General features: G+C 37.7%; 10 protein-coding genes and 1 long non-coding RNA gene across 17 annotated transcripts; 4 read left to right on the top strand and 7 right to left on the bottom strand.

The window, feature by feature from the left end:
- Window positions 1–890: 890 nt before the first annotated feature.
- esrrd (estrogen-related receptor delta) lies at window positions 891–10,430 on the top strand. Its single transcript, XM_026914175.3, has 7 exons — window positions 891–1,080; window positions 2,403–2,746; window positions 4,385–4,501; window positions 5,311–5,421; window positions 7,330–7,491; window positions 7,618–7,887; window positions 9,246–10,430. The coding sequence occupies exons 1-7, from the start codon at window positions 1,022–1,024 to the stop codon at window positions 9,488–9,490; spliced, it is 1,308 nt and encodes a 435-aa protein (XP_026769976.3). The 5' UTR covers window positions 891–1,021; the 3' UTR covers window positions 9,491–10,430.
- A 2,932-nt stretch (window positions 10,431–13,362) lies between these two features.
- Window positions 13,363–29,166, bottom strand: shkbp1 (SH3KBP1 binding protein 1). The gene is made up of 18 exons (XM_026914174.3): window positions 28,937–29,166; window positions 27,442–27,495; window positions 27,292–27,337; window positions 27,141–27,214; window positions 26,902–26,960; window positions 25,271–25,351; window positions 23,893–24,063; window positions 23,354–23,444; window positions 21,988–22,178; window positions 21,128–21,243; window positions 20,364–20,451; window positions 19,335–19,451; window positions 18,618–18,788; window positions 17,831–17,986; window positions 17,057–17,153; window positions 16,565–16,749; window positions 16,113–16,239; window positions 13,363–15,045 (listed from the first exon to the last, which is right to left on the bottom strand). The coding sequence occupies exons 1-18, from the start codon at window positions 28,984–28,986 to the stop codon at window positions 14,523–14,525; spliced, it is 2,397 nt and encodes a 798-aa protein (XP_026769975.1). The 5' UTR covers window positions 28,987–29,166; the 3' UTR covers window positions 13,363–14,522.
- Window positions 29,167–35,845: 6,679 nt separating this feature from the next.
- Window positions 35,846–111,357, bottom strand: LOC113526807 (spectrin beta chain, non-erythrocytic 4). 6 transcript variants are annotated; one of them, XM_026914166.3, is made up of 37 exons: window positions 110,891–111,356; window positions 98,501–98,668; window positions 97,456–97,607; window positions 96,148–96,321; window positions 92,991–93,082; window positions 91,809–91,889; window positions 91,217–91,332; window positions 90,990–91,102; window positions 90,430–90,617; window positions 89,616–89,733; window positions 88,140–88,298; window positions 87,343–87,645; window positions 86,794–86,944; window positions 83,298–84,168; window positions 82,114–82,251; window positions 78,961–79,717; window positions 76,470–76,672; window positions 72,028–72,118; window positions 62,711–62,857; window positions 59,844–60,107; window positions 56,301–56,525; window positions 54,149–54,238; window positions 53,611–53,889; window positions 52,757–52,887; window positions 51,857–52,061; window positions 49,809–50,054; window positions 49,382–49,516; window positions 49,011–49,255; window positions 47,840–47,978; window positions 46,270–46,354; window positions 45,758–45,954; window positions 43,521–44,224; window positions 43,043–43,103; window positions 42,173–42,432; window positions 40,208–40,378; window positions 39,485–39,527; window positions 35,846–37,999 (listed from the first exon to the last, which is right to left on the bottom strand). In XM_026914166.3, the coding sequence occupies exons 2-37, from the start codon at window positions 98,643–98,645 to the stop codon at window positions 37,784–37,786; spliced, it is 7,695 nt and encodes a 2,564-aa protein (XP_026769967.3). In that variant the 5' UTR covers window positions 98,646–98,668; window positions 110,891–111,356; the 3' UTR covers window positions 35,846–37,783. The 6 variants fall into 6 exon arrangements, 5 of the variants coding, with proteins under 5 accessions (XP_026769967.3, XP_026769968.3, XP_034161100.2 ...); XM_026914167.3 differs by having other exon boundaries at window positions 40,208–40,375; window positions 110,891–111,355; XR_003402807.3 differs by lacking the exons at window positions 35,846–37,999; window positions 39,485–39,527 and having other exon boundaries at window positions 40,244–40,378; window positions 40,541–42,432; window positions 110,891–111,357.
- Window positions 111,358–116,758: 5,401 nt separating this feature from the next.
- On the top strand, window positions 116,759–124,034 carry blvrb (biliverdin reductase B). The gene is made up of 5 exons (XM_026913450.3): window positions 116,759–116,981; window positions 119,281–119,442; window positions 122,004–122,093; window positions 122,168–122,299; window positions 123,604–124,034. Exons 1-5 carry the CDS (start codon window positions 116,897–116,899, stop codon window positions 123,756–123,758), a joined length of 624 nt encoding a protein of 207 aa, XP_026769251.1. The 5' UTR covers window positions 116,759–116,896; the 3' UTR covers window positions 123,759–124,034.
- A 129-nt stretch (window positions 124,035–124,163) lies between these two features.
- On the top strand, window positions 124,164–132,829 carry sertad3 (SERTA domain containing 3). 2 transcript variants are annotated; one of them, XM_053234958.1, is made up of 3 exons: window positions 124,164–124,525; window positions 125,161–126,729; window positions 127,980–132,829. In XM_053234958.1, the coding sequence occupies exon 3, from the start codon at window positions 127,988–127,990 to the stop codon at window positions 128,630–128,632; it is 645 nt and encodes a 214-aa protein (XP_053090933.1). In that variant the 5' UTR covers window positions 124,164–124,525; window positions 125,161–126,729; window positions 127,980–127,987; the 3' UTR covers window positions 128,633–132,829. The 2 variants fall into 2 exon arrangements, with proteins under 2 accessions (XP_053090933.1, XP_026769293.1); XM_026913492.3 differs by lacking the exon at window positions 125,161–126,729 and having other exon boundaries at window positions 127,980–129,257.
- Window positions 132,830–133,551: 722 nt separating this feature from the next.
- Window positions 133,552–146,296, bottom strand: kcnk6 (potassium channel, subfamily K, member 6). The gene is made up of 3 exons (XM_026914458.3): window positions 145,832–146,296; window positions 141,353–141,748; window positions 133,552–134,830 (listed from the first exon to the last, which is right to left on the bottom strand). Exons 1-3 carry the CDS (start codon window positions 146,148–146,150, stop codon window positions 134,610–134,612), a joined length of 936 nt encoding a protein of 311 aa, XP_026770259.1. The 5' UTR covers window positions 146,151–146,296; the 3' UTR covers window positions 133,552–134,609.
- Window positions 146,297–152,226: 5,930 nt separating this feature from the next.
- si:ch211-14c7.2 (uncharacterized) lies at window positions 152,227–165,715 on the bottom strand. The gene is made up of 6 exons (XM_026913403.3): window positions 165,407–165,715; window positions 160,783–162,669; window positions 157,474–157,670; window positions 154,990–155,111; window positions 154,028–154,151; window positions 152,227–153,822 (listed from the first exon to the last, which is right to left on the bottom strand). The coding sequence occupies exons 2-6, from the start codon at window positions 162,632–162,634 to the stop codon at window positions 153,694–153,696; spliced, it is 2,424 nt and encodes an 807-aa protein (XP_026769204.3). The 5' UTR covers window positions 162,635–162,669; window positions 165,407–165,715; the 3' UTR covers window positions 152,227–153,693.
- Window positions 165,716–169,923: 4,208 nt separating this feature from the next.
- prx (periaxin) lies at window positions 169,924–198,512 on the bottom strand. The gene is made up of 7 exons (XM_053234780.1): window positions 198,362–198,512; window positions 191,667–191,707; window positions 191,161–191,268; window positions 190,275–190,397; window positions 184,860–185,025; window positions 184,458–184,651; window positions 169,924–184,335 (listed from the first exon to the last, which is right to left on the bottom strand). The coding sequence occupies exons 4-7, from the start codon at window positions 190,305–190,307 to the stop codon at window positions 170,782–170,784; spliced, it is 13,947 nt and encodes a 4,648-aa protein (XP_053090755.1). The 5' UTR covers window positions 190,308–190,397; window positions 191,161–191,268; window positions 191,667–191,707; window positions 198,362–198,512; the 3' UTR covers window positions 169,924–170,781.
- Window positions 198,513–203,943: 5,431 nt separating this feature from the next.
- Window positions 203,944–207,595, bottom strand: LOC128318551 (uncharacterized). Its single transcript, XR_008301946.1, has 2 exons — window positions 207,316–207,595; window positions 203,944–204,213 (listed from the first exon to the last, which is right to left on the bottom strand). It is a non-coding gene; the product is annotated as an uncharacterized LOC128318551 (long non-coding RNA).
- Window positions 207,596–207,660: 65 nt separating this feature from the next.
- Window positions 207,661–213,021, top strand: LOC113526481 (homeodomain-interacting protein kinase 4). Its single transcript, XM_026913548.3, has 3 exons — window positions 207,661–208,663; window positions 209,586–210,204; window positions 212,299–213,021. Exons 1-3 carry the CDS (start codon window positions 208,128–208,130, stop codon window positions 212,335–212,337), a joined length of 1,194 nt encoding a protein of 397 aa, XP_026769349.3. The 5' UTR covers window positions 207,661–208,127; the 3' UTR covers window positions 212,338–213,021.
- Window positions 213,022–213,709: 688 nt separating this feature from the next.
- pld3 (phospholipase D family, member 3) lies at window positions 213,710–232,082 on the bottom strand. Its single transcript, XM_026914467.3, has 12 exons — window positions 231,923–232,082; window positions 226,797–226,869; window positions 226,188–226,238; window positions 224,232–224,377; window positions 223,746–223,926; window positions 223,219–223,336; window positions 221,578–221,705; window positions 220,007–220,204; window positions 219,487–219,629; window positions 218,578–218,743; window positions 217,637–217,736; window positions 213,710–215,011 (listed from the first exon to the last, which is right to left on the bottom strand). Exons 2-12 carry the CDS (start codon window positions 226,833–226,835, stop codon window positions 214,818–214,820), a joined length of 1,464 nt encoding a protein of 487 aa, XP_026770268.3. The 5' UTR covers window positions 226,836–226,869; window positions 231,923–232,082; the 3' UTR covers window positions 213,710–214,817.
- Between the last annotated feature and the right edge of the window lie 24,726 nt (window positions 232,083–256,808).

Raw genomic sequence — 256,808 nt, 5'->3', positions numbered from 1 at the left:
CCTCACACCTCTGAGTTTGGGGGTTTAAATCCTGCCCTTGTACTGTGTGAGCTGAGCTTGCATGTTCTCCCCATGCTTCAGCTGTTTCCTCAGGGTACTCCAGTTTCCTCCTCCAGTCCAAAAACATGCATTGTAGGCTGATTGGCATTTCCAAATTGTCCATGGTAGGTGTGTGTGTGAGTGTGTGTGTGATTGTGCCCTGCAATGGGTTGGTACCCCATCCAGAGTGTCCCCTGCCTTGTGCCCTGAGCTCCATGGTATAGGCTCCAGACTCCCCTGCAATCCTGTGTAGGATAAGCAGTATGGAAAATGGATGGAGGGGTAATCTTCAAAGTTTGGAAATTGGAAAGCCACAAGAAAGTAAAATCATCTTCAAGATGGCATTCATCTCCCCCCTGACTATCCTCCTGTCAGTCTGTCTGTCTGCCATTTACAAAAATTGTCACTTTTCTCAATATGTAACGTGAATTAATTTTCTCACTGACAAATAAATGGGAAGAGAATTAATTTAGAATGTCTTTCCACAGCTGTCAAGATGGTTCCAACAAAAAGTCACAAAGCATTCTATGTATTTCCATACCAAGATAATCAAACTGTGGCTAAATGTAAGATTTCATGATGCACTGAATTATTTACTAAAGAATCCTAATCAAATGGATGAATGTTGAGTAAAATGTGACTTTATGAAGCTGAGAATCTATCTATCTATCTATCTATCTATCTATCTATCTATCTATCTATCTGTGTGTGTGTGTGTGTGTGTGTAAGACTGCTGTGTTGATATGTCAGGTAGAGGAACCCATCAGCAGGGTTTGACCCACCTGTATCTGGATTAGCGTGTTAAACTCCTCCCTCTCACCTCAGCAGTTAAATAGGCCTGAAGCTTCAGTGTCAGCACTGCTCTCTCTACATCTCTCTCTCTCTATCTGTTTCTTTCTTTATTCCTAATTTTGCCATTTTCGTTCACCTCTCATTGTGTGAGTTCTGTTCTTATTTTGGGAGTCCTGGTTGAATTTAAAGCATGGAGCTGCAGGACTTTTGTTCAAGTGACAACTTCCAATTCCTTAATCAACAAAACAGGTATGTTGTTGATATAATCACATGTAATAGGTGTACGCACTTGAGTCATTTGATTTCCTGGGCAAATATTTACCCTACGTTTCAGTCTATGAAATACTTTTGTATGTTATCTTATTCAACAGTAACTGTTACGTACTGTATACTAATAGTTACATGAAATTGTCTGATGGTGTGAAAAGTACTTGTGAACTGCTATAAACTTCATTTAAATATCATTACCACAATAAACCTGAGCTAAAACTTTTGCAGTAAATTTCTTAAATGTGCATCTTATTCAATTTTTAATTCACTAGACATGAAACTTTAATATTTGTAGTATAGTGCTGTGAAACTGAAAATGTATATTACCTGAAATATAGTCGATTTTGTCACCTTGTGTGAAGAAGAAGAGGTAATGGGAAAATGTCAAACTTTAACCTGTTCTATGTCATTGCTGTCATATTTTAGTTATATTTTAACTTTCTAGTACATTTTGTAATATTATTTATACAAATATGTTTAGATAAAAAAAAAAACATAATAACAATCTCTGATAATAACAATATCAAGCAATCAGGGATGAATGAACTGCCACCTGTCATAACCAGTTACTGTAGTACAGAATAAAAATAAATAAAATAAAACTTTGATGTCTAAAATAAATTAAATATCAGAAAGATAGCTGACTATGGAAATAGCACCTGTTAACTAAAAATATATAGTTACATTATTCCTGTGTATTTGTGTTCATTTCATTTGCCAACATATTAATAATAGTTTCATTAATCCAAGCCTTTTTTAAACCCTTAAAAAAGTAAAAGAAGCAGATGAATAGAGATTCTTTAATGGTGCTATAGGTAGACAGACAGGTAGCGTAAACAGATGGATAGAGTAATAAGCAACAAGACAGTTAGAGACATGCAGACGGACAGATGAGCAGACAGAGAGATGAGTAGATAGAAAGACAAACAGATAGACAACTGGACAATCAGACAGATAGATAGACAGATGGAAAGATAGATAGACATACAGAAAGAGAATATAAACAAGCAGACATACAATTAAAACAGAGAAAAAAAATTAGAGACAGAAAATCATAAGGAAATTGTCAGGATTATCAACATTATCTTCAAAAAAAAGTATGTACAACAGAAAATACACTGTGATTGCACTTAGCACTTAGCACTTGAATGCTCAGCTAACATCCATGGGCTCTGCCATACAGAGAAAAGTCCCAACACAGAACATTTCTTTTTCCTAAGTTGTGAAAACCACAACAGTGAGCCAATCATGCAGAATCTTTTTATAACACAACGATTTTCATTGGTGTGTTTCGTTCACAGCCTCTTGGAACCCTCGTCTTCTGATGACCCTCCTTCTCCACAAGAGCCAACCATTAAATCAGACTCACCAAATTTTACACCATTCAGCCTGAGCAGCACATCAGAGAGCAGCAGTTACAGTGTCTTTTCCCAATCTCTCAATCCTGCCCACTTCACTGCTCAAGACAATGAAGAGCTACAGCTACAGCCTCAGACAGACTCCATCCTAAACCGAGACTATGTCCCCTCGCTTAGCCATGGGCCCAAACGCCTATGCCTGGTGTGTGGAGACTTTGCATCCGGGTACCATTATGGTGTGGCATCCTGCGAAGCCTGCAAGGCCTTTTTTAAGAGAACCATTCAAGGTAATATTGAGCTTTTAATCCTGAGTTTTCCCTCCCAGTTTCACAATCTTAACATGAGGAAATTAAACAGATCCAATCTCTCCAATCAGAGAGACAGATACATAGTTCGACTAACAGAAATATAGAATAGACAAAAAGATGGAAGTTTACATACTGACAATGGCTGATGAATAGATAGACTGGGTATTTTTAAATAAATATTACAGTTAAAATCTAATGAGATGGCCTGGGGCAGAACAGGAGGGTTTGACACACATCTCAAAACAGTTCTTAATTAATTCAATGACAATATCTAACTTAATTGGTGCATTAGCCAGCATGATGACTAGCTAGGATTGATTTTCGTGTGAAAACCCAATATGCTGTTATGATCACACAAGTGTCCCATTTGCACACTTTTCCACCCTAATATCTGATCTCCATCTTTCTAACAATCAATAAAAACACTGCTGTTGGCAAACTAACATCTAAATCTCCACAAACATAGATGCGTGCCTGAGAAAATGCCATAATTGGCCACTGAAGACTTAATACTGCATAAGGGAATTATCAATATATTGATTTAAAATGTTGCAGCTGGAGAGCAGACGCCTTAATCCTGTTTTTGTCCTCTTTTAAGCAAAACCCACTGATTAAAGTAAAAAAAAAAAAACAACTAATCCTTTATGTGTGAGAACATTATTTGGTGATACACACTCATCAATAGTCTATTAAGTGCCATTTTGTCTTAAAAGCCCGAGAATCATGTATAAACACACACTGCCTGTCATCAAAAATGAATTTGAAGATAAAACACTGTTACAGAGAGCTGTGTAATACACACAATGCACTGTTAGAAAGAAAGAAAAAACTCTGTACACTGTAGAATGAACTCTACATGTACATGTTTGTTCCCCAAGGTAAAAAAAGTAAAGTACTTTTAGTATAAATGTAAAAGTACTTTTAGTATAAATGTAAAAATAAATAATTTTTTTACCTTGGGGAACAAACATGTAGAGTTTGTACTATTTTTTTAGTACAATCTTTGTTACAGATTTTTATTTTATGACTTCTACATTATTGATTCAGTACAAAAACTTTTTAGATTTCCAAACATTAGTTTTCCAGCACAAAATTAAATGTTACAGAAAATCGTTTGTATGTCAGTAAAGAAAGCAGCAGATTACATAAGAGACACTTTTCAGACAAAAAAAACACAATGAAGGCTGCTGGGTTTCGCTGCAAAAATAAGAAGCAAGTGCGACAGTCAAAGTCTCCAGAAGAACTGTGGCTGCTTCTGCAAGATGCTCAGTAACACTTACAGCTCATTTCCTTATAAACCTGCACACACTGTACCAGAGACTACTATTTTAAAATAAATATTAACTTTGTTTCATTTATTACTGTTGACTGCTCTTTATAGTATTTTTTAAATGTAGAAACATTTAATTTCATTATTTTTGAAGGAATATTTGCTCTACAGCATTTCTTTGCATGTGCCAAAGACTTTTGCACAGTATTGTACATATGGTGCTCAGTGATGCTAAGTCCAAATTTAATACCCTTTTCCCTTTCCCTTGAATAATTAATTGCAGATTTCCCCACAATTTGTAGCTACTCACCTAATACTTACCTTATGTTTGTGTGTCGATGTTGCAGGAAACATTGAGTACAGCTGTCCAGTGGTGAACGAGTGTGAGATAACGAAGAGACGCAGGAAATCATGTCAGGCCTGTCGCTTTCAGAAATGCCTGAGGGCAGGAATGATGCGTGAAGGTGAGCTGTTAAAAATACAAATCATTGTGGAGTCTTATTTCTGTTTGTAGTTTAAGATAAAAATGCTTTCATGCAAAACCAAGCAAAGTTAGTGCAAGGTGTTCAAACTAGGGCTGTGAGGATATATCGGTATGGCAGTACATCTAGATATACGTCATAGTCAGACATTATGAGCAGATCAGTTGAAATGTGCTCTATAATTCCACAGGTGTAAAGAACACCACCATGTTGCATTGTGTGATTAATATACCGGGAATTTATCCAGGCCTACTTTGAAACCTCATCACGTAATCTCTCATAGTGTTGTTTCCTTTTGATTACTGAGGTTAAGGTTTTTATGTCTTTATAAAATCTTGGTATAATGATAGGAATATGTAGCAGTTTTCACCTTGTGGCTAAAATGAGGGGAAAATGTGTGTGTGTGTGTGTGTGTGTGTGTTTGTGTAATTTTGCCCTTTGTGAGGACCAAAAAAGACCAAATGTCATTACAGTGACAGGATAATGTCAAAGGTCATCATAATCACCCCATCCTAACAAAAATATAGTATTTTGGCAGGTTTTTTTTTCAATTACCTGCAATACACAATGCGCATGGAAGTTCCTCAAAATATGTTAATGTGTATGTGGTTGTGAACTGTCAGGACTAAATGTCCTTAAATGTATGTAGCAAAACCAGAAAAAACTAAACCCTACATTGGTTTAGAAAACTCTTATTACATATAAGTAGTCACATGCATACAATATATACATTGCATACTATATGTATAATCATATGTTCTGAAAAGACATCATTGTTTGTGTGTGTGCAGGTGTACGTATGGATCGCGTGAGAGGAGGCAGGCAAAAGTACAAACGACGAGTAGATTCAAGCCTGTCTGTCTTCATCCAACCTCCGTACACACATCCGGTTAAAAGCATCCGTAAGCGAGCTCACCTTCACCATTTTCATTTACATGCATTTACACACCATTATTCATATACATTTACTGCACTATTTGTTGTCCTGTTTATTTTGAAGGAAGACCAGGAGGAAATGCATATGGTCAAAATCACATATGTATAAATACACACATATACCTCTTACCCCAAATGTAGTCAACCAGCCAACATGTCCATTCTTCTAATTTACTTGAGTTTTACACTGAAACCATAATTCTAATATGAGCAATGGATGCTTAGCTATTAATTTATCATCAAGCAAAATACATTCTACAGAATCTTGCAATTTCTTATCTGAATTATTGTGTCTCTGCTATAAGTCTGACATTTCCTACTAGTGGAACCCCTAAGACTTTTGGTAAAATTTAATCCAATATATTAGCAGACAGTGGTGGAAAACATACATAAACAAAGACTAAGCAAATCAGAACATCTTGCTTTATTACTGATAGTAAAATTGGGAGTCAAAAATATCTATTCCAAGGGAAATATAACAGCGTTAATGCAAAACAACATTAAGGACCAAAGCTAAAAGCAGGGGTGGAAAAAGTACTGAGAAATTACACTTAGGTGAAAGAACAGATCTTACTTTAAAAAAAAAAAAAAGTTTTTTTTAAAAAAAGTTTAAATGTACTCGTATATTAAAAAGTAAAAATGTTTTTAACTGATGAAATTAAATAATGTCATGTTTTCATGTGCAAAGTCATTTTTATTACTTATCTAAAACTTTCAGATGAGTTTCGTTTTAAAACATCTTTCAATCTCTGTATGTTTGCCGCTCATATGCATGACTAACACTACGTAGTTTGCTAATGAAATTCTAAGAACTAAAATATCATATAAATAACGAATATTTACTCTTTGCTTGAATTTCATATGCTGTCTAGATAAGTTATGTTAGCTGCTGAAATGAATGGTAGTCTAACCAGCCATTAACAAAGAAAACAGGCTTATGTTAAGTCTAAAGAAAACTTAGATACATATAGTCAGTCAATATTAGGAAATTAGACACTTGCCTCCACATAATTTATCAAATTAGATGGAGTTCGATCCTTCTAGTGGAGTAAAGGAGACTCCTCATTTTATACTTTGCTTAGTCTTGCTTACTCCATGGTATAGTGAGACACTTTATTAAGGTAGGGCCATTTGATTGATATATAGCATATATGTATTAATGTATTGATATATACAGTCATTATCTGGATGAGAGAGAAAGAAGGAATTTTACATGAATAAAGTTTTTTATTACCAACTGACAAACATACATAATTGATTAAAAACATGGTAAGAAAATCAAATGATATAGAATTTATCAACACTACTTGGGTTATAAATAGCGTTTTTTAGACTATTTTATTCAAATGGTGATTGATGTATGTATGTATGTATGTATGTATGTATGTATAGAGAAACTAATAGCTTTGCTACTGCATCAAACTACAACACACTGATCACTGACACTCAGGACTGATAATAGCAGACTGACATTAGTCAACCTGAAAGTTCAAGCCTTGGGCACTTTGGCTTTACCTAGCCAGGCATGGTTTAATCTTAGATGCAAGTATGTGAATAAACTGTAATTCTGAGAAGGAGCTCATTTCATATTAGCTTGTTTACTGTATAACTCTATATATTGTATGTAGCCTTAAATGTCAAATAAAATTGGATATGGTTGTACCTCCATCAGTGATCTTTTGAATATTCTATCATATATACTTACACAGCTGACACTATATTTGTTTTTTTGTAACCAGAACTAAAAATTAAAATTAGAAAAACACGCAAACGAGATAACAAAGATAATAGCTGTTAAGACTTTACTTTGTATTAACAAAAATGTCTTTACTGGTATATTCAGTTTGTGATGAAATGCTTTTGCCATTTTCCAGGTAATAAGGTGATTTCTCAGCTGATGGCTTCTGAGCCAGCTCCACTGAGAGCCTCTCCCGATCCTGTGACCCCTGACAGTGACCTCAACACCTTGATGACCTTATGTGACCTTTTAAACAGAGAACTGCTGGTCCTGATCAGCTGGGCAAAACACATACCAGGTGAAAGCATAGTGAAGAATGTAAATGAAAGTATTATGAAACCGTATTGAATCTTCAGACTTTTGAACCCGACTGTACTAGAACTGATTCTGAAACAGAAACTTCTCGAACTGAACTGGCCTACAGGGTTCTCGTCGCTCTCACTGGTGGATCAGATGGCGCTGTTGCAGAGTGGATGGATGGAAGCTCTGCTGCTATGTGTGGTGTGGCGTTCACTGGCATCAACTCAAGAACTGCAATTTGCTGAAAATCTTCATCTGAACGAGCCTCAGTGCAAAAATGCTGGCCTGCTGGAGCTTTATACACCACTGAGACTCCTCATAGACAAATATCAACAACTCAACATCAGCCATGAGGAGGCTGTAACACTCCGAGCCATGGCACTCGCCAACTCAGGTACACAGACACACAGCTACACCTTACTGCATGTGCAGAATAAATAAAGAAGGTGTATGGAGAAGAGATAGATAGATATATCGATACATACATACATACATACAGACATACATTGTGCAGCAGTGGAAATTGCAATATTTGTGGAAATGATGGACGCAGTTGGTCTATGTGTTTGTTGTGATGTTCTGGGCTAATTCCAAGAATAATAGTGTTGGACTGATCAAACATGCACACTTAATTCCATGTTATATAACCTTGGGCTACGGGAAGTACTGTACACATTTATCCCTGTGTAGCTCTGATGTGATGTTTGTATATGAAATCAGTTGTGGACATTGCACACATGTACAGTAAGTGGGAAAGCTTATTTCAGTGGTGTGATGCACTATATGGCCAAAAGTATGTAGACACCTAACCATCACAATGTTGGTGTCTATGTGCTTGTTGAACATCCCATTCCAGAGTATGTCCCCTCTTTGCTGCATTAATAGCCTCCATTCTTCTGGAAAAGCTTTACGGTAGATTTTGGAACGTGACTGTGGGGATTTGTGTTCATTCAGCCACAAGTGCATTAGTGAAGTCAGGTATTGATGTTGGGCAAGAAGGCCTGGGGTGCAGTCTGTGTTGCAGTTCATCCCGAAGGTGTTCAGTGGGGTTGAGGTCAGGGCTCTGTGCAGGTCACTCAAGTTCTTCCACTCCACCCTTAACACACCATGTCTTCATGGAGCTCTCTTTGTGCACAGGGGCATTGTCATGCTGGAACATGTTTGGGCCTCTTAATTCTAATGAAGGGAAATCTTAACTCTACAGCCTACAAAGACATTCTACACAATTATGTGCTTCCAACTTTGTGGCAACAGTTTGGGGAAGACACACATATGGGTGTGATGGTCAGATGTCCACATACTTTTGGCCATATAGTGTACCTTTGCTCAATGTTATGTCAAATGAAGCAACAAGTGCTTCTCTTTAAAAAGGGAAAAAGGCAAAAGGATAGAAACATCACATTCCACTGGTAGATTAAAGGGGAAATCAAGTATATGTTTTGTTTATTATGTCCCCTTTAATATGTTATTTGTGGTATTCTGTAGCGCAGTATCTGTATCTCAAAATTTTCACAGAATTCACAATTGTTACTGCGGTCACGTGTTAGTGTTGTGGCACTAAAACACCCATATAATCATTGTGATTAATCTTTTTCATCTCTTCTCGTTTAAATGATAAATAACTGCGGTACCTTAGTGGATAAATAAAATAGTATATAATAAATGCATAATAAATATAGCCTAATTATTATGTTAGCCAGAGGGTATATCTTACCTTTGCTTCACTTGCTTTGCACATTATTTTGTTGTTAGATGCAGAGCACGTGGAGAGTGGTGACAGTGTGCTGCGTTTTCAGGACGAGCTTCATGAGGCGCTGCAGGACTATGAGGTGAATGAGCGTGCAGCTGAGCCACACCGTGCAGGCAGACTGCTGATGACGCTGCCACTGCTCAGACAGAGCGCACACAGAGCCGTGCAGTGTTTCCGCCGTCTGCACATGCAACACCATGTGCCCATGCACAAACTGTTCCTGGAGATGCTGGACACCAAGATTTAGAAAGATACAAACTCACACATGGGTGAATAGTGGGGAGAAAACTCATCGATTGAGAGCGTTGTTGTATTTTAGTATTTTGGGATTTTGGTCCTGCTGAGTGCTGAAGGTAAGGAGACGGATGAGTTGTTTCAATTCTGGTACTTGATAAATATTTGTAACAGAAGAACATACTGCATGGAAAGATTTTCATATTTCAGGTATTTTAATATGAAAGAGTTTTATGCAGTTTTCAAGATTTCCTTTTAAAACCAGATAATGAATTCACTTCATATTAGACTTTCTCATCAAATACGCATCATTCAGCAGTGGTGTTTAGGTCATGAAGGACAGTAATATTTAAAAACGAATCTAAATACCACTGCATTTCTTTTCAGGTGCTTTGGAGTATATAAGTATCACTTTATTTTGTACACTATACACAGTTTTGTACACTTTGCTGTTCTGATCCACTGCAGAATGATTATATAAAATATAAAGTATGACCTAACTCATTTTGTAAATGAAATGAAAAAAAAACCCACTGGAAATCTTGAAAAGGTCATCTTAAACTTGAAAATAATAGAGAAGTAGTGAATAATGTGTCAATATGCACATCATGCATGTGAAGGGCTGAAACACATACCCTTTCCCACTGCATTTTGATAACATGAAGGAAGGTTTTTATAGAATTACTTCATCTAAAATTATGTGCTATTTTTAGAATTAGATAAAATGTAAAATATTTTGTAAATGAAACAGTTTATATATTATTTTTGGTTAGTAGCTTCTTGGAATTTCCATTAAATCTGTTAACACGAACTAACACTGTTAGGTTTATTATTTTGTTTCTAAATGAAATAACATAAATCCATGGCACTATCCTTCACTATAATGTACTATTTATTGTCTTATTTATTAAATATAATAATGACTATGGTTATTTATTTGTAAATAAACTATTTATGGAACATTGATTTTTTTTTTTTTTGTCTTGATGCAGTCCTATTTAGATCAAGTTTAAGTGTGTCATAACAGGTCATAGTTCATTAATATGTCTAATATAATAAGCAAATCTCAGGCAAAATGAATTAAAAACGATGCAGTGTTAAAATGAATAAATACACTATATGGCCAAAAGTATGTGGACATCTGACCATCACACCCATATGTGTGTCTTCCCCAAACTGATGCCACAAAGTTGGAAGCACACAATTGTGTAGAATGTCTTTGTAGGCTGTAGAGTTAAGATTTCCCTTCATTAGAACTAAAAAGGCCCGAACATGTTCCAGCATGACAATGCCCCTGTGCACAAAGAGAGCTCCATGAAGACATGGTGTGTTAAGGAGTGGAGTGGAAGAACTCGAGTGGTCTGCACAGAGCCCCTGACTTCGGGATGAAGTGGAACACTGACTGGAATGAACTGACTGGAATGAACACTGACTGCACCCCCTTCTGAACCCCCTTCTTTCCCAACATCAGTATCTGACTTCACTAATGCTCTTGTGGCTGAATGAACGCAAATCCCCACAGCCACGCTCCAAAATCTACCGTAAAGCCTTTCCAGAACATTGGAGGCTGTTATAGCAGCAAAGAGGGGACAAACTCTGGAATGGGATGTTCAACAAGCAAATAGGATTGTGATGGTTAGGTGTCTACATACTTCTGGCCATATAATGTATAAAAGCACAAAAATCAGTTAAATAAATATCAGGGTTAAATAATCTAGCTGGCGTGGTGGGGAGGCTCCAGGGTCCCCAGTTCCATCTTGAGCCTGGGTTACTGTCAGTGTGAAGATTCTGTAAATGTTTTGCCCGTGTCTGCGTGGGCATCCTCCAGGTTCTCATGATTCAAGTCCCACCTCCCTAAAAAACATGCCAGTAGGTTGGTTTGGTAAAATAAATTGCCCATAGTTGTTAATGCGTAAATGTCTGTGTGTGCTTAGTGCCCTGCAATGGACTAACTTCCCATTCAGGATGTAAATACTTCAGATATAAAGCACTTAAGGAAACATTAAGTGAGCTACATAACAATCACAAAATGAATCTTATCAAACTTCACATGCGCTACTGAGTTAAAGAGAAGCTATTAAATAGTATTAAAGTAGTAAACTCACCTTGCCAGCCTGCCTTAATTCCTGCATAATATTTCTCAGAAAATTAAAATACACATATTCTCCAAACTTTCTCCTCCTCTCTTTGCTTCTTGATTTCATGAAGCAAGAAGATTCCTCTGATCTTTTCTTCTGATCCTTTCCTTTTTCTGGATATTCTTTTTTATTTGTCTCTCCATGCCATGTATTTTACTCTCCTTTGTTTCATTTCTCTCTCTCTCTCTCTCTCGCTTTATAATATAAAAAGAATGTGATCTCTCTGTCACTAACTCTTAATAACATTAGCCATTGTGACTTTCCTAAATCCTGTATTCCATAAATGTAAATGCTGTGTTCACAAAGAAGCATATTTCACCACTAAGAGTTTTGTTTGGCACTAAAATTTTCTGTCTAACATGTTTGATGTGTTCTGATCATGCACTTGAGCTTCACACACCCCCCGTGCCCCTGTGCCTTCACACTGCCCCCAGCTGGTGAGCGAGGGATCCGTGATGATGGGAAACGTCTCCCAAATGAACACACTGCATTACCAATGAGCTAGAGCCTGCACATCTGTGGTATCTGGCGTCTAGCCGCTAACCCACTCCCAAAAGCTTCTTAGTTCCAGCAGACCCAAGGGAAGTAGTGATGCAGCTGCAGTCAGTGGTCCTTACATCCTCAACAGGAGCCAGTAACACACATAGTGACCTACATTAGTTTGACTGGTGAATGTAATAATATGTGCCACATGTTGATCTATTATCAATATTTTGGAATTATGGATTGATTTATACAATAATGCATGTGGAAAACACATTACTGTACTTAAGTACTATATTGGAACTTCAGTCTAAAATCTCTGAGAATGGATGGAATATTATCAGCATGATCAGGCTAATCTGCAGTGAACTGATCAGGCCTAGGTATATATAAACAGGCCTAATGTAATAGTTAGCCTGATGTTAGCTGACTTTTAGCAAACTGTGGTTACTGGTTTACAAAATACAATATTTAGCCTAATGTCAGCTAGCTTGATAGTGCTCCTGTTAGCCTACTTAGCCTAATTATGTTATGGGTATTGTTTTCTATTAGTAACTCATATTCATATTCAGGACCATATTGTATCTCACAGTTAGACCTACTTCAACACTTGTGTTTCACAGGTGAGCTTGCTTTAGAACACCGTTTTTTTTAAAAACCACACAACTGAGTTTTTGTAACCCGGACAACGATGACGTGCAATCTCACACAGCATGTACCCATCAGTCTCTGCCCCATAACACTGATTTTGAGCTTCTCAGCTATTCCTTGTGAAACTGCTTTGAGTTTATTTACTATGATGTTATTCTTGACATTCTGAAGACCTAGTGTATGTATGAACCGATGCATGCGTAAATACAAGATGAAATGCATTATATTTTTCACGTCTGAAGTACTGTGGCCTTTCTTTGATAGAATGCCATCAAGGGCAGATGACTCACCTTCGACTTCACGTTTGCTCTCAGGCCTCTACTTGCCATCTGTAGCTTGCTACTGCTGCTGTTAAAACGTGATTCCCTCAAGTGACTGCGCAAACTGTAACTACAAGTAGATTAAAAGTATCATGTGAGGTTCTTTAATGGAAAAAAATTGCAATCTGTGGCAAATCACTGTGGAGGAGGAATAAAAGAGGAATACAACACTTTGGGATGTTTCCTATAACAGAATGCCCCGTTGTGTTTTAATCCTTACTTAAACACTGATTACAATGCAAGCATATCTGTTCCATGAGACATGCAATGAGAAAACACTTCAGAAACATGTCTGGTATACAATATTTATTTGAATTTGTTGTGACTTGAACTGTATCGTATAAATAGTTATACATTGTATGGATACTTGTACATATATGGAATACTTAATACATATTAACCCCTTAAATTCCCAGGACATGCCAGACAAACTTACAATGTTCACTATCGTAACTACATAACTCTCCTCTTAGTTTTGCTGGAATTACTAAATAATTGATAGCAGTTGCTGTATAATGTACTCTAAGATGAATTACAGAATAATAAGCCAGGAATTTAAGGGGTTACACACTATTCAACATGATCCAGTGAAAAAAAGACTACAAAAAGGACAAAACTTTCAATATTCATGGCAGTGATGAAATATCTATAAGAACACCACAAGCCTACACCTGTGACTGAAAAAGAAATCATGTATACATATTAGGAAAAGTATTCATAACGTGTGTGCCAGGAGGCTGCTAGGTAGGCAGCATTTTTTTGGCTAACTGGAGGAGCCCTTATTTAGGACCAAGCTGGTCCTAGGACCTTAGTTACCCATTTCACACTTTTTAAACACCATATAGTGAGATCACAAACCATGATAAAAATGTTAGGCAATTATTAGGATATGAACATTTAATATCAGCAGGCGATCAGTTCAAGTCTCGAAAAATCTGACTGAAGGTTAACACGCATCAGTTAACATAATATCATTCCTTATTTTGTAACATTATACTATTATACATTTACAAAACAGTAATTTCCTGAAAATGTATGCATCAGGAGCACAGAGCTCTTGTGTAGGTTTCAAATACTGGGTAAAGTAGATTGATCAAAACCAAGTGATATCTCTCTCTCGCTCCATTCTCTCTCGCTCCATTCTCTCGCTCCATTCTCTCGCTCCATTCTCTCGCTCCATTCTCTCGCTCCATTCTCTCTCACACACAGCCCTGGAAGACAATCTTAAAGAAGAAATAAATAAATGATAAAGAAAGAAATGAAATAAGGACAAAAAACAATAAGAAAAAGAAAGAAAAACAGACCAAAGCTGAGAAAGAGAAAGAAAATGAGAAAGCAATACAAACTTAATGATACACCTCTTCATTCACACTAATTCACCTGAACAGCAGGTGCATGGTTGAGTGGGTGTGTCCACTTGCACATTAATTAAGCAGTATTTTAAGTCAGCCAGTTAGAAGCTGGTCTCATTCATATGTGGTTTAGGACTGGTGGGTGGTGGGGAAGAGGGGCTTTCTGGTTTAGGCCCTGCGTCAGGGGGTGTGGCTTCACCTACGGGCAACGCGGGTCCTCGTCGTGGAGATGTGGGTGTTTGTGATCTGATCGGGCTCAAACTTGATGAGGAGGCGTAGCTTGGGACAGAGGGGGCAGGTCGCCTGGATGCCGAAGATGATAAATGTGGTCTGAGGCCGAGACGAGCTTCTGTTCCTGCAATGTCTGAGATTTTGGCTCGTTCCTGACATCGTTCTACAAAACTGCCTCTCCGAGGGGCAAAGAGGCCATCTCTGTCTCTCTCTCTGTCCAGATGTCGCTCCCTCTCTCGTTCACTCGTGCTGCTGCTCAGAGAGCTCATGCTGAGGCCGAGATGAGGAGGAATATCACGTGCTCTTATAAACGCTTGCTGAGGTCGTGGAAGAGTGACGCCACGAACGCCGGACACACCAACACGAGCACTCTCACTCAACTGGGACTGCAGACTATAGGAGAGGAGAGGAGAGAGGGAAAGGGGTGAAACAGAATTACTGCAGTGTATAACATGTAACTGAATAAATCTCTCACTCATCATGTCCACCCACCCACCAAAAGATTTAAAAACCATGAAGAAATAAAGAACATGGAAGAAAGAAATAAAAGGAAGGAAATGTAAAGGAAATGAAGCAAGGAAAGGAAATAAAGCAGCAAGAAAGACAAAAGAAGAGAAAAACCAAAAAATTAAGGACAAGGAAGGAAGGAAGGAAGGAAAAGAAAGAAGGTTAGAAATAGAAGAATGGTTCAAAATAATGAAGGAAAGAACGAGGAAGGAATAAAGTTTAAAGAAAAGGAGGAAATTAAATGAACAAAAATTAATAAATGATACAGGAAAGAAAAAAATGAAAGAGAAATAGGAACATTTTATCTAGTCAAATTAGAATTGCAGGGCCCTCTGGTGGGATTTTCTGTCTGGTCAATCATTAATGAGCTTTTAATCATTTTTATTTATTTATTTTTATTTCAGGCAGCTCATTTATAAAGGAGTGCACAGAATTATTCTAAATATTTGTGTAACACACACTCCTAAAAAGTTCCTGCCAGTAGCAGTTCTGGGAGCTCTGTTTATCTGAGAAATAAATAATGTAAAAAATGATATGCACATGAACAAACATCACCTAGACAATGCATCTCCTCGCATGGTGAGACACAATAAATATTAACAGTTGGAAATTTGGCAAAGTGACTTTTTCCTGTTAAAGTAGTGTAAAGAGATGGATATTTGTAGCTGAAGAGCCTCATACGCTACTCATAAACATGGGAGAAAAAGAATAATCCATCTTAGAAGTCTAATCCATCTTGGAAAGCAGTTTCTCTTTAATAACATCTAATGACCATCACTATACCTAATATGGTGAGTAGAGTTAGCTAGTTAAGAGTTAGCTAGTTAGAGACTGGAATGCATAAAGTACGATAGGAATCTGCCTGATCTGATAATGAGCCTTTGGTAAGCACTCATCCCTCCTTGATCTCCCTCTTTATACATGTGTGTGTGTGCGTGTGTGTGTGTATATACCTGCAGGTAGAGTTACGAGAAGAGTGTGTGAGCGATGCAGCAGGACTCATGTCTGGTGTTCTAGTTAGTGCCAAGTCACACTGATCCAACAACTCCAACAGCTCCTCCTCAGTAGGGCCTCCCAGAGCTACACACACAGACAAACACAATTTCAAACATTTTACATTAAAATTTGGAACTTTTGCCTTGATATGCAATAATAGACTGTTGATACATTTTAATTTCCTTTGTCCATTCGGTCAATACTTATTTTACTCCTTCCTTGCTTTCCTTTCCTTCCTTTTTTCTGCTCCATAACTTACAAACTGTTAATCTAAAAGAAGTTAATTTTTTTTCCAGTGTAATTTTTTTTTTTTTATACCGTAATCTTTCTTTCCTTCCACAATCAGCCCCATGAAGGCACATGTTGTCTTCAGGAAGTACACATCGGAAGAATAATTCAATTCACATGCCTTTTATGTCCACCTTGGCGGCGATCTCCATGGCCGTTGTGAGGTCCCACATCTGAATGCTGCCGTTGCCATGGCCACTGAACAGGAAGCGGCGTGGCCGTGACCCGATGCGGCTTGACCCCTCACACTCATGAACCACGAAAGCTGTGATGGAGGTCCCATCCACAGAGCGCACCTCGCACACCCTGCGTTTACACAGACACACACACACACACACACACCATTTTTAATTTGATCATTTGCATTGTGCTATTCCGCAATAACTTTTAACTGTATTAATATCGTCATCTCCTCTTGTTTTCTGTGACTATCGCAGCCCACAGAGTTTATAGCACAAATTCTTTTTATGTTCTAGATAATTTTATTAAGGAGAACTGGAGTATTTTTAATAACTTCCTATTCTCCCTTTCTGTTCTTCTTTCTCTCTTCTCTTTCCTCTTTCCAATTCAAATAGAAAAAGATGGATGGAAACGTTAAAAGGGTCTTTCCTACCTTTTGCCATTAGACGACAGTCGTACATAGAGTTTATCAGTGTCAGGAACGACGCGCTGAATAAACACCTGCTGCTCATCTCTCTCTCCATATGGACCTGAGAAACATGAGTTCCACTTAGAGGCTTAGCAGAACGGACGCCAATGTTAAAGGAGCAGTTTGGCCAAAATTTAAACGTGAACAGTGTTTCCCTTACCCCACATATCAAGACATGTTTGATGTCTGAAGTCTTTTTATTTAGTCTGGCACTGTAACTAACACATAAGAAAACTACGAGCTAAACAGTTAGTGCTTTGTCAAGTTGTTCAGTATCTCATATAGACTTGCTTGTGGTTTCTGACACTGTATGACACTGTTATCCATAAAAATAGAAGATAAGGAAGATAAGGAAGGTGAGCTAAAAAAAATAGTAGTGTCCATCTTAAAGGCAAAATCGCTTTCTTTCTCAGCACGTAATTTGGTGTTACTCCACACAAATATCAGACCAGGTGTGGCTTTCAGATCTCTAAAGTTTTAAGACAAAACTGCACATCAGAAGTGGTTCATAATATAGTTATAATGTAGTTCCTATATTTGGATTTCTATAATATATAATTCTAATTTTTTTTTTCTGTTTATGAACAAATATTATAAATTATGTTATAATGTTTGCACAATGATAAATTGGTGGCTATGCAGTTCCTTTACTTATGAAATATATTAGACAGACATGTCTTGGCTACTTTTGGGGTAAGGGCAACACAGGGTACCTTTCGTTTCTGTAGAGCTGCTTACCAATCTCGGTGCCAGCACTGCAGCCTGCATGTCCATCAATATCATCCAGTGAGAGGATTTTAAATGAGCTGAGGGGGGTGGAGCCTGGCTGAGTGGAGATCATTCCTCTGAACCGTGTTACAGTCCAGGTACGCACGTGGTTATTATCTGCACACACTACAAATACACAAACGTGCACACACACACTCAATATACCCTTATACATATATACAGGTGTGTAGTTTATTAAACACATACATTTTAGACATCACCGTTAGAACAAATGCAGCAGATTTAAACATGCACTTTTAGGAACAAGAGTCTCCAGTGAGTGTCTGAGCTTTTTGAACATGTGAAGCTGTAGAAGATTCAAGTACATGAGTACTTGACAAATGAAGTTATTAGTACTTGTGTCACAAATAAATAGTCCACATGCTTTGGTGAGATTCAAATAGTGTGATTTAAAGCACCACTTTTTTTATGTCTGTGTTGAATCACTGCCTGGGCTGAATATTGGTGTGACAAGGAAAACATGTTTTTGTTTAAAGTGTTCTGCTCTATTCTGTCATCCAGAATAACAACTGCCGATGCCTCAACTGACCAATTGGAATCAAGCTGTACACAGTGTCACCTTTTTTTTTTTTTTTTTAAACCTAACCTCTATCTATTGCATCTATGGCTTATATGTGATTACCAGAGAGATATCAAATCATCTCCTATAACCTGATCTTATAATATTGTTACACACTTACAAATTAAATTGAACCGAAAGCAAAAGAAAAGCATGTGTGTGTGCGTGCTGCTGTACCTGAGATGAGGTGTTTCTCCGACAGCATTATTTTGGTAACAGGACTCCGATGAACACTGAACGTCTGGAAGAGTTGTGGCCCCGAGCCCACTGTCTCGGGATGCTGAACAATCACACGCACCGCTCCTGAGCTGGTGCCGTACGCAATCTCGATCCAGTTCCCACTGTCACCTGTAACACATACACACACACCAGCATCAGCAGCAGCTAAATTAACACAAAACTAGGGATGTAACTATTAACGATAATAATAAAAAAAAAAACATAAGACAATACATTTTCGATATAGACCTTTTACAAATCACTTGTCTAATGTCCCTGAAAGCGGTGGAAACCATGAAATGTTTCCACATGGCTAAAATAAAGTTATAAAGTTAACTGATGTTAACTTTATGCGGTCTACATTTCTCTGTTTTTAAATCACCTGTTTTGTTTGTGTTATTATAATAAAGTGAAGTAAGAGCCGATATTAAAGGGTAAACTATGCTACACCTCACACTTTCAAACTTACAAATGATTACTACATATTTTTATATTGTTAATCTAAAATTTTAAGTTTTTATTGGGATGCCTGTATCACTGTATCACAATCTTCATAGCCAAGGTCTTGTGTAGGACCTGACTGGAGTGATCTTACTTATGTCAGTGTATCTGAGAAGGTAGTGTATAATGCTGCTCTTGTGTGTGTGTGTGTGTGTGTGTGTGTGTGTGTCTTACTCGTTTTGGGTGTAAGATAGACGCTAAGTGCTGTGATGGCGTCTTCGCTGGGATCTCTGTACAACTCTGTCACCAGTAAATCATTATCCTTCATCCTTAATGGAAACTTCTGTACGTCTGAGACAAACACAACCCAAATCACACATAGTATAGAAATTTAGGCATATTGCGGAAACTTGTGAAAAATATGCACATGGCACAATAAATACATATAACAATAACTAAAACTTTCATGTGAAATACTGACACTACGCATAAGTAGTGAACATTTTTGGCAGTGTCTGAGGTCATAAATCTATTCCATACACAGGGAGCAGAAGGAGAGTACTTCTCCAAGATTACATTTTAATTGTTTTATCTGGCTTTTTTAATAACTTGAGACACTTGATCACAAATGAAGCAATGATGTAAAGCATTGTATGAAAGCAGAACAATGCAATCCACCCAGAATTACCAATGCAGAGGTCCACGGTGCAAAAATTTACTGATTTTCAAATTGCTTTTTTGAAATTTACTGATTTCTTTCCCATAGATCTAAATTTAGATGTCACTGCAATACAGCCAGCTGAGCAATCTTTGTGACCGAAGCTCCTGACATCCAGTTCCAACCTTTTCAGAGTTAATTAGATCTCCTCCTCATGCCATCTTGAACCAAAATCCAGGTCAAGTGAGCCTGCTTGGCATTTTTATATATGCCACAAAGCGAGACTGGACGTTAACTTCTTGTTAATTGCTCTATCATTCAGACATTGATAGATGGTTAGTATGCTGAGTATTATACAAATATTATTTGATTACTTTCATAGCTGGGTTTTTAATATTGCCACATGTTTATTTCCCCTCTCTTTATCTACTAGTCTAATTTTAAGTAACTTAATAGAGGTAATAATAGGTGTAGTCATCTAGAGACAACAGTAACAAACAGTGCTGGGAGTATAGTTTGTGTTGTGTTGTCGCTTAAATGAAATATATCGTCAACTGAACGGTAGGTGAACAGGATTTTAACATCAAATAAGTAAAAATACTCACCAATGTAGTAAATGGATCCGTTATTACAGCCAAGGATAAGGAAGGACCCTGCTGTGTCATAACTGTTTATGGGAACCACATCCTGATTCTATAGACATGTGCACACACAGTAACAGAAGAAGAATATTTCCATTTAGAGGGGGAAAAAAAATAGAAATAAATCTGAAAAAAAAAAAAATCAGAAATCCACAAAGTGCCAACATGCAATTAATAAACAACTGGATGCAAATAAAATATGCCTGGCAAAAAAAAAATAAATAAAAGCCTGAATACACATAAATACACATTTTTACACATTTTTCCTTTAGCGTTTACATTTAGGCTACTGTATTTCTGGCATACTGTATAAGATGGTGTTAAAATGATTTAAAGAACACGGGAGTAGAAACTGGGGGATATCAGAAAACCTACGCCATATGATTTGAACCTCAATTTTTGATTTGTCGATTATAAAAAATACGTAGTAATAGAGGTAGTGTAAGAAACAGCAGCATATTTGGTTTGCCTAAACTATACACACACATACACACATATTTTATATATATATAAAATGTATGTCTGTGTGTGTGTGCTTGTCACAGTAAGAGTACTAGCGAGAGATTTAGGCAAATGTTAGCAATTAGACAGCTGACACTGACAGTGTGTCAAGCCAGAAGGCGGCCAAACAGTTCTACAACCTCCTGATAAGGCTTTTAAGCTCTCTTTTTCCCCCCCAAACACTACTACACTACATCTACTTTGACCTAAATAGACAGCTAACCAACCTGCCAGTGTTTGGTTACAGCATTCCACACACCCACTTTCCCTGTGTGGCTCGTTGCGATGAGCTGATTCCCCACAAAGAACAGAGCCTCCACCGGCACACTTAAGCTAAAGACACCTGCAAAAAAAGAAAAAGACATTTTAACAATCAGCAATTAATATTCAATGTAATATTCTGAGTACTTACTATTTCAATATTTGTAACTTTGTATTTGTAATTATATGGGCATTCTCACTGGAGTAGGAAAGGAGGAACTTGGGCAAATTTAACTTCCTGATACAGAGAAGGAACTGTTCTGTAGATTAGACTTCATCGGGGTGAAGCGTCTAATATTGAACATCATTCTTTACCTAAATAATACTTACTAAAGTACTTCTTATACTTTCATTCACACAGTGTGAGGATACTGAGGAGCTCAGTGGAATGCAGTGCAGTATTATTATGTATGATGTTCTAAAACTGTCAAGAAATAAAGCATGGAATACCGGACACTTTTGACCCTCAGCAGTCACAGTCTACATCAAAACACAGACAGAGAACACCCCTACACAAATTATGAGCAAAAAGTGTGGGGCTATGAGCTACTGCATGGTGGTCTGTCATTTCTGTTTAGTGCTAAATGCTAGTGTTCAATTTGAGGCATTAGTGCATCTTTGTTTTACAGGAGAGGTGGGATGGCACTGTTTTAAAAAGCAACAATAATGTCAACTTTGCACAATAACTCCGTCTCAGCCTCCTCCACAACCAGTGTGTGGCACTTCTGTTATTTTACACAGTGGTCATGGTTCCTGTGGTGAGATGGGATTGCTAAACAGGAATTCATTATCACTTTAATTCTAAACCATAAAACGGAAATGTTACCAATCTCATTTCCATTTCCATCCGGACAGACTGCCCATAATATGATCTCTGTCCCAGACGCCACCGCAACCATCTTGTCGTTGTCTCCTAGTGACCCGCCCATGACTTTAGCATTGAGTGCGACTCGATCGATGATCCAGTCCAGTCTGGGGCTCGAAAACACTTGCTGCCACCCTGTCGACTCCTTAACCCTGAAAATGGAGGGGAAGAGGGACAAGAGGAATTTTTATTTAATTCTGACTGTTTTCTCCTATTTGTAATTATGTTTCACTAGCCACATTTCTCATCTCCTGCTCTTATTATTTATTCTGACACAACTAATTGTAAAAAACGATGTGGCTTTTTAACAGTGCAATTGGCAAAAAAATCTAATGTATACAATGTCCTCATTATAGTTGCTCAGCCAAGGCATGGTTTGGTGTCCAGAGTTTGCTCCTTAGTGTTGCGCTGGAGCTATGCAGCTGACAATGAAGTCTATCTCGCCCAATATCTATATTACCATGTTATCTTGTATTATTATATTATCTTATATGAATAACTATAAATATTTGCTTAAACCACACCAGATCCTCAGTAAGGGTGGGTAATATGACAAAAATCCCATATCATAATACCTGGAGACATTTCAACAACACACAATGTGCATCATAATACAGAATAGTTGCATTTAAATATATTATATAAATTAATTATTTAAACACTGAAAATGAGAATTCTGTACAAAATTGTAACATTTAATACATTTAAAGATTCAGTACAAAATTGGGAACATGTAAATCACCCGCTTCCAGTCAGTTTACAATTGGTACAAAAATCCTGATGATATCCATGACATAACAGAAAAATGTATTGTGACATAAGTTATGAAGATATTGATATTACAACGATATTGTCATATTACCCTAGTCCTAAGTAATGTCACACAGACTTATTCATGTGATTTAGGACACAAATATGACTTGACTACAATCTATAAATATAAAATTCACCATGCAGATGAAGACCGTAACAGTACGGGCACACTTATCTCGGAGAAAGAGATTTAAACAAGATTTGGAAAACTTTAGATATCAGACATGTCCTGACTGATCTACTACATCAGGGAAAAGGAGAACAATTTTCCCTGTTAAGTTATTTAAACTATTTCAGCTATTCCTTTAATTATGGGGTAATTATCTGTACACGTTTTTTGTCCAGACTTTTCTGTCAAAAACATTTTGGATCTGAAACAACAAACAAAACAGTTACAGCAAACCATGGAGAACATGCAGGGCAATAGCATTTTAAACCAGAATTTATATTTAAAAAAAAAAAAAAAAAAAAAAAAAAGATGGGCAGTAAATATTTACTAATTACACACGTTTACCTGTAACACACCACGAACTGTGCGTAAGCCACCGCAATCCAGTTGTGGTGGCCACATATGATCCGTACCATTCCTGGATCTGAGCCCTGACCTGATAAAACAAAGGAGGGAAAGTTTTGCACTGTAGTCATGTCCCAAACCACACACTAGTCACTCTACATTCAACTTAAACACTCACAAACTCAATAGCATCAGTCCTTTATACAAACATCTCATAATCAGCAGTTTACTGTGTACATATCTTAAATCACATATCCTATTCACTCCATAGCTCACACATAAACATTACCTCAAATGCCTGACTTATCAGTTATCACTGTACCAATCCGTATGGTGCATTATGGGTATTCATGCACTATATGGAGACATCACATTGACATTCTAGGATGTTATTATTATTATTATTATTATTATTAGTCTAGTGAGTATAATCTACTATGCTTTTGGATGAGACTATAAAATAAAGTAGTACAATAACTGCACCCCATGTGCGCAGTCATTTGTGGTTTTGGGCAAGCTTGTATAAAGAAAGGAAATACCTGACATTTTCTCTTCTGTAGCAGTAGTTTTTGCCAGTATGCCTGAGTTGCCCAGGTTGGGTGGCATTGTGTTGCTGCGTCGGACCATGGCTCTCTCCAGAGGGACAGCTCGGCCAGCCACGAACTGAGAGCCGGCAACGCTGTGTCTGTTCCTGCGCTTCACAGGATACACTGACACACACACACAAACACACGGCTGTGGGTTATACGTACATGAACACTAAAACGTAATGTGAATGCCTGTGACTTTTCAGCTACTGTTCTCTTAAATATAAGATACATGATATATGCATGGCGGTCTGGGAAAACCTGTCATATATCACTGAATTCTGGAATTTTTTTTTTCCTTGCCAGTTACATACTTTGCACTCTCTACTTTAAGAAAGCAGACATATATTTTACTATGTGGAAATGTTTTTTTATTTAGGCTACTTTCTAATCTTGCTTTGACTTCCTGTCTGCAGAGATCACAACGGGTAAGCAGCCAGTTCAACAAACTTCACTACATTTTTGGATAGCTGCATGGAATTTATTCTGTTTGTAATCTTATACAGGCTGTCAAAATGTCCCTGATGCTCCTGCTCCATCACATCATTATCAGAACACAGAAGAGTGCTTACACACATTGTACAGATGACAGTGAACAAAAGTTTAAAATGTTTAAATGGCCAAATTAAAGATGTTAATAACAAGATACTTAGTCAACAGAACAGAATTGACTGCATTAATCAGCTACTATTTTCACACTGACATTAGTGTGAACGGAGATCAGTCTAGTGAAGAATCGACGATGAAGTTTAAATGCTGCCAATGACTTTCACCTCAGGTAATGACACACAGACTGATGTGGATGATGCTGATAATTAAAGTGATAACCCAATTTCAATAATTCTTTAAAATTTGTTAGTAATTTTTTTCCATAAGGAGGTGAGGTTATAAATGTAGAGGTAAGCAGAGCATCTGTAATTGGAATGGACTCTGACCATATGAAGGGTTTTCCCAGGCTAGAACACTTTTTTTTTTTTTGCATCTTACTGAAATAAGACATATTTTGGACTACAACCCAAACCACAGACTAATAAACTAAACTTTGTGTCAAAATAGTCGTTAAAATAACACTGGAGATCAAGTTGCTCACACAAACAGACAGACTGGTATAATCTGAATATAATTTCTAATCAGGAAAAATTGTACTGTCTTTTGGCTTGCATCATCTTGCTATTAAATTAAAGGAAACTAGCACTACAATGAGAAGCTGTCATCAGAGTTCATTAGCTAAATTTAAATAGCTAGCTTACTAATAGTGACACGCAATACAGTTGTAGTTTTATTTCCGGGAAAAGCAACTTGTGTGTGCGTGTGTGCATGTGTGGCTCACCTGGAGGAGGCAGATAGCCGTTAAACAGCACTGTGCCACATGATGAGCGATCTAGTTCATCACACAGCTGCAGTTTACGCACTAAAGACAAAAAAAAATAATAAGAATGTTGATGAACATTAAAAATGACCAGAGAAATATATTATTAGGCAACAATAACGTCTCTTTAAACCTTTTATTGGACAGCAAAATTCATAAACATGATGCTATTTTGAGCAACCACCAAGAACACTGAAGATGCTAGCAGACACAAATTTTTCACATGAAAATATGTGAGTTAGAAAGTTGTGAATTATTAAAAAATATTTAAAGGTTTGTGAGTTTCTGTGCTTAGTTTTAATATTTGATTGTTACTACGAGTTAATGAACAGCTACTTGGTTAACCCACTAGGATAAGAATTTAAAAAAAAAAAAAAAGATGCACTTAATATCACAATCAAGTATCATTTTCCACTGCAATTAAACTTTCTTCCTGTTGGTGCTGCACGTGTGTTTGATACAAAAGTTTTACTAAAATCTTTAAATATTTTTTAAAAATATCAGCTCAGTATTTTAGACCTAGTAGACCTAGGAGTTTGAAGTTTAGGAGTGAAAATCTCATTGGATTAACAACCAATGATCACTATGGTAATGCATGTTTTTTTAAATCTCAATGAGACTTTTTTTTTTTTTCTTTCCCAGATTTTCTTCACTGACTACATATGGATGATGAGTACAACAATCACCACACAGTGCTTTCAGTTTTCAAATACTGGAGCCTCAAATGGTTAACCAGGTATTTAAATCCCTGTGCAAATCCATAGTACCAGCAACAATGTCCACACTGTTTGGGTCCTAATACTAAAGAATTAGTGAAAGAGAGAGTTCAGTTTAATTCAATTGAATTTTATTTGTATAGCCTTTTAGCAATGTACACTGTCACAAAGCAGCTTTACAGAAATAAATACAGGATATAAATTGTAAATGCACGAATTTATCCCTAATGAGCAAGCCAGAGGAGATGGTGGAAAGGAAAAACTCCCTGAGACGATATGAGGAAGAAACCTTGAGAGGAACCAGACTCAAAAGGGAACCCGTCCTCATCTGGGTGACACTGGATAGTGCAATTATAAATAAATCTCTTCTATAACCATGGACAACGTGGACAAATAGTGCAATTGTGTAACCAGGAAATTCATAACTTTTAACATGAAGTCTGTTTTGCTGAACCTATGCGCTATCCAATGATGTAGACCTGAGTGCAAAACTGCTCACAGCAACCGCAGCCCATTATAGTACAACTGCCCATTTGAACCACAGAAGTCAGTTCGATTGTTGGCTGTGTGAAAAAGATCATCATAGAGAACTAAAATTTCTAGATCTCCTGTTCAGACACTGCTCATTTTGTCTGGGAACATATGTACATACTTTGTTGGTATCTTTCCCTTTTTCAAACCCATTGTTATCCAAGATTAGTTTCCAACCTCTATCCGTTGTTTGTGATCTGAATCTTGATGACAGGGCAAATGCTTAGAGCCCCTAACATGATTTTGTTTTTCTTAAGGAAATAACACTAGCCTGGTCATGTTTCAAAAATATCGTATGACAAATGTGTTATGCAGTGCACCATAAAGTATTTATAACATTCTTACCTAATGGTGTGATTCCATAGAACTCAGCTTCATGCATCAGTAAATTCACATCTGTAGACCTGTAGAAGATGCAGACATTGATTTAAAAATGCAAGGATATATTTAATATGCATGTGTAAGACGAAGCCTTAAAAAGACTGACATTCTAGAAAGAGCATAAAGTAGACATAACTAGATATACAACAGTGGCAAATTCATTGTTGTTAAGCTGACAATCCAGACTGGGTGTGCAATATCACCTGGGATGCAGTTCTTTAGTGCGCAGGAAATTCAGAATAGGAGCAAAAAGCGAAGGATCACGATCGATGAAAATCTAGAACCAAGACATATTATGAGAAAATGAAACCTACTGCTTTCAATAGCTTTTTTGAAGAAAAGTAAACAACGTACCGCTCCTGTTTCATCTTTTAAGGTGGATATCCGGCCACTCAAGAGGCTAACAGAGAAAAACGATGCCTCGTTATATTTATTTCAATCAGCTCATAATCACTTTTAAACATGGTTTTAATATTCTTTAATAAATAGTGTAATTAGACCAACCTTGAGAAAAAGGAGTCAGGTACCCATGTCAAAGTCTGCCTGGAGGTACTGAACCTGAAATTATTTAGAATTTATTAATCAAGATCCAGATATAAAGAACGATGTTACTACTGTTTGAGCTAAGACGATTAAAATGGAGTTCATTTAGTAAATTTGACACTTTCTCAGTTACTTATGCATCCTGTTTAAAACACATATATACAGTTGAGGTCATAACTTTATATGTGCCTATAATTTAAAAAATATAAGAGGGATCATAAATTTGGCATTCTGTTTTTTTCTGTAGTTCTGCCCCGAATAAGCTATTTCACATAACAGATGTTTACATATAGTCCACAAGACACAATAATAACTGGATTTACACAAATGAACCAGTTCAAAGGTTTACACAAGCTTGATTCTTAATACTGTGTTTTGTTACCTGAATAATTAATGACTGTTTTTATGTTTTGTGATAGTTGTTCATGAGTCCTTTGTTTGTCCTGAGCAGTTAAACTGCCCACTGTTGTTCAGAAAAATCCTCCAGGTCCTGCACAGTATTTGCTTTTCCAGCATCTTCTGCATATTTGATCCCTTTCCAACAGCGGCTATATGATTTTGAGATCCATCTTTTCACACTGAGGACAACTGAGGGACTCATAGATAACTCTTACAAAAGGTGCAAACATTCACTGATGCTCAAGAAGGCAACACGATACATTAAGAGCCAGGCGTAAACTGTTATTATTTAGTTTACAGATCTTTTGTTTTTTCATTTAGTACTGCCCTTCAGAAGCTATATAAGATATTTACATGTTTCCCAGAAGACTCCGATCATCCTGTTCAAAAGTTTACATCCCCGGCTCATAATGTATCGTGTTGCCTTCTTGAGCATCAGTGAATGTTTGCACCTTTTGTAATAGTTGTTTTTCAGTCTCTCAACGGTCCTCAGTGTGAAAAGATGGATCTGAACATCATATAGCCACTGGTGGAAAGGGGTCAAACTTTTGAACTGGTCATTGCTGGTCTTGTGGACTATATGTAAACATCTGTTATGTGAAATAGCTTATTCAGGGCAGGACTAAAGAAAAAAACAAAATGCAATTTTTATGAGCCCCCTTATTTTTTTTTTTTTCCAGTTATTAACATTTTGCAGATTCAGCAAGGCATATGTAAACTTATGACTCCTACCTATCTACCTATCTATGTATCTATATATGTGATATATACACACACACACACACACACACACACACACACACACACACACACACACACACATATATATATATATATATATATATATAGATAGGTAGATAGGTAGGTCCTTGTAACTAGCTTAAGAGCTAAATACGTTTCTCTCATAGTCATCTTGTCATATTAGTAAGCAACAGAAAGCTTAGAGCACTTTATACTGTTTAAGTAAGTAATAAAGTAATAAAAGTCACAATATAAGGAATTTCAGTAATAAACATGTCATGTAAGAGAGGACAGTCAGAAAGTTTGGCTAACTTGCCTCTTTCCTCCGACGTTTAAATGAATAATATCTCCAGCCACTCGAGCCATGACAGCGTCCAGTTCAGAGGAAACACATATTTAACCCAATGTCTTACAGATTAACGCTTCTCCATAGCTTCCAATCAAATACAAAAAGATTAACAACCTAAATAATACATCCAACCATGCCTCAAACGCTTCAGTGAAAAAACTTCCGGTTTTATTTTACACTTCCGCCTCAATTGAGCCTTTTTTGTTCAACACTGACACCCAGTGGTCATTTAGTGAAACAACAGGCCAATAATCAGAGCCTGATACAATCCAGATCATTAACAAACCCTAATATCCAAGAATCTATCAGGGGTTCTTTGTTTAAAAAAACAAACAAACAAAAAAATTGGAACATCCCACAAAGCACCATAAAAACTATTATTTAAAAAAGGGTAAGAATATGGCACATGTTCTTGCCTCAGTGTGAGGACAGTACTGGGTTTCTGCCAAATGTAGCACTTGTTCCAAAGCCAAAATTAAAAAGACCAGAGAAGCTTTTTCTGCAGGTTTACTGAGACATGACTTTTGGCAAACTCCAAAAGGGATTTCATATGGCTCGCAACTCTTCAAGCTTTGTGTAGTGTCCGAACTATGGTTGTCCTGTGATCAGCTTCTCTCCTCTCAGTTCATGAAGCAGATCTCTTCAGATCCTCCAGAGTAACTTTGGCCTCTTGGTTGCTCTCCTTATCTGGTCACTGACTTCTGCTGGACAGCCGAAAACAAATATTGAATATACTGGAAATATAAATGAAAAAAAAAAAATCAATGTTTTAAAATTAGGGGGGAAAAACCAAATAAAAAATTTAAATACCTAAACAGATGCACTTTCAATTAAATGCCAAATTTAGAAGATATGTTTTCAAATGCTTTTTAACAGAGTTTTATGCAAAATCATACTCAGTTCCACAATTTTGAAGCATAGTAACACACACACAAAAAAAACTTTCAGTATTTAACAGAGGATATTTCTAGAGGGCAGACTCATGCCGTATGTAAGGGCATATATTTATAGATATTCAGTGAGGTACACAGGTACTAAAGCCATTGTGAGCTTTAGAAGCAAATAAAAGAATATGTAGAAGACTATGTATGTTCCTGTGTGGTGCAACAGAAACATTTGCCCTCTTGTGTGGAGATTGCAAGTTTGAATCCTGAATATGCTGCTCATGGCTGGGAGGCAAAGACAGCAAAACTGGCCATGCTCTTCTAGTGCGATGGCACATTCTCTCTCCCCTAACAGGCACATCTCTTGTATGTGGTGTTGTAGCAATTCAAAGTTCACTCTGATGAGCCTGGTTGTTGACACCACTAGACTTTATTCTTTCCAGAATTAAGCCGAGCAGCTGTCTGCAGACAAAAGCTGCCCAACTCTTCAGAAAGGTGCTCTTATATCCATTTTCATGAAAAAACTTCCACATCCTGCTTTTCACAAGACCCAACATTCCCATATATGCTTATGTTATGGGTTAAGGAAGCCTCACTCACTTATATCTACAGCTTGTTTCTGCTCTCCCCTCTTAGCAGGATACAACTGCCTATGTAAGGTCATATAGATCACTTTCAGGCCTCCGTGTCACATTGAGCACTACACCGGTACATCTATACCACTGAAGATAAAATATCATCAAATATGAGTACACATTTTGTGGTTAACATTTTACAGTTACAGTATTTCTACAGTGGAAGGGTAAGGGTATGAAAGATTGTGCTTTCCTCTGAGTGTGTTATACTGCCCAGTTGACTGTCTTCACGTGTTCGCTTCCTCTGGGAATTGGACAAGACCAAATTAGGGGAGAAAATGGGGGAAATATCCAGACTGGTGATCTCTTTTGTACAAGTCATAGGGGATGTATTGTCTTCTTGAGGAACCTACTAAGCACAGCATTACAATAATTACAAATGCATGGATTGGGTTTTCTGCGTTGCTTTGAAATAGAAAACTTTGGCAATGTTTTTTTTTAATTTGTGAAAGAAACCTTGCTAACATTTTTTTTTTTGCATTTTTACATGAATTTTTTAAAAAAAGATTGGAATATAAATTTACATCCAGGTTTTGTACTTCGGATTTTATATACAAGACAAGAAGATTTAATTTCTCATGAATTAGTTTCTTCTTAGATTCAGTACCAACTATCAGTATCTCAGTCTTGTCCTGATTCAGATATATAGTTGTATTCATTCAGATATATAGTTGTGCATCATCTACACAGTAAATTATGCAAGGTTTCCTGATTATATTTCCTACAGGCAGCATATATAGCAAGAAGAGCTGTGGTCCTAAAATGAAAACTTGTGGAACTCTATACTAGAAAAACATTTTTTTTTATATGAATGATTTTCCAAAGCAAAAGTCTTCCAAAGTCTATCCATCAAATACCACTTAATCCATTCTAAACCTGCCCCAATTTTCAGGACGATGGATAAGGATCTTGTGATCAGCTATGTTCAAATGCCACACTGACATTAAGTAAGACTAAAATAGATTTTTTTTTTAGTCTGCACTAAGCCTTAGGTCTTTCACAGCACGGATCAGTGGCATTTCTGTGCTATGGTTTGAATGAAAACCTGAGTAGAATTTCTCCTAGAAAGTTCTTAGATGCCATATTTTCATTTAATTGCTTAAAAATTGACTTTAAAATAAATGTTTATAATTTGTTTGTTTATTTATTCATAGTCCTTCCACTGCATCCACTGATTCCAAACCAACTGTAAGAGATAATCTCTCCAGTGGGTCCTGGGTCTGTTCCAGGGTCTCCATCCAGTGGGTCATACCTGATATACAGCAGCTGTAGTGGGACGTATGACCAGGGGGCCTTTTTGTAAAATATCCAAACCAACTAGCTTGTCTTAATTGTCTTAACTGGCTTGTATCTACTCTAAGGCTCTGCTGGACCGCCAAACTCCTAACCCTATCACAGAGAGTAAGGCCAGCAACCCTGTAGAGGAACCTCATTTCTGCCTCCTGTACTAATGATCTTATTTTTTAGTCACTACTCACAGCTTGTGACCATAGATAAGGATATTGACTGACAAGTACAGTGACTGCAACATTGCTGCCACTGACATGATATATTTGTCAGTCATATGCTTCCTTTATTTTAATTTCTCAAGAATCAAACTCCTAGATAGTTAAACTCTTCTGCCAGGGGCAAGGTTTTTCTGCTCACCTACAGTTATCATCCCAGTCGTTTACAGATAAGAACTATGACCTCAGACCTGGAGAAGCTGATTTTCATCCTAGCCGCTTCTAAAGCCACGCCACCCTGCCCAGGATAAAGATGAATGAATGAATGAATGAATGAATATTATAGTAGGGTAGTTGAATTTTTCTTCTTTTTGTTGCAACGGTATCAAGTCTTTCCCTATATTTCACATTCAGAGCATGAACCAGTACATTATTAAAACATCTTTGAACTTCTTCACTGTTACTGAGTTGATGAAGCACATTTTTAATATAAGATTCACAAAAGTATTATATCTTATGTCTCATCTTGATACAGGTTAAGAATGACTGTTAATTCTATTTACAAATTAAGAAAATCTGAGATGAACAATATAATATTCACAGATTAAGAAATGAGACATGAGATGAGGCATGGAGAGGCTCATTTGTGTCTAAACCTGGCATAGGGAATGGTCTACATAAACATATGTTTTTACAAAAATGTGTGAAATTGTGGTATGCTTTGGTAAATTTTCTGAGAGGAGACATTTATTTAGTGTATATGGAAGAAGGCTCCAGTGTTTGCACTTTGTAACAGTCAAAGTTATTGGAAAAAAAGAGGCTAGTAAGGAACCACCATATCCAAGGGATAAAAGGAACCAAAGTGCTGTGGTATTAGAGGAATAAAACATTTCAGGGTGTGCTGTTTTTGAAAAATAATAAATCTCGAGGTGGTAACAGCCCGACATGAAGTACACACCACCCTGTTATTAATTATTTTCCTATAACATGCCCCATTGTGTTTTTCTGCTTACTAAAATCAGCTGTGATAAGAATTTTATCATAGCTAGTAGATCTATGATAAAGCAGGTAATCTGCTTGGGAGGTCTATAAATAGTCTACAAAAAGTACTTTGACTCAAGTGTCAATCACAAGACTCGAAAGTTGAAATGTGAATGTTGAAAAGATTGATGTTTTTACTTTTAAACTCACTATACTATATGCATGTTACTCTGCCTCCTCTCATTTCCTGTCTCACTGGGTGCATACTTTTATAGTTCTCAGGAGCAGACGCTAAAGCCGAAGTGTCTCTCTGATTCGGTCAGGTTTAAACATATAAAATCAAGCTTGCGATCTTTAATAAGATCTTGAATAAGAAATGATGTTAGCATGTTCCAGCTTACTATTTAGCCCATTGAGATTGATGAGGGCTACTAGGTTTAATGAAACATGAAGCGTTTTTTCCCTGTGAATTTTGAATGGTTGGCACATATTTAATTTTAATAATGTTTAATAGTATCTACTATTTTTAACACATATAACTCCCTTAGATTTGGCCAAAGCAAATTTAATAAATTGAGTAAATTAAACTACTAATTAGAGACATAGCTTATGAGATTTTAAAGTCCAATTGACACCCTGCAGTTTGAGAACCGCTGGTTTCAAGAAACATTTTAGCCAAACACAACTTTTTACAGTATTTGCTTTAACTCTAAATGTAGTCAATCCTTTGAATTTATTTGCCACTTAGTGTTTAGACTGAAGCTACAAGGTAAATGTAGTTAATGTAGCTGCACACCGAAATCACATTCACCTTATACCCTTATGAGCTGTTCAGTATTTTAAAGACTTGTCTATGTGTTAACTATATGACACTGTTATCAATTATAATGGACAAAAGGATGACGCAGCTCTGAAAACAGTAGTCATGGCCATCTTAAATCCAGAATCACATCATTTAGTGTCACTCCACACAAGTAGCATGTAGGTGGTACAGTGTTCAGAAGTTTGAAGGCAAATTTGTAGGTTACATGTGATTATAAGATAATATTGTTCCATTTTGAATTCTATTTTTATTTTAATGGACTTCTTATCACACTATTTTATTCAACATTATATAAAAATAGTATTACCAAGCCGGACAATGTCTTGAGTGTGTGACGTGGGCATAAACTGGCAGCTATAGACACCACCTTAATTATTAGCTACATTAACCTTGTAGCTCTAATGTAAACATAGGAATACTAGGTCATTAATATACTGCCATACCCCTGGTTGTAATAAAGAAAATGACATATATTTGTACAGTAAATTTACATATTAAACCATATTGGAGAAAAAAGTGAAATGATGTACAGAGATGAAGATTTTTTTTATAATTCTGAAGGCAAAAACAACAAAAATACAAAATCATTTATATAAAAGACTTAAAAAAAAAAAACTTTAAAAAAATCCCAGATGTTTGTCATCATTCATTGTTTCTCATCTTTTGAATCACCTGTTGAAACATTTTACATAATAAATAAATGTAGACAGGTTTTTAAAAAATGTAATGTGACATGGTTATGAAAGAGATGTTGCATTCAGAGTTGCCTTTGGTATGTAACACCAAAAAAAGAAGCTGTTCAGTGCAAACAATAATTTAATAATTTTACACTGAAGTTTCCTCGCACTGAGTTATCAGATCTGTATCCAAAACCGTCAATACTGAAGTGGAATTAATGCAACCCATGCACTGCAGTTGTATATAATTCACATTAATATTAATAGAGATAAAGCCAAATCCAGAACATATTAATCATTTTAAATCCCTGCAATACAGCTGATTAAACACCATCTCAAACATCACGCTATAACATACTGACATGTTATCCTCATGAAAGTGTGTTAATGAACTGATATGTGTTGTATCGGAACATAAATACTGGGAAGCACTGATCTAATACACACCAAGTACACCAATGCACCCTAACACACACTGACACACTCAACAAAACCTGACTCACTTCATAAACACACTCCTACTAGGGATAAAGTGAGTATCTTAGTGTCTGGTAAAGTGAGTTAGAGTGTGTTATGGTGAGTTAGGGAGTGTCTAGCTCTCAGGTTCTGCACATTTTATTCTGTTTTTATTTGACTTCTGTTTCTCTCTCTAACAAACCTTTTTATATCCTGATGAAGTGAGTGAGCTGATGCATTGTAGAAAAACACACTAACAAGCAATACAAGAGAACTGCAGGAGCAGGACTAACAAACGTTAACATATCCTAACAAAGTCTAACCCTAACACACTGATCCAACTCATCAGCTCTTTATTAGACATGTGCTGATATTACATCATCATATCATAGAAATAATTACATATAATAGAAATATAATAATTGCCCAAAATCCTGTGATACTATGATGTTATTATACTGCAAAAACGATTTCACTCAATCTCATTGTGAACATTTTTGTTTGAGACTTTTTAAATAGAGAATATTTGTGCATGTTGTATTTTGAAGTATATTTCATTATCTATTACAATAGGAAGACACTAGATTGTGTAGTAAATGGAGACTAAAGCAGTGGGACTGGGATCGCTGACCTAACACCCTCCTACACTGACTTTAGCCCCCACTGTTAAAGATTTGCGTTTGTCATACTCTAACACACCTGGCCCAACTCATATGCTTATTAACACACCCTTCATAACACTTTAACTCCCAATATATCCTTACGAAGTGAATGTAAATCGAGCTGATCTGCTGAATCAGGTGTGTTAGAGAAGACGACACTACATGACATTGTAGCACATCTCACAACTTCCTACATCCTAGTTAAGTGATAAACAATCATGACACACCCATTTTGGATCACAGAGACTCCTCATATTAACATAATAAAAAAATCAACAAATCCACACGGAATGAGAAGCAAAGGAGATACATGTACTAAGAAACAATTTATTCTCATGCAGTGCCTGAATACTGCAACAGTTTAAGAAAAATACTGATGTGCACATTTAACACAAAAAAAAAACACACACACGTGGGCGTGACACAAGGAAGACTACGGGGTTTAAAATCAAATGCCTGAGTTCTCATTACCTGGATGATGTAAGCACACACACACACACACACACACACACACGGCTTATTGTTCCAGTCTGAACATACATTACGGTGGACTTTAGGGAGACACAGACATGACATTTTTGTCCCTGCAAACACTGAAACAGGAAGTAATGACCTTTGGAAGGAATTCAGTCACTTCCTTATTCCACTGAAACAGGAAAAGGGCATTTTATTAATGCTGTGGCTTATTCTCAAAAATAAGGAGGCAAAAATACAAACCTCTGTTCCAATCCTGTTTTTAATGCGCCCATAACATCTTTCCCTTCCCTGGCTGCTGAGTGATGTTGCTTAGATGACCTTTAAATGAGGGATTGAATCGAAAACATTGGAGACTTCAGGGCCACAGTTTACCCAGAGGGCATTACTGCACTCTTTGACGCACTTTCATTTGTTTTTTTTTTTTTTTAATTTTATTTTATTTTTTTCAAAATGGTGGATGAACTGTTGGTAAGTGTAAACTATAAAAACTGTAAACTCTAACATTTGATTGTCTGTGTTTAGATTGATTTTTATCCCTCCAATTCCTCCATCTGTACATGACAGCTAAAGGAATAGTGCTACTTTACTCTACTAGCCAAGTAGCTGTTAGCATGGTAGCTGGTTAGTTAATAACCAGTTACCAAACCTTTATAACTTAGTATGTTGGAGACCAAAGGAAATAAATAGAAATAAAAACCGGCAATAAAATGATTTCAATAAAAATATTTCTATAGTAACTGTTTAGCAAACCAGCTAGTTAGCACGCTAGCCTTATTGGGTAGTTAGCTAGCCAATAAAACTCTACACAAAATGTGACAGAGACAGAGTGTGTAAATTTCCAAGAAAACCACCCTATTGTTTTTAATTTTTACCATATCTCATTAGCACACTAATGACATTAATAATGCAATAATGCCGTTATGACTCGGCGTAGAGTGTAACACTCTGTGTGTAAATCTCCAAGAAAATCACTTCAGCTTCATTGTTCTCACTGCAGAGGGAAAAACGTGACCTACACACTTCCGCCACCCCCACAGTGCAAATGCACACTCATTAGGTGATGTTTACGAGGGCGTTAAAAGCAGTATTGGAAGGCAGATTTCAGGCTTTACAGTCCCCTGCATGGTTATTGTCTTTACTTTATTTCATACATACCTTTATTTTCTCAGTCTGTAAATTTAAGCCGATATATAATTCATGCTTTGATAATCACACAATCAGTGCTGTTATGGTGTACAAAGTGTCCAGAAGTTTAAAAAAAAACATTAAATAAATTATTTATATAAAAGAACAAATTAACTTTTGGCATATTTCCATTCTCATCAGTATGTTAGATGTGAATAGACACTGATAGGACTCATTTGAACATATTTAAAAATGTCTAGCAGTAGTATGTCAGAGTGATTATAAGATTATAACACATGTCCAGGTGCTTTTACTGACCACTACTAGACATTTCAGAATGGACCTGGAGAACTGAAAACATTCATAAACAGATGTATAAATTAGAAATAACTATAATGAGCTCAGGGTAACATCTCTTGGATTAATCTTTGATTGGCCTCTCAAAGAACCGCTCTTCAGGCATCGGTACTGAAAATCTCCAACGGACACCAGGAGATGCTTCAAACCTTCAGGGTAAATCCACTCGGATGGCAGAAGTCAGGACGGAGAGAAAGAGAAAGAGTGCAGCATTTTCTCTCTTTCTCTTCAATTTTAGTGTCACATCAGACTCCCAGTGGAACGCAATGCAAACTGGCAGAAAGTCGCCTCTTCATTTCTTTTTTCCGCTCTTTTTCTCCATTTTCTCACCCTTGTCCGAGCGTTCAGAGCCCCGATCTGCCCTGTCTGATTTCTCAGCTCTGCTGCCTTCCCTCCGTGTGCCTTCGTCTGTAGATGAGGTAGTTGGATGAGACTGCCCCCATTTAGCGATTTCCTCATGTTCGCTAATACTAGTGGTGATACTCGAGATCCAGCCATTCAGATCATCCTGCATGAAAATAATTTAAAAAAAAAAACATTAAAACAGAATCCTAATTCACTTAATCTCTGCACATCAGATTAGAGCATCATTCTTTTGAAAGGAAACCTAACAAGCCCACCTAAGTTAGTAGTAAGCTAGCCAGGTTATGTAAGTAATGGTTAGATATGGTTAGCTTGTTTAACGTTACATCTACCAAACTAACTAGCTATTTAGATATTTATATTCAGCTTTTGCAATGACAACCCTACCTAATGGTAGCCGTCTAGTTATATGTAGCATATAACCTTTTCTGAGGCTTCTGTGCATACAGAGAATATAAAAAGTCTACACTCCCAAGTTAAAATTGCAAGATCATGTCAATGTGATATAGCAACCAACAAATTTAAGTTAAAAACACAGAAACGTTTTAGGGAAGAAAAAAAGAACAATAACATGCCAAATGTGCACGCCCCTTAACTAATACTTTGTTAAAGCACCTTTTGCTTGTCTTTTTTTATTTCTAACCTTTTCTATAACAGTCTACCGACTTAGCGCATCTTGATTTGGCAATTTTATTCCACTCTTCCATGCAAAAATGGTCCAGATCTAACAAATTGCAAGAGGATCTCTTAAAGTTGTTCCGCAGATTTTCAAAAGGATTTAGATCCGGGCTCTGACTGGGCCATTCAATTCAATTCAATTTTATTTGTATAGCGCTTTTAACAGTGGACATTGTCACAAAGCAGCTTTTAGTTCTGGGACGGCCACAAAAATGCCAGGCCGCCCCTTAACTCCAACCCTACCATTAAGTCTTTTGCTCTGTCATTATGTCTACCGTAGTGGGCAAAATCCATACCTTAAGAAGAATTACAACTGGTACAGTGAATCTACCGTCATGCCACCCACTACTACCTCCCTTAGCATCCTTTTAGCAGATATGTTGCTGGTATGGCATTCCAAGCCAGAACACTGGTTTCTAACTAGCTTGATTCACATGCAATCTAATAATCAGACAATACTTTTAACTTTTTTTAACCAAGTTGATTGCTCTAAAAAAAAACACCATATATTTACACACCTGGATTGAAGTGTTCCAACTCTATTGCATTTGAACTCAGTATTGAAAGTTAAATGAGAATGACATTTTTATCTGATCTAAAGAGGTGGCTAATTAATTTAATTATCCATTAAATAAAATAATAATTGCCATGAGAATATCACAATCGTCATCTTCCCATACACCATTCCCATATAGCAGTCTGTTTCCCACTTTCTGTGTTTGGTCATAGTGTCTTGTTCCTGTTAACCCCCACTCTGTGAAAACTGTGAAAAAGGGACAATTCCTTATTTCTTACAAAGAGCAAAATGCATTCAGGGAATTCTCTGTAAGAAAATGTAATAATAACAAACTGTACTACATTGCAGGATTTCAACTGGTTGTTTTCATACCTAACCAAAATAGTGCACTATGTGGTGGATAGGGTGAGATTTTGGACATGCACATAATCTTACCTCATCTTTTGCATGGAATAGGAACTCGCTCCCGTCTTTAGTTCTGGGATTAAAAGGAAAAAAAAAAAAAGACAAATGTCTTTTATTAGTGCATATATTTTCTTTCTAATTTTTTACTTCAAATTTTTTAAATATTTTTTACATTTACATTTTAAGTTACTATTATAGATTTTTGTGCATTTTCTTCTTTTTTACTTCCTTATAAAATTATATTTTTCATTTTATTTTCTGCATACGTGTTATATTTTTTCCTTTTATATTACCTATTTTTATTATATTGTTTTACTTTTTATAAATGTTTAGAATTATATATGTTATATATAATTATATATATATATATATATATATATATATATATATATATATATATAAAATGTAATTAGTTTTACTTTTACTTTTTTATTTCCTATTATTTACTTCCACTTTGTACATAGACTACAGACTTTATATGTCTTCATATTTTTCATATGATTTTATTTAAAAAAAATTTTTCCTTTTTATATAGTACTATGGAAATCTTTTTTTTTTAGATTTTTATGTTTTTTTGTACTTTATTAGACTTGTATTGGAAAATTATATATTTTTCAGACTATATCTTTAAAATATCTTTATTTTATAGATTTACTTTTCCTTTTTATTTCTATTTTTTATTTTATGTTAATATTATAAAGATTTTATTTTTTTTAAATGTCCTATTATTTAGCTGCACTGTGAATTGTTTACTTAAGCGTGAAGACGTTTTTCTTCTTCTTGTAGCCAAGGTTGATGTCGCAGGAGCAGCTGCTCAGATTGAGACGTGGCTCATTATTGTATGTAGACGCTGTGTTCTTTGAGTCCTTGAAGAAACCCAGTTCACCTTTACTCAGTACGCAGTACAGATTCACCCAAGATCTGCTGCAAAACGTAAAAAAAGAGCAGACGAGCAGGTGTTAGCGTCAAAGCGTCTATCTAACCGTTACTCACCTGCTGAAAGAGCGAAGGATAAATCCTTAACAGAGCGATCAGACTGCTGTGAAGAAAATCACCCCTTCACAGTGCTGCACTTCTGTGACTTACCTTTGTGGAGAGGCAGGAGATCAGCCAGGAGCATAGAAAAAAACATGGAAGAGAAGAGAATTTTGATTAATGCCAGCAAGCAGTGGTGACTAGTTAATAACGCTAATGCTAGTGTGAAACTAGCTGCAGTGAGAAAGCACTTTTCTATGGACTTTTCCATCCATCTGTTTTGATGCTGATTACGCACACAAAATAAAGTGTTTCTATATGTAAAAGTTGTGGCGTGTACAGGGATTGGAATTATCACCCTCCAAACTACCAACCTGGTATATCCAATGATAGCAGTGGGTTTGACTGTTCACAACTTTTATGTTTTCTTAATGATCTTGGGTGATCATTTCAGATTGCAGGGTTTATTTAATAGACTTTTCATTGATGTTTGCAGGTTCCCAGTTTCTCCCTATATTTGTCATTGAGTGTGTGTGTGTGCAAACTTAGAACTTAGAACAGTATACCTACAAGATCTGTAGCATTTCTAAGCAACTTGATAAGATACCAACATTGGGTAGAAAAAGTAAAGAAAAAAAAAACAAGTTTCTTATGCATAAGAATGAATTCTTAAAAATGGGATTGATCAAATGCACATACTCATATGCACAAGTCCAAATAAGGAAGCATAATAAATACCAATTGTTTATAGCCACCATACATGTTCCTCCCACTGCTCATTTAAATACAGACATACTGAGAATATCCATGTATGCATTGTTTCAAAGGGTACCTGAGGATCTGTTTTGATAGAGACTATAAAGCACTTTTGTAAGTTGCTCTGGATAAGGGAGTCAAGGGAAAATGTGGACATTGAAACTCATAGCCTCTTTTAATTTGATGCAGGTATCCTCATTCCTGGTGTTGCGAAACATTCTGTGTGTTTGACTGGTACTGCTCAGCAACAGAAGAGCATTTAATGGCAGCCCAGTGGCTTTCTTTGAAAATTCGCAAAACATCTGGATGGAAAAAACCTCTAAGCAGCACTCACTATGCATGTATATCTTTTTATGTGTACAGGCGCAAAAGTAAAAGGCAGCCATCTTGAATTGTATATCAGGCTAGTTAATGAAATGAGCCCACATGCTGCTTGGCCTTGGAAGTGGGGAGCTGTTGAAAGGGTATGAACTGCCAATATTCACTCTGTACCATACCTTTTAAGCCGTGGATTCAAAAATACAGCAGCTGTGGGTCTTCTGCCAAAAGATGCTAGCAGCTAGCATCAAGATGTCATGCAAGAGGCAAGCTGTGCTAATGGTACACTATTTAATACCGTTAGTAGGGGAAAAATAGTTACAGAACCTCTAATTTGTGCAAGCAAAACAAAATAATTCTTTGCTTTTGTTAATCTAAGATATTGTTCTTTAAGAAAAGCTACAGTAAGCTATACTGAAATTTAACATGGCACAGACAAAATAAAAACGTAAGCATTTTTTTAAACTATTTTAGTTTGTGTTGATTGCAAACGTTTAAGAAAAAAATGACAAACTACCAAGCACTGGTGCACTAGTGGATGCTATTTTGGTGTTAGCATACAGTAGAATCATGCTAAGCCCTGACTGGCATAACTGGAGCAAGGTCAATAGCATGCTAAGTTATGTTCATGCCCACAGGCTTTAAGCTGAAGGAGTTGAAGCTCCCCACCTGTTGGAGCTTTTCTTCTGGCTCTCTATGTCTAATTTGCGGAAGAGGAAGCCCTCACGCTGAGCATGATGGGAAGGTGGCTGGGGGACAGACGAGCTGCTCTGGGCAGGAGCAGATCGTGAGCGTCGCGTTTCGCCCTGTGCCCCATCTTTGGGCCGCGGCCGTCTCCGTGGTTTTGGTCGGTCTCGAGCTCGGGGTCGGTCCGGCCGTGACGACTTCTCTGGAAATCCGTTTGGAAGGCGAGGAATTTCTCCTCGAGCCTAAGATTTTATTACACTTTAATTAATATTGATTACCTGTATTAATATTGATTATATGATTATAATACTGTAACATATTCTACCTATATTTGCAAATAAAAAAAAATCCAAGTGATTTGAGTCACTATATCCTTCCTGGCAGAACCAATCTGGCCATTTTCCTCTAACCTCTCTTATCAACAATGCATTTCTTAATGTTTTTTGTTTTTCACACCATTCTGTGTAAATTCTAGGGACTATCGTGTGTGGCAATTCCAGGAGATCAGCAGTTTCTGAAATACTCAAACCAGCCCATCTAGCACCAACAACCATGCCACGGTTAAAGTCACTGAAATCACATTTTTTTCCCCATTCTGATGTTTAACTGAAGCTCTTGACCTGCATCTGCATGATTTTATGCATTGTGCTGCTGCAACATAATTGGCTGACTGGATAACTGCATACATGAGCAGGTGTATAGGTGTTTTTATTAAAGAAGACAGTGAGTGTGTGTATGTATGTATGTATATATACAGTATATTGAGACATGTGTGTGTGTATAGCATGTAATTACAAACCTAACAAACCCATAAAGACATATGTTAAACATAACCAGAGATTGTGAATTCACCTGTGCAGCTTCTCTCTCTTGAAGCTGTTCCACAATGTCAGCTAAGGTAGACCGTTTCTCTCTGCAATGAAACAACAAATTAAGAAATTGATGAACTAATTAACTATGTTTAACAACACAGATCGTTTATGTCCCATTAAGATATATGCTTCAGAAAACAGCACAAAATTATAATTGGATACCTTGGATACCTTTAGGGGTTCATATACGCAGCTCAGAAACACCAAGCAAAGTGGTTACTTATGTTCATATACAAGAATAAAAGAGCTATCTCAGTTTAAAAAGTGCAATTGTGTTTGTAAGCAGAGAAGCTGCAAAGCTAGTGTGAGAGAACAAATTCTGTGTGCACAGTGAGCTGAAGTAATGTATGATGACGCCGCTGAAATCAGATGCTGCCAGGGTTCATTTAAAATTAAAATGCTGACCAGTAAGATGAGCAACTGTGGTGATATGGAAATGTAATACTCCGCTGTCTCACCCTCCTCCTGATCGTCTATCTGATGGTTCTTTGCCCGTCTCATGTTCGCTGCTTTCTTGTCTCTCAAGCCGATGTCGGTCTCTTCTCCGAGTTTCGTATACTTCCTGTTCGCTGGACGTCTGTCTCTCTAGCCTCCTCTCTCTCTCTGCCCTTTCCCTCCATACTTCCTGTGGAAGCTCATCTCTCCTCGCCTGAATCAGCTGCTCGTTAGAAAGCTGACGTTCTATACGCAATTCCTTCACATGAGGACGATGCTGCTCCACCTGCAATTCAGAGCGACTGCCTCCACTGCATCCTGGCTCCTGAAGCACTACCTCTGCCATTACATTCACATCTATTTGAGGGCGCACTGTGTCGCGCATTGGTTTGATCTGAGTGCTTTTATGTTCTGTGGGCATTCCAAGACCTGCAGCAACCCCCAGGACACCGGTGTTTCTTGCCTCCTGGATTCGGGACATGGCTGATCCACTCACAATTGGCGTGTAGTTTGAGACTGTGGAGCCAAGTCTCCGAGATCCAGATGGTGTAGATGGCTGAGCCATGTTTCGCTCACCCCAATAGTCCCCCTGTTCGTAAATGGTCTGTTTGTGAAGTGATGAAGGGCTGCTACGTGCTGGAGATGAATCCTGAGGGTCCAGAAAAACCTTACGACCCAGCAAAGGGGTTGGAGGCAGCTTACTTTGCTCTGCCTTCACCTTCTCCACCTGCGTGAGAGAGATGAGATCTTAATGCTGTTATTTGCTTAATTATTAGAAACTGCAAGCATCCATGCTCATGTAGTAAGCAAGGAAGGGCCCCACAAATGGACCGTTGAAGAGCCCATCCAAGTTACAATATTGAGGAAGCAACCTAGTTTATATAGGCGTTGATGATTTTCGTATTAATTAATTTTGTGGTTATGGCTTTGTATTAATTAATTGATTCATATGGGCAATTTAGAGTAGCCAATTCACCTACCTGCATGATTTTGGGAGGCAGGAGGAAATCGGACACTGGGAGAACATGTGTAACTCTGCACAGACAGTAACCCAACCTCAGGATCAAACCAGGGACCATGGAGCAGTGACATGGCAACACTACCCATGCCACCCCCATAGCTCCTATAATACCTAATATCATTTACTTTCTAAAATGTAATAGTAAGTAAGTAAGTAAAGTAAGCAAGCCAGTGATTAATTAAGTGAGTAGGTAGTAAGTAATTTAAAAAGCACATTTAAAACAACAACAGTTGACCAATGTACTGTACGGAGTTAAGATCATATAAAAATTATTAAGCAATGAATAAAAATGAATAAAAGCAATGGTAAAAGGAGAAATATATGACAACCAACACAGATGAAAATGCTGAAAAATGCTGAAAATTCTGAAAAAAATAAAGTGTTATAGATCTAAATACAGTTGTCACCCTAGATATTGTTCCTTACAAGGAGTTTATTGGTGCAAAAACCTTCTAGAAAAAAGGTAATCTACAAAGCTGTGGAAAAAGGTGATATGCTCAGATGAGTCAGTTTTCCATATTCCTGACAAGAACGTGAGTACATGATTGGCTACTCCAAAAGAATGGAAAAGGCTTGAATGCTTGACCCCTGGTATGGTTTTTCCCTTGGAGAAAAGAATTGCTGCAAATAAATATAAAGTTATTCTAACTGGTTTCCTTTATGCTGTGATGAAACATTCCTATCCTGATGGGAGTGGTCTCTTCCGGGATTACCCCACCACCATCCTCAGGGCATGATGGCTCACTGAATGGTTTGATGAGTATGAAAACGATGTAAATTGAGGGAATATCTTTTGGAAGAATGACATTCCTCCCTCTAAAACAGTTTCATAGACAGGTAGAACCTATGAAGCTGTTCTTGAGAATTGTGGTGGTCCATCACCTTACTAAGACACTTCAGGTCGGCTTTTTCTTTAATTTGTCACCCCTCTGTACGTTGACCTACTGTTAACTAGCTATGTATTTATGTCTATCTAACATACTCCAATGGCAGCCCCTCACAGCACCTCTAGCTAGCTTATTTAATAGCAAGATAATGCTATCTTTACTGATCAATATTAGTAAAAGTCATCTTTGTCTCTTTGTTGCTAATACAAACATAATAACATGTAGGTGGAATGGCTATATAGGGTACAGGACCTGCTAAAATCCAAAAAAAAATGTCTTAAATATATTTCAAATTATGTATCATACAAACAAATGTATACATCGTCACTTTGCTGGCTTTGTTTGAGCTCACCGTAGTGAGGCGGCGTAATGAGCTGAATCTCTCTTCCCAGGATGCCGCTGCTTTCCTGAAGGCCTCATGTCGGCGAATGAGCTGCTCTACTTCATCTACGCTGCCACCAAGTTCCTGACTGACCAGGAATGCCTCCTGAGATGAGAGCCAGGACTCAGCGACCATCGCCTCCTGAGCAAACTGATGAACCTCCAACACTGTGACCGGGGGAGAAACACACAGACAGGGAAGTGGTAGTAACAGAGACAGACAGAGGCAGGGAGAGTTGAGGGGAGAGAAACAAGTAAATAAAGGGAAAACATAATGAATGACACAGCAGTTAAGAAAAAGAAAGAGAAAGAAAAAAGGAGAGTCACAATAAAAGAGAAACAAAGGAAGAAACAGCAAAAAAATTATTCATTACAGTTTATGATAATGAAAATCAGATGTTCATTCATTCTTCTTATACATTTTATTTATACATATTACACTAGGATTTACTGTTATTATTACTCCATGGTATAATGACTCACTGTGCTGTAGTTCCTCCCAGTGTTTATCCCATTTCTCTGTCAGCTCTCTCTGTTTGGCCAGAACTTTCTCCAGTTTTTCTTTAATCTGAAACACAGACTGACATTTCATTAGGCTAATGAAAATACACAACATTAAGGATCCAGATTAAGGATCGGTAGAATCACGGCAATAAAAAATGGTGCAGTGCAGAAATAAAACTCCAACTGTAGGATCGTTTGGATTCAAACTTGCTGATAGAGTGAAATTTCACACCACTTCACTCTCCAGACAGTTTAAGTGTAAATCTGCTGCTGTCTGAGAGCTCATGCTATGAATATATTACTGACTTGATACTGCTCATCATTTCAGATACTGCTTTCATTAGCTAATATTGCCCATTATCATAATTTTTAGATCTTTAAAATTGGTACTGGTGACAAGATTTTCATCATGGTCAAGCCTGCTTTTTATGAGAAAGTTAAATGGGAGCAATACGTCAAACAAACACCTGTGTGTCTATGATGTGTGTGGTGTAGATAAGATAATTAACTGGGTGGAAACAGAGTGTTTGGAATAAATGGTATCATAGCGAGTCTCATTCGCGAGTGTGTCTCATTCTCTCCATGGACCAAGTGCCAAATTGCATTAATAGTATTCTAAATATGTGAAAATTGCACACCAACTACGGTAACCTGCAGTTCTGTACTATATCTTATTAGTTAAAAAAGTAGTATGTTGTTACTTCTTGGGGCAAAAGGCAGTTTTGTTTGGACTGCTATAGTGTATGCTTGCTAATATCACTGATTAGATATTATTTTGGCACCCTATTTAGTCCAGTGTTTGGGCCAGAACTCATTTGTTAGGGTCATCACTATTTCAGAATATTTAACAAAACAGCAGTATATAGAAACAAATGTCACATCTTATTTCGACCACCTTTTGACACAAATGCACCAATAGCAACACCAAAACAAGTCACAAATTTGGACCTTTAGCGCAGAGGTTCACTAAGGCCTTAACGTAGATATCAAGGTGTGTAATCAAACATATTAATTTGTTTGTGACACATCAACCGCTACCTAGTAGAGTCACTGCTAAGTTCTGTGAGTCTGCTCATGTGAAAGAAAGATCTTTTGCATTGTTTTAAACTGAAACTAGTATATAAGAGTTTTCTTGCTGTCTTCTTGCCAAGCACTTACAGTTGTATGCATAAGTTTGAGCGCCCCTGACCAAAACAAATCATATTGTAGCACTTTGAGATTTTCTTTAAAATGTAAAGTGCTTTATAAATAAAATGTATTATATATTTTGTTGATTTTTAAAGTGATTAGAAGTAAACACAACACAAACATTTTTTTGCAAATGTTAAGGCACAGCTACTATTTGATTAACTTAATAATAGAAAAATATAAAATAGTAATTGCATGTGCAAAGGTTTGGACACCCTTCCAGTTGTAAAGTCTCAGAATTTAATTAACTTCTTAGGCCTTAATTCACCTACTAAGTCTCGTTAATCAAATCCAGAATTGTCTTTAGGAACTGTCTCATTATAAAACGGCTTATTATAATGTTTTAAACGTTATCCTTTACCTCCTCTGCTGCTGGGTTTCTGGCAGCCAGCAGTGTCTTTCCCATCTCGATACACTGCACCATGCTCTTATTTCGTGCTTCCACTTCACTCTTCAGGCTCTGATGGTAGTTCATGAGCACCTCGACAGAGGAGACATCCCTGAAACCAGCAGCAGATAATTAGAGCTCTGAGAACAGAGAGAGGAAGAGGCAAACAGATAGGAGCCATTTTGGGACCTAAGCACACTGAAATCATAATATTCAGACTTGGACAAAAATACAGCTCTTTTTTAAGTCTCAGATTTTTGTAAAGGGAACCTTTTGTGTGCTTTTACATAAATGAAGGAAAGTGTTAGGTGCCCTAATGCATTTAAACACTACATGATGTCTTTTGTTCCCGGTCTTGTTTCCCAGACTTATATCCCCACATTGTTTTACCAGTGTACTTGTTGTGTTGTGATATTTTGTGATTTTTTTTACCTTTGGGTTTTGAGAAGATATAGCCTTTATTAATCATATTTGACTGACTGCATTGTTACCTCTGCTGGTTTTGGTTTTTGACATTTGGTTATTTAGTCTTTAGTTGAAGCAACAAGGCTAATTTAGCTAACAAGCAATGGAAGTCTATCTCATCAAATAATGTTTTCCATACATACACCTTAACAGGACCAAAAACGTATACATTTACAAATGATATTGTTAAGCATAATCTCATAAAAAATATTTTCTAACTGCACAATTGTGTATAGCAGGCATAGTCCATACTGACTACTTTGTTTCAAAATTTGTCAGTACAGTTCTGCCTGGAAACATGGTGTTTAGGGGATCTGGTTGTTCAAGTTGGCTGCTCCATAACATTACAGTGTTTTGTTGCACAATAAATATATGTTAATGTTTATAGATTACAGTAATTGTGTGTCCTAAACCAACAGCAAGTTTGATATAAGTGGGACATTGTGTACATTAAGTTTTCACCACACCATTCCTTTAAATTACATTTATCTTAAGATTGCATTACAGTAAGAAGGAAGAAACCAACAAAATCCAATTTATGTATAAAAGCTTATTTACCTTTAGGCAGAGAAAAGCGCATTCCTGCTAATTACACTTTTAATTACACTTTTTTTTAGCTTTTATTACTATCTTTTATTATTTTATTGTATAGAAGTGTGTATATTTTCGAGTGCTGCACCTGGGTTTCTCTCCCGTTCCTATCTGACAGATGATGCTGTCCATCCACATCAACTGATCACGCACTACACTGAAAAATCGCAGTTTATCTGATGCTGTGGTAATCTGTACACGGCAGTCCTCACAGGACATGATCAGCATCTTCCATGCTTGCATCACTTCATATTCCTGCATGGCGATGGCCTCTGCCTTCTCCCCTGCGTAAACAGTACGGAGCTGAGCGGCATTTTCCTGTAACTGTCTCACCTAAGGAAAACACACACACACACAGAGTTGTAAGAAGGTACAGATGCACATGCACATACAGTGGGATTAAATTTTATCTATTGTATTCTCTAAAATTGTTGAAATAAAAACAATTCTTTGATTCACCTGCCCAACCAATAGCTGGATGTCCTGTTCAAATGTGTTCATGAGTCTCTGAAGTGTGCTAGTGTTTGCTGTGCCATCCTGGTGCTCACGCACTTCCGGTAATCTCCGGTGTTTATCAGCTATCTGTGTTATCACCTGTAACACGCACAATGTATATACACAAATTCTGTTTCCATTGTTTATCCAGAACTAGCATTAACACTTTTCTTTTAACATACAGTAAGCTTACTAGAAATAGCTAGCTAACCTAATAACTAACACTAGGAGCCTATATATATGCTGAATACCAACTGTGTTATGTTAGCCATGTTTATGTTAAATACAACTATGAGAACAACTTCTAAGAATTTACAAACACATATATATCACTGCTAACACTGCTAACTAGCTACCCAACTAAATTAACATTGTGATATGGGCATGTCACCTCTCTGCAGTCGGAAAAGAATTTGTGAAGCTGGTGTGACGCAGCAAGCATTTGTGCTCTGGTTTCCATCAACTCCATCAGTTCAGCCCATGATTCATTCACTCCGTCCTTCCACTCAGCAATGATGGCAGCGTCCGCATGGCCATAATCAATCAACTCATCCACCATCTGATTAATAGCTATCACTCGCTCCTGACCCACACTTCCTGTCTCCGAGGCAAACTCAGTGAACTTTTCCTGCAGGATCTGAACAAAAGCATCAAAGGCGTGTCATTAGAAAGAATATTATGAATATTCTGGCCAGCATATGGACAGTTCTATCTAAAGGTTTTCTTGGTCTTCTAGATCTTGCCTCGACTTCCAAAGTTGCCCTTAACTGCCATTTCTTACTGACTTTTTGGACATTGTGGAAATTGCTGGAAGCACTTTGATATCTTTTACTAGCCAACCTCTGCTCTGTAGGCATCAATTTGCTTTATTTTCAGTTCCTCAGACAGCTGCTTAGAAGAGAGATGGCTTTGAATGTTATCAAAAGGTCAGAGTCAGAGAATGTTATGCTCTGGAACTGTTATTCCTAATGACAATTCTTGACCTACATAACCTACATAAGTCCTGATAAGTGAATTAAGACTTCACAAGTGGAAGGGGGTCCAAACCTTTACACATGCCATAATTACTATTTAATTTTTTTTCTATTATTTATGTTTATCAAATATATGTTCATTAAAATTTAGAAAAAAATTTGTTTTTTTGGAGTGGTTGTGTTTATTTCTTTTCACTTCAAAAATCAAAAAATATGTAATTTGGCTAGTGGTGCCCAAACTTTTGCATAGATTTTTTGCCTGTACATTCTGTAGAACTTATTCAGTAGTAGTCACATGGGATAAGATTTAGAGACATTCAGCTGTTAAGTTAGCAATGTTACCGGGGTACACTTGCAGTAATTATGATCAATTCACTCAGTAAAATTGATGTGTGTATTAATCACAGAGATGGGTGGCTGTTACACCAAAGGTTATGTGTACTATGTGTACATCTCATATCTTTACTGCAAAGTGATTTTGAAGTTGAGCTTGATCATTAGTTGGTCACATGCCCATAACAAATACTGTATGTGTTTTTATACTGAATATGAATACAGGTATATGAATGTATGCATGTATATATGTACATATGTATGCATGTATATCCAAAACCATGGGCATTAATATGGACTAAAATCCAGTAATTACATCACCCCTTCCCCTCTTGTAAAAATAATCCAGTCTTAATAGGGCTTAAGACATGACAGAAAGTATCCGAAAGAAGCATGAACGTGACAGCCAGAGAATAGGAAACATAAAAAATACATATAGGGATGCACTAGTTATCGATCATTTACTATACTGGCAGTATTATGAGCCTCTGGCCTGCACATCACAATAAATCAGAGGGTCATCAGGCTATGGATATAGTACATCCTAAGCAGGCAACGGAGTGTGCATACTACCCAGAAATAAGTGCCCCCCGCACAGAGAGGGAGCACCAGTAATGCAGCCAAGGCCAAATAATATAGTCTGGTCAGCAACTCATGACACCCATGACCTTATGGTGGAATAAACATTCCAAAAGCTTTTTTTAAGGCTTTTAAGCATGTTAAAGCTTGGAGATCATAATATGGAATGATATAATCACAGTATGATATTTGTTCATATCATGCAGCGTTAGGATATACCAATCATTAAGCCTGTAAGAAAACCTAAAGCTATTTTTTCTCATTTTTGTTGTTGTAAGTTGTTTTTGTTCCATATTATAATGTTTATTTCTGTAAATTGTGTTTAATTATGTGCAGTGTGAAACCAAACCAAATAGACTGACATGTGTGAACGCATCCTTTGATTTTATGGACATATGATAGTGAGTTAATTAATTGTTCCTCTAAGCTTTATGCCTTATCTTTTCTACTGCTTTCAGCCAATAAGTTGACACTTTTCTGGATTAGTGACCAATGCTGGAATCTTTTCGAGATTTGATTTGGATGAATATTATTTTTGTTGTTGCTGTCTCACCGTGACATGTTCATAGTCCTGCCCGAGTTCGGTGGAGCTGGCTGAGATCTCTCGCTCAGCAATCCACTGTTCCAGTTCTTCCACCTCTCTGTGGAGTTGAAAGAGCCAGTACTGCTGTTCCAACCGGCACTTCCGCTCTTCCACCAAGTCCTTCAAAGACACGTAGAGCCGGTCGATTTGAGATTGGCGTTTACTGATCTGTTCACTGCGGAACAAAAACACATACACATCTTTCCATCAACTCCTGGTCCATTAAATATCCATTAAATAATATGTGAGATCACCCTTCAGTCACTATTGTACTAAATGCACTGCTACTGCAGCATGAAAGACACCACCACCAACCCACCACCACAAGAAATGCATATGCACCCGAGACAGGGCCAGGCTGGATATAATGTTTATACTAATCCCTCAATACTGGCAGGAATAAAAATTAAGGTTGTGCATTTTTGTCATTCGGACACTGAATTGTCTCTGCTAGTATTGCATGCTGACATTGCATGGCCAGTAGTTTGAAAAGATGCAAGATGAGTGTCAAACCCATTTTAGGTATACGGCTACATTCTACAGTATCAACCAACGCACCTAGTACACCAGAGTCTACACAGTCTCTGCCACCTTTTCTGTTCCACTACACCATCACTAAACTGCCCTTAATGGGGTTTAACTAACCATCTCTGTCTGCGTGTTGTGTTCATGGTACACAACTGACCAGTATGGTCACACCTCTTCTGAAGAAGAGCAGTTACTTTGCTTATCTCACCCTATATAACATCATCTCTGTATGTGCATCTATTTAGGTTTCTGGTTCCATTTAGGTTTTATTCTGTTCACATTCAAGATTCACGTAAAAACACACAGATTAAAAAACAAGGAGTGACCCATACAAACACACACCTGTCAGGATGGCCGAGCTCCAGTAGTTGTCTGCACTGTTGTGATAAAAGCCCGATGGTTTCAGCGTAATCCTCAATCGTCTGCTCCAAAGCTAACTGTTTTTTCAGCAGCTGCAGAGTACTTGATTCATCCTGAAAGAAGAACAGATGTTACTCATACAGCATTCCCAGCATAGCAGTGGTACTGACATGGTAGAGCGCATAGCACTGGCGCAAGAGTAGCAGATCAGTGAGCAGCAGCACTGGGTTTTTAGACACCTCAGTGGCTACATTTGCTTAATAATGAGAAAGTTCCTCAAAAAGATGACTAAATATTACCACACTAAACTTGGTTAAACATTAGATCAGCACAAGGTAAATGTGCATGTTCAGGCATTTAAAAAAAAAAAAAAAAAGAAACTCTGAATGGTTCGGATTTACCTTACCATAGTGCACACTCATGTCTACACTCTATTAGTTTGTATTGTATTTTGAAAAGTTTATCATCCCATTTAGCTGCTTTTACTAGTAATTATACTTGAATTTTAAGTTCAGTTCACTCTTCTGTTAGTGTCCTTGAAATCCAAACATGTTGTAGCTGTCAGAGACATTTAGTACATGCAAAAATCTCATTTGCATATTGTTTCCTCCCCTAATATTGCTGTTGACAAAACTCACACAATTATTTTTTGTAAATGACCCAGAACATACCCAATTTGTATGAGCAATTGATCCCAATCCACATGCAAATTAGCACACAATAGTACTATTATTCTTAAGAAATAAATGTCACTATTTGTAATGCATACAAACATATTTGTGCACTGTGTGTGAAATGTATGTACAGTGTGTCTCCATCCATTGTTCCTGTGCTACCTTTCCTTTCTCCTCATTCATCATATGCAGCTCCTGTTCGCTGAGCCACGCCTCCACCTCTGTAATGTCGCTGTAGTACTGTTGAGCATGATACATGGAGTCTAAGTGCAGTTGTTTACGCTCTGTCTCAGCCCACAGTGTCCCCCATAGGCTGTGTAGATCCTCCATTAATGCGCTCACACACTCCGCCTCAGTCGTGCGCACCGATGAGAACATACTCGCTCGCTCCATCACCTCTTCCACATGCCCCCGGTGGCTCTCCAGCTCCCTTTGCAGGCTCTGAAGGGGACAGACATGCTGTGCTAGGAATGTGCTGATACAGTATATGCTAATGTGATACACCACTATACAATATTCAAGACTAGCACAGTCAGTGTTTGTGGTCCCGAAGGACAGTCTGTCCCATTCAAAAAGACACCTAGGTTTAAATTTGCCTATGTAATGACAATGGAAATGAAGCAAACTACCTTGCCTCTGCCTTTAACAGTGCATTCTTTATAAGTATAACCTAAAATGGACCAGAGATGTGAAGTGTTACCTGATTTTTCTTCATGAGCTGCTGCACGGCCTGTAAACTACTCCCAGTTTCCTGTAAGGTAGCTAGCGGAAGGCGCTCTTGCACCCACAGCTGAAAACGCACAAAAATGATCAGATATTCCACATACAAAAATAATTCCTATATGCATTACTGAACTTAAGGAGTAGATTATCAGAGATACTAACTTGATATTTAGACATTCATGATGTTAAATTGGAGGCTAAACATTTATTATGTAAGAGTTACATTAGCCTTGTGACATGCACACAAAACTAAAGATGCAAACTTCAGACACCAAAAATCAAAGATCAACTTCATTTCTACAACATTCAACATTCATCCTATAGCTGTTACTATTTCAAGTTGTTGTATTCGTTTACTGATATTCATACCACAGTGCTATTGAGTCATAAGGTGCTGATTAATTATCTATAACAGCACAGCTCTGACAGAAGTTCCAACAGTAATTCAAATGATTGTTTTTTTTTTATTTATTAATGCACTCCTTATTAATGCAAGCCTTAAAAATGTGTTGTTATATTCTTATAACAAAGAAAAACCTACTTGTTGATATGGCGAAGATTTCTATTAGGAGATGTTAATTTCCTACTTCCTACATTTCCTACTTCTATTTCCTACTTCCTATTTTATTTCAACTGAGCATCTCCCTGCAATTTTTTTGCAAGTTTTTTGCATATGTTTATGCTGCTACAATACTCATTATATTATACTGTACATAGGCTGCTACTCTTATGTTTACACTTATATTTACATTATTTCAGCTACTTGTATTGTACTCCTGTACTATTTGCACTATTGTCACTAGGTTCACTTTTAAACAGAACTGTGTATTGGTCGGCGCTGTAGTCATTGTACTGTCTTGTGCTGTCTGCACATGTTTGCACTTGTGCACTTTACGTATAAATTATGTAGTCCCTTGTAGTACTGTGTTGTTCTGTGTCGTCTTATGTAGCACCTTGGTCCTGTTTCATTTCACTATGTACTTGTATATGGCTGAAATGAGAATAAACTCCACTTGAACTTGAACTTGAACTTGATTTAGCATTTACGGAAGGAGTGTCCAGTGTTAACGATTTGTAACCTTCAGAAAGTTTTCTTCAGGATTGCAGTTTCTGTTTGTGGTTTCATGAGATTGCATTAATTGTTTTCTTTTATTAACTTTAATAGAGAGAAATAAGAGAGGCGAGTAAGGGAACGTCTGTTTATGGCTACTATAACACAAGCTATAACAGGAACTAACTTGTCTCACAGACATTTCACATCAAATGTAACCATAAACAGTTAAAGAGCATGACATGTCTTTTATTAATAAATTAAAATGTGTAATCTTTGGCATATCACTATAGTATAAGAGGAAATAAATATTTTCTGACTGTGCTGTTATAGGAAAATAGTCCACTTGGATGCCTTGTTGTGTTTTATTCCTTACTTATTGAATGGTCATCATCATCATCATCATCATCATTGCTTGTACTGGGCTGTAAATCTGATCCTGTGTAGCGAGTAACACATTAATCTAAACACACTCCACTGTGGCAAACTGGCTAAATAATGCAGCCTGGAGTTTACATAGAGCTTGTTTTAACTGCACAGGATTTCTCACTGGGATTTAGACCATTGTGACTTTGTCCTGTTTGGTGTCCTAGAGGTTTCCAACCACTGCACCTCAGGTCAGTATGGGGTCATTTGTTACCAGCCCTGACCATTTTTTCCCCCTTTTCCTTCATACTAAGCTAAATGTGGCAGTGAAGGAGTGAGCAGAATTTTCTTTATAATGCTCATGTTAACAAACTCACTAAAGTGAAAAATAAATTTGTGCATACAATATGCTAATGAGAGGACAACCGAAACATGTTAATAATATTAATAAAATCCTAAAACAAATATGCTAATAGGCAGGGAAAGGGAAAAGATTGCCATTTAACACAAATAAAATAAAAGTGCATCAAGAAACAGGCTTTCTGGAAAACATAGACACACACACAATAACCTACCTTGCTATCTGCAAATACACACTCTCCACATTATACACACACATTAGCTGTGTGTATACTAACTGTGCGTCAAAGCAGAACATAGAACAGAACATCTCATTTTGAGAAACTTGTTTAAAAGTCTCTTGCAAACTCACAATTTCGTCCTGCAGGTCACGGCGCACTTGGTGCACCTCTTTGGAGGCAAGCAGGATTCTTCGTCTCTCCTTCAGAGGCTCGATGAGACGTACGATCCTCGCCTCCACTTCAGCCTGACGCTCGGTCACTGCGTCTGTCATCACATACTCCTCGGGGAGAGAGGAGGACTGCATTTGCAGATCACACACTTCATTACACCACTCCTCCATTTGTCGCTCCATCATCTGAGAGAGAAAGAGAGGGAGATAGCATAAGTAATACAGTTTTTTTCTCCCTTGGCTAAGGCTAATATAATGCTAATAGTAACAACCCATTAAAGTGAAAAACAAGCTAGTGCAAACAAGATGCTAATGCTAAGATAGCAAAGAAAGAAAGAAAGAAAGAAAGAAAGAAAGAAAGAAAAAGATGCCAGGTAGGAACAAAATAAAGAAAGAGAAAATGACAAAGTATCTATGAAAGTTATATATGAAAGAGAAAACTGAAAAAATAAATAAATAAAAGGGAAAAGTAAGGGATTGCGAGTTGTGCAGCTGAAAGGCTTATGTCCTACTGATTCCAAGAGAGCAGAATTGTCCTGCTCTCTGGATTTCAAGGACTGCTTTATTCTTTCTCCTGTCAATCAGACCAAGACCAGCCAATCATGTTGGCTCATGTATACAGAATAGGCCTGTTAATGCTTTCCTCCAATTGCAATCAATGCAAAAAATGCTGTAGGCCCTCATCCACCAGGGTTTGGTAGCTTACAGTGAAGGGAAATGAGTATTTGGATACTTTTGTTTTTGTTATTTAATATATGTCTAGTGCATAAATCCACTTAAAATTTACACATATAATGTCTTTTGTACTTATAAAAATGCGATGTGGTTGTAAAAGGGTCTTGCTTTAAAGCCAGTGCCTTTTTGAATGACGAATGGATGTGGATGAAGGAATGAAACTCAAATTGAACTCAGATCAGCTGTAAAGCAGTGCCATGCTGCCAGGAAAAAAAAAACAACCAGCCACATTAAGGGTGAGGCTTTTAATCCAAAGAACACCATCCCCACTGTGAAGCATGGTGTAGTCAGCATCATGTTGCGGGGGTGCTTTGCTGGAGAATGGACTGATGCACCATGAGGTGGCATCATGAGGAAGGAAGATTACCTAGAAATACTGAAGAAAAACCTTAAGACATCACCCAGAATGTTAAAACTTAGTCTCAACTGAGTCTTCCAGCAGGATAATGATCCTAGGGCATGCCTTCAAACTTAAAAACAACATTGTGAAAGTATTGGAGTGGCCAATGCAAGCCTTTACTTGAAACCCATAGAAAATTTGTGTACTGAAGTGAAGAAGTGTGTTTGAGCAAGAGGTAATGCCACCAAATACTATCAAAATGTATGTAAACTTTTTCTGTTTCTTAGCTATTATTTTGAAATAAAGTAGATGGGAAGATGTCACGCAACAAGTAGCAGTCACAGTGAAGGTGAAGACGCTTCCTGAAGTTCTTAGAGACAATTATTAAACAACAGAAACATTAGAAACATTATTAAACAACAATCAAGTGAAAAAAAGCTACGGAGCCATAGCAAAAACCTTAGACATTCCTGTCATACCTTAGACATTCCTGTACAAGTGGTTCAATAATATGCAGGTGGAAAGTCCACTGAACCACAACTGATCATCCCTGGACAGGTGCGCTATGCAAGATATCACAACTCATTCACAAACTAATGATAAGGAAGGAAAGAGAAAAGCTAGCAGTCACTTGAAAAGAGTTGCAGAACGACCTGAAAGCAGCAGGAACAGCAGATACACAGAGAACAATAAGCAATAAACTGCACTGCAACCATCTACGTTCCTACACCCCATGCTAAACTCCTCTAAAAACAGAAGCACAAGGATGTGCGACTAAAAGCATTTAGACAAATCAGACCTCTTTTGGAACAATATACTCTGGTCAGATGAAACACAAATAAAACACTCTGGCAAAATTTCTTCATGTCATGTTTGGAGAAAGAAGGATTGCGCGTATGGTCCCAAGAACACCATACCCACAGTGAAGTACAGAGGTGGGAGCATTATGATATAGGGCTGCTTCTCTGCAAATGGTACTGGTAACTTCAATTAGATGTCATTGAAGGAAACATGAATGGAAAGATGTACAGGAATATATTAAAGGAGAATTTAATCTCATCAGCTAAGAAACTAAATCTGGAGAGAAGATGGATTTTTCATCAAGACAACAACCCCAGACATACAGCCAAATAACTCAGGAAGGACTTATGCTTATGAATACACACGTTTTTATACATTTACAAGTACAAGGTCAAGACATTATGTGTGTAAATTTTAAGCGGATATATGCACTGGAGGTATAAGGTAGACCTAACTAGAACTGTCAAAAAGAAAACTAAAAAAAACGGGAAAGAAAAGAACTAAAAGATATAAAAGAAACAAAGAAAAGAGTGGTGAAAGAAAGAGAGGTGAGAAAAAGAACAGAACAGAAAATCAGAGATGCTACAGTACCGCCAATGGATTGATTGATGGATGGATGTGGATGGAGGAATGAAACTCAAACTGAACTCAGATCAGCTGTAAAGCAGCGCCATGCTGTCAGAGAAAAACCAACAACCAGCCATATCAATTTAATTTACATCATAAACTCATAGGAAGCTATACATCAGATTAAAACTAGTGAGAAATTAAAATTCATTACAAAAAGAAATTAGAAATTAAAGAAAAAGAAGGATTGTTGTTGAAACTAGGCCTGCAACAAATGATTATTTTGATCAATTAATCTACCTTTTTTTTTTTGATTAACCGAATTGTTGGAATCATTTAAATACCAAAAATATGTATTTAAAAATATTTCTGTGCAGCATTTCAATCAACTAATACTACTATAAAACTCTTAACTAAATAACAGCTCAATAAGACAAGGTAATGGCATTCCAAACAATCTAATCATTCATTTTCCATTTATTTTTTTATAAAAACTATCAAATTGTTGGCCAAAGTAGCAGGAGATAATGCTTTCTGATTGGGCTGGAAAATCAATAAATATAATCATAAATGTATGATACGGCTAAGAAAACCAGATAAAGTTGAACACCTCAATGCACAGCGGTTAATAAGCATGGTTTAACCAGGGATATTGCACTTCCACAGTTTGTCCCATTCCAACAAATTGAAATATTACGAATGACTAAAATATGAATTGACTACAATTGACTACAATTTGAATACAAATGTGAACTTATGTGTTGTCATGATGCCAACTGCATATTTTAATGTAAAGAGTCAGAATTACGCTCTGCCTTTTCCATTAAATGTGATATTAGTCTATATGAATAACTACAGTATATTAGTATATAATAAGCTATATTTATTATCAATCGATCGTTGATTTTTATTGATTTTGTCTATTAGCTGTTGCAGCCCTAGTTAAAACAAAATCCTAATGTTAATAAAGTGCTAATAAAGTATGTTAAAGTGAAATCCATGCTGATGTTAATTAAAAGGGAATGATAACAGCATGTAAGCTGTCAGTGCTGAAATGAGACCTGGAGCTTTTTGAGCTGCTTGTTGACGGAGGTGAGGTCGTGGCCGTGGTCGCAGTGGCTTAGCTGCATCTCCAGCTGCTGCACACGCTCATTCAGTCGAGAGTAGTTTTGAGCGATCTGCTGTGCACGGTCGTTCTCAAACAGCTGCAGCGCTTTGACCTGCGTCAGGTTTTCCAGCTCCAGCCAACACTCACGAATCTCACCGAGCTTCTGCTGAATCATGGAACTCAGCTCTGGTTTCTCCGCCATCAGCCGCTCACCTTCCTGAGAAAAAAGAAAGAGAAAGAGAGGATAGAGAGGTGTGGGGGAAGGGGAGATTAGAGAATAAAACTAGAGCTGTGTCTAAAATTTTGTAGTCTACTTTCAGGGTGTTAGGATATTTACACTTGTTAGCTCAGCAAAATGTAGTGCATTATTAATACCTGGATGATGTGCTAGCACTGCTGAGAAGCAATATAATGCAATATAATAAAACAAACTACAAAACCCAGCTTCAGCAGATTCCCAGACCAAACACCAAGCCATGTGATGAAAGTAGCTTATTGAAGAGTTTGTGTCAGCTTTGGCACTAAATAGACTGAATGCTGATTTGGAAAATCAAGTGCATAAAAAAATACATGTTTGATTACATTCAGGACCATATCTAATGTAACAATATCTTTCACTACATAGTTATAATTCTAATAGATTTAATTGTATTTTTTTAAACCAGGGAGACGATATTGTCTCGCATCCCCCCACAACTTGAGCCCTCTTTACAATGCACATTAAACTGATTTCTGTTCTCTATGGACTCCATATGTATATACATATATATATATATATATATATATATGACTCTATATATGAAAATGAAAGAATAGGCTAGGTTATGAACAAGTTGCCAGGAATTGCATGATCAAGGCTAAATAGCACTAGTTCTCCAAAATTCTGCCAAATTGCCCTAAATTAGTTTGCTGATTAGCCTGGCTAGAAGCTAGGAAGTTCTTTTAGCCAGCTATTTATTAGCACAAAATGACTTCTTCCAATTTAAAACACAATTATGAATACAAATTTGACTGTTAGCAATTCTTATACTTGTATCAAACTTATAAACGTATCAAACTGTAATGTGGTGACAGTTTGGGCCATCATGGTTGCTGAAACTCTGGTCCAGTGAACAGATTTATGGGATTCCCTGCACTGAGAAGGTGCCCTAACATTTGATCCCACCTTTAAGTATGGGAAAAGTAAAGGACTTCTGAGTTCAGCTGCCATCCAAATGGGTAAGCCTTTAATTCAGGAGCATGCAAAGAATATTGCCTATTAGCTTCTTTCATATTGGAATGCAGTGTGTAATTCAGGGAACCTTTACATAACACTCCCTCTCTGTTTTTCCCTCTCTCTTTACACACACATAGACACACATAGACTGAGAGTGTGTAAAAGGAGTGGGTGGAGAGAGGGTGAAAGAGATAGACAAATAGAAAGGAAGGCAAAGTAAATGGACTTACACAGAGAACAAATAAGAGAGTTCAAGAAATAAGAAAGAGAGGTTGAGAAAGAGTGAGAGAGAGAGAAAGAGACATAGAGAGAAAGAAGAGAGAGAAAGAGAATGAATAAAGGAAAAGTGAGCGACATGGAAGAGAATGAAGTATTTTCTGTAGTGAACATGATGTGTTTTGGAACACACTGCTAGAAAAAAAATACAGCCACACATTCCTCTGCTTCTTTTTAAACAGATACAACACTTACATCACTTCCTGTTGACCTCCTAAACAGAGCAGAACCTAAAAAATGCCCTTCAGGGGGGAGAGAGTGTTGCCTGGCAACTGATGACCCCCCAACCCCAAACACCCCACCCAACCAACCACACACACATACACACACACATGTATACACACACACACACATATAGACAATACACACAGCTTGCATACACCCACTTGGGACGAAGCCAAAATATTCATATCAAACTGTGATCATCACTCATTATAGGTCATTAGGAGGGGTTTCACACTTCCTGTACAGAAATAGACTATGGAGAACGAATCTGCAGCGCCATCATATGAGTTTTAACTAGCAACAGTGTTAGATAAATTAACATTAGTAGGTTGGCTATGCGCCTGTAGTACAGTAAGTTAGCCTACTGTGACAGTATGTTACACTAATTTCATCTTGTATAGCTGTTTCTGTAATTAAAACTGAGAGAAGGTGAAACAGAGTGTAAAGTAGAGCAGGCTGAGAGACTCAGAGCTAACAATCCAGTACTGCTCTATTTCTGGTAACTGGTTTACAAAGCAGGAAGGGAGCAAAGAGAAAGAGATACTGGGTCAGAAAAGCAGGAACCCATATAGCTGACAATTTTGGGTCAAATATGCTTGAATGTATGCACATAACATAACTGTAAGGGTATTGTGGGCCATAAGCAGCTATAAGCAAAGCTTTGCATAGAATTTTAGATCTGGGCCAAAACAAGGTATTGAACTTGAACCAAGCATCTGATTCAGGTTAAGCAATTAAAAGGCAATGCCACCAAATATTAACAAAGTGTTTTAGTCACACTAGCTGAAAATTTTCAAAGCATCCTGAGCTTTGAATAGATCTAACAATTCTGTTCCTGCAGAGAGTTGGTTGTATATACTCTTCATATATACTCTTCATTGTATATAAGTGATTGTGGGTCTATCATTTGTTGGAGTCTATCAAAGTGTACAGCATTCATTCACAAAGATTTAAGAGATATATTTACCCTCTGTGTTATGTCAATTTGAACTGGAACCAATTTTATAACATTCTATCGCTTTTTTTTAGCAGAATCACCCACATTTGCACACACACACACACACACACACACACACACACACACACACACACACAGTCCTCACCTTCTGAATTTTGTCGAGCCACTCTTTGTTCTGTGTGAGTTCAGCCATGAACGTTTGGTGCTTCAGCCATTTCTTATGGAGTTGCTGAGTGTCATCACAGGTTGAGTCACGTGCCATTAGCATCTTCTCCATCACCCAGTCACCCAGCTGTAACACACATACATATGCTATTACAGAATTCACAAGAACACCCCTAGAGTATTTAGAGAGTAAAAAAGTCTGCAGTGATATTGAGTCATTGGCAGACACAGGTTTAAACAAGAATATTAACAGTCACTGCTGAATGAATTTATGTCTATTCTCCATATTGATGTGTCCCTGGGTGTTATCTCACACCAGGTAGGTAATGTTAGCCTGTTTAACACAACATTGATTAGTAAAAAAAAAGGTGCAGATTCAATTATATTAAAATGAATTAAGAAATAAAAACCTTAAAATATAAGACCATGTAAATTTGAATTAATGAGAATATAATTTAATCATTATTAAGGCTTTTAATTTGTAAAATATTATGTTAAACAATTGTATGACTTTAAGGAATCGCATACTCCCTGCACTCATTCAACCATATCAAACACACACACACACACACACACACACACACACACTCCATTAGCATCTTTCCTAGCATTCTGTTATCTAGCTGTAACCATGGTTATCATTAACAAAAATGAAAACTATAAATATAATGCCTCCAAACTGAAATTTGAAAAAGCAGACAAGTTATTTTTACATTCTTAAATGTGTGTGTATATAGGGTGAATTTCACTTCCTTTTCAGTATTAATCTGATGTCAAGTCACTCAAATATTATGTCTTTAGATGGAGAAGTTTTTGCCATACGATTTTTAACCAAAAAAATACATTGACAAATACATAATATTCTAACGCTGGGTCATTTATTTATTCATTTTTCTTCCACTTTTCTTGATGGGGGTCACAGTGGGGGCCACAGTGTCTCTTCAGACTTCTCTATACCCAAGAGCACAGATTCCAGCTCCACCTGGGGGCTCTCTAGATTTTCCCAAGCCAACTGTGAGATATAATCACTCCGGTGGGTTCCGGGTCTGCAGTTACAGCTATACCGACCGGGGGAATCCTTGTAAGGTGCCCAAACCACCATAATTGTCTCCTCTCAATTCAGAGTAGCAAGTCGGATTGCCGAATTCCTCACCAGTTGAATTTAATACATCAGTGTGAATTGTAGCAGACACAAAGCAATTATTAACAGAGCTAAAATCAAGAGAAAAAACACTGACAAAGGCCTAAGAAGGCTCACCTGCACAGCAGTAACAGTGGCTTTGTGCAGACCAGAAAAGGCTTAGCATTAGCAGTACTAGTGAGGCAACAACAGCAGACACCTCAAACAAACTGAAAACAAGCCTAAAACGCTCAGAAACTCAGTTAACCAAGCCAGATTAATTTAGAAAATGAGATGACATATTAGCGGATATGTTTACAGAGAAGAGCATGACTATTGCATTATACAACATTTCAGTTTTCCTTGTCTTGACTCCAGAATCAAGCCCCTGTGTACTTCTAGCATAACCAAGCTGAGTGCAGTTTAAGTGTTGAGTGGGGTTGAGGTCAGGGCTCTGTGCAGGCCACTCAAGTTCTTCAACTCCAACCTTAGCAAACCATGTCCTCATGGACCTCGCTTTGTGCACAGGGGCCTTGTAAAGCTGGAACACGTTTGGGCTCAACCCCCTACTTCTAGTGAAGGGAAATTCAAAGACATCCTGTACAATTGTGTGCTTCCAACTTTGTGGCAACAGCTTGGGGAAAACCCACATATGGGTGTGATGGTCACGTGTCCACATACTTTTGGTCATATAATGTATATTCATGGGTTCAGTGATGTTAACCAAAGTGCACTGTGTATTTATTAATATCATTTATTAAGTCTGTCCCTAAAACTAACATTACTATTACAAATACTACTACTGTTGCTAAAATAGAAACATACAAAATAAACAGACAGATTACTATAAAATACACACACCCATCCCACAAACACACACATCTCACAAACAGATTTAAAGGAAGTGATACACATACCATCCCAGAAGCATATATAGTATAAGCACACAGCTGTAACACACACACACACACACACACACTCACACACACACACATACACAATCCCAGTATCCCGGAAGCATGTACAAACATACCTCCACACACACAATCCCAGAAGCACATACAGTATAAGCACACGTACACATATACTATCACAGTAGCATGTATTAACACACACATACACACACCAGAAAGTCCACGGGTTAGATGCGAAATCAGAACCCTCAGCAAACCTAGCATGGAGTTAAAGTCAGTCGTCTGCAGGAGCAGTGGAAAACGGACAGATGAGGATCCATAGCACAGTAGGGAGAAAAGGAAAAGGAAGATCATGTAGAGGCTGAATTCAGTCGTTTCTCTGATGGATTCCGGAGATGAAAACAGTGAGGGAAAGGCGGGAGAGGCCTGTGATGTGCGTGATGGAGAGTGGAGGATGTGGGAGGATTATTTATCCTCCTCTTCTCTTTCAGACATGCTCCTGTGATCCATTTATGCTCCAAAATGATCGGTAATTTTTTTCTCTTCTTGCTCCTCCTCTTCTTCTCTCTCTTTTCCCCACTCAATCTCTTTGTTCAGTCTGTTTTCCATGATAGTGAGCTCAGCACAGAGACCCAGTTTCTCTCTGCTGCAGCATCCGAGAACAGTGTGAGGTAAAAACAGATGGAGAGAAACAGAGAGGCAAGGAGAAGGAGGGGGGGAGTGAGCCATATGGTGAGAAAGAGAGAGAGAGAGAGAGAGAGAGAGAGAGAGAGAGAGAGAGAGACTACGTACGCAGTGACGCTAAGCTCTCCTCTCAATGGGAGTGACAGATAAAGGGAGTGAACAGAGGAAATTGGAGAGAATTAAGCACTATTGGACCAAAAGTCTAAATCATAAACTGTGTTTATTTTTTTTTTTTTATTTTAAGTACATGTTCTTCAAACTTGTAATCATTGGTTGGAAGGATTTTCTAAAAGTGGTGGCCACGCTACAATCATTTGTGGCTAAACAGCAGTTTGGAAGGATGCAGTGGCTTCACATGCCATCAAGGAAGTGCACATGAAGTTCCCAAAAAAGTCCAGAATTTTTTTCATGTACATCAGAGGAGACAGCATCTTAACCAGAGACACTGCTTATCTTGATTTTTTATTAATTAAATTATGAACAACACTAACTTAAAGTGAACTGTGAGCAAATAAGTGCTCAATCAGCTTCTCCTTTAAACCATGGGCCAGTTTCCTTAATAGGAGGACACACTGAATTAACCCAAAATTTGCCATTATGTAATTAATTTGACAAATCAAAATAGTGAATTAAAAGCATGATAAAATAGCCTACATCCCACAGAGACATTATGATTCCATGACCTTGATTTGACAATTTGTGTTTAAATTAAATGCAAAATAATAGGATGTACTGCAAGTGCTATTTTATAAACTGTGGAATAATGATAACATATTGTTAAAGTAAACCAATTTTGCAGTGATTAATGTGATAATTACACTAGGACTATGCATGCATCAATACAATGGTAATATATTAGACTCATTAGATGTTTATTTGAATGCTTGCCATTCTCATTCATATATCATTGTATCAGTTTATTTATCATCAGTAACCACTTTATCCTTGTCAGCATTGGAGTTTATCCCGGAAACACTGGTGGAAAGGCCATTCACACACTCATTAACACCTCGGGGGAATTTAGCTTAGCAAATTCACCTACCTGCATGTTTTTGGACAGTGAGAGAAACTGGAGAATGCAAAGAAACCTATGTGAATATGGGGAGAAATACGAAACTCCACACAGACAGTAACTGCCCTCATCATATAAGTATTTATCTATCTTCTTGTACTTAAATTGTCCTTGTTTTTAACATTACATTGTATGCCATTTGAAAAGCAAGTGGAAACTACATTCAGGTAATTTTAATCATCCAAATGAAAATCAGCTGTACCAGCCAAGTAACCTGATTTTGAATACAAGTAACTTTCTTGGTGTAAATACTGATGTAACCTTTGTACTTATGTAGCCTGATCTGAATATGGCCCAATAATAATAATAATAATAATAATAATAATAATGTACTTCAGTGAACCACAGGGCTATGTCCTGGGAGCTAAAGGCTCCCAGTAGGGCTTGGTGAACAGATCTGAGTGAAGATACAAAATAATATTGCATTCATGGTGCCTTGTAAGTTGTAATTTGCAAGGTGTAATAATGTCATTTCCCACCTCAGGAAGTTTGATGTGCAAAGTGGAAAAAAAACATGGATGCCTCCATGAAAGCATGTCTTTTGTTCTCTCTGTCAGAGCATTCATGCAACATTTCGGGCTTAAACTGTAGTACAGTGGACAATAGTAGTGTTAGCAACAGGCTCGCCAGAGGACAATAGCAAAAAGTTGGCTAAAGTTGATGATAACTCTAACGCTGATGATTACCTTTTCAAAACAGGAATTAGTATGATCAATGTTATAGATAACCAAGTGCTGTGTCTGTCTATTAACTGATCCAAAGCCAATACTGATATAAGCTAATTTAAAAGTAGAGAAGGGGTTCTTGACACTGTTCACAGTGTGCACGGCCATGTTGATTCGATGTCACTCTGTAAATAGGGAAGGAACTGGTAGTTTAAAAGACCACCCTAGGTTGACGAGTTGAAATTTCAAGTTGAGGGGGCTTTTTCCAGTTGTAGATGAGGGGATTACAATTTGCAACTTCATCTTGAATGCAGCATAAGGCTAAGTGTACCCTGTCTGATTACAGTCACTGAGACCCACACCTGGAGCCTGGAGCCATGCCTGGGTATGGTGTCTGAGAGGCCTGGATACCAGGCCATCCACACAACCCAGCTGGGCTCAGGCCAAAATGTCAATGTGGAGTCATTCCGTGTGCATGCCAGCTACAAAATATGTCAGTTGCAATGCCAGATGGGTGGCAGGCATGTGATGGACAGTAGTAGATGAACCATTGCATTTGCTTTGAGATTGAGGAATGTCACTTTGCTACTGGGCAAAGAGCCTGACTGCATGAGATGGAAAAATATGGACTAGATATAGTCAGCCTTACATCCACATACAGCGTAGACTCCAGTACCATGCTCCTTGATAGGGAATGATCTCTCTTCTACTCCAGAGTTCCCACAGGGGATAGGCTGCAGGCAGCTCTAGGGATACGTACCAGTTTTTCCCAGTGAACAAGTGGTCACCCCAATGAGATTTTGAGTCTCAGGTAGAAAAACTGGCTGTTTGTCCATATGCACCAAATAGCAGGTCAGAGTATTCAGCCTTCTTGGTGAAGGTGGAGCAGGTGCTTTAAAGCATAAATGATATTAACTCCAGAGTAGTATTGGGGGGGATTCAATGCTGGGAGTCATGATGGGAATGATGGAGATACCTGGAGGGGTTATGTTTTGGAGGAACAGCCTTCCGCAGTGAAATGGTAGTAGACTTCTGCACAAGCCACAGATTGTCAATAAGAAATACTTTGTTCAAAGACAAGTTGCGCATAGGGGTCCTTGGTACCAGAGCACCTTGGGCCAAAGGCCAATGATGGATTATATGTTTGTATCATCACATGTGAGGCCATAAGTTTTTAACACTCAGGTAAAGCGCGGGGCAGGGTATTGGCCAATCTTACCTGATAAACCCTGGAGAACCTTCCAGATTGTTCAGTAACAGCTGACAGAAACTTTGTTCATAGACAAATTTTGCCATTGCCATTGCCATTCATGACAGTAATCCGAAGATAGGCTGAAGGATATCAGTAGTGACAGAAGCTGTAAAGGTTCTCCTATTCAACAGGAGACCCAGAAAGTATGCAGCCAAAGCAGCTGCAGAAGCGAAAGCTTGCACATGGGAGAAGTTTGGAGAGACTTTTAGGTAGCCTCAAAGAAGTGCTGGCAAACTGTTTGGTACCTCGGGAGACCATGCACAAGCTCTGCTGAGCTCCACTGGGAACACTGTTGAGTGGTGGGTGGAGCATTTTGAGGAACTCCTTATCCCAGTAGATCCTTTGCAGGAGGTAATGCATGAAATATCTGGATCTCTTCAAGTTCATCTCTGTGGTAGACGTTACTATGGTGGTGACAAACCTTAACTGGGGCAAGTGTGCAAGGATGTATACAATTTGGCCAGAGATGTTGAAGACACTGGGCAAGGTTGTGCGGTTAATATTCCTCTTCAATGTTGCATTGAGGTATGGGGCACTACCTTTGGACCGGCAAACTGGGATGATCCCTAGTTTTAAGAAAGAGAACCAGATCACATGTTCCAATTATCGGGGATGGCACACCATAGTCTCCCAGGAAAAGTCTATGCCATGGTTCTTGATAGGAGATTCCAGTAATTGGACCCAAGATTCAAGAGAATGCAGTGCTTTTCTTGAGAGATATAGTGCTTCTATATTTGTTGTGGGAGTTAGTCTGAGGTAGGTCACTACATCATGTATTCCAGTGTCTGTCTGAGTGCAGCAACATTTGCGTCCACATTTTTGGCATTAGGCTGAAAGCATTTACAATAGCTGTCAGATTCCATCAAGGGTGTGTTTTGTCTATAATCTGGTTTGTGGTTTTCATGAACGTGATACAAAGCCAATGTTGTAGCCAAAATTAGAGAGAAGTCCAGTATGAGAGCTGTTCTTCCACTTTACCCACTCTGTTTGTGAGGTCCCATCCTCACATGGGTTTTCACACCACTGGTATGCTGATGACATTCAACTTATCTTCTCCTTTCCTCCCTCAAACACTCATGTTTCTGCATGGATTTCAGAATGTCTGGCAGGCATCTCATAATGCATGGCAGCTCATCAGCTGAAATCCCAGCAAAGATGAGCTGCTGTTTATCACTGGAGATGCATCCCTATGTCAAGATCTTATGATCTCCCTGGACAACTCACAGATCTCTCCATCTGTCACTGCATGCAACCTTGGGGTAACCATGGACAATCAACTGTCCTTCTTGCCTCACACTACTAAACTGGCAAACTTCTCCTTTACAACATCAGAAGAGTTCATCCATTTCTATCCACAGAAGCCACTCAGGTGCTTGTTCAGTTCCTTGTTATTTTGAGACTGGACTATTACAACTTGCTACTGGCATGTCTGCCTCTGTGCACCACTTGACCTCTGCAAGGAACAATGTGAAAGAACAATGTGAAAGACCTTTTTTCAACTTTCTCAAGTTCTCCCACACAACCCCATTGCTAGACTCTCTCCACTGGCGTCCTGTAGCTGCCTGCATCAGAGTTAAAACACTGATGCTTGCTTACAAAGCCAAAAATGGACCAACACCTACTTACCTTAAGGCACTTATCACACCCTGCACTGCACCATACTCCCTCCAATCCTCTATCACTGCTCGGTTGTACCCACTTTGTCTCACCGTACAAGAAGGCATGCATCAAGGCTCTTTTCTGCTCTGATGCCTGGGTGGTGGAAAGAATTTCCCCTAGATCACTGAACAGCTGAGTCACTAGCTGTCTTCAAATGATAACTAAAGACCTACTTCTTCAAAAAGTACTTTAAAAAATCCTTGTCTTGTGGGGGGGTTTTCATACTATACTAACTTCCTAAACAGCATTTTTATACTGATAGTACTCTTAGTCCCTGACCTAGAGAACCAGTATGATGATGTATTTACAGAGACTTTAAAGCACTTCTGTAAGTCGCTCTGGATAAGGGCGTCTGCCAAATGCCATAAATGTAAATGTAAATGAATGAATGAATAAATGAATGATTTCCACCTATCTAAAAAAAGGCAGCACATTATTACTGATTTACATGAATACAATTTCCCCAGATGCTGCATTATATGCATACATTTCATCTTTTAAAGCCATTAATAATGAGTCATACTGCTGTAGGGGACATGGGTCTGGTTTATACAGGAAGCAGTAGAAATACAAAGCAGGCTATATATATATATATATATATATATATATATATATATATATATATATATATATATATATATATATTATAACTTTAAAATTACACACTTTCAAATAAGTTAAAATTATTAAAACCTTTATTTAGAAATAATAATCAATGACTTGGTTTATGAATATTTTGGCCTCTTGCAATATCAAAATAATAACCAAGACAATCCAATGTTCAATAAAGTGATTTAGTGAAACACAGAGAAACTAACAGAAAATATGCTGGTAAACACCAGTCAACATTTACACTCATTACACTCACAAAATAGTTTTTTGAGGAAAAAAAAATTGCTGCTCTCAATGATTTTCATCTGGCTCTGACACCTGAAGCAAGTTACACATCTGAATGGAGTAGTGCACTCTTTCTGTCAGCGGAGTATGTTTAAAAACAAGCAACTGGCTAACATTAAAAAGCTCCTTCAAATTATGGGAAAAATATTGGGGGAGATATCAAGGTCAACTGAACTGTCCCATTCACTAACATGGGAATGGGTGGGGTTAAAAACTGTACTGCAGACAGCCACTAGAGGGCCTCAGAGACAGTTTGGCGTCACTTTTGAATCGTCCACCCATGTGCACATTCACCCTGTGCTTATAAAAATGAATTACCACCTGCGATGCATAGCCTCCTGGTATGTGGAACAGGAAAACAATGGGGTGAAAAATATGGTGGGGACTTCAAAGACTCCACACGTAGTGAATGGCCAGCGACTGAAATGATAAAAATGTTTCTGATGACGAAAGATCGAAAGTGCAGTAACATTAATGGGAATAACGTTACAGGGTTTGGAGCTTATTTTTCCTTGACAAAAATGGAGATTAGTGACTGAGTGACCATGTTAGTAAGAGTGAGCTTGCATGCAAAGTTAAGAGACAGAGATGAAAGAGGGAGGGGAGATTTGCAGCAGTATGGTGATCCATTTGTCTAAAAGAATGTTGATTTTAAAGGCAATGTATAGATTCCAAATCAGAACAGTTGAAACTATGCACAAACAATAAACAATCCTAATCATTTTTGCCCAGATGTATGCATTACTTTAGATGTTTCAGTTTTTCATGAGCATGAATGGAATGCAGCTCAAGCCTCTGAAGCACTGAATGGCATGTCTCGATGCTTTGTCCTCATACAGTTTTCAGATTGCTCCAATGTGAAGCAACGGCATTGTCGCATTTAATGTAGCTTGTCTTTGTGCATGTGTGCAGTTTACTTCATCGTGTATGCACTTCTGGTGTTCAGTTGACTTTATAACTCGTTGTGAACAGGACTGATTGCTACTACTCACAGTGTTGCTCTACACACACACACACACACACACACACAGTACCTCATGGCAGTCCTGCATGAATCTCTGCAGCTCCCACTGATCGGTGAGTTTTCTGAGCCATTGCTGTGCCACTTCACGGTTCTGATTCCCCCTGTCAATCAAACGCAATTAAAACACAAAATAAAACACATTATGTTCACAACTATCAGTGTTCTGTCCTGCTACACCTAGCTGTTTAATTAGATTTTTTACAGCTGTAACAACTGTAACATTTTTCCCTATCAATTTATTTCCAATCATCACAAACAATTCTGATGCAAAACAGAGCCCCAAACTCCTTTCCTGTGTTCAGGGCTGCTACTGACAACAGGTGAATGCACATTTGTAAGTAGAAATAAAAGGTGGGGACAGTGAGACACCACAAAAATCACCTTTCAGCATCACATTTACAAATACGCAATTTTTAATGAACACTTTTTTTCACGTTGCTCCTATCAGCTATAAATGAGCTGAACATCATCTCTGTTACAGAAACAGACACAGAACACAGTGCGAGTCTCATCTGTTCTAGAATATTCCAGTAACTGCAAGAGCGCCAGAGTTCTAAATTCTAAACTCTACTAATGTCCGGATTTAACTATACATGACTTCAACACACATTCCCTGTCATTTTATGTCATAGTATTGACTGCAAAATATATAGTATAGTGTAGTTTAGCTTTCTATCAACAAACCAGTGAAAGATAAGGTGTGCATTTTCCATAGAAATTAATCTGTGGAGATGAACATCTTCGAATGGAATTCTCCAGCATAGGGGATACGGAGCAGACAAGCATTTGGGACACAGTCTGCTCAAAATGACCCTGAAAATTAACTCTGCCATAGTAAAATTATCTTTATAAATAATTTGAGAAACTAAACCAAGCACACAATATTAATGCTAGAAAGGGGTTATGGGAAGAAAGAGAAAAGCTGCAGTTTCTATTATTCTATAGAGTCGATTTCACACTCTTTATCATCACTTCTTCATTCAGTCAGACAGATTGGGGTGTGCATGTATATGCTTCTTTGTTGTGTGTCTAAAATATAGGCATTGTTTTCAATGTACAGCATCTGATGGAGCAACTGCTCTCTGTCAAGTACAGAATTAAACAGAACAATATGCTCACAAAAGGGCTGCCAGACTGTTCAAATACTATTCAGATTTACACAATATCTGATTATTTAGGCTACATAATTGGTAGCTATTTTTATGTGTATCCCGTGTCACCTAAGAAATGTAAAATCTAGCCAAGGCTGGGGTGGGACTTAGTACAGGAGTTATATGTGGAAGACCAGTGCATCCCAAATAAAGGAAGGGAGTGAAAAGTACTTTTTGTACAAGCAGTTTAACAATTAAACCTAGTACCTAGTAGTCTCCAAACCAACAAACAAGTTTCTGGGAGGAAAAAAACAAGCTCACGGAGAAACATTACCAAAGAAAAGCAACCACACAAGACACAAGACCCTTGATGGAGTCTGACACCCAATGGCTTCAACCTTAAATTCCAAGAATGCAGACACAATTCTTACTGAGCTCATACAGATACTAGACAACACGAAGTAACAACCCAGATACCCCAAACTTCTGCAGTACCTCCCACAACAAATGTCAAAACACACAATCATAGGCCTTCTCCAAATCCAAAAAACACACATGGACTAGATTAGCATACTTCCATTACCCCTGACAAAAGTGAAGAACTGGTTTGCTTTTCCATGGCCTGGCCAGAACCCTCATTGTTCCTTTGGAGGCCAAGCCAACACCTTGTCATGTTCCTCAACCCATTCCTGAACAATTTTTTCAGTGTGGCAGGGCTCATTATCCTGCTGAAAGAGGCTACTGCCATTACGGAATACCATTGCCACGAAGGAGTGTACTTAGTCTGCAACAATGTTTAAGTAGGTGGTACATGTCAAAGTAACATCCACATGAATGCCAGGACCCAAGGTTTCGCAGCAGAACATTTCCCAGAGCATCACACTGGCTCCGTCAGTTTGTCTTCTTCCCATAGTGCATCCTGGTGCCATCTCTTTCCCAGGTAACCGATGCATATGTAGCCAGCCATCCGCATGATGTAAAAGAAAACGTGATTCGGCAGACCAAGCCACCTTCTTCCATTGCTCCATGGTCCAGTTCTGACGCTCACGTGCCCATTGGAGGTGCTTTCGGCAATGGACAAGGGTCAGCATGGGCACTCCGACCGGTCTGCGGCTATGCAGCCCCAGTAAGCTGCAATGCGTTGTGTGTTCTGACACCTTTCTGTCATAGCCAGCATGAACTTTTTCAGCAATTTGTGCTACAGTAGCTCTTATGTGGGAAGGTGGCATAGCCTTCACTCCCCATACGCATCAGTGAGCCTTGGGCACCCATGACCCTGTCGCCGGTTCTCCGGTTGTCCTTCCTTGGACCACTTTTGGTAGGTACTAACCACTGCATACTCGGAACACCCCAAAAGACCTGCCGTTTTGGAGATGCCCTGACCCAGTCTTCTAGCCATCACAATTTGGCCCTTGTGAAAGTCGCTCAGATCCTTACACTTGGCCATTTTTCCTGTTTCCAACACATCAACTTCGAGCACTGACTGTTCACTTACTTGTTCTTTGTAGACTTACTTGTGCACATAGGGTCATTGTCTTGCTGCACAACTCACTTACAGTTATGTTTCAGTTCACAGACAGATACCCTGACGTTCTCCTGTAGAATTTGATGGTATAATCCAGAATTCATAGGTCCATCAATAATGGCAAGCCGTCCTGGACCTGAGGCAGCAAAGCAGCCCCAAACCATGACACTGCCACCCCCATGCTTCACAGTTGGGATGAGGTTCTTATGCTGGAAAGCAGTATTTCATCTTAGTCAAACATAACACTTTTCATTTAAACCAAAAAGTTCTATTTTGGATTCATCTATCGACAGAACATTCTTCCAATAGGCTTCTGGCTTATCCACGTGGTCTTGAGTAAACTTCAGATGGGCACCAGTGTTGTTTGGAGAGTAATGGCTTCCTGCTTGCTATCCTGCCATGCACACCATTCTTGTTCAGTGTTTGCCTGAGGGTAGACTCATGAACGTTGGCATTACTCAATGCAAGAGTGGCCTGTCCTTAGATGCTACGCTAGTTCTTTGTGACTTCCCATAATATTATTTGCTGCGCCCTTGGAGTGATTTTTGCTGGACAACCACTCCTTGGGAGAGTAGCACTGGTGCTGAATTTACTCCATTTTTGTATCATCTGCCTACCAGTGGATTGGTGGATGCCAAACTCTTTGGAAATGGTTTTTTAAACTTTTTCCAGCCTGGTGTGCATCGATAACTCTTTTTCTGAGTTCCTCAGGAATCTACTTTGATCAGGGCATGGCACACTTCCATAAACCTGTGTGGTGAAGACCACACTTTGATAGATAAGACCTAAGTTTATGTTCTTGAAATATAGGAGGGCCTGTTAAACTCATGCCTGATTGCCATGTGACTTCAATTACTCCTTTAAATTAACTCCTTCATTTACATGTGACTTCAATTACTCCTTTAAATTAACTCCTAGAGGTTTACATACTTTTTCCGACAAAGATATTTAATGTTGGATAATTTTGCTCAATAAATAAATGTAAAAAGTACAATGTTTTTGTGTCATTTGTTTAATTGGATTCTCTTTATCTAGTTTTATGACTTAGATGAAGATTTTAAAAACAGAAAACTGTAAAGGGTTCACACACTTTCTAATGGCACTCTATACTATATACCCAATGTGCTTGAGATAAAGAAAATTTTGTACCTGATCTTAAGTATATTGTGTGTGTGTGTGTCTCTCTCTCTCTCTCTCTATATATATATATATATATATATCTAGAGAGAGAGAGAGAGAGACACACACACACACACACACACAATATACTATATACTATATATATATATATATATATATATATATATATATATATATATATATATATATATATATATATATATATGTAGAGAGAGAGAGAGAGAGAGAGAGACACACACACAAACACACATGGTATACTTAAGTAGAACACACATGGTATACACATGGCATACTTAAGTACAAAATATTCTCTTTTTTTAAGTCATTGTTTCAGATTTTGGGAACAGAATAACCCTCTTCTCATATAAAGGTATGAATGAGCCCTGCCCATAGTAAAAAAAATAGTAATATTTAATACAGCCTGTAATGCACAGCTTTGATCAAAAGCTTCAAGTACCTTTCTTCAACTATTCTAAAGTTAAATTCAAGTATTTTTCAGAAGAATTTAACCCATGTTAAAACTGTTAGGTTATTCAGGTATTCCCAATTGAAGCACACTACCTGTACTAAATCTGGCAGTGCATTACGAAAGTCTGTTATTTGAATCTTAGTCTATAACCTGAGGGGTTAAAATACTTGATGAGGTCTTTGATCATTTTTAGGTGTTTGTGAGAGGTGTTTACAGTCATGTCTGACCTGGTAATGAGTAAATCCACCCGATCTCGGATGCGCTCAGAGTAGATGTTGTTCTGGCTGATGAGACTCTCTCCTGCCTCAATCACAGCTTTGATCCGATGCAGATTGAGCTCCATCGCCATGCTGAACTCTTTGTGTTTCTTAATGGCTGCTTCCACCGTCTCCACCGTGGTAGGGAGCTCCACATGGGCCAATGAGGACTCCTAATGAGAAAATAAAGAAAATAGTGCTTCTATTACATTTTCATCTAATTGATAAGCCATATAAACAATCCTGATATAAATGAAGCCCTAAAAGCCTTTCCTCTGCTCAGGGAATGCAATTAGACACATGCAAATAATCAATTATACACAGTAAGGCACATTTCAATATTGAACAAACATTATTTCTGCTACTAAAGACACTTCAAAATTCAAAAGAATACTGCATACCTACACATCCTGAATAACTTACTTGATAAAAAAAAATTCTATCTATAATTTGCAAACATATATTTGAATATGGGGCGAATGGTGGAAAATTAAAACAAGTAAAACACAATTACAGTATGGTTGTTAATAATTACAAGTAAATGCAATTATTAAAAGGTAGCTTCTATTTATGTGTATAAGGTTTATTATGCAAACTAAAATTGACATCATAGATGATTAATTTAACAACCCTGTCTCGCAAATGGCATTTAGCAAATTTATTTGCAGAGGAAATCTCTCTTTGCATGCAGAAAACTTCACGGCTACTAAATTGAATTTGATCTGTTAATTTTGTTTTTTACTATTTATTAATTTACTTATTTGTTTTGTTTATTTGTTTGTAAGACAATCGGCCTCATTCATCAATATTTTAGTAAAGGTGTGTGTGTGTGTAAATGTTTAGGCAAGCCGAACTAAAAATTTCCACCCGATTGACAAAAGTTTGTACTTGCATGCATAAATACACCCATTACCAGGTGTATGCACAGCACAGCTTATTTTCATTTGGTGTCACCCACAAACCTCCATAAAAGGCAAACTTCATGCAGCTGAAATGACAAGTAAACAGCAAAAAAAAAAAAAAAAAAACTTTCTCAGAGGTAGAAGCCTCTTGAAAAGCTCAAAAACCTGAGCTGAATTAGAGAAAAGGTGGATTAGAAGTGAGGTGAAAAGAAAATGGTATGACGTTAAAACTGAGAGGAAAAATCTACTCTACCCAAGTGATCTTGGACATCGAGCTCATCATGCAGTGTCCATCCTTGTATTTTTAACTGAAGGACTGGTCCTATTTGTCTTAATTTATGGATTTATGTTTTCTTGCTTTCTTTGTCATATTTAATATTTATTTAGTCAATTTCCTTAATATGGAAATGGCTGTATTTAAACTTGACTTGACTTGACTTGTAATCCGTATAGAAAAATGCAGTAACTCATCTAGATTTATATGATTTGAACCTGATCAGTTGAGGTTTAGATTAGTTATTCTTCTTATGTCTAAATTTACATACATTCAGAATCACGAGTAGAATACTTACAATCTTCCGAAATTATAAGGTTGTTGTTCCTAAAACAACAATGGAAAAAATATAAACTATATCTGAACAAAAAGAAGTGTTATGGAAATAAAAGCTTTATAGTTTTTTATGACTCAGTTAACCTGCCCAATATAACTGAGTGCAAAATGCATAAAACACAGAGAAACACTAAAAACATACCAATAGCCATTAACTGGATCTAAAACTGAGCGGCAAATGATAAAACACAGGTATACATAAAAATACACACACCAAGATTAGAAAAAGCCTTTATCACTTTAGCTAGCAAGAGAGTTACACGACACAGAACAAAAATTGTTTTTTAAGATATGACACTGGTGAATGACTGTATGAACAATATGACCAGGCATATGAGCTAACAAGTTAAAGTGAGTTTTGATGTTTACTTGAGGAGAAATTATTTGCATTTTCTATTACGAAATAGGTAAAAATGTGGTGAAATTGTTTTTTGTATCCACTTATAATTAAAGTGGCGGGTTTAGATAGAAGTCTTTTTTTCTATGAGGTAACTTGCCAGCCCTCTCATTAATGTTACTTGAGTATTGCAAGAGGGCAAAAGGTGTTGTGTTTTTTGTTACTTTTTTTACAAATTGCATCCATGTTTTCCCAAGCAGGAGCGCTGGAACATTGGGGGATTGCCGGGAGATTGCAAGTCAGAGGTACTGGCTCAGAAATAACTTCTATGTATTATATAACACAGTATAACACATCTCTTCAGACATGTACAGAATTGACAGAAAAAGTCTACACTCCATCATGTGGATAACCTCTTCGCAAGCAGCCCTTCATTAACACTAACACTCCAGCTTCATGCCAATACTCTTCTCCTTTCCCTTCCCTTCCCTTCCCTTCTAAGTAAATCAAAATGCATCCAGGGCTCTGTTCTGTGTCTTTGTGTTGATGGTAAGCGTCTTGTTCTTTACCACCTCACACTATATGTTGTCTATATGAGTGCACAGGTCTCACCTGGTTGTTGAGGAAGGCCTCAGCCTGCTTGACGTCTTTCATGAAAAGATGGTAGATGTGTGCCTGCACTAGCTCATCCCTCCTGCTCTCCCACATCTGTAGCAGTTTGTTCCAGCCTGCACTAAGTTTCTGGAGCCACTGGTGTAGTGCAGCATTCGCTAGTAGAGTGTCCTCTGAGTCCAACAGCTCCCTCACAGCCTGCAGTCGCTCGAAATCCTCCTCGTAGCTGCGAATTTCTTCATTAAGAGCTGCGTGGAGGTTGATGAGCCTCTCAGCTTCGTCCAAAGACTCAGGCAGCTCATTAGATGCTGCCTCTGTCTGCTTCTGCACCATCCATGTCAAGAAGGAATCCAGATCCTGAATGAACTGCTGCAGCCGGCCAGCTACAGTCAGTGAATCCTCACAACCCTGAAGAGTACGTTTCAATTCGTCCCACTCCACACTCACAGCCTCAAAGGGAATAAGGATCTCCTCTGCTTTGTGTGGCTGAGAGGTTGCAAGGTCTTCTGCTTCCTGCTGCAAATGGATGAGTTTGGGCTCTAGAACAGCGAGAGCTCCCTCCATGGTAGACAAACGTCGCTGCAGCGCTAAGACGCTGCCCAGGTCACTGCCCGAATATTGTGTAGCATCAATGGCTTTGCGTTTTTCCTGAATTTGTGATTTAATCTCACTGCACTCAAGTAAATAATTCTGGATGCGAAGGATTGAGTCCAAATGATCTTTCTTCTGCTCAACCAGCTCTACCATATGGTTCCACCTGTAACAGATAACAACAATAGCTTTTATTTGTATGACACCTTTCTCAAAAGCAAACTAGGTTATACTCTATAGAAACTGTAAACAGAAAATCTTTAGCACACTGTTTGTCTTCTGTTTATGTCTAGTTTTTAAAAAATTTTAGATTTCAGCTTATATTTACTGATATTCTCTTTACAGTAAATAAAGTAAATTAGTACAGTAAGTTTGCTCTCGTGATTAGATGGGCCTTCTGTTTCCCTAAGTCTTCCACAAAACCTTTTAGACTATATGGATGTTTCTCTGTGTTGTACTTTTCTCACTTAATATCATCTTTCAATGGTCAAAACATTTCTCCATTAGTTGAAGCGCACATGCACAGTAGCCAGAGCAAACTTAAAAATTGTTTATTTGATTTTTTATTTTATTTTACCCAAAATAAATGCCATTTTTGTTCCATTTTAACAGCCATCTATGTTTAAAAGGTCATCTTGTTGCATTTTTTTTTTATATATATATTTTTGTAGATAGAAGCCTGGTTTTCTATGACGGGAAACAGCTGAGTAGTAGTATTGCCAAGATGGCTGCTGAGTGGACAGACTTTACTAGATAGACTCGGAAATGAGAACGAAAAGGCTATGATTCATTGCGACAACACAGTGACAGCAGATGAGGCCACTCGTAACTATGTATTCATTTTTTTTATTTGAGCAAATTTCAGTAATTTTATACTAGGTACTAGGTGCACATATGGCAGGTTTACCTGATAATCCAGCAAACATTTTATTATTATTATTATTATTATTATTATTGTTATTATTATTACTATTATCAGTGGTTAGGGAGGAAGGTGTGTGTGTGGGAGTGTGTGGGTGTGGGTGTGTATTGAGTGGGTTCATCTTAGCTCAGTATGTATCAGCCGCAGCAGATGGTAGCACCCTTATAGAAGCTATTTCTGCCAAGGTCTCTCTCTCTCACACACACACAAGTGCGCATCACGTTTATAGGCTTGTCTGTAAACATGCTCATAGTTTTCCTTCTTGTGTAAGCAGCAAACCAGATAAAAGATCATAATAACAATTCAATTTTTTTTTTTATTTTCAATTTTAAAAAATCCATGCTGCTTTACATAAAAGAACCACATCAAGGCAAGCAGTCAATAGGTAGCTAAATTTTTCACACTTGCTTAGCTACCTAGTTTGTTTAAGTTGATCGGCTGCTACAGTTGCTAATTAACACATTAAGATTTCCTTCAGTAGAACAAAGGAGCCCAAACCTGTTCTAGCATGACAATGCCCCTGTGCACAAAGTGAGGTCCATAAAGATATGGTTTCCCAAGGTTGGTGTGGAAGAACTTACGTGGCCTGCACTGAACTCTAACCTCAAACTCACTGAACAACTTTGGAATGAATCTGAATGCCAACTTTGCACCAGGCCTTCTCGCCCGACATCAGAGCCCAACCTCTTGTGGCTGAATTGGTACCAAAGTGGAAAGCCTTCCCAGATTAGTGTAAGATGTTATAGCAGCAAAGGGGAAACAACTCAATATTAATTAATGCCCATGGTTTTGGAAAAGGATGTTCAATACTCAGGTGTCCAAGTACTTTGGCCATATAGTATATAGACCGTAGGTTACACTACAGTTTTTTTCCAGTATACCATATTGCTGTAAAACATAATATTAGCATTCTCATACATCATGAAGGATGGTGGCCCTCTGGGTTATTTCTCCCTATCATCAAGAGATCGTAAGTCCAAATCCTGATGGTGCCAATCCAACTGTCTGCAGGAGTCCAACAGAGCCAAAGTGGCTGTGCTCTCTGGGTGGGAGGGGTGGCATACTATCTCTCTCCTGTCAATCACTGTGATACTAGCCAATCGTGGGTGTCTGTAAGCTCATGCATCCAGAAGTCGGTGGACAGCGCTTTCCAGTGAGGGTGTTACCCCGGAGCAGCACGAGCAGCAGTTTGAAAAGATGTGGTTGGCTGGTTTCATGTGGTTCAGATGAAGCATATGATAGCTTTCACCCTCCCCAATTGATCACAGTCGTATGATACAAGAGACGTAACTGGTGGGTGGGAATTGACCACAACTAATTTAGGGAGAAATCACAATGGGAGGGCATTGACCAAGACTAAATAAGGAGGAAATCAAGGGAAAACAATTTTGGTAATTCAGTGCAAAATAGCGCAAAACCGATATGTACAGGTTATTCCAAGCAATCGTAAAATGCACACTTTTTTATATTTTATTTTATAAAAGGTGTTTCGTTTTGAATGACTGATGAAATGCTAGACCCACTCTAACATGCACAGGCACAGAGTGCATTACATTTTGTGTTCTATTTTTGTTTATTTTCATTCATTATTATAATCTAAATTAACCAAGTGTGAATAAAGTCCCACAAGTGTGTGTTACCTGCTGTTCAAGTGATCCTGACACCCTCTGACCTCAGTGGAACTGGGATGGTCACTGTCCAAGAGTTGCTGAACAATAAGATTCACATCCAGGATCCTTCCCATCAAGCTGTTCATCTCCTGGTCCAGGCTCTCAAACCTGACACACAGTAAGGCATCTATTTCACCATTTACCCAACATTAATACTGCTCTTATTCAGATAAACATCTATGAATTAAAGCAGGAAGACACCCCATCTCAACCCAGAACACTCCTCCTGTCCAGTATCGGCACATTGTGTTTTATATAGGCGCACCTGAAATTGCATGTTGTATCTGTGCAAGTGCTGTGCTACCCCATATAAGTAACTCCACTGCCTCCCACAAAGCCCTCTGCCCCCACTCCCCAACAATGCATGTTTTGGCAGTATAGTAAGAGTGCAAGTCTTCAAGGTTGTCCAACACAGGCACAACACTGCTCAGTTGTATAAATGAGAAAAATGTAAGTCGCTCTGGATAAGGGCATCTGCCAAATGCCATAAATGTAAAATGTAAATGTAGAAACAATCAAATGTCACCCAACCATCCTGTCACCAACTCATGTGAAAAGTGTAAATGGATTTAGTCAAAATCATTATTTGCAAACATTAGAGACCTGTATAGTCCATGGAGGACTTGTGGTTAGGCCTTGGTGCTCTCACCACCACAGTCCATGTTCGATTCCTGGTCAGGGAGCAAAAGACACTGGAAAAGCAATACATTTCCAGTGCCGGTCCCAATATCGGATAAAATTGGGGAGGGCATCCAGAGTAAAAAAACTGTGCCAAATCAAACATGCAGACCAATGATTCACTAACGAGAGCAGCCAAAAGAAGAACACCAAAAGAGACCCATATAAAGATTAGCTTATAAGCAAGTAGGCTAAGTGCAATATGTCTGCTGTCTGTATGCATGATGCATGAAACAAAAACCAAACTCAAGCAATGCCTGAGCATGTGCAATTCAAAATAATAGGATCAGCAAGTCACTTTGCCAGTCAATCAGTCACTCAGTGAGTGAAAATGCCTGATCTTGTAGCTAATAAGAGACACAAAGTTATTTTTTAAAACAACATTAAGTCAACGAATTAAATTACTGGCATATGTCTAATGAGTGCATTGAATATAACAGTATGACATGTAACTGATTGTACTGGCACATGCCTACCTGTGAGCGACCACCTCAACATCCTCAAGTCTCTCAGGAACCTCCATTTTGTTCAGCCATTTTTCCTTTTCGTCAATCCAAAGCTCACATGCATTCACTTCACTGAACATGCGGTAGACAGCAAGAGCATCATTCAGCCACTGCTGCCGCATCACCGCAACCTCTGCCACCTCACTATACACACGCTCCACTTCCTGTATCCGCTCCTTTACTTCCTCTAGCTCTCCATAATGAAGCGGCAGGACTACCGCATGTTTGCGAAGTGCTACGACATTCTGCCGGTGCTTGTCCACCTCCTCGCGAACACGGATATGCTTCTTGAGCAGCGACTGCGTAGAAAACTCATCATGACCAAAATCGTCACTGGAAACAAGTCTGTAGGCATCTTGAAGCCATGCTAGCTGATCATCCATTTCAGCACTAAACTGAAAGAAATCCAGAGCCTCCTGCAGGTGGCCAAGTCTCATTGCGGCTTGATCCTCCAGTCTTTTCCAATCTTCCTTCACCTCCATCAACTTGTCATTTATCCCAGCTGAGTGCAACCGTTTTTGCGTGAGAATTTGCTTTCCTTTTTTCATAGTCTGCTGGAGAAGCGCACGTCGAGCTAACAGCTCACCAGCTAGACTCTTGTGCTTCTGCAGGAGCTTCAGGACACTGCTCAGATCTTTGCCGCAGCTCTGTGTATTCAGGATTGAGATCTTTTCACGCATCCAGCACTCACACTCTTCTACTTCCTGGAAGAAAACCCAGAGCTCACGAGAATCCTCTAGCTCAGAGCGACGTTTAGCTGCTAGCTGTTTCAGTTCCTCCAGACAAGTGCTTACATGATTTACACGATTACAGATCACCTGAGGGTCGCATGGCTGGTATCCTACAAAAGACCAAAAGAGAGATGATGATATATTCAGTTTTATGCTAATTAGTTATGATATGATAAAACAATATATTCAAAGGATTGGCTAAAGCAAATTTGTCAGACTAATCCAGTTGTCCCCCAATTTTCTTTAACTCTTATGGCCATTTAGTTCCCATTCATCAGTCTTTCGCTTGAAAACTCATTTAAACATACTAAAACCGAGTTCTAAGTTCATCAACTGATATATTAATTATTGTTGTTATCTTAAATAACCTAACGCTATAGTGACAATAGAGATCTTATTGTGGACATATATGTTTTTTGGGTAATTATATTATTTTATTATAAGTTAAGTAAAGGTTATGTCTCCTGAGGTACTCTCAATGTACAGTAAGGTTCTTCAATTCTGGATTAGTTCCCAAATCCAGAGCATCACAGATTGAAAAACATGCACTTAAATCACAACAGTAAACACAGGAACAAAATCCAGTACAAATATACAAAGCTATACAGTCTGTGCTTATGGCATATTGACGTGTGCATGATACTGTGCGGTGTTACGCTACTGCCAAAGTGTTAATGATACTGTGCGAAGTGTTTTTGCTCTTTATGAAGTGTTTTTACGATAATGCACAGTGTTTACTATAGTATGTGAAGTGTTTACGATTCTGTGCAAAGTGTTTACAATACTTCGCAAAGTGAAATATTTAAAATATTGTGCATGTTGAGTATTACAGTACATCATAAAATCAGTTATGGGCACATGCATACTGTGTGTTACGTGTGAAAAAAGTGCACAACCTACACCTAAAATCACAAGTATAAATATAGGAACAAAAAACAATATAAATATACAACCCTACATCACCTCTGCTGACGGCATACTGTGCAATATTGTGTGAAGTGTTCACAATACTCCCTGAAGTGTTCACGATACTGTGGTTAGTGTTCATGACACTGTACGAAGTATTCTTGATATTGTGAAAAGTGTTCATGATATTGTGCAAAGAGTTCTTGATACTGTGCGAAGTGTTCACGATACTGTGCGAAGTGCTCTTGATACTGTGCGACGTGTTCTTGATACTGTGCAAAGCGTTCTTGGTACTGTGTGAAGTGTTCACGATACTGTGTGAAGCGTTCACGATACTGTGCAAAGTGTTCACGACACTGTACGAAGTGTTCTTGATACTGTGCGAAGTGTTCATGACACTGTACGAAGTGTTCTTGATACTGTGTGAAGTGTTCATGACACTGTACGAAGTGTTCTTGATACTGTGTGAAGTGTTCATGACACTGTACGAAGTGTTCTTGATACTGTGTGAAGTGTTCATGACACTGTAAGAAGTGTTCATGATACTGTGCGAAGTGCTCACGATACTGTGCGAAGTGTTCTTGATACTGTGCGAAGTGTTCATGACACTGTACGAAGTGTTCTTGATACTGTGCGAAGTGTTCATGACACTGTACGAAGTGTTCTTGATACTGTGCGAAGTGTTCTTGATACTGTGCAAAGCGTTCTTGGTACCGCGTCAAGTGTTCACGATACTGTGTGAAGCATTCACGATACTGTGCAAAGCGTTCTTGATACTGTGTGAAGTGTTCGCGATACTGTGCGAAGTGTTCTTGATACTGTGTGAAGTGTTCACGATACTGTACGAAGTGTTCACGATACTGTGTGAAGTGTTCACGATACTGTACGAAGTGTTCACGATACTGTGTGAAGTGTTCATGACACTGTACGAAGTGTTCTTGATACTGTGCGAAGTGTTCACGATACTGTACGAAGTGTTCATCCCAAAGGTGCTCAGTGGGTTTGAGGTCAGGGATCTGTGCAGACCACTATAATTCTTCCACTCCACCCTTGGCAAACCATGTCTTCATGTACCTCACTTTGTGCACAGGGGCATTGTCATGTTGTAACAGGTCTGAACCAAGCACATTTGTGTGCTTCAAACTTTGTGGCAACAGTTTGGGGAAGACCCACATATGAGTGTGATGGTCAGGTTTCCACATATTTAGATCGCACAAATGGCACATATTGCACAAAACTGCATATCTGCACTTTATATCGGTACTGTCAGACTGCTGCTGCCACCATCCATATATATATCCTTATTCTTATACACTTTTTTATGCATATATTTTTCTTATATTTAATATTTTTCTATATATTTTTTTCTTTATATATTTTAATGTATATATTTTTCTTTTATATTGTCATATTTTTTCTATATTTTCTTTTCTATGTTGGAACAGTTGTACAAAGCATTTCACTGCAAGTCGTACTGTGTATGGTTATGCATGCGACAAATAAAATTTGAATTTGAATTTGAAATTTGAATATTTTAGGCCACACTGTGTATTCACAATACTGCATTAAGTGTTCATTGTGCAAAGTGCTTACAGAACTGTGTGATGTGCTCAAGTGTGTTTGTTGTGCATGTTTAATATCACACTATATCATAAATTCAATTATGTGTGTATGCCTACAGTGTGTTATGTTTTATGTTTAATCACTAAGTGTCTTTAGATTGTGAAAAGTGCTACCGAAATTATTATTATTATTATTATTATTATTATTATTATTATTATTATGGTTTACTAAATGTTACTATATCGATTGTCTCAGGACAGATGTACCGTCAATGGTGGTAAATTTAAGCGCAGCAGCGTTGAGTGTTTGCACACGATCTGCCTGTACAGTGATGTCCGCCTCCTGTAGAGTGTGTTTCTGCAGCAGGTCCTCCACCTCCAGCAGGTGTTTCCCAAAGTCTTTAGAAAGCAGTTTCATCTGCAGGAGACACACGATCATTTTAAACCAAAATAACTGCAGCATTTTAGTACTGTTTAGACAAAAGAGACAGCACAACTGCAAAACCATCAGTTACATAAACAATATGCTAATTAATAAGCATGAGATGCTATTTCATGCTGGCAGTTAAATGTATTAATTAATATTAATTGCACTGTTATATATAGACAATGGTAAAAATTAAGTTAAATGATGGAATAATATTAAATTACTGTATTATATTATAGACTGCCTGACACAGGTATGTATATGGAAAGGCAATATATATATATATATATATATATATATATATATATATATATATATATAATCTATCCAAAATGTTTTTATAACTGATATGTGTATAATTTATAAAGAATATGATGTTTCTCTCGTACCTGCATTTCCTCCATCCAGTCAATCATGTAGACCATGTCCTGGAAGGTTTTTTGCAGTGCTAGGTTTTTCTCTAGCCGTGTTTTTCGAGCCGTCACGAGCTCTTTCAGCAGATCCCATTGTTTTAGTATGTTGTCTTTCCTAGCCATAATGCGTCTGATATCGTAATATCCTTCACTCTCCATCTCCATGGCCAGCTCCACCACCGCACCCATGCGCTCCTCATATGATGAGATGTCAGCTTCAATAGCCTCGTGCTTCTTCATTGCCGCCTCCACTGCTGGTAGATCATAGCCAAAATTATCCTGAAAGAAAAATACATGAAGAAATAAAGAAATATTATCAACATCTTGGGGCTTTCCGGGGAGATACATGTACATTGGAAGCTTAACCCTACTCTGTAGTTTACTCCTCAGCAGGTGCGCTGCTCAAAATGAACAGTTTATAACAATTAACAGCAAAGTCCTTTGAGAAAAAGACACAAGTATTAAAGGAATTGTTAAGCCAATCCCATAGCTCAAATTCTCTACAGTCATTATGAATGAATGATTGTTATATGACTGCTATATTTATTTTAAAATCCCTTTGATCAGTATAAACATTATCCTGATGGTAATGGATTCCCAAAAGCCACTGCCATGCTCAAGGCTTCTCCTGATAATGTGTACAGTATGTGCACAGATGGCAGTGTAAAAATGATGGAGCAACAACCGTTATAATTGCTAAACAGTATTAACCAGTAAAATACATAACCATACCATAAACCTGTCATATTGTTATAGACAGAGTGCTGATTTACCTGAGAAACAAGCCGCTGGTTCTCATTAAGCCAAGCCTGCCTCATGGTGGTTTTGTGATCAAACCGCTGAGCAAGTAGCTCCAGTTTCTCCTGACGAATCAGCTCTTTCCTTAAAGCCACACCCCTTTCATGCTCTGCCTTCTCTAGCCTTTCCCATGCCTTAAACAGAAAACAGATATCCACTGTAAAGGAATGTTTATAACAAGCATATTATATTTAAAAACCCCTTCCCTACATTCCAGTTCTTTTTTTTAAACCTCCCTTTTCAATTTCCTTTAAGGATAAATTAAATTAAGGGTCGTTTTTAAGTACTTTATGAACACCAGTGAGATTAGGGATCAAGTCAACGTCACCCTAGACTTCAGGACCACCAAACACAAAAAGAAGGAACCAACGTCTAAGGAGCACAGAGCTAACTGCATGAGTGGAATTACATTTTTAGATAAAGCTTTAGCTTTAACCATCCAGAAATATTTCACACACACACACAAACAAACAGTTACTAGCAAGGGCAGCTTGTATCAATGGGCTAACAGGGCAAAGCACCCCCTGTCTTTTAAAGAAAAAAAATTAATATAGGCTTTCATTTTTGGCATCCGTATTTATTATTTGCAATTAAAAATGTTCTAAGAGGATTATTTTGGAATTTTGCGAAACCGAGTGCAACGCGACCACCAGTCGTAAGAAAACACACAGAATGGTATGAAGCGACACTGTGGGTTAGATGTAGCGAGCTTAGTGCTGTAGACTCACGCAGTCTATCAGTGACAGTCATGTCATGTGATTACACAGTGAGATGCCACCTAGATGCCACCTAGATTCTCTATTTGGGCTAATATTTTCCAGCCCTGTTTGGTGATGCATCTGTTACACATCATCAGCAGTTGTGTTATAGACTCAGTCACGGGTGTAATGAACATGAGTAAGGTGGATTATTTACTCTATCATCCTTTTTTTCCCAAAATGCATTTGGAGGAGAAACTAAAAGTAGATAGGTAAAGCACCCATTGTCTAATCAAAGTACAAATTACATAAAAGGACAGATAACAGAACCATAAGTCCATAAGTTTAGCTGTTTTTTTTTTTGTTTGTTTGTTTGCTTGCTTGCACAAAGAATTAAAGCTTTTCTGTTTACCATATTCGGCAGAAATACGACATGAAGCCATTTGAGCATTAAGGAGTGGAACACTAAAAAATTATAAATCATTAATGCAGCTCCCTACCTGCCTTTAAGTGTGTGTGTGTGTGTGTGTATGTAATACTTTGCTCCAATATTATTTACATTTACAGCATTTAACAGATGTCCTTATACAGAGAAACTTACACATTATTATTATTATTATTATTATTATCAATGAGACATTGGAACATAAGCTATCAGGGTTGAGCGATACATTAATTATCAAGCTACTTACAGATATTAGATTGTAATATCTAATATCACCACCAGCCACCAGCACTGGTTACTAGTTCTACCTTGTTGATGTCAGAAATGAGCTTTCCATCATGAGGCACATATGGCTTCTGGTTGTTGGCTCTGAGTTTGCTTTGGATGGTAAAGAGCAGCACCTCAAGATTCCCTTTCTCCTGGAACCTGCCAGAAAAAAAAAACAGGTTTTCATGGTTAATGTTACAAAGCCATGACTCATTAATACAAATAAAATAAACATTTCGAAAACAAAATACTCATAATTTCATGCCACACCAGTATTAGATAGACACAGGAGGGTTTTTTTTTATTACAATAGGGCTCATGCATTTTCTTAGCAGGAAATTGACTCCAAACAAATTTGGAGTACAAGAAGTAATAATAATAAACAATATTATTATCTAGTATTAGAAATAGTACTAGATAGTATTATATAATATATAATTGTAATTATAACATTCATTTGGTATCCATGAGGATAATTCTAATGTGTGTTAATGGCTAATGCAGACCTATGCTGTGGAAAGACAATTCGAATAATGAATATTGTTACATAAAATTACAATTACTGGCTAAAGTTGTGTAAAGGCAGCTACTACTGATGCTTTTAATACTAATTTTTTAATACGCCTAACAGACACAATACAGTCACAATACAAACAGACATGTATTGACGTTACTCAGTAAGCCCAGTAAAATGTCGATAGTAGCTACCTTTAAGCAAATGCTAGGTAAAATGGTACTAATGAGAATATGCTAATGGTAAATGTTAACATAAGCTGTGAGATGAGTATGATAATTGCTAATGCTGTTCAGTGAAAAGAATGCTAACATTGGCTAATACTTTGGTGTTTTGCATACTTTATAGGCTTCTCAATAGTGCAGTAGGTTGTGAAGGCCTGCAGCTGTTGTTGTACTCCTGTTAGAGAGTTAGCAAACTTCTGGTTGCTAATGATGCTAATGGTTTTTTCAATCCACTCCAGCAGATCTGAGGCCAGAGCTTCATAACGCTGAATAATCTTCTCAGCTTCTATGGCGTTATCCAAAACCTGCAGGAAAAAGGCATCATGTCACTGTAGAATCATCATTTATAACTAAGAATTTTGTGATTAATGTCATACAGGTGTCATTATCCTAACAGCCACTATAGTGAAACATATTGTATCTAAATTAGATTAATAGGCTCTGTTCACATATCAAACTAGTCAAAATGACATAAATGTAGTGGGGCTTTTCTGTATGTTTGTTTATTGCAAAAAAAAAAAAAAAAAAAAAAAAAACCTAGCGACATTTTAATTTGAAATGTATGTTTTTGTGAGCTGTACTATGTATAACATAACAGTGAATTTGTGAAATACATATTTTTAAAGTTCTGTGTCATGTCAAATAAATCAAAATACCCTGGATATTAGTCCTCTCACCTTTCCGATTCTTTTGCCCTCTACTATAAGAGCTTTCATTTTGGAGAAGTAGTGGTAGTAGGACACAACGTATGTTATAATAGACTTCTCATCTGGATTCTCAGTGTTCACATCTGAGAGATAATATGTGTTAGTTGTTAAGAAATAAAATAGCAAAGCACAATGTCACTTAATAAGTGTAATAACAATATATAGTGGGATATAATATGTAGCTGATTAAACTGTACCCTCTGGATCAAGAAGTTTAGTGAGTCCGAGACTCTGCTCAGCGATATTGAAGGCTTGCTGCAGATTGTATGTGGCATTCGATCTGGTCAGCTTGTGAAATTCAATCAAATCAGGCCTGAAACATAATGATATTCATCTGAAACCAGTGATTTTCAGAGGAAGAGAAACAGAAAAGCATTTGCGTGCATGTACTAAACATAAAATATTATATATTTTACAAAATGAAATATACTAACAAATGTTGATATAAAATATTTATGTCATGATAATTCATCACAGTTCCAGTATTATGATTCCAATACAGCATCTAGGTTAGTTGCAATATTATTTTTTCATTAATTCTTTCTACTATTTCCTTTTATGGGGAACAGAATTATGATTTTCTTCTCTCAGAAGAGCGCATGCGATGCTCCTTCATATTGGCATTGATACAAAAATATATAAAGGACTGCTGTCCTTTATCTCACTGTCCGAAAATGCATCCTACGTAGGCAGACTCCTCCCGATTGGAACGTTGAGATAATTATTACTATATTTCGATTTGTCCATAAAAACAATGTCTTGCATGGTATGAGCATGTGTTTTCCTGACCTGTGTCGATGTATAAGGGCATTGAAAGCCAATCCATCTCTCCAGCATGTGGTGAAATTGTGAATGTTCACTTCAGGATACCTGAAGACACACATACAAAATACATTTGGTTACATACAATACTAGTTGATTATAATATAAATTATAAATTATTATACATTTTCACTCTGTTTTCTGGGAAACTGGCTGTAAGCCCAAAACAAAATCCTTATTATTAACAAATTCTTATAGCTGTGATTTCTAGTTTTGCTGATCACTACAACTGTCATGCCTTCCTCCAATAACACCAGTGTTGTTATCAAAATGGCACATGTGAATACTTTATGCTGCACACTGTATTGGTGTATATAGTACACTTATATACCATTCATTGTAGTATTATGCAGCATAGTATGCTGTATGCGACAATTAGAAAGACAGCCTATATTGTCCTTATACATACAGTATACACATGTACAGTACAATTAAATTCTTTTCTTTGCATATGCTCTTTGCATATGGTCAGTCATAGTACAGCTTATGCCCCAAGTATCTGTCCCAAAGTTGTTGTAGTCACTTAAAGTTTCATGCAACCTCTGTCTGATGGGGTTTTCTCCAGTATTCAAACCAGGAAGTGTTGGTCTAGAGGCTACTCTATCATCACTGTTACAGGTTTTAGTTTAAGGGTTACGTTTTTGATCTGGTTTCTTACAAAAGTGTCTTGTCATCACTGCTCACATCTAACATTTTAATAATGTCAGTTGTTTCTGCTGTTCTTAAAATCCACTGCTGTAGACCCGATTTTTAGAGCTCTATGCCCTCAAAATGCAAAATTATTTTGAAATGACTAATAGATGCCCTATTTTTATAATCTAATTTGTGTCTAGGTCAAATTTTGTTACCAGACTTCTCAGCATTATCATAAATACATAAAATTCTAATTATTCCCAGGCCAGCTCCAGTGTCAGTCTTACTGATGACATTCAATAATAGAATAAGGCTCTTGTACTATGCAATGGCATGTGGCTGAATGAAACACTCTGCTCTGTGTGCAGGTGACACTTAATGATCTTGTTCTTTAGTTCATTCATTTGAACATTCACTCGGAGCATCACTCGGAGCAGCAGCTCAACAGAGACCTACAACTTTATTATTCTATGATAAATTATACACAGACTTGCCCATGAAGAAAATGAGTCTCACCCTGCTGTTTTCATCTGGCACCACAGTAACAGCGCATCTTTAGCCGAGCGTGTCTCCCTGTTGTCCTCTGTCTCAATTTTAATCACTTGGATCTGTCAAGGAAAATCAGGATCACAGTGCACAGCACGTTTAGACTTTGTATAGGCTCATGAAAATAATTACATCTCACAAAACACCTAAGAAGTCCCTTTCAAGCACAATATGTTGTCTGGTCAAAAATGTCTATGAAGCCTATGAACCGGAAAACCTCTTAACACAACCATGACAGCCTAATCTCATACTGTAATCATTGCACGTGCAAGGTGAATATGGACGCTACTGATATTCCTCATGTATTTTTTTTAAATCCCTCCACTCTTTTTGTGATGACCTCATGCTGAGGTGCTTTTTAGGTACAGGAGGTTATAATAACAACATAATAACAATGCACTTTACAACATGTGCCAAACAATGAGATTCAGATAGGAGTCAAAACAACACAAACTGTATTACCAGATTATACTTTACAAATAGCATATTTACACAAAAACTTGTAACCTCTAGATACAACAGCATCTAAGACTGTGAAATATATTTAATCAATAAAGTTATGCCATTAAAACATGAGCATTCATGAGCATATTAACCATCACATAACAACAGTACATTTTTAATCAAATGATTAAAAGTGTAAATGTGAGTAAACCATCTATACACCAATCACCAAAAACTGAACATAAACAATAAAGAAACTTGAATCTTGACACCTACAATCTAATTTAAAATCCCAAATGTTGGTACCTCTGAAGTACTTCTTTTCTGCCTTTTTTCTCTTTCTCTTCCCTCTGTGTCCCTTCATCTCTTTCTCCATCCTTTCTTTTCTCTCTTTGCTCCTCTGTCTGTCTTTCTCAGTCTTTCCCTCTCTATGCTGCAGTGTTTAAGCTTGACCTGCTGACTGAGCAGAGAAACTGAACCAGCACTCAGAAGGGGAGGGGATGATGAAGGGAAGGGAGAGAGAGAAGCTACATTAAATGAAATAAAGGGACAGAATGAATAAGGGAACAAGAAAAAAATTGGGGGGGGTATGTGAGATACATAGAGACATGAAAGAAATGAATAGACAGAAGTGGGAAAAATACACTGATAGAAAAAGGGAAAAGGTAAAAAAAAATAGAAAAAAAAGAGACCAGGCAAGAAAAAAAAAGGAATGGACGTGAGAGATGGAAGAGAAACCAAAACCAAGGAAAGAAAAGAAGCAAAGGGAAGAGGAACATGAAAAAAGAAATGATGTAGGAAAATAGAAAAGGAGTTGAAAGAAGCAGCTATCATAGAGTCAGTGAAGAGAAGAGAAGAGAAGAGAAGAGAAGAGAAGAGAAGAGAAGAGAAGAGAAGAGAAGGATGTTTTAATTTAACAGATGAGGAGGAGAGGAACAAGGAAGAAGAAAATGACTCTGAGGACTCGGTCACAGTCACAGAGTTTCAGAATTAAAAGAAAAGACAGTAATACTTTTCACTTTTGGAAAACTGTTGCTCTCTTTTCTGCAGCTCCTGAAGTTGCAGACTACAACTATAATCCTCAGTCCATAATATCATCACACGTCCGTCATTCAAACTGTTTACCGTCCCCTGGTTACTAATGAAACTCATCTGTTTGCAATCACACTAATCCCTTTAAATTACCCAGACTCTCAGTGTTACTTTCCAAAGTCTCAGTCTAGCAGTGTCCCTGTGATGATTCTCAAACTTTATCATCTGCCTATCTTGAGTAGTGTTTTATCCATCTCTTTCTTGTTTACTGATTTAGATTTATCTAGAGTTTGCTGATCACCTGACCATTTATCTGCTTCACATTTCTGAGTATTGTCTAGCCCTTTTGTTTGACTGCTACAAAAAACCTGCATTTTTGATGTTATACCCCTATTGCTCTAACGGTTTAGAACAATTGTTCTGTTTGTTTTTGGTCAATTTTAAACCTATTTCTTATCACATTCAAGCCTGTTCAACTTAAAAGTACAAGGACAGATGCACACACACACACACACACATACACACACACATACACATGCACGCATGCACAGAGCAATGGATCACACAGACTCTGCAGGAAACAGAATGGCAGCCAGAGATCAAATGACTCCAGCAGTGTTAAAAAAAGGACACATCTACCATACACCCTTGAAACTAGATCAAACACAAACACCGACAAATATGACTACAACATACTGCACTGAGAATAAACTAAGCCACTTCTGAAAATGGACAAAAACACCACACACCTTCTGTTCAAAATCTGTTCAGTTCTTATTAGAAATTGCATTCATACACAGACACATCTGTGGGCTTAAAAACCATAATACGACCTCAAAAACAAATTTACTATGTATTAATCTTAGTTGATTAGTACATAGTATAGACTGGTACTATGTAGTTGGTTTGTACAATGCTTTTTAAAATCAAACACTAAAACACTGCTTTGAACTGAAGGGAAACTATCCTAAAAAGCACAGTACTGTGAACGTAAGCCATAAAGAAATTCTGTAAAGATGCCTTCAAAATAATGAAACATATAAAAACTGCATATGAAGAGCAGTAAACAGTAAAAGAAAACACTCAGGTACACATGCAGTTTTATAAGAAAATTGGTTATTAAGTTTTTTAAGCATCATGGAGAACTTGGAGAACTGAGACAGCCTCCATTATTTATTCCATTTTTTTTTTTTTTTTTGCCTGAAAAGGTCTATTACTTAACTGTACTTTCTTTAATGAAAAATGGTACTTTCTTTAAAGAGCAGTAAACAGTAATAAACTAAAAGTCAATATTTGGCGTGACAACTCTTTGCTTTAAAAAGTCGCACTTGCTTCTTTTTTGCACGTAAAACCCAGCAGCTTTCATTATGTTTTTTGTCCAGAAAGTAATCTGTTACATAATACGTTGCTTTGATGGGAACAAAATTGACTTGGCAAAGGAAATATATGGCAACATAAAAAGTGTGAGCTGTGTGAACTGAGACTGAATATCTTTAGCCTAAGTGTATATAAACTTCTGGCCTCAACTGTGTGTGATTTTAGACACAGCTACAGTACAAGAATCACTTCCATATCTGAACATCTGAATTTGGTCAGGTTAAGAACAAATCTTTCAGTTCATAATGTGAGACCTTTGCTGATGTTCTCCTACCTGGAAGCGAAGGATAATGGTCCAGATGAGGCCGAGCGTAAGACGATGGTTGCCATCAACAATATCGTGAGATCCAACGTTCTCCAGATGAACTCGCTGCTCTTTAAGGAACTGCAAGGCTTTGTCCACATTCTCCAGACAGTGTATTCGCATTCTGCCTCTCGTAGGTCGGGGCTTGGGATAGAAAAGTGGGTGGGTAGGTAGAAAGATGGTTAGATAGATAAAGACATACATGTAGATATGCAGTACTGGGCAGAATTCTTAGGCACTTGCAAAGAAATGCAAAGCAAAGATGCCTTCAAAAAATGATTAAATTTAACATTTCTACCTAAAAATACTATAAAGAGCAGTAAACAGTAATAAACTAAAAGTCAGCATTTGGTGTGACAATCTTTTGCTTTAAAAAAAATCAGTAGTTTCAGGTACAGTTTATGTAATTTTTATAAGCACTTGCTTCTTTTTTGCATGTAAAACCCAGCAGCTTTCATTATGTTTTTTGTCTAAAACGTGATCTGTTATGTAATATGTTGCTTTCCGACACACAAATGTGCTGTAACATTTATAATTTTTTAGGGAAAGTAATGGTTGGAAATATAAAATGTTTTTGTACTTATTCAATAATGTAGAAGTCATAAGATAAACATCTATACCAAAATTTGTACTAAAAAAATAGCATGCCTAAGACTTTTGCACAGTACTGTATGTGTATATAATTAGCCTAATTAAGCATCAGGTTTATAGTGACTCAATTTAGCAATAAGTCTAATTAGTAAGTCTAAGTGAACTGAATAAGCAAGTTTTGATTCATTTGATTCATTCATTAGAAGAGAAACTGGAAATGTACAGGCAGAACACACACACTAGTAAAGCCAACCATCATGAACATTAGCCACAAGGACATATTAATGAGAAAATAACTCAAACAAACAAAGAAACTGATGGTCATAATTGTAAATAATAATAATAATAATAATAATAATAATAATAATAATAATAATAATAATAATAATCATTATATTGCTGATCATAATTGTGCTTGCAGTTTGTGCATAATTGTGTTAATTCACTTAAATGACAAAAAAATTATTTGCATAATTTGCATCAATCATAATTAGTGGCTTGTCAGTTGAATCCAAAATACCATTTCAATTTTAAAAATGACGGAAACATGTTCTCTGCAATATTAATCTATTTTTTAAAGTGCACTGTTAAATGGGTCATGCAGACCCTGAATAGAAGATGAGGGCTGAAATGTAAAACAGTAGAAATGTACTGCATTTAGGAGAATGTGTGCCCTAATAAACTGACCAGTAGTTCTCCTGAAAGCACTTCCAGTAGCCTGGTGAGCATGTAACCATCTCTCAGATCATTATACAGGTCAGAGATGCGGCAGGAGACGCGAGCCAGGTGAGAGTTCACCCACTTAGTGAAGGTTTTCTTCTGCACCGCATCCCTTTCATCTAGAAAAGAAGCAGATATTGCAACATGACAGGATAACATAATTGTTATTACATCAGTAAAAACATTTTGATACCAAGTGCACATACTGTATGTAAAATCTGGATCTAAGACTTGTTGACATGTTATTCCAAGAATAATATTGTATGTAATATAATTCGAAGAATAAAATTCCAATCATGTGTTCATTATACAATTTAGACACACTGATTTAAATGTATATACTTTATGCTATCAAATAGAGTATTTGATCTTGTATTGGGGGGTAGATATCTGATTTATCTAGTTAATTAACACGAGCTAAAAGATCCACTACAGCCCTCACTAGGTTACTGAAGATGAATGAAGAGAAAGTTAGGCTATTTGTCTAGTCATGTTATGTTAGCTAAGTAAAGCTAGATAAGGCGAACCAAACCACTTCTAATAATCTACAATCACTTTAATAAAGAAATGAAAATGTAAGCATAAAGCATAATATCTATCTTCTAAGGGTCTTTATTTTGAACATATATTGAAAAGTGCAATCCCATAATTCTGTTCACCAGAGGGGGGCCTCATAAAAATATGTCAAAATAACATGTCTTTTTAACTGAAGAATACAAATACATGAGTTACGTGCAAATGCTAACATTTGCTTTGGTACTCTGATTAACAGTTAATAAAGAAATGTAAATCAATAGAAGTTGCTCCATTAGATAGCAATAGCTAATTAGTTAGCTACTTATGTTAGCTGCTACAAAAGCTAACAAAAACGGCTTAGTTGTGTAAGAGTGTATCCAAGCCGAGAAGCAAACGGTGTTAGTGAGTGAGTGTTAGAATCACAGTACTCTAGAAGTTAATGATGATAGAGTTGATAAAGCTGAATTTAGTTTAAACGTAACATTTTACTTCCCACCTGCTAGTGCTTTAATGCGTGAGCATTCGAACAGTTTAGCACTAGTGCTTTCGCTTTCCCAGAATCCTGTGCTGCTGGGCCGGTTGTTGTTGTTTAATTGTCTCTGGGCTTCAGCATTGTCCAGATCCGTCGCGGCATTGGCCATTGTGCCTGTTTCCCAAAAAAACCCTGTAAAGAATACACAAAATGACACACACAGAACAGACCAGAACAAAATATCATATAAGAAAATATTCTAACTGATGTTATTTACTTAGGTCCAGTGAAGGAAAACCTTAATGCTACAGCATACAAAGACATTGTAGATAATTGTGTGTTTCCAGCGTTTTGGCAACAGTTTGGGGAAGGGCCACACAATGCCGTGAGGGTCAGTGTCCACATACTTTTGGCCATATAGTGTTTACTTTTACTTTCATTCTGTTCAAAATGTCACATTAAGCAGCATGATTTGAGGCCTAAATTTGATGGCAGATAAAATGTGCTAGATTCATCAAATATAGAATGCTAGCTAACATTGATAAATTGCTAACTAGCATTAGAGGAAGCATATTTATGTTTCCTCAATATGGCAAATTGGAGAACTGATTATGGGGTCACCAAAGGTCATATCTCAGAACCCCCTTAGACAGCAATTTACATGTTTTCTGGTGTAATTTAAAAGGCACAATTTTAACTATCTGAAAACACAAGCAGAATGAATATTAGTATCATGTGGAAGGAAATTGGGGCAATATATATAGAGCTAAACATAGGAATATACCGTAGAACATTGAAAACACTATAGGGATTTGGGAACACATGAACCTTGAAACATACTGTAGAGCCCTGAAAGATAAAGATAGGGATAGGGACTTTTAGAGGAGGTTTAATATTACAGTGAAACAAGCTAGAAGAGACAAATATTCCACTTTAACTGCTCAAACAGATCTAAAATAACATTTTTATAGTTATGTTACAACCGGGTAACATTTACTCCTTTCTCCTCTGCAACATATGTGTGAGAAAGATGCATAAATTGATATATTTAGTAGTATTCACTAGTATTTACCTTGTTTTCTCTTAAAATTAGGTCAGAATGACCTTTTATCCAATTTGCTCTGTATCATGTGACCATCAATTTAAAATTGTATTATTTTTATTAGTATTTTTAGATTCTCATAGTAATCGAAATAAGCAAAGTGTGTGTGTGTGTGTGTGTGTGTGTGTGTTCATTGTTATGAGAGATTAGAGCACATTCCCTTCCCCCAAGTCTGAAATAACCCATCTCCCAACCCCCAGTAATCATGACACACACACAGACACACACACATTTTGCTTTGTGCCTCTTCAGACCCTTTCAAAATCTGACCTAGGGATAAGGTATGATAGGCTATATTTGGAAAATATTTCAATTTCAATATTTCAAAACAACAACAGCATCAATACTACTACTACTACTACTACTACTACTACTAATAATAATAATAATAATAATAGGCAGGTTTGGGTTTGCCAAACTCTTGGATTAACATTAAAAATTGATTCAAATAAGAATCTTCAGCTTAAAATTGCTAGTTATGTATATGATTGTGGTTCGGTGAGCCCCATATAACAGCCAGGAGGCAATGTGTTAACACCTGAATTCCACCTTGTGCACGTGAGAATGCATGCAGAGATTTTCCAACAAGTGATTTATAATGCAGTATTGAGGCTCATTAGAAGAAGATGCAATTCCGAAGAGCTGCACTTTACAGTAGCGGATGGGCATCCACCCTCTCTACAAACAAAGGTAATGAGGCCAGTGGGCTAGCCTCTACTTAGACATAGGAGCTCTTTGTATCTTACCGTCAATAGCAATAGTTCACACCTGGCATTAAAACATGTCTGCGGTCATCGCGTAGTCATTCACACCTAGCATTATGAATGCGTTTCCAGTGGCCACTTGTGATTGGATTTCATGCATTGCTTCCATTGGAGAAAGACTGTCATGCACATTTATTATGTCAGTCTTCTACTGCATTTATTTACAGACAGAAGTGTCCCACAAATCCTATCTCATGTACCTTTACTGGCTGTTTTAAAAGTTTTAATCATGCAGTCTTCATCTACATTTATTTTCCAATAAATCGTATCTCATGTACCTGTACGGACTGTTTCAAACATTTTAATTGTATGGTCTGCTAACAAAACTTATAAATAAATGAGAGATGAGATGACGATCTGAGTGGCTAATAGAGAGCTCTACAATTCAGTGTGATTTCCAAACAGTCCCGCAATGATTACATGTTTTTGGCTAGGGCAATGACGCAGTGCTGTCTAGGGCGCATCGAGAAGCATTCGCATTGACACTACAAATTTGATGTGACCATATACGTCCCAGACCATCTCCGAATGTGGTTTGAATTATAGGATCACAATACATCTTCAAGGTGCATTTGACTCTGTTCACACCTGTACTTACAGCTGCTCACTTATGATCCAACCAGCCAGGATGCATGTTAATGCTAGGTGTGAATGGGGCCTAAGAAACAAGTGGCACCCTGCTAGTCTAAATAAGAACACAGGACAAAATTCTTCTGACTTACCCTCCAAGGATGCAAGGTCAAAAGACAAGGATTCACAAGGCTAGGCAATATTATCTCGGGCAGACACCTTGATTCAGTCACAAGGTCACCCCAGGCATGATAAACATGCAAGGTTAGCTTATGCCCAGAGGATACCACTCCCCAATTCTCTTAGCTGAAGTGACTGTTAGCTGGAAGGCAATTTTCAAAGAAACCCCCTTTACTCATAAGCAGAACTTTAAGGGGTTCAATAACCAAGGGCACATGGCTGATGGAGTCACTTTGTCCCTCTTTAGAAAGGCAGAAATAAGCCTATGGGACCCTAGAGAAATGCCATCTGTGTTGCGGTTGTGCAAGGGCTGTTGCAAAACAGCTAGGAATCATTACCTGTGTTTTTTGTAATTCATTTCTGTAATTCATCTTCCATCTCTAATTATTGCCTCTTTCTCAAGTATTATGTAAATACATATGCATATCTCTTTATTTATACAGCTGTATATAGAGTAAATAATGCATAAATCTGTACATAAATCTTCTGTTCCAGATTCATACACATTATTATTTTTTATTTTTTATTGTTAAGTCTTACTATTTAAAGGTTTTCCGTTCTCATGTAAGATATGTATGTACGTATGCATGTATGTACCAAGAGCACCTTAAAAAAAACACAACAAATTCCTTGTGTGTCTGCGTGCACACTTGGCGAATAAAGCTAATTCTGATTCTGATACACCTTTAGTATACATGGGGAAATGTCAAAATCATATGAATCAGACAATGCACAGGGTTAGCCTATGCATTCTTGCATTCATAACTGTTTCCTAGATTGATAGATTGTAGTCCACAGTTGGTGATTCAGGATGTTTGGCTGTGCCAGAGAGAACCATATCCAGCGATGTGTTAACATGGCACTGCTGAAGGTTCCACCTATAAGTTCCACACATAGGTTCCACCTATGCTTCACTAAACCACTCCCATATCTGGGCTATCACCACAATAATCAACATACTGTATGTTGGTCTCTAGTGAGTATTTCGTATATTTAGTTTATTGCTGGTTGCCATGGTTTCCCTGGTGGTGCCAGGCTGGCATAATCTGGCCATGACTATAAAATACACAGCTACAGAACAGCTATTTGAAAGAAAGTCATGTTTTTCTACTTAAAATCAGATGCATTCTTGTTAAAAATAACACTTCTTTAGGGAAATTGCTTGTGTATAAATAGGATCCATGCAGTGCATCATGGTCTATAGTGCCAGAATTAGCTTAAAACAATGTTTTGCTCTGTGTAATCGCTGTCACCTATTTGCTGGGCTTAAAGTGTACTCAAAGAGAACAGCAAAAATGCGGTCACTGTTCTATTTTACGCAAATCAAATATAGCAAGCTTATAGCACCACTTATAGCTTATAGCATCAATTATCACCGACTGGCTCAGGACTGAATAAAATACAGATAATATTTCACCATGGAGGAAAAAAGAAGTGCCCCACCTTCCCCCACTCCCATTTGCTATAGCCACATCACTTTATGTTGCTAATGGTCACTCCGCCTCCTATCACTGTAGATTGCTAGCCTTTACTGAAAAGAAAGTGCTGCTCCTGACGTCAATGGGTTTCTGATATATTGAAGGTGTTTGAGCTCCAGAGGACGTTAGTGGCCATCGGGAAAGACAAGGCTGCTTGAAAAAGCATCCATGTCACTAGCAAAAAGCCAAAAGGCAGGACTTGGAAACGGAATGCTTATCCTTGGAATGCAAACTTTAAGAACATTCACCCATTGTTTTTCAGGGCAATGGAAACATGAAAATAAGCATTACACAGGCCCACAAATGTGAGCCGGTCCTGGGGCTGAATGGGCTCAATAAGTCCTTGAGAGATCAATAAGTCCTTGAGCCCCAAAAAAGCTGGGGGACAGTGGCATTACTGTAGTTTGTATCCCTGTGACATTGTCATCAGGACCCACTGATCTGATGTAGTTGCCTTTCAATGAGCGCTGTAAAACACCTCATTGCTTACCTCTCCACTTCAGGTACTCTTCAAGATTCTTTAGTGGTGGAGGGGTGCTGTTTTGGGCCATCTCATTACAGTAGTAGACACTCAAATGTTTACCTGGCCTCCCCTGCCCATAGGTAGTTTAAAGCAGGTGGGATGGGGGTGTGGCATCCTAAAGGCACCACGGTTTGTGCTGGCTTTGTGGCTCTGCAGCCTCTTATCTAGGGCTTCTTTGGCAGCAGACCTTTACTATGACCTCTGCACACGAGGCTTTGTCCACTGGGCTGATTTCCACATCAGGCAGGGTAGATTGTGCCAACCACACCTGATGATGTATATAAACCAAGCTGGCACCAGGCTGCCCCATATCTTGGTCCAGGTGCCTCACCTCCACAAGTGAGGTGTCTGTAATCAATATCTGCAGATTGGACGGAATGATGCAATGCAAGCAGCAGAATAGCTTACACAGTACCAGTGCATAGAACACACAATGCAATAATGTATGTTTTTAATGTGCATTTTGGTAGTGCACATCTGATCATATGGACAAAACCAACCTGGGCCCGGTCTATAAAATTCTTGCATTGTGGCAAAGAAAACCGCTCAGTGCATTTGATGCAATGGGTTATATTGCAGCATCCAAGCCTGCTACAGCCAAACTCATCTTCAGGGTGGCTATCACACCTTGATTTGTGCCTACCATAGATGCATCCACGCAGACAGGGGCAGAACCAGAGCCCTCTTCAGACACTGCGGAAACTGGCGAAGTTGAAAATGGAGGCTCACTGGGAGGTTCGTCATTAATTTAATTGGAGTCGTGCCTTCTGCAAAGTCATTCATTTGTCTAGAGCATGTGTCAAACTCAAGTCCCATGGCCAAATACAGCCTGCTACCTTGTTTCATTCAGTCCATGGGAACTTCGAAAAAATAATATTGAAATGGCCTGTAGTACATTACTGCTTAATATTTTTGTACTACCTATAATTCACAGAAGACCCATGGCGTAGCCACCTCTCACTTTCCGCATACACTACTGTATATCACACGTGGACTCACATCTCACAGAACTGAAACACTGGTGAAAACTGATGCCAATCTGCTGTATTTGAAGCAAATGACACACATGTTTAAAAAGGATTTTAAAAAATGCATCAGGTGTTTGTCTTTAGTTTAGTCTGATTCAATCATTAATTCCAGACTTCTGGTGACAGGTGACATCCCAACAGTAGTAACTAGTGAATGTTTTAGGCTGGTCTATACAGCAATATATTAAAAAACTTGATTTATTATAATAATTGTGACCACCTAATAGTGCATACAGATGAATATTTTGTTAGATATTATTTTTCCCTAATCAGAGCCTGGGATATTAGTATTAATCAATAGAATAGACTGTAATATGCTACAAAACTAATAGCCTTTGTTTATGTTCCTTCAAAGGCTCACAGAAGTGCTGATATGGCCCACGCAGATTTGAGTTTGAAAGCACTGACCTAGAGAGCAACTCAGACTACTTTCTGGGCTTCTTGCTTTTCTTGTCAGTCTTCAGTGGGCTTGAGCATTCATGTCCAGCAAGATGTTTACTCTGAATGGGCCAGATTCAGCTCAGAGCCAGGATCCAAGTCTGTCATCCGAGCACACTGTGTAGCGGATGTCCAAGTCAGACACAGCTTCCTTGAGATGGTCAATACCAAGGCAGAGCAAGGCTAGTACCCACCCTTGCCTTCCACCAGACAACGACACGATGAACGCAAGTCCTGCAGCATGTTTATCAGTAACTACAAGTAATAAGTTTTTTATTTTTTCAGCAAAAAAATGTTTCAGATTGTTTTTCATTTTGTTTGTATACTTTGCACTTTCACATCGAAAGTGGGGAAAGATATGACATGATTTATCCTAGAGTCATTCTTTTACTTCACAAAACCTTCCATTTTAACAGGGGCATGTAGACTTTTTTATATCCACTGTATGGTTTGTTGGAAAACCAGGCATGGCAGGCATGCACACATGCACAAGCTGGTATTCAGGTATTACAAATACAAAATTACAAATTAAGTAGAGAAAGGCCCCTTTTTGAAACTGCTTTGTTTTAACTGCGTCAGTTTAGTTAGTTATTTTCTGCTTAAAGCTATCTATTTTCTAAAACATTTGCTTCAGATTTCCACCATTTTAACAATATTTATTGGTCACAGACCACAACATATTTGATGGACCAGTGTGCAGCTGGTGCAGGAAAAATTGTGGGCTGTGCTCACCATGCTAATATGGTTGATTATGAATTGATGGTGGCGATAGTTATTGGCATGTAGAACCGTGCAAACAATGCATTATGACGTGTAGAATTACCATCAGTGTGTGTATAAAAGAGAGGCAGAGCAAACAATCCCTCATATGAATATTTGAAATATTAACCTCACTTAAATCACAGAAGGTGAAACCCTTAGGCCATATTGTAATAAAAGTTAAAAAAGATGATAATTTACAGATATTATATCTCCTCTAGGCTTATCTACTTAACAGTACAGCTTCTATATACATGAAATTATGTGTGAAAACAAACCAGTGATGATGACACCCTCCCCAAAATGAAGTATTCAGACCAAGGACAAACACCATTAGAGTGTTGAAATTAGTATTTATGAGTGTCTTTAATACTCATACAATTATGTTTCATTGTTAAAATATCATATAATGCAGCAAACTCAATACAGAAGCAAACCACTATGCTGTATGTTTGTACCCAATTTGTTTATTCAACTCCTGGAAAGACAAATCCCTACAGACACTCATGTTTTCCCTCTTCTGACACATGAAATTTAGCCAGGAATGCCTGGCTAGGAATGAGTCAATGCCAGGAATGAATCAGGATTTTTAAATGAGGCAAAATGTGAAGTAATCCTCCAGGACTGGAACTACACACCACTGGTTTAACAACTGCACTACATAGACGGATTCATTAAATTTGTCACTTATCTTTTTAGACAGGGAAATTCTATAAATAATTTAATAAATAACAAGGCCACCTTAAAATAGTACTGATAAATCACAACTCAGTGCTTGAACTGCAAGTGGATTTTAAATAGATTATAAGGTAATATCATAAACATATTATTGGTTTAAAATCATTAACGAATTATTAGCAAAGACAGTTTGTGATGGTATAATATAATATGTCACATTCATCTTTATATATAGAAAATAAATTTAAAACACACATACACATACACATATAGTCAGGTCCATCAGTATTTGGACAGTGACACAATTTCCGTAATTTTGCCGCAATCAAGATGTGATTGAAGTGTAGACTTTCAGCTTTAATCCAAGGGGTTTAACAAAAATATTGCATTAACCATTTAGGAATTACACCCATTTTTTACATAGACCCTCCATTTTCACAGGCTCAAAGTAACTGGACAATTGACTGATAAGCAGTTTAATGCCCAAATGTGGCCTGTTTCCTTGTTATTTAATGACAAATTAAGAAAATAAAAGGTCTGGAGTTGATTCCAAGTGTTGAATTTGCATTTGGTAGCTGTTCATGGGAACTCTCACTATGCGGTCCAAATAGGTGTCGATGCAATTGAAGGAGGCCATCATTAGGCTGAAAAAAAAACAGACCTATCAGAGAGATAGCAGAAACTTTAGGAGTGGCCAAATCAACAATTTGGTACCTTCTTAAAAAGACAGAATGCGCTGGTGAGCTCAGCAACACCAGAAGGTCTGGAAGACCACAGAAGACAATTAAAGGAGGTAGGTGTATCAATCTCAATGTCTAAGTCTACAATCAAGAGACGCCTTCCTGAATGTAAATACGGATGGTTTACCTCTAGATGCAAACCACTAGTAGCACTCAAGAACAGAAAAGCAAGATTAGACTTTGCTAAAAAAAAAAAAAAAAGTCTGACCAGTTCTGATACAAGATTGAATTGTACCAGAATGATGGGAAGAGAATAGTATGAAGAAGGAAAGGAAGGGCTCATGATCCAAAGCAAACCACGTCATCTGTCAAACATGGTGGAGAAACTGTTATGGCATGGGCATTCATGGCTGGGTCACTGATGTTTAATGAGTCACTGGTGTAACTGCTGATTGAAGTAGCAGGATGAATTCTGACATGTACAGAGCTACACTTTCTGCTGAGATTCAGTCAAATGCTGCAAAACTGATAGGACAGCGCTTCAAAGTATAGATAATGACCCAAAACATACCGTGAAAGCAACCCAAGAACATCTTAAGAAAAAGAAAATAAATTTTCTTAAATGGCCAAGTCAGTCACCTGACCCCAACCCAACTGAGCATGCTTTTCACTTACTGAAGACAAAACTGAAGGCAGAAAGACCCACAAACAAGCAGCAACAGAAGGCGGCAGCAGTAAAGGCCTGGCAAAGCATCTCAAGGGAGGAAACTCAGCATTTGGTGATGTCCATGCGTTCCAGGCTTCAGGCAAACATTAACAGCAAAGGATTTGCATCCAAGTATTAAAAATAATCCTAATATTTATGACTCTTAGTTTGTTCAATTACTTTTGAGCCTGTGAAAATGTAGGGACTGTAAAAATGGCTATAATTCCTAAACAGTTAATGCAATATTTTTGGTAAACTCCTTGAATTAAAGCTGAAAGTCTATACTTCAATCACATCTTGATTGCTTCATTTCAAATCCGTTGTGGTGGAATACAGAGGCAAAATTACAAAAACTGTGTCACTGTCTAAATACTTATGGACCTGACTGTACACACACACACACACATACACATAAAATAGCTAAGAGGAACCAGACCAATCAAAACTCTGTATTAAAATGAATGATGACAACATCTTTCTCACCCCACTACACTACTGACAGTTTTCACACATACACACTTTAAAGAATCACAGTGAATGTGTATAAACCACAAATGTTATGTGAAGTGCATGGGCAATCTTTAAACAATTTTCCTGTGTGTATGATACCAATAAATTCAATAATCATGTAACAATTTCTCAGCCTTTTATTCCATCACTAAGAGCTTTCTCCAAATATCACTTGCTGAAATCAATACTTTGGATTATTCATTATTTACTGTATCTTAGCATATGCCAATAATCATTTATACAATATACAACAATATTACACTCACACAAGCGTGTTATATTGATCATTTTATATTATATTGTTATTATTATTTTGTTGTGCACATTGTATTGTTTTAGCCCAGCTAATCACTATTTCCATAGGAAAGCGTGTCATATTAAATCAATGAATATATGAAATATGGACTAAATACGAAGGCTGTCATTTCCTCAGGTCAGACAGCTGAGGACGCATCTTTGTCTCTGTGTTTCTCTCTCTCTACCATTTTCAAAGGAATCCTCAAGCCAAAAAAGAAACATAGCCTACACAAGGCAGTCGATTTGGCAAGGCATGTTTTGTGACGTTTTTGTAGTTTGCTTTTAACCTTGTATCCAGTGTAGCTAAGACATAAGAGAAGCTTCCAGCCACTTCCATGCATACTGCATGCCTAAATCAATAAATCTTTAATAAATCTGCAATAGAACGAAAGGCATGAAAAACAACACAACAGTGAAAACCTACTGACCTTCATGCTTTCCCTATCATGATTTCGTAATTGCTGTTTTGTATTTTTTAACCTTTTCTTTCTTAAGGTATTTAGCTACCGTCTTCTCAGTTAGTTCAAGTTAGTTCCAGTTAGTTTATCAGTTTGCCATCATGAAATACTCTGTCCTGACTGATACAGCCATGAAATGCCAGAAATGTCTCAAAATCTAATTACTGTCCTCTTCTAAGTTTTTGATTTCTATATTCTGTCTTCATAATGCCTAGTAAACATGATTGTGTCCAGTGTTTAATGCATCATTTTTTCATGTCATTGCGTTGTCATTATTTTACCCCTCCTGTGGCCTGCCCTGTCCTTTATTATACAGTGTGCTTTTGATAAATATGAACTTATTTTAGTTTTGTTCTTGAGTTACATTTTTTAACTAACTAAGACATGTGTCTGAAGTCTTACGTGTCGGAAGTTTGCTGTCTTTAGTTTTGCACTGAAGCTACATTACAGCAAGCAATGAAATCTTAAGATCACCATCAATTTAGGATTGTAAAAACTGCATATCTCTCATCACACACTCGCTTCAAACTGCTGTGTCGAGCTGTTCAGTCAAATCACACAAGCTTGCTTATGTGGTTTCTCACACTCTATGACACACTGCTGTCTATAAAAATGGACAAAAGAGCATCAGCTAAAAAAACAGTAATAGTGGCCATCTTGAGGCTTGAATCACTTCCTTCCTGAACATATGCAGCTTGTTACCACTGCATACAAGTTATGATGCTAGAATTGTATGTTGTGATTAGTATATTCTTTAAAATATGTGCTTGTTTTTCTATTTTATGACTCATTGTGTACAAATAGGGTTATTGAACCAAACAATATGAGGCAAGAGTGTGATGATTGAGGCATGCACATGCAGTTTACATAACTCTAAACTGACTCCTTAAAGGTTAATTACATTAGCCTGGTAGTTAAGTGCAAAACTAAACCTACTAAGCAAATTCTGGACACTGAATATGTCTTGGCTCATTGATTAAATTTGGGAACTACGATTTTATGTTTAGCCATGCTATCACTTTAATGTGATATGATGTGCTGTGTTGATTAAAAAACCCCGGGTTTGAGAAATCGCAATCTATTATTAATATACAGAATTCTTTGTGTAATATCAGCCTGCAGTAACTTAAAGCATTATAAAGCATTATCCATATCTGATCTAAACTGATGCTTTAGACTAAGTAGATTGCTACTTTAGCATGCCTTATTTGCAGGTGTGCCCTTCTGCACTTGAAATGTGCTATAATCGATATTGAAACACTGCAGTTTTTGTGCACAGTGTGTGTGTGGGTCGAGTGTGTCTTGCCCAGCATACATGTCGACCCACTTTTTCCATTCTGCATTAAAATGACACAAGTGTTTTTCCCTTCATGTCTCTCTTCCTTGACCTTTCTCATGATTTATTATTATTATTATCATTATTAATATTATTATTATTATTAAACATCCTCTGATGTTGCCAAATTCAGTAATGCTATACTTCACATTGATAAGTTTTACTGCAATAGACACACCCAATGCTGTCCAGGTTTGAACAGTAATCACATAACTATAAAGTGTGTTAGCATTTAGCACACAGCTCTGTTTATGTATATTTTGGGCTTACACAGCATATGAATGAATATGAATGACTACTAGGTCACTATCTCCAGACTGGTAAATTCTGATATGTGTATCAAACATAGGCCAAAATGGAGCATCCTCATATGTGATGTTCTAGTGCATTTGAGATTTATAACACAATATAGAACTAGAATATGTGTAATCTGGACAGTAGACCTGTACTGCAATTAGAGAACCATTCAAAAAGGTGCAGCTTGACAATCATTTTGTCCTTTTGCATACAGCCTTCATCCATCAAGAATTAAAGGATGTGAATTTGTTATAGCTATTTAAAAAAAAACAACCTTCAAATCTATTTTCAATGAAACATACTATATTTAGCCTATGACATATCCGATTTTTTTTAGTATTTCAATCAGCTTCACTCAAAAGGGTATGACATATTGAAGGATGCGGTGTATTCCTACAACATCTCCTTGATCCCTGGTACAGATCAACATTAGCATCCTGTGATAAGACATGGACAGAAGAAGAGGGCCCAGACATGACTGCAGCAGCCTCAATGTAACAACGACCTATAGATGGATGAGCAGGCATATACACACACACACACATACACACACACACACACACACATAAGCACCCAAGCACACAGATCTTGCAGCTTGTAAGGGTCCTACCTGCAGCCCCAGCCCTGAGGATGCCTGTCTTGCGCTTTTAGAAAACCTGATGCGGTCAGTGATGCTGGGAAGGAGCCGCTGCGCTCTGCATCGTTGCAGTGCAAGAAGGAAAAAAAGCCCACCGGCAAGAGGAGGATGCAGTGACCGTGCGCGAGGAGAGCAGGGTGAAGAGGTAACAGAAAACGTGTATGAGTATGTGTGTGTGCGCGCGCGCTTGTGTGTATGCGTGTGCGTGTGTGTGTGTGTGTGTGCGGTCAAACTGCACAGTCGGATAGCAGCCGGTGTAGTCGGATATCCACTTATCCCGCACTGTAGTGTTGTATCGAATAGTAGCTATACCGACTCCCCGCTTCACAAGCCCGCCTCCCTACCGCGCTGTGCCGGCGCGCGCGTGCACGCACACGTGCAGCATCACTGCCGGGCTCCAGTGCTGCACGAGCTCGAGTCGCGTCCTGTGCTTATAAACAGTATACTGATAATGCTCTGAGTCCTGAAGGCTTCTTAAGCTTGTCTGCTAACTGATCCATAAAGAACACTACAGCAGAGGGGTTCTCCAACGGCTGAGGAAACCTGGAGAAGAACCTGGAAATGAGGAGAGAGAGAGAGAGAGAGAGAGAGAGAGAGAGAGAAAGAGAGAGATTTTTTAATTCTATTTATTTGTGTGTGTATAATTTTTTTCTATTATTAGCATTATATATATATACATACACACATTATATATGTATACACACACATAAGTATATACAGAATATTTACATACATATTTTAATAATATTACTACTTCTACTACTAATAATAATAATAGAAAAAAATTATACACACACACACAGACATATATATATATATATATATATGCACATACATACATATATACAGAATACATACATATTTTAATAATAATTAATGATAATAATAGAAAAAATTATACACACACAAATAAATAGAATTAAAAAATCTTTCTCTCTCTCTCTCTCTCTCTCTCTATCTATCTATCTATATATATATATATATATATATATATATATATATATATATATATATATACAGTATGTGTGTGTATGTGTCATTGTTTTCTATTATTATTATTAGTAGTAGTAGAAGTAATATTAAAATATGTATGTATGTATTCTGTATATACATATGTATGTGTGTATCATTTAAAAAAAATATTATTATTAAATTAGTTAAATTATTGGTATTATTATTATTATTAAAATATATGTATTTATTTATTTATTTATTTATTTATTTAAATTCTCATTCTTTTTTTTTTTTTTTTACTGTATTGGTGAATGCATGTGAATGCATTTGTTTCTATTTATTTATTTCTGTAGTTATTTTCTGACTTGTACCCAAAAGTCTGTATTTGGCAGTACAAATCATGGCAATCAAACAACCTTTTGACTTTGAGAGAGAGAGAGAGAGATGCAGTCTGATGGAACTTATCTGTCTAATCAGTATTTAAGGCTGATGTGATTTAATCTAGAGTTTATTTCAAGTTTAGTATTTTATCTTGTGTAAACAAAGAATCTGGAATCTACCTTGGTGGCACAAATGAAAATCAATTTTATACATTTCTGTGTTCATTTAATGGTAAATCAACATTTTTTTTTATCTGCATGTGCCTCATTTAATGTTTCTAATGAAACAGTCCACATATGTTTAGCTATTCTGTTAAGTCTTGTCTATATAGTTAAATATGTAGCCTATGTTATACAAATTCTTTAATTATAATCAATATAGTCCTTTAACTGGAGAAGTATAAAAAATGTGTTTAGGGAGAAGAAACATAGACATGAAAGCACTGAAAGATTTCTTGTTAAGAATATAATGACAAAAAATATGTATTTTTGAGCATACATCCTAAATATATTCGCTGTGACGTATGCACTGTGGAACAGATATTATCTATTCCCATATTAAAGGAGCCAAATTTATACTGTCGCTTATGAATTGTTTTCTGCATCGCCTTTGGACCTTTTCCCTCATCGTAGGTTACGTCACACGGATCCCGGAAGTGAATTCTGTATTCATTTCATTCGTGTGCAAATTTTTTTTTTAACTATTTACGATATTTGTAGTAACCAGATTTTATTTTCCTTCTATGAATTGTGTTATGGTGCATTATTTTTCTCAACCGTTTCAACTGCTTTTACTTTAACTACATCCTAAAAACTACATGTCCCAGCAGCACCCGCTCTTTCCTCCAGCGTCGCGTGCGTGAGAGTGACGTATGTGCGGCTCCGCCCTCTTTTCTGTAAAGAGGGCAGGTCTACACACTGTACAGCATTTGGGTATAAGAATAATGGACACTTCAGAAAAAGAGAACAATTAATTACTTTAAACAGGATGAAGTTGATAAAATACGTGTGTTTTACTTTGATATGGGACTAAAGTTTAATTTTATACGGGTTAGAACCTCACTGTTCCTACTGAAAACACTGCAGTTACGACATTGAACCAGTAGAGGGCTCTGTTTAGTCTTTTTCCTTTTTTAAACACTTTTGTAGAACTGTAAAGAGACATTGAATTGGTTCACTACACCACTTGTAAATGTACTTTTTAACATAGATTTTTAATTAGATTTGGGGAAGATATTGTTTAACCCTTTATACTTTTAAAATTATCATAATATGTTGTAATATAAAAATGCCTGTATGACCCAATTTCAGGCCACCGTTTAAGGGCATAAGACAACTCTGGCCACTGTAATCTCACCGTAGCCTGAAAGAAAGGGATTTACTAAAGTAGGATAAATTGCCTCCAGTCTGGGCCAAAGTTTTCTTTACTCTTGAAACTGACAAAATATGTTGTATTAAAGCCTATGAAAGCCTAATTCTCCTATTTTCATCACACTCTGTCAAAACAGGACTTCCTAAAATTGGGAAACGTCATTCCAGCTTGGTCTAAAGTCTCCTTCTAAATGTCCCATATATGTGTGTGTGTGTGTGTGTGTGTATATATATATATATATATATATATATATATATATATATATATATATATATATATATATATGTACTGATCAGTCATAACATTCAAACCACTAACAGATGAAGTGAATAACACTGATTATAAGTCAATTATGAGTCAGTTGTCCAATTACTTTTGAGCCTGTGAAAATGGAGGGACTCTGTAAAAAATGGCTGTAAATCCTAAATGGTATATATGGTATATTTTTTGTTAAACCCCTTGAATTAAAGCTGAAAGTCTACACTTCAATCACATCTTGATTGCTTCATTTCAAATCCATTGCGGTGGTTTACAGAGGCAAAATTACAAAAATTGTGTCACTGTCCAAATACTTATGGACCTGACTGTATCTGCACTTTATTCCTTAAGTAGTCCACACTTTTTTTTGCCATCTATCTTTTTTTAACCTTTATATTATATTTTTATATTTTTCTTTTGCTACTTGTATGCAAGTAAATTCTGTTTTATGTAAATTTTGTTTTTTATGTCATGAGACAGTCGTAAAAAGCATTTCACTGCACGTAGTTCTGCGTATGGTTGTGTGTTTGACCAGTAAAATTTTAATTTGAATTTGGCTCGCAGCCTAATATTGGGCCACCCAAAACCTATCTCAATATAAAAGAACAGGACATCCTAAAATCAGATAATAAAGTCTCCAGCCTGACCCAAAGTGTTCTTCAACCCCTTAAAAGTATCATAATATGTTGCATAATGTGTTTTATTTTCATGTATGTGTCAATGTTTAGACCACTGTTTGAAGGGTTAAAACATCCTGGGCCAGAAAATGCTCTTCACCCTTAAAAGTACTTAAAACTAAAATGCCTAACTGTCCTGAATGAATCATTGTTCAGCGATCAAAACCCACCATCATCTGAAAGAAAAACTGAAAGACTCACCTCCTAACCCGAAGTCTTATTCGCCCTTAAAAATATCATAATATGCTGCATAAAAATAGCTTATTATATAATATAAACCCATGTTTAGGCCTCTTTCTAAGGAGTTGGGTTATGCAACGTGATGGTGCTGAAACTTGAGTGAACTGCAGCAAGACACTGGACATTATTTTCTTCTGAATACATTTAAAAAATTAAAGTGACATTACCATCTGCTTGGATAGACATTAGGGCCCTTGTGCTCATCCTGTGCTGAAAGACACGGCAGACCAGGTAAGGAGAAAGCTGTTGGGATTCCATTAGGGCAAGGTTACCTGGAGTTTATTAACCCCTGTACCACCTCTGTGGAATACTACAGCACTTGTTCAACCTGAGCCTGAGGAAAGGCGAAGTAACTACACTGTCGAAAACATAATGCCTGGTTCCAGTGCCAAAGAAAGGCTGCCTCACAGCACTCAGCTTGGAAAGATCAATAGTACTCACATCTCATGTGATAAAAATTTATTGCGGTGAAACTTTAGTGGCCCAAAATGTTTTAACTCCCTAAATAGTGGCCTGAACAGTGAGTCACATAGTGAAATTGCTATTTTTATGTGGTTAATATTTGAAAATTAGGCATTTTATTCAACATATGATATTTTTAAGACTGAAGGCAATTTTGTGGCAGGTTAGAGACAAAAACTATCCTATTTAAGGAAAGCATGTTCCAGTCAAAGGTGTCAAGCACCATCTTTCTGATAGCTATACTGTATGTTGACCATCACGGAGCGGTACAGAACATCCTTAATACCTGCCATCATCAGACTCTATAACCAAACCACCAGGTTTTTAGGACAATGTCCTATCACATTATGTCCTTACTTATATAGCTATTTCATTCAACTTTGCTTTATTGTTGGTATGGGCTGATACTTTATTTGACAGACATTTTCCTTGTGTGTCCATTATCTTATCCTTATGTGTGTGTATGATCTCTTGCCACCACTACATCATTTTATTTATTACTTACTTACTTACGTATTGTCTGTAAAGGTTTGTGTTTTGCAGCATCCTTGCAATTTGTTTGCTGCAGTGCAGTTTAGTGCAGATTTTCTGCACAGAATTATTAAATTATAATTATTAAATTATTATAAATAATTTATTAAACTAAGTACACCAGAACATAGAGCTAGGTAGATGGCCTGCACATAGGCAGGGCAGAATGGCCAGTTGTAAGCTAATTGAAGTAGAGCTCATGGTCAGTTGTTCTCTCTTTTCTTTTCTTTCTTTCTTTTTTTTTTTTTTTTGGTGGTGAAATTTTAGTGGCACAAAATGTTTTAACTCCATAAATAGTGGCCGGAACAGTGACTCTCATAATGAAATTGCTATTTTTATGTGGTTCATATTTGAAAATTAGGCATTTTATTTAACATATTACAATATCTTTAAAGACGAAAATGATTTTGGGGCAGGTTAGAGACAAAAACTATCCTATTTAAGGAAATCTTATAAATATTTATTTAAGATTGTGGTGAAATTTAGTGGCCCAAGATGTTTAACCCTCTAAGGAGTGGTCTAGCACTGAGTCATGTAGGGAAATTAAGCATTTTTCTACAAAATGTTAGAATATTTCAAAGGCTGAAGAAGACTTTGGGCCAGGCTGGGGAAAAATGATCATATTTTATGACATTCTTTACTTTTTTTCCCTTTCCTCTCTAAACAGTGGTCTGAATACTTGTTTATTTGGGGAAATGAGCCATTTTATGCAACAAAACATGAGGTGATAATGGTTGAAACAAGTATTTTTGCCGAATTGCTACTAAAAACAAAAACCAAAGCAGCTAAAATACACTGATAAGTGGTATAACAATAACCCGCACTGAGAAATTAAAAAAAACAATAATAATAAAAAAAAAAAAAAAAAAACAAGGCCAAAAGAGTGCCTTCTGCTGTCGCAATGTTGTTAACAGTTAACAGTAGAAATGTACTTCCGCTTCCGGCGTGACGTCACTCACCCCCCCCCCCCCCCGTGCCCAGCTGTTGTCACGTGACCAGAGTTCTCCTGAGAACTGAATTAGCTATAACAGAGGCGCTCCTGTTAAGACCATAACAACTCTGTGCTGGTGGTTTTAAGTGGAATACAGCTTACAGACGCAGTAAAATGTCTGATTCGATCAAAAACGTGGCGATCTTTGGCTCGACAGGAATGACAGGCTTGGCGACGTTACCTCTTGCAGTGGCAGCAGGTGAGAGCCATTTTCTATAATTATTAATAACAATCATTTATAACAGCAGGAGCTGTTATTATAGGAGGTGTCACATAACAGCTATTCATGCAAAGATTCATTTAAACACAAATCTAATTAGTAAGTTAATGCTCAGGGAAAGAAATATTGAAGCTAAATTAAATCTATTAGCCTAAATTTAAGAGTGCTCACTTAACCCTTTAAAAGTCTTATTTAAATGACATAGTAACATGTTTACAAGAGACTTTATTTAAAGGCTTGGCTACTATTCTCTGTTCAACATGAACTAGGACAAATATAGCTGCTTATTGTTGCATCTGCTCTATATATACCCCCATCATGGTTTTCTATTACACAGGTTATGTTTGAGAATAAAATAGATTGCAGAAAGTGTTAAAAGATCAACTGACACCAGCATTTTTCCCCAGAAATTATCTAACAAATAAATGACATTATATTACCTCCATGTCTTATACACAGTCATATCTGATTACACACAACTGCTGCTAGGAGCAACTCCAGGCATAACAACTGATTTAGTGTGTCTTTACTGTTCCACACAAAACATAGATGTATTTAAGTTTGGTCATTTTAAATATTATTATATTTCTGTCTCAACTTCCCAAAGTCACTATAACCTGTGAATGGTACATCCAACAAAACACAAGGATTCGAATTTATTGTCTGTTTTCCACTGTATGCTGCAAAATCTTCAAGCACACATCAACACATACAGTGTTTCTTAACCTTTATAACCACTGCATGTTTTCTAGCACTGTAAGGGTTAATTCAGCACTTGGGATTTTGTACTAAGATGCTGAGCAATCAGAATCGATTCCGCATTTCTTCCTTATTGTCATGGTTTACCCGGATCGTGACACAGCTTTCATGCAGGAGTTTCTGAAACGCATTTTTGTTGAGTCATGGTGCACAGAAGGTCACAGTGATAAGACACAACAGTCAGATTACTTTTTAATCTGTTCACTCCAGAGAGGGTGGTCCACATTTAATTCACAATATCTGCCAGTGAGCATCGATATTATTCTTTTTAGATGTTTTTGTAATCAGAAATTTAAAATATAATGCAATGAGTGTAATTCATTCATTCACCTTGAGTAGACACTTTATCCTGGTCAGGGTTGCGGTGGATCCGGATCCCAGGAACACTGGGCACAAGGAAGGGATGCACCCTGAAGGGAAGCCAGTCCATCGCAGGACACCTTGATCAAAGACATTCACTCGCTTCCACGTGGGCATGGGGAGAACATGCACAGAAACTTCGCTCTATAACTTACAACCACTTACAACCAAGCCATACTCGCACTATTTAATTGAACATGCAGTAATTAAATGCTAAAACCTTGTTTTATTGCTCTTCATTTGCATTTGTGATGTGGACTTTTTGCTCAGTCAGACATTTTGAAAAAAACTTTGCTTTGTAGAGGAAGCCTTGACCACTGATTTGCAGAAAAATGTCTGGTGTTCCACACTCTATTTTTCAGTAATCCAACACATCATCTGAGTTTTTCTAGTCTACTACATCTCACTGAGCGTCTCAGTGTTAACTAATTACTAAATTAAATTACTTCTCAGTGTTAACTAATTACACACTAAAAGTACACAGTTTTACATACCACTTCTGTTTGTGATGAGCCTCAATGCAGCTGCAATGAAACTATATACAAGATAATTTTTTTTTCAGAAATAACATTAATAAAACAAAAAGAAATGCCATTATCATACTTGCAATTGTTGCCCAGCTCTAATAACCACATTCAATTAAATTTTCAATTCAATTTTATTTGTATAGTGCTTTTAACAATGGACATTGTCACGAAGCAGCTTTACAGAAATATATAAATTCAGGATATAAATTTTAAATTTATAAATTTATCCCTAATAAGTGAGCCAGAGGAGACGGTGGAAAGGAAGAACTCCCTGAGATGATATGCGGAAGAAACCTTGAGAGGAACCAGACTCAAAAGGGAACCCGTCCTCATCTGAGTGACACTGGATAGTGTGATTATAAATAAATCCCTTCTATAATTGTGTACTAGATGGTCAAAAAGTGCAATTGTGTAACCAGGAAATTCATTATAGTTTTAACATCAAGTCTATCTTGTTGAAGGTATCAGCTGTTCACTGATAAACACATAATAAACTTTATTTAAGAGCCAACAGCTGCTGCATGTCCGTTACCTTTCATGGTGTTGAAAATGCCCCATTTCCTGATGCTGAGGTGACACATTGGGGTTTGTTTAGCAGCTGTTTAATATCTTTCTGAATATTTTTGTCCCAGGATATAACGTGACTGTGCTGGTGAGGGATCCGTCCAGGCTGGCCGCTGACCATAAAGCCTCCCGGATTGTGGTGGGAGACGTCCTTAACAAAGAGGATGTGAAGAAGACTCTGGAGGGTCAGGATGCTGTCATCATCATCCTGGGCACAAGGAACGATCTTAGTGAGTTAGAGTAGCAAAACATATTTTTAGTGAATTAAATATACTTTTTTTTTTTATTCCCAAGTGGACAGTGGGTACTCGTGCATGTCTACCGTTTGCGATAAAGCATCAGAACAGACAGAACAGAACAGAACAGAACATATGGGGAGTGAAAATCATTTATCATCACTCGCCATGTGCTATTTTGGCCCAGTTTGAAGGAACAGGGTCTTTCTGTCTAAGTTCATACGTTATCAAAGACACACCCATTTGTCTCTGCAAATATTTCTTAGTAGGTTCCCAGCTCGCAAGATTTCTAAGTGCTCTCAGAGACATAAAGCTCTCAGATGTCCTGCTGTATTATTTAGCTATGTGGCTAGCATTGAAAATTATAAACGTTTATGAATAGGACTTCTCTTAGATATCCTGTCAGGTTAGTTCTTCTTAGCCAATGTGAAAATTCATGCACATACATGCATGGACAAATCAGTAGCCCAGGTACTCAGGACAATCAGATCTCGTGTCCAGGCTATTAGTTTTTTTTTTTTTTTTTTAATTTGTAGTTGCCTTGCAGACAAACAGGATTACAACCAGAGAAGGAAAAAAGCCACTTTAAAGTCAAAGACGCTTTTTTAAAAGACTCTAATTTTGTCTTAGATGTTTATTTTATAACTTCTGCATTATTGGGTCAGTAAAAAAACTTTTTATATTTCAATGTTACAGAAAAATGTTTGTATGTCAGTAAAGAAGGACATATTACATAACACACCACAATTCAGACAAATAATGTCAGGGATTAGCTGTGAAAACAGAAGCAACAGTGCTTCTGCAACTGTCAGAGTCTCCAGATGAGTTGTTGCAGAGGTATCAGCCAATTTCCTTATAAACCTGCACAAACTGTACCTGACACTACCCATGCATTTTTAAAGATAAAGCGTCGCACCAAATATTGACGTTGTTTTTCGTTTCAAGGCGTCTTTGCTTTACAGCATTTATTTACATGTGCCCAAGACATTGAAATTATTGTTTAAGAATCAGGAGGTATATTGAAATGTTGATCAAGTAAAATAAAATGCAGCACATCATATAACTCTCCTGCTAGCTAAATATGCAGTAACCTCACAGTGAAACATATCAAAGGAAAATAAAGACGCTAGCCAGACTCGATAATATTTTTATTATTTGCAGTGTGAGGAGAGAAAGCACCACAGCTCATAACTGAAATCTTCACCGAAAACTTATCATTAGAGTATAAGATAGATAGATAGATAGATAGACTTTATTGATCCTGGGGAAATTGTAGCATTACAGTAGTGGTAAAAAGACATTCACAGATAGCCATAAATACAGTAAGACAGCACTGTGCAAAGGCTAACATAATATATAAATATATATATAAATATATATGGGGGGCTTGTCTCTATATAAAAATAAGGATTATTGTCCTACAAAAAATAGTCTCCTCCCTGGGAATTAATGTACTCATTCATTTCCCTTAGTCTGTATTAAGGTGCTTAACTAGCCAAGTAATTATTATGAGATTGGGCATCATGCTGGAGCTTTTACTTGCCCAGTGGACTAGCTAATGAATTGTCCACCCCTGACATACACTCACCGGCCACTTTAATAAGAACACCTGTACACCTGCTCCTTCATGCAATTATCCAAACAGACAATCATGTAGCAGCAATGCAGTAGATAAAATCATGCAGATACAGGTCAAGAGCTTCAGTTTATGTTCACATCAAACATCAGAAACATTTTTTCCAATTTCCAACTGTCCAGTTTTGGACAGAGCCTGTGACCACTGTGGCCTCAGATTCCTGTTCTTGGCTGACAGGAGAGGAACCCAATGTAGTCTTCTGCTGTTGTAGCTCATCCACCTCAAGGCTTGATGTGCTGTGCATTCTGGGATGCTTTACAAATCAACAAGGCGTTTCTGTCTGCAGAACCGCTGCTTATTGAATGTTTTTTGTTTTTCGCACCATTCCGTGCGAAATTCTATTCCAAGCTCTAGTGACTGTTGTGTGTGAAAATCCCAGGAGATCAGCAAATGCGTAAAAATGCGTTTTCTGAAATGCGTAAAAAGTAGCACATCTGGCAACAAGCATGGTGAAAGCCACTGAGATCACTTTTTTCTTCCATTCTGATGTTTGTTGTAAACATTAACTGAAGATATTGACTTGTATCTGCATGATTTTAGGTATGTGCTGCTGCCACACAACTGGCTGATTGAATTATTGCATGTATGCACGGGGTGTACAGGTGTTCCTATTAAAGTGGCCAGTGACTGTATATGCCTTCTTCCTCGTTCCTAGTTGAAAATTTCCATATTTAAACTCAGACATTCCCACATTCCAGTTCTCATTTCCAAATATATGGACCCAAAGACACACCTTCTATGACCTGCAGTCTGCCCATAATTCTGTTCCCCAGATATGATTTTCAGGAAAATTTTGGAAATATGACAGATACAACCATTGCTTTGCCTGAGGAATAATTGTACTATACTATAACTGTAGTAAAATGTGATATTTTAAACAATAGGCAGTTATTTTTATATGAAAATGCTTGATCTGTAGGTCCTACCACCATGATGTCTGAGGGCACACGGAACATACTGGAGGGTATGAAAGCCCGCGGCATCTGCAAAGTGATTGCCTGCATGTCCGGTATGACTCGTTTATGTGTTTTAAGTATGTTATTTAACATGAATTGCAAATCATTAGGTTGTCTTTGTCCACAGCGTTTTTGCTGTGGGACCGGGCAAAAGTTCCTCCTCGCCTGGTTCCTGTCACTGAAGACCATGAGCGCATGTACATGTTGCTGAAGGAGTCTGGACTGGATTATGTAGCTGTGATGCCTCCACACATCGCAGGTAATGGATACTGACTCAGTCCACAGTGTGACGTAACACCTACAGTGTTGAGTGAAACCTCACGGTGTTGGTAGTTGATGAGTTAATAGATCATTATACGTTTGGGTCACTGTCGTGCTGAAAGGTGAAATTCCTTTTCATCTTCATCTTCAGCTTATTAGCAGACACCTGAAGGTTGTCTAAAATGGACTGGTATTTGTAGCTATTCATGATTCCATCCACCTTGATAAAAGCCCCAGTTCTGGCTGAAGAAAAGCAGCCCAAAAGCGTGATGCTACCACCACCATGCTTCACCGTGGGTATGGTGTTCTTTTGGTGATGTGCTTTTTTTTTCATACCTTTAGGAATTATGGAATTATTATACCTTTTGAGATTTGTCTCATCAGACCATAACATGTTTTGCCACATGGTTTGGGGGTGATTTAGTTGGACTTGGATGTTTTTTGTAAGGAAGGGCTTTTGTCTAGCCACCCTACAGCCCAGATATGTGAAGAATACGAGAGAATGTTGTCACATGCAGAGAGTAATCAGTACTTGTCAGATATCCCTGCGGCTCCTTAAATGTTGCTGTAGGTCTCTTGGCAGCCTCCCTGGCAAGTTTTTGTCTTGTCCGTTTGTAAATTTTGGAGGGGCGTCCTGTTCTTGGTGATGTTACTGTGGTGCCCCATTTTCTCCAGTTGTTGATGATGGCCTTCGCAGTGTACCTCAGTACATCTAATGTTTTGGAAATTCTTTCCTGACCAATATCTTTCGACAATGAGACCCTGTACAGGCTTTGTAAGCTCTTTGCAGAACGTGGCTTCATAAGTCAGATGAAACTAAGAAGATGTGAAGAAAAAGCTTTATTTGGGGTTAATCAGAATAATTTCACTGATGACAGCTGTATGATAATTACCTTTGAACATGAGATTGAATGTGTTTGGAATGTGATCACTTTAAACGTGTTTTACAGGGCCGTAACCACCATAGACATTGAGGGGAGATAGATAGATAGATAGATAGAAAATATATAAATACAAACTATATAAATACAAACTATATATATATATATATATATATATATATATATATATATATATATATATATATATATATATATATAAAAATTTGGGCCTTTAACACATAGAGAACCAAGTTTTTGAACCCCTCCCCCCACCACACACACACACAAACACACACACACACACATCCAACCCCACTAAATGGTTTGTTCTCCCCCAGTGTTGAAGACATGGTTACGGCCTTGGTGTCTTCTGCACACAAAGTGTAGTACCTGCTGCTAATAATCATCTCGTCCTCCGCAGATAACCATCCTCTGACTGAAAAGTACACGGTCACTGAGAACATGCTGCGAGGAAGAGTCATCTCCAAACACGACCTGGGTCACTTCTTCGTCAAGTGTCTTTCCACATCTGAGTGGGACAGGAAGACAGTGGGGGTGTGTGGGGAGTACAGTTAAACTCCCCACTGTTCTACACAACTTCAGTTCTGAGTTTCTTTTAATATGATGCTAACATTTATACGCATAAGGTTTTGCAACGTGCCTTTTTAACACGACAGATCTTCATTACATAAAAGAAATCATTGTAATTACACAGGTAATAATGCAGGATAATAACCTCATTGTGATTAAAAACTATTTTGCAGTGTGTCAGTTCGGTCGATTAAATGCTTCTTAGGTGTACGATATTCTTTTATTTTTAAAAATTAAAAATCTATTTTGAAACCAAGCAAACTCTTCATTCATTTTGTGGAATGTAAATATTATAATAGATTTTTTTTCCAGTGTCTATTTGTTTTTGAAACTTCGCCTTTAAACGGCAAAACAAGTGATATAAAAACTACATTACCCAGAGTCACCTTCGAGAGACTTGGCTTAAAAGCGGGAAAGACAAAAATTCCAGCGAAGACTGCAGTTTTTTTTCCCCCGTTACTTTTTTTTCTTTTATTCCACCTGTTTTCTGGCAAACCCCGCCTCCTGCTATTGGATTGGCTGTACCATGGAGGAACTCCCTGTGATCATACCGTCACAACCAGTAGGCGCAAAGAGAGGCGGAACGTCACTAGCCAATCATAGCGAAGGGCGGCGGGATTTGTCGGAATGCGAGTGCACAAAAATAATAACTCGTTTGTTTCTTACGCTCGTACACTTCAACAAAAGTGGCAGCTGAGATTTTTCTGCTTAACGGATTTGGTGAATTTCTGTAGCACACGCGCGACACTGAGGTAAGTGACTGTAATAAACGTTTGTTTTCAAACTAAGCTAACTTCCCGAAGCTAACTTCAGCAGTGTAGCGGTAATAGCTGGCTAACTGTAAGTTAACGCTAGCTAATGTCAGCTTTTACAGAGCGTCTGTGTTATGTTAACGTGTTTCATGTGCTAATAGAGCTAATAAGAAGAGATTATTTATTAAACTGGTCTGCTTTTACAGGATTTATAAACGGATAATTAGCTTGGTTAGTGAGTGGCCGCATCCCAATTCCCTCCTCCCTACATAGGGTACACTACATAGGGTACACTACATAGGGTACACTCTGTGCGCCACACACACACACACACACACACACACACACACTGTGTGTCCTGTAGGGAGCCTCTACACTCATGTAACTGCTCTTATAATGAATAATCTACATCCTATACAATGCACTATATGTCCAAAGGAGCAATTTGAGATTAAGCCACTAAACCACTATTGCTAAGTAAAGAAACACAAGACCTTAAACCAGGCTCTGCTGGGGAAAAAACCCTCATAGAATTTGTAATGGTTTTAATGGTTGTAATGGGAATTGTACTGGTTTTAATGGAAACTCTAATGGTCTCTGTGGGTCTCTAGTTTCTATTGTTTTTTTTTTTCCAGCAGGGGGAGGTTTACAACATTTGCATTCCATATGATTTCTGGGCAAAAAAAGGAAAGTATCTTAGAGTTCATCAAAAAAAAAAAAATGTGTGTGTGTGTGAGAGAGAGTGAGTGAGTGAGTGAGATGCTAAAAATGAAAATGTGAGTGTTTACTGCAATGAAACAATTTAAAACCATAAACAGAGGAGTAATAAGAAATAAGAGTGTCCCGATTCGATACTGAGTGTGGATACTGGAGCTGACACTGGCCTGAAACACTGAAACAGTATCTTATAGGATGTGAAATCTTTTCAGTCTGATTTATATATTTTACATTCTGAATGTGTGTTTTGTTGACTGACACAAATGATCTGAAGATGCAACTTGTCTTAAAGCATCATGCCTCCTTGAGGACGTGTATAAATGAGTCAGCTTGGTTACTTAGAGGATGTCAGTCTCAGGTATCCCGCCTTCTGAAAATGCAAAAAGTCAGTATGTGACAGGGCAGGGTTGTAACAGATAGACACACACATATACATATATACTTTACTGCAAATTTGTTAACACGCCATGTCTTCATAGACCTTGCTTTGTGACAGGGGCATTGTCTTAGTTCTAATGAAAGGCCATTGTAATGCTACGGCTATAGCCTATACAATTGTGTGCTTCCAGCTTTGTGGCCCACATATGAGTGTGATGGTCAGGTGTCTACAAACTTTTGACCATATAGTGTATATCTAGCCATATAGCACTGATGCCAGAAAAAAAAAAAAACTAAATTCATTATTTGGCAAACGTGCGTTTGAATGATGGCAAACGAATTCCACACCACTAACATACTTTGATGCCTCAACTTTAAAAAAACATGAATATATTTCCCCAAAAATGATGAGGAAGTGTTTTGTTAACTTTCAAAACTTGCCCAGGGTTTCTGCAAAATCGTGTTATGTAAACGTGGAAGCAGTTTAACAAACTTGGCTGCAGAAACCGCTGTAGGCTATGAATAATAGTAGGTATAAAAATACACACAGTTTTTATAGACATATTTTTATATTCTACTTAACCTATTGCATCTTTAAATCTATAAATTTTCTCATTTTTGGGGGGTAACCAGATTTTAAAATGCTAGAATTTTTGTAGTTGAGATACATGTGAAAGAGAGAGATTTCAGTTCAGGAAAGCCTGTAGTGTTCATAACCTCATATGTCAACATGTAACCATGTGAAGGGATTTCACGCAATAAGTTAACAAATTAAGTGAGCACATAATTAACTAAATATATTCTACTGTCACTATGATATGCAGTATGCAATCAGTGTTTTGTAAGCTATAATTATTAAATATTAAAGAGTAATTGCTGTTCCATTGTTCTGTGTGTACATTTTATGTACTATAAAATGAGAGCTGATGACTCGCAGCAAATTCGGGGGGAAAAGTGACTCAGAAAGGACTGGTGTTAGTCCACCACTGCTGTATTCCAGCAGAAAGCTGGGTCTAATTGTGAGTGATAGTCTATCGTCACCAGGGTCCAGCGTGGTCTGAAGTCTGATTCTGTCTCTAGCAGATCCATCCGTGCTTCTCTGATACAAGGTACTGTATGTGTATGTGCTTTACAGCAGTGATGCAGATGCATGTGGCTGAGTGAGGGGAAAGTCTGATATTGTTCATTTTTATGATGATATGTACATAACATGGGGATATTAAAGGTATTCCATGAGCATGTGTAACCATAAGTCCCTGAGTTCTGTCATTGTTCAGTCAGTAATTAAATTCATGTGATTAAGTGTTATAGATAAAAACGTACTCAATATGTATTTGAATTAATGGGAAAGTGAATGATTCTGTAGTTGCTACTGCAAGTAATATGGTTAAATAATCAATTTTAATCATCTTTAGCACCAGTTATTAGAGCAAACTGGGGATTATATCCATCAAATAACAGATACACATGCATTTATTTACAAGTTATTATAAAGAGTGTGGTTTGAAAAGATACTCATGTTTAGTCTGAAACAGGAAGAATACCCAGCACTGGAGCTGCCTGCTGTGTTGTGATTGGCTCATGTGTTGGTTTTCTACTGATTAAAGAACAGAACAGATTTCATTCGTTTGCATTATATGTGGAGAACATGTTAGCACATATAACATACAATGCAGTCGAATTGTATTGAGAAATAAATCAAGATTGCAGTATTATTTTTATACAGACCTAAGTTCAGTTTGGTTCGGTTGTTTGTTCAAGAGAGAACCAAAGACATTACCAAAAACATCAGTCAATGAATATGGTCCTCATAAATTACAGGGATGTCATGCTGTTATATAGGCTGATCCCATGATCACTTTAAACTGTACTGTGATATACATTTTTAGTCATCCCATCCACTACTAGTGTTCGGTAACATCATGCCAGTTTAATCTCAGTCTCTTGACTTTCTGTAAAAGCTAACCTTTTCTTTTTTTTTTCCTTTTTTTTTTTCTTTTTTTTTTTTTCTTTTAAGCCAGCATGAAAAAACAATTAGATGGCCTGCCCTAAGTTGACCTTTTCAGGCAAAACACTGTGAATACTTTTTTTTTTTTTTTTGTAATTTGCAGTGTTTGTCATCATTGGAAAATTCCGGCACCCAAAATAGCCCCACAAATATTGTTCTGATATGCCCCCACCCCCAGCGGAACCTGCACCTTTGATAACACATGTTTTTGTGATGATTCCTCAGGAGAGGAACTTCCTGTGTAACTTGTACATTGGTAGATTAAAAGGTTCAGATGCATTTTTATTTATTTATTTATTTATTTTTACATGAGTGGTGAAATCAGTTCTTCTCTGTGTTTTGTCCTCACAGGGTGTATAATGGTGGCACGAGGGCTGAAGCGGAAACTCCGTGATGATGATGTCAGAGACCCGGGGTGGGAGAATCAGTTGCAGTCCGTGCTGAACATTTCCATAGACAAGTACCAGCGCGATCAGGCCCTCATGGAGCCGAGCTTACTGCGCTCTGTCCTCATTACTAACACACTCCGTCAGGCCAAAACACACATGGAGACCGTTTCTGGAATTGAGAACCCTATGAAAAAAATTCAAACACATCATCCAGTAACATGCTTCCGGCAGGAACTTGGCACGCCTTCCGGGTTCGAAGACATGGATGATGATTTCATGGAGGATCTGTCTTTATCCACCGCCATTACCGCCATCTTGAAGAATCTAGACACAGCCCTTGATGGCAGCTCTGGATCATCTGCACCTCAGCGGTCACCGTTAGCCTCCGTGGAAAACCTCACAGGGGACAGGACCTGCAAAAGGAGTCCAAACAAAAGTTTATCTAATCACCTGCAGGACAGTGTTCTAGATGATTTGTTATTGGACTTTGATACTTCTATATGTGAAAGGGAGCTGGCTGATCATACTTTTGACCTTTCAGCCGACGAATTTGTGAAATATTTACCCTGCGTGCCCTGCTTAGGGAATGAAATAGGGTTTTTACACTCCATGTAGTGCACTGCATGTCTAGTATGGATTTGGCATTCAACTGTCTGTGTATTTATACCACACAGGTTTGAAATAGTGGCTCTGTGAGTGCACTGTTTGTAAAATCATAATTTATTAAAAAAAAAAAAACCTTCCACATCATATGTAGGTAAGGAGTGATTTGGCATTCAGCTCCCTACTCCATAAATTTGTACTACATAGAGTATGAATGCCTATTACTTCCTGTTTAGTGGACTGTGTCTTCCAATAGGAAGACATTGCTCCTATATGATTCCAATACGCAATATTTTACACGTGGTGAGAATAATGGCCTCATTGTTTGTTACATGTGGACTGAAATGAGACTCATTCGCTGTATTTAGTGTGCCATATGTCAAATAGGGAACTATTTGCAATTCATATGTGCAGTTTATATATATGTACACTACATAGTGTATGAATAATAGCTACTAGACTCTGTAATACTCTCCCTATTTATGTAGTTCACTCTGTCTCAAGTAGAGAGCCAAGTCTGTGTGCAGTACATAGGGAATGAAGTAAGACAACTACACTCTATTCATTGTGCTATGACCAGATCCTCCCCATATAAGTGGACTGTTTAAAGTATATTTACATTTACATTTACATTTATGGCATTTGGCAGACGCCCTTATCCAGAGCGACTTACAATATTTAATGTTTGAAATGTAATTAATGTAAATAATTACATTAAGAGACCCCCGGAGGAACAGGCGAGAACGCTTAAGGTTTCTAGATTTTACTTCTCTTTCAATTTTTATTTCCCCAGGAATGTATAGGGAGCCACTGTTTCCAGTTATATGTAGTTCCCATCCAGCTCTTCGTCTTTGTCTTTGAGATGAATGATTAAATACTAGCCTCTATCTGTTTTTTAAGATTGTAGTAATGCTGAGTATATAAAAGGTAATACTGATCCTCGTAAGAAATTGTAGTTTAAAGGTTAAAATTGAGGCAGCGTGGTGGCGCAGAGGGAAGCATTGCCGCCTCACAGCTCCGAGGTCTCGGTATCGAGCCCATGGGGAGTTTCTGTACATTGTTCTCCCCGTATCTGCATGGGTTTGCTCCAGGCCCACCTCCCAAAAACATGCCAGTAGGTGGGTTAGCCATGTTAAATTGCTCCTAGGTGTGAATGAGTGTGTGCAATGGACTGGCATCTAATCCAGGGTTTAATACCACCTCACGTCCAGTGTTCCGAGGAGTGTGAACCTGACCGGGATAACACGGTACACTGAAAAGTGAGTGAGGCTGTTGCACTCTCATTGTGTGCACTACCTAAGAATCTCAGTTCAACATGACTATCTGGACAGGTCCTTACTTTATGTGTATGTAAACTCCATAAACTATACTGACGAGTAGTGCCTTCTACACCTGATCTAGTGCACTGTATCTAGTGCCAACAAGGTTGAGTGCCATGTAATGCCACAGGGTGGCAGGGTGGAGCAGCTCCAGGGTCTCCGGTTCAATCCTCAGCTCATGTTACTGTCTGCAGTTTTCTGTGTGGGTGTTCTCATTTCCTCCTACCTCTCAAAAACTTTGGTCAGGATCAGAGTAAAGATTGATGAATGAAGTAATGCTGCAATCACGTTAAAGGTGCCTCTTGCTGAGAACATGCCTTACTAATATCAGGCAAAGTTCATAGTACAGAAAATTAAAATCTTTTAAAGCCATATAATTGTTACACCTTTTATAGGTTTTGAAGACTATCGTGTTTGTAAATACCTCATGTGACTGATTCACTTCACTGGCTGTTTTGTTTTAAAGTGATATGTCAGCCAAAAGTGTACCCAGAGTTTCCATCCCAGACATGTTTGGTGCTTGAAGTTTGCTTCATTAGTTTTGCACTGAAGCTGTGAGGTTAATGTAGCCAACGGTTAGTAGAACACTATAGTCTCCTGTTTAGCATGCCTGAAATGTGTTTATTTGTTTAATTTTTTCCCCTATTTATAAAAACTTGGTTTCATCATTTGCATTATAACACTGAACTTGTGAATTATTGCTTAGTGTTTATACAAATCCAGGTAGACAAAAATCAAAAGTGTTACAAGTGTTAGGTTAATACATCACTGTTAATTCATTACTGTAAGAATTAAGGAAAAATTCAACTTGAATGACTTATGACAAATTACATATTTATAGTCATTATGTGGTCAGTGATACAAAAGATGTATTTTATGATTAAATTCTGAATTGACTTTTTTGGTTTTGTGTTTTTTGTTTGTTTCAACAACTTACCATTCAACTACTTATCTAATTACTATCTACTTATAGTGGCAGCAGTGGGAGTTCATGTCTACCTAAAGAGAGTGATCAGCGAGAAAGAGCAGCAGCACTTTAGTCCAGCTCTCTCACCTCCTCCTACGTACACTGCTTAAACAGATAAGTTTCCAAAGCTTCAACATTAATGCTATACTACTGCCATCATGACTGTCCTGTTTTAGAGTGCATATACAGTGTATCTGTGGTTGAGGACTTGCTCTGAATAATCTGATTCAGGAACAAGTGAGGCAAATTTGAATCTTTCAAGCGCCCTTGCCGTTATACCATGGTTGTTTGCATATGACAGTGGTTCCCAACCTTTTTCAGTCAAGTCTCCTTTTGCTAATTGAAAAAAAAATATTCAGGCCTCCTCAAAGCACATCACCCTCAAACCACCACAATGGAAATAAGCCGATGGCTTTTTTGTGTATTTTATCCTGGACAGTTTTGGAATGGGTATGAATTAGTCTTTTTGGACTTTTTTGTATTATGTTTTAAAGTTTGTCAAATAAAACAAACAAAAACCACTATCACATTCCCATTCCCACCTTTCTTATATAAAATTAATTATATAAGTGGTTAGAACTGTTGCCTTGCACCCCCTGGGTTATGGGGGTTTGAATCCAGCCTCCGCCCTGTGTGTGCAGAGTTTGCATGTTCTCCCTGTGCTTCGGGGGTTTCCTTCAGGTCCTCCGGTTTCCTCCCCCCGTATGAAGACATGCTCTGTAGGCTGATTGGCATTTCCAAATTGTCCGTAGTGTGTGAATGTGCCTAAATAACATTTCATTACCTCTACATTTCGTTCCATCCTTCATTCCCTTTTTTATAATTTGAGATCTAGCTTTCCTCCACTACAGCAGCCTCATACTTTGGGAACCACTGGAATATGATAAGATCAACTATGCTAGATATCCATCTGTATACTGGGTGGAAATATCTCCTTCGAGAAAACCCATCCAAACACAGTGCATACGTGTAGCTGCAGTCCGACAGCAGGAATATGACTTTGCTTACGCATATCACCAAGTCATAGAACAAACTCTAAACCATGACTCAAAGACAAAAGATATACTTTTATAATCATCACTGATTACACTGAGTTTTACTCTGGGTGTGTAATCAGTGATGATTATTTTATCTTTTTATCACCCACTGCAAATCTAAAATTCCATTTTCAACAATAGGACTCTAATAGAGTATGAGGATTTTGGGATTTGAAGCCATCTCTGGTAAGGAAGTGCTAATGCAAGAACATGTAATGCAGGTTGCAGTATACATTCAAGACGTATGCAAGGCTTTGTCCCAGTCTATATACTACACACTAGTATGTATAAAAATTCAGTATGTCTTAATGGTGATTAAATGAAGTAGAAGACCCCACTCCCCTAAAAGTGTTCCTTGAATTTGTATTAGATTACTCTCATTAGACATGAGAAATCATTTTAACAGAGGAAACTTTGTATTTTGTTGAATTTCTTTCAGTCTTTTTGTGTTTACTGCAGGACCACAAATAACATTCAAGCCAGTAAAGAAACACATGACCACATAAATGCCAGCTATTGTTCATTTACTTACTTTTTTTTTTACAGTTCATCATTAATTTGCTGTTATAATTTAAACATAATGAACATTTTAAGTCATTTACAATCTACTGTGATGTCAAACCACAGGACATTTCATGTGAGACGTGTGTGTATGACTGAGGCTCACAGAGCTCTGCCTATATGAACATTTTCTTTGGTATCTCTAACTTCACAAAGAAAAGTCTCAAAAAGTCCCTTCCTGGTTGGACCCTAAAGACATGACATGATTGAATGTTTCAGACACAATGATCTTTTTTACACAACAAAGTAAACCGTTTTATGTGTTTATTTTTATCCTTTCTTCCCCTCTTTTTCTTCAGCCCTTTTTGTTTTTCTCAATCACATAGTTACATTAATTTAGGACTATTCTGACTATAAATGTTGATTGTTTTTAGTCATATAGGTCAATATCATTAATGTGTAACTTTCATATTTCACATGTAAGAGTCACTGATACTGCGTATCAAACAGCCAACATCATGTGATCAGGTGCATAATAACAATAATAACAACAATACTGTTAACAGACACTTTAAATGTCATCAGTGTGTTCATTTGAGCAGGAGGCTGCATTATTGGGTACTGACAAGGGACTAAATGACATCATTTGGAGAGAAACATAGGGACAGAGGTCTTTAAGGGTCATTTTTGGACAGATTTAAAGGAGCATCATGGGTCCTTCTTGGACAAGGCAATCCAGTTATTCTGTTTACCAGACACAACTTTCTCTCTTATACTATATTGTAAACCATTATTAACCATTGATCATGATATGGTATAGTTTTATTATCACAACTTATCAAAACAAATGGTATTTTAAAAATATTTAGACCCATACTGCACTAATTATGTCCATATCAAAATAATGTTTTAATTATGGTTTATGTTATTACAATATTACAAGAATATAGGTTTTAAGGGTTAGATGACAGCCTTCTCAGAAGAGGAAATTTCCTAAAATGTAAAATTTAGCTTTTAATGGGTCAAGTTCTAAGTACCCAAAAAGGCACCCTCCTCTAAACTGAATGTTGGGTACAGCGACAAAATCTGAATAGTAAAACCATAAAATACTGAAAAAATGAACAAATTTTATTAGCTGATAAGAAGCAAAAAATGGTCAGCCATATATAAATAACATAAATATCAAGTTTCACAGATTGTCACTGCAAATGTAAAACCTCAGAACACCCAGAATAAGGCACAAGTGGTCCAAACAAGTAGTGATACAAAATAAAATTATTTCTAATCTTTATTATATTTAACTGTTGCATAGTTTACACAGAGGCCCTACAGAAACAGTAGGCCTCAGATCGAAGATGTCTCCGGAAAAGTGATGTGATTAAAAAAAAATTAAAAAATACAAACGTGTGTAAGCACAGCTCCATACAGACTGACTGATATTGCACTGTGTTAAATGTCCAACGTCACCTTTATCTAATACCTTTAAATAATATGTTCACCCATAATGCACCCAAGAGCCAAAGACTGAACTGGAAAGAAAGTGACAAATTTCTGTAAATAATACTAAAAGAAGCCAAATTTATAATCTTAGAGTAAGGCACAAGTGGTCCAAACAGCCAACAAGTAGGAAAACTAAAATGATTTCATTTTAGATTTTCATAGTTCATAAGGTCATTCAGAAAAATTCTAGAAACCACACACTCCTGAAAAATTATAAAGAGAAGAAAGGAGGGAAAGTAAAAAATTCTCCACATTTCGGATATAAATATAACGCATGGAAGCAGAAATCCACTCTGACTGCCTGATATTTCAATTTGTTCTGGTTTCAAAAAACATTGGTATGTACCCAAAATGTACCTGTCCAATGTGGTCCAAGATAGCAGAAAAACAAACTTCAACAATTTATTGCTGGTTTTGGTTACTAGAAGAAAAAAAAAAACTAAAATTGGTCCAGTTAACATGAAAATCTAGTAAAGAAAAACCTTACCAGATGAAACAGTCCTTTGTTGTTCCCCTATAACTTTATCAATAATGCAAAATTACCATTGTAACATGCGTTACCATTGCACTGGTCTGCAAAATTACAAGTGAAGACCCCCACACACAGAATCTACACTTCCCTCATCCTCCGCTGCTCAGCGAACAGAGTGTCAGTCTGGAGGTGTCTATTTGCTAATGGAGTTGTAGGAGACACGAGCGCTTGGGTCCAGTGGCTTTGTGTCCGTCTCACACTCGTTAGGTTCCTCAGCAGAGTTTTCTTTCTCTTCTTCACATTCGTCGTCGCAGCTGGGCAAATGGAAAAATGCTGTCCATCCCTGAACATCAGCCAGTTTATGGAAAGAACGGAGGACAAAGTACATTGCCATTAAACCTAAAAACAGGTAGACTGAAAGAAAACAAAAGAATAAAATGAAACGTGAACAAGAATTCATACAATTGCACATTCTAAATGGTCAGTTTATATTTTCACCCTAAATTCGGTACTTTGTGAGCTCTGTCTAAGAGTTTTAAACAGAGTTCATAGCCTCCTTTTCACTGCTTCGGACAAAACACAAGTGGGGGGGAACTGATTCTCTCTAGATTTGACATTTTGTATATAATTTTATTTATGATATAATGTGGCATTAGATGTTTTAGTTTTGGCCAAATGTATGTGCAGGAAAAAATGTTTGCAGACTCCACATTTCTAGAATTGTGTGTACACTGTTAAGGTGATAGACAGACTAATGAGTATACAGTAATGCCACCCCGATACACACACACCCCTGTAAAAGATTAACTGTCTTGCAACATCAAATTTAAGCAAATCAGCATATTTTTCTTCTCCTCATTTTGAAATGACTCTCAGAAATAAAGTTAAATATAGTATTTTGATGTCCTCTGAATTATTTCAAAAACAAAAGTCTAAAAACTGCATAACTGATAAACATTCACTCCCCTTTCTTTTAGTGATCTAAATTAGGACTAGTATTTAATTTTTGGGAGCTCACACTAAATATCACACTAAATACTTAATATTTTTCCACATGTGTCTAATTGTATGCTTGCACAATAAAATCTCTGACTTTGGGAAGTGTCCCAGTTAAAATAGCAGATTAGATCAGTCCTGCTGTCATAAAGACCAAGGAACTGCCTGTACAGCATGCTCACTGCCCAGTTTAGCTTCATACTTATTGTACCTAGTGATCAAAAAATACTGCGTGGCCCCCAAGATTTTGTTTTATAGGAAGTAATCGAGAGTATATCTAATATATTTCTGCAAATAAAGGGAAACTGTAAGTGCACAAAGTGTATCTCTGATGTACAGAACAATTTCCATTTTAAGATTATATATATATATATATATATATATATATATATATATATATATATATAAGTTTGGGAGAGTGAATAGAGTGAATAATGTACATCAGAAATGTGTGTGACGTTTCCCAACCAAAAGCTGAGAAAATGAAGAAAAATGGGTCTCTCTTTTCCAGTGGCCAGATTTTTTGGGTGTTTTTTGAGATGTAGTCAGACTGGACATTTTGTTAAAACCTGGCAACCCTGGTTAATGATCTTAGCTCTTCTGTGAGCGCCTCACTGGTGACAGGAAACATATATGCTGTATCAAACATACTTGAGCAACGGTATGTTTTAAACCTCTCAAAACAAACTACAAGACTGGATGCTGGATGACTTTGTTGTCGACACTTTACTGCCCTGCCCTTTATGCTGTCTGAGTTTGAGAAACAGACACTCGTATCACAGAAAGCCTGTAACTAAAACTACAGATTTTATTAATTATTGATCATTTAAAATTGTGACCGATATTGTCGATTATCTGATTTTATGTAAACTCCTTAAGTGGTGTCAAAATATCAGTCAGGCCCTGACGTGAATAGGTGTTATATAATAATATAAATATTCTTATTTATAAATTAAGACACTGTTATAAGCATTAGTATTACAGATCACTTTGATAATATATAATATATAAGCAGCAGTTATGTTACTATAGCACAATCAGCTGAAACCATTACATGTGTATGCAGCTACACAAAAACACACACGCAAACACAAATACACAAACAAATACCATACATGACCCACATGTTTTCCCAACAATACTTTAACCCTCTTTAGAGGTAGGATTTAATACGCCACTCACACCAGTCCAATGGATAAAATTAGGAAGCAGCTATTGAGAATAAAAAGCCAAGCAAGAGGAACTGCACACCATCAAAATTATCTCACACACACCCACAAATAGACATCGCACACACCCGAGAGGGTGTACTGTTAAATTTACACCGCAGTTCAAATATGTTTAAAGGTCACATGAGGTTGTGGCCTCAGTGATGACACATGATCATTTTGCCTAAAATCCCCAGAAGTTCACACATCAATGAGAAAAGCCTCAGCTTGTGACAGCAATCAAGTATAAGAAACCCAAAAGAAGAAAGAAAACTTCATTTTCTTCCTCTTTTTCTTTCATTGCACTCTAATACAATGTACTGTTTATCCATCACTGAACATCTGACCAGCTGGGTTCCAAATCACATTTTACTGTGCCTACTGAACTTTAACACAGTTCCATGCTCAACAAAAAAGATCTTTAATTTAGTTAACTTTAATATTCATCTTTCTGTGTGTGTGTGTGAGAGAGAGAGAGAAAGAGAGAGAGAGAAAACACAGTCCTTCATCAAAAGGACTCAGTGTTCCATCCCCCAAAACAACAACTGACAAAAAGTCTCTCAGATTTTATCTGCACAACATGAACGTGTGTTTCCATGTTTATTATGTGTTTATTAAACCCTCGATCAACCCTTTCAACTTATGGAATGGATCAAAAGTGACAGGTCATACAAAGTAACACGAATAAATCAAGTACATGTCACTTAACTATACACTATATGGCCAAAGGTTTGTGGACACCTGACCATCACAACCATATGTGGTTCTTCCCCAAACTGTTGCCACAAAGTTGGAAGCACACAATTGTCTAGAATGTCTGTGTGCTGTAGCATTATAATTTCCCTTCAGTGGAACTAAGGGGCCCAAACCTTTTCCAGCATGACAATGCCCCTGTGCACAAAGCGAGCTCCATGAAAAGACATGATTTACCAAGGTTGGTATAGAAGAACTCGGGTGGTCTGCACAGAGCCCTGACCTCAACCCCACTGAACACCTTTGGGATGAACTGGAACACTGACTGCACCCCAGACCTCTACGCCCAACATCAGTGCCTGACTTCACTAATGTTCTTGTGGCTGAATGAACACAAATTCCCACAACCACGCTCCAAAATCTAGTGGAAAGCCTTCTCAGAAGAGTGGAGGTTATTATAAAAACCTATTATTATAAGTCTGCAATGGGATGTACAAAAAGCACATATGGGTGTGATGGTCAGGTATCCACATACTTTTGGCTATATAGTGTATATCCTGTGTATATTTTTATCATCAGTATTTGCAACATATTCCATTAAGATATACATATGTTAATCCCTTTAACTAAGCCCAGAGTATTCCCCCATAATATTAGACAATTTATAATGTTACAGCTGTATTAGGGCTGAGGAATATGACAAAATAACCTTGATATTCTGTCACTGCGCACTTTTCTACTATCACCGGATATTGATTTGATGATAAAATCTATATTTGTACTGATTGTTTACAAAATGTAATAATATTAGGTCATAAAAAATGTTTATAAAATGTAAACAAATGGTCCTGAGGCAATATGTCTCCAGGAAGCTCAAGCGGACATGCAGATCTCTAACCTTAACATGACGCTGCGTTAAACAAACAAAAAAAAAATTAGCTGTAGTAATATTGTATAAATGTTTGCTAACATTTGTTTTCATGAAGTCTTTGAGAAATGCAGTTATGGCATGGCTATTTAGAGACAGAGCGTCATTTCTCACATAGATAGTGTGAATGTTGATTCAGTCCTCAAAGAGAGACAGAACAACAGTTCTCTCTCTCTCTCTCTCTCTCTCTCTCACACACTCACACACACACACACACACACACACTAATTATCAGCAGTGAAATGTGAAGCAAAGTAGTGCAGTGTAAGGCCTGAACCCTTTACAGTCCCTGGTCCAAAGCAGGTTCACTTTTATAAACTGAAAATATAAAAGAAATTCAATAGAAAGTAACCTTTTTTTGGGCCAAAGGAAAATACAATAAGAAAATGAGTTAGATTTGCAAACTTACTGAAATCTAAGAACAGCTGCAGTAAAGGTCATTCAATAAACCAGTATAAGCCTAAATGGGTCAAGATCCTTAAGCCTGGCCTCCTCTTTTTGCTGTGCTGGGCTGTGTGCCAGTTTTACACACTGTACAACAAATGTGCTTTATTCTCAAAATAAACAATTAGATCTTTAACACTAAGCATAGGTATAAACACTATCACTATCAGGAAGTCTTCTTAAATCCTAGCTTTTGGGTTGGAGCAGGGGATTTTGACTGGGTCATAGCAAAGCAAGTCATAATGCCAGTTAATCTAAATTATAAAATCATAATGAGCTAATCTGAATGGGCAGAATGCTATAGTTTGATGCACTGCAATACATTGCATTGTATTTTGGTTTGTGTTTAAATAATAGTACATGACATTAATCTACTATTTCTGTTTGAATTTTCAAATATTTTTCAGGACTGACCACACCACACCTTCTATCTATTCTACTGTTTATTAATCACTGGAAATTTAGAAATATTTATAACATCAATAAAGTTCACTTTAAAAACCTCTCTGAAATACTCCTAGTGCTAAAGCTGGTAATTTAATACTATTAGCCAACACCTGAAAGACAAATATTAAAAAAAGCCTTCATGAATGTGCGCCCAGACAATGTACAAACACACATACGGGTCAATGATGTGACGTCTTCTTATTTTGTCCATGTATATATTTTATTAAAAAAAAATTAAATTGTTTTTAAAAGTACCATGTATATTTAGTACCTCTAAAATATATAGAACAACTTTTAACTTTTTTTTGCTTTTCAGTCTTAGGTCATTTTTTTTACTTTTAAAGTTAAAAATATCATGCGGTGTGACCGTCCACCCATCACTTCTCCTTTGAAAACTTAATTAAAATTACTCAGAATGTGTTTGAACATAAAAGTTACCATGTTTGGCATAATTCATTTATATTAAAATTTATGGGTACAGGGCTGTTCAAATATTTGAATTATTGTAATTCATACATACATACATACATTATATATATATATATATATATGCAAGAGTTTTAGGATTTTGAAAAAGCCCTTTCAGAATCCTAATCAGTCATTGTGCTCTTTTGTGTTGTATTTGAAGTTTCAAGACAAACACGTGATATTGTATGTTGTTTCATTTGCTGCCTGAATGAAAATGAATAATGTAGCCTCTTCTGCATAATATAACATAAGGATCTGTCAGAGGTAGTATATGTGCACAGCTGCTGTGGCCATCTCACCCCTCACAACATGAGCTATCACTTGCAGGCTACCAATCCCTTCAGAAATCAAACATTACCACAGACTACAATACCTAGCTTCCACAGGTCCTAGACTCATCACAAACCATGTGATGAGAGTGGCTTATAGCAGAGTTTGCCTCAGCGTTGGCATTTTTGTCATTAATTTTTGATTAGTAAAAAGCAAAGTGCATAAAGTACAAAGCAGCTCACATCCAGAACAGCCTACAGGAAAAACCTATATAAACTAGTTAGCTAATGTAACAACATACAATAGACATTACCTAATTCAAAATTTAACGCCCCTAGCAAAATGGTTTCAAATGTTAGAAAATTCTTTATGGTATTAAAGATCTGTCATTTAACAATTGGCATAACTGCCAATCACCTCATCAACTACACCCTTTTATTTATCAAAACTCATATAATCTGCATTAATTATACAGAAAAATATTAGACCTTGATGAGATATCAAGGTCAGCTGAGCTTGTAAAATGACAGAACACTATTCATATGAAAATAATCTGTGGAGATGTAACTTATGTAATGTAAATATTTAGCTCCTTCTCCATTCACTTGTCTGGGAATGGGCAGGGTTAAAAATTTTACTGCAGCCAGCCACTAGATGGCCTCAGAAACATTTTGGCTTCACATTTTTACCCCTATTATGACATCACCCATATATACAATCACTGCAAAGAATAAAGAAGAGTAGTTTCTCTTATTGTTTGAGTGGAGAAACAGTCGTTTTTATGAAGGGTGCCAATAATTCTGGAGATCACAGTATATTCCTGTGTACTAATAGCTATGGAAACTCCCCTTTTCTACCTGATCAGAACTGTGTGGGTGTATCAGATTGCATACTGATTAACAGTGGTGTCTCACTGGCAAAGCAAACAACTTGCAAATGATGCCATCACTAATGAAGATGCGTTTATGGCTTGGTGTACAGTCCACTGCTACTTCCCCATTCTAGTTTAAAAGGAACACTGATTAACAAAGCATGACCGTGCAGCCTGCAGCAGCAGCACAAATGCTGCATCTGTTTGAATAAAATGGTTCAAAAGTGCTTAGTAATCAGTAGTGATTGTCTTATTAATCAGTTAGAGTTAGGAGTTTTGGAGTTTTCGATGAGTTTTTCGAAGCTCACCAAAATCATTAACTTTGACATAATTTTTTGGAGGATAATACAAACACAAAAAACATCAAAAATTGTCTTGTGCACAAGTGTAAACAAATGTATAAAGTGGGTGAATTAAACAAAAATGCGCTGGGTGGCCAATGATATTTCAGGGTGACCACGGCCAGCCCAAGCCACCCCTTACCTCTGCCCCTGAGATGGAGTAGTAAGAACTTCTTATGATTTATAACGCAGAGAAGCTACTCTAGAGGAGACCAGAGCACACACTCACTATGGCAGTATGCCATACTATCATTGCAATAATTCACTTACCCATAACAGAGATCTTGTAGAGTGGTCGGAGTTTCTGATTGGGCTGCTCTCCTGGGACAAAGTCGCCTAACCCGATGGTGCAAAGGGAGATGAAGCAGAAATAAAAAGCCTCCAGAAATGACCACGAGTCCTCAATGATGCTGAAAACAGTAGCTGGCACCAAAAAGAACAACACAATGACCACCAGGAGCAGGAGGACAAAGTGGATGGTGCTGGCAGTGTGAGGATGCCAGCCGAACCGCCGACGCCATGACGCCACCGGCCGTAGGTTCAGCGGCACCATGAGGCGCTGCACACATGCCGTCAGCACCAGCATGGTGAAGGGGACGCCGAATAAGGCATACACAATGGCGAACGCTTTCCCCACATCAGACAGCGGAGTGGTGTGGCCATAACCTAGAGAAAACACACCAGAATAAAACTTCCTTAGAATAAACTGATTTCAATGAACGGTTCAATTTCTCTCATAGGTTCAGTGCAAGATTAAGCAAATTAACTACAAAAAACATTTTTTTCCCATAATCTTTTTTTAAAACCTATTTTTTACCAAGAATGCCAATAATTTTGGAGCTAACTATATAAAAAATTTCATGTTCGGTAAAGACAATTCTCATTGAAACTGAGACCCAAATGCCCTAATCAATAGGAGTTTTTAATGTTTATAAAATTAGCTAATAAAATCCTAAATATCTAGAATATTATGAGTTTTAATTCATTTTTTAAATCCCTATATGTTCAGGCTTTGCCGTTGCTATGGTTTGCTAGGGAAAGTTCTCTCTTGTTGACTATACATGACTTTTGGACCCCAGGCACGCAGGCAGATTTGAAGGTACATTTTACTGGGAGTTGGAAAATGGGAACCTGAAAGGATAACATCTCTATGCACGAGGCTTCAATAAAACAAGTTTTGCTTCTCTTTTCCAAAGATCTAAATGAGATAATTCTCCACTGTTTTGTAGAGTCGAGCAGAAAGCTGTACAGAATATTAGCAGAGTAAAATTTTTAGCATCACTATACTTTTAGACATAAAATCGGCCATTTTAACATAATCAGAAAGAACAAAGAGAATCCAAAAACAAAAACATCCTGTGAGATATAACAAGCTTGTTAACATTTCTTTATCAAATGTTAGTGTTTTAAAGATATTTTTCTTTTATGATCTAATAAAAGTTTTTTTAAATAAAAGGTTTGATGTAGGAGTTTAACAGAAAACGTCACCAGACAGCGGGAAAGGCACAAAAGCAGCTACTCGTTTACCCTCAACAAGATATTCAGATTTGTGCAGCAGCCTGTGAAACCAAATTTTGACATTTCATCCTCGTTCTGAAAACTACAGGCTTCCTGAACTGAAATATGTCTCTCTTTTGCATGTATCTCAACCACTAGTAACGTTTTAGCATTTTCAACCCTGCTTACCACCTTAAGTGAAAGAGGAAAATTTTAAAAACTACATTCCTCTTTCACAGGAAGGTGGCTGCCTATTTTTATAACCGACCTACATATGGGAAAACACCAAAGCCAAATTTTAAAGAACTCAAGTTTATAAAGGGAAATGATTATCAGCATCATCCACATCAGTCTCTGTCTCTCACAGTAAAAGTCACTCACAGCATTTAAACTCGAGCCTCTTCACGCCAACATCGGTAGAAAAAGTAATCACCAATGTATTCAGTTAACTCTGTTCTGTTGATTACATTTCTTATTATTAATGTCTTTTTTGTTAGGTTGTTTGTGTTGGCTGGTGAATTGCAGATATTTTGATAGCTGGTATCTGATTACAAACTGAATTTATTAGGCTTCTGTCCATTTTGCTATGGCATATATCTATTCAAAACCTGGAACAAGGTTTTACACATCTTTTGGGAGACTTTTCGCATTTACTGATACGTTGGCTACTTAGCAAACATGATTTGCAGGCAAAGGCAAGTCAAGGCAAAGATAGAAAGCAGCCTACATAAAATCATTTCCACAGTTTTGGTGAAAGTATACTACTGGCAAAACCTGATTTTTCATCATCTGTGGCTCTTTTTCAGAATTTTCCTGAATGCTGTAGTGACATCTGATGGCTTTTTCTGGGTCATCTTACAATTTCCTGTGAAATGTTTGGCTTCCTGCCTCTTAGATGAATGCAGCAAAAGAGCTGCACTGACAATTTTCACACTTGAGCTAAGATTTTTCACTTGAGTTAAATCCCCTGAAAGTATTTAATCATGTAGGATACACTTTATAAGTTTCAAGATTCTTCTGCTAAGAGAAGAAGCCTTCATTTAATTGTTTATAGAGTTAACTGTTTAACTTCTAAAGGTCTGTGTACATTTCAGAAAGTGTGACTTAATGCAGAGTAAACAAAAGAGAAGCATCTGAAGTCAGAATGAAAATATAATTACACTGAACTCCACCTAAAGCTTACAAAGTCTGACAAGGGCACTTAAACACACACAAGAGTACACACACACACACAGTGAAAACTGCTAACTAAACAGTCCAGAAGGAAGTTGCTGGTGGAGTCTCAAACACATGAGCTCTACAAGCACTGTAAACATTCAACTGTGGCTTGCCTTTCTAATGCTACATGCCTTGTATATTCAATAACACACATACAAACTTGTTCAATATCTGTGAGTATTTGTGATTTCTTGATTCATTGAATCATAAATAATAAGTCAGGTCTCTTACCGGTATGCTTTGTGTATCCTGTAAATAATGTGTGTGTGTGTGTGTGTTGGGCTTTAGGGTTCACCCAAGCATAAATCTGACTTGACATGATCTGCACGGACACATTTTGCAACAAACTAGTGATTTTTAAGCAAGGAAACAATAAAATACATTAGCATCAATCTCCATACTGCAGGAACTGTTCAGGGGAAGTGAAGGCCTACACAAATCTTCCACTCAGTAGTAATCGATCAGACAAGACGTGTGGTGTCTCGATTCTGCCTTCAGCTGTTTTGCTTGAGAGCTGAAAGAAGCAAACAACCACCAATTTAGCAACCTGCATGACTACACCACACACTTACCTGAAACCACTTTGTTTAATATCTCAGACCTAATTTTGTGGTTTTTGACACATTCCAGTATTACAGAGCAAGCGTGCAATGTAAACGCAGTGGCAGTTCCAGGAAGAGTCTAGGGGTGCCAGTGCTCCTGCAACAAACAGTTCAGATCCCTTCTGTGTCCCCTTTGTTGTAGAAAGTCCCTCATGTATACCCTAAAGATCTGCACATCCCAAAAACTCTTTATAGATCATTTATGCCCAAACCTCACCCTTGCTTTAGTAGATAATCTCACCTGAATACTGTAGGCTTGTATCAAAGAATTGGCACTGTAATCATAAAGTATGATGCTCATTCTGAACATCCTTTCAACACAGTATTTGAATTTATAGTGTACAGTGATGCTTTTAGAAGAGTAATGATTTATAATCCCACTATTCGATGCCACCCAGAAGAGCATGGGTTCTCATTTGGGTCCTGTCAAGGGTTCTTTGTCATGTTGTCTCAGGGAGTTTTTTCTTGCCACTGCTGCCCCTGGCTTGTGTACATATACATATATACATATATATGTATGTAAATGGGCCAAGCCCAAAATGTCAAATATTAAGCTTTTAATGGTCTTAACAAATCATTGGTCAGAAAATTAGCCAGAAGGAAACACATGCACTCCTGAGAGCTCCTGTGCCACCATTTACTCGTTTACTTTTGCTGCAAAACTCACTTATACTCACTTTCTTGTACGCAAAGGTAAAATCATGATAATGATTCAAATGTTTGATGTAAAATTCAAACTAACATGTCTGAGGGTACAAAAATTTTCCAAAAATATCTTCTGGGATGTTTTTTTTTCTTAAAAACATTATCATTATTTGGTTATCTGCCACACCTGATGCAGCCCATCAAGGACCACAAGGCTTACACATTTAAAGGGAAAAGTTATGCCATACTAACTTCCTTTATCTATCTGTTTAATTCTGGATAAGTTTCTGACCAGTGATTTGTTGTTAAGACCATAAAAGTTTAATATTTTGCCATTTTGGACTTGCCCCCCTCCTCCCTTTTTTTTCTTTGCCTAGGAGTGTGTGTGTATATACATTATATATATATATATATATATATATATATATATATATATATATATATATATATATATATATATATATATATATATATATACACATATATACACACACATACATACATTCTGTCCTAATTCTAGCCCAAAAATAAATCTTCAGACTCCAAACATGTCTTTGTGGCCAAATCTGTGTACTTTTCTTCCTGGCCCGGGCCGGAAGACTCCTTTAAAGCCCTGTTCAAGTGGTGTGTAAAAATACAAGAGGTCTCCTTTAACCTGGCTTTATCGCCTAAGCTCTTTATAAGAACACAACCCCATTAAATTGTCATCAGAGGCGCGGTTTTTTTTTCCTGTTATTTGTTATTTGTAAGACTGTAGATGAGGAAGTTGAACCTGAACCAGACTCACCGATGGTGGTGACCAGAGTGTTGGAGAAAAACAACGCGGACGCCAGGTCCCAGTTGGAGTTGTCGGAGGAGTTTTGCTCTAGTGACACTCCGTATTTGTTCGCGTTGAGGAGTATCTGTAAGAGCTGCTCCAGTGTGGAGATGTTAACGCAGCTCATGTTACTGATAAGCTGCTGTTTGAGAAGATTCAGCTCGGCCTGAACTTTCTCCTCCAGCGGCTTCTCCAGTGCCGAAAACACAAAACCTCCGAGCACCAGATACGCCACATACACACACACCAGAGCCAGCACCACAAAACACGACCTGGATGAAGTGGACATAATGGCAAAATGACGCTCAGAGGATACACACAAAGCTTATCCAGCCTCCTACTTCTGCTTCTTCTGCTTCTTCTTCTTCTTTATACATGCACACGCACACTTTTGATCTCTCGCCTTGATGTGAAACTAAGCAACAGGGTTGCCAGATTGGAGTGTGTCATGTTTTTTTTAAGCGACTCGGAACGAATCGGCTCCCAATAAGATATTTTTTTTAATCCGAGGTCATGTGTAGTGTATCTCCACATTTGAAAATTTTAATAATTCTTGTGTGATTAAAAAAAAAAAAAACAAAAAAAACTGTTTGCTTTCTCGTCACAAGTGGTTAATAACATCAACGAATCAAATCCTCCAATCTGATTCACTTAACTCGAATCAGTCAAGTGACTCTTAATGCCACATCAAGGTTTAAAAGTTCACCACAGCAAAAGGATCTTCACTTCCATCTTTAATAACACAGTGTCAAACTATTATAGTGTTTAATATAAAAAAAAATACAGGAACTATACTACATTTTGACACAGTTAAAATGTGTTTTCACATGAGTTCCTCCATCCATCCATTTTCCATACTGTTTTATCCTACACAGGGTCATGGGGGAGCCTGGAGCCTATCCCAGGGGACTTGGGACACAAGTTAGGGGACACCCTTTATAGGGTGCCAACCCATCATAGCACACAATCACACACTTATTCACACACTACAGACAATTTGGAAATGCCAATCAGCCTACAATCATGTTTTTGGACTGGGGAGGAAACCAGAGTACCCAGAGGAAACTCTGAAGCACAGGGAGAACATGCAAACTCTGCACACACTGAGCAGAGGCTGGATTCAAGCCACCAACCGCAGAGGTATGAGGCAACACTGCTGACCACTAAACCACTGTGGCCAACCACCCATCCCCAAGAGTCCCCCCTTTTCTCAAAATTTTATGTGAATAAGTTGTCAGTGTTGAATTAACATCCACTGGATTGAATAGACTCAGTGCATCATGGAGTTGTTATTTTTCAATCTTTATTTCTCTCAGTCAATTTAATCCATGACACAAAGGTGTAATCAGATCTAAAGCACAGCTGTGCTCTGTCTAGCTTAAATGTTAAACCTCTGAAGGTGTGCTGTGGTATCTGACACCAAGACGTTAGCAGCAGATCCTCTAAGTCCTGGAAGTTGCGAGGTCGGGCCTCCATGGATTGGATTTGTTTGTCCAGCACATCCCACAGATGCTCGATCAGATTGAGATTTGGGGGAGGCCAAATCAATACCTTGAACTCTTTGTCATGCTCCTCAAACTATTCCTGAACAATTTTTGCAGTGTGGCAGGGCACATTATCCTGCTGAAAGAGCAACTTTGAGAACTGACTGTTCACTTGCTGCCTAATATATCCCACCCCTTGACAGGTGCCATTGTAATGAGATAATCAGTGTTATTCACTTCACCTGTCAGTGGTTTACTCAATGTATGTATGTATGTATGCCGCAGGCGATTGCTTTAAAATTACATGGGAAGCCCAGCTTCCCCTAAAATCTTATTAAAATGTGACAGTGAAAGGTTTCTATATTAAATGTAGAAATGTGTCTCTATTATTCATCACTTCTGGTGAAATTCAGTATTTTGACGAATTAAACTATCAAATATCTTACTGCAGTATCACACAGTTTGCTCATTTAAAGGTGCATTAGGCAACTTTTTTGATTCAAAATTTGGCAAAATTGGGTTTCTAACAGTTAAGTAGGTGGAGTTGAGTCAGATTTGAATGATTCGTTTTACTACTTGATTCCACCCATGTACACAAAGCTCTGCCCCCAGAACACAGAGTTAGCATGCTAGCTAGAGTTAGCATTAGCAAGGACAGTCATGACATAATTTTTCCATTCTTGACATAACTTGGACATTCAACTGCTTGAAAGCTGAGTTATAACACTATAAACATGCAAGGTTTGATTTAATGATTTATGAGGCTTTTCGCACACTCAATCGAAGTTCGTTTTCTTTGTATTGAAAAAATATTTCTTCCTGATTTGGCCATGCAGATATTGCTGATTACATGTCCAGCTTCATCCAATTCACCAAAAGTGATGCCAGTTTTATTGTGTTTCTTGGTGTTAAGTTTTTTCAAAGCAGACTCATTTTCAGCTCATAGGAGAATTATCTGGCTGTGCTGGTTGCTTACCAATTTCACACTGAGATTTGGGCAGAGTGAAAGGTTGTTGAGGAGTGTCTAGAGGCCAGTGTAAACACAAGAGGCCAGTGTAAACACAAACAAGCACTCTGGACTCCTGCTTTCTGAACAGATTTTCTCAGCCACATAATAGACTTGTCCTGAACAATATATTTTTTTAAATCATGTTCTACATATTTTTCCAGGTTATTTGTAAAAGGAAGTAAAAATGGCTATTGTATCTTTAATGCAAATTGTTGAAAAATCTCATTTGAAGCCCGTGACACACCACCTGTAGAACTCCAGTTAAGCATTTGGACTTCTATGGCAGATTTAAGTAACCTAAAATCTGTTTTAAGGCAAGCAAATATTAATGCTCATTGGACAACAGGGCTTTTAATACATCATTTTGGGTCCCACCTGGATGAACAGCATCTCGACGGGTAAATAAGTGTGTGGGTGGTTCGGTTTTGCATAGAAAAAATATAACATTGATTGGGAGATCTCTCACAAGGGCTGAACCTCATAACTAACCTCCATTCATTGAAAAAGTAATCAACATGACTAACACCTCAACCTTAAACATGTCAGCGCCAGTCAGAATTGCAGAGTGCTGGGGTCTGCAGTACTGGTCAGTAACTGAGTCCATAACAGTTTTACACAACTAGTATAGCTTGTTATTTCATAATTGTATTACTCAATATTGTAAATAAATTGTAAGTATAAAGTTATCGTATGTCTGATTATTTGCATTCGTTTTCTGAAAAAGTCTTTTATTGCTCTTACTTAACATAAATTTTAAAAATTAACATTAATTTGACACTGTAAGAAGTGAATTCTACAAAGTATCTGTAATAATGAAAACTTTCTTGTTCCCTTAATATTCTCGTTCATTTGTTTATTTCCCTGACAGATGTTTTTGAAATCTGAAATGAAGAGGGTTTTTCCACTGACTACCAGCTTAAACCTTAAACTCCCCTCTATCTATCTATCTATCTATCTATCTATCTATCTATCTATCTATCTATCTATCTATCTATCTATCTATCTATCTATCTATCTATCTATCTATCTATCTATCTATCTATCTATCTATCTATCTGCTGCTTTTGGTACAGAAACAGCTGAGCTCTCTGTCTTTCCAGTGATGTCACTGTGATCTAGAGGTTTGTTATTGGCTCATCCTGCCACAACTTTACATGTTCTTTGTCTGTACGAACTGTTTTTTTTTTTCTTTCAGACCTTCGCAGGAGGAAGTAAGTACAGAATCACATGTTGCTGTGAGGTTTAATGCACTGTCACGGTGAGGAAGCTTTAGAGTTTTAATCAGGACTAGTCAATTTTATCATGGAGCCTGGAGATCAGAATTTCGTAAATTGAATGCAAGGTAATATAATACAAACAAAAACAAGAAAAATAGTGTCATTAGAATGATGCAAAAATAAGAGAGGAAGCTTAAGTCACAAAGACTGTTGAGTGTTTTATTAGGAACAGTGACTAAAGTTACATAAATTTACAGTTGGAGTCATACGTTTACATACGAATCTGCAAAATGTTAATAATTAAAAAAAAATTAGAGGAATTATAAAAATTGCATTTGGGTTTTTTGTATAGTCCTGCCCTGAATAAGCGAATTCACATAACAGATGTTTACACATAGTCCACAAGACAAAATAATAACTGAATTTACTCACATGAACCAGTTCAAAAGTTTACATATGCTTGAGTCTTAATACAGTGTGTTGTTACCTGGATGACCAATGACTGTTTTTATGTTTTGTAATAGTCGTTAATGAGTCCTATTTTTGTCCACTTTTCTTCAGAAAAATCCTCCAGGTCCTGCATAATCTTTGCTTTTCCTCTCCTTTCCAACAGTGGCTATATGTTGAGATCCATCTTTTCACACTTAGGACAACTGATGGACTCATACACAACTATTACAAAAGGTACAAAACATTCACTGATGCTCAAGATGTAAACTTTTGAACAGGATGATCGGTGTAAGCTGTTATTATTTTGTCTTCTGGGAAACATGTAAATATATTATGCAGCTTCTGATGGGCAGTACTAAATGAAAAAATAAGATCTTTTAAGAAAATAATAATAATTATTATTAAAATTAGTATTTTGTTTAAAGATCTTATTTTTTCATTTAGTAGGAAATCAGCAAATAGAGTTAGAAACTGGTCGAAAGCACACATTCGATAACTATGATGCTCATGCATTAGTATTACGTGATGTATTCTCAACACGTGGGTGAGTATATGCGTGGCTACATGAAAAGAACAGTACAGGCCAGAATGCTTGACCCCTTCAGTGAGGGTCCACTTGTCCCCTTAGGCCTGGTTTATACTTCTGCATCTGTGTATCTGTCGAACACATGAGGGTGTTGTGTGTGGGCAGTCGCATTGGTGTTTGCCTTCATACTTGCATATAACATTGAAGCTGTTATGTCAGCTTGTGGTGGCCCAACACCTTCATTCCCAGTTAGTCAAAAACTTTATGGAACATTATAAAAGCATTGGTATTAACATTAACTAAAACGTTGAAGTAACACTGAAGGAACATTTACAGTATAAACATTACCTAAAATCTTTTCAGTATATCCAGAAAACATCACAGAATTAATATTTAAAAAACCAAAAGTATTTAGAATCTCTTAGCTGGGATGATGCATCAGAAGCATTTTCCAGAGTTGAGAGGGGAAAATGTATGAGATGGAGTGTGAGATGATTGAAAGAAACATGGAGTTGTGGGAAGGTAATGCCAGTGATGCTGTTTTGTAGAAGCTTGAGATCTTGAGCAGTACAGCTGCCAACCCACACTGATGCACTGTTACGCTACACTTTCTATGGTACAGCAGGATCAGAGTTATTAAATTCATTCCATAATATTATAGTCTCCTCAGAAAGAACATACATTGTTGAATCATTTTAGGTACTGTTGGTGTTCAGGGACCAAGAGAGAGAGAGAGAGAGAGACAGACACTGAGAGCTGAACAATTTCCACAGGTAAGCAATCACCGTCAATAGGATTGTGTCCCTCAATAAGTCCACAATGAGCTTGTTAGTCCTAGGGACATTCAAAGCAAAGATCTGCCACACTACTGCAAAGAGGATGGTTGAAGCAGAGGCAGGCTGTTATAAAGCAAAAGCTACCACTGCTTTTACAAAAACAAATACATAATTGTGCGAACAACAACCAAAAGAATTGAACATATGTACATAACCTGACAAGTTGAACCACATAAAAAGAAAGCAAATGATTCATGAAAAGGACAATAGTGTGAGTCCAATGCACTAGATTCAGAATAGCAAGTGCAACTTTAAATTTTATGTTAGAAGTTATTTGAAAAATAATTATTTGATTTGATTTGCATATTTAATATGGACCTCTGAGTGGCATGGTGATGCAGCAGGTAGCGTTTCTGGCTCACAGCTCCAGGGTCCCCAGTTTGATCCTGAGTTCAGGTTATTGTCTATTTGGAGTTTTACACATTCTCCCCATGTCCACGTGGGTTTCTTCTCACAGGGTTGGATTGGCTATGCTAAATTGCCCCCAAGGTGTGAATGAACGTGTGCATGGTGCCCTGTAATGGACCCGCATCCCATCCAGAGTGTATTCCTGCCAGATTCACCTCAAACCTTACAATGATAAAGTGGCTACTGAAGAAGAATGAATAAATGAAAATATAGACTTTTTCTGCTATTGTATGAACCTGTTCATATACGAATTACTGATGTCATTTAATGTGAGTGTGTAAAATTAAAGAAGCAAGCTTGAAACACCAAGCATACATTTCAGGACAAACTGTTCCTTTAACTCCTTCACACTTCACTGGGAAAAATGAGTATGCGATAAATAACCATAATCGTATGTTTCTTTGCAACCAAAATCAGCCATTTGCAGAAACAAAGTCAAATCCACTGATTCCATTTTTATTATTATTATCAATCGACATGTTGACAGGAGTACATGATCTTCAAACTGAGAAAATACAGTCTTTATTCTTCAGAATTTCACATTTGGTAAAAATGGCACACTGCAGTTTTCTGATTCAAATGAAAAATAAAATAAAAGCAGTTTGATTTTAATGGTCTGAAAAAACCCAAATATTCATCATTCATTTCACTTAACAGTGAGATAGGATGATAGATTGGACAACAAATATTTATTCTGAAACAAGTGTAATTAGATAGACAAGAACCAGAACAATAAGTGCATTATTGGAACTTCCATTACAAAGAAGAAAATGTAAAGTGTAACAGCATGGATCGAGTTTTGGCACAGGACTAGTAAATATAATTTTAATGTCCAAATGTTCTTATTGTCCACACAGGGGACAATAAGTTACCTTATTGGTGACTTGAAATCTAAGTTCAGCGTGCTGCTATTAAGCCCTTAAAAAGACCTTTAATTATTTTTCTTGTTGTTGTTATTGTTCCTCTTGTTCTTCTTCTATACCTATGCTTGTAAATTACTTCAGATAAAAGTATCTGTAAAATGAGCAACTGATCCCTGGGTCAATAAGGGAGAAATTTGAATGTCACTAGGTTATTGCATCATGTGAAATCATTAAATCATGTGAAATTATCCCTAGCCTGTGCTTTTAATTGTCCAGGCATAATGTAAGTACATAATACAGCATTTGTTACTGTTTGTGTAACAATAGTGTGTTTGTGTGAGGAGTTTCTGTTCTTCCTGTGTTCTCCCTCTGTCCGCATGATTTTCCTTTTCTTCTCCGGTTTCCTCCGACCTCCCAAAAACATGCTGGTAGGTGGATTGGATACGGTAAATTACCCATAGGTGTGAGTGAATGTTTGAATGTGTGTGCTATGTGTCCTGTGATGGACTCCTACCTAGCGCCCAGTGTTCTCAGGATAGGCTCCAAATCCACCACAACACAGGATATAGATGATGAATGAATGAAAGAAATAATATAATAGTCTGGTAACATTCGATAAGTTAACCAGCTAACTAGATGGCTTAACTAATATCAATGTTCCCTCTCCAGCATTAGATATCTGATGTTAAGTACTAGCAAGCTAACATTAGGTAAATGCTTTTATTGTGTAATCAAAACCAGTAGCAAAGTTCATTATATAGTTAGTTAGTGTTAGGTAAATGTGGTGATGTCATATGATCAAGCTGATCCTTGTTGACCCAGGAATGTCTGTCTTTTAGCAACATCAGGATGCATGTGATAACTTTTCATTTTTAAATAGGTTGTTGGGGAAATGGACATACTAAAATACTAACAGACATAAATATACAACAACTAATCTCCCATGTGACTGCAGAGGGAAGGGAACAATTCTGCTTGTTTTCATCTGAAGTTATTCTTTCTCCAGCTGTTGAAGAATAGAGTGATTTAAAATTGGAAACTATGACATGATGTTTCTGTTGATGTCATAAGAGAGTCTTCTTTTAGCGTTAGCCGCTAACTGCTGGTTGGACATTGGAAGGTTTGGTGAAAACTTTGCCATGTTGTGTTTATGGCCACCTGCACGCTCCTGAAGGAGGAAATCACGATTATAGCATAAATCTGCATATGATAGCTTTATGCTTTCAAATCAAAACACAAATATCTTTAAAGCTGGATAATGGATAATTTTAGTACAAGTTTTAGTCAAGTATTTTGTTACAAATATGTAAATGGTAAGACTGTGTGTGGATTTTTTTTCACTGTTATAAAAATTAAACAACAACTGAACTTACAGGTTTCAGGGTCCTCAACTCCAATGACTGCAGGAGAAGCTTTCGGGACAGAGACTCTGCCACCTTGTATTTCACACCAATCATGCGGTCCAGATCCTGAAGGCCATCTAGTAGACTCTGCCTCCTTAAACATCAAATAAATCTAGTTTATACTTCACATCATTCAGTAACAGAGAGGCATTGTGTAACTATCAGACAAAGAATCAATTCATCACTGAGTCACACTTTATTCAAAGAGTGAAGCAGTGCATTTTAAGATTTTTTTTGATCAACAGTCTCAGATTCCTGTTTGTTGCTGACTGTTAAGTGAAATGCTGACTCTTTAATCAGTTTTTATTTTATTTTATTTTATTTAATTTTATTTCATTTTATTTTATTTTACCAGTATTCATTTTCCAAGAGAAATTATTGTATATATTCTTCTTATACTAGTAACATGATGCAATACTGCAATATTGTGACTTGCCACAAGAGGGCATTAACAAAGTCACAGAATAACCTGCAAAAGGTGAATAACTCACAAAAACCACCACAGCACAAAATAAAAGCAGGGTGTGTTCACAGAACACGCCCAGTGCTCCCAGGATAGGTTCCAGATCCACCATGATCCTGACCAGGATAAAACAGTTACTGAAGATGAACGAATGAGTGAATAATATTATATATGCTCGGGTCAGTTTCTCTAATGCAATCATATTTTAGTTACAGTTTAGTTATATTTTGATTTTGATTTTAAAGTTGTTGGTTATGTCAGCTGGCAAGACAGCTGCTTGGAGCTGGGTTTCTAAAAGCACTGTTTACATTGATCATTACTGAGACAAAGAGAAGATGGATATTACAGTTGTACTGTTGTAAAATCTAAAGAGCTTGAGGCAACAGGACACAATATTGCTAAGTAGCTCACACTACAGACACAACCAAAGCTAAAGAAACCTAAAATAATCAAATTTACTCAGACGTACCCATTTTTTTCAGGTCTGTTTTCTGCTGCAGAACCTCGCAGCAGCTCTGCCAATGTGGGAATGCAGTCAGAATCTCCACAGGAGGATTTTAGATAGGGAAAGGCTTCTAAAAACACATTTGGCTGCATGCATACACACACACACACACAGATGGACACCAACCACAGCCAACCAGAAAAACAGTGGATAAACATTAGTTTCATAATTATTGATAAACGTGTGCATCATCTACCAATAAAACAGTAGAAAGACTAAAATACTAAAAAATACTAAACAGTCATGTACATAATGTGCCTAGTGAATGATGTGCGGTTTGAGACCAAGGCGGCGTGTACGGTATGTGTGTACATGTGTTATCATTTGAAATAAATATAGTCATGGGAAAAAAGAAAGTACACCCTCCTTCAATTCTGTGTTTTTATTTATCAGGGCCTACAGTTGTATGGTCCTCACCACCTTCTATAAACAAGTAACCTCAGGAGACAATGAAAAACACAACAGAATTCAATATGTAGTATTTTTTTCCCAAAAATAAACCAACATTCAGAAACCATGTGGGAAAAATAAGTACACCCTATAATTCAGTAACCTAGAACCACCTTTAGAAACAATAGCTTGAAGTAAACGTTTTCCGTATCTGTATCTGTATCCAGTCTCTCACATGGTTTTGGGAAATTTTGGGCCACTCTTCTTTATAACATCCCTTCAGTTCATTGATGTTTGTGGGCATTTGTTTATCCACAGCTCTCTTAAGATACTGCCACAATATCTTAAGTGGGGTTGAGATCTGGACTTAAACTTGTCCATTCCAGCACCCTGATTTTTTTCTTCTTTAGCCATTCAGATGTCAAATTGCTGGTGTGCTTCGGATCACTGTCCTGTTGCATTACCCAATTTCAGCCCTGCTGAACAGGTGGCCTCATGTTTGTCTCAAGAATATTCTGGTATAAAGTGGAGTTCATCGTTGTCTCAATGACTGCAAGTTTGCCCAGGTCCCGTGACTGCAAAACAAGTCCAAATCATCACCCCTCCACCACCATACTTGACAGTTGGTATGGGGTGTTTGTGGTGATATGCTGTGTTTGGTTTTTCCCAACATGGGTCATGACTAATGTCATTTCTGCTTGGCATAACGTATACACACACCTGAGTGGTCCAGACCACCAAAGTGCCAAAAGTTCTGCTTTTATAGAGACAATCACATTTCTTGATGATTAACTAATCTTGTGCATGTCATTAGTAACACCTGGCTGCTAAATATTCTCTTAATGTTTGAGGAAATAGGAAGGATGTAGTTATTTTTGTCCCACCAGGTTTCTGAATGTTGGTTTAGTTTTTGGGATAAATGACTACATATTGAAATATGCTGTGTTTTTTGTGTCACCTGTGGTCATTTATTTGTTTATAGAAGTTGGTGAGGGCAACACAACTGTTATTTAGGCCCTGATAAATAAAAACATACACTGATAAGCCATAATATTAAAACCACTGACAGGTGAAGTGAAGGGTCATGGGCGCCCAAGGCTCATTGATGCGCATGGGGAGCAAAGTCTAGCCTGTCTGGTCTGATCCCTCAGAAAACCTACTGTAGCACAAACTGCTCAAAAAGTTAATGCTGGCTATGATAGAAAGGTGTCAGAACAGTGCAGTGCATTGCAGCTTGCTGTGTATGGGGCTGCATAGCCGCAGACCGGTCAGAGTACCCATGCTGACCCCTGTCCACCACCGAAAGCGCCTACAATAGGCAAGTGAGCATCAGAACTGGACCTTAGAACAATGGAAGAAGGTGGCCTGGTCTTATGAATCACCTTTTCTTTTATATCATGTGGACGGCCAGGTGCATGTGTGTAACATACCTAGGAAAGAGATGGCACCAGGATGCACTATGGGAAGAAGGCAAGCCGGCAGATGCAGTGTGATGCTCTGGGCAATATTATGTTGGGAAACCTTGGGGCCTAGCATTCATGTGGATGTTACTTTGACATGTACCACCTACCTAAACATTGCTGCAGACCAAGTACACCCCTTTCATGGCAACGGTATTCCCTAATGGCAATGGCCTCTTTAAGCAGCATAATGCGCCCTGCCATACTGTAAAAATTGTTCAGGAATGGTTTGAGGAACATGACAAAGAGTTCAAGGTGTTGACTTGGCCTCCAAATTCCCCAGACCTCAATCTGATCGAGCATCTGTGGGATGTGCTGTACAAAGAAGACCATTCTATGGAGGCCCCACCTCACAACTTAGAGGACTTATAGGATCTGCTGCTAACGTCTTGGTGTCAGATACCACAGCACACCATCAGAGGTCTTGTGGAGTCCATGCCTTGACTGGTCAGAGCTGTTTTGGCAGCACAAGGGGGACCTACACAACATTAGGCAGGTGGTTTTAATGTTACGGCTGATCAGTGTAGAATTAAAGGAGGGTGTGCTTTCTTTTTCCCATGACTGTATATGGTAAGTAGTTCAATGGATTCACACGTACCACAGTAATGAGAGATGAGTGTGTGAGGTGCATGTTTTCCACAGCAGTCGAAAACCAGGACTCCTTCTCTGTTCCTCTGCTGACCACTTCCTGCTTGAAGGCAGTCCATGTGTCCTCTGATTGCTTGATTGACAGGTCTCTGGTCCAATCAGACATCCAGGATGGGGGTTCATTTGAAACAGAGGAGTTTCCAGTGTCTGTTGAAATAAAATATCAAAGTAAACCTCTTTTGTGTTATACTCCTGTATACTATATTCCTGTGTAAGCAAACAACTGAATGTTTGTTATTATGCTATTTTAATGTGCTAAAATTATTAAGTAATAATTTTCATCTGTTGCCCATTTTCATAACTGATCTACTTTAATGACCTTATTTCAAAACTGAACAAAGCAGCCTATTTTTGTTTACTGCCTGTACGTACTGCCTGCCCTATTTGGATCAGCCTAACGCAGTAGTCTGCCAAAAAACTAACAAAACAAACAAACAAACAAAACATTCCCCTTACCCCAAATGTCAATTAGCAAGGACATGTGTTGTCTGAAGTTTGCTACTTTAATTTTGCACAAGACCCATGGAGCTGAAGTATCTAAGAATTAATGGAAACTTATAGCTGCCACTTTAGCATTGTGCAAACTGTATGCCTAAATCTTTATACTCTTTACTATGTAGTTTCTTGAGGTATCTTCAACACTTGCTTATGACTTGATTATGTGGTTTTTGACACTGTATGACATACTGGGCTCTATTTTTTGCCAATGCAAGCATAATTTGCTGGTTACAACACTGGCGTGTTGCTATTTTGGTTGGGTGCAAGCCAATTTTTTTGCATTTGCCCTCTGTTGCTATTTTAATGGTCATAAAACAAAGGATTGCGTGGACGGAGGACACAGCAAAAGTGGGATAATCAAAATGATTTGGGATAATAAATGTGCTTGTTACTGAGTCTTGAAATCCCTCTTAGCACAGACTTACAAGTCTTGTCCCATTTCTAACAAACTGGCTTTGTGTATGCATACTATTTATATCACCCCACTTCAAAATAAATAGGCCACTTCACCCAAAAAGTAACAACAAACGTATTTACTTCATCTGTAAAAATGAGAGCAAACAAGAAGTTCTTCTATGAAGCATCTTTTAGTCAAGCATGGACTACTATGTGACATCTACACCAGCTGTGACACACACTGTAAAAATCGTGCACCCATTCTTTTTAACACGCACGTAAGTGAAGAGTAGAATCCATCCAAATCCATTATAATTCCAAAATAACATTATTGAAATAACAAATTTATTTATGCAATAGTCAGCAATATCAGTGATGTTAGAATACCAACAGTATTATTTTTCAGCTCTCCTGATTTTTTTTTCTTTTGCATGACCTTCTTTTGATGCTTGATCTCAAAATCACTTAGTGATTCAAAGACTCCTCATATTCCTCCAAGTGTGCAATTGGTTTTCAGTGTTGAATCTGGTGTGAAGCAGGGCTTTAATTATCTTGCAATATGCAAGCGATGTACTGAAAAGTGCATTTTTTAAATATATTGAACATGTAACTAGCAATCTATGTAGAGGCCCATGAGCACTTATTGAATATAGCATGTATATATTTTTCAATTATGAGTCTAGATTGCATAATATACACTATATAGCCAGAAGTTTGCGGACACCTGACCATCACACCCATATGTGGTTCTTCCCCAAACTGGTGCCACAAATTTGGAAGCACACAATTGTATAGAATGTCTTTGTAGGCTAATATTACAATTTCCCTTCACTGGAACTAAGGGGTACAAACCTGTTCCAGCATGACAATGCCCCTGTGCACACTGTCATTATCACAGGAAGACATGTTTTGCCAAGGTTGGAGTGGTAGAACTCGAGTGTACAGAGCCCTGACCTCAATCCCACTGAACACCTTTGGGATGAACTGGAATGGTGACTGCACCTCAGGCCTCCTCACTCAGCATCAGTACCTGACCTCACTAATGCTCTTGTGGCTCTATGGGAAAATCCCCACAGCCACGCTCCAAAATATAGTGTAAAGCCTTCTCAGAGGAGTGGAGGATAACAGCAAATTGGGACTAAATCTGGAATGGGATGTTCAACAAGCACACACTGTATGAATATTATGCTCAGGTGTCTACAAACTTTTGGTCATATAGTGTACTATGCATCTCTTATTATATAGTGTATTATATAATGTAAGTAGCATGCATAACCACATCTCTTGATAATATAATCATTTGAAACCCATGCCTTTTTACATTTGCGCTGCTCTGTGCCATATTACCACCTGTACCAATGGTCCCGAAGTTACCAAAACAATACAACGCTGTGATTTTTAAGTCTTGTTTTTGTGCAGGCGTTATGATCATTATGCTCTATCAAAAATAGAGCCCACAAGCAGTTTGACCAGTCCTAAACCGGAGGCTATAAGTTTCCCATATACATTGGCTGCACTAGCCTCATACCTTCAGATTTAAATAAGTAACTTTTGATTGCTATTGTGGCAGCATGCTGTAAGACAATGTGTGCACTGTGTTCACAATCCAGTGCTTCAGGCAAATATCAGCTTTCTACTGATACTCAGTATCTGACTGGCACTTCCCGATATATCTACAGTATCTATATACAGTATACAGTATCTACTTTGTAAACTTATTTATGGGCACAATAAGGCAAGATTTCCCACAGTGTCCTTTGCGTTAGCCTGACTCTTTTGAGCTGTACCTAGTACAAGGCTAACATGCTCACTGGAGTGTGTGTGTGTGTGTGTGTGTGTGAGAGAGAGAGAGAGAGAGATGCATTCCCAGAGAATTTATGAGAAGTGAGGGAGTCTGCAGGCGTCAAAGTCAGTCCAGATTAATGTAAGTCTTACTGGTATAGCCAAAAAAAAAACCTCTCACTCTGATTTATATTTAGCATTTAGAGTATTTAGTCTTATTGTGGTTCTAAACTTCACCTGGGTTCTAAACAATCCAGGTGAAGATGATTAAAAAAGTTATTAAACTATGCTCCTATCTTCCCTTAAATGTATTAAATAATTACAATAATCACATTATTGTGTTTTTAATAGTGTACAGCCTTATTTAGGGTTACTTTGACCTGAGAGTCAATATAAATAATATGAAACAGAAACATAATGTATTGTTTATACTGACCATCACTGGGATGACCATCTTAAAAATGCATTGCTATAAAATCTTAAGAGACAACCTGGGGCAGTGGGACAGAGCAATCCTATCAGACAGAACAGGTAGTGAACACTACAGGAGCTAGTGTACAATAAAGTTGTAATACTCACTCACCAATGCCAGCAAACTTCTCACAAGGCACTTTTTTGAGCTCGTGGAATCCTTCATTCCAGACCTGCTCATCTCCTGCCTTCATAAAGACTCCAAACTCATCTCCATCTTCCTCATCCACCACTTCAGGCCCTTCGTCCGCCACTTTGTCCGCTTCCTGGCCTCTCTCCTGCTTTTCTAGCAGCTCCAATGCTGGTTTTAGTACTAATCTCCTACCCTTGGTCTCCTCCTGTTGCTGCCTACTTATGGATCTGAGGGCAGTTCTGTTTGTGGTGGGGGCCGGATTAGGCAGGGATGTAATAGCATTAGCAACATTGAAAGAGCCAGAACCTTGTGATAAAGAATTAGCAAGCTCTTCAAAAGCCTCATTTGTGGTGTTTAATTTTTTTCCATCCTCAAATGTCACATTTACTTCCATGATTATTTGCTGCTTATGATGAGAAGAACATGCAGGTGACCCCCAATGCTCCTCTGCTGGTTCACTCACATGATTGATGTCCTGATTAGAGGCACTAGCCGTGTCTTTCTTCATTTCACCAAAATGGACAATCTCCTCCATGTCATGGTTAAAGGAACTGTCATCTATTTTCTTCTTTATCTCCTGTTCCACTTGTATAATTGTTAATAAAGTATCATCTGAATGGTTGCTGGATGCAGGGGGTATGATAGTCTCCTCACAGTGGCTATGACTAATGGTTAACAAAGTTCCATTTGTCTTACTGGTGTCCTCTGAAAGTACTTCAGACTCTAGACCATGCTGTTTAGATTTCTCCACACCAAATTCATTGGATTTACTCAGATGTCTATCTGCTAAAATGTCAATCTCATATTTAATGGTGTCTGTGGTGTTATAGTGGCTATGGCTATTGGTGGATAAGATTCCATTTTTGTTATGTATATCCACTCCAAATTCTGGACTATGCTCTTCAGAGTTTGGCATACCAATTTCCTTGGATTTTAAAACATGATTCAGATTCACATCAGCTGTAAGATCATTCTCGTGTTTACTGATTTGTGTGGTCTTATCTGTGTAGTCACTTGTAGAAATAGGTGTGTCTTGTCTAACAAAAACCTCACAATCATTTAGTTCGGGGCAAGAGGCTAGTGTTGTGTCTTCCTTCACTTCTGTACTAGAATCATATTTGGTAGAAGGGCTGCATGTGGCTGGTTCACACATCTCATGTAGAGCGGAAAATTGTGACCTATTTAGATGATCTTCTTCATTGTTAATCGCTGTCAGGGCACTTTTTGCCTTTAGGCACTGTGTTATGGAACATTTGTCCAAAAGTTCCAGTTTTGTAGAGGCAACTCCCTTTTTATTCTCAGCTACTGAGATGTTCTCCATGGATTTAGGTCTCTTGCTAGACTTTCTCCACTTTCTGACAGGTTTTCCATCACAAATTCCCACACCATCCTGACTCCCTTTTCCAGATTTTCTTCCATCCACTCTGGTCCCCACAGCACAGAGGTAATTACATCCTTCAGCTTTGAGAAAGAGGCATCGAGTCTGGGTTTGCCTGCCTCCATCTGAGTCCTTCAATGTGGCCACAGTCACTAGAGCACCAAGTCCTCCTTGCCTGACCCCAGGTGTATGACATGAATGTGTCTTCCTATGGCTGGTTCCAATTCTGCTCTCATGAGCTGTGTCAGATGCTTGACAAGCAGCTGCAGCTTTTCTCTTACTTCTCGAATATCCTCCACTTACTGCCCAAGCCCTAAGACCTTTAATTAGCGGGATTGCGCCGAATCCAAGGGCACTACTGAACGTAGTACCATTTCGCCTGCAACCATGGAGCAGCTCTCTATGGGCCACGTCCAGGCAAGGGTAGTTATTATTGTTGTTGTGCTGTAGCATTCTGGTTTTTATTGTTCTGAGAGGTTGGTTAAGTGCTGTGGAAGAAAAGAGGAGAACTTCTGACATGCCCAATCAAATGTTCATTCATAATTATAATAATTTATTGTCAGTATTTAAATGATATTTTTTTTGACAAAAGCTGTGGTCCACTCTGAAAGGATCATCATCATGCAAAAGGCTTCACAGTGAGAACTCAGAAAGGTCCCCCACCTTTGCAGTCAAATGTTACTTTATAAAGTTGAAGCCAGTGTTTTGTTGCAGAACAATTTCTCAACAAACAGCATCACATTTTAATAATGAACAAATGTACTAAGCAACAAAAATTTCCCCACACTGTCTCCAACTATATTTATGTGCTGCTATTCACTTAATCTGATTTTGTAGCTTTGCAGAGAAAAACATGGAAATACAAGAGGTATGGCGATACCATGAAGGCAACGTCAAAACATAAAACTGTTTTGGAAAAAAAAATCAAATCAAAGATCCTACTTGCTGCAACACTATACTTTTAGCTGTTTTTCAGTTCAATTTAATATTACTAAATATAATGTTTTAGACATGGGGCTGAAGATATATAGGTAAGCCTGCATGTTTTCATAGCCATTTGTTCATTCAGTATTAAAACAGAGTAAAGACGAAGTGTTTGTCACTTGATGTATTGAAATCAGTTGAAAATGACCGTTTGAAAGGGCCCTTTGAGGTAAATGATTTTTATCACTTCTGTTAGGAACAACCCTACAAAACACTGCTGCGTCCCCTCTTCAAAAAGCCCTGCATTGGGTTCTGCAATTCAAAATGGGATGGACCTCTCTGAAAATTAACTTTTTAAATTTCAGTGAATTTGCCATTTTACTGTTTATTCAGTTTTGCCTTTGTTTAACACCTAGTTATTAATTAACACACACACATACACACTGTTAAATGAACTCTTACTGTGTTAAATTCATTATTATACCATTGAAGCAAGAATATTACTATAAAATTACATGCATCTTTCTTCATCACCTGCAACTTTAACACAGAAGTATTATCTGCTGAGATTAATGTTGTGTGTTGTACACATCGTACACCATCAAAATCAAAATGAATAAAAAACTGGGCGTTTGAGATGTTTATATACATAAAGACTCTCCTAAAATCTATTTTGGTCTGAAATTTTATAAAACCAATTGAAACATCAAGTCACAGCTTCTTCTTTAAATGCTTCAAGAGGCACAGAAAGCAAAAATCCAAAGATCCAGGCTTAGAAAGCAAGAATTTACACATACAGCATTGCACCTGCAATGTGTAAAGTGCAACTTGCACTTAGACCACCTACAATGTTTATGTAAGTGCAGATGGGCACTAAGGGCTCTATTTTTGTGAAGATGGGGCACATGCAAAAACAAGGCATATAATCAGGATACTGTATATTTTTGGAATCTCTGTGACCATTGGCGCAGGTGGTAACATGACACAGAGTAGTGCAAATAAATTATGGGTTTTGAATGAATACATTCTTAAGAGGTGTTGTAAGGTATATAATCAAATCAGCTCCTCTCATGAGTGCACAGTGCAAATGAGTGCGCAGTGCAGCACAGTGATGTTTCTGTAATGAGATACAATTATATTGTTTTGTTCAAAGCCAAAAAATTGATGTGAACCAAACCAAAAAAGTACCCAGTAAACATGCCCACATCAGGCCAGTGAGGGCAGAATGTAGGCACCCTCATCGGGGAAAATCCGCACTGGGGATTTTCACATCGGCACGACATTGGCCCCACAACAATGGCTCGATGTGGGCAACCCACTGTGGTCCTACACAGGATTCATGTGGGCATGCCAAAGTGTAGGCTGTTAACAAAAAACCCAAGTTGGGCCATTTTGGGATTTGCATGGGTTAGCCCTTCCCCACGGTGCCCACAACTTGCCTGTAACAGGCCGGGTAACACTGAATTTGACCACCAAATTAAGCTTTCTTTCATGAAAATAGAGCCCTAGGGGTTAATTCAACACTGTAGGTGTTAATTTAAAAGTCTTGGAGATTAAGGAAACAAAATGTAAAAAAAAATCCCCAAACTTTTAAATACTGAAGGATTTAATTTAATTTAGGTGACAGCAATCTAACACTGTATGATCTGATTTACCAGCATATTATTTAATTTAACATTGGCTAATAAGAGTTAATTCAACAGTGTGTGTGTGTGTTATTTCAAGTTAATTAAAATGGCAGGTGTGTTAATTCAGCATTATAATAGTTCATTTAAAGATATATTGAACACTTATCTTGTTTTACCATATATATTCATGTTTACTTTATGCTGAATATTATGAGAACACCATTATCAGGGTCAAATCTCATTCATCCACTGAAACAGCTTTAAATATGAGTTAAATGAAACTGTAGCCGTTAATTCACTGGGGATTTTGCTGTCTAGCCTAGATCTAATTTTCTAGTAATAATAATAATAATAATAATAATAATAGGATAAAATCTATTATGCGACATAGTTTTTATTTTTGGGGGTTTTGTCATGGCAGCTCCTATAAATAACACTGTGAACAGTAATAGAAATGACACTGGCTTCAGTGTGTAATTCAGACAATGGATTACTATTTCGTGTCTCACACACTATTCCACATGATGATGAGAGAGGATGCTGCATCAGGATACAATAGGTGATGAAAGATTTCCCAGATATGCGCATCAGCATCAATCAAACCTCAGAACCCTGCGCGCAATATGAAAATGAACACAAATAATCGATTTCTTTGCGAATTTCGAGGTCTTACCTTGATGCTCTGGCCATTTTTTTTATTCGTCCAGCAGAATCCGTGTCACGAATCCCTGTGATGATTCAGATGGCCGCGCGGGAAGGAGGCACGTCGACTCTGTCTAATCTAATCTACATCTGATTATTCGACACGTCCCAGTATTTAATCGATCACATTTTAAAAGGCACATATCCAAGAGTATAAGCGTGTATAATCGCGTCCTGATCAGGCGACACTGTCACACCACCATCAGGTCTCTGTAGTAAGAGCCACTCAGTCTCTATAGCGTCTGTCTATAGCGCAGTATCGCCCCCTCTCTGACAAGGAGACACAAAGCTAGCCTACTGCAAAACACACACACACACACACACACACACACACACTGTAGATTCAAATATCTAGCATGTGAAGGCCCTCTGGTGGTGAATCCAAATTATATATAGGCCTCATGTGATCACATAGGAACCAATAATATACACTGATCATGATGGTCAGTAGCCCTGTCATCATGTACCTGAGGATGGTAGTTTCAGCTGTTCAACATCCTGAAAACACAATATCCTGATAAGATGACATATACTGTATGTACACTAACCATATTAGGAGCACAGTTAGCTAATCAGCCAATCATGTGGCAGCAGTGCAATGCATAAAATCATGCAGAAGTCAAGAGCTTCAGGTAATGTTCACAGCAAACATCAAAATGAAGAAAAAGTGTGATATCTGTGACTTTAAACGTGGCATGGATGTTGGTACCAGAAGGGCTGGGTTAGGGTAATTTCATAACCTGCTGATCTCCTGAGAATTTCACACACAACAGTCTATAGAGTTTACACAGAATAGTGCGAAAAACACAAAACAACAGTTCTGTGGGTGAAATGCCTCGTTGATGAGAGGTCAAAGAAAAATGGCCAGATTGGTTCGAGCTGCCAGGAAAGATATAATAACTCATATGATCACTCTTTACAACCGTGGTGAGCAGAAAAACATCTTTCTGAATGCACAAACCATCAAACCTTGCAGTGGATGGGCTATAACAGCAGAAGATCACACTGGGTTCCACTTCTGTCAGCCAAGAACAGGAATCTGAGGAATCTGAGGCACAGGCTTACCCAAACTGGACTGTTGAAGATTAGAAAACAGTCTTCAATTCTCCAGTTTCTGTGAGTCTGTGCCCATGACAGCCTCAGCTTCTTGTTCTTGGCTGACAGGAGCAGAACCTGATGTGGACTTCTGCTGTTGTAGCCCATCCACCTCAAGGTTTTATGTGTTGTGTGTTCTGAGGTGCTTTTCTGCTCACCATGGTCATAAAGAGTGCTTATTTGAGTTACTATAGACTTCCTGTCAGCTCAGACCAGTCTGGTCATTCTCCTCTGATCTCTGTCATTAACAAGGTGGTTCAGCCTGCAGACCCTCTGCTCACAGGATGTTTTTTGTTTCTCGCATCATTTTGTCCATTAAAAAAATTACATGAATTTCAGAGATTCTAAGTATTTGGTATGTCCCCTTTTTGCTTTAATGACAGTGTGCACTCGAACTTACATGGACTCCACAAGTTTATGCAAAACCTTATGATACTGCATACTGCACCATTAGCATTAATTACAGCTTCTTGGGTAAGTCTCTACAATCTTTGCACACCTGGATTTGGCCAACTTCTCCCATTCTTCCTGGCAGATTCTCTCTAGCTCAATCAGATTGGATGGGGAGCATCTGTGAACTGCCATCATCAGGTCTCTACAGATTTTCTTTGGGGTTCAGGTCTGGGCTTTGGCTGGGCTTGAAGCCACTCCAGCTCTGTCCTGGCTGTATACTTCAGGTCATTGTCATGCTGAGAGGTGAACCTTCACCTCAGTCTGAGGTCGTGTGCACTCTCGAGGTTTTCTTCAAGGAACTATCTGTATTTTGCCCTTATTTTTGCCCTGAGAAGCAACCCGAAAGCATGATGCTGCCATCATGCTTCACCGTAGGGATGGCAGTATTGCCAGATGTTGTGCTTGGAGTTCAGCCCAAAAAATTACATTTTTGGTCTCTTCAGACCATGCTTTCACAGTCCTTTAAGTGCCTGCCAATATGCATTTTACTGAGGAGTGGCTTCTGTCTAGCCACTTTACCATAAAGCCCAGCAGAGGACTTCTTAATTTCTGTTAGAGTGACTACTGTGTTCTTGGTCACCTCTATGACCAAAGCCCTCCTAGCATGGTTACTGGGTTTGGCTGGATGGCCAGCTTTAGGAAGGGTCCTGGTGGTTCCAAACTTCTTCTAGTTCACTGTGATAGAGCCCACTGTGCTCCTGGGAACATTCAAAGCTTTAGAAATGATTTTATACCCTTGCCCAGATCTATGTCTCAACACAGTTTTATCCAGTCAATTGAATTTGCAACAGACACGTAAATGTGTGTAAATAGATCAATAATTTCCCATGCTTCATTGCTATGGCTCCCATAGCTTGTCCCTGCCTATAAGGCCTCTGTCCCTTTTGAATCGCCTGTGGGGATTATCTTCTTGAAGGCCATGTTATTAATGGGGATTATCTTCTTGATTGTACCATGGTATTAAATGTATACTGGCAAGCATATCATATGCTTTGCAAACCAGTGTGTCGACTCTTTTATTTTTGAAGTGTGTTCAGTGTGAATTTGAGCACAGACTTTAGTTTGCTTGTACCACTAGAGAGGTCACCTGTCTCTTTACTGGTAGCAATGATTTTAAGTTTATGGTTTCTGCATCAGCTCTTATACCTGGTTGCAAATTCCATGTGCTCTCTACCACACATAAGAGCTCAGGGTGGGCTTCAAGCTTAGAAAATGAGATGCAGCCACTGAAAGTATATCAGGGACCTTCCTTTTTCTAATGCGTCCTGAGGTCACATCGGTTTCCCAATTCACTCCCCGCTACACTCCTGTAACATTGGAGAGAAGTTGCTGAATAGGCCACAGTTCTTCATGGTGCAAGATATACTTCCTGTGTCACAACTGGCATTATGCTGCATTTAGGGCAAGGCTGTGTAAGTGCTTGTTGAAGATGCTCTAGTCCCAAGGAATTTGTGCGATGATGTGCTAAGTTGGTAGACTCTAACCCAAAAAGACTGAGCACTGTATTACAAGCAAAAGAAAAAAATATTAATTGGTTTTCCCACTTATTCAACCAGGTAATTGTAAGTTTTTTCTTTTTTTTCCCTAAAAAGTTTCAATTTGTTTTTAATTGAATTTTGTTGGTTGTAGAAAAAGGTCTGACATGATGCATCTTGCTTTCATTTTTTACATCACAAGATTTTACATCTTGGCATGTGTGCGTACATGCACATGGAGGTATTGTGTTTCACACTTCCCTTGCATTATTTTGGATACCTATATATTTTATTTTTATCTGCTGCAGAAATTCAGAAACTCAGAGATTCTTGCAAGTATTTATATGGAATTTTTTAATTAAAATTAAAATATATCACTTAATATCTGTAAGTTAATTGAAATGATGATGTTTGATGTTTAATTTTTTTAAATGTAAACAGCAGACTCATAGAATGCTGTGATCTTATTTCAGCTAGGTGTAGGGTTGGTATAATCCTGTTCATATGTACTTTGTCTGTGTTTATTATTATTATTATTATTATTATTATTATTATTATTATTATTATTATATGGACATATTTTGGACTGTCAGTAGAACTAGCTGAAAAATATTCAGTACAATTTCCCTTTAAATAGCTATATTATTGTTACCTATAATTGTATACTAATTTCCCTTCAGTTATGTCCAAATAATTAGAAGAATGGCCAAAAGAATAACCATTCTATTGTTACATTAAGCTAGTAACTTTTTATTTCTGAATGTCAGAGCCGAAAATATAATGAATGTACAGAAAATATACATGAAAAAGGGCACTGGAATGATAAACAAACACAAACCATCATTTTTAACTTGGACCTCATTTGGTCTTTATTTATTTATTTATTTATTTATTTATTTATTTATTTATTTTACAGTCAGCTGAGCAGGAGAGTGGGGTGCATATGTGAACTTTGGGTTTTGCACTTGGTGGTGCAATGAATTTTTTTTTTAATGTGCATATGCACATACGCACTGAGACTATTAATTTTACATTAAATACATATCGCAGTCAATCACTTTATTCCACTGACAATTCAGAAATGTTGATTTTCAATTCCACACAGACCCAGTTAAATGTTAATTTTTAATGTTTTCATGTTTAATGTTTAACATTATTTGCATAATGATATATAAAGTACTGCAAAAGGCTGTTTATTAAAAAATACTTATTTTTAAATAATAATTACTAAAAAAAAAGATACACTATTTTGCATATCACACCATTGTAACAGCTTGAAAAATGATGCAAGCAACTCTGGAGGTGCATATGATAGGGAAGTCCCAAGTAGGATATTAGCTAGGGTTCCTAAATGTTCCAAAGTTCTCTTTGAGTAAGATTAGTCAAACCTAATCACAGTTTGGATTTAAGCAATAAATGCATGTGTTTTATCTAACAGTATAGACTGCAGAAATTCAGAGAGTAATGAAAGAACAGGTAGAATATTTTATTTAATACTTCATCCAGCGGAGAAATTGTGCTTTAAAAATGAAATGTATAGGACATGCTAAAAACTATACAGTAATAATGCTACCTTCATTTTATACTAATTTCATCTTCAGGTCATGATTAAATGAAAAATGATGAGCCAAAGAATTTCACAATGCACACTCAGACACTTCAAATCAAGAACACAAACCAGTCCCACACAGAAACATCATCATTGTACACTGTGTCACATTTTAATGCATTTAAATATTACAAAAAGTCATTATATTATATTATATTATATTATATTATATTATATTATATTTTTCTTTAAAATTTCAATGTTAAATCGATACATGGCACTAAAAATGATTTTTATTTTAAAAAATATATAAATATATACAGTTTCTTCTTCTACAGTTTAGGAGTTATGTATGGAAAAAATATTTTTTTTTCCTCTTATGTAAGAGAAAACATATGTTCAGCTTCAACAACAACAACAAAAAAAGTTAATAGCAACATATGAAGCTTCAAAAACTATGATGAGTCCAATAAAAATAATACTTCTCAAAATTCTACCTCAAATTCCACTCACCTTGTATATGTGTTTATGTGATCTAATGCATGACTTGCAGGTCATAGAAGTAGTACTAATAATCTATTTAAAGAAACAGTAATTATCTACATAAAGAATAATATTGAATGGTCAGTGCAAGTATACATAATTAAATGTGCGCTACATTAAATAGTGATTGTATTTATGTAAATGCATTCATTCTGCATAGCACTGAAAAGGCAACAACAATATAAAAATATTCCACTATACCCAGATTTACTCTCTAGATTTACCTCTATTTTACTGATTCCAATGTGTAGTTGAGCTGCTACTTGCTGATTCTGTTACTTTATATTTTGAAGTCTTGGTTACCACAGTGAAAGTCCCTTCTTTTGTTGTGGTGACTGTGTGTTTTGAAGAAACCTCCTGAGTGGAAAATTCAGTATTTGGCATTCTCCTATAGAAACCTCCAGAAATCTCTTCACTAGAGTACTGTAAAGATGACTTGCTTTCCTTTGGAGATCCCTCTGGTGTGATCTGCAGGGTGCCAGTGGAATGGGGGGTAAGAGTGACCTTGGGGATCTTAAACCAAGTTGTCTTCTCTTTTTCTTCTGCTTCCTGCCTGCTTCCAACATCTTCTTTGGATCCACCCTCTTTTTGTCCACTGGTCTTTCCTGAGACAGAGTCAGTTGAAATATTTGGTACTGGAGACTCAGATCCTTGCTTTTCTGTTAACATTTCCAGTCTGGCTTTTGAGGACTCTATACAGTCATTTTCACTCTCGTCATCACCTTTTACAGATTTCTTCTTGAAACCCGGAAATGATATTTTTCCTGATTTGGCTTTTGTGCCTTTGCTAACTTCTGTGCTACCTTTATTCTCAGGTTCCATGCCCATCTCCAATTTCTCCTCTTCTCCCACATTTTTTGGGTATAGTGAAGAAAACTCAAGTTTGGGCAACCTAACTGCTCCTGTTTTTAACGCTTCATCATTTTCCTCCCCCTCCTCAGAATTGGTTCCTTTACCTTTTGAATGTGACTTTTCAAAACTTGGCTTCTTTATGATTTTTGGCACTTTAATTTTCTTATCTACAGTCTCTGCACTTGCTTTGCTAGTTACATTAACATAGCTTTCTGTTTGGGAATTAGCCAAAACAAAAACTGCTTTTGTTACTTTAGGGATATGAGGGCCCTCATACTGTACTTCAGGATTTGGGGTCATAGAAGATCCTTTTGGTGATTTAATGTTGACTTTGGCTTCAGGTGAAGTTAGAGAAGGCAGAGACACATCAAACGTTGGTATTTTGGCCATGGTACCTGTCTTTGTATTCATTTTATCATTACTAGTGTTATCTTGAACAGTCCCAAAGTCTAACTCTGGGGCTTTTATTTCAGTATTAGGCAGTGAGAGCCAATTACTTGAACCAGCATCTGCAGGGGTACATTCTGTAGATATCAATTTTCCTTGGCATTTGCTCTTTACATTAGATTCAAAGATCTCTACTTCAGGAAATTTAATATTAGAGAGGTTTGAGGATAAAGGTTGACCTGCATTCACAATACTAGACTTAACTATATCTGTCTCCAATGTAGAAGTTTTAACTTTAGGCATTCCAATATTGAACTTCGTACCTTTTACTTTTGGCCCCTTGACTTTCTCCGTTGATGCCAAGGGGCTGAGGTCAATATTGGGAAGCTCAAACTTTTTTTCATTTTTACCATCTTTTGATGATCTGATATCCAGTTCAAGATGTTTCTGTGGGCCCTGTGTATCTATTGTTGAAATATTTAATTTTTGCCATCCTTCTATGTCCATTTCTTGAACTTGAATTTCTCCTTCTTTCCCTTTTGGCAGGGATATATCCACAGTTGTCTTAGTAATATTTGGCAACTTGAACTTTGCATTTTGTCCTTCTGTTTTGAAATCTGGAGGTTTAATGTCAACTCTACTGTGGGGTACTGAAATTTCCATGTTGGGGACTTTAACATCAGATATCTTAAGTTTCTCACTGTTTATGTTGATGTCCAAATCTGAAGAATCCACATCTGTTTTTCCATGTGGTAATGAAATTTCCACTGCTGGCATTGTAATTTTTGCCATCTTGAATTTGCCATATTTGCCTTCCACTTCTACTTCTGGTGTGTCAATCCCTCCTGTTCTGCCTTGAGGTAGTAAAATATCAACATTTGGCATTTTGATATGTGGTAACGTTAGGTTATCTCTTTCAATGTTGAGATTTGAAGAGGTGGATTCAACTAATACATCTTGTTTTACTTTTGGTATGACAACATCCAAATCTACTTTTGGTACTGATATATCAATAGTTGGCATCTTTGGGATTTTTAAACTACCCTCATAAACCTGGATATCAGCCTCAGATACATCAATCTCAGATTTTGGCAGCAATGCCTCTCTCTCTGGTATGTATGGAGCTGGCAGGGATATCTCAACTGAGGGCATTTTGACCTTTGCCTTTGTATCTAATGTTGGAGCCTTAAAATGCTCCTTGCCCTCTGCCCCCATATCAAGTGAGATGCTCACATCTCCTTCAGGTTTTAGCTTCTTTATTTTGCCTTTTATTTTTCCATCAGCATTTATCCCTACAGAAGGCATATTTTTTTCCATATCCAAACTAGAAGATAAGTTACGTCCTTCCACTTGGTTGTCTTCACTTTTAAATTTTCCACCAAATTTAGGCAGTGAAATTTTTGGCATTTTTAGAGTCTTCTCTGGGATGTCAAAACTTGCTCCAGATGATGGTCTGCTGCCTTCAGCTTTGAGAAGTTCAATATCTTCTCTATCAGTGCCTTTATTTTTGGGAAGACCAAAGTCAAGATCAACCTTAGGTGCTGATATGTCAACACTTGGTAGCTTTACAGTTGTAAATTTTAAATTTCCACTTGTGCTTCCAGAAACACTGGCATCAGGCATATTTATGTCATTTATGTCTGGTCCGTGAATTTTTAACTCAGTAGTTGGTGATTTCATTTTCGGTAATGAAAGTTCAAGGGCAGGCATATGTAGCTTTCCCAACATTGAAATGTCACCTTCACCTTCATCACCAATGTCCTCAGCTTTTCCCTTTGGAAGTGATTGATCAATAGCTGGCATAGTGATTTTTCCAACACTTTTTTCCTCAGCATTTGGAGTAAACTTTGGAGATTTCAATTTTGGTATAGAAAATTCAACCTTGGGCATATGGAACTTTCCACGTTTATCAATCTCACCTTCCAGATCAACACCCCCTTTTACTTTTCCTTTTGGCAGAGAGATATCAATATCTGGTTCATGAAAATGTCCATCCTTGATCTCAGGGCCTTCACCACTGATATCAACCTTGGGTGGTGCTAGTTTTGGTAAGGAAATGTCAATTTTTGGCAAATCAATCTTTCCTCCTTTTGCAGAAGGACCTTTAACGTCAATTTCTCCTTTAGCCATCTGTTCTGGTAATGACATATCAATGGCTGGCATGTCAACTGTCGCTAATTTCATATTAGGGCCTTCAACATTAATCTTCCCCTCTGGTAACTTCATTCTTGGTAGTGAGAGATCAACCATGGGCATGTGAAACACCCCCTCTTTACCAGGAGTAACATCAAAATCAAACCCCTCTTGTACTTTTCCTTTTGGCAGAGAGATGTCAATATCTGGAATGTGAAACTTTCTGCCCTTGATCTCAGGATTGTCAACATTGATATCAATCTCAGGTGGTTTTACTTTAGGTAAGGAAATGTCAAGCTTTGATAAGTCAATCTTTCCTCCTTTTCCAGACTGTCCTTCAATTTCAATGTCTCCTTTAGCCTTTCCTTTTGGCAATGAAATGTCAAAGGATGGCATGTCAACTTTCCCGACTTTGATATCAGGGCCTTCCACCTTAATCTTCCCCTCTGGTAACTTCATTCTTGGTAGTGAGAGATCAACCTTGGGCATTTGAAACCGCCCTCCTTTATCGGCCTCACCTTCCAGATCAACACCCCCTTTTACTTTTCCTTTTGGCAGAGAGATGTCAATATCTGGCATGTGAAACTTGCCACCCTTGATCTCTGGACCCTCAACACTGAAATCCACCTCGGGCGGTTTTACTTTTGGCAAGGAAATATCAAGCTTTGGTAAGTCAATCTTTCCTCCTTTTCCAGACTGTCCGTCAATTTCAATGTCTCCTTTAGCCTTTCCTTTTGGTAATGAAATATCAATGGATGGCATGTCTACTTTGCCTTTTGGTAATGAAATGTCAATGGATGGCATGTCAACTTTCCTGACTTTGATATCAGGGCCTTCCACCTTAATCTTCCCCTCTGGTAACTTCATTCTTGGTAGTGAGAGATCAACCTTGGGCATTTGAAACCTCCCTCCTTTATCAGCCTCACCTTCCAGATCAACACCCCCTTTTACTTTTCCTTTTGGCAGAGAGATGTCAATATCTGGCATGTGAAACTTGCCACCCTTGATCTCTGGACCTTCAACACTGAAATCCACCTCGGGTGGTTTTACTTTTGGCAAGGAAATGTCAAGCTTTGGTAAGTCAATCTTTCCCCCTTTTCCAGACTGTCCTTCAATTTCAATGTCTCCTTTAGCCTTTCCTTTTGGTAATGAAATGTCAATGGATGGCATGTCAACTTTCCCAACTTTGATATCAGGGCCTTCCACCTTAATCTTCCCCTCTGGTAACTTCATTCTTGGTAGTGAGAGATCAACCTTGGGCATTTGAAACCTCCCTCCTTTATCGGCCTCACCTTCCAGATCAACACCCCCTTTTACTTTTCCTTTTGGCAGAGAGATGTCAATATCTGGCATGTGAAACTTGCCACCCTTGATCTCTCGACCCTCAACACTGAAATCCACCTCGGGCGGTTTTACTTTTGGCAAGGAAATGTCAAGCTTTGGTAAGTCAATCTTTCCCCCTTTTCCAGACTGTCCTTCAATTTCAATGTCTCCTTTAGCCTTTCCTTTTGGTAATGAAATGTCAAAGGATGGCATGTCAACTTTCCCGACTTTGATATCAGGGCCTTCCACCTTAATCTTCCCCTCTGGTAACTTCATTCTTGGTAGTGAGAGATCAACCTTGGGCATTTGAAACCTCCCTCCTTTATCGGCCTCACCTTCCAGATCAACACCCCCTTTTACTTTTCCTTTTGGCAGAGAGATGTCAATATCTGGCATGTGAAACTTGCCACCCTTGATCTCTGGACCCTCAACACTGAAATCCACCTCGGGCGGTTTTACTTTTGGCAAGGAAATGTCAAGCTTTGGTAAGTCAATCTTTCCTCCTTTTCCAGACTGTCCTTCAATTTCAATGTCTCCTTTAGCCTTTCCTTTTGGTAATGAAATGTCAAAGGATGGCATGTCAACTTTCCCGACTTTGATATCAGGGCCTTCCACCTTAATCTTCCCCTCTGGTAACTTCATTCTTGGTAGTGAGAGATCAACCTTGGGCATTTGAAACCTCCCTCCTCTATCGGCCTCACCTTCCAGATCAACACCCCCTTTTACTTTTCCTTTTGGAAGAGAGATGTCAATATCTGGCATGTGAAACTTGCCACCCTTGATCTCTGGACCCTCAACACTGAAATCCACCTCGGGCGGTTTTACTTTTGGCAAGGAAATGTCAAGCTTTGGTAAGTCAATCTTTCCTCCTTTTCCAGACTGTCCTTCAATTTCAATGTCTCCTTTAGCCTTTCCTTTTGGTAATGAAATGTCAAAGGATGGCATGTCAACTTTCCCGACTTTGATATCAGGGCCTTCCACCTTAATCTTCCCCTCTGGTAACTTCATTCTTGGTAGTGAGAGATCAACCTTGGGCATTTGAAACCTCCCTCCTTTATCGGCCTCACCTTCCAGATCAACACCCCCTTTTACTTTTCCTTTTGGCAGAGAGATGTCAATATCTGGCATGTGAAACTTGCCACCCTTGATCTCTGGACCCTCAACACTGAAATCCACCTCGGGCGGTTTTACTTTTGGCAAGGAAATGTCAAGCTTTGGTAAGTCAATCTTTCCTCCTTTTCCAGACTGTCCTTCAATTTCAATGTCTCCTTTAGCCTTTCCTTTTGGTAATGAAATGTCAAAGGATGGCATGTCAACTTTCCCGACTTTGATATCAGGGCCTTCCACCTTAATCTTCCCCTCTGGTAACTTCATTCTTGGTAGTGAGAGATCAACCTTGGGCATTTGAAACCTCCCTCCTCTATCGGCCTCACCTTCCAGATCAACACCCCCTTTTACTTTTCCTTTTGGAAGAGAGATGTCAATATCTGGCATGTGAAACTTGCCACCCTTGATCTCTGGACCCTCAACACTGAAATCCACCTCGGGCGGTTTTACTTTTGGCAAGGAAATGTCAAGCTTTGGTAAGTCAATCTTTCCCCCTTTTCCAGACTGTCCTTCAATTTCAATGTCTCCTTTAGCCTTTCCTTTTGGTAATGAAATGTCAAAGGATGGCATGTCAACTTTCCCGACTTTGATATCAGGGCCTTCCACCTTAATCTTCCCCTCTGGTAACTTCATTCTTGGTAGTGAGAGATCAACCTTGGGCATTTGAAACCTCCCTCCTTTATCGGCCTCACCTTCCAGATCAACACCCCCTTTTACTTTTCCTTTTGGCAGAGAGATGTCAATATCTGGCATGTGAAACTTGCCACCCTTGATCTCTGGACCCTCAACACTGAAATCCACCTCGGGCGGTTTTACTTTTGGCAAGGAAATGTCAAGCTTTGGTAAGTCAATCTTTCCTCCTTTTCCAGACTGTCCTTCAATTTCAATGTCTCCTTTAGCCTTTCCTTTTGGTAATGAAATGTCAAAGGATGGCATGTCAACTTTCCCGACTTTGATATCAGGGCCTTCCACCTTAATCTTCCCCTCTGGTAACTTCATTCTTGGTAGTGAGAGATCAACCTTGGGCATTTGAAACCTCCCTCCTTTATCGGCCTCACCTTCCAGATCAACACCCCCTTTTACTTTTCCTTTTGGCAGAGAGATGTCAATATCTGGCATGTGAAACTTGCCACCCTTGATCTCTGGACCCTCAACACTGAAATCCACCTCGGGCGGTTTTACTTTTGGCAAGGAAATGTCAAGCTTTGGTAAGTCAATCTTTCCCCCTTTTCCAGACTGTCCTTCAATTTCAATGTCTCCTTTAGCCTTTCCTTTTGGTAATGAAATGTCAAAGGATGGCATGTCAACTTTCCCGACTTTGATATCAGGGCCTTCCACCTTAATCTTCCCCTCTGGTAACTTCATTCTTGGTAGTGAGAGATCAACCTTGGGCATTTGAAACCTCCCTCCTTTATCGGCCTCACCTTCCAGATCAACACCCCCTTTTACTTTTCCTTTTGGCAGAGAGATGTCAATATCTGGCATGTGAAACTTGCTACCCTTGATCTCTGGACCCTCAACACTGATATCCACCTCGGGCGGTTTTACTTTTGGCAAGGAAATGTCAAGCTTTGGTAAGTCAATCTTTCCTCCTTTTCCAGACTGTCCTTCAATTTCAATGCCTCCTTTAGCCTTTCCTTTTGGTAATGAAATGTCAAAGGATGGCATGTCAACTTTCCCGACTTTGATATCAGGGCCTTCCACCTTAATCTTCCCCTCAGGTAACTTCATTCTTGGTAGTGAGAGATCAACCTTGGGCATTTGAAACCTCCCTCCTTTATCGGCCTCACCTTCCAGATCAACACCCCCTTTTACTTTTCCTTTTGGCAGAGAGATGTCAATATCTGGCATGTGAAACTTGCCACCCTTGATCTCTCGACCCTCAACACTGAAATCCACCTCGGGCAGTTTTACTTTTGGCAAGGAAATGTCAAGCTTTGGTACGTCAATCTTTCCTCCTTTTCCAGACTGTCCTTCAATTTCAATGTCTCCTTTAGCCTTTCCTTTTGGTAATGAAATGTCAAAGGATGGCATGTCAACTTTCCCGACTTTGATATCAGGGCCTTCCACCTTAATCTTCCCCTCAGGTAACTTCATTCTTGGTAGTGAGAGATCAACCTTGGGCATTTGAAACCTCCCTCCTTTATCGGCCTCACCTTCCAGATCAACACCCCCTTTCACTTTTCCTTTTGGCAGAGAGATGTCAATATCTGGCATGTGAAACTTGCCACCCTTGATCTCTGGACCCTCAACACTGATATCCACCTCGGGCGGTTTTACTTTTGGCAAGGAAATGTCAAGCTTTGGTAAGTCAATCTTTCCTCCTTTTCCAGACTGTCCTTCAATTTCAATGTCTCCTTTAACCTTTCCTTTTGGTAATGAAATGTCAAAGGATGGCATGTCAACTTTCCTGACTTTGATATCAGGGCCTTCCACCTTAATCTTCCCCTCTGGTAACTTCATTCTTGGTAGTGAGAGATCAACCTTGGGCATTTGAAACCGCCCTCCTTTATCGGCCTCACCTTCCAGATCAACACCCCCTTTCAATTTTCCTTTTGGCAGAGAGATGTCAATATCTGGCATGTGAAACTTGCCACCCTTGATCTCTGGACCCTCAACACTGAAATCCACCTCGGGCGGTTTTACTTTTGGCAAGGAAATGTCAAGCTTTGGTAAGTCAATCTTTCCTCCTTTTCCAGACTGTCCTTCAATTTCAATGTCTCCTTTAGCCTTTCCTTTTGGTAATGAAATGTCAAAGGATGGCATGTCTACTTTGCCTTTTGGTAATGAAATGTCAATGGATGGCATGTCAACTTTCCCGACTTTGATATCAGGGCCTTCCACCTTAATCTTCCCCTCAGGTAACTTCATTCTTGGTAGTGAGAGATCAACCTTGGGCATTTGAAACCTCCCTCCTTTATCGGCCTCACCTTCCAGATCAACACCCCCTTTCACTTTTCCTTTTGGCAGAGAGATGTCAATATCTGGCATGTGAAACTTGCCACCCTTGATCTCTGGACCCTCAACACTGAAATCCACCTCGGGCGGTTTTACTTTTGGCAAGGAAATGTCAAGCTTTGGTAAGTCAATCTTTCCTCCTTTTCCAGACTGTCCTTCAATTTCAATGTCTCCTTTAGCCTTTCCTTTTGGTAATGAAATGTCAAAGGATGGCATGTCTACTTTGCCTTTTGGTAATGAAATGTCAATGGATGGCATGTCAACTTTCCCGACTTTGATATCAGGGCCTTCCACCTTAATCTTCCCCTCTGGTAACTTCATTCTTGGTAATGAGAGATCAACCTTGGGCATTTGAAACCGCCCTCCGTTATGGGCCTCACCTTCCAGATCAACACCCCCTTTTACTTTTCCTTTTGGCAGAGAGATGTCAATATCTGGCATGTGAAACTTGCCACCCTTGATCTCTGGACCCTCAACACTGAAATCCACCTCGGGCGGTTTTACTTTTGGCAAGGAAATGTCAAGCTTTGATAAGTCAATCTTTCCTCCTTTTCCAGACTGTCCTTCAATTTCAATGTCTCCTTTAGCCTTTCCTTTTGGTAATGAAATGTCAAAGGATGGCATGTCTACTTTGCCTTTTGGTAATGAAATGTCAATGGATGGCATGTCAACTTTCCCGACTTTGATATCAGGGCCTTCCACCTTAATCTTCCCCTCTGGTAACTTCATTCTTGGTAGTGAGAGATCAACCTTGGGCATTTGAAACCTCCCTCCTTTATCGGCCTCACCTTCCAGATCAACACCCCCTTTCACTTTTCCTTTTGGCAGAGAGATGTCAATATCTGGCATGTGAAACTTGCCACCCTTGATCTCTGGACCCTCAACACTGATATCCACCTCGGGCGTTTTTACTTTTGGCAAGGAAATGTCAAGCTTTGGTAAGTCAATCTTTCCTCCTTTTCCAGACTGTCCTTCAATTTCAATGTTTCCTTTAACCTTTCCTTTTGGTAATGAAATGTCAAAGGATGGCATGTCAACTTTCCTGACTTTGATATCAGGGCCTTCCACCTTAATCTTCCCCTCTGGTAACTTCATTCTTGGTAGTGAGAGATCAACCTTGGGCATTTGAAACCGCCCTCCTTTATCGGCCTCACCTTCCAGATCAACACCCCCTTTCAATTTTCCTTTTGGCAGAGAGATGTCAATATCTGGCATGTGAAACTTGCCACCCTTGATCTCTGGACCCTCAACACTGAAATCCACCTCGGGCGGTTTTACTTTTGGCAAGGAAATGTCAAGCTTTGGTAAGTCAATCTTTCCTCCTTTTCCAGACTGTCCTTCAATTTCAATGTCTCCTTTAGCCTTTCCTTTTGGTAATGAAATGTCAAAGGATGGCATGTCTACTTTGCCTTTTGGTAATGAAATGTCAATGGATGGCATGTCAACTTTTCCGACTTTGATATCAGGGCCTTCCACCTTAATCTTCCCCTCAGGTAACTTCATTCTTGGTAGTGAGAGATCAACCTTGGGCATTTGAAACCTCCCTCCTTTATTGGCCTCACCTTCCAGATCAACACCCCCTTTCACTTTTCCTTTTGGCAGAGAGATATCAATATCTGGCATGTGAAACTTGCCACCCTTGATCTCTGGACCCTCAACACTGATATCCACCTCGGGCGGTTTTACTTTTGGCAAGGAAATGTCAAGCTTTGGTAAGTCAATATTTCCTCCTTTTCCAGACTGTCCTTCAATTTCAATGTCTCCTTTAGCCTTTCCTTTTGGCAATGAAATGTCAAAGGATGGCATGTCAACTTTCCCGACTTTGATATCAGGGCCTTCCACCTTAATCTTCCCCTCTGGTAACTTCATTCTTGGTAGTGAGAGATCAACCTTGGGCATTTGAAACCGCCCTCCTTTATCGGCCTCACCTTCCAGGTCAACACCCCCTTTTACTTTTCCTTTTGGCAGAGAGATGTCAATATCTGGCATGTGAAACTTGCCACCCTTGATCTCTGGACCCTCAACACTGAAATCCACCTCTGGTGGTTTTACTTTTGGCAAGGAAATGTCAAGCTTTGGTAAGTCAATCTTTCCTCCTTTTCCAGACTGTCCTTCAATTTCAATGTCTCCTTTAGCCTTTCCTTTTGGTAATGAAATGTCAAAGGATGGCATGTCTACTTTGCCTTTTGGTAATGAAATGTCAATGGATGGCATGTCAACTTTCCCGACTTTGATATCAGGGCCTTCCACCTTAATCTTCCCCTCTGGTAACTTCATTCTTGGTAGTGAGAGATCAACCTTGGGCATTTGAAACCGCCCTCCTTTATCGGCCTCACCTTCCAGATCAACACCCCCTTTCACTTTTCCTTTTGGCAGCGAGATGTCAATATCTGGCATGTGAAACTTGCCACCCTTGATCTCTGGACCCTCAACACTGAAATCCACCTCGGGCGGTTTTACTTTTGGCAAGGAAATGTCAAGCTTTGGTAAGTCAATCTTTCCTCCTTTTCCAGACTGTCCTTCAATTTCAATGTCTCCTTTAGCCTTTCCTTTTGGTAATGAAATGTCAATGGATGGCATGTCAACTTTCCCGACTTTGATATCAGGGCCTTCCACCTTAATCTTCCCCTCTGGTAACTTCATTCTTGGTAGTGAGAGATCAACCTTGGGCATTTGAAACCGCCCTCCTTTATCGGCCTCACCTTCCAGGTCAACACCCCCTTTTACTTTTCCTTTTGGCAGAGAGATGTCAATATCTGGCATGTGAAACTTGCCACCCTTGATCTCTGGACCCTCAACACTGAAATCCACCTCTGGTGGTTTTACTTTTGGCAAGGAAATGTCAAGCTTTGGTAAGTCAATCTTTCCTCCTTTTCCAGACTGTCCTTCAATTTCAATGTCTCCTTTAGCCTTTCCTTTTGGTAATGAAATGTCAAAGGATGGCATGTCTTCTTTGCCTTTTGGTAATGAAATGTCAATGGATGGCATGTCAACTTTCCCGACTTTGATATCAGGGCCTTCCACCTTAATCTTCCCCTCTGGTAACTTCATTCTTGGTAGTGAGAGATCAACCTTGGGCATTTGAAACCGCCCTCCTTTATCGGCCTCACCTTCCAGATCAACACCCCCTTTCACTTTTCCTTTTGGCAGAGAGATGTCAATATCTGGCATGTGAAACTTGCCACCCTTGATCTCTGGACCCTCAACACTGAAATCCACCTCGGGCGGTTTTACTTTTGGCAAGGAAATGTCAAGCTTTGGTAAGTCAATCTTTCCTCCTTTTCCAGACTGTCCTTCAATTTCAATGTCTCCTTTAGCCTTTCCTTTTGGTAATGAAATGTCAAAGGATGGCATGTCAACTTTCCCGACTTTGATATCAGGGCCTTCCACCTTAATCTTCCCCTCTGGTAACTTCATTCTTGGTAGTGAGAGATCAACCTTGGGCATTTGAAACCGCCCTCCTTTATCGGCCTCACCTTCCAGATCAACACCCCCTTTTACTTTTCCTTTTGGCAGAGAGATGTCAATATCTGGCATGTGAAACTTGCCACCCTTGATCTCTGGACCCTCAACACTGAAATCCACCTCGGGCGGTTTTACTTTTGGCAAGGAAATGTCAAGCTTTGGTAAGTCAATCTTTCCTCCTTTTCCAGACTGTCCTTCAATTTCAATGTCTCCTTTAGCCTTTCCTTTTGGTAATGAAATGTCAAAGGATGGCATGTCTACTTTGCCTTTTGGTAATGAAATGTCAATGGATGGCATGTCAACTTTCCCAACTTTGATATCAGGGCCTTCCACCTTAATCTTCCCCTCTGGTAACTTCATTCTTGGTAATGAGAGATCAACCTTGGGCATTTGAAACTTTCCCCCTTTTCCATCCTCATCTTCAAGATCTGTACCTTCTTTTTCTTTTCCTTTTGGCAGAGAGATATCAATATCTGGCATGTTATACTTTTTCCCTTTGATCTCAGGAACCTTAACACTCATGTCAACCTTGGGTGGTGCTCCTTTTGGCAAAGAAATGTCAAGCTTTGGTAAGTCAATCTTTCCTGCTTCCCCAGAAAGTCCTTCAAGGTCAATTTCTCCTTCAACTATCCCTTTTGGTAATGACATGTCAATGGATCGCATCCTAGCATTCCCAGTTTTCACATCAGGGCCTTCCATACTAATATTTGCCTCTGGTAACTTCCTCTTGGGAATTTGATACTTCCCCCCTTTACTGTTTTCATCTTTAAGATCAATATCCCCTTTTACTTTTCCTTTTGGCAGTGAGATGTCAATATCTGGCACATTGTCACCCTTCTGACCCTCTGGGCCAATTATGTTAATATCAACTTCGGATGATTTTATCTTTGGCATGTAAATGTCAAGCTTAGGCATTTCAATCTTTCCTCCTTTTCCAGAATGTCTTTCTAGGCCAAATTCTCTTTCACCCTTACTTTTTTGTAATGAAATCTCAGTAGATGGCAACGTAACTGTCCCACATTTGACACCAGAGCTTTCAACGTTAATAAATGGCACATTTGCTCCTTTAGCCATGGATCTATCAGCTTCCTCTCTAGGTCTATGTTTTGTGTCTAGATTTAGATTTGGTACTGATATGTCAGCTTGCATGCTTATTTTCTTTCTTTGCACACATTCATCAATATCTTTCATTTGTGAATTTGGGCTTTTTCCTTTGTCTTTATGCATCTCTATTTCTGCTTTTGTTGTTGAGATTTCTGTACCTTCTAGAGCAGATTTTATTTTAACCTTTGGAAATTTAATCTTTCTTGTCTTCTCATCATTGGGCTTCATTCTTTCTAAATGTCCAGATCTCTCTTCAGTGACTTTTCCATGTTTCTTCAATTTAAACTTTGGGAGTGCAAACTCCACATCAACTGGAGTAAAGTCCAATCTCCCTGATGATCCATCATTGTCCATTTCTGCTTCAACTCTTGTTCTCTTTTTCTCTTTTAGTCTTTTCAACCCAAATCTTCCTCCTCTTTTCTTCTTGGCTTTGAATTGTTTGACACTTCTCACACTCTGAAAGGAAACAAAATGTATTAACAGGTGCCCTGACAGAGGTATATTATATGTAGAAGTGCTATAGGCAAAATATATAAGTAACATTGAAAAAACCTGTTTTGTTAGAAACTATATTTTACCATTTTTTGCATCTTAGCCTGAGGTCCTCTTTGCTCAACATTTGGTGCATCTAGATGACCACTGACTTCAGTTTGAGCCACAGTCCTCTTCAAGAAGAATGCCACTTTATAAGGTTCTGCACACTGGAGGATCTTCAGAGCATCTTCATATTTCACATTATCAAAATACACCCTGGCACTCAGCAGCTGATCTCCTACAGAAGCACACAATTAGTCAAATACTCAGAGATCAATCAAAATGCAGCCAAACTCAAAATCAAGTTGTTTACAAGTAAACAAACAAACTGCACAAAACATAATATAGAAGTCATTTTATTAGATAATTTACAAAGAACACTGTATAAAAATGAGATGAGTAAGTGCTACTACAAATTGTGGAACTGAATATTAAGGTATTCTTACCTTTCTGGAGGCTGAGATGTTTTGCTGCAGGTGAGTCTTTCAAGACATCTTTGATAAAGATCCCCTTTGTCCCTCCACCCACCACACTGTATCCACTGGCTCCTACCTCAGCTTCTGTCTCTACCACCACCTCCACTAATTCTGACAGATGGCTCTTCTCCTGCTTCTGTAAAGGTTTTTTTTTTTAAACTCATTTAAAATAAAAACACCCTCAGTGTGAAATTACACTATAAAGATTAAGTGAAAAACAATCAGAAAAGTTTTAAGGAAAAATAGGGGAAAAAAAAGTTACAATAACCTGGCTGCAAAAAACTAACCCTAACCCTAACCCCAAGGCCTTATGTCCCCCTTTTATAATTGGGGATGTAGCTGTGCTCAGAATGAACCAATCACATTCAATTTTATGTTCAAAAGTAATTATCAAACACCTGTCATCAATGAAATTATTCTGATTAACCTCAAATAAAGATCAGCTGTGTCTGTAGGATTTTCTTCACATCTTCTTGGTTTCATCCGACTGCTTAAGCCATGGTCCTCAAAGAGCTTACCAAGTATGTACTTGATCTCATTGTTGAAATGTATCAATCATGAGTGGGGTACAAAAGAATTTCCAATACATTAGATGTACCATGGAACACCATAAAGGCCATCATCAACAAATAGAGAAAATGGAGCACCACAATGACATAACCAAGAACAGGTCATCCCTCCAAAATTTATAAAAGGACTAGACAAAAACTTGCCAGGGAGGCTGACAAGAGACCTACTGCAACATTAAAGGAGCTGCAGGAATATCTGACAAGTACAGATTACTCATGTGACAACAGTCTCTCATATTCTTCACATATCTGGGCTATAGGGTAGGGTGGCTAGATGGAAGCCCTTTCTAAGAAAAAACATCCAAGCTCAACTAAATCATCCCACCATGTGGCAAAATGTGTTATGGTCTGATGAGAACAATTCCAAAAGGTATAACAATTCCATAATTCCAAAAGGTATGTTTGGTGCAAAAAAGCACATCACCAAAAGAACACCATACCCACAGTGGTGGTACCATCATGCTTTAGGGCTGCTTTTCTTCAGCCAGAACAAGGTGGAGGGAATCATGAATAGCTACAAACACCAGTCGATTTTAAAACCTTTAGGTTTCTGCTAATAATGTGAAGTTGAAAAGGAATTTAACTTTTCAGCATGACAGTGACCCAAAGCACACACCCAAATCAACAAAGGAATGGCTTAACCATAAGATGATCAGTGTTTCTGAATGACCTAGCCAGAGCCCAGACCTGAATCCAACTAAAAATCTGTGGGGTGACCCGAAGTGGGCTGTGACAGGAGATGCCCTTACAATTTGATGGCAAAATGTTTTTGCAAGAAAAATTTGGAAAACATTGCCAAGTCAAGATGTGCCATGCTGATAGTCTCTTACCCAAAAAGACTGAGTGGTGTAATAAAATCAGAAGGTGCTTCAACAAAATATTAGTTTAGGGTTGTGCACACTTATGCAACTAGGTTATTGTAAATTTTTATTTTTCCTTTTTTCCTTAAGGTGGAGGGAATCATGAATAGCTACAAACATGTTTCTCATTGTTTTTCACTTAATTTTTATATGCTGTAATTTCACACTGAGGGTGGAACAATTTCTGACATGATTTATCTTGGTTTAATTTTTTTTTTTTACATCACAAAAACCTGCCATTTTAACAGGGGCATGTAGAATTTTTGTATCCATTGCACACACAAACACACACACACACACATTATATATATATATATATATATACACACACACACACACACACACACACACACACTACTACTTGCGTGGGCAGTTCTACTTCCTTACATTCTGGACTGCCAGTTTCCTAAACTCCTGTCAATCACATGTTTCAACATTTTATTTTTGATCTCTTGAGAAATGGGATGTACCATGTTCTAAGTTGTTTAAAACATGTAAATATCAGGAGATGAAAGCTGCAATTCTGACCCATCATCTCAATCATCTTTTGATCTCAAACCAGTTTTCAGTGTATAGCAAAAACAAAAGAATTGGCCTCACTGTCCCAATACTTTCAGAGGGGACTGTATATTTTTAAAAGTGCTTTACAAATAAAATTGATCTGATTTTAAAAATTGAATTGGAAGTGGTTTCAAAATATTCAGAAGTGCTGAAAAATCCTTCTAAAAGATTTTAATATTGATTTATTGATATTCGCCATTGACTCAAATAGCACACATATGGCCTATTGGCCTGGTGTTGTACTGTAGCATGGTGCAGTGAACACAGAGTGATTAATATAATAAATTAATAAGTTCATAACCTCTAACTGGGGAATTGTTGAACTTTTTCAGCTTTTTAAATTTCTTAACCTCCTGTATTTTAGGCCAAGCTGTTTGTGCTGCCAAGACCCAATGGAGTGACAATGAAAATGACCAATGCCCAACTGCTTGGGACTGGAGTATCTATGACAAACACCTACACAGTTTTGCCCTAATTGCAGCATAATGTGAATTGTAACATAGGAAGAACAGCTGCGTAATCAGGAACCTCCACATGCGCTGCAGGAGTGCAGCAAGGGAAGCATGTAACAAGCATAACTGCCATGCCAGCAAAGAAAAGAAACACATACATCCCTCTGGTGCTCTACAACAGAAGACAGTAGCCCGTGGAGCTTTTGTGTGCCTAGTGCCATGGAAAGGAGAAATCAGGCACCCTTACTGCATTGGAATGCATAGTAGAAGAGCTGGGAGTGGGCATGGGCCAAATGCAAGAGCTGTTAGCAGCAATGCAACATCACAGTGAAGTGGAGAGCTTAATGCATCTTAGTACAGCTACCTTGCATGTAGAGGAAGACCCTGATGTACTTGTAATGGGTGCATCTCAGTATCTAAACTTGAGGCCCACCTTGAAGGAAAGTGCTGATAGCCTGCCAACATGGTCCAGCAGTCATTAATGCATTAACAGCTAACATCAAGGCTGTCTTTATAAAACTAAAGCTTGATCCTCCACCTAATGTAATGGATTGAGTTCCTGACCCATTTTGTTGCAAGTTATATACTGTATGTAATTGAGTATGTGACAAAAATCTCTTGAATTGAACTGAAATCGAGTTTCACAAAGAAGCTCTTAATACAGGAAATGTGCCACACAGAGGTGCAAGATCCAAGCCAACTGGCCATATTGCCTGTGGAAGTTCAGTCGCTGCTAGAGAAACAGGAAACAGAGATTATAGAAAAAGGAAGTGGAATCCACCCCATTCTGGATCTAAGAGACCTAAATGTATTCTTTAAATTGCTGCAATTCCATATGCTTACAAGATATCATGCAAGCAGTGAACAGATTTGACTGGTTTGTGACCATAGATCTGAAAGATGCATATTTCCATATTCCAACTGCTGTGAAATACAGATGATGTCTCCACTTACACATAAGTCTAGTAATGTATAAGTATAACTTATTAATTACTATAAGTATAGTAACTTATAAGTATAGTAAGTATAGTAACTCAGTTCAGAGTCCTTCCCATTGGACACATCACAAGAAGCATGTGCTCGCACCCTGAGGCACTGGTCCATGTACATTTTCTCCTCAGAGTATGCTCTAAGGAGTTATCTAGGTGAAAAGGGAAGGGCTAACAAGGATGAGTTATGCAAGCAAGCTCTGTTAATCGGCATGGGGATACACATCTTCTGTCTCTGAGAGCAGCCACTGCAATCAGACAGCAGGTGCATTGTTTCACAGTAAGCCTGTGTCCAGAGATTGGCAGGTTCAGCTAATTTTGAACACTCATGGTTTGGTGGAATTCAGTATGTTTGTGAACAGGCAGATGAATCACTATTGAATGTGGTTCACAGAAAGGACAGAGACAAGGGCTCTGGGCAAGGATGTATTCGCACATGATTGGCCAAATCTAAGACTGTATGTGTTGCTGCTGCCACTGTTATGGATGGCACTGCAGCACATCTGACAGACTGTACACCTGTTTTTTTTTATAGCCCTATTGTTGCCTAACAGACCATGGCTCCACCTACAATCCTACCTGCTATCCCAGAGACAGAGTAATTCTGTCACAGCAGAACCAACACACTGAAATTATGGGTCTGACCCTTAGGAGCAAACCCAGTATACTGGTGTGTTTGCAAGGGGTCAGACACAATCTTATGAGTCTGCACACTGTCTATGTGCTGGTTGTATGCAACCAACTGGAATGTTTTTGGTGTTAAAGGCTAGATAAACTAGTAAAGTGACCCTGAGTAATTCTCATCCTCATTAGAAAACAGAATCAGTACTTTAAGTGATTTTCATCCTCAATAGAGTAATGTAATGGGACTTTAAGCAAGTCTCATCCTCAACTAAGATCAGAGCTTGAATGATTCTCACCTTCAGCAGAAGGCAGTCGCAGTACCTTGAGTGATTCTTATCCTCAGTCAAGTGGACTATTAATAGATAAAGTGATTCTCATTCTCAATAAAGTACAGTATTAATAGGTTAATAATTATCATCATTAGCATACAGTAATAATATATTGTGTGATACTCATCATCTATAGACAGTAGTAATAGTGCTTCAGTGACTATTATCCTTAATAGAAACAGTATCAACCTTTGAGTGATTCTTATTTTTATATAAGTAGATCTACTTGAGTAGATCTCACTCTCAGTATGGATCAGCATCACATTTCTATCATCCTCAAGAGGGAGCAGTGCTTCAAGTGGTAGTCATTCCTCACAGAAAAAGTTATCAGTTTTTATTGTAAGCTTTGTCCAGGGAATGTCTGTCTGTGGTCTGGAGAATTCCTCAGAAATTGTTATGAACCCTTATGAGAACTTTGATGAACGGTTTCCATTAGTTCCAGAAGTAAACTGTCCTGGTTATTCAGAATGTATGTATGTAACTGTCGTTCTGTGTGGTGCTAAGGAACACAAGGCCATCTGGGACTCTCTTGTTGATGAAAATGGCAATAGGATATGTGACGTAGTTGGGGCATTTTATAGGCTACACTCAGCTAAGAAAACCAGCACACTCCCCTAGTTCTGGAAAGAAATTGTGGTGATGGTCCTCTGCTCCAATAACCTATAACCCTATTCATGTATCAAATGTTTGTAATGTAATCAAATGTTTTTTTATATCTCATTTTGTCCTAAATATGAATAATTGAGTACACTGAACTTAGATGTTTAGTATATCTAGTTTTGTCATTATTGGTATCACAATGATACCACTTGCAACTCACTGCTCTAGTGAGCTCACTCTTGATTTATCCCTACGTGTACTACACCAGGCTGAACTACCTACTACGATATTGACTTCAGTCTCTCTTATGGGATAGTTCTAACCCTTTTGCGCTTGGTTTTCCAACAAGGGGCACTGTTGTGAGAAATTTACCATGCATGATTATTATGGTTCTAGCTTACCACAGACTCACTCTTCTCCGTTGAAGGATCCATGCTTGCAAGATCTGAGTGACTCTGTTTCAGGTGGCTTCTTTTTTTACTTAGAACTTGTTTTAGTTCTGCATGGAGTTTCTCCTTCTGAACCTGAAAAAAGTTGTGCAGTATTCTAAGTGCACTTGCGTGACAACTGGAAATCTTGGGCCTGGTCCACACTGACACAGGAAATTTTGAAAGTGTTGTTTTTATGTTTAGGCCAAACTAGCATTTTCAGTAAGTTTCCCAAAACATTCTTGTCTACAGTGAATTACAAAAAAAGGTGCTGGGCATTTGCACTGGGTGCCCATGACCTTTACATCATTTTTGCCATTTTGATTTGTTTTCACAGCTTTCAAAATGCTTTCTTGCATGCTCCAGTGTCACTCATATTCTATACAAAGCAGTCAAATTAAAATGTAATACAGAAAACAGCCTCCAAATAAATTTAGCAGTATTTAAATTGTGGATATCCCATGACAATCATACATCAGCGTTTTCAAAAAGCTACATTTTCCCTTATCCACTTTACAGTGTTAAAATGGCATTTTACAATTTATCCAATTTGGAGAGTGGTTTCGAAGAGATGCATAGTTGGTGGTTAAAACACTGTTTTAGTGTGAATGGAAAGGCAAAATGTATAAGAACAGTTTCATTTTCAAATTTATCCAAGTTAGTGTGGATTAGGCCTTTCTACTAACTAAAAAATATGCAAGAGATATTATTACTGACTTTGCTGACATAACCATTATACATTTAAGTGACTTAAAAATTTGTTACTAATTTTCACTTCTTTGCTCAGTTGTTATCTATTAAAATGCTGCAGAAATATTTAGTTATAGTAGAATTTGATTCTCTTATAACTGGCACTCACAACTCTTTCTGGGCTGTCCTGATCTTCTGTGGAGATGCAGAAGCGCTGGCTGATTTGAGGAACAGAGGGAGGCCTATCCAATGGAGGTGACTGTCTTTTGTCTCTTACCTGCTCATAGGAAGATGTAGCAAAGAATAGATGTTCTAGTAATACTTGTAGATCACAAACCAGACAGTATTTTGTTCTATTCCAGTTTCTCAACAAGACAGAATACTCAATGTAGCTCAGCTGTGTTAGGGACAAGAGTGGAGCCAAAATATTCCTAATAGCTGAATTCCTAATTCCTAATAGAATTCCTAATAACTGACTTGAGTAGTAAGTACTTGAGTATTGATCACTGTATATGGATTATGAAGAGTATATAATACCTTTATGACTTATGGCATGACAGGTATAGCAAATAATATTTATTATGTATTTATTATGATGACACTTAACAATTATTAGCAATATGGTGCAACATACCTGACATAATGGCTAATAAAATAATAGGTGTGTGAACTCACAGGTGGATTAGAATGGCTGTCCTCCAATTCTCTGTCTGAGCCTGAAAACAAAGCAAGTCATATAAAGATATACAGTATAATCAGTAGTAAATTATCGAATGGTTGTTTAGATATTGTTCACATTTCTGATACCTCTCTCCACTTTGGAAGTAGTATCAAATCTGTCATGGGTGATCTCATGTGTTATGTTTGCATATATGCTTATGAAATATGGTTTCTTATGGTTTCACATGGTTGAGTACTATGTTTCTAAATGGGCTCTACTTTGAACCTTTTTTGAAAAGGAAACCCTCTGTTCAACAGTTATACATAGAAACTTGAAGGGCTCTCCCAGAGGCGTAAACAGAAGAACCATTTAAAGTGCTAAAGGGACCCATTTTCAGGCAAATAATCAGCAATTTGGTAATTTGGTTCCTTCTCAGTTGCTTCTTTTTAGAGAGATGCATCAAGGTCCTTTGTAGTTGAACGTGTGTTTGCCATGCTAAAGCGCTCCTGTTACATAGTGTTATTTGTAATGAAACAGAGCACGATGTGTGGGTTTTATTGTAAGTAAGTGTTACTAAGATGTTTTATACAAGGTATCCACCATCCCAAGTGTTTTTTAAAACCATATTTAGTTTTCAATCTTCAATCTTCCTTCTCTTCATCCGATCAATATAAACATCCCTGATGGGCATGGTACTTTCCTGTGCTTGAAGTGTGTGGAATCAAGAGACAGAAGAAATAGGACCACAATGGCCTAAATATAATATCTCTAATAGTAATATCATCTTTTAAAAACTAAATTTTTAAGTCATTAATGACAATAAGGCAAAGATATATGTGTGATTCTACGCACAAACCTACATGTATATAATGACATATTTTTAATTTTTTATGTCCACTGACCAATAAAAGCTGTGCAGAAGGCTTGATGACTTGACTATTTAATTTATCATGACAGACATTGCTATAGTTACTGGACACTTTTCAGATTCTTTCCATGGTGCTTTTTACTCTCAGCACAGAAGGTTTGCAAAGTATGCAGTGCCACACCCTTCTCTGGTTGCTAGCGAGCATTCTAACGGTGTTCCCTGTCAATCTGCGTATTTTTCATTCCTCATCAAGAGGCAGAGCCAAGTGGCTGTCCCACTTATATAAAGCCACTATTCTGTTAACCACAATGTGGGTCAGACACTAGTAAGTATTTTAATTACAGGTACACACCAGACAACATGATACTGAAGTTAGCCAAACATTGTGTAAACATAAATACCAGTATAATACAAAGGATAATGGATAGCAACATATAAGTGAAAATATACATTAAAAACAATGCTATAACTAGCTATGAGGGCACTGAAGTCCAGAACTTGTAATTTTGGATGGTTTTGTTCTTTGACCATATGTACAGTGTTTAACAGAAACCTTTTTTTTCCTAGAATAGAATGCATTGAATTTTGTATAAGTTTGTCATCTTTATGTAATAGGCTATAATATGATGAAAATTACTGAACATCAGATCTATAATTTGTAATAACTAGATAAATCAGACAATTTATTAATGGTAAGAGCTCAATTGTATTGTTCTTTAATAGTAAATCAGTTCACTGTGACAATTTTACAAAATATGTAAGGAAAATGCAGAAAATACTTAAATTTTATGGCTGACAAAAAGTTAAGTTTGGATAAGCAGACAAAATAAATGTTATATTCATGCAAACATACCATTCACCGTATCATTTTTAATGAAATATTAATTTTAAGGATTGTGAATTTTCCTATATTTGGAGGCTGAAATCAATAGGTAGCTTAGCATGTAAACAATCAAACAATCAGAATTGACTTTGAGTAGTCGGGTGTCTAACTGCACTATTTTAATTTAGAGTGATATTTAACATTTGAAATGCATGCAAAGGAGAACAGGAGTCATAGTCACAGGGTCATTCAACACTAGTTTGTTTGCGTAAGTTTGTCCAGTGGTGTGACTGCCTGCACTCTGCTGTACATGCATGCGTGTGTGTGTGTGTGTGTGTTATATAACTAATTGACTGAAATAAGCAGCTGCACTCATGCGATGCTATACCCTCAGGAGTGGTCTGCAGGAATGTTGGCGCTCAAACTTGATCTTTATTTAGATGCACAATGCTGTGACATATCTGCCTCCAAAATCAACAGTTTAGCACCTGGGTGTGTAAACGGGCTGAGTGTGTTTGTGCCTATTGCGCACACTCAGGTAGACTGACAGACAGCTAAACCTGCACTAGCTCAGCTCATTTAGTATGTAATATCCTGTAACAAATATGTGACAAATTACATTTGTCAAATGAACAACATCGCTGTCATTATTTAATGAGTTGCAGTAAATAAGTTTTTGTTGTTTATAAGGCTATTAATCACTAAATCTTTTTGTTTATGGCAGTACTGGCCGGCGTAACATCCTGTTACACTGCTGGATTCTTTTCTGGGTATCTCAGTTATTTTGGCAAGATCCTTTCCCCTCATTGTATTCTCATAAACAGAGAATTGACAACAGCCAACACTGACCTTTAGACTAAGACTGACGTGGGATTTTTCCACTCAAAGCTCCCCAATGCACCTCCTGTGATTTTGCATCTGCAAGTGTGGGACAGCAGCTTTTGTTTATAGTCTGCTGTGTGTGGTGATTTACACTGTATTCTCTTATGTGTTTTAGGCAAAGACAAAAAGCATTATGATGCATGTTCACTATAAGCAGTATTAAAAAGGTGCTATTTCTTCACTGGTCTTGTGACTACTGAGATGGTGAGAAAATTTCTATCTCTCTATCTATCTATCCATCCATCCATGTCAACTCTCCCTGCTGGAAGTGACATCTCACCCGGTCTCCTGGGTGGAAAAAGGAAATGGTGCATTGTAAACAGAAAAGTGAAATATGTCTGGAGATACGTGTACACACTTGAAAAGGCAAACCTTTCTGTCTCTTGGAAGATTTAGTTTCAAAGTGAATAAAAATTGATCCAAAGATATATTTCTCCAACACATCTCTATTACTCTTCACTATCTGTCCAGTACATGGTATTCTTATTGACTGAGATCGTATGTCTTATGATGTACAACACACTGATGGGTCTAACTGTGTCAGTAACAGTTGTTAAGGTGTGTTCCAATAAAGTTGTGTTCATCACATTTACAAAAATATTCCAAGTATTCCAATATTCGAGTAGTATTCATTCATGACTTTGGAAGTCCTGCGGCTAAAATTACTATTGCTCGAAAGACACAGTCTCTGGTCAAATGGCCTTCTCTACATACTTGTCCTAATATCCATTAGTTCACTTTAATTTAAGAATCCCCTTAGTCAATTTTCTCTATACTTATATCACTTGCTACAGCCAGTGTCTGATAAAGTATAACAGCAGGTATCTCTCCAAATTCAGTTGAATACCTCTTTTGTTTCCTCATCATTTCAGACTGTAGCTGCAAAGGATTAGTTATGTTGAAGAATGTGTTACAAAAAAACATCAAAACTGGATCCCCATTTCTGTAAAAATTATATTAGCGACCATTTTACTGAAACAGATACCTGTTGACTCTCTAAGTAAGCACTTTTATAAATTTAAAAAATTCTGTGTCGTGCTGTTATTCAACTTTTGCTGTAATATTTTACCCCTCCCCTTCCTTTTTGTGTTTCTATCCCCTTCAAGTGGCTTCCCTGCTTGCCAGGCCATCATTGTAAATAAGTTTTTAAAGTAAAAAAAAAAAAAAAATCAGACAACTTAGAGTTTCCAAGATGCTGATTACAAAGTGCTGATGTTTTTAAATATGGCAGAACCCATAAATGTTCAGTAAGTGGTATACCACGTGCAATTACTTATATATAGTGTCTTCCCTTAATAACACGTCTGAGGAAAAAATATATATATATTCACAACAATTTTTGTACAAATGATTTACAGCTATATGCTAGCCAAATTGTTAGCCTCATTTCACTACAATAACAGCAAGGAGTCTTTCGGCATTCAAATTGCCCAGTGGCCTAGCAACAATGTTATCACAAACACTTGATTGCTGAAAAGGACAGGTATTCACCCATATTATAACCACAAACTTGCAAGTTCAATTTTAATACTTCACCAGTTGTTTAGAATAAAAAAAAAATTATCATGTTAGGAGTGTGCGTCTATTAGCATTTGAATGACATGGATGTGTATGAACCAAATGCTAAACAGTTTAACACTGAAAGAGATCCCTTATGTACTCTTAAATAATAAAGAGCCGGGAGAATGCGAGTTTAGTTCATTACAGCTTATGAAATTAAAACATGCTTGAAGTGAAATAAATAGTTGTATTTTTTCACTCTTCCAAAAGCATGCACAGAATAAATGGAGGATGACTGAGTTGCAGGTTGCTTTGTGCAGAAATGAAAGATTTACTCACTATTTTAAAAGGCAGGGGTCACTATGAGGCATTCCTACGCTGCACTGAGATCTATCTTTAGACTGTCAACAAGTGTTTCACAAACATTTCTTACTCTCACTGCTGGAGACACTCTGCAGTATTGCGCCACTAAAAGGAATACATAATGTTACCTAAGTTAGCGAGCTGGCTAAATGTTAAAGGAAAATGTATGATATTTCATGGAAGGTATGCTGTTATTACATAATTATATTTCAATATTTCAAAATGACAAAGTGCGCTAATTTAAAATCTATCTCCTGCTATGTGTAGTGAGACTTCGTTTACGGATGTACTTTTATTTTGAAAGAGCATTTATTTCTATTTCTGCCCAATCTGCCCAATTTATCATCTATTTCTTCCCAGTAATGGTCTTCCAGCCTGGGGCTTCACATCTTTGATCTGTAGGGTGGAAGGTAAATATTAATACTCTCTTGTGGTTATTTGCAGACATAACTAATAAGCAACAACACATTTCTATTGATTAAATAGTCTAGTCCCCTTTGCACAGCTATCTCCTAATTAGGTACACTGATCTGCATAAAGTTGAGCTTTGCCACATGGCGAGCCGTATTTCACCAAGTCGCAAGCGGTAACTGCATTCTGGTTGTCTGAGATAGCTGCCCCCATAAGTCATACAGTGCTCTAAAGCTCGCTGCCAAGACTGCATGACACTACCGAAGAACTGGATGCCATTTGAGGCAGATATTTATGGAAAAAAAATGTGGGTGTGATAGGTTATCCTTACTCATTACCTACGTAAGCTTCATAGCAAAACTAACAAAACAAACTTTGGACATGTTTCACCATTCTACTACATTTACCTGCAGTGTGTGTCCGCGTGTGTGTATGTTTTACAGTCTATAAAATACATCCCAATCAGCTACACACAAACAACGCTACTGTTCTAGAGTTTGTTTTTTTTTAATCAATATTCTGTTTATTCACTTTGTTCTCCAATAGGAATCAGATTTTAGTCTGCATTTCCATGCTGCACTGACATTTTGAATAAACAGCAATGTATGTAGACCGATTTGAAAACAGAGAGAACCTATTATATGTGTTCAAAAATAATAAACATCTCCATGATTTCACTACACGGTGCTATCTTAGCTATGGCATGTAGAGACTTGGGTCTTATGACTGGAGACTGCAGCTGTTGCTTCTCTGTTAAACCAATATAGAGACAGCTCCAACACACACACACACACACACACACACACACACATGCACGCCTGCATACTTCATAGCTCAGGTCAAGTGTGTATGGCAGTACCAGTCTACAAAGAAATCTCCCATGCTCATGAGGACCACTGGTTGCCAATTATAGCAACAATGCACTGCATATAGAAAGTAACACACATATACAAAGTTGTTCACTTATAATTAATAACAAACTTAACACAGATAAGCGGTTATTTAGCATCAGTTCGCAAACACAGGTCATACAGTGCAGCTAAAATAACTTCGGCCATTGTGCATTTGGTCCCAGAGTTCTGTTTCTGTGCCTATAGGACGTGATACAGGACCTAGACAGATCATTGGTATATGTTTTTATAGGATATAGGTATAGGATTTTAGCAAAAAAAAAAAAAAGTTTTCTGAGTTAAGCAACAAAGCAGCAGCCTATTTAAAGTTAGATGGCATTGCTGAATTGCATCATGCTACGACAGTATTTTTAAACGAAACTCTAACAACTCCTAACAATGTCTGCTATTTCTGCTTCATGCGATTCAAACGTTTATTTATACAGTCCCTTTTAAATGCCTTAGAAAAATCGAGAACTGTCAACACTAAATCACGTACACTTTAACCGCTCATTACTACAAATAGAATGTCTAACTAGCAGATAAAAAGCAGTTACATGGTAATAAATCTGAAAATAATAATAATTCCAAATTCCAAAGGTGAAACTACAAGTCTGAACATAAAATTAAACTACAACATGAAACTTTTTTCTCTTTTTACTTTTGCTATAGGGTTCATACTTCCATAATACAGTTGTTACACATTTGCTTTTTTTATATAATGCAATCTCAAAGACAGGTTATATATTTATTTTTTAAAAATACAACCATCACACTAGCACAAGTTTTGAGTTACATACACATTTCTATATTGCAATATAAAATTGTTTTCTGCATGTTTTCATTAATTATTGAGTGTACTCTGTAAACATTCACAAATAGGTATCAATATATCTGCCGTTGCATCTATTCAGGACCTTAAAGAGTGCACTTTGGTGGATAGTTTAAGGAGAGAAAGAGCCTTGTACCTACCGTAATCAATGTGTCCTTCAGAAACTGTGCCTGACTAAAAATCTCAAATGATTATTAATACCAACACACAGACACACATACATGCTCACTCTCTGCCCTCTGACAGCCAGCCTTCTGCCCTGACTGAGCTTGGCTAATTTAGAAAATGGAACTACATTTGCAGAAAGGCAATTGGGTGAAGCCCATAGGATGGCCCATGTAGGGAGGGAGTAAGGGCAAGAGAACGAAGCCCAAGGGATGGCCCATGTAGGGAGGGAGTAAGGGCAAGAGAACGAAGCCCAAGGGATGGCCCATGTAGGGAGGGAGGGAAGAAGGTAGGGAGGGCAACTGGATGAAGCCCAAAGGATGGCCAATGTAGAGTGGGAGGAAGAGAGCAAGGAACAGAATGATAGTTAGGTGGGCTGATTTGTGCTAGTAGCTTCTCTAGCATGAAGCAAATGCTCATCTTTGCTCGCAATGCTAATGTGCTATAAAGTCAGCAATGCATTCTTTAAATTGGCTGAATATTTTCTTCTGTATGCATTTAAACCACACACATTGGGTTACATCCAATACTAGGGCATGATTATTTAGGCCTCGTGTATTAAGCTCATCCTAAAACCAGGACCAAATGAATAACAGGCAAACATTATTTTAGTTGCTTTGCATGATATGTGTTGGTGATCCAGTACTAAGTTTAAGTACTAGTTTAAGTACTAAACTAGTTTTGAATGGCAACATTTAGTCTGTGTGAGTTGCTCAAAGTCTGTCATTTTAATGAGTTATAACAGTTGAATTTAGTTACGCATGGAGCTCAGCGTCAGCAGAATGAATTTCCAATAACATTCAAGTTTAGGGAGTAGAGAGGGACAGAGTCACATGATGGCAAGTCACATGACTGGGGGAATTGGTTGGAGCACATACCTAAAAAGCTCTCTCAGACTGTAATACGATTTATTTTTCTGAGATTACTGCTAAGTTTCACACACACACACACACACACACACACACACACACACGATAGGCAACTTAGATAGCATTAGATATAACATTAAAAATAGCAATTTTATCATAAACTAGTGATCGTATCTGATGTGAATCTGTTCCATGGGCACTTTCAGGAAGTCTGTGCTACACCCAAGCAGATAAACACACTCGCACATATAATTCCTTCTCAGATAGATAAACCAAGTGTGGCAGCAGAACAATGCAGACCCATTCCCTGTTCACCTCAACCACCACATTTAACATTATTTACAGAAAGGAAAGACGGCTCAGGAAACAGGTCAGAGAGAGCCGAAATAGACACTTAACCTTCCTGTAGTGTTTAATCCTGAGCATTGTTAGGTCCCATTCCCAATGTAAATTTTACACTAATACATTGTATTATAAAATCCCTAATATATCTGATCACATATGTGGAATGCCAGAGTTCTAGTTTCTACCTTTTCTACAACTCTGGAGGACAGAATTAAAACTCTTTGCTCTCATGACGCATTCAAATGACACTTGTGGATTCATACTTCTGACATGGTGGAGGAAACACACAATACTCTTACAATTCAAGTGGTTAGAAGCATGAGAACTTTGTTGCTAGGCAACTGGGAAAAATATGTGATGAGCATAAGCTAGATACTAACTGAGGCTAACAATTAAGCTAACTTTTATAAGTATCTTATGTAGACAATATAAAAGGCAAAGTGACATTGGAATGCAGACATAATTAGGGATATCTCAACAGTTTTTTTTTTGTTAGATGTGTTGGCAAATTACTAAGACTATGTAAGTCTAATAAAACTTCGGTAAGTTCCAGCATACTAATAAACAAACAAACAAACAAATAAACAAACAAATAAATAAAAAGGCAATTCTGCGCTGCGACTAGTGAACTCATGCTGTCAAAAAATTAAGACTTCTGAAACTTGGGCCAATTTGAATCTTCTCATACAGATACAGTAAGCAGAGCTTACAATCACAAAATACAAAATCACAAACATTGTCTCAGACTGACTCAGCACCACCTGAACAAAATGTAAGAAACATAACAATGTCTATTTTTAATAATATTATGCCATGATAACAAAATTTGAAATATTTATAGTTACCGTTATGCCATACAGTAACATTATAATAACTTATAGCCCTGGTTACAGAGCTGAAAGTGAAAAAAAATTGCAGTTTTTACATTGTTATGAAAACCTACTAAGGAGTGAAGTCTGCTTAAAGCTATATTATAACTTCAGATGAACATATGTACTCACCTGTGTTGGAAGATGGTGCCCAGTTGACACGAAAAATCCCTCTCAGACACTCACACATGATTGATAGAGATACAAAACACACTTTGAAGCACTGCACACACAAACTAAACAGACACAGGGGTGCACTTAGCCCTGTTCTTATCAGCTAGCTGGATTAGGCTGCTGGAGTAGATGAGAGGGAAGATCTTTTCTAAACCCCACTGTCTTCAAACAGTATAGTCCACTCTGAGTAACCAGTATCCATCAGGGTGCATCAACTGGATGCGATCCTATTGTGGTGCGTTGTGGAAATTCACGAGTGTTGGATATTATAACACTATGCAACGTTAAAAAAAGGCTGCAGTCATGAAATAATGTACTATATAATGAACAGGGCGTGGTTACCAAAATCCAGAGCAAAAGAGAAAGAGAGAGAGGTGACTCATGGACGGATGGATGGATGGATGGAGAGAACCAGGACTGGAGTGATAGAAGATGAGGGTGAACAACACAGAATGGAGTGTTAGCGGTTTGAGTCAGCAGATTGTGGTGTGCTAAAGCCACCAGTCTTTTGTTCCCTATTTTAACTTGGATTAGTGAAATAAACAGCTCTTGGACCTCAATGTCAGACAGAGATCAACATTAGTGATAAAAACAGAGCAAAGATAAACATTCACTCACTCACACAGGCAAAAACAAACCCACATTTTTACCTCAGTGTATTCCTTTTAGTTCAAAATGACCGAACATGGCTAGAAAATATTGTAAATGAAATCTGACTTTACAAAAAGATTTAAATAAATAAATAAACAAACAAATAAATAAATACAAATCCTTAGCAAAACAAAGGCAGCAAAAAATCATAATATTATTTCAATTCTAGTAAAAATTTCAAATGGAGCCAAAACATAATGGTTGGGGAAAAAATAAAATAAATAAATAAATAAATAAATATAAAAACCACCAGAATGCAATGAAAATATTGCATGTTTTCAGCATAGCTTACTAATATTTTACACATAAAATAAACTAATATTTCAGCTTTGCTTAAAAGTGTTTGTGTGCTATCCAAAGCGATTCAGACCAGCTTCATTCCTGACCTATAAGGAAGACTTCTTTCATTCATTTCAGCACATCAAATCATGATGTAACCGCCTCCCAATAAACATATTTTCCATACGTATCTAAATTGAAAGCTGTAAGCAGATATTTTGTGATATACTGAAATACTGCACTGGATATCAGAAATGTATGTATTATATATGTATCATAATGTATCATTAAATCAGAACTGTATTTATCACAGCTCTAACAGCAATAAGGTTCACTTATAAATTTCTATAACACATTAAGTGTATTACACAAACTAAAGAGTGACACTGAAATTGCAAAGACTAAAGAATAATGTAATTACTACAGATGCAATTATATACAGATGTGTGAAAAACTGAACACCTACGGGAAATTTTATACCAGCATGTTAGACAGCGCTCTCTACCTCAATCAACAAAACACCAATTGAGGGAATATCTTTTGGAAGAATTGTGTACAAGATCGAGAATATTATATAAATCAATGGCAAGGCACAGTCTGTGTCATCTGTCTGTATGTATACATCTCTATAAAAATCAAAAGTTATGTACATATAGATAGATATAAATAGACAGATATATACAGTGGATATAAAAAAGTCTACACACCCCTGTTAAAATTGCAGGTTTTTGTGATGTAAAAAAATGAAACCAAGATAAATCATGTCAGATTTCTTTTTCCCCACCTTAAAATTCAAGTAAAAGAACAAACAGAAATGTTTTAGGGAAAAAAATTACGTGGTTTAAAAATTATTAATGCATAAATGCGCACGCCCTTTTATAATGGGGCAAGTGACTGTGCTCAGATTTAACCATTTTTTTAACCAACAAATTTTAACCAACATTTTTAACCAACATTTTTAACCAACAATTAACAATCACATTTCAACTCGTGTTCAAAAGTAATTATCATACACCTGTCATCAATTACATGATTCTGATTAACGCTAAATAAAGATCAGCTGTTTCTGTAGCTTTTTCTTGACATCTTGGTTTCATCTGAAGCAATAAGAGCGTATAAAGCATGTACTTGATTTCATTGTTGAAAGGTTTCAAATCAGGAGAGGGGTACAAAAGAATTTCCAAAACATTAGATGTAACACCATGAAGACCATCAACAAGTGGAGAAGATGAGGAACCACAGTGACATCACCAAGAACAGGACGTCGCTTCAAAATTGATGTAACGAAAAAAGGAATACCTATCAGGGAGGCTGCCAAGAGACCTACAGCAACAGGAATATATGGCTAGTGCTGGTCTGTATGTGACAACAGTCTCTTGTATTCATCACGAGTCTGGGCTATGGGGTGGGGTGGCTAGACAGAAGCCCTTTCTGATGAAAAAGCCCACCGAAAACCATCCTACATTTTGCCAAACCATGTGGGAAAAATGTATTATGGTCTGAAGAGACATAGGTAGAACTTTTTTGGGCATAATTCTAAAAGATATGTTCAAGACAGCTTATCACCCAAAGAACACCGTACCCATGGTGAAGCATTGCGGTTGCAACATCATACTATGGAGCTGCTTCTCTTCAGCTGGGACTGGGGCATTAGTCAAGAAAAAGCAAATCATGAATAGCTCCAAATACCAATAAATATTGTCACAAAACCTGCAAGCCTCTGTTAGACAGCTGAAAGAAAATTTGACCTTCCAGCATGATAATGACCCAAAGCACAAATCCAAGTCAACAAAAGAATGGCGTGAGAAGAAGATGATTGATGTTTTGGAATGGCCCAGTCATACCCCAGATCTAAATCCTATCAAAAGCCTGTGGAATGACTAGAAGAGGGCTGTGCACAGGAGATCCCCTGACAATTTGATAGATCTGGAGCATTTTTGCAAGAAGGGGTGGAATAAAATTGCCAAAGCAAGATGTGCTAAGTTAGTAGACTCTTACACAAAAATCCTGAGGTGTCTTACACACTCAGGGGTGTGCACACTTATGCAACCAGGTTGTTGTAAGTTTTTTCTTTTTCCTTTTTTCTTTGGCTGCTATAAGGTGGAAAAAGATCTGATATGATTTATCTTAGTTTCATTATTTACATCACAAAAACCTGCAATTTTGGCTGGAGTGTGCAATATTATGGCAAATGAGAGCTCATCATCTTAATATTCTTAAACATTCATATACCCAACTTTAATATAAATACAATCCAGGAAGAAAAAAAAACATAAGTGGTGGAAAAATTATTTTATTACTTGAGGTACATTTGTAAAGAATTTAGGATTACAACTTTCTCAGTTTGTAATAAATTAACCTATCATCAACTATTTTTATAACTACTTTTTATTTGTTTCAGTAGACAATTTAACAAATTACAAACAAGTCTGGCACATTTAAATAATAGCATAAGAAGCATCAATGTTTCAGCACTGCTACGAAGCTCAGAGTGACAAAATCAAATGCAATGACTAACGTGTACATCACACGTGTTTTCACAAACCAATCAAATCCCAATGGATAAAACCAATGCTCCAGAGGGTCTCCCCTTAGCCAGAAAAGCACTCTCTGCAGACATCCAACAGCAGCTGGTCTGAACTAAATACAAAAAAAGAGAGAGAGAGATTGAGATAGAGAGACAGAGAAAGAAACATTACTCATATTATGACTCTTTGCATTAACATTACATTTTACAATACTTGAAAAACAATACACAAATTCTATTTTGGTTCTGAGCAGAAGTTTTATTTAAGTGAAATTATACTCAGAATTATCTCCAGAGTGAAATCAAGGGTGGGTTACAACACACCATCAAAATATGCTGAGATATAATCTTATTGAATGTAATTTGCACTGAGCTAAACAAAACTACACATCCAGTCTCAACTCCTGTGGGTCGTCTGCGGGCTTACACACACAGCTCAAAGCTCAAAGAGACATTTCTGGAGTCTCAAGCTGTACTCAAGAGTAATTCCACTCACTTTACGATCAAGGGCAGAAATTCTGGTGAAGTACATCTAGACAGTGAAAAGTCACCGATTACTTATACTTTGTTCAGCTTATAGCAGAGCATTAACTAAATAACTAAAGTGATCACAGATGTAGGTATCCTGAGATTTCAAATTCCAACACCACCAAACCTCTTTCAACTTAATTAGCCAACCCCAAGTGTAGTGGCGGAATTTAGCAAACACACAATTGTACTGGATGGCAATTCGACAAACATGTCATCATAGTATCTTTGCTGACAAATAAGCAGCAAGCAACAGCCCCCCCAGCTAAACCTTTATGATGTGGTGTGTTATTTCTTTTGTTTTATGCAATATTTAAATTCAATAAAGCTCTTTAAAAACTTAAACATGGTCATGATGCATACACATGCACACACACATACACACAGTGTGTGTGTGTGTGTGTGTGAGTAGAGGAGTTGTAGGAGCATGTAGGTGAGACTGGCCTGCTGCTGTTTGCTGTTTGCCACTGACACACAACAGGCCAGTAATTAATTCTCTCTCTCTCTCTCTCTCTCTCTCTCTCACACACACACGCGCGCGCGCGCGCACACTCTCTCTCTCTCTCTCTCTCTCTCTCTCTCTCTCTCTCTCACATGCGCTCTATGTCAGCTATCACACCTTATAGTCAGAGAATGGACCTGAGAAACTATGGCAGAAGCCACAGGAGAAGCTAAGTGTCGTCTGCAGTAACATTATTTTGCCAGTTATCACCAAATAACCCAGCAATGTTATACAGTAGCTACCTGGCTGATTTGGTTATAAACTAGTGTGTCAGTATAGTTGCTTGCCAACAGTGAGCCTTTCACTAAGGAGTTAGCTATCACACCTTATACTATGTCAGCTCTATGTCAGCTATCACACATTATACTATGTCATCTCTATGTCAGCTATCACACCTTATACTATGTCATCTCTATGTCAGCTATCACACATTATACTATGTCAGCTCTATGTCAGCTATCACACCTAATGTTATGTCAGCTCTATGTCAGCTATCACACCTTATACTATGTCATCTCTATGTCAGCTATCACACCTTATACTATGTCAGCTCTATGTCAGCTATCACACCGACAAGGTAAAACATATGTTATCCATATGCTTATACACGCGTACATTATCCAGGCGCAAAATAAAAAATATCAATTTCTCAGCTCCATCACTGCCACGCCACCACACCACCACTGAGCTCACCTCTGACACATAGCTGTGATGGCTGATGTCTAATGTCCCCGTGACATTGCCTGTATACTCCATCAACACAATCAAAACTGAAAGATTTTTTTCTTCAAGTGCTGGCAAACGTAGACACGTCAGTTAGCTAAGTAATCTGGTTCTATGTCAGCTATCACACCTAATGCTATGTCAGCTATCACACCTTATACTGTCATCTCTATGTCAGCTATCACACATTATACTATGTCAGCTCTCACACATTATACTATGTCAGATCTATGTCAGCTATCACACATTATACTATGTCAGATCTATGTCAGCTATCACACATTATACTATGTCAGCTCTATGTCAGCTATCACACCTTATACAATGTCAGCTCTATGTCAGCTATCACACCTAATGCTATGTCAACTATCACACATAATGTTATGTCAGCTCTGTCAGCTATCACACCTTATACTGCCATCTCTATGTCAGCTGTCACACATTATACTATGTCAGCTATCACACCTAATGTTATGTCAGCTCTATATCAGCTATCACACCTTACACTATGTCAGCTCTGTCAGCTATCACACCTTATACTGTCATCTCTATGTCAGCTATCGCACATTATACTATGTCAGCTCTATGTCAGCTATCACACCTAATGCTATGTCAACTATCACACCTAATGTTATGTCAGCTCTATTTCAGCTATCACACCTTATACTGTCATCTCTGTCAGCTATCACACCTTATACAAGCATGCATGCACACATGCTCTCTCTCTGAGAGAATTACTGAATTTTTCAATCCAAATAAGCAACACATTACTAGTTTTGCATTTATTTACCTACCTTTTAAAACAAATGTAAAATGTTACTTTATTAATCAGAAGGTAGAGTATGAGGTATTTAGGAATTTAGGAGTAGAAAGAATCGATTCTTATTGGTGACCTGAGCCGATTCCTTTGGCTCACTGAAAAGAGCCGGAAATCCCATCACTTCAAGGCTGCTCTACAAAACACATCCTCCAACTGAACGCGAAACACCTCCCCGTTTCAGGTAGTGGAACTGCCCAGACCCAGTCACATCCAGGCAGCTGGCACGTACCACATTCACCGGCGGGGTCGCCAGTTCAAGGGGTTATCCGAGAAAAACCGAGAGATTAATATCTATATGTTAAAAAACAATTAATAAATCTATGTTTCACACTTGAGAGCTACTGGTAAAATAATAATAACTTTTTAGTCGACCCCATGAAAAACCTAAACCTGTAAGAAAATAACCAGCAGTAACTAGGTCGCTGAATAAGCTTACAAAATAAGTCTTTCAATAAAAACACATTAATTACGTTATTAGAATTTATAAAAGAGATTTACACTTTATACATCGCCATCAGTCTGCACAAACTTTTCATTGTTGTTCCAAAAGTTGTGTGCCAAAGCTTAAAATGGATACTGAACAAACTTTGAATCACGCTTTAGCATATTTCCAGGTTGCTCGGTGTGGAGAAATGAACTTACCGCCATGTTGCTGCAATGTCTGGAAAGAGAGCATGGTTGCCAGATTGATGCGATTCAACTACACATCTAAACTGAGGCGGGGGTTTCAGTTGTGATATTTGACTGCAGTATTTTCACAATCAGTTTGTATCAGATGCTTTAATAGTAACAGTCAAGTGGTTTATATGGCTAAATATATAAACACAAGTAAAGCAAAATGACATTAATAAAGTCTTTTTGTATTGTTAAGTTAGTGCAGCAGGTTGGTGCCTAAGAGTTACAGGGGCTGTGGTTCAAACTGAAGCCTGAGTGTTTCTGTGTCTGAGTGTAGTGTGTTCTCTATACGTGCCTGCCATGTACTTCATTTGAAAACCTTGCCAGTAAGTGGACTGGCTACTCTTAATTGACCCTAGGTCCTATCCAATGTCTATACCTACCTTGGGCCCAGGATGGTAAAATGGTGGCTCAGTGGTTAAGGCTTTGGCTTACTGATCAAATGATTGAGTTCAAATCACAGCAGTGCTAAGAAGCCATGTTTGGGTCCTTGAACAAGACCCTCAACTGCTCAGTGGTATCCTGTGTCATGCTGGATAAAAGCATCAGCCAAATGAGCAAATGTAAATACTTCCAGGACAGGTTCTTGCAAAAGTCAGTGCTAATGCACTGTTAGCTTGAAGATAAAAAAAAAAAAAAAAAAAAAAAAAAGGTACAAGTATCCACATGCTATCACAGAATGGTTTGGTATTGTGATATCACCTTTTACAAGTTCTGGAATTATTTACCAGGCTGTTTATTATTGAAATAAAGTGAGGAGGAGCAGAGCATGCAGAGAAATGTCTGTTATCTACTCACAAACTGAAGTGTATCATATTCTTGATGTGCTGGGGAATGGCACGTTTGGAAAAGTAGTAAAATGCCGGAGACAGAGCGACGGAGAGCTGGTGGCTGTCAAAATTATGAGTTACAATGCCATTGGGAGCCAGTTGATCAAAAATGAGCTGAAGCTGATCGCCACCATGTTACGGTCCAACCTCAAGACGAGTCATATAGTTCACTTTTTTGAGGCTTTCTGTGACCCATCTCAGCACTACTTGGTGTTTGAGATGCTGGAAAAAAACCTATACGAGCTGCAAAAGGAGAACGGTTTCAGGCCTTTACCTGTGCGCAACATCAGGACTGTTACTTGCCAGATGCTGACAGCATTAGCTAAACTCAGAGAACTGGCCATCATTCACGCCGACCTCAAACCTGAAAACATCATGATTGTTAATCAGCAACGCTTTCCATTCAGGGTCAAACTGATTGATTTTGGCTCATCCAGCATTTTCAGTGAAGTGCGCTTTGTCAAAGAGCCCTACATCCAGTCCAGGTTTGGAAAAAACTGAGCAAAATGTCTGTCTATCTCTGTCTGTCAGAAAACCTAAAATGTGTGTAATTGTTTATTTAGTGTTTTTTGGCATTCGTCTCTAGAGTCAGCTCTTTATAAAAGTAAGTGGTAAGGCTGTTTATTTTGTAAATCTGCTTATGTGGAGCGTCCGCCATACGAGTCCCTGTGCAAGTTGTTACTATAGAAATGATAACGTATTAGAACAAGTGCATAAATATAAACCTGTGTTTTGCAATTAGAGCTACTGTTGTAGAAAATTAATCAACACTTTCTGACCAATCAATCCAGAGATTTCAACAGTGCTGTGATGTAAATTAAAATAGTTAACCATAGAAAAATACCCAAGATATATTACTGGAAACTAGGCTTTAGTTAGCTAACATGCATGGACAATTTAAAGGTGCAGTGACTGTGGGAACAAGACAAAACCATATGGAAAGTCAACGTTTTTCTCAGATGTGGTGGTAAATTACTAAGAAAGGACTTAATATGACTAAAAAGAGACTATATTTACAATTTGCATTGACCTCAAATCAATTTTCAGTGTGTTCCACAACACAGAGAAACATCAACATTGCATCAACTCATCATCCTGAAGCTTCTAGAAAATTTGGACATTGGAAGATGTGACTAACACAAGAGCAGGCTATTTATATCATACACATCGTGATCATACACATAGTGAACATAACCCTGTATGACAATAGCATTATAGACACGCACGCTTGTCATCAGAAAGAAGCCCGCTAAACAAGGAAAGGAATTTTTGGTGCTCTATTTCTATCAACATTTATATTGATCACTAAGATAAATAGAAGATAGGAAGAGGATTTAAAAAGTCTAAAGTGATGGCCTTGATCATTACAATGCATATACATAGGACATTTATCTTTTCTTCCTTCAGATTTTACAGAGCTCCAGAGATTCTCCTTGGACTTCCCTTCTGTGAAAAGGTGGACATGTGGTCCCTAGGCTGTGTGATGGCTGAGCTTTATTTAGGATGGCCTCTTTATCCAGGCGAATCTGAGTTTGAACAAGTGCGCTACATCTGTGAGACTCAGGGCCTTCCACATTCTCATCTGCTGAACATAGCTACAAAAACCAATCTGTTCTTCCAACTTACCATAGACCAACATGGTGCACCTGCATGGGAACTGAGACCTTCAATGCAGGGTCCTAATGGAGAAATCGCTGAGCATCGTAAATATATCTTCAGTTCTCTGGACCAGCTATGCAACTTGAATATCACAAAGGATAACAAGACATTCTGCAGTGAGGATGAGGCTGCTGAGATCACAGACTGCCACTATATGGTCGAGCTGATCAAACGAATGCTGGCCTTCATCTCCCATCAGCGAATAAACCCAGATGCAGCCCTGAGACACTCATTCATCACGCTCACGCATCTGGACTCCCCAGACACTCAAAGTTATTATGATCTGTCACTCTGGGAGCTGCAGAAAGCACTGATCCAGACATCATCTCCAGGTCACAGAGTAAAAAACTGCAACCCAAAAGCAGAGGTAATAATACACTATACAACACACAAATTTTTTTACTGATTACTTTCTGTTGTGTTATGCTTATTCGTTCACACTTTGATGTTATAATCTTACATGGCACTGTTTTGTTTGCTCTCTACTTATTCCGTGCAGTTTGAATATTTCAATCCTAATGTGCTAGTAATTATACAGTGTAACACGGCAATACTTTACAATACTCTTACACTCGACAGAGCACACATTTGTGTTAATGGTCCGTGTACCTAACCATAATCTAACACAATCAGTAGAAGTAATTTGGCCTGTTGGTAAATAATAGTATATTTCTAATTATTTAAAAATACTGTATGATCATATTGAGTTGAAATATGTCTAGAGTTTTGAATGTCTATTACACCCATCTAGTTTTGTTTGTGTATGTGCATACTTGCACTATTCAACTTTACAACCAATTGCATCAAATCTCCTCCTGTTGTGTTACACTCATCTTTTGTGACATTTCATCATGACACTACATCATGTCATTGTTTCAGACAGTACAGGTTTTCTTGTCTGCTTTAGGACAGGGTATGGAAGCCCATTTTCAACTAGCTAGAAAAGAAAAAAAAATGCATTTGCATATGAAAAACATTTTTTGACCAAAATTCTGACTTATTATCTCAAAATTGTGACTTTCGAAATTATGACTTATCTCAAAATTGTGAAATAATATCTTAAAATATTTTACATATGATAAAAATAGTATTAAAATAGTATCATTTTTTCTTATCTAGCATTTTAAACAGCAGTTTAACAGGATAACCTAATTAGCTAGCTTTGAAGATTGGAAAAAAGATCGGATTGGACTGGTCTTTTTCCAATCTTCAACTGTCCAGTTTGGGTGAGCCTGTGCCCACTGTAGCCTAGGAGTCCTGCTCTTTGCTGACAGAGTAGATCTTAATGTGGTCTTCTGCTGTTGTAGCCCATCTGCCTCAAAGTCTCACTTGCTATGCATTCTGGGATGCTTTTCTGCTCACTACAATTGCAAAGAGCATTTATTTGAGTTACCGTAGCCTTCCTGTCAGCTCAACCAAATTTGAGAACCAGGGACCTACAGGATATTGCCAATAAACTCAATGCTACATACAGTCAGGTCCATAAATATTTGGACATTGACAAGTTATTGTTATTTTAGCAGTCTACCACAGTATATTGGAGTTGAAATCAAATAATTATTATGATCACAAAGTGCAGATGTTCAGTTTTAATTTGAGGGTACTTACATCCACACTGGGTGAACAGTGTAGGAATTACAGCACATTTTATATGTGCTCCACCCCCTTTTTAAGTGACCAGAAGGAATTGGACAATTGCCTACTCAGCTGTTTCATATCATTCCATCATTATTTTACTTATAAGTAAGCAGATAAAAGGTCTAGAGTTGGAATTTCTTGCTGTCAGTTCTCAATATGTCTAAAGAGCTGTAACTGCCAGTGAAGCAAGCTATCATTAGCCTGAAAAATCAAAACAAACCCATAAGAGAGATAGCAAAAACATTGTTGTGGCCAAATCAACTATTTGTTACATTCTTAAAAAGAAAGAAAGCACAGGTGAGCTCAGAAACACCAATACGTCTGGAAGAACATGGAAAACAATTCTGGTGCATGACAAAAGAATTCTTCCCCTGGTTAAGAAAAACTCCTTTATAGCAATTGGCCAGATGAAGAATAAGATCAAGGCGTATCTGTGTTAGGTCACATAAAAAGTGCTGTAATTATTACACCGTTCACATGATTTGTAATGATATACTGAAAGTATATTAATTTCAACTCCAATCTACTGTGGTAGACAGCTAAAATAACAAAAAATTGTCATTGTCCAAATATTTATGGACCTGATTGTATACAGGTGACACAGTAGCACAGTGTCACAACAGGTAGCCTTGCTGAATCACAGCTCCAGGGTCCCCAGTTTGAGCGTGACTGTCTGTGCAGTGTCTCCCTATAGTGAATAACAACTGTTTTTGGGCTCATCTCAGAGACTATATACAGTGTATATATATATATATATATACCATATATATATATATGTATATATATATATATATATATACCACTAACTGTGTTCTATGTTCAGCAGGAAACAGGCAATTTGGGGAGACTAAAAGAGGAGTAACAAGCATGGATGTGCAAGCCATTAACATCTCTACTGAAAAGTGAACTGAATCAAAGCACTGACAACTGGACGTGACACAGACATTTGATGTTAAATGCCATCATTGTGATAGTACACTAAAGCAGAAATCATTCACACTCAAGTAGAAATCTTCAATATGTAGGTGAAATAAAGTAACCTGTTTTACAGCCAAAGCAAGAACGCAGTCTTAATGGACAGTACACATAAGTAGAATTGAAATTTAGAGTGTATTCACATTATGGGGAGAGTTTAGACAGATGGGAAAACTATATTTAAGCAATATAAAAGATTAATAATAATAATAATAACAATAATAATAATAATAATAATTTCTAATTAGTCATGGGTATATTGTGGAACAAGACAACAATCTAAAAAAATAAGGCAAAGTGAACAGAACAGTAGTTTGCACACAAAAAAACCTCAAAAAGTCAAAGTTTCATCATAATATTGATCTAAGCAAGATGTCATGAATAATTGGCAGAAATTGGCTAAAACATCTGGCAGACTTAAAACAGATATACTAGGAAGAATAGAGGGTGAGTATTTCAGCTGAGATCACCCAAAACCTATTTAAAGGGCAGAAAAAAAGTGATTGAAGGCATTTATAAAGGCATAATATTACTACCATTACTAGCCAGAGAATATTTACTTTAATTTATATAGAAGAATGCTTATTAAAATGGGACATGCCCACAAAATGTCTCATTAAATGTCATGGTCTTCTGCATTTTGTCTGCATTCAGCTGTTGGTTCACATCGAACATTGACACAGCTATCAGTGAATACTCTATACAGCTTTTCTAATCAAATATGTAGAAGAAAACCAGTCTGGAATAATCATGATTAGCAAATATGGCTTACATCATCTTACCTTGTATTGAGCTGACGGACTGAATCAGCAGGAAACACTACACTAACACAGCCATTTACTTAATGAATAAATGAAAACAAATGAAACATTAAAATGTGCATTAGAGAATTTGGAAACACTACCTTAACACACCAATTCTATCTTCATGAAGGGTATGTTAAAGAGCTGATGAGTTCAATCTGGAGTGTTAGAGCAGGAAATGTCTAACATTTGGAAATTAAGTGATTTGAAAACACTGATCTGACACACCTAACACATCGATTTTACTTTCATGAAAGGTGTGTTTATGAGCTGAATCAGATGTGCTAGTGTTTGTTAGAGTAGGACAGTCATGTCTACAAAATAGGGAGTAAGAAACTGCTTTAGTATGTTGCATTCATTCATTAATGAAAATCTAGAACTGATTTACATTAAAGCACATCTGTACTACACCCATTTCTCAGAATCGGTTACAGAAGAGTTTTGCTGGGAAAAAAATTGAGTAAAAAGTATTTATTCACTGAAAAGAAAAACAAAAACATAATGGGTACAAATGGTAATGAATTTCAAGTAACACATTTAAGGCAGCTGAATGACAGCAGCATAATTATTCTAAGATTTCTGGGCATCAGTGACCAGCCATAGATTTACCTGAGAAAATAAAATTTGTACCAGTTTAATTAAAATTTTCTACTAAAATATTAATGAAACACATGCATCTGCCCAGGTACAGGGTTTAAGTTCCCTTTGCTACAAAAGACAAAAACAGCACAATGCTATTGAAGCTGTGAGAGCGATAGTTTGGCAAAAGAAAAGCATTACTGCCTTCAGTGCATCATCAGTCAAGCAAAGACATGCTTGATCTGAAGTAACAAGTTAGGCAAATTTATTATCATCCAAATCTCTTCTAACGTACATGCCTGCTTTTCGCCTTTGGAAATCAGAAATCCACACTTCCTGCCTGGACACCAAACACGTCTTGGCTGATCGATTATGTTTGGAGTACAGGGACACTTTGTATTTTTAGCCAAACCACGGCTTTGTGCCAAAGTGCAAGTGGATTTTAATGCTATCTGTAATAACCGAGTCATGATTAGAAAAAAGGAAATTAAATATGTCTCTATTTTAGAAGTGAAGATGTAAAAGTTCCCTCAGTTATGTTCATTATGTGTTATGGTTTATGTAGTGCAAGGAGAAAACAGTTGATTGTGCACTGGACTGAACACCATGCCCTGTGTTTCAATCTTGTTGGCCATTCTGTTACTCAATCATCTCAAGTGAAGTTGGTTAGATAAATGCTGGATTGGGAATCAAGTCAACATCATCATAGAATTCAGGAACATGAGGAAACCAAAAGGCAACCTGCTGTCACCTGACTGAAACATTTTTCTTTCAATATCTGTGTTATTATGCTACATGTCAACTTGCAAATGTTTTTTAGTGTAAACCAAGTGTGTAAATCTGAGGGTTCCAGCTGGAGAGGTTGAGTGTGTTCCTCTATACTCTTCCCCTTACATGGCCTAGGTGTTAGATGAAGTTGATGAGGCCGCATTAAAATGACTCTGGAACACAAGGGAGTTTTAAGGCGCCCTCTGCAGGTTCTGTGTTATATTTCACACATCTGTTCGAGGTTGCTGTCTTGGTTGAGTGGAGTGCTGTAGGGAGAATCCCAGTCTCTTTCAAACACAGCCTGTAGCTGTTCTCTCACTGTGGATTCCGAGGATGAAGTCGAAGTCTGATTCACCACTAACGCTGCACCCGCTGTATTCACGAAGTAATCGCCGGACCAGTTTGACGTTCCTGCACAACATGGAGGGAATAAAGAAAATTTTATTAGTAAATATAATTCTTGCATTCTACAACTTCATGGGTGATTGCTGCATCCAGAATGCTGTGCATCATGTTTCGAGAATTAATATCCAGAGCACTTCTGTTTAGAAAAATGCTGATACGAAGAGAAATTGTTGTGCTTCAGTGATAATCACAGAAAATATTTTGGTGTCTGGTTTATATGATTTGGTTCTTCATTGTAGAATTTTAGTGAATAAAACATTGTGTTAAATAAAATATTATGGATGATTCCACTGCTTTGAAAAGTATTGTATTTAGTGTATGCATGTGTTAAATCCCCATCACCTTTTCTAGGCCGCAGGTAAGACTTATGATGGTGCCTGACATGCAGATTTTTTTTTTTTTTTTTTTTAAATTTCATTGTAAATATGACTCCGGTGGAATTCAGACATGCAACTACATACAGTAATTCTGTGTTATTATTTTTATTTGCAGTACATTGTAACTAGTACTACTTTGTATTTACTAGCTGGTACATTCCACTTACACCTTACACTATATGAATTATATATAGGAATTTTATATATTCCCTCTTATTCCTGTGACCAGTGATCATAGATGTTGTACCACATGATCTCACGTATGCACCTAAAGCGTGGCAAGAATACATTCATAAGCAAAATGTAAGAAATAAGGTTTCTAAGCTGTGAGCGAAAATTTTAAAATGACTCAAACGGCTGCTTGTTGTGAGAAGTAACAAATTTCTCAACAAAGAAACAAAGGTTTCAGATTATGTACTGAATAGTAAATTCCAAATTACTAAACAAATAATGACTAAATGTGTGAAATTACTAAAGAGGAAAGATAGAACTAAAATATCCTTTCTGCACTGGCTTAACCTTTTAACAGAACATTCATTATTAGAAGAGCTTTTAATAACAAACACCTCAGAAATTATTTGATAAGCCTATAAGACATTATAGGATTTTAGGATTTTAGTGTGCAACCCTCCGTTGATGTTTCCTTGATGATCCTGACTACTCTCTTCCATGTTCTAGGTTACCTTTATATTTTTATAAATAAAAAACCAACAGCTATTAGTATTGCTAGTTTCACTGACTTTAAGAGGACACACTGAACACCCTAACAGAGTCAAAGTTTTATACTAAATCGCAGTTATTTTTGCTTAGGATTTCAACTATTGTAGTACAAATTTGCCATAGAAAAATTTAATAAACTTACATATTGTCCCTATAAAAATTTGGTCAAAGAACTGTGAGTGATCATCCTTAACTCAATCCTTTTTTTCCCCCTTTGGATTTTTCCCTGATTTTCTCCCTAATGTAGTTATGACCAAGTCCCGCCCACCAGTTAGTTCTCCCCCATCATACAGCTACCAATCAGGGAAGGTGAAGTTTCTCTTAGACACGTGAAGCCACTGTTTTGAACTGCTGCTTATGCTGCATCAAAGGGTGGCGTAAAACACTCTAAGGAAAGCGCTATGCAACCTCTTCCACATGCATATGCTCACAGATGACCATGATCGGCTAGTGTCGCTGTGATTGACAGAGGAGAGATTGTATACCATCCCTCCCACCCAGACAGCTCATGAATCCTATTTCATCAAGAATCATGCAGCCCTAGTGTCAAAGAAAGTTCTGATTTTTGCTACAGTCTTGTCTTTGTCTGGATGGAAAATTGCTGTATTGTGGAAATTTGCTGTACACACTACGACCTCACAAAACTCTAGCACTACATATACACTATATGCCCAACTGTTTGTGGACATTTGACCATCACATCCATATGTGCCTTCTGAACATCCTATTCTATATTTAATCTTTCTTTATTGTTATAATAACCTCCACTCTTCTGGGAAGGCTTTGCACTAGCTTTTGGAACATGGCTGTGGGGATTTGTGTTCATTCAGCCAAAAGACTATTAGTGAAGTCAGATACTGATGTTGGGCAAGAAGGCCTGGGGTGCAGTCGGCATTCCAGTTCATACCAAAGGTGTTCAGTGGAGGTGAAGCCAGGCTCTGAGCAGGCCACTCAAGTTCTTCCACACCAGCCTTTTCAACAAACCATGACTTCATGGAGCTCACTTTGTGTACAGGGGCATTATCATGCTGGAACATGTTTGGGCCCCATAGTTCATCTGATTCATAGTGAAGGGAAATTTTTAATGCTACAGCATACAAATACATCCTATACAATTGTGTGCTGCAAAGCCTGTGGCAACAGTTTGGGGAAGACCCACATAAGGGTGTGATGGTAAGGTGTCCACAAACTTTTGGCACATTAGAACAGCTTCATACTGCAGACATGTCAAACCACAATTTTAGCTTGCTAGCTAACATCTTTCACTGACAAGTTGTGGATGTTGGTTCTACATCACCTTACCTACTGGCATAAACCGAGCACAAAGGAGTAAAACAGTGTGAGGTATCGGAGGTGTATTGGATTTACCATTAACATACCATTAACATACTCTTGGACTGACCCCATATTGATCTTCTAGATTAAATTGGAACATCTCTAACTGTGATTAATAAGTGCTAGCATGTAAAAATGTAACCAAATGCTGAATATTAACTGTACACACTAAGTGATTCAGAGATGCACAATTTCATACCTATATAGGCAACTCTGTCTGTCACCATATACTTGTTATGGTTCACTCGAGCAAAGGGGATTTCCTTTTGACTCGGGCTGCTGGGAACGATGAAGATTTTCTGCAGAGAAGACAAAAAAATTGTTCATATGACAGGAAAAATCATGCAGTTTGGACACTAGATTTGGTATTTCTTAGGTTACACTGTTTGTAAAATCATGTACATTTACCCCATTTCAATACTGTTTTTAGAATGCCTTCATTGACTTCATCTTGGTAATGCCTAACACTTATGGAACAAGTGGCTTACTGAAAAAGGGAACTGGTGACAATGTGGAGCAGAGTTTTAAAAATAGTAAACACAAAAACACGACTGAAAATGATTCAAGAAAAAAAAAATTCAGTAAGATGGCAATTTTTATTAGCATGTTTTGTTCCTGTTCTGACTTGATCCCTCACCTCTCCAAGAGGTCATCTAACACATTTAACCTGAACTACTGGAACCTCCTCTTAAATACATGACCCCAGCCAGCGCATCTTTTTTTTCTCATGCTACGTTAACATGGGAACACAATACACCACACAGAGGAAAGCACTGTGCCCGCTTCTACACACACACAAATTCACAGATGCCCACAATTGGATAGTGTCTGTTTGATTGAGAAAGGAGAGTCCACCCAGAGAGCAGGGGCAATTTTGCTCTCTTAGCCTCCCACACACAGACTGCTGTAGGATGAGGGCATGTTAAAAACAGTATTGAAATGGGGAACTAGTTTCTGATTCTGTGCAAAAAGTATAAGATGCAGTATAAGATGCAGACTGCTATGAAATCTGATTTTATACACACAACTCTGCTCTGTTGTATTTGTGGAATTGACCTCTTGTGTGTTTCCCCTTATTTACGTAACTACAGCTTCACACAGTGTGAAACCTTTCCATGCATTCTTCATGCTGTCACTCACCACTTGAATGTCCAGGTTACTCTTTGAATCCTGTACAGAGGCAAGTGAGCGTAAAAATGGGAACATGACTGCAGAGGTGCTGTTCCAGCAACTGACCAACAAACGCACATGAATAGTCCTCTCGTATGCCACACGCCTCAGCTCAGTGTCAATGTCAGCCCAGTATCTGAAACACATACAAGGTCAAAGGCACTGTGCCTTTCCACACTGTCAGTGGAACAGCACAAATAACAACAATTCTCTAAGTCTAATTCATGAATTCTAATTATACTCTCATTTTATCTTTCAGTCCAACCCTTGGGGTGGCAGGCCAGTTGCAACTCAGCGGTTAAAGCCCTAAGTGCTAAGAGTGAACTCACATGTAAGATTCTCTGGATAAAGGTATCAGCCAAATCAATAAATGTAAAAAATAAATAAAAATATTCAGCATGCCAGACATGAAGGTGCGTGTGTGTGTGATTAATGAGGCTTTAATTACACACTTTATTTAAAATCTTTATTTACATAGCTCTGACTTGTTCTCTTGATATATGATTCCTTCTGCTGTGGCTACAAAGACACTATTCTGTTTAGCCAGTCAACAGCAAAACATGGCTCCTCACCTGCTACTACTGACTGTTTACTACCCCGCCTACTTTTTTGATGGACGTCATGCAATTGGTAAAAATATCATACTCTTACTTTGGAGCAGATCAGGAGCTGACCCAGTGTTCAAACCAGAAACTATCGTTTTTAATTTTCTTAATAGCCACCTAACTTTATTTTTAAAACAGCTTGCAGGCCATTTTAAAAATCGTGGAGGGCTCTAGTTTGGATACCTCTGCAGTAATCACAGAGGGAGTTAGGCCTGGGGGAACATTGATACTGCTGCACAGATATTATTTTTCCATACTGTCAAAGACAACACACCTCCTTTTAGATAATAGGAACTCCATAGTGGGCAGGTAGTTCATCACAGCAATGTAAACAAACTTCTGTGCATCATTAATGACGCTTACAATGGCCTGAAGATCTGGAGTTCTGCCCTCAGCACACAAAGATGGAGGAGAACTCTGCAAAGATATACATACATATACTGATATGAAGATATGAACATGAAATAATTAAACAGTTATTTTATTTATTTTTTTTTTTTTGCTATGATGGCAAAGATCATGACATCATGAAAAATGCTATTTCTATTTATAGAGCAAGGATCTAATACAGGATTTTTTTTTTTTTTGTTATTTACTAATTTGTTCCACCAAGCTAAAAAAGCATGGTGTTTCTCCCTTGAGTTCAGTTTCAGAGACTTGCATAATCTATGCACGGCACACTAAACCTGTTCTGGTGGCTGTTTTTTTTTCTTTTAATATGTCACCTATCTGTATCTAAAAGTGTATTTTATATTTATTCCATTTAGCCATTGTGAACACTACAGATCTCTTACCGACAGGTAAACTCTAGAGTCTGATCCGTTGATTTGCAGCTGCATTGGTGTGTCTTTGTTAAAGGCTGTAGCGTATTGGCTGGGCCAGGGAGCAGGTATCGTCTTGCTCTCACCGAGGAACCAATAGGCTTCAAATATTTTCCCGAGGTCATCGGCAAGGCACTTACAGTCATATACCACAGCACCGAGCTCCTTCACCTGAGGAGTGAGCCAGAATTGAACAGAAGTGTAGCACACGAGAGAGATGGGTGTGTCACAAGAGTGTGTGTGTGTGCTGGCAATGTTTATTAGGACTAATCCATGACTCACTGGGATTAAAGTGAAAAAAGTCATTGTGACTAAATCTCTCAGGTGGGGTTTAGTGGACCGAAACAAATATATAACACACAGTAAAAATTATTCATAATTCTTAACAAAAATACATTTATGCAATAAGGCAGAGCTAAGCTCTGGCTTCCTTTGTATGGAACCCTTAAAAGCATTTATCTCACATACCTAAAAAATTATACTAATGTGCATACTGTAAAATATACAGGCCCAATGTATTCAAAATAATACAGATTTAGTCCTTGAAATTTGTGCCTGTAGTGTTGCACTGGAGTCACAAAGCTAATACAGCCAACAAGCGGATTTCACCCAAATCTTTAAATACTTGCTACATATGGCATTATGACTTCTGTTATCCCACTTGTTTTAAATGAATGCTTTTGTAAGTGAGCAAGGATAATCTGTATTTACAAATTTAACTTCACAGTAGAACTATACTCCAACACCCATAAATTTGAGCTTCCCAGATACAATTCCACCTTCAAACTTTAAGAACCCAAGGCTTAGGAGGTGGAGTGATTCCACATTGAGTGGAAAAAGTGATTCTGGTTATCCAGGTTGGTTCAGCTACACATTGAAGTTTTGTTTATATTTATGGATTACAGTAAAGTCACACACATTTAGGTGAGACTGACTTTTTAGGTTAGCCTTTTGCAAAATGCAAAATTAAATTTAACCACTAAACATGTCTTTGCTGATCAACTACATTTGGAGTAAGGCAGACATTTTGTACATTTGATTTGCTGATGAACTATTTCTCTATGAAACTTTTACTACGTTCCTCTGTAGCTCTGGGCCTCTTCCTTCTTATGGTGCATCCTGCTCGATCTCATGGATCTCATCAGCTAATAATCAGCAATATAATATGATGATATAAAATTTACATAAGTAACTAAAATAATGAGCACAGAGATGAACTGGCATAATGGTTCATGGCTAATCAGATGGGATCTGCCTTTCATGGTCACAGCTATATTATTAGACAAACAGGAATATAACTGATGCTAGATCAGCACTCTTAACCACTCTTACCAAGTACCAGTGAAACAACAGGCAACAAAATACTCTAATCAAATAGTTATAAATAAATAAATAAAATTAAAAAAAAAAAAAAACACATGGTTTTCTGAAATAGCCAGAAGTCCCACAGAAATGTTGATACACTGATACTGCAATTAACTATAATCTATTTATTTTCATAGTTAGGAATTGAGTAAAAGATATGTTGCATATAATAAAGTCACCTGAGTTAAGGATCTCCAGTCCATGTTGGCACTACCGATGTAAATGTGCTTCTTATCGACCACCCAGAACTTAGTGTGCAGCACACCAGATGTTAAATCTCGCATGTTTACATCCCTCACATCAGCACCTTAGAGACACAACACACAACAACCCATTTAACATGTCTGCTAAAAGGGAAACACTGAAAACCTTTCCAAAATGCAGCTCTATGTTCTTAATCTACTTTCTGTTACAAAGATACAGAAACGGTTTTAAAATGTTTCATGTTATTTTGTGAGTGTATTCTGTAATTGGTTTTTGTGGCTTTGTTTCAAATCCCAACTCATTGTGTGCAGGTTTCCTTGATATTTCAACACAGACGGACAGGCAGACAGAGCAGATAGATGGGGAGAGAGACGAAGATAGACAGATAGATTGACACAGACAGACAAAAGAGAGGGAACTCTCTGTGGTGGTGTGGGCATAGTCGAGCGTTAGCTGTGGACAAAGAGGAGGCAGGTTGAACCGGCAGATAACACCATGATGATTCTCACCTGTGTCTTATTACCACCAGTCTATTTATGTGTGTCTCTTTGTGCTTTTAGGGACTCTTGTAACCGGTGAGAGAGAGAGAGAGAGAGAGAGAGAGAGACAGCTGGCGGTGCTTGCGAGACTCTCACACACACTCTCACACACACTCACACACACACTCACACACACACTCACACACACACTCACACACACACTCACACACACACTCACACACACACTCACACACTCTCACACACTCTCACACACTCTCACACACACTCTCACACACACTCTCACACACACTCTCACACACACTCTCACACACACTCTCACACACACTCTCACACACACCACAGAGCATGACCTTGAACTTGACAAAGCGAAAGCTGCAAATTTCTGTTGAGCTGTTTTGGTTTTGTTGAGTTTTTGAAAAGCACGTACTGAATAAACACGAGCCCGGAGCTCAGCTAAAGCTCCGCCTGACTCTGGAGTCTTCCTCCACACCCTCACACACCAGGTTCCAAGGCTTAACTCTTTGTCTGTGTAGTAATCGTTCCATTTATAAGACACTAATTAACAAGTCAAGTACTAAAGCGCTTTAAGTGTTAACATCTTTGGAATAATATAATAAATAAAAAGATGAACAAACAGAAAAACAGATAGATAGATAGATAGATAGATAGATAGATAGACAGACCAAATTAAAATGGTGAAAACTCTTAAAGAGTTAAGACCAACTGTCCAACCCAACTTTACATAAACCCCCCTACACTCCACACTGAACTGATCCAGGCTGCTAATGAACCTTTAAAAATGTTTACTGTGCTGACACAGTCTGTGCCTTGTAACTTGTTTTTTTTTTTTTTTTTTAAGTTTTCCAAATGGCTAGTAGAGGGAGAAAAAGAGATACAGCCTGCCAGACAGACAGACAAAGCGAGAGACAGGCAGTGACAGGTAACACTGAGCTTCTTTACTCCACAACAATAAGGAAATGAAAAAAGGTAATGAAATAATGAGCAGGAGCTGCTGAACACTCATGTGGAATCAGAACTCATCATAGCTCAACACAGTTCATTACCGCTCGAACATCTGGCTGTGCGAGACAGACAGACAGACAGACAGACACTGACCAGCATCAATGAGCATCTGGATGTCACGCTGTGGCCGACTGTCCTGAGGAGCGTTCACAGCGATGCGCACAGAGATTTTCCCAGAAATCTCTACAAGTTCCTGCATGATCTCTTCACCCTATAAAACACACATACACATAATACTGTAGAAAAATGCCACAGAATTATGCTGAATATTACAGAAAAACCTATTCCTCATCTGACAAGCCTGTTGTTATGCTAATTACTAGAATTATGCTTATCATAATATATCATTCTGGATGAAATATGGAAATGCAAATACAGAGATAGACAGAAGAACAGATAAAGAAAAAACACTGATGAACAGACAGATGAAAAAGAATATATGAGAATATAAGAAAGGCAGATAGATAGAAAGACAGGTTAACTAACAGAGAGAGACAGAGATTCAAACAGAAAGAGAGCAGGCAGGTTTGATGGTATAGAGAATGAGATACACAAACAGACAGTCCGGTAACTATGTCAGAGTTCATAAACGTATAACATCACGCACAAAGTATCCTCACCAGTTTGGCTGTGGGCTCGTGTGTGTGTGTATCCTCGTTAGTGAGCGTCCAGTAGAATGAGGCAATGTCCAGACTGCTCTGTGCCTCTGACAAGAGGCTCCGCCATGCCTGATAGATGGATGGATGACCAACAGACGAGTTGAATTCCACCCCCACCGGGATGCTCTCCAAAAGAACCAGTCTGTAACACAGACACACAGACACACACACAATCACTATATTATAAACACATATCTGAAGAGAGGATAAATGTCGCAAAAGTACCCATGAGGGAAAAAAAAACAGGCAAAGAGTGTTTTACAAAGAGTGTGTGACAGAACATGAGTGATGAGTGAAGATGAGTGTAGAGACACAGTTTCACCTTCAGAGCTCAACACTATCCAGGTAGACAGACAAATAGATATACAGATATGTACATGGATGTACAAATGTGTTTAAGGTGTGTTCTGCAAGCATGTGTGTGTGTCTGTGTGTGTGTGTTCTCACCTGCAGGTGTCAGAGCAGGTGTGTGTGATGGGAGCATTTTTCTTTAGGCCAGATGTTAAGATTGAGGGAATAAGGAGTGTTTGGAAGCTAAACATCATGAGCAGCACAGCAGTGAGACAGGTGATGATCAGAATACACCTGTAATACTATACAAACACACACAGACACACACACAGTGTTAATGGGACATAATGGGGCAAGACTTTTTTTTCACAGTTTTCAACCCTAAGGGTGAAGGCCAACACATGCATCCACTAAGACGCATATGAAGCTGCCATGTGACAAGACGTCTAAATGCTAACAAGGTGCAATTGATTTCCGATGCTTCGATCAACACGGGACACACTGGAAATTCGTGTTACACACAGCTCTCCATAGTGTCCTGATAGCTGACGATGATATACTGGCTGCAATACTCCCTTTTCTTGCTGTAAATCGAACAGTTGTCTAAGGTGGTAATGAAAATACTGAGTTATGACACGTTATCCTGCAACCACATCCAGTTTAGTTGCTGTGGCTAGATATTCTTTAGTACTGGTGTAAAAGATTTTTTTCATCAATTAAACTCACTGATGATAGCATAGGAATGAGTAGTCTAGCATTCCTCATTAGCTATATTAACTAGCCAGTTTTCACCGCAATATTTCTCATTTAAGACTATAAATTATTTATTATTAAGTTCAGTTAAGCAAGTAAGGCAACTCAATCATAATGGAGTCCATAAATCTTAAGTCCATTTACTACTGTATTGGAAAGTAATAATCAAAGAAGATTAAGAATGACAGAACAGAAGCTCAGGAGCAACACTCAGGACCCTATTATTATTATGATTATTATTATTATCATTATTATGATTATTATTATTATTATTATTAATAGAAATTATGCCTCTGTGTGTACATGTTTGTACACTGGGTTTCATTTATCAAGCTGGATATGAACAGATTTGTTCATAAATCCTTTGTAAGAGCATTTACACAAAAAATTTGGTATTCATGAAAATCCAGTAATTTCAAAAAAAGGAAAAAAAAAGAAAAGAAACCCACAAACTTCATATCCTCCCTGTGCTCCTGAGTGTGTGTAAATTTACACATAGGAAGACTGACTAACGTCAACAATGACTGATCGACCTCAAATCATATAATTTGCATGGATTACTGAACTGTCAAGTTTAAACTGCTTAATTAATGTTTACATTTACAGTGTGTAGCTGACGCCCTTATCCAGAGCGACTTATAGAAGCGCTTTGTAGTCTCTATCAAAAACACATCCTCATGCTAGTTCACTAGGTCAGGGACTAAGAGTACCGTCAATAAAATTTTGTGAAATCGAGTCATTTTACAATATTGGCATTAATTACAGATAAGATTAAAAAAAAACAGATAAAAAATAAGGATGAAAGCGGTTCCGTTTGACATCTAATCTTCTTGAATGCTGTGCAACACTTTAGATCCAGCATGACATTTTCCTGTGTGACATGCTTGGTACGCATGATCACCTGGGCACAGTGTAGAACTTTTTCTTTCAACTCAATTCACACATGATTCAGTTTTTCTGTAATTTGTCTCTATATTTTGAACTTCTGTTACACTGTTAAATAATATACATATTTTCATTGGCATACTTATGAGTCTAAACAACTTTCACTGCTTTTTTGCTGTTTACTCGTCATTTCAGCTGTGTGAGCTTTGCCCTAAATGGAGTTTTGTGGTTGTCACCAAATGCTAATCAGCTATGCTGCGCATGTGCCTGGTAATTTACAGGTGATTACAAAGAAAATTAGTGTTTCCGAAGCTTTTGTAAATATGGTGGAAATTTTTAGTTCGGTTTCACACAACTTCATTAAAAGATTCATAACTAAAACCAATTCCTCAGTTCATGTAAAATCTATTCATGTAAATGAATCTCTCAGAAGATTCTCTGTCTCTTATTTATAACAGTTGTATTCTTTTGTACCTTCTGCGATTTCAGAAGACTCTCTCCTCTACTCGACTCCACATCAGCCATCTGAAGAGAAATCAGACCACCAAATTAACCCGGAGTTTGTAAAAATGAGCAAATGATATATGATTAATAATAAGCTCCTGGTCTGATAATCCCCTGGTTATCTGTACAGGCAGATATTTATTGTTTAAAGCAGACATTTAAAAGGTCACTCTTAGTCTTATTCAGTACTTTGTCACACACCACATTGTCCGATTTTCACAAGGGCCTTAAAAATCTTCTGACAGATTTTAGCTGCAAATTAGATTATTTGTCAGATAAAGTTTTTTGAAGGATGACACAAAAAATGGTCTTTATTCATTTGTCAAAACTATATTAATCACATTGGATTTCTAACATTTTGTTACAATTGTCTGTTAACAAAAACATGAACCTCTCCTGTTCCCAAATCACAAACATACACCCTATAAGTACAGCATGACTGTAAGGAAGCATCAGCTTCAGATTTCCAAGTTACATTATATCTTCATACCAATACATTGTCACAGCTGTGATGCAGTTATGGAGACCCTATGAAGCTTTAATTTACACTTTACAATTGCAAATTGCACAAAACTGTACCTTTTCATATGCAATACCAGACTTCATGCTTGTGGACATCACAGACACACTGGAGGCGAGACAGGAATCAGTACTAGAAGGAGAAATGTCACAAACACACTCAGAAATCAAGCAGGCACCTTAACACACACTGCTATTCATATATGGACAATTATAACATTTATTTGTGTAACACCTTGCTCCATGTTTACAAAGAGAAAATTAAACCAATTCCTTACATTTATACTATGCTAAAATGGATAGAAGTAGGGACATGCCAATAATCAGTTAGCAGATATACCCTGCTATTCATGACGCTTTAAGATATGATTTTCCTACATTACAATAATAAGCCAGAAGCCAGAATAAAGATGTCTTCTACATCCTTGCTTACTTTACCTTACTAAAAAGTCATTAACTGGTCTCCGTTTTAAAGGAATACTGGGTGTGCTCTACTCAGCAAAGGCAACTCTATCATTTTAGTGGTGATCTACAATTTCAGTGATACATCATGTGATACATGACAAAATGTTGGGCAATTACTGTGATTTAGAAATTTGACACTGGTCTACGCCTATACAGATATATATAAGATGTATAACAATCATCATTGCATTTACACTCTGGGGCAAAAAAAGGACAAATCATTCAAAGGGCCAAAAGTTCATGACATTCATTTCAACTGAATAAAAAGTTAATAACTTAATAATTAAACGGAAACAAAATGCAATAAACATCTCTGGGCCAAAAAAAAAAAAAAAAAAAGGGCCAGGCTCAAAATGGCAAAATATTAAGCTTTTAATGGTCTTCACAACAAATCATTAATCAGAAAATGATCCAGAATTAAACAAATAGATAAAGGAACTTGGTATGGGATAGTGTAACCCTTTAATTTCTTTAAATGTTTAAGCCTTATGGCCCTTGATGGGCTGCATCAGGTGTGGCAGGTAATATAAATAATGACTAATCTTTTAAGAAAAAAAAAATATCCCAGAAAATATTTTTTGGAAAATTTTGTACACCAGATGTGTTAAAATTCAAACTATCACATGTCTGGGTGTACAAAAATTTTACATCAAACATTTTAATCATTATCATGATTTTACCTTTGCGTACAAGAAGACTATATAAGAGAATTTCTAGCTTTCCGCCCAAACAGTTCACTGCAACAAAAGTAAACGAGCAAATGGTGGCACAGGAGCTCTCAGGAGTGCATTTGTTTAATTCTTGCTCAATTTCTGACCAATGATTTGTTGTTAAGACTGTTAAAAGCTTTTTTGGGCTTGGCCCATTTTTTTTTTACTCAGGAATATATAAGGAATAAAGCATGACGGGGTGTGTTTTAGCAGCATGTCCTGAATGGTTTTATTTCTTATAACCAAAGCAATATGTTAACAATAATAGTTATATTTGTTTTATTTATTAATGTGCGGGATGTCATACTTTTTAACCATTTATGCTTACATTTAATGTTGAATGTCCGCAAAACAAGTCATCATTTTTAACTTGTTGTTTCCCCTTTTCTCTCTCTCTCTCTCTCTCTCTCTCTCGCTCTCGAAATTAAGACAAAATGCAGCTTGTCATGTTAGCAAGAAATCAGAAGTCTGTGTTAGATGTATTAACATGAAATGGATCCTCACTTTGAATAATGTGCAACACTTTTGTGGCATTTTTTGCACGCATATTGTGTGCAGAAATGTGTGTGTGTGTTTTAAAGCCCTTTACAAACTACTGGTGCTCCTAAACACACAATGTTTTTCTATATGAAGTGTTCAGCCAGCTCACAATGCAGAAAGCGCTTGAGGGTTGTTTTTGATGACTGTGCACACTGCACACACACACACACACGCACACACACACACACACACACACACACACACACACACACACACACACACACACACACACACACAGTCCTGAATCACAATGCAGCCTGAAAGAGGAAGTGATTTTCTAGTCATGGAGAAAAAATGAAGGAAAGGCAGGCGATCTCTTCAGTTAGTCATGAGGAAGATGTCTCGTGTTACCGCAGCACATCATGACGTTTGTAATATAATGGTTGCAATGTCAAGTAAAAATAAACAACACACTTTCACTATATATTGCTAGGGTGGCATTGCAGTATCATACCAAGATGTTGTTCCCACATCCAAATCAACCTCAAATCACATACTAAGTTTAATAAATGAAAGTATTTACTATGTCTTAATCTAGAACACATTTGTAAGTAGGTTCATACATGAGAGGTTGGTTTAGTTTAACCACTGAAATTTTTGTCTTTAAAGATAAAATACAGCTGAACCAATAGCACTGTAGTATTCAGTAGTACCTTTCTAACACAACCAACCGTGTTCAGTGTGCTATGTATAGAAAAAATAAAAATAAATAATAATAATGATAATAACAATAATAATAATAATAATAATAATAATAAAACTTGAAAGGACATGCTGTTATAGGAAAATAATCAATAACTGGGTGATATGACACAGTTATTGTTCTTTAACAACACATCCCAAATTGTATTATTCCTCTTATACCACAACAATTTGTCAATTATTTGAATTCTATTTACTTTCATTTTTTTAATCACTTTATCAGTTACATTTAATGTTGTGGAACATCTGCAAAACAAGTTAGTTCCTGTTATCACTTATGTTATAGCAGCTGTAACCAGCCTCTCTTTTTTCTTTCTCCTGAATAAGACAACAAAAAAAAAAAGCAGCTTGTCATGTTACAGAGCAAGCGGGAAGCACAAAGTCCTGTGGCAGAAACTGAGCGTTACAAAGTGCTGACACTGCAGACTCCTTCCACAAACGTTAAATATAAGCCTCTATGCTCTTTTTTAAATAACAGGTGATAATGATCATCTCCTGACCAATCAAAATGGAGAATTCAACAGCGCTATGGTATATTTAATTATATTGTATAACTCATAACAGCTTTGAGACTAATTGGCACCACTCATGAACTGACTACTGCAGTCATCTGTAGGCATCTACCAAAAGCCCTTCACATTCTGTTGCATGCTGCATGCTGGGACAGGTTAGTGCTGACAGTGTACATCACTGCATATTTGATTTACAGTTCAGCTCCTTTTTTCTGCACTACTTTTATTTCACATTGTGAACACACTAGACAGTTATATACGCTCAAAAATCCCCTAGAATACTCCACATGTATGAGATTTGACACACTGATTCTACCATGATTATAACATTTTAAGGCCTTCGGTTATTAGAAAGAGTGCCAATAAATGTGCTGGTTATAAGATATATTACTGTGTACCATATGCACTACATTGTTTTTGTGGCCACTTCAAATAATTGTCCCAATGATTAAAAATAAGAAGCTAGTAAGTGAGCACAAGTGACTAATAACACGTGTTCAACACATGAGAAGTGAAAATGAATGACAGAGCTGAATTCTGAATGAGACACTGCTTTAAACACTGATCAGTCAGAAGAGTGACAGATAAACATATAGTCATGTGTGTTAATACATTATCTAGTACACTGTCAAAAAATTGCTGTAAATTTTACGGTAATTTACTGGCAACTTGGGTTGCCGTAAAGTACTGTAAAATTGACAGTAAACAACTGTAAAATGTATTAACAGTAAAGTACTGTAATGTTGTAGAAGGGTCCCTGGAGGACTATTGGTTAGGCCACAGCGCTCTCACCACTGAGGCCCGGGATTGATTCCCCGCCAGGGAACCAACCCCGCCACTGGGGTTGCGTGCAACAGTGTGCTCTCAATGCCGGTCCCAAGCCCGGCATTGAGTAATGTTGTAATGTTGCATTGAGTAAAACTGTAATGTTGTATAAAATAAAACAGGATACAACTGAGCTGAAGGTTAAGGGTCTTGCCCAACCATGACAGCTTGGCAGTGCTGGGATTTGAACACACAAGCTTCTGCTCTGTGACTCAAAGCCTTAACCAATGAGACACCACAACTACACTGCAGCTAGCTTGCATTGATACAACTACTTCTAGCACTGACTTAACTCCACTAAAACATTGCATTGAATCAATGCAAGCTAGTCAAGCTAGTTGTAGTGGCTCAGTGGTTAAAGTTTTTGAGTCACAGGACAGAAGGTCATGTGTTCAAAACCCAGCACCACCAAACTTCCCTGATTGTGTCCTTGCGCAAGACCCTTCAGCTCAGTTGTATCCTGCATCAACCAAATGAGCAAATGCACTGGGTTATGTGTTATTTTATACGATGCAAGATATTATAGTTCTTTACTGTACATACTGTATGTTTTACAGTTGTTTACTCTAAACGTTACGGTACTTAATTGGTAACCTAGGTTACCAGTAAGTGACTGTAAAATCTGCACTAAATTTTTACAGTGTACAATGTAATGAGATGTATCTATACAGCCCAACTTACATTCATTAAATATGATTTGAATGTTAAATATGATTCAAAAGACAATACAGTAAGAGTCTGAGTTAAGACGTCTGATTATCTCTCTCTGGTGCAAAACACAGATGCACAAACAACACTGAAAGTTTCTTTTATATGATATTCTTGTATTATAATAAAGGTAATATGAAAAAGCCTAGATAATAAACGTCTAGTGTGCGAATATTACACTTTCATTACACTATATCCATTTTTAACCCACAATTTACAATATTGTCATTGACAAAATGATTCTTCCTTCAAGTGTCTGTTCCTTCCATCATAATTTGTCATAAGTCACAAGTCATGGAGTGATGAAATTTTGCCCAGGTTGAGAAGAGAACAAAAAATGCTGCCATAACCAGTTCCAAAACTAAAGACAGACCTGATCTTTATCTCTTCAAACTGTTGCCTACATGTAAGAGTTAGATCCCTACTTTCTATAGACTAACACAAGCTTCTCATATACACAGAGCAGTTTTATAAACACTGGTAGAGTTATGCATTTTTCTACCTTTATTTTGACAAACATCATATGCACCTCACTAAAAAATATACCTGTACAGTATCTTTTTCTAGATAGTAAACCATACAAACCAGGAATAATGCTATTATAAACAACTCATCTTTACCTAGTTACTACATGTCTGACTTTGTTTGCATATACTACATGTAAACATTTATATCCAAATACATTACTATACTAATCAATGCATTAACCAAACAACAGTCTCACCTTTAATGCTGTTTTCCTTTATGATGAACAAACAGACTGACTGGCAATAATCATAAATAAATAACAACTTCTAAGAGAGAAATGAAACACAGACTTTCCTGCACCGCTTTGTTTGTTTGCTTGCGTCTGGTTTCCTCTCTTCCCCGCTCGTGCAAGTGCGATCATGTGACCAGAGTTTAATGCGTCGACCAATGGGCGGAGAGAAAGTCTAGTGACGTCATATTGCTTTTACGTCACTCCATATGAGAAAATTGATTGTATTTTCTACGATTTCTAGAATAATAGCGAAGACTATAGATAACTTATAGCTGACTATCTTGATGGCTGCCTTTCCCTCACACTCTACTCCAGTTTTAAAAGTTTATTTTAAAGTTTATTTTGGTGTACAGGATTGAGAAAGGCGTTTCTAGGGCTTCTCCAGCAGAGGGCGCCAAAGCACCTTTCCTGTTCCTGTATGGCCAGCTAATAAGAGTCTATCAATTTACACACTCATGTGCTCTATTTATCACTGCACTCCTGGCTCAATCACTCACTCACTTTCTGTTACTGTTATCCTGGTCAAGGTCTTGGTGGATCCCTGGAACCCTGGGTGTGAGGAATACACCCTGGATTGGACAGACCATCACTAGGGCACCATGCACACACTCATTCACTCATTCACACCTGGGGGCAATTTATTTTAACCATTCACCCACTGGCATATTTTTGGGAGGTGGGAAGAAACAAGCGAACCCTGAGGAAACCCATGCAAAAAGACAGGATGAACATGCATACATACTCCAAGCAGACAGTAACCCGAGCTCAGGATTAAATCTAGGACCCTGGACCCTGTGAGTAGCAATGCTACCCACTAGGCCCGCATTACTAATGTCTATTGCTAAAATGCCTAAATAGTCAGCAGAAATAGATATAAATACCCTAGCTAGAACTTCTTTAAGGAGCTTGTTAATGTATTTCACATGTTGTTTAAACTATCCTGTTCATCTTTAACACCTTTAAACAAAAAATAATCAATACCAGCTTCTGATCCATTGCTGATTTGATTTTAAACATTATGCTAATTACTCATTATATTTAATCTACTTGTTGCTGTTAGTGCGCAATGTATTTAACTCTATTTTTTCACTACTGTTTCCATGTCTGTTTATGATATCCATACTATACAATACCCCTTTAATAAATAATAATAAGATAAGAATAAAATAAGAATAAGAATAAGAATAAAATACAGCTAAAAAAGAAAGAAATAGTAGGTAGCTTACAGAGGCCAATATGCTAATTAGGCTGTATAAATACAAGTTAGATCTATGAGCTTATAATGTACTTTATTTTGTATGTACTTTATATATAATGTACTTTATTGTAACGTTAACTCATTCCTACACACCTTAACCTTGTTGACATTGTTGTGCTCACTTTCTCTGGAATTCTCTGTATAAAATAAGAAATGTTAGCAAGGGCTGCCAGTTGGTTGCTAACACTGGATGTTATGCTAATTAGCTTCTTTATCTACAGCATGCTTCAGGGACTTTAGAGCTACTTTAAGCCACAATCACGCCACAGTCATATTGGTTTGCAAATTTTGCCAGGGTTTAGAAAAATCAGGCAATTATTGGCAGTCCTGGTGTGATATGTTTCTGGGGGGAAAGTAGTGGACATTTAATCTTATTCAGCTAGCTAGTTTGTTGTTACGTACTGCTAGCTTGTTAAGTCATTAAATAGAATATTATTAGCAACTCCATTTAGCTTGCTTGTGATGGCTTGTTAGCTTCCACTAACTAATTGCTAAAATACCTATGTACTGTACGCACTTCCTGCTGTTGTAAGGGTAACTATAAGAAGGTCCTCTAGGGTTGCAAGCCGTCTGGTTTTCAGGACACCTGGTTAAAACTGCACACCCGGACACACAGTCTGAAAATAAGACTGACTAGGTGTTCTGTTTTAAGAGTCTTTTCTCTGGTTGTTGGAGTGTTCTTCCCAAACTGTGGGGGGGAAAACAAGCAATTAAAGCATGTTGGTCAGTTTGTTTGTCACTCCTCACTCACGCCCCACAGGCAATTTATTGCCTATTGTGTCATTTAGCATAATTGCTCTTTTTTAAAGCAATGGCCTATCATAAAGAGAGCTACAACATGTCACAGCATCTGAAGTCTAAAATCTAAAATGAAGATGAAGCACAAATTATGGCCAAGAAATCCCCAAAAGGAGAGAAAAAGAAACATTCAAAATGTCACATTCTTTTCAAGGTACTTGAAAAGTGCTGTAAGCTACTTGGGCAGTGGTGGTTCAATGGTTAAGGCTCTGGGGTTACTGCTCAGAAGGTGGGGGGTTCAAGCCCCAGCGGTGTCAAACTGCTGCTGTTGGGCCCTTGAGCAAGGCCCTTAATGTTCTCTGCTCCAGGGGTGCCATATCATGGCTGATACTGTGCTCTGACCTCAGCTTCCTAATAAGCTGGTGTATACAAAAAAAGAATTTCACTGTTCTGTAATGTGTATGTTACAAATAGAGACTGTTTTTTCTTTATTTTGAAGAACAAACTACTGCTGATAGTAGAAAGCTCAAATACAATGTACAGCTGAAAGAAACAAAAAATAATAATAAAATAAAATTTTGACTGTGAATGTATGTTGGGGCATAGGGGTGTCTGGTTTTGGCATGTTGAAAAGGAGGCAACCCTAAGTTCCTTTATGCTGAATCTTCGAGAAAGACGTGACCCCTGCCCTGGAGACTATTGGCCCATGCTTCAAAGATTGGCAGATTCACAAGGTTAAAGTTCACCTTGGTGAACTAGATGCAAAATGATGGATGTGAAATTAACCTTTACCACAAGCAAATCCCTTTATTGCTTACTGCATACTCTGCCATTCAGTGGATGGTCTTTTTCACCAGGTGGATTTTAATCACGTCCAGTGTGACCATGGGTTTACTCTGTTACAATGCTACAATACTACTGCTAATGTCATTCATATTATTTACTTTATTTCATACTTATTTTTAGTCATCTTTTAAATATGTAAGATAAGTTAGCATTCACCATGTCATTATTCTAATTACCATCCCAATCCTACAACCCAATTCTCCAAGCTCATAATGCAATATACCTTATTTCACTATGACACTTTTTTATGGTAATAGCATTCACACTAGTCTATCTTCCTTACTGACATGTTTGTGATACAGAGTGGGTTTAGCATTTAACGCTTTATAGCCTGAGGGCCGTTATGGGTGAGTCAAGAACCTCCGCCACAAATCCAGGATACAATTAAAGAGTCAAGGAGAAGTGAAAACACACATGCACGCACACACACACAGACACAGACACACACTGACACACACACACACACACATGTTTAATTGACTGTTTAATGTACTTAATTTGATCATTCATTATTATTTTGACACTGGACCATGTGTTTTGATGGTGTGTTTAAAAAAGTTTTACCTAGCCATGACACTTTTATGACCCACATCCTGCTTACCTGAGCAGGTGCCTCTAATTTGCTTAGATAAATATGTTCCTCAATAGCAAGTGAGTGCAGCTATTAAACGTCCTCAGTTACAGATCCGGGACTGACAACAGGATAAAAGTGAAGGAGGAACGACTATTTCTGTGGTATTCAACAATGTGACCTAGTTCTGTCACTGTTGTTCTCATTCTTCATTTTCTTCAGTTTCGTCTTGTGTATGCTTCCTTTTTAGCAGTTTTGTTTAATTGTTTAGCTTGACTGTTAGACTGCTGTAGCAAGCTTTTATGTTCTAATTTCATCCTATGTTTGTTCTTATGTAGACTGAAATGATTTCTTTAATAAGACACATTTAATCAAAATTCAAATTTTTGTAAGATGTCTATTCAGCAATAAATGTTTATCCAACTACATAATTCCTGTGAAAAATCCCTGGCAATGTGGATTTAATATCAAACAACAAATTTTCACACTGATTAGTTATTTAATTTGTGTTAAAGTAGTTAGGAGAATACATACTTTATATTTTTTGCCTAAGAGTCTATCTAATTAGCAAATCTTGATTTGGCACTTGTATTCCATTCTTCCTTGCAAAAAATGCTCCAGATCTGCAAGGGGATCTCCTGTGCTCTTAAAGTCAATTCACAGGTTTTTGATAGGATTTAGATCTAGGGTATCACTGGGCCATTCCAAAACCTCAATCTTCTTCTTCTAAAGTCATTCCGTTGTTGATGTGGATTTGTGCTTTGGGTCATTTTCATGCTGGAAGGTGAAATTTCTCTTTATCTTCAGCTGTCCAACAGATATGGAGCTATCCATGATTCCCTCTATCTTGACTAGACACTCAGTTCAAGCTGAAGAGAAGCAGCCCCATAGCATGATGCTGCCACCACCATGCTTCTCCATGGGTATGATGTTCTTTGGGTGATAAGCTGTCTTGTTTTTGGGGCAAACATATCTTTTAGAATTATGGCCAAAAGGTTCTTTGTGTCATTAGACTATAACACATTTTGCCACATGGTTTGGGGTGATTTAGGCAGGCTTGGATTTTTTCTTTTTGAGAAAAGGCTTTGTCTAGCCACCTTACTCCATGTGAGGACTTGTGAAGAATGAGAGATTACTGTCACATGCAGGGAGTGACCAGTACTTGGCAGATATTTCTCCAGTTCCTTTAATGTTGATGTAGGTCTCTTGGCAGCCTCCCTGATAAGTTTTCTTCTTGTCCTCTCATCAATTTTGGAAGGATGTCCTGTTCTTGGTAATGTCACTGTGCTGCCCCAGTTTCTCCACTTGATGATGATGGTCTTCACAGTGTTCCATGGAACATTTAATTTTTTGGAAATTATTTTATACCCCTCCCCTGAGCGTCCATGGCTCTAGCAGTCAAATGAAATGAAGATGATGTCAAGAATATCCTACAGAAACAGCTGATGTTTATTTGGGGTTGGTCAGAATAACTTCAATGATGACAGGTGTATGATAATTATATATGGTAATGCCTCTGTTAATTGTGCTGCTAATCTGCTAAAGGAAACAACATCAGTAGTTGTTACACAAAAGACAAACTACAAGAAAAACAAGTGACTTGTCACTCGCTAGTGTGAATGCAGGATTATGGGTATTTTTCTATCAATATATTTTTATCTGTTCACTCTTGGTGTGTATATTTTGAGAGATTATCCTTTGATCTGTTTTAGCTAACTCACAACCACAGGCTGACTAGTGGCACACACATGTTTTGATTTCTGTATTTTGTGCATTTAAAACTTGGTTATATTTGGTGAGAGTAAGGAGATTGAGGCCAAAGAAGGAGAACTCCCCTCAACATGAAATTCCAACTCGTCCACTTGGGGAAGTCTTCACAACTATGCATTCCTTCCCCGTTTACAGAGTGACATCAAATCAACATGGCTATGCGCAACATCAGAGGTAAACAAAGTACACTTCTTACCCTTAAATGAGATATGTTGTATATACAAGTATGTCCTTTAGATCAGTCAACATATAAACATATTCGCTTGTTAAAATATAAAACATTGACTATACAGTTCACTTTTTGAGGAGGAAGATATACATCATTCATCACAGTTAGCTGGGGGTATCCATGTTATTTTTCCACTTCACAAGTCGAATGTCATTCCAACCTTCCAACTTACAAGAAAAGTTGATTGAAGCATTTGGGCAGCTGATTAGAAGCTTGTAAGTTCAAATCCCATGATTGGGCAAGCTTGAGTAAGACACTTAATCCTCAGCCTTTTTCTAATCAGAGAGGCTGAAATTCCAAAATCTTTCATCTATGAGCTTTAATTACAATTTTGCATTTTCGCACATTTGTACTACAAGAAATGCTATGACGTGCCTAAATAGACAAACTAAGTTAACAAATCTGATCTGGCTGAACTAACAAAGACTTTTGAAACACCAGTTTTCCATACTTTGTTATCTATCTCACATTCCCACAAAATTTACACAATTCCCAGCCAGATGAGAGAGGGCTTTAAACTCCAACTTTATTTGCTGACATTGTGTCTCCGCCCAGTGTGTGTTAACCTGCTGCACAGGTAATCAGTCACAATATATGAGTATGTAGGGCAGCCGGTTATGAACTCACACTCACACACACACACACACACACACACAAATGACATTTCATTACTCTCTTCTAAGTGGAAAAAAAGAATGCAATGATGTGCATGTATATATATATATATATATACCCAATTACCTTCAAATGAGATAGGCTGTGCATACACAAAGGTAAAGGTAAGAACAACACCAAATACACACCTAAAAGTAGACAACACTGACAAAAATGATCAGCACTGACATATAATAGAAATAATAGAAAATATGTGTTTAGAATTATATATATATATATATATATATATATATATATATATATATATATATATATATATATATATAATTCTAAACACATATTTTCTATTATACTTCATCAGTGCTGATCATTTTTGTCAGTGTTGTCTACTTTTAGGTGTGTATTTGGTGTTGTTCTTACCTTTACCTTTGTGTATGCACAGCCTATCTCATTTGAAGGTAATTGGGTTGGATGGGGCAACCCATTTGCACCCATTTGCACCGAGGCAACCTCTAATGTTGTGGCATGTGAGCATGGCTTGTCCAGCTGTTTTTATTGCAAATGAAGTTTCCACATGAATGGCCCACACTTGTAGTACCTACAATTTTAGAAGTCAAAATTTTCTGACATATATTATCAACAGTTACCAACTGCAGACCCATACTAGAAAGTTTACATAAGGATTGGTCATAACCAAAATATATTCAAACCTTGTAATAATGCATAATCTTGCATTGTTTTATTCTATGTTGCAACATAGGATTGGTCCAATAATTTTTCTGAGCAAAGTATTTGAATTGTGGTTTTACCATGTCATAACTAATTTGCATAAAATGGAGAAAACCTTTGATTTGCTTTGTTTGCTTGGAGTTAAACAACAGGGATAAGAACATATTGAGTAAGCGTGGAAATGATGCAGCCAAACATCAAGGAGGACACTAAACTACACAACAATGACCAAGCAAATACAAATCAGTAGTATTTAGTAGTATTTTATAACTTATAAATGCAACTGACAAGACCGACAAATTATGGAAAATGCAGTCAGTATATGTGTTGCACTGATGGAATGTCTCAGCATGGATGACTAGCTCCTTTAGTTATAAGCCTTATATTAAAAGAAGAAAAAAGAAATTAGAGACAGGCTGGGCTTTAAACAGTTAAATGCTGCCGTTTTTATTTTCATTTATAAGCTTCCAGAGGCGGAAGTGATTGAGCAGTATCCAGAGTCATAAAGTGTGGAAAAGAGCCAAATAAATCGAGGGTGTGAGACACGGCCAACCATTAACACTGAGTTTATCAACAACATGAGGAGAGACAGAAGTATGCTGGAGGTTATGGGTGATTATCATGAATAAATAGATAGACAAACAGATAGACAGAGAGACAGACAAACATATAGATATGCAGACAGACAAATAGATAGATAGATAGATAGACAGACAGACAAATAGATAGACAGATAGATAGATAGATAAAAGGCAGACAGACAAACTTATAGATTAACAGATAGACAGATAAATAACAGACAGACAGGCAGTTCTCTCTATTCCCTAGAAATATCAAATGGCATTCATGTGTACTTTGTTACTGCTAAGCACTAATCAATATCAATATCAATATCTGGATACTAATCTTTTGCGGTGCATTATGGGATTTCATGTGTAGTCTCAATATTCTCTGCTATGGTTTCAGACATCGCTACAAAATTGCAATAATTTCAAAAATGTTAATTATGTAGCGTATAGAGATTTGTCTTTTTTTTTTATTTACACCCATGGTCAACCTCTACAAAAATATGAATATAGTGCTTTCTATAAATACTATAAGCATAAAGGTTCACCTTATCCCCAGAGAATGGGGTAATATTTACAAATATATATACAGTATATAAAATCACAGCAATGGTGTAATAGTAGTAACAAAGACTGTATGTATGTACTGTAATACAGTTTCACTTTGCCTTATAGAACTGTATGATAATCAGACAGTTAACTGCTTGGTCACTTTGCAAATTTATTGCCTTTTTTGTGTATTTATGAGAAAAAGATAGAAAGATATTACTTTGATGCCAAAAAAAGAAATACTAAAAGTGAAGTTCAGACAATTGTAGTGTAATTGTCGTGTGTGTGTGTGTGAGTGTGTGTGAGACTGTGTGCGTGCACACACGCAAGCATGTTTGATTGTGTGTGTGTGTGTTTGTGTGTGTGTGTGTGTGTGTGTGTGTGTGTGTATGTGCGCGGGGGTTGGTGGGTGGGTGGGTTTTTACAAACAGTTTGTTCACCAAGGTGAAGAGATAAAAGGGGCAGATGGGGCAGTTTATTCATTACCCATCTAATCGAACACAGATGATCTACGGGAAAAGAAGCCTGTAATATCGATCTGAGCACAATTTAAGTTTAATTGAAATTTGGAAGTTTATAGTACTGACTGCACATTCACCTCACTTGACTGTACATTCTTTAGACCACACTACGTAACTGTGCCGTCTCACTGTCCTAGGCAGTCTATTCAGATTTTACTGCAATACTGTAATATTTAACTAATATTTTATTTAATGTTTATCTTATTTATTGTCTATCTGTTTTACTTCTCAGAGCTGATCAGTAAAACAATCTTTGATTGAAACCGTATTCCATATTCAGCGCTCCTCCTGATGTAAGGAAATAAAAAATAAGAGATGGATGGAATATTAACATTTTGTCATGAACAATTTTATTCCCACTGATTCTCTCTAAATATTCTGAACATTGTTTCTGTAAGAGAAATGGATGCATCCCTCACTAATGTGGTCTGTATTATTGTGCTACACTGTGCTCTCCAGTGAACTGTGAAGCATTTGGGACACAGCCAGTTAAAAATAACCCTGACTTCAGTTCAACAATAGAAATATGAATCGAAAAATGATTGCATATGTTAATTAGAGAAACATAGACAATCACATAAAGTTTTGTTGAAAAATATATTTGAAAAAATGATTTTTAGCCTAATTCCGCTTTTAGTAATGATGTAAAAAAAAGAACAGGCGGGGTAACTATGACTCTCTTCTCGCTCTCTCTGCTTATCAGCTCATGTCCTTGGCCCTGTAACACCTGTAGCAAAGTTATTAATTAACTAGCACTTCCTGCTGTTTCCAGACCTTACAGACACACACACACACACACACACACACACACACACACAGGGCTGCATGAAGGTGAGGCTCAACTCACACCACAGAGTTATCAATATAAAATGAGGAAGGGCTGTGTGTCACAAACTGCCGTTCTGATGAGGAATAATAACATGGTGTTATCGAATCTGTTTGTTACATCTCCACTATGTCATCATTTCTTCCAAATGCTGTTTCCACTGTTCTCACTGTGTCCTCTTGGATTTCCTCAGGGTTTTCCAGCTTCCTCCACCTACAAAAAAAAATATTTGGTGGATTGGCAGCTCTAAATTTCCCCTAGGGGTGAATTCATGTGTGCCTGAGACATCCTGAAATGGACTGGCATCCCGTCCAGGGTGGAGTCCTGCTTTGAGTCCAGTGTTATTCTCTGGATAGACCATAACCCTGACCATGATAAAGGTTTTAATGAAAATGAATGAATGAATCTTTATAGAACTATCATTTAAACGTCTTCATAGAATCTATCCAGCTAGCTGTGTAGATTCAGAAATGCAGTAACACAAGATGTATGTGTTAGGTTATGCATTAAATGAGCTGTGTTGATTGGAAGCTCCAGTTTCATTTTCACTAAGGCAGCCTTAAAACCAGTCTGCAACGCATTAAGTACTGCTATTGAGTCACACTCCTGCATTGCCCTCTGACGCTCTGGTCACAGGCTTTCAGCACTCTCTGCCAAAAGTGGGCCTTAAACTAAAGGTATAAGGTGGATATAGGCTACTAAGATCTTTGGCAAAAAGCGTAGTACTTCACTGACTAGAGCTTAGAACTTTATTGATCAGTTGCATTGCCACAAACAACTCTTTGGTTCCGTGCCTGCTGCCAGCTCTCTGTGTTCCAACACAGTTAAAGGTGATCACTCTTCTATTCGACTGATCATCTGAGTTTTCTGCCCCATTTCTGTTCAATGGAGAGTATTTTTTTCTTCTCAGTGGACTCTTCAAGTGATTAGTATATAGACTTGTGTATTTAAATTTAGTTAAAATGCATCTGCACTGCTCACCCCGCTACACACGACTTAAACAATAGACCATGTGTCTTGAGATACAGACAAAGTAGAGTGTGGTGAAATTAGTAATAAATCAAATATTAGAATTGCCATCACCCATGTGCATCAACACACTCAATACAATGGTGCAGATTTAACAAAAACAACAAGATAAACAAAAATCAACACATTAGAGTGCTATATTCAGCATCTTGAATCTACTTCCTTGACTACAATGGGAAAGAGAATGAGCGTGATGTAGTGGGGGCATTTTTATAGGCTACTCACACGGGGTGACAGTTACGAGGTGATGATTTTGCTATTGGCACTTACCAAGGAATTGAACAAAAGAGAATACGCCAAAGGAAACCAGGTGGTTGACAACAAAAGGATGTTTCCATCCTCATTTATTGCAACTTCTCTTTAGTGACACTGGGAATTTTTAAACTTTAGAGCCAGTTTGTGTCCTACACTGCTGTGCTAAGTAGTGCATCAAAATGGTACACTTTTTTGTAGTGTACTATTTAACTAGTGACACCTCGAACCACATACACTTTAGGGTATAGCCATGGAGAAACTGGAACACACTAGCTATATCATTCATTTATTCCAAACTCACTGCTTCAATATCTCTTAATCACATTGTGTTCTTATCCACACCAACACTTTTACACCTCAGACAGTAGGAAACACTTAACTGTGATTACGAAGTATGTGTTGAGTTCCATTCAAACATTACAAACAAATTCAACATTCACTTAAACCGCATGGATGGGAAACCACCTTTTACCAATGGCAGATTTTACCTCCAGCAATCCAATTCTCTACTGAGGCTCTACTGGGGTTTCTAAAGCTGCAATGAGGATTCTAGTACCACACCATGGATCCTAGAACTGCTCTATGGACCCTGAAACCACTCTAAGCATTCGAGAACTGCAATGTGGACTCTGCAGCCATGGGTTGGACAATGAGTCAGGCTTACACTGTATGGATTTTGTACGATTTCAACACATGCAAAATGTGTTAAATGTGACTAAATTGCTTGTGAATTGGATTTTAAATTGTGTGTGAATCACACAGTGTGAGAGGGTAAACAATGCTAGATAAATGCATTCCAGGACTACACTGAATGACTACTCTACAAACACAGTGTGGATTCTTCAACACAATGGTGTATCTAAAACTGTGTTGAAGATTCTAGAAACCCACTGAGGACTACCTGATTAATTAGGTAACTATTTAATCAGTTAATTACTAGTTTCTTTTGTGGACTTTCAGCTACTAAAGGGTATTTCATTTATATGTGACTTGTTTTTTGTTGTATATCCTCATGAAAGGCACAGTTATGTTACAGTTTTCACCATTACCTTCAACATATCATAAGATATTTCATAAGATCCTCGTTGGAGTTTCAATCTTTCCTTGGAAAGAGTTCTGCAGAGCTCTGCACTTTTGGGTTAGCACTAACAGCTATGACATTTGGTCTATGCCAGCTCCTCTAATCTATGTTCTGATGCAGTAAAAGACAATCACTCTTCATCCTCCATAGGACAGATTAGCCGAGTCTTCTGCCATTCCTATTCAGTGGAATTTCACACTTCTCCAAAATTGACATTTATCTATTTCTGGCAAATGAAAATTCATGTTAATAATAATTCATTTATTAATGTGGCCATAAAGCACATAATTTTGGTAGCACATCTCTTGTTTTATACAAAACTGTTCTCTTTAAAGGCATGGTACAGTGGTGCAGCAGGTAGCGTTGCCACCTCACGACTTCAGGGTCTCCAGTTTGAGCCTGAGCTTACTTTACTGTCTGTAAGGAGTTTCTATTTATGCTCTCTGTTTCACCAGTTTCCTCCGACCTCTCAAAAAAATATGCCAGTTGGTGGACTGGCTACCCTAAAATGCCCCTAGGAGTGAATGAATGTGCGAATGTGTTTGTGGGTATGTGTGTGTGTGTGTGTGTGACATGGTGCCCTGCAATGGACTGGAGCCCCATCCAGCATGTAAGCCCACCTTGCACCCAATGTTCCTGGGACAGCCTCCAGACTTACCACCCTGACCAGGATAAAGCGGTTACTGAAAATGAATGAATAAATGTTCTCTTTAAAAGACATCTCTGAAGTAAAAAAAAACACTTTAATTTTACTTCTGTATATTGTGTTCTCCACTGTCCATTATAAAGAATAGATGATTTTCCATGCTTAATTTTGTATGATAATGTTCATAGCTATCATTTGATGCTTCAGTAGTGGACAGGGGCACACACTGTAGTAGTGGTACAGAGCTGAATTTGCAGAAGTGAATTGATCCAAGGGTAATGTGTGATACCAGGCAGAGTCAAACAAGGGCTAATTCATATTCAAAAATAAGAGAAACAGGTGAGGGTCAAAACCAAGTACAATGGGACACAGAACTTGGAACGCAACGCTTGGATTTAACAACAATAAATGCATGATAAGATTTTGCAATAACACAAAGAACCAGCAGGATATACATAGACAATCTAATCAAGCCCTAACATGAAACGGGCGAACACAATCAAGTAACGAACCAATGACAGAACAGGGCGGAGAGAGGACTAGTACACTAGAACCATAACACAAAAGAAGTTACCACGGATATTCATTATTAAGTAAACAATATGTGCCATTAGATTGCTGCTTTACACTCCCCTGTAAGCATCCATCAGTCAGAGATAATATCAGTCTACAAAAAAGGGCACTTAAAACTTTTAGATGGAATTTGGTCACCTAACCAAAATTTCAACCATTGTGCTTTTGTGCCCTGGTGTCTTGGGAGAAAATAAACACATGACCTATAGTAATTAATGAGGCTAACAATTCTACATTTAGGTCTTTACATGATGCAAGCTGCCTAAGGTGAAACCACAGTCACCACACTATAAATATGAAAGCTGTATGTGTGGGAGTGTTTAGGTCAGGTGGGGCATTTATACATTTCCAGTGGGTGGGGTGTTTCTACGTCACTTTGTGCAGCTCATTTCGTATTTCACATATTTCTTGGCTAGTAAATACAATGACAAGTATGCGTGCACTGGCAAGGAAAATACACTTTTGTTTTATTGGATTCTTTCAAATAGGCTTTTTAAATAAACTTGACTTGGATTTTCTACCTACACTTTTATATATGTATGTGTCTTTTAATTTTAGCTGGGTGGAGCTCAGACTTGGGCATTAGTCAGATCTCTACCTGCACACTCAGGTCTGACCAATCATTAATGTGGATGGTATGTTAGTGCGTCTTATCAGTTAAGGGACTGAATGTGTGTTATCAGCAAAAGGACTGAATGTGTGTTATCAGGGCGAAGTAGACCACACAAACACAGCAAGAGAGAAAGAAACCTGCATTCTTATTCAACCTGTGTTGACCTCAATGTTCTGAAAAACTTCCTTGAGGGAGCAAAAGAGATGTGAGAAGACAATGTCATTAAAAGAAAACAGAAAGAAAATGTCTGGTATCTCTAACAGCAAGCAGCAGTCTAGAACTACACTAAGAACACTAAGAACTCAGTACCACACTGAACAGTCCAGACCATTCTCCAAATACTAAGAATTATAGAACTAACACTTTAGCCTAACCACTCCCATTAGTGTAACTTCTTCTACAAATTTGTATGTAAATAATAGTTACCCAACAGACTATAAAAAGGAATCAAACACAGTTTTAACAGTATATGCTTTTAAAAATGATGAACGAATGAATGAATGAATGAAAAGCAGACATGGCACCTAGACAGATTCAGGTCTGAACATAATAAAAGACACTTTTACATCATCTTATCCAACGCAATGTAAAATTTTAAGTCAATCAACTGACAGATTAAAATAACAGGAAGAGATGCTAGAAAACAAGACATGCTGAAAATAGTAATGAAAACTCACTCACAATGCACTTAGTTTAAAAAAACAACAACTGATTATTTATTGGTAGGATGTAGAGTTAAGACCTGATTCCACTGCTGCTCTGTTAAATGAGCACCTATAACCTATATAATTAGAATGCAATGAAATTACAGTAATTTTAAACTATGCACAGAATATTTCAGGCTTAGATCACTTAAGGGAAACTGCTTTGTTATATGAAGTACAGTTTTCAAAAGAAGAGCAGCATAAATGAATGAAAAGCAATTGTGGTCAGACTAGCAATCAAATAGAATTAGAAAGAAAAAGATAGAAAAATACAAATAATATATTCCACAGTTCCCGGAGATTGCAGTGTGATTGTATAATTGAATTGTCCGAGTCCAGATTTACCTAAGAGGAGTTTGGCAAGCATGTGTTCCTGTAATACTCCTTGCTATACCATGATTAATTTGAACTTGTAGTAAAGGTGTTGCTCAAATCGAATCAACAATCGAACCAATCATGATCTTCATCAGTCTGGATACACTATCCCTCTCCACCATCACTTCCAGAGATTTGGTGCCACGAACTCACTTATACCACTACAATATAACTACTTCAGATTTCCTAATCAAGATATACCACCAGGCCAATATATTGTAATACCCCTACTGGAAAAACCCTGTTATTAAGCTGTTATTTTTTTACAACAGATTTGTTATTACATGATGACTCAAATACACACACAGAGCATCCAGCATAGCGTTTCGTAAGCTGCGCTGATTTTATCACCAGCTCATTTAATTTTCATTTCCTCTGGAATAAAAAATTGAGCATGTCTGGTCTGAATGAACAGAACCATCTGCCAGTGAAGAGAGTAAATATGACTACAATACACTCCACCTGTGTCTCGCTCGCTCACTAAATCCCTCTATGTTTGAGTGGTAGGGTAGTGTGGTTTTGTGTGTGTGTGTGTGTGTGTGTGTAAAGAGCTATTTGACATCCAATGCCTTACTATCTATCTACCTGCCAAAATGCACAAATTAAGACCAACAGATGCTAATGCCATGGAGTGGTGAAAACTTTCATTCATTCATCTTCAGTAACCACTGTGACCCTGACCAGGTTAAGGTGCTTACTGAAGATGAATGAATGAAGTTTTTCAGTCTGTTGGTCTGAATTAGTGATTTTGATTGGTAGCTATATGTGTGAATGAATGTGTGTGTGTGTGTGTGTTCACATGGTGCCCTTGGATGGACTGGTGTCACATCCAGGGTGTATTTCTGCCTCATGCCCTGTGTTCCTGAGATCCAGAGCCTATCATGGGAACACTGATTATGAGCCTGGAATACATCCTGGATGGAATGCCAATTCATCCGAGAGCACCATGTACACACAAATCCACACACTCGTTCACACCTAGGGCTAATTTTAGCATAGCCAATCCACTACCTGGCATGTTTGTGGGAGGTGGAAGGAAACTGGACAACGTGGAGGAAACCCATGTAGTCGGAACATACAAAACTCCAGTCAGACAGTAACCGGGCCTTAGGATTGAACTGGGCACCTTGGAGCTGTGAGACAAAGCTACCAGATGTGCCACTGTGCCACCCTGTGGGAATCTTTTTGCCTTTAAGTAACCATTGATATCAGCATACAAGTTCACTTTTCCAAGAACTTAAAATGTGTCAAAACATATAGTAAATTAGGAACCTCGTTGGCTTCTTCACTGTATCCTGAGTGTAATTCAAAGTAGAAAGGAAGTAGAAAGGTTTCATAGCAGTACTCACTGGCTTTTCATTACACTCGTTAATATACATGCACTTTATTTCATAAGGAGTATGAAATAATAGGTCAAATTCCTGCCACATCTAGTGCAACAAATAACCATTTGAGATTAACTTCCTACATCCTATATAAGCATACTGAGTGGTAACTTGTGAATCAGTGAATTGTTCCCAGTGAAAAGCAGAACTCAGAAGAAAATCGAGCTAGTAGAGTTATCACTTGCCTTAAATTTAGCTAGCTTACCATGGTAATAACCTCTTTCACTCTACGAAAACAAATACAACTGGTATTCAGAACAATAAAGAAAATGTACACTACAAGACAGAGAGATTACTCATATGACCCCTTTGGTCAATGTCAAATACAATGTAATTAAATGTAATTTAAACTTTTCAAATGAGTTTGTTTGTTTATTTTACAACAGGTCGCTTATGTAATGATAGACAGAGAGACAGACAGGTTTTTCTCTACTCTCTCTCTCTCTCTCTGTCTCTCTCTGTCTCTCTCTCTCTTTCTCTCTCTCTCTCATTGTGCAGCAGGTTGACCCTCTCCGTCTTTTCTTTCCGTTGTTAATGAGTAACTGTGGGGCAGTCATGATGAAACGTTGACATTTCTCTCTGATTATTCATTCTTCCTTTGTTCCTGAAGCTAAAGTGTTTGCTTACGGCCTGGGCGGAGCGCAAGAGAGATGGAGACAGAGAGGCAGAGAGACAGAGGCTGGGGAAGTGGGAGGTGAGGGGTGGGAGTGGGGGTGTCTGATGTTTGTTGACAGTGTTTACTCAGCGTGGTGGGGTCCTAAAGTCTCAGATGACAAAATGGCACTCAACAGCATTTAAGATGCATTGAAACACACTGTTGTGAAGAGCATGTCAGTCCTGCCTACTTTTGAAACCACCCACACTGCTTACATGAAGGTCACGTTGTAAAGATCACATGGTTGTTATACACGTCAGATTGAAATGAATTTTTTTTTTGTTTTGTTTGTTTGTTAGAGCTAGCTAGCTAGCATTACAATGAGGGTCTGTCTTTAGAGAATGGTAATATAAAGCTAATAGCTAATACTTAGCTATTTGTGCTTAGCATAAAATAATGTATTAAATATAGTTAGCTGCCTAGTGTTACACACAGTACTTCAGGGGGATCAGCTTGGGGGGAAAAAGTCAAATTTAATCTGATACCACTGCAATGGTTCAGGCCAGTATCAGACAGATGCATTTTTAAAAAAAATATTCTTAGATAAATGTCATTAAATCATATTATGACCTTAGTGTTATGAGGTTGTATCTGGGTAAAGAGCCCATACACAGCCCAAAACAACAAGACCTTCATTTCAAGGTTATTTAAAATTTACATCATTATCAAAATCCTGAGACAGAAGTTTATTTCGTAATCTCAGATACCCTTTGGTTTCATAAAGTTGTGGCAGTTTCTGATTACGCAATTCCTTAATCTCAGTACGTGATTTTATTGTATAACTCAGTAAAGAAACACTGCTGATACATGCTTTATATGTTTTATATTGAATGTGTGAATCTATTCTGTAAGATTTAAAATATTTCACTTCTAATTCTATTTTTCTCCATGATGATTGTACAAGGATTGTATCTAACACATGCATAATTTTGTGAACTGAAATCTGATATTTATTTCATTATATTTTTAATGTAAGGCATATTATACAGTATATCACTGTAGCTGATACATTATACAGTATATTACATATTATAGTCAAGAGCAGCTATTCCATATTACTTTAACAAATTTGGTGTCACTCACACCATGCAGGTCTAAAGTACACAGCACAATCCCATATCAATTATACTGTATATACACTCATTGTTCACTTTATTAGGAACACCTGCACACCTGCACATTCATGCAATTATCCAATCATCCACTCATGTGAAAGAAGCACAATACATAAAATCATGCAGATACAGATCAAGAGCATCGGTTATTGTTCATGTCAAGCATCGGAATGGGGAAAAGTATGAGCAGAAAAGCATCTCAGAACACACAACACAACGAACCTTGAAGCGGATAGGCTACAACAACACAAAACCAGATTCTGCTCCTGTCAACCAAGAGCCGGAATCTGAGGCTACAGTGGGCACAGGCTCACAGAAACAATTCTTCAAGTGTCCAGTTGTGTGTTCTGAGTGTTTTTCTCCTCTCCATGGTTGTAAAATGTGGTTAGGGTCACTGTATCTCCCATGTCATCTCGAACCAGTATTCACCTCTTGCCCGATGCCAGTATTCACCTCTGGCCCCTCTCATCTACGGGGCATTTCCGCTCACTGAAATGCTGCTCAGTGGATGTTTTCTATTTTTTGCCCCATTCTGTGTAAACTCTAGTGAATGTTCTTTGTAAATAAAAAAAAAAATCCTAAGAGTTCAGCGATTCCTGAAATACTCAAGCCGTGACTGTCTGGTTTCAACAACCACGCCATGGTCAAAGTCACTGAGATCACATTTTCCCCATTCTGATGTTTGATGTGAAAATTAATTGAACCTCTTGACTTGTATCTGCCTTATTTTATACATTGCACTGCTGCCACTTGTTTGGCTGATTAGAAAATTTCATGAACGAGAAGGTATACAGGTGTTCCTAATAAGTGGACATATGAATGTATTAAACAAAAAAAAAAGATGACAACAGTCATAGATAAGTGTTTGCTTTTTTTCCCCTTACCTCTAAGTCACCTGACATTAGGGACCAGTTGGGTCACCAGGTATTTCTTGTGTATTGAGTCTGAACATTACTGAGGAAAATATGAAACTTTATTTCTCACATGCCTCCACATTTCCAAATTGCCCAATCTCCCTTTTACTTCATACTTCATCATACATAACAGCATATAAATATATCATTACTTTTGTCATGATGTGACAAAATGAAAGACAAAATAATGTGAAAAATATAAACAGAGAACACAACTGTCTATTGCTCTCTCTCTCACACTGGCTGGCAGCCACAACGAGCAGTACGATGTCAGTCAGCAACTCTATCTCTCTCACTCTATTTCACTCACTGTTTGCTATACCACCAAAGTGCTTGCAGTGGTAGCACCAAAATGCATTCATATCAAATAACGAAAATACTGACTCTGCATTGACATTTCCTTTAATTATATAGCCTGTTGCAAGTAAGATCATTGGCTGGGGCAGTGCCAGGGTCAGTGGACTCTAGGGCTTAAGCCCCGTAAGCCTGTTCCTGTGGGCCGCCCATGTTGAGCCAATTATCCCTAAAAATGCACCCTACTGACACAGCCACTAGAGTATTTTAAGTTAAAGAAGACTAAGTCTAGGTGTGACAGACCCAATACAGGGTTGACTGGGTTTTTAATTAAACCAGACCCATACTTTGCCAAAATCCATCACACACAGACACATACACACAGTCACACATAAAAACACACAGTCACAGTCACTTGCTCATGAGCTCTCACTGAATTCAGTCTCACTCAATCACTCTTTTAGTATATACAGTGTAGACTGTACAAAGAACTGTGTGTTAAGGAGAGAGAGAGAAATACAGAGTGAGAGACGCAAGAAAGAGAGAGAGAGAGAGAGAGAGAGAGAAGGACAGAATTGCTCCATAAATAAAATCTTTAATTCACAGAGCGGATGTTTTGCAGGAAACTGTGTGAGGATGTAGCATTCCCACTTTATCCCTCAATCCTCTGCTTCTCTGCTATAGAGAGTGTGTTAGTACAAGTATAGGCTGTGTCCCAAATAATAAGAACACGTTTCATAGAAGCGCTCTTATTAGATTTAATTTTATAACAGTTAAACACTAAATGTGTGATTTTATACCATTAACCATGGTGTACATTATTACACCATTACACCATTTTACACCACCAAATTAGCCAGTTAAACACAGGCTAACGAGGATATTTTTAGCATTAAAATTTAAAAGAAATTAGAATTAGAATGTTTGCCAAATTTGTTCTTCTGCGCCCATGACTATGACGGCCGAGGAGTATTGAAGGACAAATGTGGCTAAAGTTATCAGATATTACATACAAAATAGTAATGAGTCTGCTCTTTGTATGTGTGTGTGTGTATGTGTGTGTAATTCCCATAGGAAACCTGGGATGACCAGTTGAATCTTAAATATATATTTAACATACATTTTTGTGTGATGTACCTAAATAGCATTAATAGAATTCAATGCAATTTAATGAAATATGGGAATAAAACGACCTATTTATACAATAAAAACATGGATATAATGTATATTGGACAATGTAAACCAACTTGCTGGGTTAAATGAAGAACCCATCTACTAATTAGAAGGTTTTTGGTAATGGTAGTAACCATTTTTAAATGCATCCAGACTTTTTGACATGAAACAGCTTATACAGACACATTTTATGGGTACTTATAGTGCCTTGCACTTTGAACGTTCCTTGGTAATGAAAATTTTTAAAATCATCCAGAATTTCTGACTGTGAAACAGATTTAATACAGAGACAATTCTTTCGTGATGTCAAAGTTTCACTAACATGAAACTTTGCTGAATGATGATTTGTAGCGTCTGCTCCTGGAAGAACCATGCTCTGGGTAAGCAGTTTGTTGTTTCAACAAACATTAACTCTATACTATTAACTCTATGGCATTAACTCTAAAATATTGAGAAGGGCTAGACAAAGGTAAAGGAGGTGAATCACAAGTACACAAGTACAAGTACAGTTCCTGATGAAGAAACAGGTGGGGCAGAGCATCAGTATTAGTTATGGCAACTTAACAAAAAGGGAGAGCCAGAATGTAACGGAAGCATGCTGGCACCCTGGGACAACTGTATAGTGCCAATCCACCATTAAAAAACCTGGGACTGTTGTAGTTTTAATTATTCTAGGTACTGATAAAGAGCCTGCACATTTTAATTGAGACAGACATAGCTGTTCTTAATAGTGCCAACGTTTGCTCAGCTACTGTGGGATCATTCAGTGCTTAAGGGCACTAACAAAATTTTGCAATCAATGTGAAATTTCACCTTGGACAAGCAGGTCATCAAGATACACAGTGCAACAGTCCTACAGCAGTCTGTCCAGTACTCCGCAGCCCTAAAGGCAATGCTGTAAACTGTCCTAGGCTTTCCCTCAGTGTGAATGTTGGCTTCTTTTCTTGCATCAGGAGCAAAATTTATTTGCCAGTAGCAGCTGTGTAGGCCCAGGGACCTGAGCCACTTTAAGCTGATGAATCAGTCAAGTGTATCATCAATGCTAAGCAATGACTATGAATCAGACTTTGCAACTGTGTTGGGGTAGTGACATAAACACAAAACATCAATATTTTTTCACTAAAAGAACAGGCGCCATCCAGGGATTTTTTTGAAGGCTCAGTAATCCCAGCTGCTGCCGTTTTCTTCACTTTTTGCTCAGCTGCTTACTGCTATACTAGGGGAAGCCAGTTGGGCGAAGGTGAAGGGGTGATTCTGTGCTAGTGTCTATGAGATGCTGGATCAGCTCAGTATGGGTACAGCCTCCCTCTGTTGCTGCAAAGACATCAGTCGAGGCTTGAGCAAACTTGGACACAGTCAAGAGATTCAGTATATTCCAATGTTCAAAATAGCGTATATGACCTATGTTCACTTACTTGTGTGCCTGTGATGGGGCAACAGTTTGGGCCATTGTGAACATTCATAGAACTTTCGTCAAGTGAAGAGAATTATGGGATTTTAGAGAAAGACGCACACAAACTTAGCCTTAATTTTAACCAAAATAAGGGAGCTGATGTTCAGTTCAGTATTTCCATTCCCACCTGTGCACACAAACCTGCCATCATGAGGAACCCCAAGCAGCGGAATGGACTCTCGGGCTTCGTTTCCACCATGATTGTTTATATTGATCAGCACTGAGATGAAGAGATGACAGATTAGGGGATTTAAAATCAACAGTTGTATAGCTGTGAAGTCTTAAAAGCTGGCTTGGAGCTAGGAGACAGTTGAGACAGAACACTGTTAAGTAGTGCTGCACATTACAGGATGTTTCCTTAGGGTTTTCTGTTTGTTCACCTATTTATGTCCACGAGTGGGTACGAGTTTATTTTGTGTGTGTGTCTGTGTGTGTGTGTGTGTGTGTGTGTGTGTGTGTGTGTGTGAATGAGTAGCTGTTGTTTATTTGCCTTGGAAAGGTTGAACTCTCACCGTATCACTAATTCCGTCTCTCCAGCCACCGAGAGGAAAGAAGCCACTGTGTGTGAACAGAAAAAGCTTGTGTGCGTGCAGACACACACACTCACACACACGCAAAGGTGGGAACTCCACCCATGTGATGGAGGGGTCTGCATTCCTTTCATCATTTCATGGCTCTTTAACATGACTGTCTCACTTCCCTCCTTACTTGTTTCCTTAGTGATGTGTTAAATTTAAAGTGAATTTTTATTTATGTTTTTGTTCTTTTCAAATAAATAATTATGATATATGTATTTGAAGGTCTTTCCTCATTTATTTTAATAAAAAAAATGAATAACTTAATTTGTCATTAGCCCAGAGTTTCTCACATGTTTTTAAACTGAGATGAGGTCATCAGTATTGTAAATATGTACAGAAAAATGAACAGTATGAGTACAGTAATACTCTAAGAAGCTTACGTTTACATTTACAGCATTTAGTAGATGCTCTTAACCAGAGACACTTACAGAAGTACTTTGTAGTCCCTAAAACATATCTTCATGTTAGTTCAATAGGTTAGGGACTAATGGACCAAGAATACCGTAGAGCTGTTGCGGAGGTTAGTACAGCATTAAAAGAAAACACACAAGACGAGTGTGCACAAACATTTGCACACACATTCAGGCCTACACTCTAAAAAAAATGACTTAAAAACAACTAGTCCAGCTAGTAACCCAAATAACTTTGATATAGCACCTTTCTAACTTTTTTTTTTTTTTAACTTTGGGTGCTTTGGGTCTGTTTCTCTACCTAGTCTATTGGGTTAAAAATGAACCAACTGTTGAGTTACCTTGTGTATTATTATTATCATTATTATTATTATTATTATTATTATTATTATTATTGTTGTTGTTGTTGTTGTTGTTGTTATTATAGGCATAGAAATATCTTTGTTTTCAAATAATTAATATTCATTTGCATGCTGCAATCTGTAGTCACATGTGTGTAAATGTTAATTGACTGCATAGAGATTGCATCGAGCAGCATTCATGACTGCAGCGATGTCTTTACGAAATTTGTGTTTGTATCACAGATTTAGCTATAAAAGTTCCTATGAACTTATATGAGCTGTTTGTCCTCACAAACAGTGTAGCTAGTATGTAGCAAGCCTAATGTCACTGAGTGGTCTATTGTAAATAACAGCATGTCTTAACAGTTATTAACAGTGGCTAACAGAAAATATCTGCAACTGGCAATAACTGGATAATGCCTGTGATGTTATTTCAGTATATACACAACAGTATATTAAGGAATATGAAAATTAATATTAAAGAGGCGGACATTAATTACCTGAAATCAGCCAACAACACCAGATATATATAGCTAACTTTATTTTTAAGGAAAGCAGCAGGCTGGATATCAAATCAACAAGGCTCGTCCTTTTTTTCTTTGTACACCATGACCCAATTTGTGTTAAAACAGACCCTGAATTTCTCCCATAATCCCTTTCAGTTTCATTTTATATGAATCAGTTGAGTTTGAATTTGTAGTGGATTTGTATTTGTATTGGTTTAATGGCCTGCATGGGAAGTGTTATTTACATATTTTTGAAAAACATAGAATATCATTTTGGGGGAATGTCTACCACTTTTTTTCCTTTTTTGGAATCCACCTGGCCTTCATTTGAATAAGGTACACAGCTAATTTACGGGAAAAGGCCAAAGAAAACCAGCGCTCCCCCTTCATCCCACCATCCCTTCATCCATCTCTGCTTTTTTTCACAAACACTCCTCACGAAGGTTGCCATTTAGAAAGGTTTTTAATTTTTACTCTACACAGTTTCTGGCACCTACGGAACAGCCAGTGGGGAAGAAGGAGGCTAAATATAAAGTGGGGAAAAAGGTAGCTTTGTAGAGAGAGAAAGTCAAAGAGCTAGAGAGAAGGAGAACTTCTCGCTAGGAAGGGGCCAAGGGGCCAAAATTTTTTGCCCTCCATGAAAGAAAGGATTGTCCAGCCTCCTGTTGAGCCAGGAAAGTTAACCCAACTCTAGTTTAGCCCTATATGGCAGAAATGAGAGGATAGAGAAATACAGACAAACATAAAACTACTAAGTTCTAAGTTCTAATATTCTAATAATGTACATCAACTTGTCAAATAAGGATACTGATGTTTCTATTGAACCAGACACAAGAAGAGAGGTGAAAAGCATAGACAACAGAAATAGTGAATTTCTAAATAATATGCATCACTACTTGTGGAAAAAATCTTAAATCACACATGTGGAGATTTCAGAACACTTCCTGGAATGTGTGTTTAGAAAGCATTAGTGGAAAGAGAGAGAAGGCTAGAAAAGCTAGACATTTGTACCAAAAGATTTTAAATCTATTACTAATAAAGGAGATTCTCCCAAAGAAGATGCATACTGCCTTTAAGAATTGGACATGCATGAACAGGTGTGCTAATTATCGGATAAATCGCAATATTAAACACACCTGATTAAGTTATAGTAGACCCACAACACCTCATTATCCATACATTGTATTCAGGACTTTATAGCATTCTATTACAGGCAAACCTATAATCATAAAACTTAAATGAAGACGCTGGAAATTTCAGTTCACAAAGTTTCCACAGAAACAGAACAAAGTTATACAAATGACAAAATGTTTTCCCAAGGTTATGTAGTCTCCCTTCCATAGGAGGCTAAACAATTAGCTATGAATTTAACACTAGATAGCTAGCATAGCTTCTGAATAGTTTATCCCACAACTAGATGTTTGACAGATGAAATTAGAGTTAGGATTCTTTAATGACTGTATATTTGATTGTTACAGATTAATAAGCAAGTAATTAAAGGTTTTCCCATCCGTTTTCCTCTTTTACATTTA

The sequence above is a fragment of the Pangasianodon hypophthalmus genome, chromosome 6 (genome assembly GCF_027358585.1).
Source record: "Pangasianodon hypophthalmus isolate fPanHyp1 chromosome 6, fPanHyp1.pri, whole genome shotgun sequence".
Lineage (NCBI taxonomy): Eukaryota > Metazoa > Chordata > Actinopteri > Siluriformes > Pangasiidae > Pangasianodon > Pangasianodon hypophthalmus.
This window is presented reverse-complemented; position numbering and strand designations above follow the sequence as displayed.

Coding starts and splice junctions, on each gene's coding strand:
- esrrd (XM_026914175.3), top strand. CDS start 1,022: ATGGAGCTGCAGGACTTTTGTTCAAGTGACAACTTCCAATTCCTTAAT. Junction 7,492..7,617: donor CTGGGCAAAACACATACCAG/GTGAAAGCATAG, acceptor ACTGGCCTACAG/GGTTCTCGTCGCTCTCACTG. Junction 7,888..9,245: donor CATGGCACTCGCCAACTCAG/GTACACAGACAC, acceptor TTTTGTTGTTAG/ATGCAGAGCACGTGGAGAGT.
- shkbp1 (XM_026914174.3), bottom strand. CDS start 28,986: ATGGCTCGAGTGGCTGGAGATATTATTCATTTAAACGTCGGAGGAAAG. Junction 27,215..27,291: donor TAAAAGATGAAACAGGAGCG/GTACGTTGTTTA, acceptor TCTTGGTTCTAG/ATTTTCATCGATCGTGATCC. Junction 24,064..25,270: donor CGGCTATCTGCCTCCTCCAG/GTGAGCCACACA, acceptor TGTGTGTGTCAG/TGTATCCTGTGAAGCGCAGG.
- LOC113526807 (XM_026914166.3), bottom strand. CDS start 98,645: ATGGCCAATGCCGCGACGGATCTGGACAATGCTGAAGCCCAGAGACAA. Junction 91,103..91,216: donor TAAACTTCTTGATCCAGAGG/GTACAGTTTAAT, acceptor ATTATCTCTCAG/ATGTGAACACTGAGAATCCA. Junction 56,526..59,843: donor AGCAGCTCAAAAAGCTCCAG/GTCTCATTTCAG, acceptor TTTCTCTCTCAG/ATGATGGAGCGACAAATGGA.
- blvrb (XM_026913450.3), top strand. CDS start 116,897: ATGTCTGATTCGATCAAAAACGTGGCGATCTTTGGCTCGACAGGAATG. Junction 116,982..119,280: donor ACCTCTTGCAGTGGCAGCAG/GTGAGAGCCATT, acceptor TTTTTGTCCCAG/GATATAACGTGACTGTGCTG. Junction 122,300..123,603: donor GATGCCTCCACACATCGCAG/GTAATGGATACT, acceptor CGTCCTCCGCAG/ATAACCATCCTCTGACTGAA.
- sertad3 (XM_053234958.1), top strand. CDS start 127,988: ATGGTGGCACGAGGGCTGAAGCGGAAACTCCGTGATGATGATGTCAGA.
- kcnk6 (XM_026914458.3), bottom strand. CDS start 146,150: ATGTCCACTTCATCCAGGTCGTGTTTTGTGGTGCTGGCTCTGGTGTGT. Junction 141,749..145,831: donor CACTCTGGTCACCACCATCG/GTGAGTCTGGTT, acceptor TGTTTTCTCTAG/GTTATGGCCACACCACTCCG. Junction 134,831..141,352: donor CTACAAGATCTCTGTTATGG/GTAAGTGAATTA, acceptor GTTTTCTTTCAG/TCTACCTGTTTTTAGGTTTA.
- si:ch211-14c7.2 (XM_026913403.3), bottom strand. CDS start 162,634: ATGCTACAGCACAACAACAATAATAACTACCCTTGCCTGGACGTGGCC. Junction 154,152..154,989: donor AACAGACCTGAAAAAAATGG/GTACGTCTGAGT, acceptor TTGATGTTTAAG/GAGGCAGAGTCTACTAGATG. Junction 153,823..154,027: donor AGTTGAGGACCCTGAAACCT/GTAAGTTCAGTT, acceptor TTCCTCCTTCAG/GAGCGTGCAGGTGGCCATAA.
- prx (XM_053234780.1), bottom strand. CDS start 190,307: ATGGATCCTTCAACGGAGAAGAGTGAGTCTGTG. Junction 184,652..184,859: donor ACATCTCAGCCTCCAGAAAG/GTAAGAATACCT, acceptor GTGCTTCTGTAG/GAGATCAGCTGCTGAGTGCC. Junction 184,336..184,457: donor AGGCTAAGATGCAAAAAATG/GTAAAATATAGT, acceptor GTTTCCTTTCAG/AGTGTGAGAAGTGTCAAACA.
- LOC113526481 (XM_026913548.3), top strand. CDS start 208,128: ATGTCTGTTATCTACTCACAAACTGAAGTGTATCATATTCTTGATGTG. Junction 208,664..209,585: donor GAGCCCTACATCCAGTCCAG/GTTTGGAAAAAA, acceptor TTCTTCCTTCAG/ATTTTACAGAGCTCCAGAGA. Junction 210,205..212,298: donor ACTGCAACCCAAAAGCAGAG/GTAATAATACAC, acceptor TTCTATGTTCAG/CAGGAAACAGGCAATTTGGG.
- pld3 (XM_026914467.3), bottom strand. CDS start 226,835: ATGTCCACAAGCATGAAGTCTGGTATTGCATATGAAAAG. Junction 226,239..226,796: donor CTGGTATTGCATATGAAAAG/GTACAGTTTTGT, acceptor ATTTCTCTTCAG/ATGGCTGATGTGGAGTCGAG. Junction 223,337..223,745: donor ACGAGCCCACAGCCAAACTG/GTGAGGATACTT, acceptor TGTGTTTTATAG/GGTGAAGAGATCATGCAGGA.